The sequence below is a fragment of the Tamandua tetradactyla genome, chromosome 3 (genome assembly GCF_023851605.1).
Source record: "Tamandua tetradactyla isolate mTamTet1 chromosome 3, mTamTet1.pri, whole genome shotgun sequence".
Lineage (NCBI taxonomy): Eukaryota > Metazoa > Chordata > Mammalia > Pilosa > Myrmecophagidae > Tamandua > Tamandua tetradactyla.
This window is the reverse complement of record NC_135329.1, coordinates 15,066,336-15,303,600: the sequence shown is the minus strand read 5'-3', so window position 1 is coordinate 15,303,600 and position 237,265 is coordinate 15,066,336. Positions and strand designations below refer to the sequence as shown.

Sequence of the window (237,265 nt, the reverse complement as noted above, 5' to 3'; positions counted from 1 at the left end):
CTTTCTTCAAGTCACGGTTTTCTGGCATGTTTTACTTACTGTGGGGAAGGAGAAACAGGACATTAGAAATGTTAATTACCGCCCCTAGCAACTCTTTACCAAATTATCCACTATCGTTGCTAATAAGGAAAAAAATCAAGAAAATTGAACTTGATCCTGGATGAGATGATCAGAACAATTTTTCTTCAATTGTGCACTTGTTTTTACAAAAATAGATTATAGTCAGTTGAGGAGTAGGAAAGGAAAGCTTTAAAGTACAACCTCGTTGGGTTTTGTTAACCTCCTTGAGCGATGCCTTTCCAGGGTTCTCTTGCCAGTCCTTTCGGGAGTTATCCAGGGGGATCCATGGAGATAGATGCAGCCTTGGAAGGGAGCAGACTCTCATCCACCAGCCTTTGGGCTGCCCCATTCCAGAATTTGGCTGAATTCTTCTTACCGGTGTCCAGCTGGTTACAGCAACCCTTCATCCATTATCGCTGTTGCTCTTCATCATTAACTGTTTTTATTTTGAGATAATTGTCAATTCATACGCAGTTATAATATGAGGTTTCATGTATCCTTTGCCCAGCTTTCCTCAATGGTAGCATCTTACAAAACTATAGTTCTGTATCACAATCCAAATATTGCTGCTAATGCAATCAACTGATCTTGTTCAAACTTCTTTAGTTTTATGTGTATTCATTTGTGTATGTGTGTGCGTTTAGTCGTATGACATTGTATTGCCTATGTAGGCTTATGTGTCCCCCACCAGTCAAAACTCATAACAGCTCCACTTTTGTGGCTCTTTTATAACACATCCGTCTTGCTCCATACTTTGCCATCTTCCAACCCCTGGCAAACCCTAATCTGTTCTCAATTTCTATAACTTGGCCATTTCAAGACAGTTATGTGATTTGAATCATATGGTATTTAACATTTGGGGATTGACATGTTTGCTTGTTTGTTTTCACTCAGCATAATTCCATGGAGATTAACCAAAGTTGTTCCACGTACAAACACATTGCTCCTTTTTATTGCTGACTGGTATTCCATGTGTGAATGTACACAGTTTATGTAACCATTTATCCACTGAAGGAGATCTAGGTTGTTTCCAGTTTAAGGGTATAACAAAGCTGCTGTCAATGCTTATGCCCAGGCTTTTGTGTGAACATAAATTTTCACTCTCTGAGATATACGCCCAAGGATCCAATTACTGAGTCATACAGTAAACACATGCATAGTTTTATAAGAAATTGCTTAGAAAGAGATACAATAAGATAGAATTAATATGGCTAAGACATTTAAAACAGAGTCAGGAGACCATTCAGGAAGTTACTCTTATACCACTTTCAGCCAAATATCACAAACAGCCAAGGTATGCAAAATCAAAAACAGTAATGTTTCTGAAGACATCTGGGACATGAACCAACCACAAGATAAATTAGCAAACTGTCTAATTTGAAGGATATTTGGAAAGACCCAAATTCTTACACACAACTACATAATCTTTTTCTTTTAAAACCCTTGCTTGAAAGCCCCAAGATGTGATATAATTTGGGTTTCTGCCTGAATCGGCTGTGCTCCTTGTATTGCAATTCTAAGATCCCAAATAAACACTTTTGTTGTTTTGCAACTGTAATTTCTTGGTCGACATTTCTGGTATCAAGAAGTGGGATCCACAGCAACCACCACCTCTATTCCAGAGCCAACGCTGGAATCATCATGGCACCTGCTAGAGCCCCTTGCATGCTATAGTCTACCCACTATTCCTGGGTGTTTGGGTTATGAGTCCTCTTGGTTCAAAACCTCCCTTCCTTTGGTTGAAGTTCTAGCCTTTTTTGGAGTGTTTTTGGTTAAAGAATTTTTGAACTTTGTTCTTTTGCTTTGGACTTGTGGCAGCAGTCTTTTTTATTGCACTTTTGATTTATAGAGATTTGTTCTATTTGGTGAGTACTCAAATATTCAGAATCTCTTCTTCCTCTCTTTCTCTGACATTACATTGATGGGCTGTCCTAACATTTTATTAATCTTTGGCCTGAGAGCATACACATAATCTTCTTGTTGGGCACAGAACAGGCTTCCAAAGATTAAAAAAGACTCCTCTGGGCGGGCCGCGGTGGCTCAGCGGGCAAAGTGCTTGCCTGCTATGCCGGAGGACCTTGGTTCGATTCCCGGCCCCAGCCCATGTAACAAAAACGGAGAAACAGAATACAATAAAACAAGAAAATGTCTAAAAATGTTTCCCTTTCTTCCTTCTCTCTGTCTTTCCTTTAAAAAAAAAAAAAAAAAAAAAAAAAGACTCCTCTGTAAGGATAAAGTGGTCACAGACAGGCAAGATTGACAATGTCACCTGCCACCTTCAAGACAATTTCCATGCAAATAGGGATACCTGGTCACAGGTTAAGACAACTAGAACACAGGCTCTCCACCAGGTTAAAGAAGTATCCTATGTAAGGCATACTGTAAATACCTCATTAACCCAACCCTGAGATAAATCCTGCCAGGCTCTTTAGGCTTAAGACCGCTAATAATAAGAAACAATGGGTTCTAATTTTTCAAAAAATTCTAATGGTACACCACCATCAAGCACTCCAGCTGGTGTTATGCATAAGAATTTTGGTCTTGACTTATACATATTTTTGTCTTGCTGGATTTGACATCTAAGAGAATCTTAGATTACAATGTTGACAGTGAGGCTCTTTTGATGTGTCCCAATGAGTGTATTTGCATGCACAATTAGAGAATAGGGATACCTTTTTTAATGTATATTGAAAGATTCCAAATGTATAAAAATTCCACAATTGCTTTGCTTCAAGAAACAAATACAAATCAACAAAACAAACGCTAAATGTATAACTAAACTTAAACAACTGTCTAGAACCTCTAAATTTTCTTAGACTGCCTTAGCTCCTTCTCTGCTTTCCTATCCTCCTACTATTTATACTAACTTCTGGGAGGGGAAGCTCCTTTGGATCCACTACTAGTAGCCCCTTTTAGAATCAAACTTAAAAATGTGGACCTAGGAACTGCCTCTGTTGCCTACATTCTTTAAGACAAAAGCTGGACTAAAAGACATTGACCAAGAAAATTCCAAATCCTACTGAGGATCCCCCAGAAACAATAAAACGCCTGTAGTAGTTAGGGTCAGGTGTCAACTTGGCAAGGTGATGATGCCCAGTTGTTCTGTTGCTATGAACTTAAATCATCAGCATGTGAATTTCGTCTATGGCAGAGTACAGCTGTGGTTGACCTTCCTCAATGAATGAGGCTTAAAAGTAGAGGTCAGTAGAAAGAGAAGGAGCTCAGCAACCCAGCCCAGCTCAGCTCAGAGCTCAGAGCAGCTCAGACCATCATTTGGAGATGCAGAAAGGAATCGCTGCAGGGAAAGCCATTTGAACAGGAAGCCAGAAAGACACTGCTGCGTGCCTTCCCATGTAACAGAGAAAGGCAGAGGAAAGCCAGCTACCTTGCCTTCGAAGAACTGTCAATTTGTAACTAAATAAAACCCTGTGTAAAAGTGATTCCATTCTACTGTATTGCACTCTGGCAGCCTTGGCAAACTAAAACAATGCTTTCTTTAATTGGTATGCTAAATCAGCCAAAAGAGCAGCTGATTCCAAAACTGCTTCTTTAAAGATCTCCTTACAGAGAGCTTAAGAAAAATTAAAATCTAGTCTTAATAGCCCTTTGACCAAAAAGATGGGACTGAGGGATAGTGCCCTTTCTCTTTCTCCTAATCCTACTGCTCCCCTTTGTGTTCCTTCCTTCTTTGCCTGACCACTAAAATTTGGCCAATGCCCTATAAGACCAGCCTGTATGAAACTAACTGTACAGCACCCTCAGTAACTTAGCCCTGATCAAGAGCTGAGCATAGGGTTCTTGTTAAGGAATTCCCTAATCTTAAAATGAATCAAAAATTTATGAGAAATTCATAATTCTAATTGGAGTTTATAATCCAGGATTGTCAGACTTTTTTCAATTTTTTTACACATGGCTTTGAGTCAGGGTGAAAAAAAAAAGAAGTGGATTGAGGCAACTAAATGGGAAAAGCTAAAGATGATATGAGACCTTACAAATATTACAGGTGGAGACATTTCTAAACTGGCCAGCCAAATTGCTTAAGATTTAATAAATGCCATACCAAAGGCTTTTCCTCAAAATAAAAAATAAAAATAAAAGGCTGATTGGTTAAGAATCCAATTTGGTGTACAAACAAACAAAAAAAAGAATAAATCCATCTGAAATTCAAAGGAGCAATTGATTCAAAACTTTGGGGTTCATTCGGTCTTTCTTTTGCTGACATATTTAAAGACAAGAAAGTTGTGCTCATTATTTATCAATGGACGTAAACCCAATCTTAGGAAGTTAGTTAAAAACCTGTGAAAATGGAATAGTTAATGACAACACTAACCATCTTGATTTGCTTGAACTCCCACCTTATCCAGGGAAGAACCAAGTCAACTGGAAATCCAATGAAGCCACTTCAGTTTGACATATTCATGATCCTTTGGGTAGCCAGGACATCTCTGCATTTACAACCACAAGTCTCCCAGAAAGAGCCAGTTTAAGCTAATTACTGAAGATTCTACTGGCAAACATCCTGCCTCTGTGGTGTCTGAACTGGCTCGCTGTGCACAAAGACACTCCACCTGAAACCACCCTAACAATGCCCTATCCCCTCCCAAGGCAGTCCAATTCCCAGATGACCATATATAGATGACCACTCTCTAAACTCCCACCCCTGAGCAGAGGCTTCTTCCTGACTCTCCCCTACATGCATGCTTGCTCTTGCTCAATAAAACCTCTTTCTTGCCTTTGCAACAAATCCCCTGCTTATTTCTTTCATCATCAAAATATAAACATGTGCAAGAAGCCGCTTCTTTAAACAAACTTGTTAAATTAGCTAAACATTTTGAAAAAACTCTGGATCGGAATAAAAATAAAAGTAAATAAATAAATAAAATAAAATAAATTAAAAGCATGGAATAAAAATGATAAAAGAGTCCTTTATTGCCACTTTTAATAATTGTCAATACACACAAACACCTCCAAGGGAAAAAATATAAAGAGCAATAGCTGTCTGTATTGCAAGCAACAGGGACATTAAAAATGATATTGTCCATTTTAAAGAAAAATAGGAGTATGGGCACATAAAAGCCCCAGTTTAAAAGGTGTCCCTCATGTCCTTTTTAAAAAAATGTGGAGTATAGACAAAAGATAACTTAGAATTACAGTGGACGTGATGGGGGAGTTTTAATTTAAACAAGGTTATACATTTGAAAAGGAAAGTACACTTGAGAAAAAAAAGGTCCCAGACCCCAAGGAGTGGGGTACATTCTTTGATTGGTATTCAAAAGCTTCTAAAAGATATAATGATTATAAAATAACCTCTTTACCTAAAACAAAACAAAACAAAATTCTGATTAAATACATATAAAAGTGGGGCAAGGAGAGAAAATCAGTTCTTTTACATAAACTAGTGAGTTTTATATCTCTGTTTTGTCTCTCTATGTTTCTGAGACTGTTTTTTGAACAATGGCTGAAAATTTTAAGATGTAAGTCCTCTAATGTATACTAATTTTTCTTTCTTTTTTTTTTTTTTGCATGGGCAGGCTCTAGGAACCGAACCCAAGTCTCCGGCATGGCAGGTGAGAACTCTGCCTGCTGAGCCACCTGGCCAGCCCTGTATACTAATTTAATATTGTTTTTTGCTCTGTTTTGTTTTTCTTTTTAATAGCTTTATTGGTAAATCTTCACACATTTTTCCATACCTAGTGTACAATTAATGGCTCACAATATCATCACATAGCTGTGCGTTCATCACCATGATCATTTTTTAGAACATTTGCATCACTCCAGAAAAAGAAATAAAAATAAAAAACAAAAAAACTCATGCATACCGTACACCTTACCCCATCTCTCATTGACAACTAGTATTTTCATCTACCCAATTTACTTTATTTACTATTTATTTATACTTTATCCATATTTTTCTACTCTTTGTCCATATCCTGGATAAAAGGAACAACATACCCAAGGTTTTCACAAACGCATAGTCACATTGTAAAAGTCATAACTTTATACAATCATCTTCAAGAATCAAGGCTACTGGAACACAGTTCAACAGTTTAGTACTTCCCTTCAGCCACTCCAATACACAATAAACTAAAAAGGGATATCCATATAATGCATAAGAATAACCTCCAGGATAACCTCTTGTCTCTGTTTAAAATCTCTCAGCCTCTGAAAATTTATTTTGTCTCGTATCTCTCTTCAACCTTTTGGTCAAGATGGCTTTCTCAATCCCTTGGAGTCATGTCCCATGTAGGAGGGAAGACAGTGAGTTCACCTGCTGAGCTGGTTTAGAGAAAGAAGCCACATTTCAGCAACAAAGGAGGTTCTCTGAGGGTGACTGTTAGGCCTAATTTTAAGTAGGCTTAGCCTATTCTTTGCAGAAGTAAGCTTCATAAGGGCAAACTCCAAGATTGAGGGTTTGGCCTATTGATTTGGTTGTCCCCACTGCTTGTAAGAACATCAGAAATTCTCCAAATGGGGAAGCTGAATATTTCCTCCAAGGTGACCTTGTAAATACGTCTTTGTCTACTGCCCATATTACTCTGGGATATATCCGGGCATCACGCTAACCTGGCCAAACCAACAAGATCTCATGCCCTATTCAAGATTCCATGCAATTATGGTGTTCAACCAAACTGAACATACAAGTTAAATTAGGAAATGCACTCCCCAAAATATAAATTCTGTACCCATATAAGCTTCTTTCCCTTTGGTCTCACGCAAAAGTTGAAGTTTTAAAATACGGACCATATCATCCTTTACCCTGTATTGTGATTTACCTTAGTTTTATCCAGATCAGATAGAATAGTTTATTCATATCTCTCCTTGAAGTCTGATCCCTTTTTCAACTTTTTAAAAAATTGCTGATTGGGGTACTGCTGACTTTCATAGCTTCAGTGCTATCCATCTGAGCCTCAGGTGTCACATAAATACTCGAAGTTTCAGGGAATGATCTGGTTATTTACAAACAGCTCAGTATCTCAGAATTTAGAAACGTAAGTTACCACTCCTAAATATATGCAACTGCTGTAAGAGCTTACAATCTAGGAACCTTTACTGGAGACTGCAACCTGATAGCCCATACTCTCAGCTTCAATTCTCTGGGTTTATATATTATAGTTAGTCCATATCAGTGAGGCATGATAATATTTGTCTTTTTCTTTCTGACATTTCATTCAACATACTGTCCTTCAAGTTCATTCCCCTTGTTACATGCTTCACAACTTGATTCCTTCTTGCAGCTGCTCAGTAGTCCACTGTATGTAAACACCACAGCTCCCCCCCACGCCCCCACCCCACCCCCCGTGCATTCCTCAGTCATTGTACCCCTAGGCCACCTCCATCCACTGTGAATTGCAAACACTGCTGCTGTAAAAACCAGTGTGCAAATGTTCATTCCTGTCCCCACTCTCAGTTCCTCCAGGTATATACCTAGCAATGGGGTTGCATGATTCTACTACAACCCCATCCCTAGCCTTCTGTGGAACCACCACACTGCCCTCCACTGGGGCTGCACCTCTCAGCTTCCATACCAACAGTGAATAGGGACGTCTCTTTCTCCACATTTTCTCTAGCACTTCTTTCTCTCTGTTTATTTTTAAACAGTTTTATTCTCACACCATACAATCAAACTTAAATAAATAGACTTGACTTCACCGCAATAAACCATATGAAGACAGTTCCTTTTCTTCTGCAAAGAATCCATATCCTGCCCTATACCCGACTCGTTGGCATTTACTTTTGGCGTTATACCTTTGTCATGCTCAGTGGAAGTGTATTATAATGTTTACTTTTGACTAGAGACCCTAGCTTCCATTAATTGTACTTTGTCCTGTATACCATCCATTTCAACACCTTGCAATGTTGACATTCATTTTTTTCACTCATGCAAAAATGTTTTTTATTTGTACATTTAATCACCATCATTGTCCATTCTAGGCATTCCTAAGTTAGACCATCTCACTCTTTATCTTCCATCTTTCCTTCTGATGTCATACATGCCCACAGCCCTTCTCCTTTATATTATTATGCTACATCAGGTAGTATTGTGCTATCAATTTCTGAATTTTTACAATCAGTCCTGTTGCACAATCTGTATTCCTTCAGCACCAAATGCTCCATCTCTACTCTCTTTCTATCTCCTGATAACTGTGTTCTTATCTTTAACTCTCAAAGTTCACTCATTAATATTAGTTCATATTAATGAGATCATATAGTATTTATCCTTTTGATTCTGGCTAATTTCACTCAGTATAATGTCCTCAAGTTTCATCCACATTTTTACATGCTTCATGACTGTGTTCTGTCTTACAGCTGGGTAATATTATGTCATATGTAAGTACCACAGCTTATTTAACCACTTATCCTTGGATGGACATTTGGGCTCTATCCAATTCTTAGCAATCATAAATGATGCTGCTATAAACATTGGTGTGCAAATGTCCTTTTGTGTCCTTGCCTTCAGTTCCTCTGAGTATATATATCTAATAGTGGAATTGTTGGATCATATGACAATTTTATACATAGCTTCCCGAAGAAACACCAAACTGCCTTCCAGAGCAGTTATTCCATTTTACAATCCCAACGACATTGGGATAAGTGTGCCTCTTCCTCCACATACTCTCTAGCACTTGTTGCTTTTTGTTTTTTTGTTTTTTTATAAAAGCCATTCCAGTGGGTATGAGATGATATGCCACTGTGGTTTTGACCTACATTTCCCTAATAGCCAGTGAAGTTGTACATCTCTTCATGTTTTCCCCAGCCATTTGTATTTCCTCTTCTCAAAAGTGTCTGTTGATATCTTTTGCCCATTTTTTAATTGGACTGTTTGTCTTTTTGTTGTAGAGATGAAGACTCTCTTTATATATCCTGGATACCAAACTCTTATCTGATATGTTTTTTCCAAATATTGCCTCCCACTGTGTAGGCTGACTTTTTACCTTCCTGACAAACTTCTTTGATGCAGAAAAGTGTTTAATTTCGAGGACTATTTCTTTTTTTAATTGTTCAGTCTTTGAGTGTAAGGTCTAGGAAACCACCTCACCTCCTATTACACATTTTATAAGATATTTTCCTACATTTCCTTTACTACTTTTATATTTTTAACTAATGTTTAGGTCTTTGATCCATTTTGAGTTAATTTTTGTACAGGGTGTGAGAGATGGGTCATCTTTCATTCTTTGGCATATGGATAGCCAATTCTCCAAACATCATTTATTGAAGAAGCTGCTCTGTCCAGGTGAGTTGGCTTGACCACCTTATCAAAGATCAATTGTCCATAAACCATAGGGTCTATTTCTGAGCACTCAATTCAATTCCATTGGTCAGTATATCTTTCCTTATACCAGTGCCATGCTGTTTTGACCACTTTAGCTTCATAATATGCTTTAAAGTCAGGTAGTGTGAGACCTCCCATTTCATTTTTCTTCCTCAAGATATTTTTAGTTATTTGAAATATCCTGCCCTTCCAAGTGAATTTGGTTTCTGGATTTTCTGTTTCTGCAGAATGAGTTGTTGGAATTTCAATTGGTATCACATTGAATCTATAAGTCAATTTGGGCAGAATTGATGTCTTAACTATACTTAGTTCTCCAATCCAGGAACACGTATGCCTTTCCATTTATTTAGGATTTCCATGATTTATTTTAGCAATTTCTTGTAGTTTTCTGTGTACAGGTCTTTAGTATCCTTAGTTAAATTATTTCCTAAATATTTTATTCTTTTGGTTGCTATTTAAATGGAATTTATTTCTTAATTTCTGCCTTAGATTGCTCATCACTAGTGTATAGAGACACTAATGATTTTTGTGCATTGATCTTGTACCCTGCCACCTTGCTGAATTAATTTATTGGCTCTAGTAGTTTTGCTGTAGATGTTTAGGATTTTAGACATTTTGTATCATGTCATTTGCAAATAGTGAGAGTTTTACTGCTTCCTTTCTATTTTGGGTGTGTTTATTTCTTTTTCTTGTTTAATAGCTCTGGCTAGAACTTTCAGCACAATGTTAAATAACAATGGTGATAGTGGGAATCCTTGTCCTGTTCCTGATCTTAGAGGGAAAGCTTTCAGTCTTTCCCCATTGAGGATGATGTTAGCTGTGGATTATTCATATATGCCCTTTATCATATTGAGTAATTTCCTTTCTATTCCTATCCTTTGAAGTGTTTTCATAAAGAAAGGATGTTGAATTTTGTCAAATACCTTTTCTTTATCAATTGACATGATCATGTGGTTTTTCTACTTTGATTTATTAATGTGGTGTATACCACTAAATAATTTTCTCACATTGAACCATCCTTGTATAGCTGGAATAAATCCCACTTGATAATGGTGTATAATTTTTTTAATGTGCTGCTGAATTTGATTTGCAAGTACTTTGTTGAGGATTTTAGCATCTATATTCATTAAAGAGATTGATCCATAATTTTCTTTTCTTGTACTATCTTTGTCTGGTCTTTGTATTAGGGTGATATTAGTTTCATAGAATGAGTTGCATACCCTTCCCTCCTCTTCAGTATTTTTGAAGCGTTTGAGCAGGATTGATACTAATTTTTTCTTGAAAAGTTGGTAGAATTCACCTGTGAAGCCATCTTGTCCTGGACTTTTCCTTTTGGGGAGCTTCTTAATAATGATTCAGTCCCTTTACCAGAGACTGTTTTGTTGAGATCATCCATTTCTTCTTGAGTCAATATTGGTTGTTCATGCCTTTCTAGGAAGTTGTCCGTTTCATTTAGGTTGTCTAGTTTATTAGCATATAGTTGCTTATAGTATCCTCTCATTACCTCCTTATTTCTGCAGAGCCAGTGGTAATGTCCCCCTTCCATTTCTAATTGAATTTATTTGCATCCCCCACCTCTCCAGCATAGCTAAGGGTTCATAGTTTTATTGATTTCTCAAAGAACCAATTTCATGTTTTGTTGATTTTCTTGATTTTTTTCATATTCTCATTTCATTTATTTCTGCTCAAATCATTACTTCTTTCCTTTTGTTTGTTTTGGGACAAATTTGCTGTTCTTTCAGGAAGAGTTAATTCCTTGATTTTTGCTCTTTCTTCCTTTTTAATATAGGCATTTAAGGCAATAAATTTCCCTCTCAGCACTGCCTTTTCTGCATCCCAGAAATTTCAATATGTTTTGTTTTCATTTTCATTTGCCTCAAGATATTTACTTATTTCTCCTGTGATTTCTTCCTTGACTCACTGGTTGTTTAAGAGTGTGTTATTTAGCCTCCATATACTTGTGAATTTTCTGGCCCTCCACTTGTTATTGATTTCCATCTTCATTCCATTATGATCCAAGAAAGTATTTTGTGTAATTTCAGTCTTTTTAAATTTATTGAGACTTGCTTTGTGACCCAGCATCTGGTCTACACTTGAGAATGATCCATGAGCACTTGTGAAAAATGCATATCCTGCAGTTGGGGGGTGAAATGTTCTGTAAATGATTGTAAAGTCTAGTTCCTTTATCATATTATTCAAAATCTCTGTTTCCTTATTGATCCTCTGTCTCGTTGTTCTATCCATTTTGAGAATGGGGAATTGAAGTTTCCAACTATTATTGTAGAGGTATCAACTTCTCCGTTCAGTGTTTTCAGTGTTTGCCTCATGTAGTTTGGAGAACTTTGGCTTGGTGCATAAATATTTATGATTGTTATGATTTCTTGAGGAATTGTTCCTATTATTAGTACACAGTGTCCTTTTTTGTCTCTTTTAATTGTTTTACATTTGATGTCTAATTTGTCAGATATAAGTATATTATCCTTTCTCTTTTCTGTTTATTGTTTGAATGAAATATCTTTTCCAAATGTTTCACTTTCAACTTATTTTTGTCCTAGGGATAAAAGCAAGTCTCCTGTAGAGAGCATATAGATGGGCCCTGTTTTTCAGTCCATTCTGTTAGTCTATATCTTTTTACTGTGGATTTTAATCCATTAAGATTTAAAGTTATTACTGTAAAGGCAGTGCTTTCTTCTACCTTGTGTCTTTTGTTTTATATGTCTTATTTAATTTTTTTCTCTTTTTATCTTTACTGATAGCATTGATTTCTACACTCTTCTCTAGACCTCTGTTTACTGCATTTTCCTATCTGCCTGTAGTGCTCCCTTTACAATTTCATGTACAGCTTATCTCTTAGTCATAAATTCTGTCAGTGATTGTCTGAAAATATTTTAAACTCCCCCTCATTTTTGAAGGTCAGTTTTGCTGGGTATAGAGTTTGAGTGGCAATATTTCTCTTTCAGAATCTTAAATATGTTGTACCACTGCCTTCTTATCTCCATGGTTTCTGCTGAGATAGCCACACATAGTCTTATTGAGTTACCCTTGCATATGGTAGATTACTTTTGCTGCTTTCAAAATTGTTTCCTTGTCTTTGACATTTGACAATCTGATTAGTGTCTTGGAGTATGTCTATTTAGATCTATTCTCTTTGGGGTATGCTACCCTTCTTGGATCTGTACTTTTATGTCTTTCATAAGAGATGAGAAATTTTCAGTGATTATTTCTTCCATTAGTCTTTCTGCTCCTTTTTTCTTCTCTTCTCCTTCTGGGACAGCCACAATATGTATATTTGTGTGCCTGATGTTGTCATTCAATTCCCTGAGACCCTGCTCATATTTTTTTACATTCTTTTCCCTATATTTCCATTTCTGTCAGATTTCAGATGTCCAGTCCTCTAGTTTACCAATCCTTTCTTCTGCCTCTTCAAATCTATTGTTATAGGTTTCCAGCTTTTTTCATCTCCTCTATTGTGCCTTTCGTTTCCACAAGTTCTGCCATTTTTTTCAGACTTTTCGAGCTCTTCTTTTTTGTTCACCCAATTTCTTCTATATATCCTCCCCCAACTCATTGATTTGATTTTTGATGAGATTTTGTATGTCTGCTTGAACGTCCTGAATTAGTTGTTTCACCTCCTATATCTCATTTGAAGTGTTGGTTTACTCCTTTGACTGGGCCATATCTTTGATTTTACTACTATGACTCATTATTTTTTGCTAGCATCTAGGCATTTGATTTCCTTAATTAGGTTATTCTTGAGGTTGTTTTCACTCCTTTACCTATGGTTTTCTTGCTATATAGTTTTGTTCTTTATCTGTTCTTTTCCATCTAGTTCAACTTCTTCTAGACCTCTATCATAGGTTCTGTTTAACTGATCAGAAGTTTTCAGTTCTTGTTTTCCTGTTCTTGCCTTGTCTATATGTAGCCTTTCTTTCCCTTGGCTATTATAGGCCCAGTCAAAATTTACTGAACCAGACAGACCCACATCTTAGTAGCTTTCATTAGTTTTCCCTAACGGTGAGACCAAGCAGATTGTCATACTTCCCTATGAAGCCTCTAGACTCTGTTTTCCTATTCTGCTAAGCATGTGAAACTTGTCTACCTGCAGCTTCCAGCTTCCAGCTTAAAGTGATGCGGTGCCCTTAATTTCAGCAGGCTCTCCCTGCAAGAGGCATGTTTGAGACCTATGTGAGGTAGTAGGCAGACTTTGTTTGCTTCTGTTTTCCAGCCCCTGGGGCCTGAATTCCTTGAAGGAGGGATTCCACTTGATGTGGGCTCTGCCACCCTTTTCTTGGGGAACATGTGCACTTTAGGGAATTAACATCCTTCACCTGACTAGTTATTTTGTCTCTCAGACCTGCCTTAGTTCTTCCCTTGCTTAGAGCAGTGCTGGAAACTGAGAGTGCTTGCTCCCTGGGTTTGCCAATCAAGAGCTTAAACTGGTACATGGCTCTATGTATCTCTAGGCTGTTTGTACCCACCTTTTCTTGGGATCCAGCTCTTTAACAGTATTTTGTGATGGTCACCTCAAAAAGCCACTTCCCTCCCCCTCCCCCATCAGCTCTGCCCCTTCTTTATCTGGGCAAAAACTTCTAGTTTCTTTAGTGTTTATTCTAGATTTATTGGTGCTGGGGGCATCAGAATTTGTTAATTAATTCCACAATGGGAGTGCAGTTGAGCTAAGCCCTTGCTACTAGTGAAGAACATTTCCTTTCCCTTTGGGGAACCAGCCTGCCATGCTTGTAGGGAGGGGTGCAAGCCTCTGTGGTTTGGGGAACTTAGAATTCTTTGAGTTCTCAACTGTTCCACCCATTCCAGACTGGTGTAAGCTGTGTCCAGTCAAGAATGTTCCCCTAGGAGTTGTTCTGTACTGTTCCTGGCTATAGATTAGCTACTATGGAAAATGAACTAAATTCCACACCTCTCTATACCATCCTCTTACCCCTATATTTACTTTTAAAATCTTTTATTGTTACTTTGATTAAAAAAGAGAGGCAAATTATGTTTCACAGTAATTATTATTTAACCAAATAAATATCCTATTTAACCAAGTATTCAACCCTTCTGACAATATATGACATTTTGCCTTCTCAAATCCAATGCTAAATAAATAATTAAAATATCTTTTTAATTTCAAACTGTCTTTGATATTTTCCAGAGGGCCCTGCAAAATCACAAAGACTCTACTCTTTCACCTTTTAAAAAGAGAGGGGCCTGGCCCTTTCTTAATAAATTTCTTAATAAATAAATAAGAAAAATTCAACAAATGGTGCAGCAATAATGGGATATTCACAAGGAAAATAATTAAATGTGACCCCATGGCACAGCATACAAGAAAAAGAGTCGCCAGAAAATTCTTTTGAAAATATATTACAAATTGCATGTAGGGGGAGGTTCCTGTCAATTTTTCTTATAACAAAGTTTTTTAGTTTTCTATGTATAAGTCCTTTATATCTTTGATTATATATATTTCTAGATATTTGAATCTTTTGGTTGCTATGGTAAGTGGAAATTTTTTTCTTGATTTCCTCCTTAGATTGATCATTGCAAGTATATAAAGCATCCCTGATTTTTGCATGTGGTTCTAACTCTTGCCACTTTGCTAAATTCATGTATTAACTCAAGGAGTTTTATTGTGGCTTTTTCAGGATTTTCTGTATATAGGTGTATTAGTCAGGTTCTCTAGAGAAACAGAACCAACAGAAGCTATTGTAAAATAAGATTTATAAAGGTGTCTTACATAACCATGGAAATGCAAGAGTCTCGAATCAATAGGGTAGGTTGTGAGGCTGGCAACTCCGATGAAGGGTCTCGATGAACTCTACAGAAGAGGCTCACTGGCTGAAGAAGCATTGAAATTTCTCTCTTCTCCCTTAAAATTCTTCAACTGATTGGAACAAATCCAAAATATTGGATTATCTCATTTGTGGGAGACATGCCTTTAGTTGATCGTAGACGTGAACAGCCACAGATGATATCAACTGACTGATAATTTAATTAACCACCCATCTCGTTTATCAACTAGCCAAGAAATATCCTTACAATAATGGTTAGGACAGTGCTTGCCTGACCAGACAACTAGGCACCATCATCTGGCCAAGTTGACACCAGAACCTAACCGCCACATTGCACACCTTCTCAACTTGGCAGCTATACACATCACCTTGAAACATGCTTAATTTCTAAGTGGAACATAATAACAGACATATGTTTCACCTAGCAATACTCAACTGTTGTGCATATGACCAGAGACACATTAAGTCCCTCTAAAATAAGGAACAAGTCCTTAGATAACATTTACTCTTAAACTTGATATTCTATAACTTAAATACTACAGCAGAAACAATAAAATGTATGTCATATGATAAGAAGAAAACAAAATAATTGCTTTATGCACAAATATCTACAGCATATGGTAAGGTTTTCCTCCAAATTCCTAAGGGCATGCTTTGTGATTCTCCCATAGGCACCTGCCAAAATCTCCAGACAGCATCCCTATTTGCCATTGACACTTCCAGCATGATTAGATCTGCTGGATCATATGGACTAAGTAATACAGCAGCTGGCACAGCAGCCTTGACCTGTCACAGAGCATCCTTTTTATGGTCCACACTCAACATTAGCAGTCTTTCTGGCCACACAGTAAATGGGCTGGAGCAGCACACCAAATGAGAAATATGTTGTCTCCAAAATCCAAAGAGGCCAACTAGGCATTGTGCCTCTCTTTTGGTCATAGGAGAGGCAAGATGCAACAGTTTATCCTTCCCCATGGAAAGAATATCTTGACATGCCCCACACCACTGGACACCTAGAAATTTCACTGAAGTGGAAGTCCCCTGTAATTTTGTTGGATTTATCTCCCATCCTGTGACACACAAATGACTTAGCATTAAGTCCGGAGTAGTTGCTATTTCTTAATCATTAGGTCTAATCAACATGATATCAATATAATGGACCAGTGTGATGTCTTGTGGCATGGAGAAAGGATCAAAGTACCTGAGTACAAGATTATGACGTAGGGTTGGAGAGTTCATATACCCCTAAAGTAAGACAGTGAAGGTGCTGCTGGCTTTACCAAGTGAATGGAAATTGTTTCTGTTGGCCATTACTAACAATTATTGAGGAAAGAGCACTTGCCAGGTCAATAGCTGCATATCAGGTACCTGGGGATGTGTTTATTTGCTCAAGCAATGATACCATGTTTGAACTGCAGCTGCAGTTGCAGTTACCAACTGGTTAAATTTACAAAAATCCACCATCATCCTCCAAGATCCATATGTTTTCTGCATAGGACAAATAGAGTTGAATGAGGATGTGGTGGGACGCACCACCCTGTGTCTTTCAAGTTCCTAAGAGTGGCAGTAATCTCTGAAATCCCTCCAAGAATATGGTATTGCTTCTGATTTACTGTTTTGCAAGGTAGGGGAAGTTCTAGTGGCTTTTGCTTGGCTCTTTCTCCCACAGTAGCCCATACTCTATGAGTCAGAGAGCCAATGCAGGGATTCTACCAGTTGCTCAGTATGTCTACTTCAATTATGCATTCGGGAACTGGGAAAATAACCACAGAATGGGACCAAGAACCCACAGGACCTACTATGAGATGAACCTGAGTTAAATTTCATCAATCACCCTAGCTCCATAAGCTTCTACTCTGACTGGTAGACCAGTGTGTTGTTTTGGGTCTCCTGGAATTAATGTCATATCTGAATCAGTGTCTAATAATCCCAAAAATATCTGATCATTTCCTTTTCACCAATGCGCAGTCATCTGGCAGAAGGCCACAGGTCTCCTTGTGGAAAGCTGGGAGGAAGGCGAACCATTTAAATTTGGGGCAGTGTAATAGCATCCTTCCCTAAGTGTTCCAGGCCCTACCCTCATTGAAGGGACGCTGGGTTTGTAAATTGTCTCAAGTCTGAGACTTGATTAAGGGGCCATGACACTCTGGTTTTTGTATTTTTGTTTGTTTGTTTTGTTTTGCATGGGCAGGCACCAAGAATTGAACCCAGGTGTCATGGTCAGGTTCATGTGTCAATGTGGCCAAGTGGTGGTACCTGTTGTCTGGTTGGGCAAGTGCCAGCCTGTCTGTTGCCATGAGGACATTACATACAATTAAATCATGATCACATCGGCTTCATCCACAGCTGATTCCATTTGTAATCAGCCAAGGGAAATGCCTTCTTTAATGAGTGATGCTTAATCTAATAACTGGATGCTTTTTAGGGAGGATTCAGAAGAGACAGGCTCTCTTCCTGCTTTGGTCAGCAAGCCTCTCCTGCGGAGTTCATCCAGACCCTCCATCAGAATCATCAGCTTCACAGTCTGCCCTACAAATTTTGGACTCTACATTCCTATGGTTATGTGAGACGCTTTTATAAATTTTATGTTTGCAAACATTTCCTGTTGATTCTGTTTTTCTAGAGAATCCTAATACAATTTGGTACCAGGAGTGGTTCTTAAGAAACAGAATCTTTAAAATGGGTTTTATGAATGGTTTTCTACTCTGACTGGACTCAAAGGTACTAAGGACTCTGATTCCCATAATCAGAATGGCATTGCCAATCCATGGAGTGATTTGGAAAAAAGAGATGGTCAAAATATCACCATTCGATTCTTCTAATGCTTTGCTTGTATGAAGCCAGGTTCTGGGGGATAGAGTTTTGGGCACCTTTGTGGAGTTTTATGGAACTAGGAAGTATAGAGATGTTGGCTGATCATTGTTAGATACATTAATGAGTGAAAGGGATGGGCTTAAGGCTTCAAACAAGAAGCTTAAGCACTGTCTGACAGATGTAAACCTTTCTATGAGTTTCCTGAAGGAAAATCTTATTTCGTATAGCCATAGACTCGAGAGCTCTGAAAATCAGATTCAGAATCTTATTGTTAGAGTAGCAAATTTACAATATAAATGGAAATCTCAATCTTGTATTTTGTCTGCTATTAAAGTGAGGGCATAGATTGGAAAGGAGTGGGTTCCTGAAAAATGGGATGGTGTCATATGGATTGATAATGATGTCGGGGGTGAGGTTGAAACCCCTAGGGCATCCTGAGTCTTCTCTAGATAACCTTGTAATAGCCTGTCCTGAGGACATAGTCACCCCATCTCCAGCCTGTCTTGAAGAGTTGGCCACCCAACCTCCACTTGAAGGGATTAGCCCTAGAGTGATCGATCCTGTTTCACCAGATGAAACTGCAAAAGAATGCCCTGAAGCAAATGGCTTGGAAGATATTTTTAATTCTTTTCATGACCCACCCCCACCACCTCTCATTTCTTCCAGACTTATAACTAGACTAAAGTCCCAACAGGCCCCTAAAGGTGAGGTACAAAGTATCACACATGAGGAGGTATGTTACACTCCAAAAGAACTGTGTGAGTTTTCCAATGTATATAGACAGAAGTCAGGGGAATATGTGTGGCAATGAATTTTTAGGGTGCGGGATAATGGTGGAAGGGGTATAAGGCTGGATCATGCTGAATTTATTGACATAGGCCCACTAAGCAGAGATTCTGCATTCAATGTTATAGCTCAAGTGGATAGAAAAGGCATTAACAGTTTATTTGGATGGTTGGTAGAAACATGGATCAAAAGCTGGCCGACGTTACCTGAGGTTGAAATGCTGCAACTGGAACATCCCTGGTATAATGTAGATGAGAGGGCCTAGAAGCTTAGAGAGATTGGAATGTTAGAGTGGATTTATCATGCAAAGACTGCTCTTACATCCTAGGAATGTTCAGAGGATGCACCTTTCACCAGAACAGTGAGAAATAAATTTGTGAGACTAGCGCCATCATCCCTGAAGAGCTCTGTAGTTGCACTTCTCTGTAGGTCAGATATTACTGTGGTAACTGCTGTCACTGAGCTGGAATCCTTAAACCCAATGGGGATAACCAGATCCCAAGTTGGCAGAGGCCAGGTGGCAGCACTTAATCACCAAAGACAGGGTGGACGTGGCTACTATAATAGACAGCAAACTCAAAGCAGCAGTCAAAATAATCTGACTCTCAGAGATTTGTAGCATTGGTTAGTAAATCATGGGGTACCTAGAAACACAATAGATGGGCAGTCTACTAAATTCTTGTTTCAGTTGTATAAACAAAAAAGTTCTAGGTCAAGTGAACAGAAGTCTAACCTGAATTACAAAAACACACCCCTTAATCAATTTCCAGATTTGAGACAGTTTACAGACCCAGAACCCCTTGAATGAAGGGGAGATCGGGTCCCTTTGCAGGAGAACCCTATTACACTGCCACAAATTTATACTGTTAGTCTTCCTCCAAGCCTTCACCAAGGAGACCGATGGCCTTTTACCAGGGTAACTGTGCATTGAGGAAATGGAAATGATCAGATATTTTGGGGATTATTAGACACTGGTTCAGAAGTGGCATTAATTCCAGGGGACCCAAAACATCACTCTGGTCCACCAGTCAGGGGGGATGCTTATGGAGGCCAGGTGATCAATAGAGTTTTAGCTGAGGTCCATCTCACAGTGGGTCCAGTGGGCCTCTGGACCTATTCTGTAGTTATTTTCCCAGTTCCAGAATGTATAATTGCAGTAGACATACTGAGCAACTGGCAGAATCCTAACTGGCCCTCTAACTCATGTAGTAAGGGCTATTATGGTGGGAAAGGCCAAGTGAAAGTCACTAGAGCTTCCCTACCTAGCAAAGTAGTAAATCATAAGCAATACCAGATTCCTGGAAGGATTGCTGAGCTTACTGCCACTCTTAAGGACTTGAAGAATGCAGGGGTGGTGATTCCCACCACGTCCCCATTCAACTCTCCTATTTGGCCTGTGCAGGAAACAAATGGGTCTTGGAGAACGACGGTAGATTATCATAAGCTCAACAAGGTGGAAACTCCAATTGTAGCTGCTCTTTCAGATGTGGTATCATTGCTTGAGTAAATCAATACATCCCCTGGTACCTGGTATGCAGCTATTGATCTGGCAAATGCTTTTTTCTCAATAGCTGTTAGTAAGGACCACCAGAAACAGTTTGCTTTCAGCTGGCAAGGTCAGCAATATACTTTCACTGTCCTACATCAGGGGTTTATCAACTCTCCAGCCCTATGTCATAATCTTGTCCCAGGGACCTTGATCATTTCTTCCTCCCACAAGACATAACACTGGTCCATTATATTGATGTATTGATGATATGTTGATTTGACTTAGTGAGCAAGAAGCAGCAACTGCTCTAGACTCATTTGTAAGGCATTTGCATGTCAGAGAATGGGAGATAAATCCAACAAAAATACAGGGGCCTTCCACCTCAGTGAAATTTCTAGGTGTCCAGTGGTGTGGGGCATATCAACATACCGCTTCTAAGATGAAGGATAAGTTGCTGCATCTGGCCCCTTCTATGATCAGAAAAAAGGCACAATGCCTAGTTGGTCTCTTTGAATTTTGGCAACAGCATATTCCTCATTTGGGTGTGCTACTCCAGCTCATTTATTGAATGACCAGAAAAGCTGCTAATTTTGAGTGGGGACCTGAACAAGAGGAGGCTCTGCGACAGGCCCAGGCTGCTGTTCAAGCTGCTCTGCCACTTGAACTATATGATACAGCAGATCCAATGGTGCTGGAAGTGTCAGTGACAAATACAAAAGCTGTTTGGAGCCTTTGGCCAGCCCGTATAGGAAAATCACAACACAGACCCTTAGGATTTTGGAGCAAAGCCTTACCATCTGCTGCAGATAACTACTCTCCTTTTAAGAAACAGCTTTTGGCCTGCTACTGGGCCTTAGTAGACACTGAACGCTTAACCTTGAGCCACCAAGTTACCATGAGACCTGAGTTGCCTATCATGAGCTGGGTGTTGTCTGACCCACCAAGCCATAAAGCTAAGCATGCACAGCAGCACTCTATCATAAAATGGAAATGGTATATACGAGATAGGGCCAGAGCAAGTCCTGAAGGCACAAGTAAGTCACATAAGGAAGTGGCCCAAATGTCCATGGTCTCCACTCCTGCCACATTACCTTTTCTTTCCCAGACCAGAGCTATTGGCCTCTTGGGGAGTTCCTTACAGTGAATTGACTGAGGAAGAGAAAACTCAGGCCTGGTTTACAGATAGTTCAGCATGATATGCAGGTACCACCTGAAAGTGGATAGCTGCAGCACTACAAGCCCTTTCTGGGGTGTCCTTGAAGGACAGTGGTGACGGGAAATCCTCCCAGTGGGCAGAACTTCGAGCAGTGCACCTGGTTGTTCATTTTGCTTGGAGGAAGAACTGGCCAGAGGTGCATTTGTATACTGACTCATGGACTGTTGCTAATGGTTTGGCTGGATGGTTAGGGACTTGGAAAGACTATAATTGGAAAATTGGTGACAAAGAGGTCTGGGGAAGAGGTAGTAGATGGACCTTTCTGAGTGGGCTAAAAACATGAATATATTTGTGTCCCATGTGAATGTGCACCAGAGGCTGACTTCAGCAGAGGAAGGTTTTAATAATAAAGTGGATAAGATGGCCCATTCTATGGATGCCAGTCAGCCTCTTTCTCCAGCAGCTCCTGTTATTGCCCAATGGGCTCATGAAAAAAGTGGTCATGGTGGTAGGGATGGAGGTTATGCATGGGCTCAGCGACATGGACTTCCACTCACCAAGGCTGACCTGGCTACGGCCACTGCTGAGTGCCCAATCTGCCAGCAGCAGAGATCCACACTCAGCCCTCAGTATGGCACCATTCCCAGAGGTGACCAGCTGGCTACATGGTGGCAGGTTGATTACATTGGACCACTCCCTTCATGGAAGGGGCAGTGATTTGTTCTAGCCAGAATAGACATATACTCTGATATGGGTTTGCTTTTCCTGCACGCAATGCTTCTGCCAAAACTACCATCAATGGGCTTACAGAATGCCTTGTCCATCATCATGATATTACACACAACATTGCTTCTGATCAAGGAACACACTTCACAGCAAATGAAGTGCGAGAATGGGCACATGCTCATGGAATTCTCTGGTCTTACCATGTTCTCATCATCTAGAAGCAGCTGGATTGATAGAATGGTGGAGTGGCCCTTTGAAAACTCAATTATGGTGCCAACTAGGTGGCAATACCTTGAAGGGCTGGGGTAATGTTCTCCAGGAAGTTGCGTGTGCTCTGAATCAGCATCCACTGTATAGTGCTGTTTCTCCCATAGCCAGGATCACATCGGCTGCATCCACAGCTGATTCCATTTGTAATTAGCCAGAGTGTCTTCTTTAATGAGTGATACTTAATCTAATCACTGGAAGCCTTTTAAGGAGGATTCAGAAGAGACGGGTTCTCTTCCTACTTCAGCCAGCGAGCCTCTCCTGTGGAGTTTGTCCAGACCTCCATCGGAATCATCAGCTTCACAGCTTGCCCTACAGATTTTGGACTCTATGTTCCCATGGTTACGTGAGACACTTTTATAAATTTTATATTTGCAAGTGTTCCCTGTTGATTGTTTCTCTAGAGAACCCTAACTAATACACCGGGTCTCTGGCATGGGAGGCAAGAACTCTGCCACTAAGCCACCATGGCCTGCCTGACTCTCTGCTTTTGAAATTCAAGTTAGGCTTGAATTTGTTCACTTGACCTAGAACTCTTCTGCGTATACAACTCAAACAAGAATTTAGTAGACTGTTCATCTACTTTTTCAACTTTTGAAATTTTTTATTTATATTATATATTCACATACCATGTAATTATACGAAGTGTACAATAAATGGTTCACAATATCATCACATAGCTGTACATTTATCATCACAATCAACTTTTTTCTTTTATGTGAAAAACATATATACAAAAAAGTTTTTTTCAAAATTTTTCAAACATTTCAGAGCACATCACAACAATTAGTTGTAGAACATATTTCAGAGTTTCATATAGGTTACAATTCCACAACTTTAGGTTTTTACTTCTAGCTACTCTAACATACTGGAGACTAAAAAAATGTCTATATAATGATTCAGCAATCACACTTATTGTTAAACCCTACCTTCTCTGTATAACTCCACCATCACCTTTAATCTTTCTCCCACTTTTGAGGAGTGTTTAGGCTATTCCCATTCTAACTTTTTCATCTTGGAAGAGGCTGTCAATAATATAGAATAGAGGGATGGAGCTACTTGCTATTTTGGAGAGGCTGGTGCCTCTGCATTTCAGGACTTATCATGGTGCAGGGACCCATCTGGAGGTTGTAGGTTTGGGGGAAGTTACCCTTACTGGAGTGGCTCCTAACTCCCCCATGACAAACCCCATCCTTGTGAAATTCCCCAGTTAATGGAATATTCAGGTTAATGGCATATTAACCAGTTGATGGCATATTCTGAATTTTAAGAAAAGAGTTGGGAGCCTGGCCCTCCAACTTGATCTAGGACTTTTGGCCTCCAGGACTGTGACAATAGATGTGTTATATATAGCCACTCCATTTGTAGTGATTTATTTGGGAAGCTCTAGGAAACTAATATAGGTTGTAAGGCTGAATTGGCACTTCCCTGGGTTTCATGGAATACAGATCTTAGTTTCCTTTCATCTGATGCAGAGACTGTTTTGGACTCAAGTTTGGGCAGGAAAGGAGGAAGGTGGGGCTAAAAATATAGAGAAAAGAAAACACCAGACATTTCAGGCACAGATGATTTACTGTTTCACAGTTTAAAATTTTTGGCCATGACAACAGAGGCGAGGGAGAAACTATACTTTTTCCTTCTTGGTTTAGGCCTGTTTCTGATGACGCATTTGACACTATTCTCTCTCCAGGTCTTAACAATTCAAGGTTGTTAGAGACTGTTGCTGTAGGAGATAAAACACAACATACACAAAAAATGCTAGAGTTACTCAGTTTTCTGTGTGGCTGCAAATATACTTACAGAATTGTGTAACAGAGATGGTTCCTCAAAGTATCTTAAGTGTTCATTTATAAACCACCTCAAAGTATCTTAAGTGTTCATTTATCCATGTTTGATGGATAAAATTTAAGCCAATAAAACAAAGTGCCTTGAAATTTCCATTCAAGATGTATGAACTAATTTTAATTTGAGATAAAAAAGGAAAAACTACCAGTGGTAATTCTAACTGTAATTAAAACATGAACACGCAAATATACACACATTTACGCACACAAACACACAGGTGTGTACATCTACATATCAAAGGCTTTTAACATATTTAAAAAGGCATATTAAAAAGGAGATTAGGCTGTGAATTTTCTACACTTTTGTTACTTCTGTTGCCATACTTATTATAGAAATAGTTAATTATAAGCTACAAAAAGAATAATAGTAGAAAATAACAAATACAATTTAACAGGATTGTAAAAGAAGGTAAAATTTAAGATATGCTAAGGCTCAGAAAGTATACCATTTATGTCCAACAGACTAAAATGATTTATGAAAATTACAGCATTAAACAAATAGATTGGTGGTGATAATTAATTTGGCAGTATATATCAAAAACAACAAAATTATACACATTATACAATATTTATGCTTTGATCTATTTCTCGTCTAAGAATTTATCCTGACTATGTAACTAGATTAGTACTCCAGGATGTATATTCATGAGTGATATTTATTTCAGAGTATTTGCAATAATGACAGACTGGAAATAATCGAAATATTCATGATAATGAGTTTCTTAAAATATTTTATTGAAAAATTTTAATTTTTAATCACTAGCATGATAGTATAGGTCTTTATTTTAAAACAGGGGAAGATTCTCTAGGTTTAAAAAATACATCAGCGTTTTATGTTGAGAAAATATTTAAGAAGATATGTATCACATTATTAATGGAACTCTTCTTTAAGTATTGTGATTATGAGAATTTTTACCATAACTTGTATACCTAACAAGGATCTCAGACATTTTAATAAATATTTCGTAATATATTAAAATCAGGGAAATACTTTTTGAAAAGAAAATTCTTTATATTGTGGTTTATCTGGATACCCCACCTTCTCTTTTCATATAAATTTCAGAATCTTTTTCAGAATTCTCCATGCCCATGTCCCCAACAAACCTTCTGAATTTATGTTAGAGATACAGACACCTATATATACATATATTATTGATTTGGGAAAAGAAGACAATAAGATTTGAAGTTAAAAGTATAATGAGGGATAAACAAAAACAACTACATTTAAGTTAAAATGAGGAAGGAAAGAAAAATGTTTTTAACAATAAGACTCCAAATTCAAGGGAAATGTCCTTTGTGAAAATTCTAGGAAACAAATGTTGAGGTTATTCTAAGATAACATAAATATAAAATTTAAATATGGGTTTGATAAATAATTTTTTAATGAAAATAGTTATAAATTTAATTGAAATATAATAACTTTTGGATAAGAAGTTTAAGAATGGTGATTTCAGGATGTTGAAATGAATGTGACATGCAAAGGACTGTGAGCTGATTGAGCATTTCCCTGATTTCAATGATTCAATTTTGAGGTTTTTCCATAGATACTGGTTGAGTCAAGAATAACTACTATCCTGACTTCTATCACCAGCAAATCTCATAAAATCATTTTCTGATGATTATCTATTGTGTGAATGCACACTATCCATTCTACCTTAAACATTTAGGTTCGTTTCCAGTGTTTTGCATTACAACTAGTTCTGCTATGAACATTCTTTTTTTTTTTTTAACTTTTTTTATTAATTAAAAAAATTAACAAACAAAACATTAAGATATCATTCCATTCTACATATAAATCAGTAATTCTTAATATCATCACATAGTTGCATATTCATCATTTCTTAGAACATTTGCATCAATTTAGAAAAAGAATTAAAAAGACAACAGAGGGCGGGCCGCGGTGGCTCAGCGGGCAAAGTGCTTGCCTGCTATGCCGGAGGACCTCGGTTCGATTCCCGGCCCCAGCCCATGTAACAAAAAACGGAAAAACAAAATACAATAAAACAAGAAAATGGTTAAAGTTGTTTCCCTTTCTTCCTTCCTTCCTTCCTTCCTTCTATCCTTCCTTCCTTCTCTCTGTCTTTCCTTTAAAAAAAAAAGACAACAGAAAAAGAAATAAAATGATAATAGAGAAAAAAAAAGATTATACATACCATACCCCTTACCCCTCGCTTTCATTTACCACTAGCATTTCAAACTAAATTTATTTTAACATTTGTTCCCCCCATTATTTATTTTTATTCCATATGTTCTACTCTTCTGTTGATATAGTAGCTAAAAGGAGCATCAGACACAAGGTTTTCACGTTCAGAGAGTCTCATTGTGAAAGCTATATCATTGTTCAATCATCATCAAGAAACATGGTTACTGGAACACAGCTCTACATTTTCAGGCAGTTCCCTCCAGCCTCTCCACTACATCTTGAACAACAAGGTGATATCTACTTAATACATAAGAATAACTGCCAGGATAACCTCGACTCTGTTTGGAATCTCTCAGCCATTGACACTTAGTCTCATTTCACTCTTCCCCCTTTGGTCGAGAAGGTTTTTCTCAATCCCCTGATGTTAATTCTCAGCTCATTCTAGGGTTTTCCTCAGTCCCTTGATGCTGAGTCTCAGCTCATTCCAGGATCTCTGTCCCACGTTGCCAGGAAGGTCCACACCCCTGGGAGTCATGTCCCACACAGAGAGGGGGAGGGTGGTGAGACTGCTCTTTGTGTTGGCTGGAGAGAGAGGCCACATCTAAGCAACAAAAGAGGCTCTCTTGGGGGTGACTCTTAGGCCTAAATTTTAAGTAGACTTAACCTATCCTTTGTGGGGTTAAGTTTCATATGAACAAACCCCAAGACTGGGGGCTCAGTCTGTAGCTTTGGTTGTCCACACTGCTTGTGAGAATATCAAGAATTCAACTTGGGGAAGTTGAATTTCTCCCCACTCTCACCATTCCCCGAAGGGGGCTTGCAAATACTTTTCCACTCACTGATCAAATCACTCTGGGGTTCATCGGGGCATCACTCTGGACAAACCAACAAAATCTCATGTCCTACCTGAGATTCCAAGTACTTATGACATTCAATCAAACTATCTACATGAGTTATATTAGGAAATGCTCTAGTCAAAATATAAATTTTGTAACAAATAAACATTTTTTGCTTTAGTCTCACACATAAGGTGACATTTTAAAGTATTAATTATCATCTATTTTCAGCACCCTGCAGTAATGACATTCCTTTGTTCTTCCTCAGGCAAAAAGATTTTTAAAATTTGTACATTGTACATTTCACTATTATTATACACTCTAGGCATTCCTAGATTATACCATCTTGATCTTTAACATCTATCTTTCTTTCTTATATATGTTTTGGATACACAGATGTACACATTAATAATGGTACACATCAAATGGAATATGCTGAGTTATAGGAAATAAATCGGTTGAACTTTAAGAGAGTCTAACAGTTTTCCAAACTGATTTTGTGAATTGACACCCCATCCTACCCCCAAGGGTATTTAAAAGCTCCAGCTGTTCCATAGTCTTGCCGATTGGAATTGTGTGTTTTTACAATAAAAGGCATTCTTGTGGGTGTTTAGTAATATTATATCGTGGTTCAAATGCATTTTGAAAATAACTATTGGGGTTCAGTACTTTTTTCATGTATTGCCCATATAGTGTCTTTTGTGAATTATGTGTTTATGCATTTTACCTTTTTAATTAATCAGGATGACTTTCTTTTACTGATTTATAGGAGTTCTATTTACTTTGTCTTCATGTATCCTTTATTTAATATATCTTTGTAAATATATGATCTCATACTTGGTACCTGGTGTATTTTAGTAACCAGAATAATTTTAATAAATAATAATATTAACATTAATTTAAATAAACACCAGAGTTTTCTTTTCATGGTTAATGCTTTTGTGTCCTACAGAAGGTAATACTGATATTCCCCCATCACATACTAGAGGTTTTCTTGTTCTTCCATTCAAGTTTATATCTAAAATCTAGCTGGAATAGATTTTCTTTCGTGTGTATGAAATGTCTTTTCTGTGTTCGAAGTAGTGGTGAGATTTTTTTTCATAACTATATCCTGTGGTCCACTTATTGAAATGGTCATCTTTTCTCACTGCACTGAAATGACAATTTCAGTATGTTGACCATAAAATGTGTCCCAATTTGTGAATAAAGTATCTCTATCATTTGCATGTCTTATTTAGGTGTGTATGTGCTGCACGTACTTCAACAGCTTTGTTCTTAAGGAGTTGATCTATCTCATGCTATTCTGAATGTTACATTCTTTAAAATGCACAAGTCTTAAGAGCTCAGTGTGATTAACTTGAACCCATGTATATACATTAATGAAATCATCACTCATCCCTATATATCGTTTATTAACAGTACTTCAGGAATATATTTCATTTTCCTCTTACTCAATAGCCTCTTAAGACAACCACAGTTCTGACTTTTATCACTATACTTTTACCTACAATCAACTTCATATAAGAGGAATAATACTGTATATACCCTCTGGTCTCTGGCTTCTTTAACTTGCCATTATGTCTCTGAAATTTATTTTAGTTGTTTCCTATAGCAGTAGTTTAATGCAGTGTTCCATTGGATAAATACACCACAACTTATCCATTCTCTCATTATGATGAATAAAGAAGCTATGAAAATTCTTTACTTTTGGTAAAAATTTGAAACCACCGAAAGAGGCAGGAATGTAACTGATGAAACATGAGTATGTCTCTCAGCTCCAAATATACCTTTATATGCTCTGCCATAATGAATGGAATTCCTTTAAGCCTTTCTACTATTTTTATCTGCAGCACAGGCAGTCAGCACTGTGGGTATGAGGACATCCAGAGCAGCACTGCCCCAGCCAGGCACGCAGGATGTGCTTGGTGATCACCTTCCAATCCAGCCTGACCAGGTGGTCACTTCCTACAGATAGATCAATACTGACAAGTCTCACTCCAGGCCCGCTATCTGCAGGGATGCGCTGATTCCGTCTGCATGTTTGTTCCCCTTCCCTCCTATTTGTCTCTGCAGTTCTCCCGCCCATGAATGCCCTTTCAGCATGGACACTTGGTGCTCCACGCCTCTTGTTGCACTGACAGCTTGATTCCCTATGCCCCAGTTGTGTTCCAGAGGCCTTCTTCCAGTTTGCCCAAAACTCCAGACCAGTGAATTTCTCTGCCATCCAACAAGCTGCAACCACACCTCCAGAGAGATGTGAACCTCAGACTTCGTGAGGCACCCTCTTCGAAGTTAATCCTTCCTTAGAAACTTCCCATAAGCCCTAGGGTACCATAAAGAATATTTTTCCCTACATCCTAAAGTAACTATTTAAATTATTCTAAGTCCCCAATTTAAATCACTCTGTGGTTTTTATCTCCTGGACTGCAACAGTAAGTTAAATGAATATTCAGCTTTAGAAAATGCTAAACTGCTGGACCGTAGACAGAAGTACATTGTACTCATTTACACTCACACCAGTAGTGCCTTATATCCTCACCAATCCTTGAGGATAAAAGTAAGTTTAGCCAGGGTAGGCAATAGTGGCTCAGTGGCAGAATTCTCACCTGCCATGCTGGAGACCCGGGTTTGATTCCCAGTGCCTGCCCATGACAAAAAAAAAAAAGATGATAAAAGTAAGTTTAACCACTCTTATAGAGATATAAGGGAATCTCGTTTTAATTTTTATTTGTATGTTTCTAATGAATAACGATATTGAGCATAATTTCATGTTTTGAACTACTTGTCTTTTTAAATGTGTCTCTTCAAATATTTTACCCTTGGGGTTCTCTCCATATTTTCTTATCAATGTGTAGAGGTTCTGAATACTGCATATACATATTGCAGAAATCTCCTTTATTTTGATTTCTCTTCTTATTTTCTTAAGGATATCTTTTGATAAACAAAACTTCTCAACTTTAATGAGGAGGTATTTATCCATTTTTTCTTATATGGTTACTTTGTATGTATGTGTATTCTGAAAAACATTTGCATACCTCAGGACTCTGAAGACATTTCCCTACGTATTCTGGAAACTATTTTTTTTTTTTAGGTTTATAAGCTATCCTGAATTATTTTTTTTAATTATTGAATAGAAGGTTTTTTACAAGATTCTTTCAGCAATATTTTGTATTAGATATAAAGGTCTGGTATTGCATTCACTGAGTATTTTACTGTGTATTTGATTATACATATAATTGTACTTTTCAGTTTTTTAATTCTTTGGTTTTCCTACATAAAAATAAAATTGATTTTTGAATATTGGCCTTGTATTCAGGGATCTTATTTCAAATCATTTATTCTATTATATTTATTATTACTTAGAATTTTCTATGTACACAGTCATATGATTTGCAAAAAAATCACAACATTCCTTCTTTATTTCTAAACTTTCTACATTTGTTCATTTTATTCTTACTTTATTTTACTGGCTGAGGCCACTCAGTGATGAACACAAATGTTCACCATGGGCATCTTGTGACCTCAGAGGTAAATGTTCAACATTTGGCCATTAAGTGTAATATTTGCTGTAATTTTTTTCAAATGCCCTTTATCAAATTGATAAGGTTTCCTTTTAGTACTAGTTAGCATAGTTTTTAATAATGAAAAATTTTTGAATTTTAGCAAAAATTTTTTCTTCATCTGTTGAAATGATCACAACTTTTTTTCTCTTTTTTTTTTTTTTGTGGAGAAATGCTCATGATGAGCTTTTCCTTTCAATTTTCACTAGAATACCTGGAAATATTTTGTTTAGAATTGTTATACTCAGAAATCAATCTGACCTGTAATTTTCCATTCCTTGTTAGGTTTAGTATCGGAATTAGGCTGGTCTCATGGAACAATTTGGGAAATGGTTCTTCTTTGCGTATTCTCTGGACAAGTATGTGTAAAAATGGTTTTACTTCATCTTTGAATAATTGGAAGAAATATTGGTTTGAAATATTGTTCCCAGTTATTCACTTTTTCCCTGGCTTGTGATTATTCATCCATGTCCACTGCCATGTGACTTTGCAGGACTTCCCGTTAATGCAGGTGGGTATATCACAGCTACCTCACTGATACTGAGTTTGGGCTTACACTTTGTTCAGGGCAATATAAGCTGATGCGGTTGAGCAAGTACCAACTTTGTGAGAAAGTTTTAACCACAGTTCCAAGATCTTTAATAAATATAGATTTATTTATATTTTAATTTCTTTCTCTAATTGCTTTTGGGAAGGTGATTTTGGGAATTTATGCATCTCGTCTAAAATTTTTACTTTATGGTTTTTATATTGTGAATTTTGCATGGTATCCTTCTGTGTTTTCTAATGTCCAAGGATTTTTAAAATGATGTGATTTCAATTCCTGATATTGATAATTTGCTTCACCCATTCATTTTGAAGTATTTGCTAATTTTTACCAATTGTATCAAAATATTCAACATACCTTACTTAATTTTTCTACTAATATATTTGTTATTTATTCTTTTATTTCTTCTGATCCACTGTCTTTGAGTGCAAATAGCTCTTCATTTTCTATCTTTGTGGCAGGGTTTATAGGGCAAGTTTGTTTATTGTTGTCCATTCTCAAACATGCATCTCATTATAAGAAAGCAGATATAAGTCTAATTGTTATAGCATCTGAAACAGTCTGCCTTGACAACAAAATTACTGGTTATTATACATACCTAGTAGTGCTTCTCTTAAATTTAGGGGTTCCCTTCGTCCAGAAATCTATCTCAACATCTGCTAAATGAAATCGTCATAGGTGCATGCAACTAAACGCAGGGGGGTGCGAGCGTAGTTCAGTGGTAGAATTCCTGCCTGTCATGTGGGAGACCTGGGTTCGATTCCCGGCCCATACACATTCCCAAAACAAACAAGCAACTAAACGCTTGCAAAGACTAGTGACCCAGGGCTACCTGAAAAATCTTGGCTGCCTCATGAAATAGTCTCTTTTTTTAGATTCTATCCAGCATTTGGTCAAGGAAATAAAAATTTATAGTTTCATAAAATATTGTGAGTGTTTCATTATTTCATAATTGGATCTCTAAACAGATTTTCAAATTTTCACAGATGAATTACGACAGTGACATGAAGGATAACTCCGGGGCTCTGTCTTACTAACAGTATTTTTCTCTGATAGCATCTCTTAGAAGATCAGCCCTCTTTTTGTAACAGTAAAAGGTTACATGGCAGGGGGGTGCGAGCATAGTTCAGTGCTAGAATTCCTGCCTATCATGTGGGAGACCTGGGTTCGATTCCCGGCCCATACACGTCCCCAAAACAAACAAGCAAACAAATGGAAAACCAAACAAAAACAAAAATCCAACAAATGTGCTGCAATAAGGAGATACTCATATGGAAAAAGAATGAAATGTGACCCCCATCATACAGCATACAAAAAAAAGGGAGGGGGTAACATATCAGTAAAGGTAAAAAGCAAAAGTTCCTCCCCAATGCTTGAAAACTCCCATAATTTATGTATTCATAGATGCTACTATTGATACACAAAAGCTCTCCTTTAGTATAGACAGGTTGGAGAGGCTGAGATATCACAAAGCTAGGTTTTATTTTATCATTATAAATAGAATGAGAGCTGTAAAAAATAGTTACTAATGTTCATTACTTAACAGCTCTCAAGTAGTCATAAACAACTATCAAATATACAATGCAAAACAATCACAATGTTCTAACTCACCATTCCATGTTTGACACTCACCTATCACTGTGGGATAACTTGCTGTTACTGCTGGTTTCTTCTGACACAGATCTAAAAAATTGATATAATATTTGTTTTGAAGTGAAGGAAATTTTAAATTTTGAACAATTAAATGACTATTTGAATAATATTCTTCAAAGAAACAATTATTAAAATAAATGAAATATGAAATGTAAACTCCCAACAAAAGTAAAATGAAAACCAACCAACAAAGTAGGTACAGTCTTGATATCAACTACCTTGCTTTGTTGCTTGACTCCTCTCATCCACATTTTGCTTTTATTCAATTATTAATATTATAAGCCCACAGTTGTTCAGGTGAATCTTCTTTCTTTATGGCTTTCTTAATTCCTCATGTCAAATTAAGCCAGAACCATAAAGTGAATTCAAAAATTTCAGCTGTCTGTATATTTCTAGATATATTTATTTATATCTCTCATAACACATGCCATTCTGAAATTGTTGTGTACCCCAGAAAAGCCATTTTCTGTAATTCTGTTTTAATATTGTTGGGCGAGATCTTTTTAATTAAGCTGTTTCCATAGAGATGTGACCCGACCAGTTGTGGGTGAGCCCAGATGATTAGGTGGTTTCCATGGAGATGTGTCTCCACCCATTCAAGGTGGAGTCACTTACTGGAATCCTTCAAGTGGGAACCATTTTGAAAAGAGCTTCAGAGCCCAAAACAGTCAAAGACCCTTGGAGACGAAGAAGGAAAATGCCTAGGAGAGAAAGCTAACAGATATTGTCATGGGCCTCCCCAGCTGACAGAGGTGTACAGATGCCAAAGACCCCAGCAGATGCCAGCCAGGTGCCTTCCCAGCTGACAAGAGGTGCTCCAGATAGCACCAGTCTTTCTTGAGTGAAGGTAACCTCTTGTTGGTGCCTTAATTTGGACATTTTCCTGGGCTTAGAACTGTAAACTTGCAACCTAATAAATTCCCTTTTAAAAAGTTGTCCCATTTCTGGTATATCACATTCCAGCAGCTTTAGAAAACCAAAGCCAATTTTGGTATCAGAGAAGTGGGATACTATGGTTTGCAAAAACCAAACATGTTGGAATTTCTTTTAAAATGGTTAAGTGGAAGATTCTGGAAGAGTTGTGAGTATCTTGATAGAAGGCCTAGAATGCTTTGAGGAGACTGTTGGTGGAAATGTGGACCCTAAAAGTATGTCTGACAAGGCTTTAGACAGAAATGAGGAATGCGTCATCATAAGCTGGAAGGAAGGCATTCTATGTGAATGAAAGGCAGAATTTGAGAATGATGAATTTGGATATTTAGCAGAAGAAATTTCCAAACTAAATATGGAAAATGTAATCTGGCTATTCCTTGCAGTTTATAGTGAAATGTGAGAGGAAAGAGATAAGTTGAGAATTGAACTGTTGTGTACAAAGAAAATGGAAATTTTTGACCTGGAAAATTCTGCACTTCCAGAAAGTGAGACCCCAGAGAAAAGCGCCCCATATGAGGACTTAGCCAAACATGGGAGCTGTCAGCTATTACAGGGCAAGTGAGGATTTGAGATGGAGTTAGCCATGAAGGATTGTGGACAGCCCTTTTGTTTGATGGACATGGTCTCAGCTGCATAGAAAACCAACAAGACTGCTGTGGGATCTGTATAAACAGAACCACTGACAGGCTGAACTTCAAGGAGCAGAAAAGGAACAAATTGGAGGTGCGATAACTCCAAAGGCAGAACCATAGGAAGCCAAGAAAACTCAGGCCAGGGAAATGGACCCACGCGTGCACTTGGAGAGGCTGAATTTGCCCCAAAGGCAGAGAGTGGGCCTACCCCCTACATGTTGTGGAAGAGTTATGGTGCCCAGGTTTCCAAGAGGGCGGAGCACATTCCTTGGGGATTGGGAGGAGCACAGCTGCCACCCCATTGTTCTGGAGGGGTTAAGCGTGTGCCACAGAGATGGCAGAGTTCCCTGGTGTGGCCATGATATTTGAATAGAGCAGAGCTGAGGAAAAGGTGGTATCTCCAGTGTCTCCCAAGGTTGCATTTGGAAAGAACAGGGCTGCTGCATAAGCCCTCAGAAAGGGTGGGACTGCCACTTTCTAAAACCCTGAGGATAAATGACTCTCAGACTTTGAAATTTAATGGAGTTTTCCCTGCAGGTGTTCGTAACTATTTGGGTTCCAAGACCCCTGTATTTCTTCCGATTTCTCCCTATGGAAATGGAAATGTATTCAATGGTTGCCCCTCCTTCGTATTTTGTAGCAGATAACTTGTTTTGAGTTTTACAGGTCCAGAGCCAGAGGAGAATTCTGACTTAGGACAAACCATGCCTACAGCTGACTTTGATGAGATCTGTACTGCTTATGACTCTGTATTGTATTTGTATTGTTACTGAAATGGTTTAAGATTTTCTGATATTGTTATGGAATAAATGTACTTTGCATTGGAAAAAACATATTTTTGTGGTCCAAAGGGTGCAATATGCTGGTTTGAAGGATTATAACCCCCAGAAAACATGTTAACTTCTTCTAGTTAATATATTTTTATTATATGTAAAAGGTAATTAATAACAGTATAAAGAGCATGAACTTGGGATCAAGAAATAACTAGGCTGAAATTCTGACTTGCTTATTTATTTATTGCTATGTGGTGATAGGTAAGCTATTTATTCTCTTGGAGCTGCATCTTAAAATGGGATGGTACATTTACTGTGAGATTTGAATGACGATATAGAGAACTACTCAAAAGATCGTGATTTTTATTGCTAGCATTAAGGCTATTATTATTGCTAGCTTTAGAGCTGATTGTTTCTAAACTGATCAATCAAGTCCCTTCATTAGCTCGAAGTAGAATGAGAAGAAAGGGTTTATGAACTCCTTCAGGTCTTTCCTTGACCTTGGTCTGCTCAAGATATTTATCAAAAATTTAGATGAAAAACACCAAATCTCTGGAAGCCGCATCCTGAGGACAGAGAGCCAATGCAATAGATTGCAGAATAAAATGCTTACAGAATGAAGCAATCTGGAATGTGGGACCAAGAAAAATCTGATAGCATTAATGGGATTATTTACAGATTCTTACATTTAGGCTCAAAAAATCAGCTCTGCAAACACAGAATTTCAAAACCTGGCTTACTATAAATTTAAATAAAAACAAATAAGAGGGGGCGCAAGGGTAGTTCAATGGTAGAATTCCCTCCTGCCATACAGGAGACCCAGGTTCAATTTCCAGACCATGAACTTCCCCCCTGAAAAAAAAAAAACACAAGACATTTTTATTCGTTGTACACACAAAACCATAGTGAATCAAATCCATGGTGTTCTTGCAAATGCAGTCAGTCTTATGATGCATTAACAGAAATATATTATACACCCCTAGAAAAGGAATAGCCCTCCGGGATCTTGCATTTGTCAAATTATGGCTGGAGTCCTGTTTTCAGCATTCTGACTCACAAAATATGGCAGATAACCAGGCTGAAAAATCACAAAAATTATCAACATCATTACCAATTTTAAATTCATATTTCTTGAGTGTTTGCTACATTTGCCAGGCACTGTGCTAAGCAATTTACCCTCATTCAATCTTCACAGCAACCATTTGAAATAGGTTCTATTTCTCCACCCATTGTGCAGGAGGAAGCTGTGGCTTAAAACAGTGGGTAAGGAACTTGCTCAAAGTCAGAGAACTAGTAAATGATGAAGCAAATTTGTGAATTTACAAGACACATTCATTTCCATTATCCAGTGATGTGGATCAAAGAGTGCTATTTTCCAGATTAGGAAACTGAAGTTCAGATATATGAGATTCCTTGTTGAACATAATACCACAAGTAAGTAGAGGATGTTAGACACACACACACAGAGGCAAATGGACAGCCGATAGGAGCAGAGCTCTCTCTGCCTAGATTGCTGCTGTCTGCCAGAGCCTAGAACAGTGACTGACATAAAGCAGGTGGTTAAAAAGTACACAAACACAAACACACACATATATACCTCTCACTTTCAGTTTCTTCTCTGTAGCATAACTCTCTTAATTTATTCTGCTTTAATAAAACAGCAGCAGCAGCAATCATGATGACAGGTAGGGAAATGTATAAGGTGAGTTGAAGCCAGTGTTTTTGAGGAGTTTCATATCTTGCCTCAACAAAATGCTTTCCTTTAATAGAAAACATAAGTAACCTTAGAATCAATTTCAAATAATGTCAGAGATTTTACTAACCAAGTGAAAAATTGAAGAGTGTATCATTACTGACCTTATTCCCAAACACTTAAACATTTTATTCATATACACACAGGTATATATGTATATGTGTATGTATATGTATATGTATATGTATATATATATATATATATGTTAAATAAGTCTTTAGGGCTTAAAAACTAAGCAAACATGTGAGATGTGACTTTACTGATGATTTACTGACATTCTGAGCTCTCAGCTTTCTAACATATGGTGATTTCTCAGATGGAGCACGATGGTTTTTCATGAAGTGCATGCATAATACTTGCAAACATTTATTCAATTCCTTTCCTATTAAACTTTCTCCAAAACTCAAATATGAATATCACAGAACGATTGCAACAATATATGAGAATTAAATCTAGGAGATGTGATATTAAATTTTTCTTACGTTACCACAATTTCTAAAAATTACAAATTAATAGTCACTAATAAACATAATCATTGAGCTAAATTTTTTGTTCAAATATATAGCAAAGGAAAACTGTTGAAATGACTCTGAAATCATTTTATAGACTAAACAGCTGAGCCCAGCTTTGACCTATTTCTGACTGACAAGTGCTACTATTTAAATTTGCATCTAGTTCTTATCTATTCTCAACTGACATTTTTATTCACTCCTGCACATCTAACCTATGTGGTGCCTCAGCTTCCACCTCTCCAAACACACCAGCCACCTTTATGAATTTCTAATATCTTAAGTGCTTTTTCTCCATTATTTGTTGACACAACTTATTTTACTAGATATGGATTGCTGGTCTGTAGATCACTTATTTTCCAGACGAAACAATAGAAGAGTTGATAAGTAAGAAAATCTACTTCCCAGCTGCAGTTATTGACTATCAATGAGGCACAATATACCCATTTTAGGATTATCCCAGTATTTCTTCCATTTTTTCCATATGGAATTTTTTAAGTGTTTCAAGGTAAAAAAAAAAAAAAAAAAAATTCTCTTTTCCCGTATGCTTTTTGCATGGGCTTAAGGTTTCCTGTATCTCTTGAATGAGGACCTAATTATATATGCAATAAAAACTGATAAGTCAAATAAAAAAAAGAGGGCTCCCTGGCCATATACTATAGATGGCTCAGAGCTCATTGTAGAGTCTTTTAGGTAACCATGAGTTACTTGCAAATGAGTATAATATATGCCCAGGTTGCCAGGGAAGCATGAGAAGGATCAGTGTGCACTGAGCTAGACTGCCCCAAAATACATGAGACAAATACTGACAACACTGAAGGGAGAACTAGACCTCTCTACAGGAACAGATGGACTCTTCAATACACCACTCTCATCACTGCCCAGAACATCTACACAGGGGATTAATAAGGAAACAGGGACTTTGAATAATATGATAAATACTTGGACTTAAAAGACATTTTCAGAATATTGCACCCAACAGCAGCAGAATACACATTTTTCTCAAATGTTCATGGATCATTCTCTAGGATAGACCACGTGTTGGGTCAAAAGCAGGGCCTCAATAAATTTAAAAATATTGAAATTATACAAAGCACGTTCTTGGATCATAATGGAATGAAGTTGGAAATCAGTAACAGATAGAAGTCCAGAAAAATTCACAAATATATGGAGGGTAAACAACACAATGTAAAACAACCAGTGGGACAAGACAAAATTACAAGAGAATTCAATAAGTATCTTGAGGTAAATGAAAATGAGAGCACAACATATCAAAACGTATAGGATGTAGCAAAGGCAGAGCTGAAAGAGAAATTTATTGCCCTAAATGCCTATATTAAAAAAGAAGAAAGAGCAAAAATCAAGAAATTAACCACTTACCTGGATGAACTAGAGGAAAAACAGCAAATCAATCCAAAAGCAAACAGAAGGTAAGAAATAACAAACATTAGAGCAGAAAAAAATGAAATTGAGAACATAAAAATAATAAAGACAATCAACAATACAAGAAGTTGGTTCTTTGAGAAAACCAATAAAATCAATGGACCCTTAGCTAGACTGAAAAAAGAAAAAGAGAGAGAGGATACAAATAAATAAAATCAGGAATGGAGAATGGACATAACCACCGACCCCACAAAAATAAAGATGATGATAATAGGATACTATGAATAACTGAATGTTGATTAACTAGACAATATAGACGAAATGGACAACTTTTTAGAAAGGCACAAACAACTCTGCTGGTTTGAAAGCATTATGTGCCCTAAAAAAGGCCATGTTTTAATCCTGACTCATCTTGTGGAAGCAGCCATTTCTTTTAATCCCTATTCAGCACTGGTGGTTGGAAACTTGATTAGATCATCTCCATGGAGATGTGACACACCTAACTCATTCTGTGATGCCAACATTACCCTAATGCCAAAGTCAGGCAAAGATTCTGCAAGAAAAGAAATTACAGACCAATCTCTTCAACAATATAGATGTAAAAATTCTCAACGAAATACTCATAAATTGAATCCAGCAGCACATTAATAGAATTATATATCATGACCAACTGGGATTTATTCCAGGTATGCAAAACCAGTTTGATATAAGAAAATTATTTAATGTAATACATCACATTAATAAATCAAAATGATCCCCTCAACTGATGCAGAAAAATATTTGACAAAGTTAAACATCCTTTCTTGATGAAAACACTTCAAAGAATAGGAATAGAAGGAAACTTACTCAACACGATAAAGGGATACATGAAAACCCACAACCAACATCATACTCAAGGAGAAAAGACTGAAAGATGAGGAGTGATACAAGGATGCCCGCTGTCACCATTGTTAATTCAACATTGTGCTGGAAGTTCCAGCCAGAGCAATTAGACAATTTTTTTTAAAGGCATCTAAATTGGAAAGGAAGAATTTAAAACTTCTGCTGTTGCAGATGATATAATCCTATATTTGAAAATCCAGAAACGTCTACAGCGAAGCCACTAGAGCTAATAAATGAGTACAGCGAAGTGGCAGGATACAAAATCCACACTCCAAAATCATTAGGTTTCTATACACTAGTAATGAGTAATTTTAGTAGGAAATCAAGAAACACTTCCATTTACAATGGCAAACAAAAGAATCAAATATTTAGGAATAAATTTACCAAGGCCACAAAAGACCTATACATACACAACGACAAGAAATCGCTAAAAGAAATCAAAGAAGACCTAAATAGAACGACATAATGTGTTCATGGACCGGAAGACTAAACATGGTTAAGATGTCAATTCTACCCAAATTGATTTATAGATTCAATGCAATACCAATTAAAATCCCACAACTAACTCTGCAGAAACAGAAAAACAATATCTAAGTGTATCTGGAAGGGTAGGGTTTCCTGAATAGCTGGATATATCTTAAGAAAAATGAAGTGAGGAGTCTAACACTACCTGACTTTAAAGCATATGACAAAGCTATAATGGACAAAACAGCATGGTACTGGTGTAAAGATAGATATACTGGCCAATGAAACAAAGTTGTTCACAAACAGACTCTCTCATTTACAGACAATTGATTTTTGATAAGGTTGCCAAGCCCACTCCACTAGTGTCTTCTATAAATGGTGCTTGTAGAATTGGATATCCACATGCAAAAGAATGAAGGAGGATCTTTTTTTCAAATTATATAGGCAAATGAACCCAAATAGATCAAAGACCTAAATACAGGAATCTGAACAAAAAAAAAAACTCCTTTAAAAACTATGGAATCTTGAGTTAGGTGATTGTTTCTGAAGCATCATCCTCAAAGCACGAGCAACAAAAGAAAATATGGATAAGTTTGACTCATCAAAATTTAAATCTTTTGTATATTAAAAGACTTCCTCATGAATGGAAAACAATAATATTTGAAACCATATATCCTATAAGGGTTTAATATCCAGAATATATAAAGAAATCCTTTAACTCAACAACAGAAAGGCAAACAACCCAACTAAAAATGGGAAAGGACTAGATAGACACTTCTCTAAAGAAGATATACAAATGGCCAGAAAGCACATGATCTAAAACAACCTTGCTTCAATCAACTTTTTAAGTTGCACTTCAACTTTATTTTTCCTTCCAAACTTGTTTCCAGGACAGTTTGGAATGTAAGTGAAAGAGATTGGGTGAAAAAGGAATGATGTTATTTCTTTTCCTCTGATGGGGGGCAGTCTCATCTCTTTCCCTTTTTCCTTGTCTTCATCTCCCCTTTTCAGTTTGCTGTTCAGAGAACTTGGGTAAGGGGGGTTGGAATTCACAGGTTGGGGTACATCTTTCAATTATGTTGCCCAACAGTACTTGATTGTAAATTTTTTAAAAATCTACTACATACTTTTCAGCTCTAGGCCTCTTTGTTGTTATTTTATTCTCCTTTATTAAGAAAGAAAGGGGAAAAAACTGTTTCTTTAAAAAAAATTAAAAGTACATGAAATATGTGCTATCAGGGAAATGCAAATCAAAAGCATAATGAGATAGCATTTCACACCTATTAGAATGGCTACTATTTTTTTTTAAATGGGAAATTACAATTTTTGGATAAAATGTGAAGTAATAGGAATACTCATTGCTGTGGCAATATAAAATGGTGCAGCACTATGGAAGACAGTTTGGTCATTCTTCAGAAAGTTAAAATATTGAGTTACCATACGACCCTGCAATCCCATTTCTAAATATATACCAAAAAAAAAAAATTGAAGGCAGGGGCTCGAACAGATAGTTGCACACTGATGTTCACAGCAGCGCTATTCACAATCGCCAAAATGTGGAAGTAACCCAAGTATCCATCAACGGATGAATGGCTAAACAAAATGTGGCACATCCAACACATAATGTTTTAGCCATATAAAGCAATGAAGTTCTAATGCACACAACAACAAAGATTAACATTTAAGACATCATATGTATGATAGGTCAGATACAAAAGGTCAATATTGTATGACCTCATTGATATGAAATAAATATAATAAAAAAATGTATGAAGTCAGAAATAGGTTACAGGGGCCACTCTGGGGTTAGGGAATGGGGAGTTAATGTTTAAATTGTACTGAGTTTCTATTTGAGGTGATGGAATATTTTAGTAATGAATGGGATGATGGCAGGACAACACTGTAAGCACAATTAACAGCACTAAAATACATGGGCAAATGTGGCTAAATGGGTAAATTTTAGGTTGTACATATTTCACTAGAATTTATATATATATATTTTGGATATATATATAATATATATCCATAAGACTGTACCACACAGTGAATTCTAGAATAAACCGTGGACTACGGTTAATAGCTCAATTATAAAAAATGTGCCTTCATAGTCCTTTGAGGAATGGGAGAAAAAAATAAACCTATTCAACTTTATCACTAGGGAAACCCCTGATACTGTGTCAACCATCAGGAACATTCAAATCAATAGGCAAGCTCTTGATCTTGAGGCTTGCTTTTGTGAAACTTATGTTTGTAGTGGAGAAGCTTAGCCTACCTATAAGTATGCCTAAGAGTTACTTCCAGAGAACCTCTTTTGTTGCTCACATGTGACCTCATTCTCTATACGCCCAACTCTGCAAGTGAAATCGTTGCCCTTCCCCTTACATGGAACATGATAATCAGGGGTGAGCCTGGCCCTGGCACCATGGGATCAACAATGCCATCCTGACCAAAAGGGGGGGGAAAGCATAACAAATAAGGTATCAGTGGTTCAGAGATTTCAAATAAAATCAAGCAGCTACTGTGAAGGTCACTCTTATGCAAGCTTCATTTAGATACCGCTACTATAATAACTGGGCAAGCCCTAATCAAAACCATTCCTACCAACCCTAAGGGACTCTTAGGGTGTTAAATAAGTTTCTACAGAGGCTTCATGCACTAGGGTAACGTTCCAGAAACCTACAACCTATAGCTGGGTCCGTGGACTATGTAAGTTCTGAAATGCAGATGGGTCAGCCTCTCAGAACATCAACTAGTTCCATCCACTTACCCCATATTATTGACGGCCCCTTCCAACATGAAAAAGTTAGAATGGCCATAGCCCAAATACCCTAAAGAGTGGAAGAAAGATGAAAGGTGATGCTGAAGTTATATACATAAGGTAGGGCTTAACCAACAAATATGATTGCTGAATAATTATACTGACTTTTTTTAAGTCTCCAGTATCTTAGAGCAGCTAGAAGTAAAAACCTAAAATTGTGGAATTATAACCCATACCAAACTCTGAAATCTGTTCTACAACTAATTTATGTGTTTTAAAATTTATTGCTTTTTTTGCATATATGTTATTTTTCACAAAAAAGAAAAAAGTCTTTTGTGATGGTAAATGCACAGCTATATAGTGACATTGTGAACCATTGATGGTTCACTTTGGATGATTACATGGTATGCGGAAAAATAATATACACCAATAAAAACAATTTTTTAAAATGTGCCTTCATCTGTTGTCACAAATGGACAACACTAATGGAAGGTGTTTATAGTAAACTAGCATTTGAGAACTCTCTATTTTATGAATCATTTTTCTGTAAAGCTACAACTTCTCTAATGAAAATTAAATTTTAAAAAATAGAGAAAGAGGTCATCAGGAGCCTAAAAAAAGATAAACTAACTGAACCTGAGTTGTTTAATTTTATATGTAGTTTGTGATAAAAACTTAATGAAAAACTCATTTATTTTGGAAATAAGAATACTAAAAATATCCAGAAAAATGTCAACAGAAAACAGCAACCAAGTTAAATTTCACTTTATCATTTCTTTATTAAATTGTAACTTCTGTGGGATTCCACTTAAATTTCACAAATTATTAATACCATCTGTGCTCTAAACCATTGTCCCTGAGAAAGAGACATTTAACTTATGATGACATTAATGAGCTTCAGTGTGTGAACAACAGCAAATATTTGAGACATGGATAACTGTGCTGGTTTGAAACTGTTATGTACCACAGAAAAACCACATTCTTTTAATTCAATCTTGTAAGGACAGACCTCTTGTTGGATGGGACCTTTTGATTGGGTTGTTTCTATGGTGACATGATCCACCCAATTTGAGGTGGGTCTTAATCCTTTACTGAATCCCTTTATAAAAGACAGCCAAGAGAAGCTAAGAAAGAAAATGCCCTAGCAAGAAGGAAGAAGGACCTACAGGAGCTGAGAGAGCCTTCTGAAACCAGAAGACGGGAGAGAAAGACCCCAGACGTCACCATGTGCTTTCCCACATGACAGGGAAACCCGGATGCCAGCTGTCTTTCCTCAGAGAAGGCATCCTCTTTTTGGTGCCTTAATTTGGACATTTTCATGGCCTTTGAATTGTAATATGTAACTTAATAAATCCCTTTTGTAAAACTCAATTCATTTCAGGTATACTGCATTCTGGCTGCTTTAGCAAATGGAAACAATAACTTTTACGTGGAATCTGTAGATGCAAAGGACCTGATGGGCAAATGGATAGTCTACCTACTAGCTCCAGGTTATCCCACATAGGGCCCAATCCTTTTAGGAATAAAAAAAGTCCTAAATACTCCGGTGGCATTAATATAATAAGGACTACTGACACTATTTTAAACCAGAAATACATAAAACAGTCCAGAACCAACCATTTGATTTAACTGGTCAAATTATATATACTGGAATTTCTACTCTTAAAATTGGCCAACTTTGGAAATACTTTTTCTTGGTAAACAATGTCAATGTTAATTTAAAAAAAAAAAAAAAAGAATAGTACTAATTTTACACTGTTGTAGATTTTTTTTTTAATCTAACAAATAAAGTAAGTCTAGTTTAGTGACATCACTTGCTTTGGAATCTAGCTTGGAACCTATGCTTGTATTTTCTTACATATTATTTTTGATTAGCACAAGTTTAAGGTTACCGATCAAGATGGCCTTAACTTCCCTTTAGCTGAACTAAAATTTAGACAGGTTCCTCCCTGACTGCAGGTTCCTGACCTCCGTTTCACTCCAGCTCTTACACTACCCAGGCACCTGGGAGGCCCCTAACTCAATACTTCCTTAACTCCCACCTTCTCCTTCCCAGTTCTTCCAAACTCCAGGTGGCCTCATCACCAACAAGGCACACATTCCAAACTAAGAGATCTTAAGTGCAACCTGAGTAAATTACTCACCCATTCAAGTGATCAACCTCCCCCCCCCATTACCTTCCTGTGCTTCTTCCCTTAAAAAGCTGACTGACATTTGTTTTAATGGCATTGCATTCAACTCTCTCTCCTGTTACAGAAACCCCCGAATAAGGCCATCCTTGTCTGTTTAACATTGTCTGGGCCATTTTTTATTTGCCGATACCAACCAGTTTTAATGGGATGTCCGTCGTCAACACTTCCAAACTCTCCTGGCATCGGTTTGCACTCGGGAGGGGCAAAGTCCTTATGGCAGTGACAATGGCCGAAATTATTGCAAACCTGGAATAATCAGAAAATAGAACAATTTCTTACGTAAAATTTTGGCTTTTCAAAGGGACCAATGAATATTCTGTTCTTATTCAACAGATTACCTTAACCTGGATAATTTATTTAAGTGATAATTTTGTGAGATTTTCACATTATCCCTTGAAACTGATCGTACTTTAGAAAGTATATCTATCTTCTATTGAAAATAAATTCTTTCAACTCCCACCACAGACAGACCCCAAAACTTGGGAATTACCAGTAACATGCCACTAATTATTATGTACTTGCTAGCATCATAAAACAGCCCCAAACTCTAAATTAACTAGCAGGACTAGCAAGAAAACTCAATGACCTTCTTTCACCCATTCTGCCTTGTCTTTCATACAAATAAAATCATTGTGTTTATGTGTGACGCAATCATTTTTGGTCCTTACAACACATCCACACCCCACATAGTAACAAAACATTTATACCTTCAGAATCATGTTCAATGTTTCTCTTCCTTAATAAATGGATCATTAGATTTGTTATAAATTATAGACTGTTTAATGACCCAAAATAGCTTGAAAATGGTAAATTACAAAATCATTTAAACTTTTTTTTTTAAATCTCCAAATTGCTTATAGTATTTCTCAAAACATGCTGCTTAAAATGAAAATTGCAGTTACTTACTCCATGCATGCTGCAATGTGTAGAAGGATTGCACACGGCGTTATTGATTTCGTGTCTAACCTCCTTACACTGAAACTTTACACAATACTAAAAGAAAAAAAGAAAGAAATAGAGTCAAATAATTCGACAGTGTGCATGGATTATACATTATAATATTTCTAGAAAATCCCAGAATGCATATTACCGAGAATTAGCATAAAAATCCTCTGGGTATAAGATGAAAAAAATAATGATTGTGACTACATTGAAATAAATGCAGAATAACCTACCTTAAATTGTAAAGAGGTAATCATATGTAAGAAACTGGAAGTTTGAATTTCTTACCATCTAGCACCAGAAACACTCAGAAAGACAATTATCTGGAAAAATAATTTGATTGGTGCTCTGGGTTCAAGAAAGACTTGGATAGCATCTTTTAAATGTCCATGCCTGGCCTACACCAAAACTACATCAGAATATCTGAGGGCTACATCAAAATATCAGTGGCTATCAGGAACATCCAGTTTTGAGAATTACTGGGAGCAAGCATGAGGTGGAAATCAAGTGTATGAGCACAATGTTTTAAAAAGATAAGTGTGACTCGAAGGGGTTACATTATGCGGGTATGATATTTTTTATTCTGCAAACTACCTTCAGTATAAAGGGCAGTAATCAATTCTCTACCTCTCAGTTCTCCTTGTGAAACAGAAGTTAATCTGGTAAAAGTATGGAAAAAGACAGGCCATACAAACATTATTCCCCAAAAAGCAAGAGTGATTATATTAAAATCTGACAAAGTAAACTACAGAGAAGTACTAAAGACTAAGAAGAACATTACACAGTGATAGAAGGAGCAGTTCAATAGGAAAACATAATAATCTTAAATGTGTGCGCAATCCTGAATGTATACACAAGAATCAGTAGATCTAAACACATTGAAACAACAGGAATTGATTTGGGTCGAACACTCCACCCAATACCAACAGGGCACACATTTTTGCAAATATTAAGGGAACATGCAGCAAGATAGATCATATCCTAAATGAGAAAACAAACCTCAACGAATTTCAAAAATTAAAACCATAAGGAGTATCTGGTAATAATGGAGTCAAACTTGAAATCAATAATAGACAATAGAAAACTCTCAAAGCATGTGGAAGGTAAACAACACACTCTTAAAAAAAACACTGTTTCAAAAAAGGAACTCTCAAAGGAAATTTTTAAAAATACACAGAACTGAAAAATTGAAACACCACATATAACATATCAAAATATATGGGATGCAGCTAAAGCCATGTTGAGAGGGAACTGAATGCTTACCTTTAAAATGAAGAAAGGCTTCAAATCATTAGGACTTCAAGAATGTAGGGAAAAAGAAGAAAATAAGCCCAAAGCAGAAAGAAGGAAACAATAGTGTATAGGAGGAGAAATCAATGAATTTTAAAATATGAAAACAATAGAGAAAATCAATGGAAGAAAACATTTCTTTGAAAAAATTGATTAATTTCCAGCAAGCCTGACAAAAATAAAAATTAAAATATGAATCAGTAATCTAAGATATGAAATCAGATTCTGCAGTTATTACAGAGATAGTAAGGGAATACTACAAATAACTTTAGACTCATAAATTCAAAAACTTAGAAGACATCGACCAATTCTAGAAAATTACAATCAGCAAAAAATCGCTAAGAAGAAATCAGTAATCTCAATACTCCTATAAACATTGAAGAAGTTGAATTCATAATTGAAAAGCTTCTGAAAAGAGAAATCTCCAGCACAGGTGGTTTCACTGGAGAATTCTTCCGACATTTAAAGAAGAATAACACCCATTTTACACATGATCTTCCAGAAAACAGAAGAGCAGACAACATGCCTTAATTCATTTTATGAGGCAAACTGTAGACCAATATCTCCCATGCAGTTAGACATAAAAATTTTCAATAAAATACTAGAAAACCAAATCCAATAATGCATAAAAAGAATAATATACCATTACCAACTGGGATTTATAACAAATATGTAAGCATGGTTCCACATTTGAAAATTTATCAATATATCAATAAACTAAAGTAGAAAAATCATATGATTATATACACTGAACCAAAAACAATTTCACGAAGTCCAGCCCATGATTATGGTAAAAACTATCAGCAAGTTAGGAATAGAGGGGAATTAGCTCAATTTGATAAAGGGAATCTGCAAAATACCTACAAGGTAACATCATAGTTAATGATCAAAGACTTAACTCTTTCCTCCTAAAATAGGAGCAAAACAAAGAAGTATACAGTCTCCACTCTTAGTCAACTTAGTAATGGAAGTTCTAGCCACTGCACTAAAGCAAGAAAAGGAAATAGAGAGAAAGAGAGAGATTGTAAAGGAAAAAGTAAAAACTTCCAATTACATGACTGCCTACAAAGAAATCCCAAGTATCTACAAAAATTTCCCAGAACTAGTATGAGTTCGGTAAGGTTCAGGATAGAAAATCAACTTACAAAAATCAGTTGTGCCATGAGGGAGACCCAGGTTCGATTCCCAGCCCAATACATTTCCTATGCACTCTCCCAAAAAACAAACAAACAAGCAAACAAAAGAAAACAAAAAAAAAAACAAGCAAAAATTCAACAAATAGTGCTGCAGTAATGAGATACTCACATGTAAAAAGAATGAAATGTGACCCCCAATATACAAAAAAAATTGCACTTCTATATCACAATAAACATGCAGAAATGAAATTAAAAATACAATACTATTTATAAAGAAAATTAAAAACATGTATACATGTAACAAAAATTTTGTAATTTTGTAAAAAATTACAAAATAATGATGAAAATAATTAACGAAGAGATGTACAAAGTTCATGGGCTGGAAGCATCAATAAAATAAAGATCTCAATTCTATACAAGTTGATCTATAGATTTATTGTATTTTATATCAAAATCCCAGCAAAGTTTTTGTAGGCACATTTTTTCCCTAAGATATAGAATAGCTAAGACAATCAACAGAACAGCTAGAACAATCTTGTCAAAAGAAGAAAACAATGGGGGCAATTGCTCTACCAATATTAATGCTTACTATAAAGCTACAGTAATAAAGGCAGTGTTGTATCGGCAGAGGGACACAAAAACAAAATAACAGAACAGAAAACCCCAATATAGACCCACACAAATATGCTAAACAGTTTTTAGACAAAGGTGCAGAAGCTATTCAATAGAAGAGCAAATAGAGCACAAATAGTGCTGGAGTAATTGCCTAATCATATACAAAACAAAACAAATCTTGACCTGTATCTCACACCTTACTCAAAAATACATATGAAATACAAAACATTTAGGGAAAAAAATGGGAGAAAATCCTATGGGATTCAGAGCTGGACAAAGAGCTCTTCAACATGACACCAAATATGTGATCCATGAAAGGAAAGCTGATAAATTGGACCTCATCAAAATTAAGGGTGGTTGCTCTGTGTGAAATTATAAGATACAAACTGAAAGACAATTTTTGCAGATCGCACCTCCAACATAAGACAAGTGTCTAGAATATATATAGTGAGAGAAATCTTAATATTCAAAAGTAAAAAATTCAAGACTTCAACAGAAATTTTAACAATGATGGAAAATGAAAACGCATATATCATTATACCTTCAGGAAATTCCAATTAGAGGCACAGCACCCCTGTAAGAATGACTCCAACAACCACGAGTGTGGAGGTGACATCATCAACATGGCAATTTAAGACATTCCCTGGAAAAGTCTTATCTCAGAATCAACTGATGAATGGACAAATCCTACTTGCTTGAAACTCTGGAGAAAGGTAGAGATGAGAGGGACACCAACAATGTTCAATTGAAGAAAAATAGCCTCCAAAATCAGATAAGGGATTTCTGTTCCAGAACTACCCGTCTGGACCCCTTCCCCTCACTTGGTCTCTCAGAGCTAGGGAGTCACACAGAGGCAGCATGGCCAGCCCAGGTCCCTCCCGACACAGATACAGACCATAAAGACACTCACAGCAACAAATTTAGAACCCCATGTATATCTGGGTGAAGGGATGCAAGTCTGCAGAGACCCAGAAGCACAACACAAGCAACTGGGGAGTACCGATACAAAAGTGTCTCCAGAAGGAAAATTAAAGAGAGGAGAGTGCATTAGAACTGTTGGCAAGAGTTGTACACACTCAGACCAGGCTCTGCTTGTAGGACCACCTAAACACACAATAGCTCTTTTTGAATTGACCCAACTTTCTTGATACTCAGGTTAGGATACCTAATGTGAAGAAACCAGAGGCAGTAAATCCCCATAGGAAAAAAAAAAATGGTGGGAGAAGATGTCATGGAATTGTTGTAAAACAAGATGGGTCCCTGAACTGAAAAGTGTTAAGGAAAACATCATGCTGGGTGAGGGAGATGATATAAACAAATTATAAGATTTGAGGAGAAAATTCTGCAAGAAAACAAAACAACAAACAGACCAAGATTCCCAGAGCAGGAACAAAAAAAGGCAAGGAAACTTTCTTCTGGGGGTTAAAAGAATTGCACAAAAAGTGCAATCTTTAAAAATTGTACCACATATCCAGGGCAGGAATCAGATGAAGAGCTGAGAAAATCTGAACAGCTAAACACAGGCTACTCAAAAGGTCCAAAATAAGTTGGAATAAGCATCAAAGAAGAGCCTGGATGCAAAATTACTCAAGAATAAAACCCTAGACAGAAGAAGAAACTGACATTCAGGGCTAACATTTAAAAAGAGTCAAAATGGGTGGGCCACGGTGGCTCAGCAGGTAAGAATGCTTGCCTGCCATGCCCAAGGACCCGGGTTCAATTCCCGGTGCCTGCCCATGTAAAAAAATAATAATAAAATATAAAAATAAAAAAAGAGTCAAAATAATCAGATGCCCAGACATCAGCAAAAATATTACTAGCCATACTAAGAAACAGGAAGGCATGGCTCAGTCAAAGGGAAAAATTAAAACTTTGGAGGAGACACAGACATCATAACAACTGATCAAAGAAGTTCAAACAGATATCCTAAATCAATTCAAAGAGATGAAGGAAAATATGGATAAAGACCCAAAGGATATTAAGAAGACAATGTGTGAGTATGAAAAAGAATCAGAAAATTTCTAAGAAACAGAAATTATGGGGATGAGAGGCACAATAATGGAGATTCATATATGCTAGATGCATACAAAAGCAGATTTGAACAGGAAGGAAGAATCAGTGAACTAAAACACAGGAGGCTCAAAATCATGCAGTCAGAAGAACAGATAGAGAAAAGAATTTTTTAAATTGAGCATTATTGCAGGAATTTGAATGACAACATGAAGCATCACTTATACAACATAAGTGATCCAGATGGAGATGCGCAAGGTAAGGGAGCAGAAAGATTATCTGAAGAAATAACGGCCAAAAAATTCCCAAGTGTTATGAAAGTCAAATATACATGTTGAAGAAACATGACATACTACAAACAGAATAAACCCTAATATATCTACTCCAAGGCACATACTGATCAGTACAGGAAATGCCAAAGATAAAGAGAGAATTCTGAAAGCAGCAAAAGAAAATTGATTTGTCACATACAAAGGATCATCAATAAGACCGCGTGCCATGGAAGTGATAAAGCAACAGCACAATATATTTAATAGAGTAACAGAGAAAAACTGCCAGCCAAAACATCTCTATCTAATCAAAATGTCCTTGGGAAAATAAGAGAGAGTTTAAAACATTCACAGATAAGCAGAAACAAAGAGAATTTGTCACCAAAATACTTGCCTTATAAGAATTGCTAAAGGAGTTCCACAGGTTGAAATGATAAGACAAGAGAGTGGAATGGAGCAGTGTTAAGAAGTGAAAATCTTCAGTAAATGTAACTAAATGGATAAATGCAAAACCTCACAGTACTGTATCTTCAATATATAACTTTATTATTTAATTCCTATACTGGTGAGAACACAATTGAATAAGAAATAGGCATATGTCCTGGTAATGGAGACACAAAAATACAAAGAGGTAATGTCAGACAAAAACAACATAAAGAGGGAAAATGGAGAGAAATGGGAACAGAAAATCTGTATGCCATTAAAGTTGAGTTGTTGTCTTTTCAAATTAGTAGGTTATAGACTTAATTTGCATAATACAAACCAAATAAAAATAAAAACTTTTTTTTGTTTTAAAATAAAAAGAAACAGAAATGAGAAAGGGATCTGTCAGATATATCAAAAACGATAAACTATATGAAAAGGTAGGCTGCAACAAAGGAAAAGAGTGGCAAAAAAAGAGATATGGCATATAAAAACCAAAGGACAAAATAGCTGAAGTACTGCCTTGACAATAATAACACTAAATGTTAAAGGATTAAACTTCCCAATCAAAAGTCAAAGATTGGCAGAATGGATTTTTAAAAGCACAATCCAACTATATGTTGTACACAAGACACTCACCTTAGAGACAAAGACACAAGAGGTTGAAAGTGAAAGGATGGGAATAGAGAGACCATGCAAACAGTAACCAAAGAAGAGCTGGGGTAGCAATAATAATATCAGACAAAATAGACTTCAAGCCAAAAGCTGTTACAAGAGACTAAGAAGGATACTACATATTAATAAAAAAGGCAATCTACCAAAAGGAAATAACAATCCAAAATATTTATGCTCCTAACCAAAATACATAAGGCAAGCAATGACCAAACTGAAGGTAGAAATAGACCCCTCTACAGTACTGTTTGGAAATGTCAATACTCCACTCTCATCAATAGATAAAACGCCCAGACCAAGGATCAATAAGGAAACAAATAATGTGGATAATCAATAAATGAGTAGACATAACACTATACCCCATGATATATGAAACACTATATCCCAAAACAGCTAGATATATATGCTTCTCAAGGACACATGGATTGTTCTCCAGGATAGACCGCAGGTTGGGTCACAAAACAAGTCTCAATTAATTTAAAATGAAATTCTATAAAGCATCTCCTCTGAATTCTACCAGACATTCCAAGGAGAATTAACAGCAATCTGGTTCACACTCTTCTTGAAGAAGAGAGAACAATTCCATGAGGCCAACATCACCTTCATACCAATGGCCGATAAAAATACTACAAAAAAAATAAAATTAAAGACCCATTTCCCTTATGAATATAGATGCAAAATCCTCAACTAAATAGTTGAAAATCAAATCTAGCAGCACACTGAAAGAACTATACACCATGGTCAAGCGAGTTTTATCCCAGGTATACAAGGTTGTTCAACATTAAAAAAATCCATCAATGTAATACACCACGTTAACAAAACAAAGGAAATAAACCACATGATCATCTCCATTGATGCAGAATAAGCATCTGGCAAAATCCAGCATTCTTTCATGATTAAAAACACTTCAAAAGGAAGGAGTTAAAGGAAACTTCAACATGACAAAGGGCATATATGAAAACACCATGTCTTATCATTTCAACCTGTGGAACTCTGAGCAATTCTTATGGTGCTCAAAGATGAAAGAGTGAAAGCATTCCCTTTAAAACCTGGAAGAAGCCACAGATGCTCACTGAGACCACTGTTATTCAACATTATACTGGAAGTTCTGGCCTCCTGATATAATGCACTGAGGGCACAATATCATTCACCACAGCATCTGAACCTATATTCTATGCCTTGTTGCTTTTATTAAAAATGAATTATCTGCCATGCCAGAGACCCAGGTTCGATTTCCGGTGCCTGCCTGTGCAGATAAAAAAAAAAAAGAATTATATGGACTCTTATCAGATAATCCTTCCACTTTTGAACAAGTTCTTCAGAAATTCTTCTGTCTCCACTATACATCATCATTTTTTTTCTTTACTGAGTTAATAACTACAACATGAAATTATGCTTTTTTTTCCCCACACATAGTTAAAAACAATCAAGACACTGTCTCTTGAACCTAGTTCCTTCCAGTTGTTGCTACATTCCTCTGATTTACGTCTTTGTTCAGGTTTTATTATAGCTCAGTATTTTGTTTTATTCATTTTTATTGCATTACATTTTACTGAGCATGCAAACAAAAGTATGGAGCGGTCTATATAGTGAATCTCTAAAAGGTACGCTTTTCCTCAGCATCCTGACTGCTCTCCCTTAAAGATCAAAGTATTTTAAAAAGGCACATGTTATTTTTCGTTGCTAGTAATCCTTTAAAATGGATTAATTACTAGAATCATATTACACAGAAGGATCATGTCCCTTATTGCTGTAAAAGCAGAATGCAAGCAAAGGTCTGGGAAATAAAATTGAAGGGCAAATATCACAAAAGTTAAAAAATAAAATAAAATAAATAAAAGATGTAGGAAATACCCAGAAAATAACACATCCTGTAAAAAAAAAAAAACCAAAGCAAACAAACAGAAACGAGGAATGGAAACTACAGGGGAATAATTTTCCAAGAAATGAAACAGTACTTTTTTTTTCATAAATTTGGGAACACTCATTTGCAAAGCCAAAAATTCAGATTATCAAGTGCAAAAAAAGGAACCCAAATGCTTCCAGAGCGTTAAGAAAAAAAAGAGGAAATAGAAAATAATCTAGGAATTGGAAAAGCATCATACATTTCAGCAGGAAATTCACAGATTTAGAACAGAATTTCCTTCAAAAATTTATAGATAATTAGTTTCAACAATGAGTTATATATCTAACCAAAATATAATTCTACTTCGAGGGTAGACTAAAGATAGCATACAAGTTGTAGGCTTTCTAAAAATTTAGCCATTATCCAATGCACCATTTTTATTGTTCATACTGAAGGATAATCTATGGGGGAAAAAAAAAAAAAAAGAAGTAACCAGAAAGAGGAAGACACAGTTTAGTAGATTGTGACTCCAACAGAGGAGAGTGTAGCCAAGAGAATAGCCAGGACAATTATGAACCTAAAGTTTTTTGAAAAAATGATTTGAGCAACAGACTAAATTTGAACAGGACATCATTGTGGTATTAGTAGTTAGTTCCAAGAACAAGAAATGAAATCCTCTATTACCTGATGTGTTTACATATATTGGCATGAGGCTTACATTCTTTAGGATAATTTAGGGAAACTTGTTTAGAAAAGTAACAACTGACTCAAAAATAAAGACAGAGACAATGTTTTCCAAGACAAAAGTAGTGTGGCTGTCAAAATAACAGTATATAATCTTATGTCGCATAACTGAATTCAAAAGCAATTAAACAACATACAAATTTAAGCACCATGTAAACAATATTTATTCAATCATTTATCACTTATTAAAAGAATTTTTTTAATGTTGGGACTACTGGCTCTGACCCAGTAAGATCAGCAAATATTTTCCAAAAAAATAAAAAATAAATAACAACACAGAATAAAACAACATTTTAGTGTTCCGGAAATTAAAAGGGATACAAAAGAATCTGAGAAATTATGTTGAACTTCCAGTAAGTACAGTGGGAATCTGCAGTATTCTGACTTGGTGTGTGTTCATAACTCAATCAGAATATAAGTAATCCAATTTGAAAATGGGCAAAAGATTTGAATATATATTTTACCTAAGGAGATATGCGAAAGGCTAATGACTGCATGAAAAGATGCTCCACCCCATTAAATATCAGGGAAATTCAAATTATGTCTAAAGCACAATACCCCTACACACCCACTAGAACAGCTATGAGAGAGAAGATAGCAAGTGATGGTGAGGACGTGAGAAATTGGAACCTTCACGCCTTTCTGCAGGGAACATAAAGTGGTACAGTCGCTTTGGAAAACAAGTTGGCAATTTCTTAAAAAGTTTTACTTGAACTTGCCATACAACCCAGCAATTCCACTATTCCACGCCTAGGAATTTACTCAAGGAACTGAAATCATATCCCCACATACAGACATGTACCTAAATGTCCATAACAACATTACTCACAATAGCCCAAAACTGGAAACAATCTATAATTTCAACTTCTAATGAATGGATAAAAATATCCACACAATGGAATATTATTCAGCAATTAAAATGAATGAATTATTGATGCATGGCACTATATGGATGAACTTCAAAACTTTATACTAATGAAAAGAATCAGACACGAAAGACCACATATTGTATGAGTCCATTTATATGAAATGCCTAGAAAAAGCAGAGTTATAAAGACAGTAAACATATCAGTCATTGTGTGTTGGGGCTAGGAATGGCCATTAACTGCAAACAGGAGAGAGAAATTTGGGGGGTTATGGAAATGTTCTAATACTTGATGTGGTGATGGCTGTACAACTTTCTAAATTAATGAAAAATCATTGACTTGCACAATTTGTGGGCGAATTTCATGGTAAACCATACTTGGTTGGTATATAATTAAAATGAGCAAGGATAGTTCAGTGGTAGAATTCTCGCCTGCCATGCGGGAGACCTGGTTTCGATTCCTAGTCCATGCACTTCCCAAAAATCAAGCCAACAAAAACAAAACAAGCAAAAATTAAACAAACGGTACTGCAATAACAGGATGCTTACATGGAAAAATAATTAATGTGACCCAGCAATATAGTAAACAAACAAACAAAAATGAACATGACCACAAAAACTAATTCTAAAAACACTTGATTATGGAATTATAGTTACCATTTGAGGACCGCACACGGTGCCATCCTGCACAAATGTCTCATCTCTATCCTGAGGTCCATTATATGTTGTCATACTTTTATCTGTAGGCTTCTCTATACTTAAATATGTAGATACACATATATCATCTCGTATATGTGTATAAATCACAGATAAATTTGGACGTAATATTAATTTTTTGTGTGGCCATGAACAAACTAATTTTCCACATAGAAGATGGCTAGAAGCATAAGACAAAGAAAAAAATTATTTTATCGTTTATTGAAATAGCAGAGATACTACTGCAAAGCTAAAAACTGTTTTATTACTGTAATTCCAGGTTTCAACAATTTTCTTTTAGTAAATTTCCTTTAAGCACATTTATTTACGCTGTGGCTCTTTCTGTTTTGTGAGGCAATGTGGAAAGTAAAACTTAATGATTTCTGTAATTGATAGCCCTTGGCTCATTTCCCAGATCTGTCCTATACTAGATATTGAAACTTGAGCAAATGAGAACTGTAACCTCACTTATCTTTAATTTTTCCATCAGTAAAATGGGATAAATAATTCTTATTTCACATGTTTAATGCATATATAAATATACAATGTATATAAACTGCCAGTGTATATAAATTGTTCCTGGTTGATCACAAACATAAATAGAGGCCATTTTTATGGGCATTGTTTTGTAACATTGTAGGCACTTGAGAAATGTTATTTGTAGCTCATGGATAATATTGGTCAGCTCAGATTATGAAACAATGAAAACGTGGCATAAAATTTTATTTTATTCTGTATATACTATATTTCAAGATCTTATCAATACATATTCTAGATTAATTGCTTCTGAATTCAGTTATTCATCAAAAGTTTATAGAACGCTATTTTGACAGCCACACTACTCATGTCTTGGAAAATGTTGTCTCTTTTTTTTTTCAGTTGGCTGTTACTTTTCTAAGCAAATTTCCCTAAATTATCCAACAGAATGTAGACCTCATACCAATATATTTAAACACATCAAGTAATAGAGGGTTTCATTTTTGTTCTTGGAGCTAAGTACTGGTGCCCAGTAATGTTCTGTTCCAGTTTAATCTACTGCTCAAGTTTTTTTCCAAAGAACTTTAGTTCATAATCATCCTGGCAATTCTCTTCGCTACCCTCTCCTGTGGTGGAGTCATGCCTTAGTAAATCCTATGTCTTTCTCTTTCTGGTTACTTCCTTTTTTTTCTCATAGCATATCCTTCAGTATGAAGGGTAAAATACTTACGAAAATTGACAAAATCCTTTTCCACAGTTTCCATATCTATCTCCTCTGGTATTTACCTCTTCATAACAAGTAAATGGAGCACCTCTGGCATCTAAAAATGAAAAAGAAAAAAAAAGCTAAATTAGAACAATACCGAATTCAAACTGTAATGTAGAAATAATAGACTCAAATTGGAAATTGTAATGTGATCCCTAAAGAGGTTTATAATTACCAAGTATCAAAAGTTAGCTGGTGGGTAGATCAAGGTTCAAAAAGAAAGCTTCTGATTTTAAGCCTGGTAGACTTTGCCTCTAAATTGCTTATTTTTTAGCTTAGTTCTGTACCTAATGTGAACAATTAGAAAGAAAAGATATTGTACTCCTGTCCCAGGCAGTACAGTAGAGACATAGTGACAGTAGGACAACGCTAATTAGAAACCCAAAGAGCATCTTATTTTACTAAGTAGCAATTCTTTTTTGACAAGGCCTACTATGGAAATCCACCCAATCAGTAACGAGTTTCTCTTTGCTTTGCTCCAATCAAAACCCTGCCTTGATTAATTTAAACTTCCCACCCTCACACCCAAATTGTTTGGTGGTGGGAAGGTGGAGACAGTGACCACTTAATAGTCAAAATAAATAATTTAGTGCAATATTTTTAAAAGTCAAAATTAATGCAGGAAACATCCACGATGAACAAAATACTAAATTTAAAAATATGGACAGGGACCGTCGTTTCTTTTATGACCGTACATTACTGTGCAACTGCTCTTTCCACTCAGCAGCTCCTCGTAAGAGCCAGGAAGCTGCGCAGGCTTTGCAGCATCCCCAGCCTAGCGCAGCCAAAGTTGTCTCCTAGCCCAGGACTGAAAGCAGCGAACCCCGAATGTACCCAGAGAGCTCCTGAAATCTCCCGCAACCTGAAAAACCCAGGGAGTTTTCTGGGCTCAACTTTTTTTTTTTTTAGCTTTTTTTTATTAATTAAAAAAAAAAATTAACAAACAAAGCATTAAGATATCATTCCATTCTACACATAAATCAGTAATTCTTAATATCATCACATAGTTGCATATTCATCATTTCTTAGAACATTTGCATCAATTTAGAAAAAGAAATAAAAAGACAACAGAAAAAGAAATAAAACGATAATAGAGGAAAAAAAAAGATTATACATACCATATCCCTTAACCCTCGCTTTCATTTACCACTAGCATTTCAAACTAAATTTATTTTAACATTTGTTCCCCCCTGTTATTTATTTTTATTCCATATGTTCTACTCTTCTGTTGATATAGTAGCTAAAAGGAGCATCAGACACAAAGTTTTCACATTCACAGAGTCTCATTGTGAAAGCTGTATCATTGTTCAATCATCAAGAAACATGGCTACTGGAACACAGCTCTACATTTTCAGGCAGTTTCCTCCAGCCGCTCCACTACATCTTGAACAACAAGGTGATATCTACTTAATGCATAAGAATAACCTCCAGGATAACCTCTCGACTCTGTTTGGAATCTCTCAGCCATTGACACTTAGTCTCATTTTACTCTTCCCCCTTTGGTCGAGAAGATTCTCTCAATCCCTTGATGTTAATTCTCAGCTCATTCTAGGGTTTTTCTCAGTCTCTGGGCTCAACTTTTAAAGACTTCTGAGGCCCTGCTGCTTCTGAGGGTAGTGTCTGTTCAAGGGTAGTTGCGTCACCAAATTCTCCCAGAAACCTAAGGGATTTAGGCATATTCAGCAGCAGCATATTTTCTATTCCTGCTTGCACCTAACTTAAAAACACAATCTAGGGTGGGCCACGGTGGCTCAGCAGGCAAGAATGCCTGCCTGCCATGCCAGAGGACCTGGGTTCGATTCCTGGCGCCTGCCCATGTGAAAAAAAAAAATACAATTTAATAAAGGCAGTGATAGGAAGTTAAGATTTGGGGCATTTTAGACACTGCCATCCGCTGGTCATTTCGATGAACCACTGTGTGAATGCTCTTGACCGACATTGTGAGATATCAAAATGCATTCTTGCCTGGCACGGTCATATGAAAGTTGATGATTGCTTTTGGTTTATTTCTATTTTATTTTGGTGAGGTTTTGTTGTTGTTTTGTTTTTTCCTCATGGAGCCACAGGAATCACCGGACGAAAGTCATTCATGTTGGCATTTTATGTAATTGTTCTCTTTAGTTATTAATCCATTGCATTTTATAATTCCCGAAGCGCTTTTCCTAATTGATTCCAAGGGCAGACCTGTGTTGAAGATAGGCGGATATTTGCGTTTCTGTTCATGGGTTAAACGATGCAGTGTACTGCACTTTGTAACTTAAAACCCAATGCACAAATGAACTACAAGCAGCTGTTCCTAAAATTGTGCCACTAGGTGAAAACACAATCTAAAGGAAGCATCATTTTAGTCCTCCATGCTTAAATGTCTGGTTCCGGAAGAGGATAATTGCCAGGTTAGTTTCAAAAAAATGCTTTCATGAAAAAATACATCATCCCCCACCCAATCCGGTAATTTCCAGCGGATCTCAGGAAGTTCAAAATATAATAAAACAGGGGCAGGCTGGGTGCAACGGGTCTGATAAATATACTCTCCAGTGTAAAAGAGGATGAAGATGCAGCCATTGCAGACCTTTGCTTGGATTGCCAGGGCTGAAGTTATGAATCAGAGTGGCACGTTTGTAAGCAAAGAAAAAATATATATGCAATTTTCAGTTAGAATTAATTCAGGTGATCTGAAGTTAACCGAACCTCATAACAATCTGAACTTTGAAGTAAGTCATCGGTGCCTTGGCATTGTCAGTGGCTCTTCCATCAAGAGTCACCTGTGGTGTTTAATCATGCAAGGGTGGGGTGAAATTCAGTATCTAACAGGCCCTGCAGTGAGCTGTCTATATAGCTGGTGAGCTGGAAGTTGGCTTTCTGGCTTTAGGAGAATGATGCTATACATTCTAACTTCTGGAAATAGACTCCTCCCATTGTTTGGTCTCTGTTTATTCTCCAGAAGAGTCAGTTGCCTGATCATAGTGTTGTACCCAATGGATCTTCACGTCCCAGTTGCAGAGGATGAGAAAATAAATTAAAAAGAAAAAAAGGTATCTGCAAAGAAGTTTGTTTCTTTTCATATTACTTTTTCGATAGGTTCATCTTAAGATAGTCTTTTTATAGCCACTCCAGACTGGTGGCTGCAAAGGTGCAAACCAGTGGATTACCAGCCAGGGTCAAAAATCTGTTCCCAGCCACTCTCCACTAGACAGCACTGTGTAGAACAAGTCGCATGGCCTCTCTGAGCCTGACTTTTTCAATAAAAAGAAGTTGAAGAAACCAGAGTCCACCATCCCTCTGATCTAAAATATTTTGATTATACTGAAGTTTCACTTTCAAAGTTACTTCGTCTGTCAAGCAAAAGTAAAGGCCTTATATTAAACATGCAGACATATTTAATCATTTGGTCTTATTATTATAGAGCCTTTATTAACTTTTCCACTTGGTCCAAAGTACAAAAGCATATTTTGATAAAGGACTATAGGGGTGCATATTTTTTCTTTTGCCTCAGGTTCAAATATGACTCAGCAAGTTTATATATTTTTCTTTTTTCTTTATTCAGTGAGAAGCTGACTTCCCTCTTATTGTTTTTCCTTTCCTTGAGCAAGAATTCTAAATGAATTTAGGTTATGTTTCAGATTAGAGTATTAGGGTTTTACGTTAACAGAATGAATTGATAAAACCACATGATAATCTCAAATGATGCAGAAAATGCATTTGACAAGTCTAGCATTCTTTATTGATCAAAATACTTAGAAAAATGAGAATAGAAGGAAACTTTCTTGACAAGCTATGTTAGTCAGTGTTCTCTAGAGATACAGAACCAACAGGACAGATTTATAAATATGAGCTTTATAAAGGTGTCTCACACAACTGTAGGAATGGAAGAGTCCAAAACTTGAGAGAAATATGATGGAGACACAGGAAAACCTTGGTATATTCACGTCCAAGTATATTCCAAGTATAGGTTTGCTTAGTTGAAAGAAATTAGTGACTATCTTTGAAACATTAAAGAACTCTGAACACAAAGCTATCAAAATCAAGAATTTAACTTCAGCAGGACCAAGGAAAATATAAAATTTGGTTTGGACACTACTGGAAAGCAGGTGTAATTATTTTTAAATGACCTTATTCATTTGGTCTATTTACAGGACTGTTCAAGACATGCTTTTCCCTTTTCTGTTAGATTAGTGACAATAGGTCTGAGGTCTTCTCTACACTCAGGTTTAAGAGGATACTGAGAAATCTCAAGTAAAGATTTAAATGAGTTATGTGGGAGGGTTTGGATTGTTAGAAATTTTCCCTACTCAGGTAGTTTCAGTACTCAAAGGGATCTGTTGTTTTACAATGGTAGATTTTATTGACAAAAATAAAAGGACATATATATATATACAAAAAATAAATTACTTATAGTATATATTTATGATCCTGGTTCTTCTATTTAGGTCTTTGATCCATTTTGAGTCAATTTTTGTATTTGAGATGAGGTAAGGATCCCACATTCTCTTCACTTTTTGCATATGGATAGCCAGTTCTCCCAACTTCATCTGTTGAAGAGGCTATTCTTTCTTTATTGAGTGGACTTGGCAGCCTTGTCAAAAATCACTTGGCTATATACCTATATATGTCTCCTTGTGCCAGTACCATCCTGTTTTGACCACTATAGCTTTATAATGAGTTTTAAAATCAGGAATGTCAGTTCTCTAATTTCAGTCTTCATTTTCAAAATGATTTTGGCTGTTCAGGAAGTCTTACCCTTCCACATAAATTTGATTATTGGCCTTTCCATTTCTGCAAAGAAGGCCGTTAGAATTTTTATTGGGATTTTATCGAGTCTGTAATTGCTTTAATTCCAATTGATGTCTTAACAATATTAGTCTTCCAATCCATGAGTGGAGTATCCATCCATTTATTTGGTTCTTTGATTTTTTTTAACAATGTTTTGTAGTTTTCTGTGTACATATTCTTGACATTCTTCATTAGATTTGTTCCTAGATGTTTCATTCTTTTAGTAATTATTCTAAATGGAATTTTTTTTCTGGACTTCCACCCCAGATTGTTCATTACTAGTGTATACAAACACTGCTAATTTTTTTCTCTCAGCTTTCCAAGATAAAAAAACAAAAAATTTGTAGGCAACAGTCAATCAGATCTTATGCCACAGATCTAATACAAATCATGTGTGCTACCAGATTGTTGGTGTCTGGACAAAAAAAGACACGCCGCATCAAAGAGGCACTTAGAGTGGACACATCTATAGTAAAGGACCTTTGTTGCAAAATAATGGAAATGTATCACCTATTTCTAAGTAACTTAACATATCATTTCTGTAAAAGTCTAGCCCCTACTGCTTGCCATCCAGTGTTATTTGTGCTGATGCAGAAACTTCCTATTCTAGGCATAGTATAAAAAGGAGTTACAGTTTTGGTGTCATATGGTGATTTTGTGCTCTAGAAAATTTGAAGTCTCATTGGTTGTAAAGTTATATACATTATTAGAGATTTGTCGCTAAATTGAATTGCATAGTATCTAAGGGAACATGAGTTCAAATCTTAGAATTATATCGGGTTTTTCAACCTCAGCATTATTAATATTCTAGGTAGGTAATTATTAGTTGTGAGGTGTGAAGGATTTTCCTGTGCATTGTAGAATGTTTTTAGTATCCTTGGCCTCTAACAACTCAAATGCAAATTTCCTGGAGCCATTTTTGGTTGTCACAATTTGGCTGGGGCTCTTACTGGTTTCTGGTGGGTAGAAACCCAGTGTGCTACTAAACATCCTATAATGCACGTGACAACCTCACTATAAAGAATTATCGGGTTTAAAATGTCAGTAGTGCTGTGGTTGAATTACCCTGCTCTAGAGAAGGCCACATGTTCAACTATTTGAACTGATTAGACTTTTGCAAGGGATTAATGTCCACTCTGAAGTCTGAATAATTATTGCAAAGACAAGCTGGTATTGAATTATTTCAATTTTAAGACAACATCTATCAAAAAACAATACTATGTCAAGATTTTGTTATGATAATGACACAAGGCTTGGCTCCGGCCACAGACAATTTCCAGTCTAATGGAAGCACAGTCATCAGAGAAGTGTAAAAAAGTTGGATTGTTGAATAGTTGTCTAAGGATAGATCAACAATATTTTTAAGTCACTTAAATCATCTAACAGAAAAAATGTTTAGGGTTTTCAGTGAGCAATAGGAATTATACAGCGTAAAACCTCATAAAATTTAAAGGTGATTCCAGTCCAAGGCCTAAGTTTCCTTCAACTAATTTAGCTGAAGTTGAGTTGCTCTGGATTAAGAGACAGGCTATAAGTCTCTGATGACCACTGAATAGTTGGATAAATACCCCTAGGATATGACTTTAACATGAATGAATTTATAGAAAGTAAAGTTTATGTTAATCTGGAAGACTCAGCAAAGGTGGTTTTTGAAGGATATTTTGAGGTAAATAAAGGCATCTGTGACCTTTGAGTTTAATAGAATTTGTTTTAGATGTTTGTGTTAGTAACATCATATGTAGATGTTACTATTGCATAAAATTGGGAACTCATTGTCTACACAGCTACTTAATCTTAGACATTTTAGCTGTCTTTTAGAAATTCATTTTGGATCATTTTGAATAGTATACAGTCTTTCCCATACAGTATTCTCCCCTTGCCTGAAAAATCATGGCTGGGGTGATGAGATATTACATTCCAATACTGAAGCATTTCTTTTGAAGCTCTGTGCTTCCTCGACGCCAATTCACCCAAGAGCTATATAGGGATTGCTTGAGAATTCCAAATCAGGAGAGTATAGAAAGAGGTCATCTACCTACTTTTTGTTATTGTTGTCGTTATTGTTCATTTTTCTTTCTTTCTTTTTCTAGAAGGTTTTCTTTTCTTTTCTTTTCTTTTTTGGCATGTACCGGCTCAGGGAATCAAACCCGGAGCTCCCACATGTCAGGCAAGAATTTTACCACTGAGCTATCTTTGCAGTGCCCTCATCTACCTATTTTGAATAAAGATAGATATGGAAAGAAATTTTATATTTTCTTGAGAGAAATATAAATCATCTTACCAGATGATGCAACCAATGATTCTGACAGAAAGGAAGAACAAAATTCTGATCATGAAAACCTCCATTTCATCTGCTCCTTAGATTGCTGAAAATCACATTAGTCTAAACGTTACTTAGAGGACTTTCCTATGACCTGCAGACCTTCTATAGTCATTGTGAAGGCTTTAAAGCCATCATATACCCCCATATCCTTTAATCTTCATTCAGTATTGCTGGGTGGGATCTTTCTGATTGTTTCCACAGTGATGTGACCCACCCAGTTCAGGTTGGGACCTTTTAATTATCTGGTTTCCATGGAGATATATCTCTACCCACTCAAGGTGGGGTTGCTTACTGGAGCCCTTTAAGAGAGCTCTTTTTCCATTCTGGAAAAAGTTTTAGAGCCACCAGAACCAGCAGCGCCAACAGAATGGACAGAGCCCCAAGGAAGCCATTGAAGGAGCCTGGAGAGAAAGTTAGCAGATGTCACTATGTGCCTTTCCATCTGAGAGAGAAACCCTGAATGTCATCGGCCTTCTTGAACCAAGATATCTTTCCCTGGGTGCCTTAATTTGGACAGTTTTTATAGCTTTGCCTTCCTTTGGACATTTTCACAGCCTTAGAACTAGTAAACTTGCAACTTAATAAGCTTCCCTTTTTTAAATCCATTCCATTTCAGGTATATTGCATTCCAGCAGTTTACGAACTAAAATAGTCATTAACAAATTATGTTTACTTTTTTTATTCTATAGATTTGAATAACACACGTTGAAACAACCAGAATTTAAGAACTAAGAAGAAAATTGTGACTTTTACCTCCTCCGACTAATTTTTTGCACTGTCTGTTAAACATCCGGCACTGTCCGTCATAACAGAAGGAATCCCCTGAATCACAAGGCTGTCCATTGCGTGCGTAAGTGTCAGGCACACAATATGAGTCCTTCCCATCGCAAAATTCAGCAAAATCACATTCTTCATCAATTGGTTTCCTGCATTTTTCACCAACTTTTTTTAACTAGGGGGGAAAGATCATAAGAAAAGATTATATATCAATGGTAACTTAAGTTTTCTTTTTCTTTAGACTCTATATTTCCATCTGTTTTTCTTCCATCATTTGATAAAAATACTAAAAAGTTGTCTTGTTAACTGTTTAACCGCATAGATATTTAAGTGATTGAATTCACCTTGTATAAAGGAGTATTGCTTGTGAGAGAGGCTAGAAACTCAGAGATAAAGGCTCAGAAAATGAATCTAAGAGATTAATGTAAAAAATGACTTGTGGCCCATCTATTGCTATGCTTACATGTGTAGCTTCTGGTCTCTCTATATGCCAACCTTAAAGCAGGAATCAGCAACCATTCATAAAATATCAAAGCATACCACACATATTTAGGGAAAAATGTAGATTTTAATGAAAATACTGTAAGGACACATGGAAGAAAGTTTATTTCATTGCAAATGACTTAACAAATTAACTTCCCTAATAAGACATCTCTGATAGCTTCAGTAGTTGGACTTTGGCCAACAGCTTCCATGTTATCTTTTCCTATGGCTGCTTTTACAAACAAATATCTAAATATCATCTCTGCAACCCATAGTTTCTTTAATCACAGGACCAGTTCTTCATGGCTGTCATCACTATTCTTTGTAGAATTATGCTAAATTTCTTCTAACTTTCAAAGGTCCTAGAGGCCCAGCTTATCTATATTCCCCTTATATTTTCCATTGCCTTGAAATAAGTATTTAAAGTTAATGCTAAGCTTTTAGGAAATACAGACTGCCTCTTACCTTGCAGTCTTGTGTGCAGCATTCTCCAGAACCACAAAATGCATTACCTTTAAATCTACATGTCTTAGGATCACAGCATTTCTTATGTGTGCAAGACTGTAAACAAATATTAAGTGTTACTTAATCATGTATGATCAGATACCATCAAATAAAGTCACAACACAAGACTTCTTTACAAAGTATAAAGCTTTTCTTAATGTCATGGTTTCAGCAATCCCATTCTTTATACAATTTGTAAAAATTAACATCTCATTCAATAGTTTGCAAAAGAAATGTGTTGTTTCAATACATTCCATGTAATTCAAATAATATTAATATACTCTACAGAGCCAAAACCTGAATAACTAATAAAGCACACATATAGTCATTTATATATATATATACTTACACATTTACCATTTCTTTTGCTTATAATTCTTTCTACAGATTAAATTGGACATCTACCACCTGTCCCTTTATCTCAAAAAATATCTAAGAATTTCTTGTCATGCAAACATACTGGTGACAGTTAATTTCAGCTTTCACTTATCTGAGAATGACTTTATTTGCTTCCATTTTTGAGGGATAGTTTCCCTGGGCATAAAATTTTTAGTTTGTTGGTTTTTCCTCCTTTAGCACTTGTAATTTGTAATGCCAATATGCCCTGATCTACACTTTCTGTGATGATAAATCAGCTGTACTTTGCATTATAGTTCCCTTTTGTATAAAATTTCTTTTTGTCAGGCTGCAATTAAGATTTCCTCTTTATCTTGGGCTTTTGGGTATTTTTATGTACTATGTGTAGGAGGGGTGCTTTTTGCTTATCTTTTTGCAGTTTGCTAAGCATCTTCAACCTATAAGTTAATGCTTTTCTTCCCATTTAGGTTGTTATCACTGTAATTATCAAATGTTTTGTTCTGCCATGTTCTTTCTCTTTTCCTTATTTTGGAATCCACTTACACCAGGACCACTTGAAATCTTCCCTTCAGTCTTTGAGTTTTGTTTTTTTTTTCTTCAAATGTTTTCACACTGTTCCATGGACTGTATAGTTGCTTTATTGTCAAGATCATTGATTCTTTCTTCTAACATCACTCATCTGCTCTTGAAAGATGCAGTGAATTTTTCATTTCAGTTATTGTGCTTTTCAGGTCTAGGCTTACAATGTATACTTTTTTATAGTTGACATTTTTCCATTGATTTCCCCCTAACTGTTCACTAATAAAATGATTTGTCCTTAATGATTTTAGTATAATTTCCTTTAATCCTTTAAATGTGTTCAAAATAGCTACTTTTAAGTCTTTAACTGCTGAAGTATTATCAGCTAAATACAACGTCTTGTAATTTTCAGTGCCAATTTCACTTAACAGCTTATTTTTCTGAATATGGGTCACACTTTTCTGTTTTCTGAATGCCTAGCGATTCTTAGTGAAATGTTTTGTATTTGAGGTAACATGATTTAGTTACTATCCCATTGGGTCCTTCTTGAGGTTTATTTTTTGTTTTCTATTAAGGGGTCATGTTGCCTGAAAACAACTACAAACTTTATCTCACCAGTAATATGCAGTAGCTATATCTGCTTTGCTTATATGGCTTGTAACTTCTGTTTTTATGGAGTTTTTTTAATCTTAGTTCCTTGGTATCACTTGGCATTCTGCTGAATATTTAGGTAAAGGTTATAATTAGATTTCAGAGCTCGGTATCTCTAGGCTTTTGTTGTTTCTGGGGATTCCTTTTTAATTTCCAGCTGCTCTTCTAGCCCCAGGCTCTGAATTCTGTCATCTGAAATCAGCAAGGTTTCAGATTTCTACTGCCTGAGTTATGCAGACTTGGAGAATATTCTCTTCAAAAATTAACAAAACATCAAACTGTCGCTTGGTGAACCCCTAAGTTTCACATGTACACTAATCTTAGTGTCACATTCCTTTTTGGTGGCCTGGGATCTTTACGGCCCATGCACAGTTATCAGATTTTAGATCTCACCCCTTCTGCGTTCTTGCCGGATATCACTTCGGTCCCCATTCCTCCAGCTCTTTACCTAGCAACTATTTACAGCACATTTCTAACCATCCCATTGGTCCTTCAAGTGAGGACCAGCCCTTCCTCTAAAACCCCCGCCTGAGCCTTCCATTTATGGCAATAAAACCCGTCCCAACCAATCAAAAAATTGCTCTAAGCCCTTCTCGCTCACCCCTCCCCTAAACGCTTCACTCTATATAAGCAACTGCACTTCCTCTAATAAACGTTCGATGTGCACCTCCACTCGTTCCCGCGACTCTTCCTTGAGCATCACGCGCCCTCCACACCTTCGAGCCCCCGGGACCGAAAGCAGATCCGGACTGCCCGAGTTCCCCCGTTCGCTAAGAGACGGACCCCAAGCGGGAGTCACAGAAACCAGGACAGGAAACAGCTCCTGCAGGTGGCGCCCGAACAGGGACCTCCCCGCCGCTCGTCCTCTCTTCAGCCCCGCTCGCCGGCACCTCGCTCGCAAGGTAAGGGCCCCGCCACATAAGCCCAGCAACCTCCCTTCTTAAAATAATCCCAATATCGCCTTTACCCCAATACTAGCACTACATGATCTACTGGCTCTTCTGTCCACCAGTTCCAGGTTTATTGGGACCTTCTATTACCGTTTAACCCGTGGCTCATCACATGCCACCTGTGGGACCCCGCTACCTATAATCGATCGGGTTGCCCACGCCATAGAGCACGAGAATAAACGTTTTCCCCCCGGACTCTTACCCACCTTAATTACTATCCAATCTTGCCTTCAAGGCTCTCGGCCCCCATCCTGCACCTCCCCACAAGAGGCCCTATTTCAGCAACCATCGACTCGGCCAAAGAACTCTCACGATGACTCGGATTCTGACACCGAGTCCCTATTTCAGCAATTAAATAATGCACTTGAACTCGATCCCCCCAAATTAAGCAACCTCGATGCTGAACAAGATGGCGAACTTCCTCCTTCTTCTTCAGACAAAAACAGGAACTGCCTCTACCCCTCCCTCCCGCCATCTAGCGAGCCACTTCCTCCTTCTTCCACAAACAAAGACAGGATGTGCCCTCCCCCAGCCCTCACTGGGGAAAAACCCTGGCAGCCATTTCATGCCTCTGCCCCACCCTATCCGCCATTTTCTACTACCGCCCCCCCCCCTAAACCCATCCCCTTGGCCGCCATCCGCGCAGGCCGCAAACCCTACTAACCCCTGGGAACCCTCCCACAACTCTCGGTGGAATCATTGCCCCAAACCCCTTAGCCATACCAACCCCTTCACCCACGCACTGCCCGTGCCTCAGCAGCCTATCTCTTGTTTCCCACTGAACATCCAACCCTCTCCCCAACGCCCCCTCCCTTGGTACCCATTTAATGCTGACGAGGTTAAACGCCTTCGCAAGGCAGTCAAGGAGGATAGCCTTAACAGCCCTTACGCTACTCATCTCCTTGAAGAATTGTCTCAGCAATTTTGTACTCCCTTTGATTGGATCTCCCTAGCACGAGCCATCCTCAACCCCGGTCAATACGTTGACTGGCGGGCTCATTTTCATTCAGAAGCGGAAAAACAGATTATCTCTAACCACGCCTCCGGCACTGACTTCCCGGCTGAGGCTTTCACCAGAACAGGCCCCTTCACCCTCCCAGCACAAGACGCGCAGGCCCCACCGGGCTTCTGGCTCCAATTAAGAGGAGTAACGCTATGAGCCTTCCGCACATGCTCATCCGCTAAGCCAGAGAAGTTTGCTAAACTCACTCAAGGCCGGGAGGAAGAATTCGCCTCCTTCGTCTCGCGGGTTACCGAAGCCTGCGAGCAAAAAGTCGCAGGCGAGCAGGCCCAGCTAGCACTCGCCAAAGAGCTCATTTTCGAGGGAGCAAACCCCGCTTGTAAACAAGCGATCATCCCAATAAAAGAAAAGGGATTGCATGACTGGGTGCTAGTTTGCAGTAATGTGGACTCCCCTACCTCCTCTCTGGCCCAAGCCCTCGCCACCGCCATGTCTCTCACCTCAGGCTGTTTCAAGTGCGGCAAAACCGGCCACTTTGCAAGGGATTGTCCAACAGTTGACCTCCCCCCTAGCAGGCCCCAGCGCAAGCCTCCCACACCCTGCCCTCACTGTAATAAGGACTACCACTGGACCCGAGACTGCCATTCATCTACCACACAGCAGCATTTAAACTCCAGAAGGGGCACGCCTCAGCCCCATGCCCAAGAGGCACAAGCTCAAATCACGCCCCCAGCCATAATGTGGACAATCCCTATAACACCCAACAAACCTACCCTCTCGCTTAAAATAGACAAGTGCTGGTATACGTGCACCCTCGACTCTGGTGCAGAAATATCATGTCTATCAGCCTCTTTAAAAATAAAATGGAAAGTGGAGGAGGAACCCTCCGTCTCCGGAGCCACAGGTTCCGGCCCCTCCTTGCGCTCCGCCCTTCCCCTAAAATGGGAAGATGGGGAAGGCCGATTGGGCACCTTCAGGCCCCTCTTCCTAACCACAATCAATCAAATCCTATGGGGCCGAGACATTCTTACAGCAGCAGGGGCTAGCATCACTACGCAGCCCCCCCCCCCCCAATTCCCCCCTGCACAAACACTGGGGACCCTCGCACAGGCTCACCCAGGTCCGCTAGTCCGCTAGCATGACCTACTTAACAACACCTGGGAGGGCCAACCACAGTAACCTACTTAACAACACCTGAGAGGGCCAACCCTCCCTCCTCGCCCGAGAATGTGAGTTTGCTTATCTCTTTACAGGAAATGCACCATAACCAGCCTCAACCCCCGGAAAAAACATCAAACCCACCACAACAGCCGAGCAGGCGATTCCGTCGCAGAATGAGGAATCTGACACACCAAGCTGCTCGGATGTCCCTGGACGGGAAACCACCGCAAAAGGCGCCAGAAGACACCGAATTACCTAAACAGCTTCTCCGCCTCTATGCGAGAGCCCATCCTACTCTCCCCCAAGTCTCCCCCACCCTCATTCAAATCCTTGTTGCCATGCTCTCCCTTGCCTCCACAGGGCAAGCCGTGGAGCTCTGGGCCACCATCCAAAACCCCCCTGGTGTTCTATTTCTCACTCCCGATAGCCCCTTCTTTCCCCAATTTCACCATTCATTCTGTACTCTCAACCACCCTTCTCTCCGAGTTAGCAGCAAAATTCTCCTCACTCTTTCAACCTTCAAACCTAATTTTCTATAGTATTCTACTCCTTCTTCTAATTTTACTCATCCTAATTGTGTGTTTAGCCCGGCGTGTTTCCGCCGACAGGCAAAAAACCCAACTACTCACTCTTGCTACCTTACAGCTAATGAGGGGTACCGCCTGCCTGGAGGAGCGCCGCCAAGCTCAGGTCTGGTTAGCCAGTGTTGCCCACCCTGGGACCTAATCGCCCGGCCAGCGAGGGTCCCCAGGGGAAGTCTGTGAGTATGGGTCGGTACTGCCCTTCGCGAGACTCCAAGGAAGCCTGCTACCCGCCTGGTCCTCTGGTCGCTCAATACCTAGCAGCGTGCCCTCTCTTCTCCACCTCTCCTCTAACCTTATCCCTCCTTTAAAATAAAAAAGGGAGGAATTGCCGGATATCACTTCGGTCCCCGTTCCTCCAGTTCTTTACCTAGCAACTATTTACAGCACATTTCTAACCATCCCATTGGTCCTTCAAGTGAGGACCAGCCCTTCCTCTAAAACCCCCGCCTGAGCCTTCCATTTATGGCAATAAAACTCGTCCCAACCAATCAAAAAATTGCTCTAAGCCCTTCTCGCTCACCCCTCCCCTAAACGCTTCACTCTATATAAGCAACTGCACTTCCTCTAATAAACGTTTGATGTGCACCTCTGCTCGTTCCCGCGACTCTTCCTTGAGCATCGTGCGCCCTCCATACCTTCGAGCCCCCGGGACCGAAAGCAGATCCGGACTGCCCGAGTCCCCCCGTTCGCTAAGAGACGGACCCCAAGCGGGAGTCACAGAAACCAGGACAGGAAACAGCTCCCGCACGTTCTCTCACTTTCAGGGTTTTCCCCTTAAATTCCAAGTTGCTCTCAGCCCTGAACTCTCTCCTCTGTCCATTTAGACAGAAAAACTGTGGTTTTTCATAGTCATTTTATTCTGCTACAGTTGTGAGGGTATGGGAGAACTCACAGGCTAGAAATCCATAAATTAAAAATTTCTTAGCTCTTCCAGTAGCAATTTTTCAAGAGTAAACTCTCCTTTTACCATTTCTAGCTTTAGTTTTCACATGACCACTTCACTCTGTTTTCATTTATCTCCTGTATTATGTTTCATCTTTGCTTTAGTTGTATCTTAGTTCTTCATTTTAATATTTTCTACAGTGTAAGTGCCATCTTAAAATATTTTTAATTGGCATCACCTGGTAATAGAAACAATTTTCTCCCTACATCAGAAAATAATCCACTTTGGTATCCGTTGGTCTTTAGATGTTCTTGTTTGTTTGTGTTACTGCTTGCTGTAAATGGCATATTTCTTAACCCCTTGGACACTTTGTATGGCCACTAATTATAGGTTTGGAGCTTAACCCTACATACAGAGGGCAGTATGTGAAGGCAAATATTACCTAAAAGCCCCCTGCACTGCACTTGTAATACCAAACACGTTTAGATTTAAACATTTCCATCTTCCCTGAAGAAGGGCTTATTTTTCAAACACTTTTGCAAAAGACAAAATAGTCACACACATATAAATAATATAAAGTATTTTGAAGCAAATGTCTACTTAACCTGCAATGATCCACAATCACACTGTTCACCAGGTTCCAGCAATCCATTGCCACATACTCTTTTTTGTTGTCTGTAAACTGGCTGATCAAGAGGCTGATTCTTAAGACAGTCAAGATCAGGTTGTGAAACAAAATATTTAAAGTCATCCAAGCTACAGGTGCTAAAATCTTTTACACCCCTGGAATGCCTAAAATATAAAAAATTAGGTATGATAAAATTATTACCATTGGTCACTACATTTCTCCTAATATGTGAATTTTTTTTTTTTGTAGGCTGTATGGCGGGGTCACATTTCATCCTTTTTCCATGTAAGTATCCCGTTGCACCATTTGTTGAAATTTTCATTTGTTTGTTTGTTTGTTCATTTTTGTTGGTTTCTTTGTTTGTTGGGAAGTGCACAGGCTGGGAATTGACCCCAGGTCTACCACACGGCAGGCGAGAATTCTACCACTGAACTACCCTCGCACCCTTATGTGATACTTTTAAAACAGACTTAAAGAACATTATTCTTGTGGGAAAAAAAATCACACTTATGAAAAAACATAATTTATTGTTAATATGTTTCAACAAATTTTGAAGAAGAAGATAATTTTTCCAGGAAAAAATAATGTACTCCATAATCTTTTTGTTGTCATGCGTTCTGTTTCACTCTAGAAAAACCTGTTATATCCTTATCCAAAGATCACCATTAATCCTTTAAATATATGAGTCATAGTATTCTTATCTTCCAAGTGCCAAACAATTGAACTATAGATATTTTACATATACTATTTAGTGTCTTTTTAATCTATTTAATTCCATTATTTTTTTATCTGGAAATGCCAGAGAGGGAAAATCTCTGCCACATCACCATCAAGTTACAAAATAAACAGAGATCTCAAGGAATGAAACCCAGAGCTAACATTTTAAAATTTTAAAAGACACAGTGTGCCATGAGAGTACAAGGCAAAAATATTGGAAATGATGGCCAACCAAACGAAGAGGATAAAAAAAACAGAAAACATCAATGAAGCTGAGAACGTGGACAAACTGAAAAAAAGTCTTTTGAAAAATGATTTTTAAAATGCTCAAGGAGATGAAGGAAAATACAGAGAACAAACTAAAGGATATCAGGAAAACAATGAATGAACAATATGTGAATCTTAATACAGATAGACATTTTTAAAGGAACAAAACAGAATTACTGGAATGGAAGACAATAATTGAAATGAAAAATTCCAAAGATGGTTTCAAGAGAAGATTAGAGCTGGCATTAAAAAAAAAAAAAAAAAAAGAATCAGTGAACTCAAAGACAAGACAATTGAAATGAGTCAGACTGAGGCATAGAAAGAAAAAAGAATTAGAAAAACCAAAAATAGCCTACGACAACTAAGGGCCACCATCAGTCATACCAAAAATGCATTATGTAGTCTCAGAAGGAGAAGGAACAGAAAGGAGCAGAAGGAATAGTGAGAAAAATAATGACAGGAAACTTCTCAAACTTAGTGAAATAGGTAAATATGCATATCTAAGAAGCCAAGAGAACACCATACAGGATAAAAACAATGAAAAAATACATGTTGTAAGATAAGAATAACAATTTCAAATGCAAAGGACAAGGAGAGGGTTCTGAAAGCTGCAAGAGAAAAGCAATGTTTTTGTACACAGGAGTTCCAGTTAAAGTGAATGCCAATTTCTCATCCAGAAACCATGGAGACAAGTAAGTAATATGTTGAAATACTTAAAAGTGCTAAAAGAAAACAATTGCCAGCCAAGAATTTTATATCTAGCATGACTTTCTCACAACATGTACAAAAATTAACTCAAAATGGGTCCAAGGCCTTAATTTAAGCCCCAGAACTAACAAACACCTAGATGAAAATGTAGGGAGGCAACTTCAGGACCTTGTGTTAAGCCATGGTTTCTTAAGCTTTACACCCAATGCACAGGCAACAATAGAAAACAAATATTAAATGGGATCTCACCAAAACTGACACTTTTGTGCCTCAAAGGACTTCCTCATGAAAGTAAAATGTTAGTCTAAGGAAGAGGGAGAAAATATTTGAACATCACATATTTGATAAAAGACTGATATCCAATATATATAAACTTAACTTAAGAGTCAACTTAACTTTAGGGCGGACCAAGTTGGCTCAGTGGCAGAGTTCTCGACTGCCATGCTGGAGACCTGGGTTTGATTCCCGATGCCTGCCCATGCCAAAAAAAAAAAGATTCAACTTAACAAAAACACAAATAACCCATTTAAAAATGGGTAAAAGACTTGAATACACATTTCTGTGAAGTTGAGTGGCCAGAAATGACCAGAAAACACATGAAAAGATGCCCACCATCACTAGCCATCAGGCAACTGCACACCAAAACCACAAAATAACATTTCACACCAATTAGAAAGGTTGCTAGTAAATATAAAATGTAAAATGACAAGTGTTGGAGAAGATACAGGAAATAGGGACACTCATTGCTCGTAGCAATGTAAAATAGTGCAGCTTCTGTGGGAGACAATTCAGCAGATCCTCAGAAAGCTAAGTTTAGAACTAACATGACTCAGCAATCCCACTACTAAGTATATACCCAAAAGAACTGAAAGCTGGGACCCGAACAGATATTTTCATACCAATGCTCATAGCAGCATTATTCATAATTAGAAAAGATGGAAGCAACCCAATTGTCCATCAGCTGATGAATGGATAAACAAAATGTGGTATTTACATACAATAGAGCATCATTCACCTGTAAAACTGAATGTAGCTCAGATACTGTGACAACATGGATGAACCTTAAAAACATACTGCTGAGTGAAATAAACTAGACACAAAGGGCAAATATTCTATGATCTCACTGATATGAAATAATTAGAATGAACAAATGCATAGGGGCAGTTTAGAGTATAGGTCACCAGGGGATGTGGTGGGTATAAGGAATGGAAAATTAGGCTTAAAATAATATACAGGGTTCTTCTCTGAACCAATGGAAATGTTTTGGTAATGGATGATGGGTATGGTAGAACAACTTTGTGAAAGTAATTAATAGCACTGAAATGCATACCTGAATATGGTTAAAAGGGGAAATGTTAGGTTGTATATCTGGTAACTGAATAAAAATTAAAAATTTTAAAACAGTCCTGCACTACATAAACATTGAACACTAAATGAAGCCAAGGACTTTAGTTAATATTACAGTTTTTAAAATGTAGTTCATTTTATAATGAATGTACCACACCAACTGAAGGTGTTAATAATAAGATTGGTATTGGGAATCCTGTATTTTATGCATTCTTGTTCTGTAAATCCAGAACTTCTCTAACAAAAAAAAAAGTCGGTTTTGGACCTGTGGTTCGGACAAGGTGGTATTTCTGCTCCTCTGCCCTAAGTATAAATATAATAATACAATACAAGTCTAAGAGGATTTTTTAAAATTGTAAAGGGGAAGGTAAATTGTTTTGTGATTCCAGAGGCTCTCAGAGCAGCATAGTATTAGAGAATCTTAATTTCACCATCCGACAAAATAGAGCCCAAGCTTGACATCTCCAGAACCACAACCTTGCAACAACAGGCAGCCCAGATACAGCCATTCCTCCACGGTATCAAATGGGTGTTCTGCCAACAACAGGTGACCCTGTCTCTACTTCCAAGGGAGCTCAATCAGGATGTCTGCCAATAATAATTGATCAAAAGTAATGCTCTCCTTAACTGCTATGCCTAATATTGCTCTCACTAACTGTGGTAGATTGATTCAGTTGTCAATTTGGCCAGGTGAACATGCCTAGTTCTGTTGCTTTTGGACATGAGCCAATGGCAAGTGGACCTCATATGTTGCTGATCACATCTGCAGTCGGCTAGGAGGTGTGCCTGCTGCAATGAATGACATTTGACTTTATTGGCTGGTGCTTAAATGAGAGAGCGCAATGTAGCACAGCCAAGCAACTCGGCATTCCTCATCTCAGCACTCGTAGCTCAGCCCAGGCCTTTGGAGATGCAGAGAGGAATCACCCTGGGGAAAGTTGTTGGAACCCAGAGGCCTAGAGAGAATGCCAGCAGAGACCATCCTGTGCCTTCCCACGTAAGAAAGAACCTCAGTTGAAAGTTAGCTGCCTTTCCTCTGAAGAGCTAACAGAATAAATCCCCTTTTATTAAAAGCCAATCCATTTCTGGTGTGTTGCATTCCAGCAGCTAGCAAACTAGAACACTAACCAAGCATCATCATGTGGCTGGGATACACAAGAGAATTTCTGCCACAACACAGGTGCAGTTAAGAAAGCACTCTCTGTCTCCTAGGGGTAGGAGAGCTCCTTCCACAACAAAGGCCTTTCCAGGGAAGGCTCTCTGTTCATATGAGCCTGAGACATCCTTCTCCGACCAACAGAAACAGAGTTTCAAAGACTTGGAAACCCCTGACACCTACTCAGACAGTATCAGCATCTGTGGTAACCCCAGTGACAGGACAACTAAAACTAAACCAGATTAAAACTCCACTACAATTAAATTATCACAATTAAATTATCATTGTAATTAAAAGTCACAAATACAGGCCAGGACTTGAGTACTAAACCAAAACAGAGTGACTGCCTGCTAAAAACAAAAATACTTAAATAGAACTCAGAATCTCCTAACATAAATAAAATGACAAAATAAACAAAATGTTTAGGATACAATCAAAATCAGCTGTTATAATAGGAAATCACAGCTCAAATGAGAAAAGATAATAATTATTATCCAAGATTAAATATGATCCAAGATGGCTCAAATGTTAGAATTACCTGACAAAGATTGTAAAATAGCCTTTATAATAAAACATTTCAACAATTACAATTCTTTTGAAGCAAATGAAAAAATAGAAAACGTCAGCAAAAAAATAGAATTTATAGACTTGAAAAACATAGAACTGGCAAAGATTAATAGAAATTTAAATATAATACTAATGTGGGAGACCCGGGTTCAATTCCTGGACCATGCACCCAAAACTAAAATAAAGTAAAATCTAAAATAATGCTAGATGGGCTCAAAAATGGAGTGGAGATAACAGAGGATAAAATCAGTGAATATCAGTACTAATCAGTAGAATTAACCCAATTGAAACAACAGAGAGAATATAGATGGGAAAAAATGAAGAGTCTGTAAAACAATAGTAAAAGGTTCAACATTCATATATCAATTTTTTGAAAGTCATAAACTTACAGATTCAGGTAGTTCAGCAAACTCCAAACAGGATAAAACCAAAGAAATGTACAACAAGGTACATCATAATTAAACTTATGAATTTATAGAAAATATATATCTTGAAAGCAACCAGAGATACTATGCATTACTTATAGGGGACAGCAATTCCACAAACTGCCAATTTTTCAACAGAAATGAGGGAGGGCAGAAAGAAATGGCAGATTTTCAAAAGCAAAGAACTGTCAATCATAAATTCTATATGTGGTGAAGTTATCTTTCAGGAATGAAAGGGAAATGAAGACATTCTCAGCTAACAGAAAACTAAAATTTTTTTTTGCTAGAAGACCTACCCTGGAAGACTAACTAAATTACGAAGTTCTTGACTTGGGAAGTGAGTAAAACAAAGAACCAAAATACAGGAACATAAGATTAACAATCCTCGTGGGTTTTTGGATCTTATCAAAATTACACGTTTTGCTCTGTATAAGAGCTGATGAAGAGGATGAGAAGATAAGCTATAGATTGGAGAAAATATCTGCAAATCAAATATCTGACAAAGGACCATTATCTAGAATATCTAAAAAATTTCTGAAAAATCAGGAGTGAACACAGCAGACAATCCAATTACAAATGGAAAAACACATGAACAGATATTTTTCTGAAGAGGATATAAGGAGGACTGATAAAGGAGGACTTAATTATCCATTAGAGAAATACAAATTAAAGCCACAATGATGTATCACTGCATACTTGTCAGCATGGATAAAATAAAAAATGACAACACCACATGCTGGCAAGGATGTGAATAAATTGGATCACTCATACATTGTTGATGGGAATATAAAATGTACAGATACTCTGAAAAACAGCTGGTTAGTTTTGTGTAAAACAAACATACAATTACTATATAACCCAGCAATTGTACTCTTGCTCATTTATCCCAGAGAAAAGTATATTTGCAATTACACAAAAGCCAATCATGGATTTTCACTGTTTTATTTCTAATTGCCCAAAACTGAAAACATCTCAGATGTCTGTCAATGGAAGAATAGTTGAACAGTAGTACATTCACACCATGGAATACTACTCAGCAATAAAGATGAATGAGCTATTTATAGACAAAACAATCTGAATGGATGTCCAGGGAATTTTATGCTGTGTGAAAAAACCAATCCCGAAGGGTTACCTAGTATATGATTTTATTTATATAACATTTTTTAATATTACAAATTTTAGAAATGAAGATCACATTAGTGGATTGCCAATGGTTAAGGATGGGGGCAACCTGTATAAGAAGGAAGGGGGAACTTTTATAAAAGGGCAGCACAACAGATCTTTATACTTATGGAACTGCTGCATATCTTGAACAAGGTGCAGGATACAGTAAACAACACATGTGAAAAAGTTGTGTACTACAAACACACACATACACACACACACAAATGATTCCAAGTAAAACTGAGGAAATCTGAATAGGCCCACTTGTTGGTATTATGTCAATGTCCAGGTTATGATATTGCACTCATTTTTCAAGACGTTATCATTGAGGAAACTGAGAAAAGGATATAGGCGAACTCTCTTAATTATTTCTTAAATGGCATATGAATCTACAATTATATCAAAATAAAATTTTAATTTTAATAATATTGAAGTTGGAAGATATTATGGATGATCTCACATTTGTAGTTGGAAAAGTTTAGGCTCAGTATCCATGGAACTGCCTTTAGGCACAAACTCTGTCCTTCAGTTGCTGTTTGCCTATTAGCCAATTACTAATCATGAGATTCCATTTTTCTCAGCTACAAAATGGAGGTAATATAACATACCTCTTAGGGGTCTTTTTTGTTAATTTTGCAATTCTAGCATCTATCAAAAGAGTCATCAACTAACAGTTATAAAAAATATTAATGAATTTCCTCACTATGTTGTCAGATAAAATGTCCTTTCCTGTGGAGAAAAAATTAATTAACCAAAAAATGAACTGCCTTTGGCATCACTTTTCATATATTATATAACTCTACAATTATTTCAGTTGCTTTCTGAAAAATATATGAAACTGAAATATAAAGTTCACCTAGAAACTTTAGGTGACTTGAGACAACTATTCAATGACAAATCATTTATACAGCAGCTGAACCCAAGAAACCTCCATGCTATCTTCTCTGTGGATTGAATTTATGCTCTCTTGAAATTGGTGTTAAATAGATATTAGTTTAGGGCTAACAAGACCACTTTCTTTACTCATCCATAAGAAGCAAACCCTATCAGTTAACATTTTATCATGGGATTGCCGCAATTCAGTCACGTATTCAGACTCCTCTCCTAATTCTGATTCTCTTGCTGTTTCCAGTACATCTGCAGGTACTTCTTCCACTGCAGTTGTGAACTCTTCAAAGTCATCCATGAGGGTTGGAATCTACTTCTTCCACGCCTGTTAAAGTTAATATTTTGATGCTCTCCCATAAATCAAGAATTCGTTTAATGGCATCTAGAATGGCGAATCCTTCACAAAAGGTTTTAAATTTACTTTGCTCAGATCCATCAGAGGAATTGCTATCTATAGAAGCTATAGACTACAAAATGTATTTTTAAAATAAGACTGGAAAGTCAAAATTACTCCTTGATCCATAGGCAGCAGTTGTATGAGCAGGCATGAAAACAATATTAATCTCACTGTACATCTCCACCAGAGCTCTTGGGTGACAAGGTACAGTAATATTTTGAAAGGAATCTTTTTTTTCCTGATCAATAGGTCTCAACATTGGGCTTAAAATATTCAATAAACCATTTGTAAAAAAGACATGCTGTAATCCAGGCTTTGCTATTCAAAATAAAGCAGACAAGCAGAGTCTATTTAGAATAATTCTTAAGGGCCCTAGGAGTTTGGGGATGGGAAATGAGCACTGGCTTCAACATAAAATCACCAGCTGCAGTAGTCCTACTAATTGAGTAAGCCTCTTCTTTGAAGCTTTGAAAGAAGGCACTCACTTCTCTCTAGCTATGAAAGTCCTAGATGGCATGTTCTTCCAAAAGGAAGCTGTTTCATCTACACTGAAAATCTGTTGTTTATGGTAGCCACCCTCATCAATTATCTCAGCTCGATCTACTGTATACCTTGCTGCAGTTTCAAACTCAGCTGTGTAACATAAACACCATGTTATGGAAATAAAAGTTTAAGTTGTGTTGTGGAGATAGCTTCCTTCCATAAACCTTATTAACCAACCTCTGCCAGCTTCAAACTTTTCTTCTGCAGCTAACTCACCTCTCTCAGCCTTCATGGAATTAAAGAGAGTTAGGTCCTTTCTCACCAAGATAGCTGATCCAGATAGCCAATCAATCCCCTAGTTCATTACATTTGACCCAATATAAAATAAAACCCACCTGCCCAAAACCTGCCAACCATGAGATGAAGAAGCCCTAGTCCAATCAATAGGAGTCAAGCTAATCCTTTTTATTTCCATAAAAATTGCTTGCCATCCCTAGGAGCTTGAAGCTGCTTGCATTTTTGCAAGTGATTCTGCTTTTTGCTGCAGAAAAACTTTTGGCTGCCGCATAGAATGCTAAAGTTGGCAAACTCAACTCTGATTTGTCTTTAGACGAGATCAACAATACACTCTGCCTGAGAAGCTGCAGGAAACTCGGGCCCTATCCCATCCCACCCCACAATCTCTCCCAAGCCTCTACCGGTGGCTACATTTTCTGGGCAGAGGTGGAGAGGAGGCCTGGTGGAGCCCACGGTACTAGGAGTCCAAGTGGGAGACAGACAGCAGAGACATCACCAAGAGAGGTTGGGAGGCAGCAGGAAGCATGACTGCACATGAGTTTAGACTCCCAGACTCCAGCATAGGTTCTACTGCAAAAGTTCAATTATTAAGAATTTCTATAGGGTTACCCAAGTCACCCTAAACCCTAGTGTAGTGTCCTTCATAGCTCAGGTCCTATGAGTCTTCTCTGGTTGCAAGCTCATAAAGCAAGCCCTGATTACTCACTACTAGTGGGAATATCACATGGTACAACTACTTTGCCAAGCAGTTCAGTAGTCTCTCAAAATTTTGAACATATACTTACCTTTCTTTGCAGCAAGTCCATTTCTAGGTGTGCCCTCAAGAGAAATGAAAAACATGCATCCACACAAACATTTAACTCAAATAATCATTGCAGCATTATGAATCATAGGCCCAAACCGGAAACCATCCAAACAAAATGCCATGTGACTGCACAAGGAAATACTGTTTATTAAAAACTGGAGCGTATTAACTGATGTGTAACATCGATGAACCTTGAAAGCATTATGCTAAATTTCAGGCCAGCAAACTATGGTTGGTGGCCTGTGATGGTGTGGGAGTTGGGAGCGAAGCATGTTTTTGTTGTTGTTTTGGTTTGTTAGTTTTTTTACATCTTTGAGGGTTTTAAAAATGTTCACAAGCACACAAACAGAGAGAAAGAATAAGCAATTGAAACTGCATGTGAAAATAAAAACTACATGTGGGTCCCCAAAGCCTAAAATATTTACTATCTGGCTCTTTATAGAAAAATTTTGATGAGCCTTGTGTTAAGTGAAATTTCTAAAAATGCAGCTCAGCCTGGAGTTGAGGGAAAGAGCAGGAATTAAACTCAAATGAGATACCAGTGAGCTTTGGGGGTAACATACAAGTGTTCTGCAACTTGATTAAAGTGATATTACACAAGTTTATAAATTTATTAGAAATAAACAAACTGCACACTTAAAAATATAAATGAAGAGAAAGGAGAGAATACAAGAGAGCAAAAAAAAATGCAAAATGGCATAAACTGTTTGTAAGGGGGAAAACTAGAAACAAGACAATAATAGAAAGCTAAATAAAATAAATTCAAATACAGAAAAAAATAAAGGCAGAAAAATTTAAAAGGCAGAATAAAAGTTATTTCAAATCAATAAATAACCTGATTCTTTGAAAAAAATAATAAAATAGACAAACCACTTAAGTAAAACTTGGAAAACACATGCAAAATTTTCAAATGATATAGGGAAATAATTATTGATACAATTTTTAAAAATCAGAAGAAACTATTGCATACCTCTATACAAATAAATTTGAAAACCAGAGGAAATGGATAATTTATCTGAAAATAATAGTTTTTAAAAAAACTGACTTCAATAGAGATTTTTAAAAGTTCAAGACAGGTTAATTTTTGTAGAAGAAATAGTTATTACAAAATACTCCACAAAATGACACCAGGCCCAGATGCTTTCACAGACTTCTCTTAAAACATTAGGGACCAGACTGTATCAATAATACATAAATAGTTGCAGAGCAGAGAGTTAACTTCCAATTTCATTTTTTTGGGTGGGGGGTTGGTGCATGTCTGGGAAGCTTTTGATTAGATTACCTCCATGAGATGTGACACACCCAGTTGTGGATATGGAGATACGACTCCACCCATTCCAGGTGAGTCTTAATTAGTTTACTGGAATCCTTTAAAAGAGTAAACATTTTGGAACGAGCGAGAAACGACAGAAACCTCAGAATCAACAGAAACTTCAAGCAGAGCTGACACAGATACAGACACATGTAAAGATGTGTGGTGAGGCTTAGAGCCCAGCAGACGTCACCAGGAGATGTTGAACAAGGAGAGAGCCAAGGGAAGCCAAGAGACAAAAGCCAGCCCTAGAGAAGTAAAGTGAGGAGCCCCGACAGGAACAGAGGCTGAAAGCAACGGAGCCCAGGAGCACTGGTTCAACAGATGCCAGTCATGTGTTCCTGTCCCATTGGCCTTCCTTGAATTAAGGTAACCTTTGGTTGGGTGCCTTAATTTGGACACTTTCACGTCCTTAGAACTGTAAACTTGCAACTTATTAAATTCCCGTTTTTAAAAGCCATTCCAGTTCTGGTATATCGCATTTTGGCAGCTTGAAAACGAATACAAACAGTATAATTACAATAAACACAATGGCATTTATAAGAGTTTTGTTGTTTTGGGTTGCAAAGTAAATTCCACTGTAGAAATTGGTATATCCATTTTGCCATTTGAAGGAATCTGGGTTATTTCTATTTTTTTGTCTATTGTATATAAAGCTACCTTGAACTGTCTTTTGCAAGTCCCTTTGTGAACAATTTATACTCATAAGTATGAGCATATTATGTTTATTAGCAAACAATATTCCAAACTGGTTGTATATTATATTCTTCCATTGGCAATGGAAGGTTCCTATTGCACCATAATTTTATCAATATGTGGTGGTGCTAGGTTTGTTTTTTAAATTTAGGCCCTTTTTTCTATGCTTATTTGCCAATCAAACTTCATTTGTGAAATCTCTGTTCAAGTCTTACCTATTTTAAAAATTGTATTATTTGTCTTTATATTTTTTGTGTAGTAGAGTTTCTTTATATATTCTGGATAAAATCCTACCTCAGACATATATATATTTATAGATAGAGAGAGAGTGCCCAAATATTTTCTTTATGACATGCATATTTTTAAAATCTTTGATAAAGTCAAACTTATAATTTTTCCATTGAGAAATCTTTGCCTAACCCAGGGTCATAAAGAAACCATCTTCCATCTTGTTTTAGAATCTTTATAGTCTAGCTTTCACATTGAATCTGTGAATCTGTATATTTAGAAATTCAGCCACTTCCAGATGCCCTAAGACCATTTATTGAAAAGACCTTCCTGTCCCAATAGAATTGTATTGGAGCATTTGTAAAATATTAACTGACCATGTATTGTATTTTTATGCCAATACCATAATCTCTTATTTACTATGGGCATATCATAAACCTTGAGTCTGGAAGTGTAAGTTCCCCAACTTCTTTTCCAAGACTTTATTAGCTAGTCTAAGTCTTTTGAATCTCCATATATAATCTAAACATAGCTTGTCTATTTCTACAAGCACTTGGGGAAGAACTGAGAAATTTACAATAGTGATTCTTCCAAATCATAATGGTCTTCCTTAATTTCTTTCAGCAATATTTTGCAATTTTGAGTATAGATGTATTACATGTCTTTCCTTAGATTTCAATTTTACTTTTCGGTTTTATTCAATGTATGGGATAGACAGACAGATAGACAGAGATAAGACAGATGATTAGATACAGTTAGATAAATCTTAGATGATTTTATAATAAACTTTTTGGTTTCGGAAGTTTATATGAAGATTATTTTGTTTTTCTGGATACAAAAACATATTATCTGAAAATAAAGATGATTTTACTTCTTCTTTATAATCTTTATGCCCTGTATGTCTTTCTTATTGTACTTTCTTGTCTTATTGTACTAGCAAGATTTACCAGGATAATATTAAATTTTTTTAAAAAGGAAAAGTCTTCTTCCTGACTTGAAAGGAAATAATTCAATCATCCATATTTAAATATGATATCAGTTGAAGAGTTCGTTGGGAAACTTTCTATCAGATTTCTGAAGTTCCTTTTTATTCTGAATTTGATAGATCCAAATATGAATAGATGTTGACTTGTGTAAAATGTACTGATAGGCTCCTATGAATTTTCTTCTTTTGCTCTATTACTGTGATAAGTTTGTTAACCCATCACTAACCTTGCATTCCTCAGATGAATCACTCTTTTTCATGATGTATTATCCATTTTATATGTTGTCATTTTGCTAATATTTTGCTCAGAATTTTTGCATCTATGTTCATGAGGATTATTGGTATGCAATTTTTTCCCTATCAGGTTCTAGTATTAAGATTCTGATGTCATGCAACATAAAGAGTGAACATTAATATAAATTATGAATTATAGTTAATAATTTTATTATTATAATAATTTTTAATCAAATTTAACAAAGTTACCACACTAACTCAAAATGTTAATAATAGGGAAAACTGTGGAGGATGGAATATGGAAAATTTATACTTTCTGCATGATTTTTCTATAAATCTACAATTGCTCTAATAAAAAAAATGACAAAAAAAAGATTCTGGTATCTAACCTCATGTAACTGATTGAAGTTGTTCCACTTCCTCTGCTCTATAAAAGACTGCATGTTTACTATTATTTCTTCCTTAAATATTGGGTTGAATTAACCATCTGGAATTGGCATTTTCTCTGTGGGAAAATTATAAACCTAATTATTTTAAACAACATAGAAATATATATTGTTTTTACTTCTTGTGTCAGTTTTGGAAAGTTTTCAGTGGTTTGAACTTCAGAAAGTTTCCTCTGGTTTGTAGAATTTATTTGCATGAACTTATAAAATCCTCTAATGTTTAAAATCAATATGTGAATTTTAGGGTAGTGCAAGGGTAGCTCAGTGGTAGAATTCTCGTCTGCCATGAGGCAGACCCAGGTTCAATTCCTGGACCCTGCATTTCACCCCCACACTCCAAAAAAATAATGATAATAAATGTGAATTTTTCCATTCCTGATACTGGTAATATGTGTTTTCACTCTCTCTGTTATTTTTTTCTGCTTATTTTTGTTAGGGGTTTATCAACCTTATTATGCTTTCCAAAGAAGAAGAATGTTGTCGTTGTTTATTTTCTGTATTTTAATCAGTTTTAAATTTCACTAACTTCTGCTCTTCTGCTTCCTTTCAGTTTAACTTGTTCTTTTTGTAACATCATTAAGTGAACACAATATAATTTCACATCATTCTTCCTTACTAATATAATGTTTAAAACTGTAAATATTCCCTAAAGATTGTTTTAGCCACTTCTTCCAAGTTTTGATAGATTGGATTTTCGTTATGGTTTTGCTAAAAATATTTTTTTATTCCTACTGCAATTTCTTTATTTTCTAAGCTATATTTTCATTAAATGTCTGCTGCCTAATATCTGAATAGTTGGGTATAGTTAGCTGTCCTTTTTATTGGATTTTAATTTAATTATACTATGGTCAAAGAATATATTCTCTACCATTTTCACACTTTCAAATCTAGTTAGATTTGCTATAATTAGTCCAGCATATGGCATATTTTCGTATGTGTTCCATTTGTACTAGTAAAGACGGAACACCTGCAGCTGTTGAGTGTAGCATTCTGTAATTCCAATTACTGGGAATTGGTTAATATATTGCAAAAGTTACTAACAAAAACAACTTCAATGAAATTAAAAGAACTTCAAGAAGGAATATATGTAAAGAAAATGTCTTACGTTGCTTTTGACGTCATTGTGCAAACATCTCCTGAACAAAAGCACTTGTCAGTATCATAATTTAATCCCAGATTAAGGCCAAGCAATTGCACAATAATAACAGAATATGACTCCAAGCTTAAGCCACTGGGATACTAAATACAAAGAAAATTAACAGAAAAATAGTTAAGAATTATTTTCAGTGATAAAATAGGCAATATATATGGTAATCAAAGATTGCAATTTATTATAAAACTCATTTTTAAAATTTATTAATGCACCCAAGATACTTATGGGAATGCCATGATGGTGGAATCACATAAACATTTTAATGACAGAATTATTAAACATTGATGAATAAACACAATAATTAAATTTAATTTCATATACCATTTACTTAATGCCAATATCAGCTATCTTAGCAAATCTAGTACAATCTTAAATGCAAAAGTTGGATTCGTTCTTTGTATTATTTTAAATGAAATGCCTTTTATATTTTATTTTAATATTCAGTTCTATATTACCTCTGTAGTAGCCAACCTCTGAAAGGATCCCAATGAGCCCTCTCTCCTAATATTCTTACTCATGTATAATTCCATTCCATTGATTGTGAGCTAATTTATTGATTTATTTCTAATTTATTTCTAATTTCTAATAAAATATGACAGAAGTGATAGGCATTAATCCAAGGTTAGATAATTAAGATACTGCTTCCATCTTGGATTTTCTCCCACACTCTGTCTTACTCTGGGGAAAGGCAGCTGCACGTCATTTCAGTCCAGCTTCAAAGGAGAGCTGGTAATTTCATGTACCACCTCTCCTTTGAGGGAATGCTTGGGTTCAAGCATTTTTCCACATGCCAGCATTTCATCATTTGACAACTGCACTGCAGGAAAGTTCAGATTTTTACCAAACTATAGCAGACTCCCATTCCTTCCACTGTCCAGAAAAGAAAATGGCCAGAGCCCACTTGTGACTTGCACAGAATACTGGCTGTGCTGATTTAAAGCATTACGCACCCCAGAAAAGGCTTTTTAAACATTTTGTACTACAGGTACAGACCAGTCGTGGGTGGGGCATTTTGATTAGTTATTTCAACTGAGATTTGACCCACCCCATTCAAGTTGGGTCTTAATCCTTTTTCCTCAAGTCCTTTATGAGAGGTATAGGACTGAAAAAAAAGCTTAGAAAGAAAAGCCACAGAGAAGCTAAGAGAGAGAACCCACAGAAGCTCAGAGAGAAAGCCACTGGAACTAGAAGCTGAGAGCAACTAAACCCAGGAGCAAAGGACCAGCATAAGCTGGCCATGTGCCTCGCTCTCTAACAGAGGAACCCCGGATACCAACAGCATTTCTTCAGAGAAGGTATCTTCCTCTTACTGCCTTGGTTTGGACATTTTCACAGCTTTAGAACTGTAAATTTATAAGCTAATAATAACCATTATAAAAGCCAACCCATTTCTGGTATATTGCATGCCAGCAGCTTTAGCAAACTGAAATACCAGCCAAATTAAAAGACGTACCAAGGAATTTCACAAAGGAAAAAAAAAAAAATGACACAGGTGATCAATAAAGCGTTATAAAAGACTACAAACATGGCTCCAAATCCACCCTTCTACATTCTGCTGTAAGATACTGGGGACTACAATTCTGCAACCTACGTTCCCCATATTTCTGTCAGAGACATAGAAAAAATTTCCAGTAGAAAAAAAATCATTGACAAAAAAAGAAGAATCATAAAGATGTCAGAAATGTAAGTAATAGATCCTGGATATAAGAAGATATAGAATGTCGTTATTCTGGGGAAAAAAAAAATCACCTTGATGATGACTTCACTTGGACTTTTTCACAACCTCACACTGTGAGAGACTCAATTCCCATTGTTTAACCTGATCCACTTTATGGTAACTGAGCAAGCTAGAAAACTAAAACAATCTGTTATTTTATGTTTTATACATGAGGGTAAAATGAAGGTATTCTGGACATACAAAACTCAGAAAACAAGACCCTCTTTAAAATAATGTTGTAGAAAACAAACAAACCTAGAAAGGCTTATAATGCATGAGAGGGAGGATTGACTTAGCTTACTGAAAAAGAAAAAGAAAGATAAATGACAGGGGAGGAAAAGCGTGTTAAGTTACTTCTTTTACCCTGGAGAGAAAGTAGGTGTGTGGGGGTACATAATAGTAACTATGGAACAGTAAAATAATGGTAAATACAAGAATATAAAACAAATGTGTAATTTTGAAGCCTGAAAATCTGATAAGCATCAGAAAGCAAAGAGAATCTGAAAAAGCCAATGGATGGTAGGAAAGAGAGAAAAAAATGTAACAAAATAAAATATGGTCAACAATCAGTGCTAAATATGACAAAAGAAATAAATCTTCCTATCAAAATTGCAATGGGTGTAAATGAAGTAAACACCAAATCTCACAGGCTCAGAGCGTGCTTTTAAAAATCCCAGCTGTATACGGTCTTCAAAGAAAGCACTTGAATTAAATTGATATGGAAAGATCTAAGCTAAAGGGTTAGTATAAATCTTAACTAGTTTGGAGGCACTTATTGTTCCATCCCTGACGTGTAGAGAGCTTGGAAATCATCACTCCCGTCTCCGCGTAGGGACCCAGGGCCCAGGCCACGCCCCAGGGCCTAGGACACGCCCCAGGGCCCAGGCCACGCCGCCTCCTCGGTTTTAAGAGGAAGTCCTATACTCCCTCCAGGACTGGGGAAGATTTTAAAGGTCAAAGAATGTAACCCACCCACCCACCCCCAATAACCACACCTCACAAGAGTCTGCCTAAACTCCATTACAACCAAATCTCAAGAGACTTAAACTTTATAAGCCTTTCCCAGGGTACGCCTCACTCTCTTTTCCTCTCTTGGCTTTGGGCCGCGGGCAGAGCAAGGTCTTCCCTCTGTCAATAAGCCCCTAATTTAAACTCATGCTGAGTGAAATAAGTCAGACACAGAAATACAAATATGGTATAATCTTGCTTATATGAACTATCTAGAAGAAGAAACTTCCGTAAGTGCAGATGGTAGATTATAAATTACTGTGGGCTGGAGGTGTGGAGGAGGGAAAGAGGGAGTCACAGCTTCACGGATGCCGAGTTTCTTTTCTTTTTTCAAGTGATGAAAAGGTTGGCGTAATAGATCCTGATGATGGTAACACAATATTTTGAGTTTGATTATTACTACTGAATTGTACACTTGTTAGTGTTTAAAGTGGGACATTTTGAGTTGCGTATATGTTACCACAATAAAATATTTCTTTTTAATTTTATGTAATTGGTTGTGCAAGGAATGTGCTGTGTAGTAAGAGCTCAATTTCCACATCCCAGAACAGTAGATTATGAATATTTGATAGTTATTTCTTCCTTAAAATAGTCTACTCATTCCAAATATGAAATGATTGAATATAATAAGATACCTTAAAAGAGAAAAATGCTTAATAAACATATTTAGGAGTTCCAGGAAGATGGCCGAAGAGGGTAGATGAAGTTCAGCCCTGCTTCAAGAAAAAGTTAGAGAAGGGACAGGAGGGCGACTGAGATGGCAATTCAGAGGTGCAGTTGACCTGGGACAGCCTGCCGCATCACATAAGGTGGTCCTGGGGCTGAGGAATTGGGAGGAAGAAGACTAGAGCCTAATGAGGAAGCTCGGAGTCCACAGGAGTGCACGGACAGAGAGATGGAGAATCAAAGTAATCCAAGCTGCGCCCCTTGAATGTGCTACCCTCACCAGCGCAGCCCCTCAGCCTGCGACTGACCCCACACCCCATGTACCTCAACCCCGTCACCCGCCCCCACTCCCTGCTCCAAGCGCCCCTGCCCCACAACCCCTAGCGTGCATACTGCCCCACACTCCCACCTCAAGTGCAGCCCAGCCCACCTTTCTTGCACACCTGAGCACTACCTCCCCCTCCCAGCTTTCTGTCACCAGCACATAAAGGCTGCAATCCCAACCTCCATACTCAGACTATACCTGCCCCTCCTCCCCGGCCCATAGTGTTGCACAGCCTCACCCCACCCCCACCCCATGAGCTCTGTGCATCAGTTTACAGCACTCTTAGACCCATGCATGTGCACAGCCCTCAAGGCTTGCTTCCCAACTCTGAGGAAGGGCTGACCTGTGCAGCCGGGTCACATCCACCCCCAGACAAGGAAGGCATATGGACAACCCACTGCCATAGCTCTGCGCATGCACACAAAGGGGACCATGCCCTAGACCAGTGCACACCAGGGTTACACATCCCCCAGACCTGTGCACCTGCATAACTACATCATCCCTGGGCAGCTGGGCACCCAGGTTCACAAGCACCAGGATAACATCCCCAACCTGCACCTATACCTGCACTGCAACACATTACCTCACTGTTGTGCCCCGCCCCGTACCCTGCATCCTGCCACACATCCACCCCGCAAGCACAAGGCTTTAGACTATTGAAGGAAATCAACTCGCAAAGTAAATCAATCAAGATATTTACATGTGACAAAAACAATAGAAGATCACTAAGCATATCATAATGCAGACACATATAGCCCAGCCTAATGACCAAATTAAAACACCAGAGGAGACACAGACATTGGAACAACTAATCAAAGATGTTCATATAACTCTACTTAATAAGTGGGATGGCTAATGACATAAAGGAGATCAAGAAAGCAGTAAAGGAGCATAAAGAGGAATTTGAAAGAATAAATAAAAAAATAGCAGATATCACAGAGATTAAAGACTGTTGATCAAATAAAAACCATACCAGAGGCACACAACACCAGATTTGAAGAGACAGAAGAAAGAATAAGTGATATAGAAGACAGCATAATTGACTTCAAAGACTCAAAACAGTAAATGGCAAAAAAGATGGAAAAACTGAATGGGAACTCATTACATAGAGATACATAGAAGCTAGAGATGGGTGAACCATTAGCTAATGAGGTTGAGCTCCAATGTAAGGGAACAGATAGGCGTGAAGGTGGTTCTCTAGTGGATCTGTAAGTACTATTACCATATCAAAGATGAACAAGATTGAAAGGGGGTTTATAGACTCACATGTCCCATTGATTAACACTAGAAATAGAAATATAAATTAGTTCTTGCAAGAAGTACTTCAAAGGTATGATTCGTGCACATAGAGTGTCTAAGTCTAGGGTACAGGGTGAAAACTGTTATTGCATGCTATGGGCTATGTTTAAAAGGAAAACATTAGCACAACCACAGCAACAGCAGAGGCTAAATAATGGGGGGAGGGACAAGAGTTAAGAGGAAGTTTAGATTTCCTATTTGGTGAGGGTGTGTTTATTGGTATATTAGCTAGGGTTCTCTAGAGAAACAGAATCAGCAGTAAGTATCCATAGACATAAAATTTAGAAAAGTGTCTCATGTAACTGTGGGAATGTAGACTTCAAGGTCTGTATGGAAGGCTGCAAACTGGTAACTCTGATGAAGATCTGCAATGAACTCTCAGGAGAAGCTGGCTGGACAGCTGTAGGAATGGAAGAGTCAAAAATCTGTAGGGCAAACTGTGAAGCTGATGACTCTGATGAAAGATCTGGATGAACTTCACAGGAGATGCTCACTGGTTGAAGCAGAAGAGAGACTGTCTCTTCTAAATCCTCCTTAAAAGCCTTCCAGTGATCAGATTAAGCATCACTCATTGCAGAAGACACTTCCCTTAGCTGATTACAAATGCAATCAGCTGTGGATGCAGCTGAGGTAATCATGATTAAAGTCCATGAAATGTCCTTATAGCAACAGATAGGCCAGTACTTGCCCAACCAGACAAACAGGCACCAACACCTGGTCAAGTTGACACATGAACCTGACCATGACAATTGGTTTTCTTTCTTTCTCTTGGGAACAATGAAATTATCTAAAATTGAGAGTGTTGACAGACTGTGGACTTTGGGCACCATACATGATCCCTGATGAATGCAGTTGGCTGAAGGATGCACTGACTGAGAAGTAGATTAGTGAACGATGATGTATACTTACGAATGAATGTTACGCTGCTACAAAAAAGGAACAAAGTCGTGAGGCATGCAATGATGTGAGTGAACATGTGGAACATTTGGCAAATAAGGCAAAATAAGCCAGAAACAAAAGGAAAACAATGGTATGGTCTCCATTACAAAATGCTTACAAGAGAACAGGGGCCTAGATTATAAGCTTTTATAGCAGAAAAAAAACGAAGCCAATCAGGTTGTGGTTAAAGCAATTCAGAACACAGGGGTAAGGAAGACAATGTCTATATTTTAGAACCACACATACTCTCTGAGACCAAAGGAAGAAGGATGTATTTGGTCTGGAACTGAAATTTTCTGTAGCACATAATCTAACTCAACCTATCTGTATAGTTTATTTGAACAACTGAAACACAGGGAACCTAGAATAAGAAAGAGGTCCTTTAATCCTATATAGCATAATGTACTGCCTGGATACATCCTAGAGTATATTAAGGAGATAATCAAAAAGTATTTGCAAAGTTCCTTGAGGGATGGGAGAAAAAAATATGGAACTATTAAACTTTACCATCAGGAAATCCCCTGATACTGTGTCAAACTTTAGGGACATCCAAATCAATGGGCCATGCCCTTGATCATGAGGCTTACTCTTGTGAAGCTTCTGTAGGTAGCAGAGAAGCTTAGTCTACCTATAGGTATGCCTAAGAGTTACTTCTGGAAGACCTCTTTTGTGGCTCAGATGTGGCCTCACTCTCTCTAAGCCCAACTCTGCAAGTGAAATCATTGCCCTCCCCCCTACATGGGACATGACATCCATGGGTGAAAGTCTCCCTGGTGATGTGGGAGATGACTCCCAGAGAGGCATCAACAATTCCATCCTGACTAAAGGGGAGGAAAGAAGTGTAACTAATAAAGTATTAGTGGCACAGAGAGTTCAAGTAGATTGAGAGGTTACTCTGGATGTTGCTCTTACAACATTGCTACCTATCATAGCCTGCCAAACTCCAACCAGGACCATTCCAGCCAATCCTGAAGAACATCTAAGGATATATAAGATTCCACAAGGATTCCATGCACTAGTGTAATTTTCCAAAACCTACAACCTCCAGATGGGTCCCTGGACCAGATAAGTCCTGAAACCTAGAGAGCCCAGCCTCTCCAGAACATCGGATAGTTCCATCTCCCTACCCCTAAAGAGAGGGACAGAAAGATCAAAGCTGATGGTGGAGTTATACAGAGAAGATAGGATTTAACTAATGAATATGATTGCCAAATCATTCAACTGATATCTCTTTTAGTCTCCAGTATCTTAGAGCAACTAGAGATAAAAACCTAAAATTGTGAAATTGTAACCCACGTCAAACTCTGAAATATGCTCTACAACTAATTGTGGTGCTATGCTGTGAAATCTATTGCTTTATTGTATATATGTTATTTTTCACAAAAAAAAAGAAAGAAAAAAAGTCAATTGTGGTGAAAAAAAAAATTTAAGCCTTCTAGCCTCCTATATTGTGGAGTAGTTAAAAGGAAAATGCTGAGGATCGTATGATAGCCCATGATAAACCCTGGAATCTGTCCTGTAACTGCTTGTTGAAGAGTGCCTTGAAAACTATTGTTATTTTATTTCTTTGTTTTGCATATATGTTATACTACACAATAAAAAGTTAAAAAATTCATACACTATTCATTACTTTGAAAAAACATGTTTAATAAAAACAACATGAATTCACATCAATTATTAAATTACAAAATTGTACTGAATACATTTAATAATTGACATAAAAACTGCAATGAAGGTATAATAAGTATTAATACATAGCCTACCACTGTTCAAACCAATTAAATTTGGCTTACAAAGGTCAAATGTGCTTTTAAAAGCAATTTGACCTTGTGATTAGTTCAACTTTTAAATGTTCCATTTTTTCTTAAAGCAATTATATATATATACACACATATATTTTCCATTCCAAATCTGTAATATAAAAGCCATAAAAGTAACAATAGGCTAAATAACATATTTATTCATAATTTGAAATATTTATGGAAATTTGAAATGTGAAAATACTAAGAGAAAATTGGTTAATAATTACATACCAGAGCAACTCCTGCAGCATAATCTCCACTACATACGCTTCCAGGAAATGTGGATCCTATAAAACTGGGATGTTTCTGAAAGCTAAAAAATAAAATAATCATTTCCTTATAAGTACATTTTAGAGTGGAATTAATAATTTTTATAATAACAAACCTTGTTGAGTCATTACTCTGTCCTAAGTATGATGCAACTCTGAATTATACTATTCGAATACATTTTTCTCATGGCTTCCATGTAAAGAATATTTCAATAACTATTTGCCCATTTTAATTTGATAAACATCCAGAAATAGAATAAACGTGGGGCTTAATAGTTTATTTAAAATGCCTCTGCACTAACGATTAGTTTCCAAAGTAGTTCCTCTACATTTCTAGCCCTGAAAATTCAGTCTTCTGAGAGCACCTTATTTATTTCTTCACTCAAGATGAATCAATGTTCTGCTACACAGAAAAATACATTGCCAATTCAATATATTCATTTTATTAGAAATTAAATATACAAGAATTAATCAGATGGGGGACAAGAATGTAGAAGTAACAGGTACTTAGAGTTTGCAAGTCAAGAGAAATCAAGGAAATTGTATGATTCAAAATTAAACTCCTTGAGATATTTAAACACTGTTTATATCATTTTGCTTATATCAGGTAATTTTATTTTAGTCAATATAAATTTGTAAATTTTGCCTCACATTAACTCCTTGAAACAAGAACTAGAGCTTACATATTTTTCATATCACATGATGGCTGTCAAATTTGTAGAACACAGTATATATATTAAGTAAATGCTTACTTTTCATCTTAACATATTAAGTTATTTTGGGCTATTCTTTTATTGATCTACAAATACAATATATGATACTCACGCTAATAAATATGCAATTCGAAGGGGTTTATCAGCAAGATACTGCTCTTTCCATTTAAAAAATCTAATTAAAACATGATCAGGATTCCCTATTGTAGAAATTTTGTTTTTATTTGTCCAGATTTCTATGGAAGATATTAAAACAGTCAGTTGTAACTGCATAAGCATCTAAAAGGAGAAGATAAATGAAAACAAATTAATGGATTTGGACTTTATATTAATTTTTCAAAAAAAAATTTAATTTACTATATTGATTATAGAAAAAAACCCTTAAACAGCACAGGAAAATACTATGCACAATTCATATCAACTATGTTTTATAAGATAAATAAACCAAATAGTTTTTGAAACTTACAGTGTTTACCAGGCCAATTATCTGAATAACCTTCTGTGCTACAGTCTTTATATCAGATCCCATGTAATCAAACTGAAAAAAATATTTTTAGAAACGTGTTAATGCCAATAATATATCAGGTATCATTTCTAAGTGTTACATGCTATATTCTCTTTTTGGTGTTTCATTTTATTAGAGAGTTGTGGGTTTGCAAAGCAATCATGAATAAATTACAGGATTCCATATATACCTCTGTTATTAGAACTTTGCATTGGTGTGGAACATTTGTTAAAACTGATAACAACACATTTTTATAATTGTACACTAAACTATATTCTTGACTTAATTTAGGGTTCACTGTATAATGCAGTTTCATAGATTTAAAAAATTTATTTTATGATACACAAACTAACATTTCCCTTTTTTACTATATTGAGATATATATTTCAATGTTGCTAAATGCAATCACAATGTTGTACTACCATTACCTCCATCCACTGTCAAAACATTTCCATCATTTGAAATAGGAATCCTATAATATATAAGCCTATCTTCACATTTCCTAGCCCCACCCTACCCCCAGGTAAACAATATTCTAGATTATGACTTTGAAGAGTTTGCTTATTCTAATCATTTCATATCATGAGATCATACAATATTTGTACTGTTGTGACTGGCTTATTTCACTCTACTTAATGCATTCAAGGATGATCTGAGGAACCTCATTCCTTTTTACAGGTGGATAATATCTTATTATATGCATATGCCACATTTTATTTATTCATTCATTGGTTGATGGAAAATTGTTTTTTCCATCATTTGGCAACTGTCAATATGCTCCTATGAACATTGGTGTGAAAATATGTACTTCAGTCCTTGCTTTCAATTCTTTAAGCTATATACCTCACAGTAGGATGGTTGGATTATATGGTAATTCTATATTAAATTTACTGAGGAAATCCCAAACCATTTTCCACAGTGGATGCACCATTTTATATTGCCACCAGCAATGAATGAGTTTTCCTATTTATTCACATCCTCTCCAACACTTGATATTTTCCACTTTTTAAATAGCAGCCATTCCAATAGGTCTGAAGTGGTATCTCATTGTGGTATGGACGTGCATTTCCCTGATAGCTGATGCTGTTGAGCCTCTTCTCATTGCTTTCTGGCCATTTGTATATCTTCTTTGGAGAGTTATCTGTTCAAGTATTTTGCCCATTTTAATTGGGTTGTCTGTTTTATTGTTGTTGCTCAGTTAAGGATCTAATTATATATTATAGATATTAAACCATTATCACATATGTAGTTCCCAAAAGTTTTCTCCTATTCTGTAGATTATCATTTTATTTTCATGACAAAATGCTCCATGGAACAAAAGTGTTTATTTTGATGATGTTTCACGTTATCTATCTTTTCTTTTGCTTCTTGTACTTTGAGTGTAAAATCTAAGAATCATTGTCGAACACAAAGCACCGAAGATGCTTTCCAAAAGTTTCTTCTAGAAGTTTGATAGTTCTTGCTGTTATATTTAAATCTTTGATCTATTTTAGTTGATTTTTGAATAAGGGGTGAGGTAGGGATTCTTTTTTTTTTTTTTTTGCAAATGGCAATCCAATTTTCACAGCACCATTTTCTAAAAAATGAGACTATCTTTTCCCATTTGAGTGATCTTTGCCCTTTTGTCAAAAATCAGTTGGCCATAAATGTGCAGGTTGATTTCTGAGCTCTCAATTCAATTCCACTGTTTTATATGCCTGCCCTTGTGTCAGGGCCATGCTGCTTTGATAACTGTGCCTTTGTGGTAACTTTTAAGATCAACAAATGGGAGTTTGCCAACTTCATTCTTCTATTTCAAGATTGCCTTGGTTATTTGGGGTCCCTTCCTCTTCCCTGTAAATTTGATGATTGGCTTTTTTCATTTCTGTGAAGAAGGGTTTTTGGGATTTTTATTGGGATTGCTTTGAATCTATAAATCACTTTGGGTAGGACTGACATTGTAACAATGCACAGTCTTCCAATCCATGAACACAGAATGTGCTTCCATTTAGTTAAGTTTTCTTAGATTTCTTTTAGCAATGTTGTGTAATTTCTGTGCACCAGTCATAACATCTTTTGTTAATGTATTCCTAGATATTTGATTCTTTTACATGCTATTGTATATTGAATTTTAATATATATTATCTGGTGAGACAATAAATTCCAGTTGGTTAAACTAACCAGTCTATGGTATTTTTATAGCAGCCGTTGCAACCTAAGACACTCCCTTAGGATAAATATGTTTATTCCATATTCCATATCATATAATTTAACATCTGTAGATTTTATGGATTTAAATCTATTATTTTTTGTTTTGATGACACTTGTTCACAGTCACTTACTTATTTATGGATTGTGAGCTAATAGGTGACTGGTATGAATCTATAGGAATCATGAGGTGCTGTGACTGTAATTGCATTCTTCCAAAGGAAGCTAATGTTTGCATCTATCAGATGCCCTGATATCATACCAAATTGGAACAAACAAAAATGGCTTAGACTCTCCAAGTCACATATATAGTAACCCAGGCAAAGTTAGAGTACAAATACGAATTCACAATGTGAGAAGTTTGTTTTTCTTTTCATTTTCCTAAAACTAACAACAAAACACAAATTAACTGTAGATTTCTCCCTTTGCTTAAAAGAAGTGGTGTTGGCTCTGCAGACTTTCCTCCAAAGGGAATTATTGTATCTCTTTGCTGAACAGGGACAGGGGTTAAGGTTTTGGGGAAGTTCTATCTTTTCACTGAGGGCATAGTCTTCCAAATCAGCTTGATTTGAATAAAGAAATATTGCCAGCAAGCTTTAGGAAATGAAATGAGGCTTTATTTTACTAAAGTTATTAGAGACCTCGTGTTTGTTTGCTAAAAGCTCCTGGAATGAATACACCAGAAATGGATTGGCTTTTATTTAGTTACAGATTTACAGTTCCTCTGAGGAAAAATAGCTTTCATTGGTGTTTTCCTGTCACATGGGAAAGCACATGACTGTCTGCTGGCCTTCTCCCTCAGCTTCTGGGTTCAAACGGCTTTTCCCAGGGCATTTCCCTTCTGTATCTCCAAACATCTGGGTCTATGTCAGTCATAGAGCTATGAGCTATGCTAAGCTGCTTCTCTGTCTTCTTAGTTCTCCTTTTAAGCCTCCGGCTGATTAAATTAAACATCACTCATTGCAGAAGGCAAACTCCTGAGCCAAGCACAGATGTAATCAGCCATAGATGAAATTCACATGCCGATGACTTAAATCCACAGCAACAGAACAACTGAGCACCATCACCTGGCCACATTGACACATGAACCTAACTATCACAGTGTCCAACCCTTGTCAATTTGGCAACTTAATTTCTAAATAATAATAGACATATTTTTAGCCTAACAATGCTCATCTGTCCTGCATATACAATACACTAATTCTTTTCAAATACAAAATATTTTCATTTCATCACAGTATCACAAAAGCCTTAAATTAAATCATTTCAGTAACAATACAAATACAATACCAACTCGAAAACAGTACACAATCTCATCAAAGTCAGTTATAGGCATGGGGCTTAAGATGAAATTCTCCTCTGACTGTGGACCTGTGAACTTACAGCAAATTATCTGCTTCCAATATACAAAAAAAGGAACAGTCATAGGATAAACAATACCATTGCCATAGTGAGAAAGTGGAAGGAAAATAGGGCTCACCGGACCTAAACAGTTCTGAAAATGCAAAGGCTGAGAGTCATTCATCCTTGGGGCTTTAGGAAGTGGGTCATCCCACCATTTCCAAGGGCCTGTGCAGTGGCCCTGCTCTCTCCAAACAATGGGATGAGGATTGCAACACTGGGGACATTGGGGAGGCCATGTTTTTCTCAGTTCCATCCTCCTTAAGTGTCTGGGTGGCACCCAGATTTTCTTCCATCTCCAAGGCACACACTCAATCCCTTCAGAACAATTAGATGGCAGCCAGGCTCTCCCCCAAACCCCCAGGAATGTGCTTTACCCTCTCCAAGGATGAACATTGAAGCAGAAGGTCCGCCATCTGCCTCTGGGGAAAATTCACCCCCTCCACACACATAGTTGGATCAATTCTTATGGGCAGAGGTTTCTTGGCTTCAGATCTTAGCTTCCATTGTGCCTCTAAGGCTGTTCTTCTTTCAATCTGCTCCTTTTCTGTCGCTTTTATTTCAGACTAGCAGTGGTTCCTATATATACAGGTTCTCACAAAAAAAAATTGTTGACTTGGCATGCAGCATACAGGGATCAAGCCAGCAGATGACAGGACTTTCCACAAATTCTTCCTGGATAACCCCATCTCCAATCTGACTTTTTCTGAAATGGCTGACTAGTTCCATGTTTGGACAAATCCTCATGCAGGGCACTATTCCCTGGGGTCTCACTTTCTGGAATCCCAGTATTTTCCAGGCCATCAATTTCTGGTTTCTTCATACCCAACAGTTCAGTTCTCAGCTTATCCCTTTCTTGTCACAGTTTACTATAAGCTACAAGGAGAAAACAGGCTGCATTTTCCACAGGTAGCTTGGAAATCTCCTCAACTAAGTATCCTAGATTATTGCATTTAAAATCTCCCCTCCATCCAGCACTAGGACTCACTTTTGCCAAATTCTCTAAAGTATCTTTAGAGTCCACATTCCTACCAACAGTCTCTTCAAAGCTAACTAGACTTTCTCTATCAAGCTCTTCATAATTCTTCCAGAATTCTTCACTTACCCATTTCAAAAGCCATTCCAACATGATTGATATTTGCAAATGCAGCTTCACCCTATTCCTCTGGTACCAAAAATTGTTTTAGTTTGGTAAAGCTGCCAGAATGGAATATGCCAGAAATGGATTGGCCTTTATAAGGGGGATTTATTTAGTTCTTAAAAGTTGTTAAATAAATCTACATTCTTAATTCATTTTGTTTTTTTGTTTTTTTTTTGCATTGAACATGTGATAGTTAGGTTCAGGTGTCAACTTGGCTAGGTGATGGTGCCCAGTTCTGATGCTGTGGACTTAATCTTTTTAAGAATGTATTAATTAGAAAAACAAAATTAAAATTACCGGAAATGGTTGAAAAGTTTTGTTACATTTTTATTTCAAATACTAAAGGATTTGAAAATAACAACACATAAAATGGGACCTACCAAATTTTTATCCACAACAATGTGCATTTCAAGATATCGAGGAAATAACCTGGGCAATTCAGTTTTCTGAAAAACACAACACAAATCCTGAAGAAATTTCAAGAAGTTACTTCTACTGAAATTATAGCTATTCAGAGATAAACTGAAAGGTGTATTACTACTAATTTCATAACTAGGCTTTCTGAAATGCAAATTTTAGGTACTATCCATAAAATTATAGGTCAAAAAGTGCCCCTATTCAGTAAGAAGTTTCAGTGATCTTCTCAAGCTATGTGAGAACCCAAACATCTTTTTATTTTAGCAATAGCTGAAATAGGAAATATTTAATATATAGCATAAAGCTTTTATTTTCTTAGACTTTTGATAATGCTCATATGAATATTCCATTTTGCTAGATTTTCTGTTTGCAGTGAGTATTAGGAAGCCACTTTTGGCAAACGATACAGCTTACAAAAATATTACTAAAGTTTACAGTCCATGGCCATTCACTAGATCCAAGAAAATTACTTACAGCAGCTAATAGTCCTTTATGGATGAAAAAATTCATCATGTTGCCTTACAGTTACATCTAATTTCTGATGTGCAAAGTTTAAAAAGAGACCACACTTACTTTTGCACTTTTTCTGGCTTGATACTGTGAATTATCAAACCAAGCATACGTGTCATTTTCGCCTAAGAGAGGAATATCAAAGTTATCATTTTCTTCTACAAAAATCATGTGCACGAATCCTGATTCAGCCTCCATTGGTTCAATTCCATATGAGACGTTTTCAAACTGCAATATACCCCTGAATGGTAAAATAATCAAAACATATCTGAAATGATTCTATCAAAACTATAATTTAATATGCTAATGAGAAACTGTGGCCAGATTTTTTTTTTTTTAGATTTAAATACACCTTGGTTTCATTATTTTGTCTCTTTATTAATTGAGTTCTTACTCCCATACTGGACCACAGGATGCCTATAACACTTAATATGACAAACATGCTAAGAGAAATATTTTGAGTGTCTAAAAGAAGGCAAGATAGTTTGTGGATCCATGTGCTTAAACAGGCTAAGACCCTTTCCAAGGGTGTAGATCTCTCTTCCTTACTTTTAGGTCCCTTTCTGCTCTTTGAAACACCTAACTATCCTCTCCCAAGTCATTTCTTTGTTTGGACTAAATTGAAGCTACTTCATCCCTACGAAGATTAAGAACGGACTCAAGCATTCTACAATTGCCAATCATTTTAGGAAATTAAGAAACCAGAACAAAACTGAAAAAATTGAGAAAACTAAAGTAGCAAAAATGAGACCAATAAACACCAACTAAATTGCTCAGAGCTTCAAGCAGAAGTTACTGTCAGTGATAACAAATAGCTCTTCACCAAGACCAGCTGCTGCCATAGTGACCAACCCTATTTTATTATTAATTCTGGTTTATTCCCTTAGGGGATCAAAATAACAACAGTGACTATAGAATCAGAGAAAATATACCAAGGATTATCTCATAAACTCAGGTTTCCTAACACTGGCAAATTGAATATCTTTAAATAGGCCGTAACCTGAGTCCAGAACAAGTGTTGAGAGTCACAAGGGAATTTGGGAAACCTGCAACATATCCTTCATAATTGCAATTCATCTGAAAAAAAAACACACAAAGAGAAACAATTGCTAACATATTTTTAAAATGAACACTCCATTTATGTCATTTATTTTTATTAAACTGGTTACCTCAATGTGATTGGCAATTATCCAATGACTTTGTAACAGTTAGAAATAAGCACCAATCTGGGTTATTCAATTTGGAGTTTCATTTTCCCCTCTACATCAACTGAATAAGATTTTAGAATTTAATAAAAGTTACCATGAGATAAAATATTTCATTAGAATGAGCGAATATGTAAAATAATACTCCACTATTGCAGAAAATTCACCATTTTAAAGTAAATATAGAATAACAGATCTGTAAAAATCAAAGACAAAAACTGCCTCACCTGATCTAGCAAAGGTTTAGAATGTGGAGTGTCCTCTTTATCGTAAGAATAAATAACAGAAGCTGAAGATAAAAATGATCTAGGCAAAAACCACAAAAACATGTTCAAGTCATAAAACAGAAAAAGTAGAAATATCAATCTTCATAATGCAAACTTTCTTTTCACTGTGGAATTTAAAGTAGTGTGAATCAATTTGGTATATGTTTTCTATTGTCCAAATACCTCTCTATCACAATAAATTAGATGCTGAGGGAACATTTTAACTAGAGCCTCATTTAAAACTAAAATGCAGGATAACGAACAACACAAATTGCTAGAGCCTTTAAATAGTGAAATAACATAGGCTTCAATCTCCACCACAGAGCTCTCAAATATTTGTCTTTATTATTTATTAATTTCAAATGTTATACCTGAATCTCAAAATTAAATGTAGGGTTAGGATGGAATTTAGAAAGATTGCTTAGAGTAGCTACAAATTCATTTTCACTAACCTCAGCTAATTGCTAAAAACCTCTTAAAACCTTGGTCAGAATTTTCCTTCATTCCCTTCAGTAACTATTCAAACACTTCACACCACTCATCCTACACAACCCCCATTTCACCTCATTTTCAGATCACCTATGCCCATCCCCACTCCTTATATTTAGTTCCAGAACATGACTTCTCCTTCTGTACAAAGCAAACTCATATATATATATGCTAGTAATCTCATACCATACACTGAAGATATGCACTTTTTCTCTACTGTAATTTCAAACTTTTTCCCTCTACTGGCTTTTTACCTTCAAGCTATTTTAAAACATTATTATCAAGCCATTACCATCTTAAATAGTTCTCACTTTACCCTGTGCTCTACCCTGTATTTTCTCAATTCTCAGAGTGTTTCATTAAAAGAGTACTGTTAACACATTCTCATTTACCCTGAAACCAATCTGGCATGCCGCCTCATACTTTCATATTTTACATACAATTTTCTTTCTAAATAGAATTCCCCTCTGCCCTACCTCCTCTTCTTTACGTAACTATCTTCATTCAAAATCCAATTCATCTCTTACCTCCTTCCAAAAGCCTTCTCTGATTTCCAAAGAATCCTATTTATACCTTCATTATATGACCATATTATAAGAAGATTCTATTTCTCTCTTTATGTGTCTGAATTTATCTCCTTATATTATAGATTTTGTAATGGTAAACCAGGATTAATTTTCTTTTATGTGCCTAGGACTTTGCCCAATGTTGATCTATAATAAGTATAGTACAATTGAATATTTATGATTTTATTAATAAATATTTTTAAAAATCAAGAATGTGGTGAATTAAAATTTGAAAGGAAAAATAATTACTTACTGTCTCTTGAGATGGACAAAATATGGCTTTCCTTCTATTGTAATGATATAAGCAACCTGCAACATGAGCATCCAAAAGAACTTCAAAAATACTTCTCACCATGATATGTTAAAAAATGCATACTCTAAATCATACTTTAAAATATTGACAAAATTAATAGCAATACATAGCTATTATATGCGCTTCTCTTCCTATGTAGATATTTGAAGCGTCAGGATTTTAGATTGAGAATTAAGTGACAGAGAACACACCAACCTGATACTCACCACTACTCACCTTATGGCAGGGAAAACTTGCCAGATGACTATTATTTTGTGACTTGGATCCACTCCCCTAGTTCACCAGGCCTAGTGCAAATACCAAGAATGCCCACTGCACTGCCTGCTTACAGCCCTCCTGGAAAAAGAATTATCCTGCTCATTGCAAGAAACACTCCAAAAACACAGAACTACAAGAAATATACTGCATCTCTAGTGATGCAATACAATTGTCATTGTAGTTTGCTTATCCATGTGAGCAATCAAACTTCCTTGGAATAGAATGTAAAATAGAACATATTGAGAACAGAGATATGCTTAGAGAATTTCTAGAAGATACAAGTCATTAAATTATGTATTTGGTTAAAATTTTTAAAAATTAATTTAGCAAGAAAAATAGTTAAAAGTAGTCACCCACTTAATTGAGTATGAGATAATAGCAGGTTACTTGGGAACAAGTAAGTGTTCTAGGAAGAATCACCTGAATGGTGCTCTAGAAAGAAGTACAAGTGGATTTGGGGGATCGTGAAAATGTACCCTTTAAAAGGGCCCTTGTTATTAAACAAATATGAGGAAAATTAAAGGGGAATATGACAATATGAATAAAATTTTAACTCCACATACCTTACAGAGCTACAGAAAAGACAAAAATACGGTTCTAGTTTGCTAGCTGCCAGAATGCAACACACCAGAGACAGGCTGGCTTTTAGTAAAGGGGGATTTATTTCGTTAGTTCTTCAGAGGAAAGGCAGCTAACTTTCAACTGAGGTTCTTTCTTACGTGGGAAGGCACAGGGTGATCTCTGCTGGCCTTCTGTCCAGGCCTCTGGCTAACAAGTTTCCCTGAGGTGATTTCTTTCTGCATCTCCAAAGGCCTGGGCTGAGCTCTGAGTGCTGAGATGAGGTATGCCGAGCTGCTTGGGCTGTGCTACGCTGAGTCTCTCATTTAAGCACCAGCCAATTAAGTCAAACATCATTCATTGCAGCAGGCACGCCTCCTAGCCCACTGCAGATGTAATCAGCAACAGATGAGGTTATGTATTGTTGGCATATGGCCACCGTGACAGAACTAGGCACCTTCACCTGGCCAAGCTGACAACTAAATCTAACTACCACAAATACCTAGAATAAAATTAATGATAAATGTACAAAACCAACAGGAGAAAATAAATAATTCCCACAAAACATATCAACCAGAACCTCTATTATTTTTCATGCACAATAACCAACTTTCAATAAAAAAACTACAAGACATGCTAAGAATAGGATCAAATGAACAAAAACAAACAAAAAAGTTGAGAATAACAAACAGATAAGTAATATGTAAGGTCATGATTAAATTAAGAATAAGATGGAGAATTTCAGTGGAAGTCCAAACTCTCTAACACAGAAGCAAATGGAAATTCTAGAGCAGAAAAAAATGTAATTATTATTAAGAATTCACAAAAAGGATTTAAGAGATTTGTTCTAGTTTGCTAGCTGCTGGAATGCAATATACCAGAAACAGAATGACTTTTTAAAAGGGAAATTTAATAAGTTGCTAGTTTACAGTTCTAAGGCCGAGAAAATGTCCCAATGAAAGCAAATCTATAGAAATGTCCAATTTAAGGCATCCGGGGAAAGATACCTTGGTTCAAGAAGGTCAACGATGGTCAACATTTCTCTCTCAGCTGGAAGGGCACATGGCGAACATGGTAGCGTCTGCTGGCTTTCACGTGGCTCTACCCAAAAGGGACTCTCTCCAAAATGTTTCCTCTTTTAAAGGATTCCAGCAAGCAACTCCACCCACAGTGGGTGGAGACACACCTCCATGGAAATCATCTAATCAAAAGTTACCACCCACAATTGGGTGTGTCACATCTTCATGGAAACAATCAAAATGCTCCCACCCAGCAATATTGAATGAGGATCAAAGGGCATGGCTTTTCTGGAGTCCACCACATATTCAGCCCGGCACAAGATTATACATAGAAGAAAGTAATGGTGAAAGGAATACTGGTCAATAGAAAATATCCACATGGAAGCACAAAGAAAAAAGAAGAGAAGATTTGAAAAATAAAATAAATTATAAGTGATTCATTTAACATGTCAAACCTTTATGTAATTATAGTCTGAGAAAAATAAAAGGGAGCCTAGGGAAAAAATGATATTTGAAGAATTAATTGCTGAGAATTTTACAAAACTCATGAAGGACATCGACCCAAGTAAGGTTGAATATGAAGAAAATAAAATCTAGATACATCATACTTAAAAGGCCAAAAACAAAACACAAAGACCACATCTTAAATACCAGAAGAAAACCAGAATACATTACCTTCAAAGAACTTCAAAAGCATTTTCGAAAGAGTCATGAGTAATTTTCCCACAGAAACAACAGACATCAGAAAAAAATGGAATGACATCTCTTTAAAGTGATGAAAGAAAATGGTAGCCAATCAAGTCTTATTAACCTCCCTGCCAAAAACATCAAACAGCATGCAAATAAAGGCATTTTCTCACAAAGTTGAGAGAATTCATTGCCAGAACCTGCACTAAAAGAAACACTGAAGACAGTTTTTCAAATGGAATGGAAATTGTTCCTAGATAAAATGAAAGTGTAAGAGATAGTGAAGAACATGGGAGATAGTATGTCAGTAAATTTTCGTTTGTTTAAAACTGATAGTAATTGCTCCTGTGATTAAAAATATGTAGATGTAACCTATACATAACAGTAGCACAAATGCTAGGAAGGACATAAATGTAGTAAAGTTTCGAGGCCCTAGAATTATTCAGGAAATGCTGAAAGTACTAATTTTACTTTGTAGGTAATAAATTAGGATATATATTATAATCACAAGGGTAATTACTAAAAAGAATAATAAAATAATATATAACTAATAAGCTAAGAAAGAAGAAAACTTAAAATAATAAAATTATTTGATTGATTAAAAATGACAGAGAAAAAGAAAAATTAAGAAAGACCAAATGAATAAAAACAATAATTACAAGCTTTTTAAAAGAGAAACATTTAACGTATAAGGAATTGATAATAAAAAATGAAAATATTATAACTTGCACACAATACCTCCCAAAAAACTAATGTAGTATATTAATAGCAGGCAAGTGATAATATAATTCCAATGGATTATAAAAAATAGAGGGACATTTCCTAATGAAAGAATCATCATTTAAAATTAAAATATTATGTTAATATATTGTCAGCTATATAAATCAAAGCTCTGTGGAGTTAAATATATATATACATATATATACAGTTTCAAAAACATATTTGGAGATTTTACATTTCCTTTGGTGACAGAGAGGACCCATGCAATTGTAAGGTGAGATTATAAAGATTTGGACAATACTATCAACCAAATCGATATAATTGACAAGTGGATATGGAGCATTTACCAAAGCAGTTCATATATTGAATCATAAAGCAAGCCTCATCAAGCTTTGAAAATCAGTACTGTAGTCATAGATTAGCAACAAACAATTATTAAATAAACTTAAGGAACAGCACCATTTAAAATAGCATTAAAATGTCAAAAATATGCAAGTAAATTTAACAAAAGATGTGCAAGACCTCTACAATAAAACTACAAAACCTTGCTGAGAGAAATGAAAGAAAACCTAAATATAAGTTATACCATATGCATGTGAATTGGAAGACTCTATATTGTTAGTTTATCCATTTTCCTTTAATTAATTTATAAATTCAAAGCAATCTCAATGAAACCCAAGCAGGTCATTTGTTAATGTGGACAACTGGATTGAGCCTAGAATAGCCAAAATCATCTTGAAGGAAACAGATAAAGTTGAGACAGAGTACTTACACTAGCCGAATCCAAGACTTTTTATAACCACAGTGATTAAGATAGTAGGTTATGGGTTGAAGTATTAAAAAGTAGACAGCACAAGATAGAGAAATCATTAAAATATCCACAAATATACATTAATCTGATCTTTCAACAACATCTCAATACAATAATGGCCTATCCATACTTGGTGCTCAGTGAACCGGGTGTCCATAAGGAAAAGGCAATGTACTTTGACCTATCCATCACACGATAAGGGAAAAAAAATCCAGGTAGACCACAGGCAAAGTATTAAGTGAAAATAAAGCTTCTAGAGGAAAACATAGAATATATATTTGTGTAAATATATTTTTTTGCCCTGAGGTAGGCAAAAGATTTTGAAATAAAATGCAAATAGCAGTAAGCAATAAATAAAAATTAGCAAACTGAAATTAATTAAAAATTCTATAATCAAATGAAACCAGTAAAGGAGTGAAAAACAAGACTGTGCAATGATATTTGCAACATATGCCTGACAAATAACTCACATAGCAAGCATGTAAAATATTCCTACAAATAACTATGAAAAAAAAAAAAACAGTGAAACATGGATCAATCCTTGAAGTCATTTCACAAATGACTTCAATATTCATATGAAAATGTGTTCTAAATGATTACTTGTCAAAAATATGAATTAAAACCAAAATGGGCTATCACTACACATACAACAGAATATTTAAAGTAATAAAAAATGATAATATCAACTCCTGGCAATAATATGGACACCTTAAACACTTTTACGTTGCTGGTGGGAGTCCAAATTGATGAAAATTATGGGACATTGGCAATATCTATTAAAACTGAAATACACCACAAACACACATATATGTATTTCTATGTCTAGAAGTAGGTAGAGAGAAATATATAGTAGATTTATAGATAGATAGATTGATAGACAGACAGACAGATAGATAGGTAGACAGACATAGAAAGAATAACCCTGTGACCCTGAATTTTCAATTCTGGGCATATACACAACATGATGAAATACATATACAAAAATGATGATAGCAGCTTATTCATAATAGCCTCAAACAGGAAATAACCCACTGTTGTTTATATAGAAAAGAATATATAAATTGTGATTTATTTATACAAAGGAATACTATACAGCATTGTAAGAGAATAAACTGAGCTACATGCAACAGCATGGATGAATTTGAAAGAATTAAAGCTGAATGAAAGAAGCCATACAGAAAAAATCACCTACTCTATGATTCCACTGATACATCTTCCAAGAATAAGCATAATTAATCCTTGCTAATAGAAATAAGAACAGTGGGAACATTTGGGGATATCGACTGGGAGGCTACAGAAGGGCATTTTATAACATATTAGAAATTGTATCTATTTAAAGGTACCATGGTTAAATAAACGTTTACAAGGTATAAAATTTCATCAATCTATACAATAAAGATTGTGCACTTTACTGGATGTGTATCTCAATAAAAAGTAAAACAAGAAAAATTAAATGCTAAAAAAACACAAGAACAAATGACAAACTGGAAGAAAATATTTGCATCACATACGGAGAAGTATGACTAAACTTGGGAAAAATAAGGCCTTAAATCAAGAAACGCTATCTATTTCTGTCCTGGTCAAGTAGCTCCTACCTGAACTGACTTTACTTCAGATAACATATATACATTCTAATCAAAACACATTTTAAAAATGACCTGAAATCACTGGAGTGAACAAACAACAAGACCATTCTAAAAATAAGACTGCATTTGAAAGAAGGAAATGGTATAAAGTAAGCTCTCTGATTATGGATTAAAGTCTTAGGGAAGCACAAGATATAATGATATACCATTCTAGATAGAATTTGGAAATACCCTCCAAATGCTCGTGGGTAGGCAATGATGGTGCAATGGCAGAGTTCTCACCCACCAGGCCAGAGGCCCAGGTTCAATTCCTGGTGCCTGCCCATGCCAAAAAAAATTACAAATGCTCTTATATTAAGTATGTGTATACTGTATGATCCACTCTTGAGTATGCACTACAAAGAAACTTTGAGAAGGGCCCTTAGTATGACAAAGACAAGTATGTGACATAATGTCCTTTGTGGTCATAGAAAGTTGCACATATATGACTCAAAGGAAATAAGTAGTAGATATGCACCATGGAACGTTAGCACCTGTTAGAACTATGAAATAGATGTACATACATCAATAAAGATAAATGTGCATAGAGAAACAAAGATAGATCTTAGAAACATAAGTGATGATGGAAACAGGAAGAAACCTAAATAACTAGATAGTACGACATCCTCATATAAAATACAAAATTCAAAACAACACTAGATGTTTTATTGGTCTTCTATTGCCACATAAAAACTCACCATTAGCAAATCAAAACAACATACAGTTATTATCTCTCAGTTTCTTTACATCAGGGCTCCAGGCACAGGTTAACTCAGTCCTCTACTCAGTGTCTAACACAACAAATTGAGATGTTGGCTGGGACTCCAGTCTCAAGAGGAGCAACTGGTCCTCTTCCAAGCTTGCATATTGTTTTCAGAATTCATCTCCTTGCAATTCTAAGATTGAGATCTCCATTTTCTAGTTGGCTGCTACCAGGGACAACCCTCAGCTCATAGAGGCTGCCCATGATTCCTTGCCACAAGGGTCCCACAGGCAATTTTCAATTCTTTGAAGCCAGTCAGAGAAACTCCATTCTGCTATGATGTGGTCTTGTATAAATGTAACCAAATCAAGGGAGTGATTACTCCCTCATATTTACACGTCCCACTGACACTCAAGGGAAAATAATTATATGGGCATCTACACCAAGGAGCAGGAATTTTGCAGGCCACCTTAAAATCCCATCTACCTCAATATTATAGTAAGATACACACATATTCAAAGAAATAAATCAAGTATATTGATGAGAACGTCTCTGGAGGCAAGAAGGAAATAAGAACACAGATTATGAATAAAGGAGAAAATAAAATGAGGAGGCTTTTTCAGACCAATAATGATAGTGTGCTATGAAATGGGTGGGAGGGGGAGCAATGTATCTGCACCTGGGGTCCAAAAATATCCTCTATAACCTATTTCCAGATATATTAAATTTGAAAAAAATTGATCACAGAAGTTGATCTACAAATCCCTCTTACGAGCATCATTGCTAAATTGAATTGGAAAACATTCTGAAGTGCACTAATAATTCTTCCCATCTAAGTAGAAGTCAAAGAATTTCCAACCCTCAACGTTTACATGGGGGCGACATTGACTGTTGGGGAGTGAGGAGCTCAAGGATATTCTGGGTCATATTATTTTGTACCTGAACAAGACCTCTCTAGTTTCTCTGTGAGCAAACTTTTTAGTAACAGCCATGTTACTGACGGCTGATGACACAGATTTTTCATGTTCTCCATTTTGGCTGGTCTTTAAGAAGGAACCATCTACACCACTACCCTTCACAGAATTCATTTAAAATAGCACTGAGGCTAATTAAGACTCTGGTAGTTATGATTAAATAATGCACAAATATTATTATTTAAATAAAGCTAAACACCACCGAAATATTAACACTATACCCATTAAAATATTGGGATGCAAGGCTAAAAGAGTATTAATAAAAATACTTCACTGTGTATGTGTGTGTGTGTGTGTGTGTGTGTGCATGTGCGCATCACATTTGGAGTTCTATTTATTACTTGTTACAAGTTTGCAACCCTTTAACGGTTCATCCTCTTGTTTAGTTCAACCACTGTTTGGAACTTGGGGATGAAAGGCTCACTTACACAACCAGAAGCTTATCAAATTCAATCTTTTCGATTTTTGCGTTGATAGCTATTTTTTTTTTCACGACAGGTGAGAACCCTGCCACTTAGCCACAGTGGCCCGCCCTATTATCTATTTTTTATTTGCATATATTTGAAAGCCAAAATGCCTAAGTCATGTGTAAATTGTGCCATGAATTTTATGAACAGTGGGAACTTATTAAATGAGGAAATAGTTCTGCATTTCTTCATCCAATATGCAATTGTTTTTTGAACAAAAATGATGAAATATAATAACATAATTATATAATTATATATTTAATATAATTCAATATATAAATATAACATAAATATATTATATATAATATTATATACCACATATATAATAGCACATAACAACCAAGCATAAGGGATGAATGAGTTCCTCAAGCACAAACAAAAGTGATTCAATCAAACTTTTGTATTAAGATAAATTCAGATGAGGAAGGTATAATAATAACAGAATTTAATGCTTTTTCACATTATTGTCAAGTCTTTCAGATCGAGTGACTGAATGTACTGCTATCAAAAGTATTTTCTAATTCCAATACTGCAAGCAAATTTTCAAGGGCCAGAATGAAATCTACTGCAATAACTTAAAAATGGAAAGCTTCCTCTGCTATTACAGAGATTATCAAAGATCTAAATGTGTCGCCTTGTTAGAAGAGCAGGGTCACAGATGCAAGCAATCAGAATGCAGTATATTTTTGCGCTTGAGCAATATTTTTCTAGTGAAAAAGGCTTACCTTTAAGACTATGCAAGCAAAATTACTTTCAGATAACTTTAGAAACAGCAGCAAATTTTTATAGAAGCAACAGCAAGTTTTTGCAGACTCTGAGTTAGAAGTGAATGAGAAAACCGGAACCACTGTTCATGGAGGTGATGCAAATGTTTGCATAAAGATGTGCTGTTTTTTCAAAGTTGAAGCAAAGCATTAATGATTCTATGGAAGGCATTTGCTATCATGTCTATATTCTGCATAATATATTCTGCATATATTCTGCATTCCCCATCTGTTGACATTGAGGTAATTGGCATGATAGTGTTCTCTTGCTTTAGCATTCAGGATGTTTGAACTGAGTGATTAAAAGACGTGCGTGATCTTGCTGTCATTCAGTATTCTTCGCTTCTCTTATTTTAGAAAACCTGTTTGACTCTCTTTAACAAATACAGTTTAGAGAATCCTCAGGTTATATGAAGCGCTGAAATCATGCTTTAATTATGAAGGCCCCACGAATTCCTGTTGACTTTTTAAATAATCCACTGAATAAAGCGTATTTATTTCATGTTCATAGCTTTTTAAGATTTCTTTAACAATAGGATTTTGAAAATTGAAAGAAAAGAAAGTAACATTATCAAAGTATTCCACTGTCTAAAGGAACATGTTGAATGTGTTAAAGAACTGACCAAAAAAAAAAAAAAAAAATCCCTTGATTATCAAGGCTGTGCTTAAAAACAGAAAACATTACTTATGAACAGGAAAAGAAATTTGAACCTGAAGTAGATAATTATTACAGCATTTGTCATACTCTATTTTAAAATATATTTCATACCTTGAATAATTTGCTTCTTTCACCTGGATGTTACTAAATACTTTTCCCACCATGGGAAGAGGTGGAATCATATGTATAGTGTAGGAGAAGGCAATAAAAATTGACAACATACTCTTTTTTCGTCAGTGGATGTTTGGTTTCTTAATGCTGCTGGAATGCAATATACCACAAATGGATCAACTTTTATAAAGGATCAACTTTTATAAATTTATTAAGTTACAAGTTTACAATTCTGAGGCCTTAAAATGTCCAAACTAAGGCATCCAGAGAAAGGTACATAGACTCTAAAGAAAGGCCAATGACTATCTCATGGAGACACGTGGCTGGCAAATGTGGTCCTTGCTTCCGGTTCATTGCTTCCCACTTCTAATACCAGTGACTTCCTCTCCAAGCATCTGTGGACCCTCACTTAGATTCTCCAGGGCAAAACTCTGGTTTTCATGTCTTAGATTAGCATCTCCAGAAGCCGGAGATTTCTTCTCTTCAAAGCATCTGTGTCCTGGTGTCATAAGGCTCTCTCAGCTTCTGGTATCTCCTGGGGCTTCTGGCATCCTCTGCATCTCCAAACATCTGCATCTAGCTTTCTCCAAAATGTTTCCCATTTTAAAGAACTGCAGTAAACTAATTAAGACCCACCTTAAATGGGCAGAGTCACATCTCCATGTAATCAAAAGGTCACAACCACAATTGGGTATGTCGCATCTCCATAGAAACAACCTAATCAATAGGTCCCATCCTACAATATTGGATCAGGATTAAAAGACATGGCTTTTCTGGAATACGTAACAGTTTCAAACCAGCACATTTTACCCTCTGGACTCCCACAAGACATGTTCTTTACATATACAAGGTACATTCATTCCATCACAGTATTACAAAGCCTTACCCATTTCAGTAACAATACAAATAAAATGCAAAGTAAAAACAATACGAAATCTCATCAAAATAAGTTACAGGTGTGGTCTATTCTAAGACAAAATTCTCCTCTGGCTGTGGACCTATGAAACTTAGAACAAGTTACCTACTTCCAACATACAAAGGAAGAACAGTCATAGAATAAACATTCCCACTTCCTTAGAGAGAAATTGGGATGAAAACAGGGGTCCCTGGACCCTAAGAATTCTGAAAACCTGCAGGGCATACTCCATTGAATTTCAAAGTCTGAGTCATTCATCATCCTTGGGGACTGAAAGAGTGGCAGTCCCACCATTTCCAAGGGCTTATGTAGTGGTCCTGTTCTCCCCAAATGCTGGGGTGATGGTTGCAACCATGGGGAATATTAAGGAGACCACCTTTTTCTCAGCTACAGCTTCTCCAAGCATAGAGGCAGCATCTCTGAAGCACACACTCAACCTCCTGGGAACAGTGAGGTTCTCCCAATCCCCAAGGAATGAGCTCCACCCTTTCTGAGGCTGGTATGACCCAAGTTCTTCCTGAACATTGAGGCAGAAAGCCCATTATCTGCTTCTGGGGCAAACTCGCTCTTTCCATATGGATGGGTGTATCTGGCTTCCACCAAAACTACTGTGGACTTATGGAATGTCTTATTCACCATCATGATATTCCACACAGCACTACTTCTGATCAAGGAACCCACTTCACAGCAAATAAAATACAGGAATGGGCACATGGTCATGGATTTCTCTACCACGCTCCCCCATCCAGAGGCAGCTGGTTTGATAGAACAATGTAATGGTCTTTTGAAGACTCAATTATGGTATTAACTAGGTGGCAATACCTTGCAAGGGTGAGGCATTGTTCTCCAGGAGAATCTGTATGCTCTGAATTAGTGTCCACTGTATGGTGCTGTTTCTCCCATTGCCAGAATACATGGGTCCAGGAATCAAGGGGTGGAAATGGCACCATTCACTATCACCCTTAATGATCCACTAGGAAAAGTTTTGCTCCCTGTCCCTGCAACCTTAAACTCTGCTGGTCTACAGGTCTTAGTTCCAAAAGGAAGAGTGCTCCTACCAGGAGATACAGCAATGATTCCATTGAACTGGAAGATGAGAATATCACCTGGCCACTTTGGGCTTCTCATGCCTCTAAATCAACAGAACAGGAAGGGGATCACTGTACTGGCTGGGGTGACTGATTCTGACTATCAAGGGGAAATAGCACTGCAATCGCACAATGGTGGTAAAGAAAAGTTTTTCTGGAATACAGGAGATCCTCTAGGGCATCTCTCATTACTACCATGGTCTGTGATTAAAGTCAATGGAAAACTACAACAAACCAGTCCAGGCAGGACTACCAATGGTCCAGAAACTTCAGGAATGAAGTTTTGGGTCACCCCACCAGGCAGAGAACCATGGCCAGCTGAAGTGCTTGCTGATGGTAAAGGAAACATGGAATGGGTACTGGAAGAAGGTGGTGAAAAATATGAACAGCTACCTACCACGTGACCAGTTAAGAGAAATGTGGACTGTGATGGTATGAATATTTCTTTCATGCTTTGTTATGAGTATGCTTATTTTTGTACATAAAACAAATATCTTATTTTCTTCTTATCATATGGCATAAATTGTATTGTTCATGATATAGTATTTGAGTTATAGGATATCAAGTTTGTTATCTAAGGACTTGCACACTATTCTGAAGAGATTTAGTGCATTTCTGATTGTATGAAGGACAGCTGCATTGTTAGGTGAAACACATGTCTGTTATTATGTTCTATTTGGAGATTAAATTTGGTTTAAGGTGATGTGTATAGCTGCAAAGTTGACAAGAGTGATGATTAGGTTCAGGTGTCAACTTGGCCAGGTGATGGTGTCCAGTTGTCTGGTCAGGCAAGCACTTGTCTGACCATTACTGCAAGGATTTTCGTGGCTGGCTGATAAACCAGAGGCTGGTTTATTAAATCATCAGTCAGTTGATTGCATCTGTAACTAATTACATCTACGATCAACTAAAGGTGTGTCTTCTGCAAGGAGAAAATCCAATCAGTTGGAATTGATCCAATCAGTTGAAGACATTTAAGGGAGAAGAGAGTGGAGGTCGTTAAGGGAGGAGAAAGTGGATTTCTTCAAGGATCTTCATCAGAGTTGCCAAACACATGGCCTTTGCCCTACAGATTTTGGACTCTTGCATCCCCAAGGTTGTGTGAGACACTTTAATACAATCTCGTATTTATAGATATCTCCTGCTGATTCTGTTTCTCTAGAGAACCCTGACTAACATAGTGGACATCTTAAGAAGGCATTGATCAAGAGATGCAGTAAAATCATGAAGACTGGAAAAGAAAGTTAAGAGCAATTCTCAGAGTTGTTAATACCTTTATGTGAGTACATGTTCAGTAGATCATCTTGCAATGCTAATGAACATCATGTTTTGTCATTAACAACTCTTCAATAGATAAAATATTAAAGTAAGCTGGATGTGACCTTTGCAGAAATTGTGTTACAAGATAACTTCAAGGAATTTTACAAACAAGTCTACAAAGAACTGTTAAAGAAAGTCAAATCATCATGGAAATTTAATTAGAGAAAGAGATATATAATTTAGATAATTATAGTTCACTTTCACTGGGTGACAAATACATTGATACATAATGTCTCATTCAATTTTTTCTTTTATTTTTATATACCTATGTATAGGCAAGTAGAAATAATTCAAATATAAGTAGGCACCCTATGTTTTATTTTCTAAATCCAGGAGCTCTCTCTATATGTTTCTAGGTACTGTCAGTTTGCCAGATCCTACCCCACATTATACCAAACATATTAAAATACAGTCGTATCCTATATTAACAATAATTTTCCATTGCAAAAAAAATGTATTTTTTAAATATTAACTTTTTTATTGTTACCAATAAAAGAAACACACTGAATTTTAAAAGAATGGTAGTGATTGGATAAGGGGGACACTCAAAAGATTGTCTACTCTGTGATAAATAATGGGGAAGAGGTTGGTATTATTAATCTTAGGAAAATGGAAATTAAACAGAAAGTCAAATGGAGTCTTCTCTTTCTAATCAGAAGGGACGCTAGTAACTTACTTCAGCGAGAGGGGAGTTCATAGCAGCATAGTAAGCAGGTTGGTAAATTAAACCCAGCTACCGCAAAACAGAAATGATAAAGAAAGGGGTTATGGGGACAGGAGGTTACCATCAGAGAACTGGGGTTAGTGGGGGAGGGAGAAGCCTGACACAAACAGTATATCCTTATGTTGAAAGGGAGGGAAGCTTTTTTAAAACCAGTAAAAGGGAAAAAACAAATTTGGAGAGCCATGATGATTATTAATATTAGATCATCTGATACTAGAAGGAAACCTACGAGAAGTAGATTTTCCAGGGGAATTATTAGAGAAGGAATGTACACTATCATCTAGGCTCAGATTATGAAATCCAGGTGCTAATTACCAGATAAGCCTATCTGAGAATCATCACCACTCGGATCCTACTATTTCACTGAAAGCCAAGATAAGCAGCTTGGGGGGGACCATCAGAACTTGGGTACGAAAAACCTCAGGAATCAAGGTAAATAATATTTTGATGCATTATTTAAAAAAAAAATCAAACTTAATGCAAAAAAAATCCAAGGTGAACAATACATCCAAACTTTTAAACAAAGATAGGTTCTGATGCTGCAATTACATAATTCACCTTGCCTGCCTCACCCAAATCCCAGTGCTGGGTTGACCCAGTTTTGTGCCACCCTCCGAAATTCTGTACTTGAGGCGAATGTCTCCTTTGCCTGACCTTAGTCCTGGCCCTGAGGGTTCCTACCCTAAAATCCTTCATCCTTCACAGGAACACGCACCTGCACACACACACACACACACACACACACACACGCGCGCAGTCACACACATTCGTACATATCGAAGTGCATCTGGTTATGAACTGTCAGCTCTGCCTCCAACAAGTGAGCTCCTGCCTGAGTTCAACAACCTTCTTTGGCATTACAGTTAACACAATTTAAGATACAAAAAATATCATTGCCCAATTACATGATTTTCTGGATCTCTGTTTGTGTCAAATGATGAAATCTTCTCTGGAACTGTGGTCTGCAGGAATGTTTTCTGAGGATCTGAAATTAAAAAAATAAGAAGAAGAAGATGTTATTTTAGAACCTGTAATCTTACATTATCCATTTCTAAATCTAATTTGGCATTTGTTTCTCTACATTGTTTCTCTTTTTGTATAATCTGTACATCTATTCTCACTTTCCACTGTCTTTCTGGTTCTACAAATATCTGAACCCTTGTTAAAATCTAGAGTTGTCTCTCCCACGTCCCCCCTCCCCCCCACACACACACATACACATATACAGACCCATTCCTGTACACACGGTTAAGCCATTTGACAGATTTTAGTAGCACTGAGTAGCAAATTACACCGTGGTAAAGAACGGTGGACATGAGAAAGCACAGGTGCATCCAGAAAACCTCATCATTTGCAAGGAAGAGCTGAGGAAGATTGGGTACAAGGGTGAGCAGCAATTCTCAGTGAAGCAAGTGGAGGACAGCAGTCTTCAAGAAATCACTGATAACATTTCTTCTTTATTCTGACACATCATTGCTAGAATCGCATAACTTTATACATGGAAAAATCATATATTTCATTTTGTCCATTTTACAGATAAAGAAGTCATTCCAGAGAAGTCAAAAGACTTTCTGCCCGGAGCCGGCCTCTTGGTCTAGGCAAAGTCTGCGCCTTGGACCCTGCACCGGAAAGTTGAGCCCCCAGAGCGAACCAGGTAGCCGCGCAGAAGCCTGGATGAGGGAAGCGCGCGGAGACAAGTGTCGGCACTTACGGGAGCTTGCCTGCAGCCAGCCAAGGTGGGAGAGAAGGACCAGAAGAAGGAACATGGCTCCGCCGCCCTGGAGCCCGGCCCGGGTAGTGGCGGTTGGGGCGCGGCGGGGGAACCGGCGCAGCTCGTGCGGAGCAGCTGAGCGCGCGAAGTGGTGCGGGAAGGAGGGGCGGCAGGCGGACAGATAGGAAAGGGCGCCCAGGAGAAAGGAAAAGAGAGGAGGAGATGCGTTGAGAGAGATACGACGCCGCTGGCGGGCCCTGAGTCCAGGAAAGAAGGCTCTCAGCGTTGACACTTCGGTTCCTTGTTAAAGAAGGAAAGAGAGCGTCATTTCCACTTCTCAGATTAGGGCAGTGCTCACAGCTCTTACTTAGGCATGCCTTTTGAAGTTATTTCTAGGGATAGTGATGGAGAAGAAACATAGATCAAGTTACTGGCAGCGAACAGTTTTCCTCACATTAAATGTGCACATCATCCAAACAGTTGCACTAGGACCAGACAAAAGGCATTTTTGCGAGAATTTTCCAAGCACTGGCTTTTCTAATACGTGTTATCGGACAGGCATTGAAAACAGGATACCCCATCCAATCCCTGTTCAAACACAGACTCTTCCAAAAACCTTCTCTCATATCCCAAGCTAATGTTCCCACGCTGTGTATTCCTTTAGCCTTTAGGGTTTTGTTTGTTTTAGCCTTGAGCCTTATAGTTTTTACTTATTTAATTAGAACTTTATACATTTCGTCTTCATTAGGGCCAGGAATAGTGTGCTTTCTTGGGGTCCCAGGCACTTTCCTTTGCAGGTCCTCACCCACATCTTATATATGTTGAAATGCAGCCACATCATATATAACTTGTAAAGAAGAAAAAAAACACAAGTATTTTTGTAAGTTTGCTCTGAAATTACTTATGTAAAACTAAGGAACGATATTAGCAGAATATAACAAAAACAAATCATCTTTAAAAAGAATCTAGTGGGGCGGGCCACGGTGGCCCATGCGAAAAAAAAAAAAAAAAAAAAAACCTAGTGGTCAAGTAATAATATCACAATAAATGGAATAGTCAAATGGATACACTTAATGAATGAGTAATTTGGATATCAGATTGAGAAACACAGCTAGAAAGGAACAAAGAAGAATAAAGAATAAAAAATAGAAAATGCAAAGTAAAGAGATAAGGAGAATAGAAATCGAAGTGTCGATCTTCAGATAAGACACTAGCAGTGCCAGAAGAAGAGAAAAATGAAAATAGATGGGAGGAAACACTTAGAGTGACAATGGAGAAAGCTTCTCTAAAGTTAAGAAAGAAGAGAGGGAAGTTAGATTGGAAGGACTCAGATCACAACGTGAACATTAGGGGGAAAACAAGAAAAAACCCATACCTGAAATTTAAAATAACCACAAAAAGGAAATTCTAAAATCTTCCAAAGGAAGAGAACAGACAACCTACCCAGAAATAAGAATCAGAGCGACCTCAATAGCCATAATAGATGACTGAAATCCGTGGGTTAGTGTTATTAAAGCATTGACTGACAATAACTTTGAAATATTATTCAAATGTGAAGGCAACAAGTTTCTAAATTTTTCTCAGGTATGTAAGTTCAAAGGTTTTCCACAATAATGCATATTGGACAAAGCATTTCTAAAAGTAACCGAATAGTAAGAGAAACAGAAGACACTGCTAAGTAATGGCAGAAGTAATGCTAATCAAATGTAATGGAAAAGTTTGTTTATATTTGAAAAATATGACCAAATAAAACAATGAGAACATGTATCTCTAACAACCCCGAATTGTATTTTTAGACAATATTATCCTGGTGGGAGGGATGGAGAGGGAAGATGCCAAAAGAGTAATAAATTTCTCATTTTGTTAGGGGAAAGTTTCTTAACCTGAATTCACATAACTAACGATCTTAAAAATATATCAATAAAAAATGACAGGACTATAGAAAGAAGTTGGCAAAAATATCATTAGAGTTCATTTCAACACATTCCTTATAATTATTGATAGGCCTAGCAGAGAAAATTTAGCAAAGATACATGAGGATTAAATGATTCATAGCAAGCATGGTTCACTAGACATCCCTACAATTCTGAATCAGCCATAGAAAACATACATTTTTCCCAGTACCCCCGGAATATTTACAAAATGATCATGTCCTAGGTTTTAAAATATTCCAACTAATTTTAAAGAATAAGCATATAATTCACTTTATATTTGCTTCCAAATATATTAATAATCACTATAAGTGGACCATTTAGTTATTTTTAAATTAAGGAATTATTGTATAGTTGGGCTGTAATATATCTTCTTCTCTTGGCTTTCTATTTGTCCTTTTTGTATATTTTTAGTCTTCTTACTTGTCTTCACTTGGATTGATCATACTTTATTATTTTCCATATTGACTTACAGTTACAGAGGCTAGAAGGCTTGCTTTCTCCTGGGGTTAGTATCTACTGGCTGGCTGCAACCTTTGGGATTCCTTGGCTTTTCTGTCATGTGGGAATGCCCATGGCTGCGTCTTTTCCATTCTCTTCCAGGTTCCATTGATTTACAGCTTCTAGTTTCTCCCTGAGGCTTCTCCCATTACATCTGAATTTCACTCTGCTTATAAAAGACTTCAGCAATCCAGATTAAAGCCTAACCTGGTTCAGTTAGGCCATACCTTAACTGAAAGTTAGGATCTTTAAGTGATCCTATCTACAATTAATGCACACTCACCAAAATGTAATCCAAGATTGTTCGGTTTGCTAAAACTGCGGGAATGCAATATACCAGAAATAGATTGGCTTTTACAAAGGGGATTTATTAGGTTACAAATTTATAGCTCTAAGGCCATGAAAATGTCTGAATTAAGGCATCAAGAAGATAATACCTGGACTCTGAAGAAAGGCCACGAACATCTGGACCACCTCTGTCAGCTGGGAAGGCATGGGGCTGGTGTCTGCTGGTCCTTGCTCCCAGTTCATTGCTTTCAGCTTTGATTCCAGTGGTTTTCTCTCCGTGTCTTGCAGGTCTTCTCTTAGAGTCCTCAGGGAGTTTTTCTCTTGAACCTTCAGTAGAAACTCTCTTAGCTTCTCCCAGGCAAACACTGGATTTCATCTGCTAGTTTAGCCTCTTCCTGGGCTTTTTCTGTCTGCAAGCATCTGTGCTTTCTCCAAAATGTCTCCTTTTTAAAGGACTCCAGTAAGCAGATTAAGACCCCACTTGAATGGACAGGGTCACATCTCCATGGAAATAACTTGAATGGACAGGGTCACATCTCCATGGAAATAACTTGAATGGACAGGGTCACATCTCCACGGAAATAACTTAATCAAATGGTTCCACCCAACAATAGGTCTGCCCCCACAAGGCTGGATTAAAACAATGTGGCTCTTCTGGGGTGCATAACAGTTTCAAACTAGCACAAAGACCTAAGAACCCAAATTTGGGTACACAATTCAAACTACCACGCTCTCATAACTCATGATGTGTGTGTCTTATTTAAGAAATCTTCATTTAATTCTATGACACTAAGATTTTCTCCTTCTTATAAGATCTTGTAGTTTTAACTCATATTTAAATGTACGGTCAAGGCATTTATTTATTTATTTATTTATTTATTTATTTATTTATTTATTTGCATATGGCTATCTAATTATTCCAGAACCCTATTAAACGTATGATTGCTCATTCATTGAATTACCTTGGTGCCTTTGTTGAAAATCAGTTGTTATGTTTGTCTAATTCTGGACTCTATTCTAGTACATTCAATTATATGTCTGTGTTTAAGGCAACATCATCCCACATTGCCTAGAAAACTAGTTTTTAAAATAAAATTTTAAATCAGGCAATGTAAATCCTCCGAAGTTTTTATTCTCTTTCAAATTGTTTTGGCTATTTTGTAAGTCCATATAAATGTCTGTCAACCTCTCAATTTTTGTGAATAGCCTGCTAGAATTTTGATTTGAGATTGCATTTGAATCTATAGATCAATTTGGGGATAACTGACATAAACATTGGGTCTTCCAATACAAAAGCATAATATTATCTGTCCATTTATTTAACATATCCTTATCCTTAACATTCCTCAACAATTTTGTAATTTTCGGTGTACAGATATTGCACGTTGTGGCAGACAGATTCTAAAGGTGCTTCCTATTTTCCCCACCTCCTGGTATTCAGACTTTGTTACCTCTAGTTATCCCACACATGGTTTGTTTGCGTGTGAGTGGGACCTGTAACTTGTCTCTAACAAATAGAGTTGTACATAGGTGAAGGAATATCACTGTTGTGGTTATGTCGTATTATATAAGATTCTGTCTTGCTTCTACTACTCATTCAGGAGACTCTCAGTTTTGGCTTAATGAAGCAAGTGGCCATGTGGAGAAATCCTACTTGGTAAGTGTGGGGGTTAATTTCATGTGTCAATTTAGCTAGATTATAGTGTTCAATTGCTTGGTTAAGCAAGCATTGGCCTGATGGTTACTGTGAGGGCATTTTAAAGAAAGATTTAAATTAGTTAGCTGATTGCATCTATAGTGGATTACATTTACAATCAGCAAAGGAAGTTGCCTTCAACAATGAGAGAAGTCTCCACATCTGATTAAAGGTCTTAAAGTGACAAGTGAGGATTTTAGCAGTCAGGAATAAGAATTTCCATTTCTACTTCAGCCAAATCACTTCTCCTGGGTAACTGAACATCTCCTTCATTGGAATTCCCAATTTGTGGCCTGCCTTATGGAATTTGGGCTAGCCAATCCTCAAGATCACAGAATCAATTTCTATAATAAATTTCTTTACTCTGTACATATATCCTATATATTCTGCTTCTCTATAGAATCCTGAGGACTAATATAGTAAAGAACTGCAGGAAACTTCTAGAAACTATAGGCAACCTCAGGTAGCTGAGAATAAACTACACCAACAGCCATAAGAAATCAAGGCGCTCAGTCCTACAATCTCTAGAAACAAGTTTGTTGACAAACTGAGTGATCTTGGAAGACAGTGATTCACCAGTCAAGCCTCCACATAAGAATGCAACCCAACAGGTATTTTGATTGCAGCTTTTGAAACTCCAGGCAAAGGAATTACCTAAACCATGCCCAGATGCCTGACCCAAAGATACCAGGAGATAATAAATTCATCTTGTTTTAAGCTGTTGTTTGTGGCAATTTGCTACACAGAAATAAAAAACAGATGCACACATTTTTTTGTCAAATTTATTCCTACCAATTTCATATTATCCTATTGTAAATAGATTTTATCCAAAATCAACGTCCAATTTTCTGCTATCAGTCTACCTTATCCTTGGATCTTGCAATCTTGGTAGACACACTTATTTGTTCTGGTAGCTTTTTTCTATTCCTTAGGATTTTATATATAGATAATTGTGTTCTTGTGAATGAAAATTGTTCACTATATTGCAATTAAATACATAAATTTCAGTAAATGTCCCAAATTCTCTGGAATATATAAATCTCTGAAGCAAATTATACCCAAGACTATATGAAGACTTTTGCTCTAGAAACCCTCCAGTAAAAAAGAGGCACAACTTAGGAAAGAACACAATACAACCTATAAAGTAGTCTTGCCAAAAAAGTAATCAAATCTGAATTTAAGGATGCCTGTAGATCTTACTGGAAATTTAGAATTGCATCCATGAGTGATAAATTATAAAGAAAAGCAATAAAATGTTTTCCCTAAAAGTCATGGGCTTAATTTGGGAGAGTACATGCAGAAAGTTTTAATGGGTGAATAGGCATGTTAGACCTAGTATAATGACAGAAAAGAAATTATAATTGGTGCCTCATCATCCTTCCTGGCTTAGTAGTAAGCTTCCCTTTGGGTTACCATCCCAGCTAGCCCAACTTTGGGTATAACTGCAACTACAGGGATGAAAGGAGCTGCTCCTAGCTTCTCTGAATGGCCACTTGCCCTTTTGCATGGCCTGATTACTAGCAAGATCTGTATCTCCATTTGGCCTGGATAATAAGAAGCTGCCCTCAGTTTCTCCAAATAGCCCCTGCCACTTCTACTTTTCATGCCATATACTTTGAAACTTCCAGTCTCCAATATCTACAGGAAAGTCCTACCCTCCTCTCTGGGTGAAAAAAAAAAAAAAGATAACCGTTCAGGACAGAGCCCTTCCTAAAGAGTTCTATCCATACTGCTCTAAAATAAATATGTGTTTTTATATAAATATATAAATTAGTACTCTGAAGTCCAAGAAGAAAAAAGAGGGGCGGGCCGCGGTGGCTCAGCGGGCAAGAGTGCTTGCCTGCCGTGCCGGAGGACCCCGGTTCGATTCCCGGCCCCAGCCCATGTAAAAAACAAACAAACAAACAAAATATAATAAAACAAGAAAATGTTTAAAAATGTTTCCCTTTCTTCCTTCCATCCTTCCTTCCTTCTCTGTCTTTCCTTCCTTTCCTCCCTCTCTCTTTAAAAAAAAAAAAAAAAAAAAAAGAAGAAAAAAGAAAAATCCTCTGGGCAGCAGGATTTAAGGCCTCAGTTTGTGTAATTACTATGAACAAACCTGAACATCAGAAAGAAACTTTCCCTGGAATTTCCCTAAGCTCCTGGAGGGCTCCCTCAGGAAAAAGGCAAAGAATTTTTCCAACTGTCTGTTTACATCTTTAAGTGAAATAGATCTCATAATTGGAAACAATTAAAAGAAGGGCACAGGAACTCTCAAATCCCACAACCCTCATTTAAAACTTTTAAAATCAAGTTCTACAGACCAGACCTCATTCTTCCTGTCCCATCCATCCCTGTCCCAGGGCTTCAGCACATAAGGCAGCTGTGGGGAAGGACTGGGTGCGGAAAACTGGGGAAGTGTGGTTTAGAATTCTTTTTCTCTTGGCCTGGAGATTAGAAATGGTAGGTATAAAAAACGCTGCTAGAATAGGCCAAGTTTTTAAAAGTATTTTTTCCAATAATAATCTTTGCAATGGTAATCATTGTAATCAGATCATTATTAAAATAAAAATAGCTTTGGGATAGGAGTCTAATAGGAATAAGATCTAATTGCCTAATTTCAGTGAGTAAAATGAGAAGTCCTTAAGAACTATGGGTAAGTTTTCCTTAGATTTATGCTAGGGACAAATTAAACAATTGCAGTATATTTTGCAGAGCTTGATAGTCAATGTACTTTAAAGTTGTTCATAATTTTAGTATATTATAAAAACAAGGAAATTTTTTTAACCTCCAATAGAAAGAATAGAAAAGCAAATACAGCTGTAAAATTGCAACAGCGAAGTCTAATTCGATTCCTGTTTTCATGATGATTTTTTAATTGAACAAATGCAATCTTATTCTGCTTAAGAATGTTCTCTCTAGATTTATACAAGCGTACCAATAAAATGAGCTAGTATTATAAGTATAGTCTCAAAATTCCTCTTAAAAATAGCCTATCTAGACAGGTTACATAAACTGTGCAATGGACCTAGTAATAATGACATTTATATAATATAATAAAATGAGAATATGCTGACATTTCAAATATAACTTGTTTAAGGAGTAAACTGAGTTGAGTAGGAAATATAAATGAGACTTTTGTAACATTAATTACTTGGATTTTAAAGAAAATGGCTTTTTAATTACCTTGGCATTTGTCACCCCAGTATGTGGAAGAATTTAGATTTGTAGTAGCTTTGCTAATGTCAGGCAGTATATTTTGATAAGATTAGTAAGTGCTGCCGTGAATGAGAAAAACATAATTGTTGGCTTCAAAGAGTTTATATTCTAGTAACAATATTCTTGTACCATAGCAAAGTATAAGACAGTAGTAGTGAAAGTACCTGCCAATTATCCTAATGAAGAAGCAAAAATGCTGGAATAACTTTTTAAAAAGCAGATGTATAAATAAAGATCTAATGCTTCTCTAAAACTATATGTGATCAGCAATAAGTCAGAACTTCATCTGCAACAAAAGGGACTTTAAAAGGGAAGCAAGAAAAATACATAAATTATGTTTTACCTGTTAATTAGCATAACTCTGGTAAATATGTAAAGATGAACAGGACAAAATGTCTTCTGTGGTTTGTGATTGATGACCCCACTATGAGACAACTGCCAACCATCTTTATTTCTGAAAGTAGCTTCATTTAAAAGTGCTTAAAGGAAAATTAAGGCTTTTAAATTTTAAGCTCTTATATCAGTCACAATTATTCCTGACTTAAAAAAATTACCCTGGACTCTATGAAAGTTTTACTTATTAAGTTTAGCTTTCAGAGACTTAAAGCCTCCAGGGTGTTCGTATGCCAGATAAGCCCTGATACAAAAGGACCAGTCTCTCTAAGAACAATGAGCAGTTTCATTCCTCTGCCCCATAATGGTGATGCCCCTTTTCAGCAGGGAAAAGAGCAGGCATCATCCAGATAGCCCTCAAGATTTGTGACTGATCAAATGACAGGGAGACGTTTTAACTGAGAAGTTAAGCTGTCTTTTTTTTCTTGTTTATAAATTTTGTCAATATCTTTCTTTTATTTACTTATTTTTTTGCATGGGCAAAAAAGTTAAGGTTTAACAAATGATTATGACTACTGAATCACCACATAAATATTCCCTTTTTTCTTTCTGGTATACTAGAGAGGGGGAAATACCCGAAATCTCTGAACTATGACCCAGCTGCTCCGATCTCTGATAATGATTGTAAGAGCCTTTATCTTGTACCTTTGTGAGTATAAAAGCTGGTACTCCTTTATCCATTTTTTTTTTTTTTACTTTGGAAACTTGTAAGGGCAAAATCCCCAAATGTTAATGGAGGAATTTGAATCAGCTCAGAACCCACCATTAACTGGTTCCAGCACAGTTTCACTCCTTTCCATTTGTCAGTTGTTTCTGCTATTGAGATGGTAATTCTCTCTTCCTGCTTAAACTTGCTGTTGAATTGTAGTTACTTCATCTCCCCTTGTTATAATCCATAAAACCCTTGAACTCTCTAGACTCAGAGAGACAGAATTTTAGGTCAATAAGCCATTTTTCTCTCCTACTTCATGCCAAATAATAAGCTCTTTCTTTGTAACTCTGGTGTCTCAAGAATTAGTCATTTGAGCATATCAGGCATAAAATCAACCACTTCTGTCTGGTATCAATACTGGCTCACATACTAGAGTGACCTCTGAGGTATGGTCAGCTGGCACTCTGGGAAGAACCATAGCTGTCCATCCACCAATGATTGAGCTCATCTCCAAGTCTTGAAACCTGGCACTAATGGAGAATATAGGTTTGTCCAAGATTTAAAAACTAAACAAAATTGTACACGACCCCTTATTGACAACTCTAACTGGGAACTTCGAACAGTTCTCTAGGTTAGACTTAAAAGATGCTTTCTTCAGCATACCTGTGGGTTTTGAATCCCAAGAAATATTTGCCTTTGAATGGGAGGACATGGACTGACTAAAGGTAAAGAGCAATTTATGGGCACTGAGCTATCACAAGGATTTAAGAATTCTCCCGCATTCTTTGGTGGATTCTTAGCAAAAGGTTTGCATGATTTGCAACTACGTGGAGGTGTCCTTTTGCAATACGTAAATTATATTTTGATAACCAGCAAAACTGTAGAAAATTCAGGTGCAAATACTACTAAAACTCTGAACTTCCTTAATGCTAGGAGATATAAAGTGTCTCAGGGAAAAGCTTTAACTACTAAACCCTATTTAATGTATTTAGGGTGAAAGGCAAACTCACCAGTGTTAGGTCGGGTGAACGGGGAGGGGCACTGCAACTGGAGCTGCGGGTCACCCCTTCCCAACCTGACTTCTGGAACTAATGAACCGCCCCTTCCAGATGTCACCTGACCTCCATCCTTAAAGCTGCCAGCGCCCAAGCCCGCATGCGCACTCACCTCCCTCTGTCTTGGGTTTGATGAGCTCTGCCTGGGCGCACAGAAATAACCGCCCCCCCACACACACACACACACACTTTAAATTTCCTGGTCTACCTTTCTTCTTTCTCACCCTTTCGCCTCCTAAACCTTTCAACCAGGAATGAGGGGGAAACAAAGGCATTCAAACAAAGGCTTTATTTCAGGAAGAAACTGAGCCACTCAGGCAGTATTTTAAGAGAGAGAGAAATGGCCACCCCAAGGTGGCAGGGAATAGGATTTTCATGGTTTATGGTTAGGGAGATAGGGGCAAGGGTTGGGCAGGTTTCTATTAGCTCGTTTTCAGAAACAGGGGGCTAAGTTAGGAGCTGCCAGCTTTCCATTGGTTAAGTTTAAAATTTAAGTGCTGCTTTAGGTATGCAGGGTTGTAATTGCTGGAGGGTAGCTATTAAGGGGAATTTATGCAAGAACACTTTGCCAGAGAGTAGAGGTTGAATAATGGGAGGTTATCACAAGTGGGCAGCTGCTAGAGGGTGCAGCAGCACTCAGGCTGTTGTCAGAGAGAGGCTCTCTGAAATAAATGCTGGGGGGAGGGCGGGGAGGTGGGTGTCACATCATGAGGGAAGGGCTCTTGTTTTCCAGGCCTAATATAGAGTATTTACAGTCCTTTTATACAATATGGATATATGAGTAAAACATATGGATTAAAAATAAATAATAGGGGGGACAAATGTTGAAATAAAAATATGTATATATATTGGATAAATGAAAATACTAGTGGTCAATTAGAGGGAGGGGTAAGGGGTATGGTACATACGAGTTTTTTCTTTTTTCTTTTTATTTCTTTTTCTGGAGTGATGCAAATGTTCTAAAAAAATGATCATGGTGGTGAATATATAACTATGTGATGCTGTTGTGAGACATTGATTGTACACCATGTACGGAATGTTTATATGTTAAGGATTTATGTGCTTGTACATTGTTTTGTTAAAAATTTTTTAAAAAAAGAAAGTCTGTTCCTTACAATGCTCTCCACTTTCTTATTTTCCTTGATCTTGTTGGCATGCTAGGAGGGGATTAGGTGACTGAATTTGGTCTATCATGCTTTCATTGTTTGAACATTGAATATTGAATAAATGTGATGACAGCAGCTGGTCTGGAATTCGTTTTAATGGAACCTGGATCTAGCAACAGGTTCTGAGACTATGTTCAGAAGTTGGGGATGTGCACAAATCATAGAATAATGGATAGATTTTTTTATTGTCTTTCTTAGTTTCTGCTTATTTTTTAAAATATTTTCCAAATTTTCTATAAATTCTATCAGTTACTTAATGTCCATCTAAATATATGACCAAGTGTTTTTCTTGAAAGGAAGAATTCTGACTGCTACATCTTCCATAGCTGCCATTCAGAAGGAAATTGAGGATTCTCCTTCTCTGTGGAGCTTCACAACTTTAGAAGTCCATTTCCTGTTGGTGTAAGACAAAGGAGCTATGGAATTTGTTATGGAACTTCTTAGGGATCAGAAGCTCCTTTTGTTGCAATGGGAGTATTATAAGTCTAAAAGTATATCTGTTCTAGTTTGCTAGCTGCCAGAATTCAATATACCAGAAATAGAATGGCTTTTAAAGGGGGGAATTTAATGAGTTGCTAGTTTACAGTTCTACGGCCAAGAAAATGTCCCAATTAAAACAAGTCTATAAAAATGTCCAATTTAAGGCATCCAGGGAAAGATACCTTGGTTCAAGAAGGTCAACGACATTCAACATTTCTCTCTCAATGGAAGGGCACATGGCGAACATGGCAGCGTCTGCTGGGTTTCACGTGGCTCTACCAAAAAAGGGACTCTCTCCAAAATGTTTCCTCTTTCAAAGAATTCCAGCAAGCAACTCCACCTTCAGTGGGTGGAGACACACCTCTATGGAAATCATCTAATCAAAAGTTTACCACCTACAATTGGGTGGGTCACATCTTAATGGAAACAATCAAAATGCTCCCACCCACCCAACAATATTGAATGAGGATCAAAGGGCATGGCTTTTCTGGGGTCCACCACAGATTAAGACCAGCATAATATCACACACACATTTAGGAGGTAGCTGATTTATTTACTTTCTATTGTTTTATACTTGTGGTGTGATGGAAAAAGTTTCTTCTGTCAGTGCCATTTTTAGTAATCAAAACAAAAGAATAGTTTTGGTTCATGGTGTTTATATGTGGACTCAGAAATTAATGTCCTTTAACTACATATTTTATTTCTCCTTCAAAGTTCATAGTTGTGAAGCATCACTATTTCATTTTGGCCTCTGCCTCCATCTACACAAACCAATAGGATGAAGTGATAAGTCATAGGTGAGTTAGTCTTTGTCCTCTGAGTTTCATCAAAGTGGATAAATTGTTTCACAAGGGAAAAGTTATTGCCCGTTCCAGACATGCAGTACATTTCCTGAGATATTTGGATGAAGTTTGAGGGTTCAGACTTTCTAATCTCTCTGGGTTCAATATTTTATCATATTTGCTTTATTTTCGCTCAGCAAAATCAGGCTTTGCAGTCCCACAATGCCTATTAGTTTATCAGACATTCAGACCTTTTAAACTATTGATTGACTATTGGGAAACTTTTATTTCTGCTGTCCATGCTTTCACTTTAGACTAAAGCACATATCTTTTTTTGTATTGAATTATAATGATCTGTGCAATTTTTTTCTCAGTATCGACAAGCTACCAAAACACGGCACTTAGAAAATGGAGCTATATGGTTTACATAGTGCTATAGTATCGTGGTTTATAGGGTCCTCCATAGAACAAGAGCAGGAAATTACCATTTTAGACAAGGGTAGAAAAGAGTTCAATGAAATTATGAGCAGTATAATGGAAGAGTAGAGAGCAGGGAACTGATGTTCAAAGATTCTGAGATAAAGTTCCTGAAAAATGAATAGGTAATCAATGTGGAGATAAACATTAGGAAAATCAAGCAAGAGAACTGTATATGAAGTTAGGATCTCTAAATCACCCAAATGAATTTTCAAGTCAATGAACTTGAACATTTGTGTACTGGTCTCCTGTGTTATTTCAAAGAAACCTGGGTTCGTTATAACCCACCAGGTGCTAAACCAAAATCTTTCATATTCCATTGTTTTTATTTAAAAAAAGCCCCCTAAAAAACAATTTTTAGCCATTTAGAGCTGATCTGCTTTGTATATTTTATGAAATGACACCCCGCATCTACTTACCATTAATAAGATAAAATGTTGTGTTTATGAGACCCCAAGCTACTTCAGTCCTTTGGAGCTATGTAGCCAATACTGCTGACTTAGTGACATCGTCTAAACATATAAGCTACCTCCCCCTTCCTATTTTCCCTTTCAGGAGTTTGGTAATTTTCTCTAGCCCTGCTGCCCCTCTGGTAGCTCCCTCTTACTGTGGCCTGGGAGTTTTCTTGCTGTGAAGCATTGCGCCTCCCACTGTAAATATGTTAAAACTTCATCCCCAATAAAAAACTTGTGTATTGCTTTCATCTAATTGTGGAATCTTTTTCTTAGTCAACTTTGAAATCCTCTAATTCCAAATCACAAGTGAGAATGATAATAGCATGTAAAGTAGAGGGAATATGAGAGCATGTTTTGGATGTAATCATAAAAAAAGAGAATCATGAAAAAGAGAAATGAATCTTCAATGAAGCCAGAAAATAGCAGTTCTAACACAAAGAAAGGAAATATAGGAACCTGTTTTGGTCATAATATAGAAATGAGGAAGTGCTTCTTGGGAGAGGGAGACTAAAAGTCAAATGGTGCTTAAAAATCATGTAAATTGGGATAATAGAAAGATAGCAGATTATTGTTGAGATGAGTAAATAAAAGCTTGCCTCCTCACACAATGTGATCAAGCTATGTGATAATTTCGTGTGTATTCACCTGGCAAGAACATTGGTCATTTTAAGGCAAAATGGAAGGATATGATAGAAATCAGATAATGATACAAAGGAATTTACAAACACCTAAATAGAGATTCTTTAGATTAAAAAGAACAGAGGGCAGGAGAGAAGAAAAAGTAAAGGGTAAGTGGAGTAAACTTGAACTAGAAGAGTAGGATGATTCCAAAGGTGGAAGCTTTGGTGCATCCGTAAATGCCAGGAGGAGCCCATTTTTTTCTGCAATAAAGGAACAGTAAATATTAAAATCAGGGCTCTAATTATACAAGAAAAAGAAAAGACATCTAAATTGAAAAAGAAGTACAACTTTCACTGTTTGCAGATGACATGATCCCATATGCAAAAAAGTACCAAAAAACCTACAGCAAAGCCACTAGAGCTAATAAATGAAAACAGCAAAGTGGCAGACTACAAGGTCAACATGCAAAAATCCTCAGTGTTTCTATTCAGTAGTTATGATCAGTCTGAGGAGTAGATCAAGAAAAAAAATTTCATTAGCAACCAAAAGAATCAAATATTTAGGAATAAATTTAACCAAGGCTATAAAAGACCTATACAAAGAAAATGACAAAACAGTGCTAAGAGAAATCAAGGAAGACCTAAATAAATGAAAGGAGATAATGTATTCATGGATTGGAAGATTAAATACACCTAAGATGTCAATTCTACCCAAATTGATTTATAGATTCAATGCAATATCAATTAAAATCCCAACAATTAACTTTGCAGAAATAGAAAAAACAATAATTAAATTTATTTGGAAGGGCAAGGTTCTCTGAGTAGCAAAAAATATCTTGAGAAAGAAAAATGAGCTGGGAGGTCTCACACTACCTGACTTTGAGGCATACTACAAAGCTACAGTGATCAATAGAGACTGGAATAAAGACAGACCGACTGAACAATGGAATCAACTTGAGAGTTCAGAAATAGACTTTCTCATCTATGAACAATTGACTCTTGACTAGGTGGCTAAGTCCACTCAACTGTGAACAAATGGTGCTTGGAGATTTGGCTATCTATATCAAAAGAATGAAAGAGGACCCCTATCTTATACCTTATACAATGGACATATGTGATATTTGAAATATTTGCTCTAGACTTCTGTTTTCTGTTTAACATGTATCATTAGTCTTCTCATTTAAATAATGTTTGTTTGTAAAGCTTTTTTAGATGATTTTTTTCATAAGATACTGTTCTAGTCTGAAAGCTTCCAGAATGAAGTATACCAGAAATAAAATGGCTTTTAAAAAGGGGAATTTAATAAATTACAAGTTTACAGTTCTAAGCCTATAAAAATGTCCAAACTAAGGCATCCAGAAAAGATACCTTAATTCAAGGAAGGTCAATGGGTAAAGATCACTTCTGTCAGCTGGGAAGTCATGTGCTGGTCAGTAAAGACTGGAATAAAGGAAGCATCTGCTAGTCCCTTGCTCCTGGGCTCCATTGCTTCCAGCCTTCATTCCTGTGAGGTCTGGCCTTCATCTCTTGGCTTCCCTTGGCTCTCTCCAGGTTCTGTCTTGCCTAACATCTCATGACAACATCTGCTGGGCTCCAAGCATCTCTAAATATCTGTGTCTCTCTTCTCCAAGTGTTAGTATCTGGGTCAGCTCTGTTGTTTCTCCAAAATATTTCTGCTTTCAAAGGTTTCCAATAAATTAATCAAGACTCACCCTGAATGGGCAGAGTTACATCTCCATCTGATCAAAAGGTCACACCTACAATATGACATGTCTTATTTCCATGGAGATAATTTAATCAAAAGTTTCTGCCTCACAATATTGAATTAGGGTTAAAAGAAATGGCTGCCTCCAAAAGTCTGGATCAGGATTAAATCATGGCTTTTCTGTGGTACATAATACTTTCCAACCACCACATTCCACCATCTGGACCCAAAAAAAGACATGTTTTTCCCACACACAACGTACATTCATTCCATCACAATATCACAAAAGCCTTAAACCATTTCAGTAACAATAAAAATACAATACAGAGTTAAAACCAGTACAAAATCTCATCAAAGTCTGTTACAGGCATGGTCTGTTCTAAGGTAAAAATTTTTCTCTGGCTCTGGACCTGTAAAAACTCAAGACCTGTTATCTATTGCAAACATATGAAGACCTGTTATCTATTGCAAACATATAAACACCCTTTATATGTTTGCAATAGATAACAGGTCTTGAGTTTTAGGATACAGGTTTTCATTTCCATAGGGACACAGGGTTCACCAGACCCAAACAGTTTTGAAAACCTACAGGGCAAACTGTTAGATTTCAAAGTCTGAGAGTCATTTATCTTGGGGCTTTAGAAAGCATCAGTCCCAGTCTTTCCAATGGCCTGTGCAGAAGCCTTGGTGAAATCTCCAAATGTCGGGGTGTGCTGCAACACTGGGGTTCATTTGGGAGACCACTTTTTTTTTTTATTTTTTATTTTTTTTTATTTTTATTTTTTATTAACGGAAAAAAAAAAAAGAAATTAACACAACATTTAGAAATCATACCATTCTACATATGCACTCAGTAATTCTTAACATCATCACATAGATGCATGATCATTGTTTCTTAGTACATTTGCATCGGTTTAGAGGAACTAGCAACACAACAGAAAAAGATATAAAATGTTAATATAAAGAAAAGAAATAAAAGTAGTAGTAATAGTAAAAAACAACAACAACAAACAAACCAACAAGCAAACAAAAACAAAAAAAAACCCTATAGCTCAGATGCAGCTTCATTCAGTATTTTAACATGATTACTTTACAATTAGGTATTATTGTGCTGTCCATTTTTGAGTTTTTGTATCTAGTCCTGTTGCACAGTCTGTATCCCTTCAGCTTCAATTACCCATTGTCTTACCCTGTTTCTAACTCCTGCTGAACTCTGTTACCAATGACATATTTCAAGTTTATTCTCGAATGTCCGTTCACATCAGTGGGACCATACAGTATTTGTCCTTTAGTTTTTGGCTGGATTCACTCAGCATAATATTCTCTAGGTCCATCCATGTTATTACATGGTTCATAAGTTTATCTTGTCTTAAAGCTGCATAATATTCCATTGTATGTATTACCACAGTTTGTTTAGCCACTCTTCTGTTGATGGAGATTTTGGCTGTTTCCATCTCTTTGCAATTGTAAATAACGCTGCTATAAACATTGGTGTACAAATGTCCGTTTGTGTCTTTGCCCTTAAGTCCTTTGAGTAGATACCTAGCAATGGTATTGCTGGGTCGTATGGCAATTCTATATTCAGCTTTTTGAGGAACCGCCAAACTGCCTTCCACAGTGGTTGCACCCTTTGACATTCCCACCAACAGTGGATAAGTGTGCCTCTTTCTCCGCATCCTCTCCAGCACTTGTCATTTTCTGTTTTGTTGATAATGGCCATTCTGGTGGGTGTGAGATGATATCTCATTGTGGTTTTGATTTGCATTTCTCTAATGGCCAGGGACATTGAGCATCTCTTCATGTGCCTCTTGGCCATCCGTATTTCTTCTTCTGGTAGGTGTCTGTTTAAGTCTTTTTCCCATTTTGTAATTGGGTTGGCTGTCTTTTTGTTGTTGAGTTGAATAATCTCTTTATAAATTCTGGATACTAGACCTTTATCTGATATGTCGTTTCCAAATATTGTCTCCCATTGTGATGGCTGTCTTTCTACTTTCTTGATGAAGTTCTCTGATGCACAAAAGTGTTTAATTTTGAGGAGCTCCCATTTCTTTCTTTCTTTCTTCAGTGCTCTTGCTTTAGGTTTAAGGTCCATAAAACCACCTCCAGTTGTAAGATCCATAAGATATCTCCCAACATTTTCCTCTATCTGTTTTATGGTCTTAGACCTAATGTTTAGATCTTTGATCCATTTTGAGTTAACTTTTGTATAGGGTGTGAGAGATGGGTCTTTTTTCATTCTTTTGCATATGGATATCCAGTTCTCTAGGCACCATTTATTGAAGAGACTGCTCTGTCCCAGGTGAGTTGGCTTGACTGCCTTATCAAAGATCAAATGTCCATAGATGAGAGGGTCTATATCTGAGCACTCTATTCGATTCCATTGGTCGATATATCTATCTTTATGCCAATACCATGCTGTTTTGACCACTGTGGCTTCATAGTATGCCTTAAAGTCAGGCAGCGCGAGACCTCCAGCTTCGTTTTTTTTCCTCAAGATGTTTTTAGCAATTCGGGGCACCCTGCCCTTCCAGATAAATTTGCTTATTGGTTTTTCTATTTCTGAAAAATAAGTTGTTGGGATTTTGATTGGTATTGCATTGAATCTGTAAATCAATTTAGGTAGGATTGACATCTTAACTATATTTAGTCTTCCAATCCATGAACACGGTATGCCCTTTCATCTATTTAGGTCTTCTGTGATTTCTTTTAACAGTTTTTTGTAGTTTCCTTTATATAGGTTTTTTGTCTCTTTGGTTAAATTTATTCCTAGGTATTTTATTCTTTTAGTTGCGATTGTAAATGGGATTCGTTTCTTGATTTCCGCCTCAGCTTGCTCATTACTAGTGTATAGAAAAGCTACAGATTTTTGAATGTTGATCTTGTAGCCTGCTACTTTGCTGTACTCATTTATTAGCTCTAGTAATTTTGTTGTGGATTTTTCTGGGTTTTCTACATATAGTATCATATCGTCTGCAAACAGTGATAGTTTTACTTCTTCCTTTCCTATTTTGATGCCTTGTATTTCTTTTTCTTGCCTAATTGCTCTGGCTAGAGAGACCACTTTTTCTGGCTCCACCCTCTCCATACATCAGGGCAGCATGTTGGATCTCTGCCATCTCTGGGTCACACATTCAACTCCTCCAGAACAATAGGGTGGCAGCCAGGCTCCCCCCAGTCCCAAGTTGATGTGCTCTACCCTCGCCAATGCCTGGGGTGACATAATTCTTCCTGAGGAATGAAGCGGTAGTCCTGCCCTCTGCTTCTGGGGTAAACCCACCCTCTCTAAGTGCTTGGGTGGGTCTGCTCTCCTGGCCTGAGATTTCTTGGCTTCCATGATTCTGCCTCTGAAGTTATTTTTCCTTCAATTTGTCCTTTTTAGTCCAGACTGACAGTAGTTTTATATATACAGATCCCACAACATTTTTGTTGGTTTTCTATGCAGTATGCAGGGATCATAGCCATCAGACAATAGGACTTTCCACAGATCCTTTCTGGGTAACTCAATTTCCAATCCTGACTTTTTCTGAAATGGCTGCCTGCTAACTCGCTGGGCCCCATTCACTGCAGTATCACTTTCTGGAAGCCCAGAATTTTCCAGGTCAACAATTTCTGTTTTCTCTGTACCCAAGAGTTCAGTTTTCCACTTATTTATTTCCTCTTGCACTTTACTATAAGCTGCCAGGAGCAGCTAGACTGTATTTTCCACTTTTAGTCTGGAAATTTCTTCTGCTAAATATCCAAGTTTATTACTCTTAAATTCTGCCTTCCAACTGAAAATTACAGTTTGCTATGGCATGTTCATCATTGTTGTCTAAAGCCATATCAGAAGTATATTTAGAGTCCACATTTCTACCAAGAGACTCTTCAAAGCATTCTAGGCCTTTTCTATTAAGAGCCTCTCAACTCTTCTAGAATCTTCTCCTTATCCATTTAAAAAACTGTTCCAACACATTTGGTATTTGCAAACCATATTAGCACCCCACGATTGTAGCCAAAATCTCTTCTAGTTTGAAAGCTTCCAGAATGCAGTATACCAGAAATGGAATGGCTTTTAAAAAGGAGAATTTAATAAGTTACAGGTTCACAGTTCTAAGCCTATAAAAATGCCCAAGCTAAGGCATCCATGAAATGATACCCTAATTCAAGGAAGGTCAAAGGGTAAAGAACACCTCTATCAGCTGGGAAATCATGTGCTGACATCTGCTAGTCCCTTGCTCCTGGGCTTTGTTGTTTCCTCACTTTGCTTCTTTGGGGCTGGCTTTCATCTCTTGGCTTCCCTTGGCTCTCTCCAGGTTCTGTCTTGCTTAACATCTCATGGCAGCATACGCTCTCCAGCATCTGGGCTCCAAGCACCTCCAAACATTCATGTCTCCCTTCTCCAAGTATCAGTATCTGTGTCAGCTCTCTGTCAACTCCAAAATATTTCCTCTTTTTAAAGTATTCCAATACACTAATCAAGACCCACCCTGAATAGGCAGGGTGATGTCTCTATTTAATCAAAAGGTCACCCACAATATGGTATGTCTCATATCCGTGAAGATAATTTCATTAAAAGTTTCTGCCCTACAGTCTTGAATTAGGATTGAAAGAAATGGCTGCCCCCACAATATTGGATCAGGATTAAAATGTGACTTTTCTGGGGTACTTAATACTTTCAAACCAGCACAGTGACCATGTGACATTTTAGTAGTTGCTTAGGAAATTATAATAACCATATTACCAAGAAAAATTATGTGGAAACTATGCTTAAAATAATTCTATTACTGTAAAAAAAATGTTCTGTTCTATACAGGGCTATAGGTAAAGGAATAAAGAAAGAGAAATCATTAAAAACCTCAATATAGTATACCAACAAATTACAATAATGTCTCAAGAGGAAACAATTCCACCTATAACCACAGAGCAAGCCATCTACAATTAGGTTTTTTCTAGCAATGCACAATTAGTTCGGTATATGACATCTATCACATTAGACCATGAATTAGTCAATTCTCAATGAAACTTGTAGGTGCATGCACATATTAATTTTAGAGCTCATGTGGGGTAAGAATCAACATATGGAGAAGAGGAGATAAGGGCAAAAGTCATTACTGATAAACTCCCAAACTGGAAAGTGAATGACATGAGACTATTCATGTCTACTATTAATAATTTGAGATATATTCATCTTACTTATAGTATATACATCTCGATTTATTCCAAAAGTGCAATTTTACCAAAATATCATCTGCACAAAAATAATGCAATTATGATACACAATTCCAGTTGTTCACTTATACTTCACTCTATCTTCACTGACACTAGGTCTTGTAAAGTTTTAAACTTTTTCATACAATGCTCATTTTTTGCCCATTTCTACATAAACATGTGATTTCCTTCACCAAATCCCTTCTCATTTTAAGGTCATTTTATTTCCTTTCTTTCATGAGAAATATAACGAGATATATAAAAATTGAGGTAAGTTTTCCAAACTAATAGAGTCATTAATGTTGGAATCTTGGATCTGTTAAACACTTGTGGTAGCCGGCATAGTTTAGCTGACATGTCAGCCAGTACACCAGCTCACAAGAGTCATCGTGCAAGTGTTGACTTGGACAAGACCCAGGGTTTGTAAGACTTCAATCCCTGACCCAGGAGCATCATTTTTATTTTTTGGTGAAGACTCTGTAGAACCTACTCAGTATTTCAAGTGGGCTGATGGTTCCCTGATAAAATGCATTGCAATATAATGCATATATATAATGTATTGCAACATGTAGAAGTGCCTGTATTTCAGAAAGATGGGGTGATATGGAACTGAGCCATGAAAATCTTACCCACAAAGCCTCAATTGCAGTGCAGAGAGGGCAGAAAGTCCAGTTTCCCCAAAGGGCAAAGATATATCCTAGATGTCAGTTTACATGGGGCCAAAGAAATATCACCTGGTCATGGAACAGGTATTTGTTACCAGGAGCACACTTTGAGCAATTCCTCTAAGACAGGATAGATGCTAGTGATTATCTGGGGTCTCTGGAGATGGTCCTAATGCAGAAACAATTTCTTCTCAAAATCCCAAAGTCTGAGAATGGGTAAGACAGTGAGATTTTGAGCTATCAGAGAATTGTTGGCTGAATGGCTTCCTCTCTTCAGATGTGAGATGGCCATGGGCATCTGAGGGCAAGCAGCAGCAGAGAAATATGGAATATTTTCAGCGTGGGATGTAACAGCTTCCAGGGTTAAGAAGAGGCAAAGCTGCTTATTTCTGACTACGCATTATAACAAGTAGAAGAATCAACAGACACAAGCTTGCATACTTTCGCTTATAGTATTTATTTTGGTTTGTGATATTGAAAACCTTAAGCCATGACAAAAAAGAGAAAAGCTGTTTTCTTCATTCCTAAATCAGGCCAGTTAAATGATGATTTTCTTGGTTATATCTTTTCTCCAACCTACAGCTTTTTGATATTGCTTATTACTGTCAAAAAAATACAGAAAAATAGAAATGCTAAATTTTAGTAGTTAATAAAAACTGCTACAGGTATAGCTATTAATCAGTGTAACTAAAATAACTAAGACATGGCTATATGTTTACAATCTAAGCCTGTACTCCTTGAAATTTTTAAACCCCAGTTTACTTTTCCTTTTATTCTTTTTTTTTTTGTAATTTCATAAAAGATCAGGAAAAATTGTGATACCCATGTTGAAAGGAAATATTTAAAATTTATGTTTATATATGCTTCATTTATATAGTCTCTGAATATTACATGGTTAATGAAGATCACCAGGAAGTAAAAAGAGATTAAATGAACATAAGAATATGCGAAGATAAAAAACTATTCCTATTAACTGACCATTTTAATCTGTAAAGAAGTACTTTTAAAACCTACTATCATTCCCAACAGTCATTCCACATACACTCCAAACTCCACATTCAAAACCAAACCCATTCTTTTCTCCCTTCCACTTCATCACCCAACACCTAACTGTTCTTACTGTGCTATGGTAAATGCCATTATTAAAAGTTGCCACAATCCAGTGATCATATTTCACATTACATGTGTCAGGACTGTATAGTTTCTAAGCGGTTATACTCTGGGGTCTGATTGCCTTAAGCACCAACTCTAATTCTATAAACATGGGAATTGTTTAAATTCCTCATGTCTATTTCCTGATTTCAAAAATAAGGATAATGATTCCCATGAACAATTAATGAGTAAGAAATATACATGTGAGGAGACAATCTGCATAAATCTACCAAACAGAGCCTAGCACCTACTAAGTACTCAGTAGGTGTTCAATAAGTTTTTGATACAATTACTTAATCTATAGGAATAAAGAAATTAATAGTGAAAGAATAGATTAAATGAGGGGGCAGTATGCATGACTGGTCACGAATATTTTAAAGAAAATACTTAAAAGTTCTTTAAAATAATTTCTTATTCAACAATGCTGATTAATAAATCTCTGGCCAGTATAGTTAACATTCAATATTTCTAAATTAATAAAAAACATAATGAGTGTGAAGTGCTTTATCTTAGTCCTTGTCATATAATTAAGAAATAGGAGTCAGGATAATGACATAAAGGAATATTAGCTTTCTAATACCGAGGTATTGTTTTACAAAACCAATTTGATGAATTACATAATTTTGTCCACAGATTCCTTCAATTCACCTTCAGCTGTATGACAGGTTGCTAACGCTATTGCTGTCTTCTGATAATGATCTGTATAAAAGAGATACCATTGGTTTCAGGTGAAGAACTATTATAATCCTGAGACAAATCAAGAAAAATTAAAAGGCCATATTTGTGCTAACTACTCATTTAGTAATTACCAATATCTGCTTGACTTTCCATATCTCACTCGGGGATCATATGTTCTGTTTTCTAAAGTTGTCCTGAATTTTAAAGAGGTTAAGCAACTCTTTTATTTCAAACCAAAAATGCATCCATCATTTTCCTCTATCTTACATATATATGAAGATGGAATCTGGTATAGTGATATCTGATTGCTGATAGCTGATAAAGTTTAAAAAGATAATTTGCATGCAAATCTTCAAATTTCTAAAGCTTTATTTCTCTAATTATATTTCCCCTCAAATATCTATGTAAATAAGTAATTATCTGGATTATAATTTCACATTTATTCTCCCTTGATTAGGCCTTTACATCTTTCCACTACATTTAGTGACAATCTGTGGTATTTATACAACCCCCTTTTTTTTTTCCTTTGGAATTTCTCCTACCACTCTTTCTGTGGAGGGGACGTAGTTAGTGCCCAGGTTTTCAGTGCATGGTTGCAACCCCTTGACCACAGATGATGAGATCAGGTTTGAACAACGGATTCAGGAGTTTTAAATTCAGAGTACAAGCTGGGTTTTGGTGCAGGTGCACAGCTATTTACTGCTGTCTCCTGAGATTATGAAAAAGGCTTGGGCTGTGGAGTGATTATTGGTATTTTATTTAAAAATAATTATGGGAATGGGATAAGTATGCTTGGCTATGTGCAAGCAGAAGTGATCATTCTGGATACAATGAGCACAGATGAGAAGAGATGATGGGAATCACAAAGGCTGTAAGTGATGAAGGGAATGACCCAGTTCCTGACACCTGATCTATCAGGGGAAACGCTTGCTTACTTGAGCTCCATTTTAGACACATATGGACAATATTAATTAACTGTAAAGTGAGAAGTGTCTGCTCTGTGTTCTTTCATTCTTTGACATCTCCTATTTTCTCACCTTCTACGTATTTTATTCAAGAATTTTGCTTCCCTATCTCCATTCACCTTGGCACAACTGAATGTTAATGCAAGGAATATTCAAAAAGGTAACAATGCAATGGTCTTTTATTTTGTTGTTTGGGAATTAGAGGGAGCACCCTAATCTAATCAATACGATATCCTTTGTGAAAGGCAAGATTTACTCAGCAGCTTCAGTTATTAATGGGTATCTAGGAACATGAAGGATAAACTACCTGAAATCTGAAATAAATTAGTATGTATTGAGAAGCTGAGATTCAACATTGGAATTATTGATTGATATTCAATATTTCTAAACATCAATGCAATCCATGCAAGACTCTGGACTTGTAACACTCCAAATGTAATTTGGAGTTTTCCCTTAATGGATTTTAACGCTAAATGTTAAAAAAAAAATAATAAGGTTGGGCAGGCAATGGGGGCTCAGTGGCAAAATTCTCACCTGCTGCACGGGAGACCAGGGTTCGATTCCTGGAGGTTGCCCATACAAGAAATAATAATAATAATAATAATAATAATAATAAAACAATAATGATAATAAGTTTACTTACCCTTCACTTGTTGTTTCCACTCTGTTCCATAATCCCTTCACCTTATTCCATTTTACAACAATGATCGCAGTTAAAATGAGGAAAGGTAGAAAAACGTAGAAACTGATCAAAAGACCATTGCTTTGAGCAGCAAGTCGTCGTCGTCGCCGCCGTCTTAGAAACAAATTTGAACTTTCATCTGCAAACATTGTTACCTTTTAATTTTCTAAAATGTGCTGTTCAAAGTACACTAGTAATTTGAATTATTAAAAAACTGGGTTTCAAATAATACAGTCATGGAATTGAATAAAGTTGAATTTAAGACCATTTTTTCCAATTTTCTGACTATGCCCCAAAGTGAGTTTTATATTTTATGTTAACTCAATGCGTTTATACATATTTATCATTGATGTAATTTTATTTTTAATTTTTACATATATTTAAACTTTATAATCTTTATTGATGTGATATATTCTGATCTACCATATTCCATTCTAACTGCTACTTACAACACAGTAAATTGACATTATTATCCAATAATGGGTTCTTGAATCTTAAAAAGAGCAAATGATCATTGCTTTAAAAAACGTTTATTTTATGAAAAATGATTGACACATTTGAAAGCTAATTTTAAAGAACAATTACTGATTACAAGCAAGGTTAAAAATTCCATACCAACTGTATAAGATAATACTGTTTTAATTTTATTGCCTTGATTAGAATAAAAGGTATTTCTGTGGGTGTTAAAAAGACATTTATACAACTATTAAGAGCTAGAGAAAAAATAAAATATATATTTTAAATAAAATACATATGTTGAAACTTTGTCCAAATTAAACAAAAGAAATAAACCAGACACCTAAAATACAAAAAAGAAATAAATTAAGCTATTAGAATTGAAACCAAAAGAAAATTTTATCAGAGCTAAAAGAATTGAATGACCCTATAAAAATGAGGATTCTGTAGTTTTAAAACGTGCACACATACATATACACACAACCATATTATACACTGATTAAAAGAGATTTACCTAAAAGAAATTGATTCAGAGATAAATTGGCAAATACATGCACAACATTTTAATTAGGCAAACATGCAGCAGTTTTATACTATGATAGAGCATAATGCTTTTAAAGCTCTCTTTTTCCTTGTCTCATCTCACAGTAAAGGACAACTCTCCACTAGTTCATCTGCCCTCAAGATATCATATTAGAGGTGTGGCTTCCTTCTCATGTGCTAAATTACTCCAAAGGAAGATTAGAGAAATTGGATCTAATTATAATTGGATTAACTGTGACTATTCATTGCTCCAAGAAAGAAAAGACAATAACTTTCACTTCTGGCCATGATGAAATTTCACTAGCTTTCCTTGTATGGAAATATAAAACAAACAAGAAATGGAAAACTACTGTATATGGAAAAGGGAAACCATATGACATCAAATTTAATGATCAACCAATTCTACCTAAGGACAGTTTTCTGATCTTAGTCCAGAGAACTGAAGATCTAGGCAAAATACAGCATTCCCACTGACTAAGGAGGAAGAAATCAGGGTTGAGGTAGTAGAAATACTGGCATCTGCAGAGCCGGCACTAGTGGGAAAGGAGCGTCACAGCTCAGTATTCCCAGAGCTGCAACACTGAAGAAGAGTAAAGAAAACTAAGGACTGGCAACACTCAGCACCGAGCTACAATAATCAAGACTGCGTGTTACTGGCAAAAAAAAATACACAAACAGGCAAATGAAATATATCACCATATGATCGGTCACAAAAAAAGTCTCAAGAAATTCAGAATCCAGCCATTTTAGAAGTTACGCTCTAACCACATGAAGTTAAACTATGAATCAATCAAAGTACAGCAAGCAAAATTTCCAAATACATGCAAATTATGAAACTTGCTTTTCAATAACCATAATCAAGGAAATAAATCACTCTAGCAGTTAGAAAAAAAAAGTACCAAATGACAATTCAAATTCTAGTGCTAGATACAGTGTTTAAGAGATATTTAAAGTTTAAAATATTTTTAAAAAGAAAAATTGTTAAACGTTAATGCTCTTAGTTTCCAAGATAAAATTTTAGAAAAAGGAGCAAATTAAATCAAAGAGTTGCAAAGAAAATAATAAAAGATAAAAGAAGAAATTACTAGCTATTGGAAGGGGCTAGAAAACATTAGAAACAAAGGCATAAGTCTAGAAAAATTAGGAGTTAAAACTATATTTATTGGCGGGCCGCGGTGGCTCAGCGGGCAAGAGTGCTTGCCTGCCGTGCCGGAGGACCCCGGTTCGATTCCCGGCCCCAGCCCATGTAAAAAACAAACAAACAAACAAAATATAATAAAACAAGAAAATGTTTAAAAATGTTTCCCTTTCTTCCTCCCTTCCTTCCTTCTCTGTCTTTCCTTCCTTTCCTCCCTCTCTCTTTAAAAAAAAAAAAAAAAAAACTATATTTATTTACAAATAACATAACCATGTATGTAGAGAATTCAAAGCATTACAATTAATATTTTAATTTATCAAAGCTGAATGGCACAAAATTCAATTGCACTTCTTCACACTAATAAAAATATGGAAAATAAAATAATTTACAATAGCATTAGAAATCTTCAAATACCTAGAAATAAATTAAATGTAACTTTTCTTATTCTGCTATGTTGTTACTTAAAAGTCATTGCTTGGTGAAATTAAGGAACATAAATAAATGTAAGGATGTAGCATATTCATAGATTGAAAGGCAATATTGTTTAGAAGCCAATGCTCTCAAAATAATGTCTAAATTAAATGGGAACCCAATAAATTACTTCCATATAAACACCTGCAGAAACATCTCAAATGTTTCTATGGATAAATTCTTCTAAGCATAGGGTATACATAACATAAATTAAAGATTCAATTTATCTATATCTGGAAGGGAAAAAACATTAAGACCAAGTGTGATTTATTCTGGGAATTTAAGGGTACTTTATTAATAGTCAATGTTCAGGATCTTAATGACTGCATTTTATATTACATTATGATATTCATAAAACAACATATTAGTAAAATAAATAGTAAAAGTCATATCATTCAGGTGGATGTAGAAAATCTTATTATATTCAACAGTTTTCCAAGTTCAAGCTCCCTGTCTATCCCCCAATTATCACTATCAGGTTTAACTCTTTAATTTTTCCATAATTGTGTCTGCTAAGTGAAATTTATGCCAGTAATATGAGTTTTATCATCCTTACTTCATCCAATTGCCAAATCATATAATTCAACTACTTTTTCCCCTCTTAAATTTTTTCTGGTATTACCTACTACTAAAATATCCAAAACTCTAAACTGTGGGAGATGATTACACATTCCACCAACCTTCCCAAAATATATTTTGTTCTTTACCTTCACTTCTTTAGCTGCTTTGCTCTAAGCTGCTTGGCTACCTTACTCATATATCAGTTAATTTGATATATAATTGCTCACTAGGCACATTTTAATCCATATCTCTATACAGTCATTGATTATGCAATTCTAATTTTTAAGAAATAGGTTTAGAAAAAACAAATGCACCATATCTGCTTCTGAATTTTCATGGAAGATTTGTTTAATTAAATAAATGATATGCTTTCCTTTAAAGATGCAACTCAAATATGGGCTAGCCATAACAATGAGTAACATCCTTGGAATACATGTCCTATATAATAAATACATATTAAAGCTATCACCTTTTCTATCATGTAACTGTAACGAGGGAGAAAACTGCTATCTAAATAGAAATGTTCTAGATCAATGGTTAAATAGAAATGTTCTAGAACAATGGTTAAAAACAAGAGGAGGCCTTTTGAAATGTTCACTACTAGCTTAGAATTACGACCATATCCCAATTTTTATTGATAGAAAATATATTATGTATCTAGAGAGTCACTATTCAGTAGCCACTAGTCATATGTGGTTCTTCAAATTGACATTTTAATTAAAATGAAATAAAATTGAAAATTCACAGTGCCTACTTGTGCTGTCCACATGTCATGTGTTAGGATGGTTGAGAAAGAACATTTCTGCAACTGCAAAAATCTCTCTTGGAACACATTGATCTAGAGACGAACCTGTTATTTGCCAAAACCCATCATCTATACTTCCTCCTGGTGAGGCTGGTGATTCGTCACAAGATGGTGGTGCGTATCCAACATCGCATTGGCAATTAAGGCGACTATTGCAAACCTAAAATGATAACAAAATAAGTAAAACCATTTGGCACGCAACATAACAACTAAATGCATTATTTGTGATTGTTAGTTAAGGTGAATTATCAAAATGAATAATTTGGCATTTTAGGTCATTATTGTCTCCATTTCCAAAATTATTTTTAAAAAATCAAGTAATAAAATAAATGCCCAGGCCATTTTGTACAAACATCATAGAGGTTGCTGTTGCCTCCTTCTTCTCATGCCATTTTCAAAAAAAGTAAATAACATTCCTGACTATTGAAATGCTTTATGCTAGAAAGTTATAGAAAGTATGAAGCTAGAAATTATACAATAGTGGAATTTGGAAATTCATTGTGAATTATGCTAGACAAAAAAAAATATATAGGGAATGGAACCAACCTTTATGAAAAATGAGAAAAACAAGTAAAGGGTAATGCTCACTTAAGCAGATAATATTTAGACATAGGTCTAGAAAATATCTATAAATGTGATCTGGTAGATGAATAGGAAAAAGGCCCGGTTTCAAAATAAACAACCTAGAATTAGGTCCATGTATATAAATTTTCCATATGAATTAAATATGTAAAATTAAATGAGATCATATAATATTCATTCTTTTGTATCTGGCTTATTTAACTCCAACATGGTATTGGTAGCACAGCCTTGTGAATACAATTAGATATATTATATTTATATATTAAAAGGGGAAATTGATTGTATAAATAGCAATAAAATTTTTTAAATTAAAATGTTTAAAAAAACTCTATGGAGTTCCCCTACACAGTGAACCATCAGTTAACCCTTGGACTACAGTTAATAGTACACTTATAAAAATGTGCTCTCATCAATTGTAGCAAATTTACCACACCATTGCAAGTCGTTAATAAAAGGATGGTATATAGGAATCCTGTATTTTATGAATGAATGTTGTGTAAACCCACAACTTTTCTAATTAAAAAAAATGAAAACAGAATTTAAAAATGAAATAAGAAAAAGGGGAGAAAAACCTGTAAATGCTAGAGGGAAATAAAAGTGGTTTGGGGTGAATTTTTGATGTTAGACACCCAGAAAGGTCACATTTTTACTTATTACTAGTATAAAACATGGAACATCAATATTGCAAAGGACACTAGTAACAAAGTTAAGGCCAAATGCATGTTTAGAAAAACTTACAAAATTCACAAAACTTCTACAATCCAGTAGATAATTTCACAATGGATGAACAATTAACAAGCAAGAAATCCAAGTGGAAAATATGGCCACACATACAAAAGAACTGTTTCATTATTTATCAAATAAATATAAATTAACAATGAATTTAACATGTGAGAAGTTAAATAGACTGATAAACTTACCTGACCAGAAAAATGAAGAAATTCACATTCTCATACATAAGAGGTGGGAGTGAAAACTGCCATATTTCCCGAGGACAATTTGATACTATTTATAAGAATTGAAAAGGGTACATATGTTTGGCCCATCATATTTGACTGTTAAAATTTATTTTAAGAAATCGGATAAGTGTGCATACGTGAATTACAAGAATGTTCACTGTATCACTATTTTCAAAAGTTAAATAAAAATCGAATATTTTCCAAAGGCCATCTGTGAGTGATTTCTTAAATATAGTATGGAAAATCCACTCAGGGAAATAATCTGCAGCCATTGTAAAGGATAAAATAGATCTGCATTCACAGAAAATTATGACCCAATCAAAATACTGTTACAAGCAATATGTATAATAAAAATGCATTATGTGCATGAGTATTAATTTAAAAATGTATATAAGTACACATGTCCTTAAGTATAATAAAAATATATGTTACACGTATGAGTGCTCATAACTTATATATAAGCACAGATGTCCTTAACTATAATCAACATGTATGTGTATGAATGTATAAATGTGTATGTGCAATTATAAATGTCTTGGAAATACATGATCCAAAACATTTGTGGATTTTATGTCAATTACAGAATATAGTTGGGATGGAAAGTTCCTCTTTTACATTAGATACTTGAGTAAATGTAGAAAGATGCTTAAGACCTCTTCCTTACAGCAAGCGAAGGCATGTCTGGATATTAGAATTATAGATGTTTTACTTTCTGCATTTTGTATAACCCATTCTTATAGATCTCGGTTTACTCCTGTATTGCTTATGTGAAAAGAAACAGTAACTGTTCTTTCTCCTTAATACGAGACGAGAATTTAATTCTTAATAAATCAATTTCCAAAAGTTCATAAACTTAATCTGACATTATAGTAACAGATTATATTTTATACTGCATTTGTGTTCATAGTTTGAAGTATATAAACTTATGAGTTCTAAAAAACCTGTTCAAACACATCATTCATGTACATATGTAAATAGTGGAATCAGTTTTCTTTAACTCTTTTTCCAGAAGAAACTGTCAACATCAAATAATTCTGAACTTTATTGTTATCCTGGACAATGTTATTTATATTAAAATAACTGTATTCCAATACATAATAACTATTACATACCCCATGTCCTCTGCATTTTATCGTCGAGTTACAAGCTGGTTTAAGTGGATGATCTCTTAGTCCTACACAATGGGCATTATAACAAAACTAAAATGACAAAAACAACAAGCTTTGGTACAGAATTTGGTACAAAACTTAAGTGCACAGGATATATACACAACATATGAATCTGGATTTAATGAGACCTACTGATCCTAATGTAAAACAATTTGGGGTCAATATGAAAATGGTATTCGTTTTTACTTTATAAAATATAAAATTTTAAGATTAAAGACTATTTTCCCCTGAGGGAGGAGAGGTATGCATTCATTGTTACTCATCAGAATAAGAACAAAACTAGCCAACATCCAACATATATTGAGCATTTGCAATGAGCTAGGATCTATACATAAGATCCGTGTATCTTTATTTTGTACTTGATGAGAACTGCAAGTGCACACCACAAATTCAAGTGTAAGTTTTCAGTGCAAGAACTACTTTTACTCACAGAATCCAGTGATCAGTGCTAAATACCAGTGTTCCTGTTATTCTTGTCTTTTCCCACTTAAGGGACAATATTTCTTATCTTTCACACTCAGAGTGTGATCTCCGAGCAAGTTAATACCTTCTTGCTTCAGTTTAGCTAACTGTGAATTTGGGATAGTAATTATAACCATCTCACAAATAATTTGATAAACATAGAGAAATAGTAGTAGTGCCCAGCATATAGTAAATGCTCATTGAATACAAGTTTATTTTATTATATATATTTGTTTCACTGTATATATAATGCTGACTCTGTCTCATGCTAAATAATCCTCACATATACATACATTCACATATACACACACATACATTCATATATACACATACAATTGTCATATATGTGTACATATACATGTAAACACCATTTTAATGCATATTCTAATTGCTATATAATAAAATTCATTTGTTTATAAATGTATGCATTAGTCTGTCATATTTATATTAAATATTTTTTCAGTTTGCTTCAAATGGTCTTGGATGGGATGTCATTTTACCTTATAATGCAGTCAGTACCAGAACTTTTCCTACGTAATGGAGTCATTATTTTTATGTTGGAAACTCTTTCCCATTCTGAGATAAATGTACTATTCACTTCCATTTTCCTGTTCTTTTTTAATTACTGAAAATATTACAACTGTATATAAATTATTATTAATCTGTGAAATAATGGTGTGTTATTTTCAAACAGTGAAAATTTTAACTACATTAAAATATGCATTGTTTTTTCATAATTAGAAATAGAGAAACAAGTAAGATTAATGAAAAATAATTGATGATTTAATAAAAACATAATGTAGTATTAAGTAAGATTTTTATTTACCTTATATTCAGCACATTGAGTGCCATTATCCACAAAGGTAATATCACTGTACACACTCCTCGAATAATTTCTGAAATTTGCAGACACACACACATGGCCTCCATAGTAAGTGTACTGAACATCAAAACTATCCTGTGGTATTATTTCTGTCTTTGCCCACCGGCAAACTAGTTTTCCACAAAAGGTGTGCCTGACAACATAAAGGAAAAAGAAAAATATCCATTTGTTATTTAGGGATACAATCTAATTTATAACTCAAAATGTGAGGATAAGTAAAACTGTTACTGAACTCAGATAATAATGATAAAGATATTCAGAGCATATAATTCCCTATGAAATAGAACATACAAACTCATCTGTATACATTGGTTCATCTCTGATGTGTATGAAGTGACTCAGTATAAACAAATACATACATTTGGAAAACATCTAATTTTCTAGATACATACTCATAATAACACAATCGTGCGTAACAGTTTCCAAAATCATCTGTGTGAATATTCACTTCTTCTACGCATAGATAATTAGCACCCTTAGCAACTGAAAAAAAAAAAGTTTGAATTACATATATGAAATAAAATAATGAAAAATTAAAGATGGTAAGTTAATACAGAGACTCCTAGATAAAAGCAATGGGTCCAGAGAATGGCATCTACTATAAATGTGTGGTGCCACTTAGGCTATACAAAGAGGAGCAACATTTGCTACAACCTGTCCAGGTAGGAATGGGAATATTGAGGGGTATCTTGCTGACCAAGATAGGGTCATCTAAGATGCTACCAGGGTTCCATTCCCATACAAAATCTTTAAACAAATTTTTAAAATCTGGCAGAGCCATCTTCCTCCAAACTCAAAAAAAAAAAAATTCTTAATGGGTTACAGTAACTGGCCAAGTGTCAAATTGAAAAAATGAAACTAAAATAGGTAGGAGAGGGTGGGCCATGGTGGCTCAGCAGGGAGAGTTCTCACCTGCCATGACGGAGACCCAGGTTCGATTCCCGTTGCTTGCCCATGAAAAAAAAAAAAAAAGATAGGGGAATCTCGTGGCACACTTGTTGGCCCCTTCCCCAAACATCCTTCCTGTGTGGTTTGGAGCTGACCGGCATGCTCACTGTGGTTCCCTGACCCTGTCTGGAAGGAACAGAGTAACCCTTATGGGGAGCTTGTACCGTCAGTGCCAATCTATCCTGTGGTAGCATGAAGCACTGAACCAGGACACTCCATTCTGGCTCACACTCTCAAAGCTTGCCCTGCAGGCAAAAACTGATTGCAGACAGCTAAAGCGGTATAAGAAACAATCAAATCAAAGAAGCTTTGGAAAAAGCTTTAAGACAGGCAATAAAGCACCCTGGAGTGGAGAAAAGGTCTCTAATCACTGGGAGTAGAGGGGCCTTTCACACTCCTGTAAACAGGGGAATCCGAAAGGCCAGGAGCACAAGCCTAGCATAAGACACTAGCTCAGGAAAGACAAAAAGTCCCGTGCACTTTTGCCTAAGGAGGCTAAACTCTGAAGGAGAACACCAGCCAACAAAGAGTTCATCTGTAAAGGCTTGGGCAGGGTGTTTTTTGCTTGTTTTTGTTAACCCTGGCACTCAAGGAAATCTCTGTCATATCCCTAGCTGGCTACAATTTTAAGGAACATTAGCTGAATACAAACTGAAGGGACAAAAACCTAGAGGTAAGACATTAAAATATTAAAATCTATAATGTGCAAGAAAGATTACAAGACAAAGAAAGAAACAGGAAAGATGGCTTATCCAAAGGAACAAGATAAAACTTCAGAAACCATCAAGAGATGAAGTCATTGGTCACTTGAGAAAAAAAGACGTAAAGTGAACTTCATTATGCTCAGAGATTAAAGGAAAACACAGAGAAAGAACTAAGTGATGTCAATAAAATGATGAATGAACAATACGAGAATCTCAATAGAGAGAAAAAAGTTTAAAAGGAACCAAAAATACTGGAGTTGAATACCACAGTAACTGAAACATAAAATCCCTAAAGGGTCTCAGAAGCAGATTAGAGCTGATAAACTCAAAGAACCAGTAAACTCAAAGATAAGACACTGATTTGAGCTGAGGAGCAAAAAAAAAAAGGCATGAAAAAAAATGAACAGAACCTAAGAGACCCAAAAACATGAAAATATAGATTCAAGAAGCCCAAACACAGAAAAGCAACTAAAGAAACAGAAACAATACGAAACAGTTCCCGGAGCCACGAAAGAGACCAAAAAGACAGCGTAACCCATTCTAGAACAGCTGAACGGGCAGGGAGAATCCGCTGCGGTGAGATACCCGAGGGGCGTGCGTTTTCCCGGCCGGGGCGGCTGGCGACTGGGGTCCCCTCCACGCACGTGGCTCCCCGGTCTGACTGGGAACGTTGGATAGCGGGGCCCTCCCGCCACGCTTGGTGTCTCGGGCCAGCTGGGCAATTTGGACCGGCACTCCCCCAAGCCGCGGCGGCCGGCGACCCCCCCACACACACACGGTTTCCCGGGCCGACTGCGAGATTCGGATTGGCAAGTTAAAGGAGCCACAGCATCTTTTACTAGTGGGACCCGCAGACAGACGAGTGCCACGAGCGCCACCTACTGGGCAAGAAAAGAAAAACAGCCCAGAGATTTCACAGAAAAACCTTTCAACCAGCCGGGTCCCACACCCAGGGAAATCTGATCAAATGCCCAGACACCAGCAGAAAATATTGGATGACGCTCAGAAAATTGAAGATATGGCCCAGTCAAAGGAACAAACCAATAGTTCAAATGAGATACAAGAGCTGAGACAACTAATGCTGAATATACGAACAGAAATGAAAAAACTCTTCAAAAACCAAATCAATAAATTGAGGGAGGACATGAAGAAGACATGGGCTGAACAAAAAGAAGAAATAGAAAACCTGAAAAAACAAATCACAGAACTTATGGGAGTGAAGGACAAAGAAGAAAAAATGGAAAAAACAATGGATACCTACAATGGTAGATCTAAAGAGACAGAAGCTACAATTAGTGAACTGGAGGATGGAACATCTGAATTCCAAAAAGAAACAGAAACTATAGGGAAAAGAATGGAAAAACTTGAGCAGGGGATCAGGGAACTGAATGACAATATGAAGCGCACAAATATACGTGTTGTGGGTGTCCCAGAAGGAGAAGAGAAGGGAAAAGGAGGAGAAAAACTAATGGAAGAAATTATCACTGAAAATTTCCCAACTCTTATGAAAGACCTAAATTTACAGATCCAAGAAGTGCAGCACACCCCAAAGAGAATAAACCCAAATAGGCATTCTCCAAGACACTTACTAGTTAGAATGTCAGAGGTCAAAGAGAAAGAGAGGATCTTGAAAGCAGCAAGAGAAAAACAATCTGTCACATACAAGGGAAACCCAATAAGACTATGTGTAGATTTCTCAGCAGAAACCATGGAAGCTAGAAGACAGTGGGATGATATATTTAAATTACTAAAAGAGAAAAACTGCCAACCAAGACTTCTATATCCAGCAAAATTGTCCTTCAAAAATGAAGGAGAAATTAAAACATTTATAGACAAAAAGTCACTGAGAGAATTTGTGACCAAGAGACCAGCTCTGCAAGAAATACTAAAGGGAGCACTAGAGTCAGATACAAAAAGACAGAAGAGAGAGGTATGGAGTTAAGTGTAGAAAGAAAGAAAATCAGATATGATGTATATAATACAAAAGCCAAAATGGTAGAGGAAAATATTATCCAAACAGTAATAACACTAGAAGTTAATGGACTGAATTTCCCAATCAAAAGACATAGAATGGCAGAATGGATTATGACCCAGCAATACCACTGCTAGGTATCTACTCAAAGGACTTAAGGGCAAAGACACAAACGTACATTTGCACACCAGTGTTTATAGCAGCATTATCTACAATTGCAAAGAGATGGAAACAGCCAAAATGTCCATCAACAGACGAGTGGCTAAACAAACTGTGGCATATACCTACGATGGAATATTATGCAGCTTTAAGACAGAATAAACTTATGAAGCATGTAATAACATGGATGGACCTAGAGAACATTAAGCTGAGTGAGTCTAGCCAAAAACTAAAGGACAAATACTGTATGGTCCCACTGATGTGAACCGACATTCGAGAATCAGCTTGGAATATATCATTGGTAACAGAGACCAGCAGGAGTTAGAAACAGGGTAAGATAATGGGTAATTGGAGCTGAAGGGATACAGACTGTGCAACAGGACTAGATACAAAAACTCAAAAATGGACAGCACAATAATACCTAAGTGTAATGTAACTATGTTGGAACACTGAATGAAGCTGCACCTGAAATATGGTTTTTTTTTTGTTTGTATCTTTTGTTTTTGCTTTTTATTTTTCCTTTTTTGTATATATATATATTTTTTATTAGTATTATTATTTTAATTCTCTTCTCTATATTAACATTCTATATCTTTTTCTGCTATTTTGCTAGTTCTTTTCCTAAATCGATGCAAATGTACTAAGAAATGATGATCATACATCTATGTGATAATACTAAGAATTACTGAGTGCATGTGTAGAATGGAATGATTTCTAAATGTTGTGTTAATTTCTTTTCTTTTTTTTGATTAATAAAAAAAATTTAAAAAAAAAAGAAGCCCAAACACCGAACAGGATAAACTTGAAGAGAGTCATGCCCAGGGACATAGTAATCACATTGTCGAATGCCAAGGAAAAGGTAAGGGTTCCGAAATCTGCAAGAGAAAAGCAATGTGCTATATATAAAGGGGGCCCAATAATATTAAGCATCAATTTCTCATAAGAAACTGTGGAGACAGGAAGGCAATTGGGATGAAATATTTAAAGGGCTGAAGGAAAATAATTTCCAACCAAGAATTTTATATCTGATGAAACTGTATTTCAAATATAAGGGAGAAATTAAGATAGTCCCAGTTTTAATAAAATGCTGAAGGAGATCATTACCACCAGACCTTCCCTACAAGCAATTACAAAGGGAGTTATTCAGATTGAAAAGAGAGGACGCTAGATGGTGGACTGAGGTGGCATAAAGAAATAATGATCTCCAGTAACAATAACCATATGGATAATTATAAGTGCCAGCAATATTGTACTGCATTTTTTGCATGTGTAACTCCACTTTTTACTTTTTTACAGGTTTTTAAATGCAAATTTATAAAAAGTCATGCTATATGTATGGTTTCAGACATAGTGTATAAAGATTAAATGACAATTACCAAAAAAAGTGGGCAGATGGAGAGATATAGGAACAGTGCTTATGTATGCTTTGAAAGTAAGCTAGGATCAAATCAAATTTGATTGCTATAGATTCAGGATGTTAAATTTAAGACCTATAGTAACCACAAAGAATTTAGCTGAAAAATACATACGGAAGGAAATGAGAAGGGACACAAAATGTTACCTTACAAACAAAATCCAATAAATATGAAAGTAGGAATTAACAGAAGAATTGAGAGGCAAAAAAGTTTTAAGACTTAAAAAGACAAAGAAGCAAAATGGTGGAATTAAATCCTGCATTATCAATAATTAAATGTAAATGGATTAAACTCTTCAATATGAAGTCAGAGATTGGCAAAACAGATTTAAAAAAAAAGCAAAGCCCAACTCCCAACTATACACTGCTTACCAGAGATACAGCTTAAATTCAAAACCCAAGTGGGTGAAGATGAAAAGGTGGGAGAAATAGTCCAATCCAATATCAGATAAAATACACTTTAATTCAAAAACCATTACAAGGGACAAGATAGGACACTATATACCGAAAAGGGGATCAATTCAAACAGAAGAAATAATAAAATATATATTTTACCTAATAGCAGGGCCCTAAAATATATGAAGCAAATATTGACAGATTGAAGGCAGAAAAAGAAGGTTATGCATTAAGAGTGGTAAAATATACTACTTTCAATAATGGAAAAAAAAAGTCTGATCAGGAGATCAGTAGGACAGAAGTATTGAATAATGCTGCAAATCAACTAGACTTAACAGGAATATATAGAACATTTCATGCAACAGAAGATTATACATTCTTAACTGGTGCTCATGGGTCATTCTCCAGGATTGATCATATGTTAAGCCACAAAACAAGCATCACTATACATAAGCATATTTAAACAATATAATGTATCTTCTCCCACTACAATGGAATGATGCTAGAAATAAAGAACAAGGAGAATTTTAAAACTCGCAATATACATGGAAATTAAACAACATACTCAAACAAAAAATGTATCAAAGAAGATATTACAAAAAATTCTATGCCAACAAAGTAGTTAATCTAGATGAACTGGATAAATCCTTAGAAAGACATACTACCTACACTGACTCAAGAAGAAACAGAAAATCTCAACAGATCTGTAACAATTAAAGATACTGAATCAATAATCAAACAAAGAAAAGCCAAGGCCTAGATGGCTTCACTGGCAAACTTTATCAAATAATACTAGAAGAATTAACATCTATCCTGCTCAAACTTTTCCAAGTAACTGGAAAGGAAAAAACACTTCCTAAAACATCCTAATACCAAAGACAGATAAAGGTACCACAAGAAATGGAAATTACAGCCCAATATCCCTCATGAATACAGATGCAAAAATCCTTAACAAAATACTGCAAACTAAATCCAGCTGCACATTAAAAGAATTATACATTATGATCAAGTGGGATTTTTCCCAGGAAAGCAAGAATGATTCCCAATAAAAATCGATTAATGTAATACAGCACATTAATAGATAAAAGGAAAAAACACACCATCTATGCAATGACATATAAAAGGCATTCGACAAAAACCAGTCCTTTATGAGAGGATAAAAGGCAGAAACACAGAGAGAGAGCTGAAAGAGAAACACTTGGGAGATGATAAGAGAGAAGCCAAGTCACTGAGGGGCATGCTCATAAAGTTTATTCACGATTGCCAAAAGATGGAAGTAACCCAGTGTCAGCAAAATATGGTATGTACTTATGATGGAATATCATTCTAATCTAGAAAGGGATGAAGTTCTGAGATGCATGCTGCAAAATGAATGAACCATGGTGATATCATATTGAGGAAAATAGCCATACAGGTTATCAGGGGCCAAGGTGGGGGTAGGGAATGTAGAGTTAATGCGAAGTTTGTACAGAGTTTCTGTCTGGTGTGGTGGAAAAATTTGGTAATGGGTGGTAGTGATGGTAGCACAACATTGTGAATGCAATGAACACCACCAAACTGTATATTTGAAAATGGTTAAAATGGGAAATTTTAGGCTCTATATAGTATGTTAGATGAATAAAATTATTTTAAAACCATAGAACTGTACAAAACAAACTGTGAACTCTGATGTTAACTATATAGACTACAGTTAATTGTATATTTATGGTGATATTGTGACATCAATTTTAACAAATATACCACATTAATATAAAATGTTAATAATAGGCAAACTAAAGGGTGAGATGGGTTACTTAGAAGCTCTGTACTTTCTGCATGATCTTTCTCTAAACCTAGAACTACTCTAGTTTTAAAAGAATACGAAAAAAAAAGAACAGGAAAATTTATATCATAGTGCAGAAATAATTGAATAATAAATTATCATTTGTACTCTTATCTAGTTTGATGACATTTTATTTCTGCCAATGACTAGAAATTTGATTTACACACTTTTCTTTTTTTCACATAATTGTTAGGTCCATTTTAACTCTTCGCTTGATTTAAAGTTGTTTTTAGTAAAGATTGCTAAAATGATTGCCAAGTTTAGAGTGAGAAAAACATCTTTTATTGTGTCTGTAGTGTGGATCCCTGACTTTAGAATAACTATGCTTTGAAAGTGAGTCTCCCAATAATACATGATTCTTACATTTTCCAAATAACTTTATACACTGGAAATCTGTACTTCGGCATATTCCTTTAAAGCAAAATGCAGTATTGTTATGGCATGGTTCTAAATCAGCAGATATCATATCAGGCACACAAGTCTCAGTTATTCCATTACAATATTCTGTAAAATCACACAGATCTCTTCTTTTCCTACATACTTCTCCTCTTTCAGATATCTGTGAGACAAGGGAAAATGCAAAAAAGGTATTTAAATGGGTAAAGCAAAATGTAAAAAATGAATTTAAATAGAAATATTAAACTATGATTTCCATCATTATTTAACTACAGTTAAATTATGCATTTACTGAAAAATTCTAGTGAAAGCACTCATATCTACAATTTTGTTGTCTTCTGAATGCAGTAGCAGGAGATTTAACTTAGCAGGGTTCGTAAGTGTTTCGCCCTCTTCCAGGGATTAAGAAACATGTCGGGAAAGAAAGTCCCTCTGCTCTACTGAAATATTGTACACTAAGGAAATACAGGCCAGGAGCTGTACTTAGCTATCAAAGTCTTATATGGAGAGAGCTTGTTTTATAATAAAGTCTGCACAAAAGAAAGGCAATCCAGGAGCTATACAGAGCAAGAATTCATAGATCACTATTTCAAATAAAGGTTCAACAGGGAATCTCACTAGATCCAGCCTTTAAATTTTACAGAATAATTTCCTTTGAGTTTTTTGGATGTTTTGTTTTTCTTTGCTTGTTCATTCATCATTAAGGTATAAGCGACCAGTATATAATCGGCCATGTGATAACAATTAAATTTTTAAAAATTTAAAAATAGGATCGTCTGAGGGCTGGTTAGAAACATGACAATCACTGTTTCGTGTTAGCAAAACAGTTTCTTAAGTTATTGTGTCTCTCATGTCTTTGTTCTAGGACTTGACTCTAAGCTGAAAATTCAATAGAAAAATAGCAGATCACATCTGACATTTTTCAGGTAAGCTTAGGTGGAAACTGACCTATTGCAACATAGAGAAGGAAGAAAATGTACTGAAATGCCTTTTATGCTTATGGGCAGTAATGGAAGTGAGCAGAATGTCAGACACCTGTGAACTGCAACGGCTGTAGAAGCCCAACTCCATGCCTCCACTAAAATAAAATGCACTTTATTATTGTCATCCCTGGAGTCCTATAAAAAGAAAATATTTTGGAGAATAAGAGATTCAGAGAGAGCAGAGAATGCTGCAGCATCACGAAGCAGAGTGTCTACCATCCAGGGACTTTTGGTGATGAAGAAGGGAGATGCCTCCCGGGGAGCTTCATGAAACCAGAAGCCAGGAGAGAAAGTAGCAGATGATGCCATGTTTGCCATGTGCCCTTCCAGCCGAGAGAGAAACCCTGACTGTGTTCGCCATGTATCTTCTCACTTGAGAGAGAAACCCTGAACTTCATCAGCCTTCTTAATCAAGGTATCTTTCCCTGGATGCCTGTGACTGGACATTTCTATAGACTTCTTGTAATTGGGACATTTTCTTGGCCTTAGAACTGTAAACTTGCAACTCATTAAATTCCCCTTTTTAAAAGCTATTCTGTTCCTGGTATATTGCATTCTGACAGCCAGCAAACTAGAACAGATTTTGGTACCGGAGAATGGGGTACTGCTGTTGTAGTTTGCAGATACCAAACATGTTGGAACGGCTTTTTAAATGGATAAGGGGAAGATTCTGGAAGAGTTGTGAAAAGCTTGATAGAGAAGGCCTAGAATGCTTTGGAGAGACTGTTGGTAGAAATGTGAACTCTAAAGATACCTCTGATGAGGCCTTAGACAGAAATGAGGCACATGTTATTGCAAACTGGGAGGAAGATTCAGAGAGAGCAGAATGATGTAGCCATGAGATGCAGAGTCCACAAACCAGCAACCTTTGGACATGAAGAAGGAAAACGCCTCCCGGGGAGCTTCATGAAACTGGAAACCAGTAGAGTAATCTAGCAGATGACACCATATTCGCCATGTACCCTTCCAGCTGAGAGAGAAACCCTGACTGTGTTCACCATGTACCTTTCCACTTGAGAGAGAAACCCTGAACTTCAGCGGCCTTCTTGAACCAAGGTATCTTTCCCTAGATGCCTTTGATTGGACATTTCTTTAGACTTGTTTTAATTGGGACATTTTCTCGGCCTTAGAACTGTAAACCAGCAACTCATTAAATTCCCCCTTTTAAAAGCCATTCCATTTCTGGTATATTGCATTCTAGCAGCTAGCAAACTAGAACACTTACCTTCCAAAGACATGACCATTGTTTTTGCCTCCTAATCCAAAGGCGAAAAATAACATACATAGAATAAAATCAAATAATGTTAGGAGAGTTTTTATCAAGAGAAAAAATGTATCTGGCAATCAGGATTCTCTAATTAATCAGTTTTATATTTGTACTTTATCCTTGAAAGTGCCATTACAGATGGCGGAATGCTGAACTTCAAACAATTTCCTAAAGACAAATCCTACCCAATTCTCCTCTCAGATACGGCTATCTGGGAAAATCAAATGGAAGAACTTCCCAAGGACACAATCCGCTTCCAGAGCCATGAGTCCTTGCCAAAGCTGAAATTCACCATTTGTTACAAGCTACTATTCTCCCATTTTCAAAATGAGAATCTGTATATTATTGTTGTCTTGTTTATCCCAACATTGCAAGTCAAATTTGTGTTGAGTGGTTTATTTATGTTTGTCATAACTTGGTATGACCATGAAGAGCAGCATTTAGGCATGACTAAAAGTAACTGATAGTGCCCAAATAATCTTGGATTGTGAAGTGGATGTGACTTCGATAGAGATTGAAACCATATAGTCTAAAACAGACTCAAAGAGACTTAAGAACATCCTCTGAATCCTGGGACCAGCTGTGCATGAAATTGCTGTCTGTCTTTTATCATCACAAGAGGAATATCTTCAGCATCTACCCCTGTATGGAAAACATATAATCTCCAAATGTCATGGTCTACAGAATATTTAAGAACATAGAGAAAATAGTGATATACTGTTATAAACAAAAATAAAAAATGTTTACACAAACGTATAAAGTAAAATATTTGAAAGATGAGTAAAAAAGTTTTAAAATGCACAAGAACACTGTGAGAGAACATGATGTCATATTTTAAAAGCTTACCAGAGGGGCAGTGCAAGAATGGCTCAGTGGCAAGAATTCTCACCTGCAGACCTGGAGACCTGGGTTCGATTCCCAGAACCCGCCCATGCAAAAGAAAAAAAAAAAGCTTACCAGACAAGTTTTTTTATCACAGCATGGTCCAGTGCCACATTCTGCAAATCCAATCAGAGTACAATCTATAGGATTACAGCATTTTTTATATTGACATTCCTGAAAGAAAAGAAAATATAATCAAATTACATAATGGGAATATTCAATCAAAAATATTTTACTTATCTCAAAGTACACTAAAAAATATCTCTAAGTCAATTAAATTACAGTATTCACTGTATTTTTTTTGGTATGCTGTGTGGCGGGAGTCACATTTCATTTTTTTTCCATATGAGCAATCTGTTATTGCAGTACCTTTTGTTGAATTTTTGTTTAGTTGGGTTTTTTTTGTTTGCTTGCTTGTTTGTTTGTTTTGGGGGGGAAGTGCATGGGCTGAGAATCAAACCTGCATGACAGGCAAGAATTCTACCACTGAACTACCCTTGCACACCCTCACTGTGTGTTTTTAAAACCACTTTGTTAAACTATGTTTTCTCTGTAGAGAAAAAGATGCTAAGGAAATTATTCGTAATGCCAGGCTTAAAATATTGAGCTGTTATAAATTTAACATGATTCCTTTCCATTGTCCTTTTGTATATAAATATAGGTAATGAAACATTTTAGATCCTCCTTTTTTAATAATATAAGCATTACCATATTACCAAGTATTCTCAAAATACCATTTGAGCGATATATATCAATTCATAGAAATAACCATATAGAGATTTCTAAATTGTAACCATACTTTATTATCATAAACGATGTGACAAAGAGCATTTTTGACATTATTATATGGTCACCTTCCTGATTTTATATTAAAGATTAATCCTAGAAGTTGAAATATTAGGTCATGGAGTATGATGATATTAAGCAATTTTTAATTATACTCTGAAGTCAAATATACTTAACTTTTCAGTGCATAAGTGACTGTCTCACAAGATTGTGCGTGATATTTTAAAAGTAGTAAAGTGGATAAGCAAAAATAATCAAGTGTTTATATCTGTTTAAATTTCATCAATAAAGCACTGATATTCTTACATACCTGTGCAGTCTAATCCATTGTTTTATTTCTGGGCCCATATTTCAGTTGAGGTATTCTTTTGCTTGTTTATTTCTAGGGTTATTATATTGACAATATTAATCCCTAGTCAGTAATAAATGCTATTGCTACTTTTCAAATTCTTCATGACAACTTAAAAATCTATTCATAGTTTTTGATATTGTGAAATGGTAAACATTTTATGGAATCTAACTCACCTTTTATTTGCAGTTTCTATTACTGAGCTTACAGATAAAACTTTTTCTCTTCCTAACCCCTGTAAATACGTGATTTGTATTGTGACTGTTTAAAAATGTTCATGTTATTTATATTTTTTAACATATTTTTATTTTTATTTTATTTCTCCTAAGTTAGGATATTGTGAGAGAGGCTATATCAATGTATCTTTTCTCAAAAGGGTAGCTAAATTTATCAGTTGCTTTTACGGTATAATAATGTTTTCTGATTGTTTATGATAACTGATTATCATGTAATATTATATATAAAATTTGGTGTAATATATACGTATTTTGTTGTTGTTTTTTGTTTTCTTGTTTTTTTTTTTGCATGGACAGGCACTGGGAACCTGGGTCTCCAGTGTGGTAGATGAGAACGCTCTGCCTGCTGAGCCACTGTGACCTGCCCTGGTGTAATATTTTTATTGTATTAGTTGCATATTATTAAAGTGTCAAAAACTTGGAGGTTCTAACCAGAGCAATTAGACAAGAAAAAGAAATACAAGGCATCAAAATTGGAAAGGAAGAAGTAAAACTATCACTGTTTGCAGACGATATGATACTATACGTCGAAAACCCAGAAAAATCCACAACAAAACTACTAGAGCTAATAAATGAGTACAGCAAAGTAGCAGGTTACAAGATCAACATTCAAAAATCTGTAGCATTTCTATATACTAGCAATGAACAAGCTGAGGGGGAAATCAAGAAACGAATTCCATTTACAATTGCAACTAAAAGAATAAAATACCTAGGAATAAATTTAACTAAAGAGACAAAAAACCTATACAAAGAACTACAAAAAACTGTTAAAAGAAATCACAGAAGACCTAAATAGATGGAAGGGCATACCGTGTTCATGGATTGGAAGACTAAATATAGTTAAGATGTCAATCCTACCTAAATTGATTTACAGATTCAACGCAATACCAATCAAAATCCCAACAACTTACTTTTCAGAAATAGAAAAACCAATAAGCAAATTTATCTGGAAGGGCAGGGTGCCCCGAATTGCTAAAAGTATCTTGAGGGAAAAAAACGAAGCTGGAGGTCTCACGCTGCCGGACTTTAAGGCATATTATGAAGCCACAGTGGTCAAAACAGCATGGTATTGACATAAAGATAGATATATTGACCAATGCAATCGAATAGAGTGCTCAGATATAGACCCTCTCATCTACGGACATTTGATCTTTGATAAGGCAGTCAAGCCAATTCACCTGGGACAGAACAGTCTCTTCAATAAATGGTGCCTAGAGAACTGGATATCCATATGCAAAAGAATGAAAGAGGACCCGTATCTCACACCCTATACAAAAGTTAACTCAAAATGGATCAAAGATCTAAACATTAGGTCTAAGACCATAAAACAGTTAGAGGAAAATGTAGGGAGAAATCTTATGAAACTTACAATTGGAGGCGGTTTTATGGACCGTAAACCTAAAGCAAGAGCACTGAAGAAAGAAATAAACAAATGGGAGCTCCTCAAAATTAAACACTTTTGTGCATCAAAGAACTTCATCAAGAAAGTAGAAAGACAGCCTACACAATGGGAGACAATATTTGGAAACGACATATCAGATAAAGGTCTAGTATCCAGAATTTATAAAGAGATTGTTCATCTCAACAACAAAAAGACAGCCAACCCAATTACAAAATGGGAAAAAGACTTGAACAGACACCTCTCAGAAGAGGAAATACAAATGGCCAAGAGGCACATGAAGAGATGCTCAATGTCCCTGGCCATTAGAGAAATGCAAATCAAAACCACAATGAGATATCATCTCACACCCATCAGAATGGCCATTATCAATAAAACAAAAAATGACAAGTGCTGGAGAGGATGCAGAGAAAGAGGCACACTTATCCACTGTTGGTGGGAATGTCAAATGGTGCAACCACTGTGGAAGGCAGTTTGGCGGTTCCTCAAAAAACTGAATATAGAATTGCCATACGACCCAGCAATACCATTGCTAGGTATCTACTCAAAGGACTTAAGGGAAAAGACACAAACAGACATTTGCACACCAATGTTTATAGCAGTATTATTTACAATTACAAAAAGATGGAAACAGCCAAAATGTCCATCAACAGACGAGTGGCTAAACAAACTGTGGTATATACATACGATGGAATATTAGGCAGCTTTAAGACAGAATAAACTTATGAAGCATGTAATAACATGGATGGACCTAGAGAACATTATGCTGAGTGAGACTAGCCAAAAACTAAAGGACAAATACTGTATGGTCCCACTGATGTGAACCGACATTAGAGAATAAACTTGGAACATGTCATTGGTAACAGAGACCATCAGGAGTTAGAAATAGGGTAAGATAATGGGTAATTGGAGCTGAAGGGATACAGACTGTGCAACAGGACTAGATACAAAAACTCAAAAATGGACAGCACAATACTACCTAATTGTAATGTAATTATGTTAAAACACTGAATGAAGCTACATCTGAGCTATAGGTTTTTTTTTGCTTGGTTGGGTTTTTTTTGTTTTTTTTATATATATATTTTTTGTATTTTTTATTTTTATTTTTTTCTCTCTATTATCATTTTATTTCTTTTTCTGTTGTCTTGCTATTTCTTTTTCTAAAAATCGATGCAAATGTACTAAGAAATGATGATCATACATCTATGTGATAATATTAAGAATTACTGATTGCATATGTAGAATGGAATGATTTCTAAATCTTGTGTTAGTTAATTTTTTTTAATTAATAAAAACAAACAACAAAAAAAAAAAACAAATGAACCCAACAAAACAAACAGAAACATAATCCTACTCACATTATAAGAATTTTAAAGACCTGGCAGATAGGAAGTGATAATATAATATGGCATTCATTTTCTTCTTCTCCCCCTCAAAAAAAACAAACAAACAAAAAAAAACTTTATTATATAACATTTTTATATTTACCTGAGTCAGATTTTATTCATTGTTTGTCTTCCATTTTCGTGTTTCATTATGAAGAACAATGCATATTCTTTCAAACCATAAATATTTTAAGGAAAGATTTGTATCAAATCAATAGCATTTAGTTAAATGGAAGATTGAGCACATACTTAATATTAATATTGGATAAAAAGCAAAACACATGGTATGAAAGGGAAATTTCCATAGACTAGACTCAAAGAGAGAACTAGTGGAGACCAATATTTGACAGTGTTCCATGTATTTGACAGTGCTCCATGGGGATCTATAAAAAAATCTTAGGCTTGAAAACTTCAGTTTTGATGACTTGGCAATTTGGGAATGGAATTCCATCATGGAAACAGAGGCCAGAATTGTAAAAAGGTAAATGTGCCTCATCGTTGAGAAATCTGAGTTACCAAAAGAACAGTTTTTTGATCATAGATGTCCTAAACTTCATTCAAATGTCTCCAATATTTAATGTATTATAAATGTTCTCTATTTGTTGATGGAATATGTTGATGGAATATTGAAATGTTTCCCTATTTCTAGATAAAAATTAAAAAGCATACTTTTTTCATATATTCATTAGGATTCCTTGTTAATTTGATTTTGTCTTTTTACAGATATTTTCCAAAATAAAACTGTCTTCATAGAAGTAATCAGTAAATATCACGTTTTAATTCTATTTCTATATGCCTAAAGAAAACACTGGAAGCTGAAATTAAAAACATAGATGTAATTTATAACATTCAAAAACATAGAGTGCTTAGTACTAAATTTAAGTAATTAGGGGAGCCTAAACAAATGGACTAATATATCATGCTCAAGGATTGGAAATGTCAATTCTCAAAAAATTCATCTACAGAGGACTTCCTGGAAGATGGCGGCTTAGTAAGACGCGCGGATCTTAGTTTCTTCTCCAGGACACCTACTAGGGGAGTAGAAACGATACAGAAAGCGCCCAAAGCCACAACAGAGATAAAAAAGACAGCGTACCCCATCCTGGAACGGCTGGCTGGCTGAGAGAAGCAGCTCGGGTGAGATCGCCGAGGCGTGCGGGCCTTACCGGGCGGGGTGGCAAGCGGCCGGAGTTACTCCCTTCCCCCTTCCCGGGCCGGCTGGGAGAATTGGAGAGGCGGTCCCCTGAAACAAAGACGGCTGGCGCCCACACCACGCGCAGCCCCCGGACCAACTGAGAGAATTGGATCGGAAACCCCCAGGCCGCGGAGAACGGTGACGGGTGCGGGAGGCCCCTTCCAAACCCGTGACTCCCGGGGAACGTGCACTCTCTCGGGCGGGCCGCTGCCTCTGGCGCCCTCCCGCCACGCTTGTTGCCCAGGGCCGACTAGGAAATTCGGATGGGCTCTTTCCCTGGCTGCGGCGACCAGCAACCCTCCCTGCATTCGGACCCCGGGCCGGCTCAAGCCGCTTCGGCTAGCGAACCCCCAGGACGGCGAGAGTTTTCCAAAGTTTAAGGTCCCACAGCACCTTTTACTGGTGGGACCCGCAGACAAACGTGTGCCACGAGCGCCACCTACTGGGCAGGATAAGAAAAACAGAACCCAGAGATTTCACAGAAAAATATTACTGAATAAATGCCCAGACGCCAGCAGCAGAAGATAACTGTCCACGCTCAAAAGATTGAGAATATGGCTCAGTCAAAGGAACAAACCAATAGCTCAAATGAGACACAAGAGCTGAGACAACTAATGCTGAATATACGAACAGAAATGGAAAACCTCTTCAAAAATGAAATCGATAAATTGAGGGAGGACATGAAGAGGACATGGGCTGAACATAAAGAAGAAATAGAAAAACTGAAAAAACAAATCGCAGAACTTATGGAAGTGAAGGATAAAGTAGCAAACATAGAAAAAATAATGGATAGCTACAATGATAGATTTAAAGAGACAGAAGATAGAATTAGTGATTTGGAGGATGGAACATCTGAATTCCAAAAAGAAACAGAAACTATCAGGAAAAGAATGGAAAAATTTGAACAGGGTATCAGGGAACTCAAGGACAATATGAACCGCACAAATATACGTGTTGTGGGTGTCCCAGAAGGAGAAGAGAAGGGAAAAGGAGGAGAAAAACTAATGGAAGAAATTATCACTGAAAATTTCCCAACTCTTATGAAAGACCTAAAATTACAGATCCAAGAAGTGCAGCGCACCCCAAAGAGATTAGACCCAAATAGGCGTTCTCCAAGACACTTACTAGTTAGAATGTCAGAGGTCAAAGAGAAAGAGAAGATCTTGAAAGCAGCAAGAGAAAAACAATCCATTACATACAAGGGAAACCCAATAAGACTTTGTGTAGATTTCTCAGCAGAAACCATGGAAGCTAGAAGACAGTGGGATGATATATTTAAAATACTAAAAGAGAAAAACTGCCAACCAAGACTCCTATATCCAGCAAAATTATCCTTCAAAAATGAGGGAGAAATTAAAACATTCTCAGACAAAAAGTCACTGAAAGAATTTGTGACCAAGAGACCAGCTCTGCAAGAAATACTAAAGGGAGCACTAGAGTCAGATACAAAAAGACAGAAGAGAGAGATATGGAAAAGAGTGTAGAAAGAAGGAAAATCAGATATGATATATATAATACAAAAGGCAAAATGTTAGAGGAAAATATTATCCAAACAGTAATAACACTAAATGTCAATGGACTGAATTCCCCAATCAAAAGGCATAGATTGGCAGAATGGATTAAAAAACAGGATCCTTCTATATGCTGTCTACAGGAAACACATCTTAGACCCAAAGATAAACATAGGTTGAAAGTGAAAGGTTGGGAAAAGATATTTCATGCAAATAACAACCAGAAAAGAGCAGGAGTGGCTATACTAATATCCAACAAATTAGACTTCAAATGTAAAACAGTTAAAAGAGACAAAGAAGGACACTATATACTAATAAAAGGAACAATTAAACAAGAAGACATAACAATCATAAATATTTACGCACCGAATCAGAATGCCCCAAAATACGTGAGGAATATACTGCAAACACTGAAAAGGGAAATAGACTCATATACCATAATAGTTGGAGACTTCAACTCACCACTCTCATCAAGGGACAGAACATCTAGACAGAGGATCAACAAAGAAATAGAGAATCTGAATATTACTATAAATGAACTAGACTTAATAGACATTTATAGGACATTACATCCCACAACAGCAGGATACACCTTTTTCTCAAGTGCTCATGGATCATTCTCAAAGATAGACCATATGCTGGGTCACAAAGCAAGTCTTAACAAATTTAAAAAGACTGAAATCTTACACAACACTTTCTCAGACCATAAAGGAATGATGTTGGAAATCAATAATAGGCAGAGTGCCAGAAAATTCACAAATACACGGAGGCTCAACAACACACTCCTAAACAACGACTGGGTCAAAGAAGAAATTGCAAGAGAAATTAGCAAATACCTCGAGGCGAATGAAAATGAAAACACAACATATCAAAACTTATGGGATGCAGCAAAGGCAGTGCTAAGAGGGAAATTTATTGCTCTAAATGCCTATATCAGAAAAGAAGAAAAGGCAAAAATTCAGGAATTAACTATCCATTTGGAAGAACTGGAGAAAGAACAGCAAGCTAACCCCAAAGCAAGCAAAAGGAAAGAAATAACAAAGATTAGAGCACAAATAAATGAAATTGAAAACATGAAAACAATAGAGAAAATCAATAAGGCCAGAAGTTGGTTCTATGAGAAAATCAATAAGATTGATGGGCCCTTAGCAAGATTGACAAAAAGAAGAAGAGAGAGGATGCAAATAAATAAGATCAGAAATGGAAGAGGAGACATAACTACTGACCTCACAGAAATAAAGGAGGTAATAACAGGATACTATGAACAACTTTACGCTAATAAATACAACAATTTAGAGGAAATGGACGGGTTCCTGGAAAGACATGAACAACCAACTTTGACTCAAGAAGACATAGATGACCTCAACAAACCAATCACAAGTAAAGAAATTGAATTAGTCATTCAAAAGCTTCCTAAAAAGAAAAGTCCAGGACCAGATGGCTTCACATGTGAATTCTACCAAACGTTCCAGAAAGAATTAGTACCAATTCTCTTCAAACTCTTCCAAAAAATCGAAGTGGAGGGAAAACTACCTAATTCATTCTATGAAGCCAACATCACCCTCATACCAAAACCAGGCAAAGATATTACAAAAAAAGAAAACTACAGACCAATCTCTCTAATGAATACAGATGCAAAAATCCTCAATAAAATTCTAGCAAATCGTATCCAACAGCACATTAAAAGAATTATACATCATGACCAAGTAGGATTCATCCCAGGTATGCAAGGATGGTTCAACATAAGAAAATCAATTAATGTAATACACCATATCAACAAATCAAAGCAGAAAAATCACATGATCATCTCAATTGATGCAGAGAAGGCATTCGACAAGATTCAACATCCTTTCCTGTTGAAAACACTTCAAAAGATAGGAATACAAGGGAACTTCCTTAAAATGATAGAGGGAATATATGAAAAACCCACAGCTAATATCATCCTCAATGGGGAAAAATTGAAAACTTTCCCCCTAAGATCAGGAACAAGACAAGGATGTCCACTATCACCACTATTATTCAACATTGGGTTGGAGGTTCTAGCCAGAGCAATTAGACAAGAAAAAGAAATACAAGGCATCAAAATTGGAAAGGAAGAAGTAAAACTATCACTGTTTGCAGACGATATGATACTATACGTCGAAAACCCGGAAAAATCCACAACAAAACTACTAGAGCTAATAAATGAGTACAGCAAAGTAGCAGGTTACAAGATCAACATTCAAAAATCTGTAGCATTTCTATACACTAGTAATGAACAAGCTGAGGGGGAAATCAAGAAACGAATCCCATTTACAATTGCAACTAAAAGAATAAAATACCTAGGAATAAATTTAACTAAAGAGACAAAAAACCTATATAAAGAAAACTACAAAAAACTGCTCAAAGAAATCACAGAAGACCTAAATAGATGGAAGGGCATACCGTGTTCATGGATTGGAAGACTAAATATAGTTAAGATGTCAATCCTACCTAAATTGATTTACAGATTCAATACAATACCAATCAAAATCCCAACAACTTATTTTTCAGAAATAGAAAAACCAATAAGCAAATTTATATGGAAGGGCAGGGTGCCCCGAATTGCTAAAAACATCTTGAGGAAAAAAAACGAAGCTGGAGGTCTCGCGCTGCCTGACTTTAAGGCATATTATGAAGCCACAGTGGTCAAAACAGCATGGTATTGGCATAAAGATAGATATATCGACCAATGGAATCGAATAGAGTGCTCAGATATAGACCCTCTCATCTATGGACATTTGATCTTTGATAAGGCAGTCAAGCCAACTCACCTGGGACAGAGCAGTCTCTTCAATAAATGGTGCCTAGAGAACTGGATATCCATATGCAAAAGAATGAAAGAAGACCCATCTCTCACACCCTATACAAAAGTTAACTCAAAATGGATCAAAGATCTAAACATTAGGTCTAAGACCATAAAACAGTTAGAGGAAAATGTTTGGAGATATCTTATGGATCTTACAACTGGAGGCGGTTTTATGGACCTTAAACCTAAAGCAAGAGCACTGAAGAAGGAAATAAATAAATGGGAACTCCTCAAAATTAAACACTTTTGTGCATCAAAGAACTTCATCAAGAAAGTAGAAAGACAGCCTTCACAATGGGAGACAATATTTGGAAATGATATATCAGATAAAGGTCTAGTATCCAGAATTTATAAAGAGATTGTTCATCTCAACAACAAAAAGACAGCCAACCCAATTACAAAATGGGAAAAAGACTTGAACAGACACCTCTCAGAAGAGGAAATACGGATGGCCAAGAGGCACATGAAGAGATGCTCAATGTCCCTGGCCATTAGAGAAATGCAAATCAAAACCACAATGAGATATCATCTCACACCCACCAGAATGGCCATTATCAACAAAACAGAAAATGACAAGTGCTGGAGAGGATGCGGAGAAAGAGGCACACTTATCCACTGTTGGTGGGAATGTCAAAGGGTGCAACCACTGTGGAAGGCAGTTTGGCGGTTCCTCAAAAAGCTGAATATAGAATTGCCATACGACCCAGCAATACCATTGCTAGGTATCTACTCAAAGGACTTAAGGGCAAAGACACAAACGGACATTTGCACACCAATGTTTATAGCAGCATTATTTACAATTGCAAAGAGATGGAAACAGCCAAAATCTCCATCAACAGAAGAGTGGCTAAACAAACTGTGGTATATACATACGATGGAATATTATGCAGCTTTAAGACAAGATAAACTTATGAACCATGTAATAACATGGATGGACCTAGAGAATATTATGCTGAGTGAATCCAGCCAAAAACTAAAGGACAAATACTGTATGGTCCCACTGATGTGAACGGACATTCGAGAATAAACTTGAAATATGTCATTGGTAACAGAGTTCAGCAGGAGTTAGAAACAGGGTAAGACAATGGGTAATTGAAGCTGAAGGGATACAGACTGTGCAACAGGACTAGATACAAAAACTCAAAAATGGACAGCACAATAATACCTAATTGTAAAGTAATCATGTTAAAACACTGAATGAAGCTGCATCTGAGCTATAGGTTTTTGTTTTGTTTTGTGTTGTTTTGTTTTGATTTTACTATTATTACTTTTATTTTTTTCTCTATATTAACATTCTATATCTTTTTCGGTTATGTTGCTAGTTCTTCTAAACCAATGCAAATGTACTAAGAAATGATGATCATGCATCTATGTGATGATGTTAAGAATTAATGATTGCATGTGTAGAATGGTATGATCTCTAAATGTTGGGTTAATTTCTTTTTTTCCGTTAATTAAAAAAAAAAAAAAAAAAAAAAAAAGAAGGGATAATTGGAGATGAAGGGATACAGACTGTACAACGGGACTGGATATAAAAACTCAGAAATGGACAGCACAATACTACCCAATTGTAATGCAATTATGTTAAAACACTGAATGAAGCTGCATGTGAGGTATAGGTTTTTTGTTTTTGTTTTTTTTGTTTTTTTTCTTTCTATTATTGTTTTAATTCTTATTCTGTTGTCTTTTTATTTCTTTTTCTAAATCGATGCAAATGTACTAAGAAATGATGAATAATCAACTATGTGATGTTATTAAGAATTACTGATTGTACATGTAGATTGGAATGATTTCTAATTGTTTTGTTAATTCTTTTTTTAATTAATAAAAAAAAAAAAGAAACTGAAAAAAAAAAAATTCATCTACAGATGCAAAACAGTCCAAGTCAATCTCAGCAGAGTTTAAAATGGAAATGCAAAAACCTAAAATGGCCACAGACATTCTGATAAAAAAGTACACAGCAGGAAGACTCATATACCTGATTTTGAGATTTACTATAAGGAAAGCTGGTATTGGTAAGGATAGAAAAATAGACCAATGAACACACGTGTTAAAGACATAAATATATCTTTATATCTTTAAAAAATGGATATATAGATTTATATCCATTAGGATGCTAACAGAATTCAATGGGGAAGGGATAGCCCTTTCAACAAATGGGGCTAGAACAACTGTATATCCATATGGAGAAAAATATCCCCTGGTCTTTACTTTACAAATTCACAGAAACTGACATGAAATGGGTCAAGACATGCTCATAACACCTAAAATCATTAATCTTCTAGAAGAACACATAGGGGAAATTCTTCATAATCTTGGGGCAGAGAGGATATAAGTAGCACAATACATGAAAGAAAACAAAACTTTAGCTCTTCAAAAGACATTATTAAGAAAAAAAGGAGACATATGAATGTCCAATAAGCACACGAATACATGCACAACATAATCTGTCACTAGATAAATGCAAATTAAAACCACAATGAGATACTGGTACACATTTACATGACTAAAATTAAAAAGAATGACAATATCAAATGTTAGCAAGTATGAGGAAAAGCTAGTACTCTCATAAATACATAGTTGGAATGTAAGATTATACCACCATATGGAATACAGAATGGAAATTTCTTATAAATTATCAGTACAATTATATAAGAGAAGTGAAGACATATGCCCAACCAAAGATTTACACATGAATGTTACTTGGTTACATTTTACATAATATTCCAAACCAGAAACACCCATATGTTCTTTAATATATATGTGCAAGGTCCTTCAAGTACACAAATTGTCACTGCACCCAACACAACCATTAAAAGCTTTTGTGATTTCTCTTGACAGAGATCCTCTTACTAGGCAAAAGCTCATCTTTGCCCAAATTCAGCCTCTAAAACATCCCTATGAGAAAAGAACAACTGGTACCGTTACACTCATATCACATCTTTTGGTGTTTCTGGAATTTTAATGTATTATTTTGTACTTCTAGAGCTACACACAAACAGAAAAAAAAAAAAACAGAAAATTTTGGTGTAGCTATATCATACAAAGTAAATATAGTGGGTTGAACTGTGTCCCCCCCAAAAGATATATTGATCTACTATTCTCTGGTATCTATGAATATGACCATATTTGCAGACATAGTCAAGTTAAAAAGATGATCATAATGGATTAGCCTGGGACCATCCAATAACTGGTATCCTTACAAGAAGAGGAGAGGACACAAAGAGAGACAATGAGGGAAGAAATTCATTTGAAGAAAGAGGCAAAGATTGAAGTGATGAAGGAACACAAACATTGTGGAAAACATCAGAAGCTAGGAAGAGGCAAGGAAAGACTATTCCCTAGAGATTTACAAGAAGCATGGCCCTGCCAGCACCTTCACTTCAGACGTCAAGCCTCTAGAACTGCAAGAGAATAATTTCCTGTTGTGTAAAGTCACCAAGACTGTGGTAATTTGTTATGGCAGCCACAGGACTTTAACACGGTAGGTTGTATGTAAAAAGAAATATCATGTATAGAGAATGACAATTCATAAAGATAACTGAATCAATCTTCCAGGAAAATAACACAATATTGAATTTGCATGGACCAAATAACGTAGCTTGAAAAAAAATGCATGACAAAAATTAAAATAACTAAAAAGATAAAGTCCATAATCCTTGTGGGGAATTTTAAAATACTTCTCTTAACATTTTAAACAATAAGAAAAACAAACAGCAATAACGCATGTAGAACGTTTACAAAATTGGCCATTTACTTTGTCACCAAGAAAGCCTCAACAATTTTCAAAAGATTGAAAACTCAGAATGTATTCTGTGACCACAATGAAAGACAACTGGAAATATATATAACAAATATATAATTTAAAATATCCCACTATATGTAAGTTATTTAAAATACAATATAATTCCAAATAGGAACAGAGAAAAACTTAATCTAATAAAATTATTATCATGGCTTATAATCTGTCAGTTTGGGTAGGCTGAACTATATTTCTCAGGATTCCATATTCTTACGTTTCCTGTGCAGGTGACTACAATGAGGTATTCTCCAGGATTAGAGAACAGATGGGAAGCAGCATACGCACATTTGCTGATCTGCTGATTCATCGCATTGGAGTAAAAACTCCTCCTGAATCTTCCTTCAGCTTCTCTGACTTCTTAGCAAAGGGTCTGTGTGTGTGTGTGTTCAGTTCTGTGACAAATGGTCCCTCCTCTTCAGAGTATTCCTTTTCCAAGTCCAAAGGCAACAGGAATGAAAAAGGATTTCAGTCCATCCTTGTGTGGTTCTAGCTTATGTTCTAGCTCATGAGGTTATAGCTTGCTCATGCTGTCCCTCCCTAAATGATAGCCTGTGAACTTCAGATAGCATCGTAACACACGGAAACAGCCTCATGGAGACTACTTATCCAGCCCCCATAATCATCTGACCCAACTCCTGTAATCTCTCTATTTTTATTGATATTCATATAGTGTAAGTTTTCTATTAAAATATTAATAAAATCTTAAATATTAATTTATATTACATATAATCGATACACATGTAATTATGTAAATGAAATTATATGAACATACATAGTTTTGCTTCTCAGGATGAAGACCAAGACAGATAGAGGTGTCTACAGATAACCTGCAGCAAACATTATGAAATACACTTGAAATGTTTAAAATACTCTCCAGATATTAGAGATAAGACAAGGGTGTCTACTTTCACTTCTTCCAGTCAACATTTTATGGATGGTTCAAGACAGTATAATAAGAAGTGAAGTGGTAATGAAGGGGCATAAATCAGTGTATAGAAATTGAATATGTGGAAAGCAAAAATTACAAATATACCATTTGTGGCGGCTGGCAGCGGAGACATTGTCAGTTGAAGGTAGGAGCGACCAGATTTAGTACCTCAAGACAAACTCTTATGTGGGTTCCAGATCTTTCTTTTTTTTTACCAGTTTACTGAGTGGAAGAATTTCAACAACTGGAGATGAAACTGGTGCTATATTTATTGATAGAGATCCAGCAGCATTTGCACCCATTTAAAATTTTTTTCTGACAAAAGAACTAGAGTTAAGAGCAGTGAGTATTACTGTTCTAAGGCAGGAAGCAGAATTTTATGGAATTACTCCATTAGTAAGAAGGTTTCTATCATGTGAAGAATTGGAGCATTCATCTTGTGGCAGTGTCCTCTTTCATGGTTACATGCCTCCACCAGGCATTCCTAGTCCTAAAATAAACAACATAGGGAGTACCTCTGCTGGTTCCAGAAACGGACTGAATTCTACAGAAGATGGAGCCTGGGGAAGTGGTACCAGAGAAGGGACTGTTAGGCTTAGATTTCCCGTGAATCCCAAAAACGTGCTAATAGTGGCTGGTCATCACAACTGGATTGTGGCTCCAAGGTTCAATCTGATGTGTTACAGAATCAAAGAATCATCAGGATGGCAACAAGTGTTAACATGCCCATATTTGGAATTGACTGTTGAACAAGTGACTTCAAATGCAAAAGTGGTGGGAGGACCACATGGAGACAAGGGTGAAATGGTTGCTGTTGCCTCAGAGAGTAGCATCATTCTGTGGAGTGTTCAAGATGGTGGAAGTGGAAGTGAAATATAAATGTTCAGCCATGGTGTCCCTGTAGATGCTCTCTTCTTTATAGGTAACCAGTTGGGTGGCCACAAGACATACAGGGAAGATGGAAGTGTCAAATGCTGTCACTCAGCACTGGCAAGCCCAAGATGTTGTTCCTATAACTAGTTATCATGCTATTGGGTCATTCCTTCTACTAGAATATAACAATGGATCAATATATTACATTGATGTGCCAAAATTCCCTTTGTGAAGGAAGGATAATGCTCTTGTAACTGAACTTTATCATGATCCCTCAAATGATGCTATTACTGCTCTGAGTGTTTACCTCACACCCAAAACAAATGTCAGTGGTAAATGGACTGAGATTGCCTATGGTATGAGCTCTGAGGCAGAAACAGTAATTGTACAACATGCAGAAAGAGGAGGGTCAGTTTTTCCAGACTTTCACAGTTTATTGAAGTCCTATTACAAAAATAATGCTATCAGAGAAACGTATCATTTCTATCTGGCAGATAACCGTCATGTCATACACAGACAGTAACACAGTTCAGAAGCATGACCTCTACTCAGCCAGGTTCTCCTCTTTAGCATCATTCAAGATAATTTCTCTGACAAGCAAAAAATGTTTATTTGGTGCAAAATTTATATTTTGACTAGTGCATTTTCTAATACAACTTATGTGAACGGCTTAAATGAACACCATAGTACTTGGAATCTTGAGTAGGGCATGAGATTTTGTATGTTTGTCCAGAGTGATGCCCAGATAGATGCCAGAGTGATTTGAACAGTGAATAGGGAAGTACCTGCAGAGTCCCCTTGGGGGAATGGTGAGAAAGGGGGAAAATTCAACTTCCCCAAGTGGAGAATTCTTGATATTCTCACAGGCAGTGGGGACAGCCAAAGCAATAGGCCAAGCCTCCAATCTTGGGGTTTGTTCAAATGAAACTTAATCCCGCAAAGGACAGGCTAAGCCTACTTAAAATTAGGCCTGAGTCACCCCCAAGAGAACCTCTTCTGATGCTCAGATGTGGCCTCTCTCTCCAGCCAACACAACAAGCAAACTCACCACCCTCCCCCTCTCTACATGGGACATGACTCCCAGGGGTGTGGACCTTCCTGGCAACATGGGACAGAAATCCTAGAATGAGCTGGAACTCAGCATCAAGGAATTGAGAAAACCCCTAGAATGAGCTGAGACTCAGCATCAAGGGATTGAGAAAACCTTCTGGACCAAAAGGGGGAGGAGTGAAATGAGACAAAATAAAGTGTCAATGGCTAAGAAATTCCAAACAGAGTCGAGAGGTTATCCTGGAAGTTATTCTTATGCATTAAATGGATATTACCCATTTAGTTAAGATGTAATAGAGAGGCTGAAGGGAACTGCCTGAAAATGTGAAGCTGTGCTCCGATGGCCATGTTTCTTAAAGATGATTGTATGATGATATGGCTGTCGCAGTGTGACTGTGTGGTTGTGAAAGCCAAGTGTCTGATGCTCCTTTTGTCTACCTTATCGATGGACAAGTAAAACATATGGATTAAAAATAAATAAATAATAGGGGGAACAAGTGTTAAAATAAATTGAGTAGATTGAAATGCTGGTGATCAGTGAAAGGGAGGTGTAAGGGGTAAAAAAAAAAAGATAATTTCTCTAGAGGAGACAATGTCATGGTAGCTATTCTTCTGGAAATGACATAGGGCCTTTTGGATAGCAGGAAGTTGTTCCCATTACTAACAAACTAGTTTTGACACTGTTGGGTCAAACTACTTGAGAAGAATATGTGAAATCCAAGCTGTTGACTGCACCACAATATCCTCATTTACCATGAGAGAATGTGAGAGGTCCAATAGGATGGGCTCAAGGCGGAGGTTTACAGGCCATATAAATGGCAGCTTTCAAATGTTGGATCCAACACTGCTATGGATATGGTTAACTAAAGTGAGGGGAAGGACAATAGGTGGTCTATCTGAAGAAGATCTACTCAAGTTACTGGATCAGTGCGATCTGAGCACATCTCTCTGTGCTACTCCTAACATCAGTCCGGCAGCTTCTGTGGTTCAGTATAGCTGTCTGCAGGATTCAAATTCTAGCCTTCAGCTTCAACACCATGAACCCATTCACGAAGCAGCTACTTAGGGTTCCATGAGGCCTTACAGAGAAAGTCCTGAGTTGGCAAGGGCAAGAAGGACTGAGAGTTTTCACAGTTATGGGAACTTTCAGACTATTAATTTGAGCAGAAATGTAGAAAGAGCTGTTCCTGAAAATGCTAACTCGGGTCCATCACAAGCTGAAGTGAAGCGGACAACAGGGGAATGTAATATATCTGAAAGAAAGTCTCCTGGAACAGAAATTAAAAGTTCAAGAGAATTGGAGAGTGGATTGGAAGCTCATAAAATAGGTGACGTTTTTTTCAGAATCCAGGAAAAGATCATCAGAAGATGAAAATGAAAATAAAGTTGATTTAAGGAGGAAAGGAAGATTTAAATGGGGGGGGGGGCGGATTCTTTAGAAGAAAGTTCCCTATCTGGCATCATCACCAAGTTCTTTGATGGAGGGATTGACTCACCTGCTACAGCATCCCCATCTCCTACAAAACTCAGGTCAAGAGTGCAGCTTGTGAAAACTCACCAAAATGCATAGCTGGTTGCTAAATTATGATGAAAATTAAACTTCCTGGATTTCAGACATCAGTTCTGCACCAAAATTTTACAAGTTGAAATTGGACTTCATTTAGTACTTCTTAAACAGATTAACCCTCTCTCTTTTGATGTTTTTGGAATTTTTCTTAGTTTTCCAGTGCATTTAACAGAAGCATCTGTAAAGCAGGAGTCCATTTCAATGTTCAGCTGCTGTTTGCTTGCTTTGGGAACAAAGAATCAAGTTTTAAGAGGATGGGGCCCATATAGAAGAACATCTTCTTGGAGACTGGAAATCAACAGAATGGGTCCCTAATCTTCATTATGCCTGAGTCTTGTCTTGCAATGTTATATCATGTGAATCACATAATTCTCTTTGGAGCTTAGTCTTCCATCCCTTATTGTTTATGCAAAGTGTTACCAGATATTTAAATGAGGTGCTAATGTTTATGAAAATCATCACCTAATCAAAAACACTGTTGATGTGAGATACCAGATTCCACTGTGTAGTAAGTCCTTTAGGGTAAAGTGCTTCTTAATTGTGGGTCATTTTCTGATTCTCATTGCTGGAGTTCTCAAATACCAGCAAGCACCATTAATATTAAACGTCAAATGTTCATAAAGCTTTCTTTTAGTTGGAGCAATTGTCTTTGTTTGGACTGAGAAAATAAAAATAATAATCAAGGGCAAAGTTTTAGTGTCCAGAAGAGAAAGCCGCACCAGTTGCTAGTCTGCCTTGTTTTAGGAGCCACCATATTTTCATTTTTCAGTGTCAATAATAAGGGAATTAAACTTAGAATACGGCAGTTTATTAAGCTTATGAGATTGCAGTTCTGAATTTTGGTTGAAGGTGTGGCTACTGGAAGAACGCTATTTTGATTATACTTTGAATCGTAAGGTCAGAAGAAAGATACTGTGGTACATTTTTTCATTAAATTGGAATGATTTTCAAGTTTCTGCAAGTAGAGTAATTTTAAAAATAAAGCATGAAGACTTCATTGATGAATAATGTATATATTCCCATTTCAGAAATATAATAAGTGAGTGAAGTGGAAATAAATTCTTTAAAGGTTACTACAAAAAAATGTAGGGAAACATCTTCAGGACCTGGTGTTATGGTTTCTTAGACTTTACACCCAAAGCAAAAACAACAAAAGAAAAATAGATAGATTGTCCCTCAGCAAATCTTAAAACTTTTGAAGCTCAAAGGACTTTCATCAAGAAAGGAAAATGACAACCTACACAATGGGGGAAATTCTTTGGAAACCACATATCTGATAAAGGTTTAATATCTAGAATATATATAAACATCCTTCACTTTACCAACAAAAAGACAAGCAACCCAATAAAAAACGGGGAAAAGTTTTGAGTGGACAGCTCTCCAAAGAAAAAGTAAAAATGGCCAAAAAACACATGAAAAGATATTCAACATCATTAGTCATAAGGAAAATGCAAATCAAATATGAGACACCATTTCATACACATTAGAATGACTGCTATTAAATGGAAAACAAAAAGTACTGGAGAGGAAGCAAAAAATAGGTACACTCATTTGTTACTAGTGGCAATGTAGGATAATGCAGCCACCATGGAAGACATTTTTGGCAGCTCCTCAGAAACCTAAGTATAGAACTGCCATATGACCTAGTATGTACACTATTAGGTATATACCCAATAGAATTAAAAGCAGGGGCTCAAACAGATCTTTGCACACTGATATTGAGCATTATTCACAATTGCCAAAGGACGGAAACAACCCAAGTGTCTATCAAACAACGAAAAGATAAATAAAATGTGGTATATGCATGCAATGGAGTATTATTCAACTGTCAAAATGAATGAAGTCCTAATACATTCAACAACATAGATGAGCCATGAAGACACCATGTTGAGTGAAATAAGCTAGACTTAAAAGGACAAATATTGTATGAGCTCACTGATTTGAAACAGTTAGAATAAGCAAATTCGTAGGGTCAGAATCTAAAATATATGTCACCAGGGGACAGTTCGTAGATAGGCATGGGAAGTTAAGGCTTAAAATATACAGAGTGAAAAAAAAAAAAAAGAAAAAAAAATATATATAGAGTGTCTATTTGGAATGATGGAAATGTTTTGATAATACATGGTGGTGATGTTGGCACCATATTGTGAATGCCATTAACAGCAGTGAAATATGCATCTGATGTGAACAAAAAGGGAAATGATAGATTATATATATGGTAACAATAAAATTTTTTTTTAATTCCATGGAATTACCCTGCACAGACAGTGAACTCTAAATTAAACCATGGACTATAGTTAACAGTACAATTATAAAAATTTGTTTTCATCAGTTGTAGCAAATGTATCACACCAGTGCATGGTTTCAATAATTGGATTATAAATGGAAATCCTGTACTTTATGCATGGTTTTTCTGTAGACCTACAACTTCTCTAATAAAGAAAAAATAGGATCTATTGATAGGAAATTAAGGAACAGATGCCTCAGAGTTAAATTCCAGTGATAACACATTGAAATACCAAAATGTTCAAGTGTCAACAAAATATTACAAAACACACAAAGAAACTACAAGTGATGGTCCAGACAAGGAGGATTAAAGCATTAGAAAAACAGGATCTATTAGCAGTACATAACCTTTGGAGATGGAAATTAGCCTAAGTCCTTGGAAAAAACAATGGACATTATTCAGGAAGCTGTTTCATAACCTAGAAATTCCGTATCTCTATATATTGTAGCCAGGAGACTCGTATGCATCAGGAGTTAAGTTGAAGACAAAACAAATTGTTTAGAACAGGAAACTTAATCTATGAACATTCTAAATGCCCATGAACGGGAAGAAAGATTAATAATTACAGATTTGCGTACTTAATGATTTCAAATCCGTGAGAATCAATTAACTTACATGGATATTATCAATAATATAGAACATTACAAAATGTCATGCTATGCCGGAGATCCAGGTTTGATTCCTGGTGCCTGCCCGTGCAAAAAAAAAAAAAAAAAAAAAAAAGTTATGCCAGAACATTGAACTATATTTTTATATTCTAAAATGGAAAGCTAATTAAAACTATGATTAGATCTTATTAAACATATTGTGAAAAAGTCTGGATTGTATTTACCTCTTGCGTAGAGGAAGAATGAGGAATAAAAAAGAGAGGGACCATCACTGTATCATTACTGGGTTATTGTTAGGTCACGTTCATTTATACCAATGCATCAAGGATTAGGATTATCTCAGTTCTGTGAAACCAAGTTAAAATAATTGAATTTCCCACAAAGCAAGACCTGAGAATAGCAGATGAGGAAGTCAACAACAATCCCTCAGTAACCTAGTGAAACAATGCAGCCAGCCATTTGGGAGGAATTCTGTGGATGATTCAAACGGTGATGACGCCACTGACGCTACCGATCCTTATGTTGTTGGATATGAGGGGACAAAGCAGTAGTAGCATTTTCAGAGGCCACATAATTAAGAAAATCTACTTCTTTATGCCAGTCTGAAATTACCCTACATTTACTTCTTTAAATGCTTCAAATTTGGGGTTGAATCAGTTATCCCATCGCCCATATCTCCCTATATTCGATATGTGAGACAATAGTGCAACATTTGAAAAACAAGGGCCTCTTGTTTTATGTTGCATCTATATTGATAACGCAACATGAAAAATGCACAAACACGTATTCTACATACTACTAACAGTGGTCACTAACCTGTGGACTGCCACAATCACATTGCTCTGATTTTTCCAAAATTCCATTGCCGCAAGAACCAGCTTGTTTTCCTTGAATAACCACTTTGGAAACAGTTTTGTTCTGGAGACATTCAAATTCAGGCTGTGACACTGTACGTTTAAAGCCATCTATGCTGCAACTGCTAAAAAACTTCACACCACGGGAACGTCTAAAATGAAATCATAGTCCTCAGATAGGTGGAAATAAAGTCAGTTGTCAAAGCAACACTTCAGTAAAATGCTATAAATTCTATTTCACCTACTGGAGTCAAGAAAGGGAGAAGCATGTTTCTTATTGTTAACAGGTGCTCAATTCTGATTGCAATTTACTGTTTAATTGTACTACTGCCAAGAAAAATAGAAAATGAATTTCCTTGGAAAACTATGCGTAGAGAGGCATACATATTGCTTTATAGAATTCTGTTCTGCATTTCACTATTTTAAAAAGTCCCAATGGTCTGCTTATGTATGGTCTTATTTGGCAACATTATTATTTTTTAATTTTGTAAACAATGAAGGCCCTACCTGGATTGTGTGTATTTGAATCTTACTGTTATTACTGTTGTTTCCCCCATAAAAGGTGCTTGTCCTCAAATCAAAATCAATTTGGCCACTCAGTTCTAACTTTCTTGGCAGAATATTCTACAGCCTATAGCCCTACAATTTCTTTATACCAGGGTGTTTGGGGAACATGTAGTATGGTCTTTGGTTGTTCGTGTGTTTTCCTAACTGTTCGATTTTGTATGAGAATTTGGCGGGGGTAGAATACCTTGCTGCCACCATCTTCTCCCCTGTACTTGATTGTCTTTCCTGTATTACCTCACAGACTTTCTCCCCTGACTCACTGTTCTTTAGCCTCATCGTCTTTTAACTTTCTTTTTCCCTCCCTCAATCACTTTGCTTCAAATGATTGTTGAACAGCACAAGCTAATTCCTATGCAAGTATCATTTTATTTGCTGACCCTGAAAAGTTTTGCCACAAGTTACTTACATGTCAAGATTCATTGCTTTTCTTGCAGGTCTCAATATAAATATCTTTTTTTTTTTTTTTCAGAGAAACTTACCTAAACCACTTCATCAGGAACAGTTATTTCTCCCCATGCATTCCTTATAACAGCATCCTGTGGTTCCCTTCTTGGCACCTGTCATAAGCTGCTTGTATTTTGTTTATTCTACTTTTTAATATTTTCTGTATCTAGTGGAATAATATATTTAGGACAAATCTACCTGTTTGGTTTGTGTTGTTGATGTTGTTTGTGTGTGTATGTTGTTACTGTTTTTGGTAAGACCAGTTGGCACAGCTCCTGGGACACAGCAGATTCTCACTACAAACTTAAGAATGAAGAAAGGAAGGAATTTTAGCTTAAGACCCTGGTAAACCCCAAATACTCATCAACAATATCCAATTTTTTTTCTACACCACAACATTCAGCATAGAACTATTAAGTACATTTTTTCTATAACATTCTGTACTCATTCTAACAGGTTTTAAATAAACAAATACATCTTTAATAAAAATATTCGTCCTTGAGCGCTATTGCAAAAGATTATACACCAATATAATAAAAGCATCTCCCCAAGAGGAGACAGAGATCTGATCAAGATAACAACTTACATGGCTTCAGGGTTCATTATGCAGGTGGCTCCTGGACAGTGACAATTGTAGACATCATCATATATTAATCCCAGGTTAATTCCAAGCAACTGTGCCATAACAACTGAAAATGCCTCTAAAGTGACTGTCTTGGCATACTAAGAAGGAAAAAAAAGAGAAAAGCAGAATTGTTGTCTAGCTTTTTACTTTTATTTTTTTTCCTTAGGTGCATGAATTGAACCCAGTGTCCTGCATGGAAGGCGAGCATTCTACCACTGAACCAGCTGTGCACCAGTCTAGCTTATTTTTACACTGATTCAATCTTCTGAAGCATTTTTGGCCAAATTACTTAAATACAAATTTCAGATACGTTCAATGAAAGCTAATGTTTTCTAAGGATATGGAAAAGAAAAATGAAACAAATTTTATTGCTCTTTAAGAGTGAGAGTATTTTACAAACAAATAGCTTTGCAATATGATAAGATTAACACCATCTTAAATGTTTAAATTTGTATTTAATTAAATTCAAAAAAATTCAAAAAAAAATTTGAAAATTGGGAGCATTACCTCAACAACTATACTGTTTTGCAAGTGAATGTTTAGAAAGGATACTCAGATTCTAACCGTATTGAATTCACAACCAGTTTTTACCTCAAAAATTGTTTTAAGAGAAACGATCAAATTCTTTAAGAGCAATGTAGTACCTTGTAACCGGCACTTCTTTTATTTTAAAAATAATATTCGAGTTTCAAAATCTAAATGAATATTTTATAAGTATTGACAAAACTGCTTGGGAGAAACACTGCATATCATTTTATTTCTTGCAGTGGATGGATATTAACTTTTAAAATGTGATGTAATTGCTTAAAGAGATTAAAAATAATGCATACCAGAGCAATGCCTGCAGCAAACTTTGGATTGCATGCCATTCCACGATATGCTGCTCCAATATAATTAGGATGGTCCCTATAACTAAATGGTAAAAATATTTTTACAAATAAACATTTTAAACCATGAAAAACTTAATGACCTTTTAAAATTGGTTCTTCTGTAAAACCATGATTTCTTTAAAACAACTATTAAATATCGTGTCTTATGTTTTCAGTCTTATTGCATTTAGGTATTTTTTTTAAGTTTCTATAAATATAGGTTCTAAAGACAACAATGTATGCTACACACCACAAAGCCCAGCAATATAAAATCCTCATCCCAAATTAATCATCATTATTGTCATCACTAAATACATATAAGATGTAAAAATTAGAATGTGCCAACTGCCATAATTTGCATGCAGTGAAACTGAAAAATGTGCAAAATGTGTCGGATTCAAGGGGAAGGGAAGAGGGCAACAGAATATGCAACAGCCTCACTATGTAGGATAGAAACAAAACGCTTCTCTGAATATCCTGAATCTCCAAACCTGATCTTAGATTCCACAAGAAGGAACAGAGCTGCAAATTTACTCCTTTTTGCTTAAGATCTGTAGAACAGTTTTGTGTTTCTTTTTGAATCTACAATAATCAAATTAGCACAACAAAAAAAACTATATAAAAATTTTTGATGGACATGGAAAAATGAGTTAAGTAGCTATATTTTAAGTCAGTATTTCTGGTGACCAAGGAGATATTTCAGTGTTTCATGTTGTAAAATTATTATACTAAATTATTGCATTAAGTTAACTAATTTATATTTTATTTGATATTAAAATGGTTTCAATGTTATCTCAGAGAAAAATTGTTAAAAAAAAAAAACACACAGCTGCCTCATGCTTATTCTGAGGCTTTCTATATATTCCCTAACATCACATTTCCATAGATGAACAGCCCACTCTTTGAGGAGAAGAACTTCCATGATTTAATGTCTCACATTGCTAAAAAATTTTATATTTTGCATTTTGCCACACTGTATATGCACATTCCTTTTTAAGATGTGCTATCATTGTACGTAAAATATATATAGAGAGAGAGAGAGGGAGAGAGAGAGCTAATATAACAAATATATATTTTTTCACATTTCTTATTTTATTTCAACATTTAAAATATTCACAAATGGAAGTATTATAATCATTGACATCTCCCTGGAAGATATATCAAACAACGCATACAGACATTCCACATTACAGAGTCGCATTCTGTGACTCTATGTAATTGTTTATCTCATAACAAATGATTTGATAACTCCTTTATCAATGCAAAATAAAGGGCTTACATTAAGAAGTATGCCAGATCATAGGGCCTTTGAATCAAAAATTTTTGTTTCCATGCCAAAAACCTTTGCAGTACATCATCAGCATCCCCATCTGTTGAAATCTTGTTTTTATCTGACCACAGCTCCAAATAAGATAAGGTAACAGTCATTTGTAAATGGGAAAACATCTGAAAACAGAAGATTCATGATATGCAGTTTTGTTAACCAAAAATACGCTATTGCATCTTTATACAGAATGTAATAAATTCACTATATTTTGGTGATCTATCTATTGGTGGATGAAACTCATCAGAAGGACAGTTTTTTAATAAAAATGCAAATGATTTTATATGGACAATGTTGGTGTATTACTAACAATATTTATTATCTACATGTGAACTGTAAATACTTACTGTGTTGAGGAGACCAAAGATATGGACAACCTTTTCAGCTGCAATTGCCACTTCGGAGCCCATATAATCATACTGAAAGATAAATTTCGTACCTTATTTTTAGTGAAAATTATTAAACTACCATACTTAAAGTGGATATAAAACATATTAAAACAATGCAATGTATTAGTGAAGGAATATATGTAGAATTAAGAGTCATCAAGGATTTACTTAGTAATAGGCATAAACCCAGGGATTTTATATACTAGTCAGTAATAGTAAAATGAGATACTTCAGTTTGGATCATCTTCTTCTTAAGTAAAGGGTTAAAGAGTAAGGTTCCAAAATCACATAGCTAGTAAAAATCAAGATTCAAATTCATTTCTAACTATCAAGCCTATTTTGTCTACCATAGTATGCTGCTATTATCTGTCTTGATCTCAATAAAATAGCAAGACTACATACACTGGATAAACAATGTACTTTTCCAACACAGATCTCTAAGTACTGTCATAGTGAAAAAATTCAAGCATATGGCCTTCTTCGAAGAAACAAAAAATACAATTATTTTCTCCAAAATTCTATGTATGTGCAGAAAACATAAAAAGTGGCAGCTTGGGATCGTCAATAACGTCCAGCAAGTCTGAAGAAGACGTTGACAGAAAACAAAATGTAGTAGATAGAATTACTTTCAGATATAGATAGAAGAAATATTATCCTCTCTGCTGTTTGCGGTCCAGATTGGGAGAGATTGATCACAATTTGCTACTTCTCTGTGAGCTTCCCCCAATGAGCAAGACTGTACACTTCCGTCATGTAGTACTACTTGTGGTCTGACTGAAGGTGACTTTGCAAGGCTAAACATATAAAGAGCAAGGTAGGGCGAGCAACAGTGGCGCAGCGGCAGCGTTCTCGCCTGCCATGCCAGAGACTGGGGTTCGATTCCCGGAACCTTCCCAGGCAAAAAAAAGCAAGGTAACAGAAAGGAAAAATATGATTATGGAAATGAATCAAACTATATCAGTAGTCACAAAATATTAACAGACTAATCTCTAGTTAAATGACAGAGTGTAAAAAAAAAACCCTCTATATGCAAATTGAAATAAAAACCCTTAAAACATAAGTTCCTAGAAATACTGAGTCAGAGGATGAAAAGCTATCCCAGGAAAATATTAGATAAAAAGCTCATGTAGCTGTATTAATTTGAATATAGGAAAATACTAGACAAAAAACTCATGTAGTTATATACATTTCAATACAGGAAAATACTAGACAAAAAGTTCATATAGTCATAATAATTTGAATAAAGGTTAAAAACAAAAAATTCTTGGTCATAATGATGACACAACATGTTGATAAGATATTTAATTCATCAGAAAGATGGAAATATTCAAAACTCGCTTATAACTAACTTCGTAGCTACAAAATAAATAGAGCAAAAATTTACTGACATCATAACTCTACTCTGATTATATAAAAGAATGCCTTGTTCTTGGGAAATAAACACTGAAGTTAAAGATCATGAAGCAATTTGCATCTTATTCACAAATGGAGACAACACAAATGATAATGGAATAAAATATTAATCATAAGTAAATCTGGATAAAGAGACTAGAGGTGGAGTTTGTATTAGCATTATTGTAACTTTTCTGAAAGTTTGGAATTATTGCCAAATAAAATGTTTTAAAATTGAAGGTGATACAACCTCCAGATGGGTTCCTGCAACCCAAAGGGGTTAAGCCTCTTGTGAACATCAGCTAGTTTCATCCTCCTATCCCATATTATTGACAGCCCTTCCCAACATGAAAAATTTAGAATGGGCATATCCCAAATACAACTAAAGATTGAGAGAAAGATCAAAGAAGAAGTTGGGGTTATAATAAAGAAGATAGGATTTAACAAATGACTATGACTGGTGAGTCATAGTGATGTTTCTTTCAGTCTCCAGTATGTTGGAGACTTTTCCTCAGAAGGAAAAACCTAAAATTGTGGAATGATAACCCATATCAAACTCTGAAATCTGTTCTAAACTAATTGTTGCAGTTGCTTTGAAATGTATTGCTTTTTTGTTTATACGTTATTTTTTCACAATTAAAAAATTTTTAATAAAAAATTTAAATAAAAAGTCGGGAACTAAAAAAAAGTAAGGGTGAAATAAAGAATATTAGATAAATAAAAGCAGAGAGAATTCATCTACAGGCTAAAGAGAAATAGAAACACAGCGCTTTGAGAGGATGCAGACCTTTTGAAATGATAAATACAGAGAAAAATGAAGGTCTGTTTTTTCATAACTTCTTTAAACAAAAATTGACTATATAATTAAAAAGTAAATTATTTTGTCGTTTATAACACATGGAAAAGTAAAAATGTGAAAAAACACAATGGATGTTACGGGTTAAATGGAATTTTAGGGTTATAACGGTTTTATATTACATATGAAGGGGCATAACATTAATTCAAGATTGATTACGATAAATAAGGATGCTGATTCTTACACCTAGAGAAACTACTCAGGGGAAGACAAAGAGGGATAAGAGAGAAATGCCAATATAGAAGATAAAATGAAATGCTAGAAATTGTTCATTAATCCAAAGGAGCAAACAATTTCATGGGGCAAACAGAACAGTAATAATAGTATATTATCCACAGCTCTCTGTACTTTTCAATAGTTTTCCGCACTTCCAATAAACATAAACCAACTAAATGCACTAATAAAAAGCAGGTATTAACCAGGTGGGGAAAAAAACAACAACACAATATGCTGTTTCCCAGAGACACACTTTAAAACTAAAGACTGAGAGGTTGAACCTAAAGTGAGGGGAAATACTAATTACAGAATATCATAAAGAACTCTTTTACTTTTGCTTTCCATGACTTTTTCAATTAAAATGTCTTTCCATGCTATAAGAATGGTAATAAGGTATGAAACTAAATGGAAGAGGAAAATATGCTACCTGGATTTAATTTTAGCAACCTCATGGAGGTAGCTGTGGCAGAACATAATTCCAATGTTTGCGATCCTGGTTTTAAGGCCAAATAGTAATATTCGTCATGTAATAACATTAAAAACCTAAATGACTCCAAAAGGGAATTTGCTAGTAAATTATATTAAATTGGCTTAAATAGGTTAAATCGGATGTTACAGAAACATTAAAATTATATTGAAATTTGTTTCATGAATATGTGAGAAAACATTATACAATCGTTTATAAAATAGTTTATAAATCGCACGTAAAGTATGTATGTCATATAAATAAATATATGTATATATTCAAAAAAACAGGAAATGTATACATATAATGTATCATCTTGTCACAAAATTGCATGTACCTTTTCTGTATTAATTGTCCATCTATACGTTCCTGTTATTGTTTTTATAATTCAATTTTTGAAAGATTCAAAAATTTCTTTTTGTGAAGAAAATCTAGGACATTATGATGCTCATAAAGAAATTTTGTGCAAAATACTAGTGACAAAGCCAGGTTTTGTAAATTTGCTGCCCATAAATCTTTGTTATAACTGACTGTGTCAACAAAAATTTCCATAGCCAAATGAATGTTCTTAAGAATGATTCTTTCCATTTTCAAAATATAGAACTTCAGGCAGAAAACACAAGCAGTTACAAAATATAAAATAATCTCATGAAAGATAATATCTAAGGAAAAGAATCTCCAGCTGAGTAATGAATGCAATAGCTAGATTACTTAAAACAGAAATAGATTTAAAAGAGTTTTCACCAACATTCTGGGTGGATCCTGAAATAAGCACAGCTAGCTATAATCTAATAGATTATAGTCCAGTAGAGTCATTCTGTAAAAAGATGTACATTATTGCTAGAATTGTATTTTAATTTGGAAATATCTATATAAACACTGGTTTCCCTAGGTTGATATAAAGACAATTTATAACATTTTATTATGTCCTGCTAAGTAAGGCCCATATTTTTTAACAGGGCAAAGAAAGTTTCTTTTTCAGTTAACCCTTGAACTTAAACACAGAAAGATAAAATGAAATATATCAATCATGCATACCAAGGCTTTATCCATAATGATTTGTATTTTGAGATTTCTTTTCAACAGCATGACACCTGAATTTTTCTGTGAAACATAGGACATTAATTAAATAAAGAATTTTCAAACTTCTTATTTTTATAGTATGTATATATACACAGATAGAGGGTACATATTTTTTAATTAAAAAAAAGTACTTTGAAGTACATACAGATATATCCGTTCAGACACCCGCGACGCAGAGACAGAGACAGAAAAGTCGATGGAAGCCCACTGCATAAATCAGCAAGTGGGATTCCAGATGAAAAGTTTTAGGAACAAATCAAAAGCTTTTGGTTTTAAAAGTGATTTGAACAATTCATATTTTCACTGACAATTCATAAGAGTTCCACTTGCTCTACATACTCACCTACATTTGGTATTGTGATCCTTTATCATTTTACTCATTCTGGTTGGTTTGTATGGAAAGCTCACTGAAGTTTCAATTTACATTCCCTGATGATTAATGAAATTGAAAATCTTTTTTATGTTATTATTATTCATTTAGTTGGTTTCTCCCAGGTTTCTTACTAGAAATTTTATGCTCTGTCTGGACATTTAAGTCTGTTTCAATTTAATTTAATTTCTTTACATAGTACAGTGTTGCTCAAGGATCAAGAGTAATTTTTTTCCATATAGATAATCAGGTATACCAGCATCAGTAGTTGAAAAGATCCTTCTTTAGTCTTTAAACAGATTGGCATCTTGGTGGAAAATCAATCAACAACATATGGACCTATTTCTGATCTCTCTGGTCTGTTCCACTGTTCCATCATTATGTCAGGACCACACATCCTGACCACTTTAGCTCTATAGCAGAGGTCAGGCTGGTTGTCTGTTTTAGTGAATCCTATATTTTTGGAACACAGCCACACTCATTTATTTAGATATTGTCTATGATGCTTTCACACTACAAAGGCAGAACTAACTAGATGCATCAGAGACCTTATTTCCCAAGAGCCTAAAATATTCACTATATGGCCCTTTTAGAGAAAATAATGTAAGGACTTGTGAAGGGTAATTTCATGTATCAGCTCGGGTAGATTATGGCATGTAGTTGTTTGGTCAAACAAGCATTACCCTGATTGTTATTGTGGGGATGTTCTATGGACAGATCTACATCGTTAGTCAGTTGATTGCATTTATAGCTGATTGCATCTACAATCAACAAAGGAGACTGCCTTCAGCAATGACAGCGTCTCCTTATGCACTCAGTTGAAGGCCTTAAAAGGAAAACTGATGATTTCAGCAATAATCTTTTCTTCAGCCAGCCAGCTTTTCCTGGGGAATTCAACGTCACCGTCATCAAGTTTCCAACTTGTGGTCTTTTTGAATTTGGAGTTGCCAATCCCTACATTCATATGGGCCAATTCCTGTAATAAACTACTTAATATTTACATTTCTTTCTTTCTTTTTCTTCCCTCCTGCATTTTCTATCTCCTTCCTTTCTTTCATATCTATCTATCTATCTATCTATCACCCATCCATCCATCCATCCATCCATCTATCTCTTGAGAGTTCGGTTTCTCTGGAAATCCCTGACTAATACAGTGCACCATCTGTTCTTCCTTTCAAAATGGACTAGTCTAGGGTATTTCTATCTCCTTATGAATCTGAGAAACAATTTCTACAAAAATGTTTTCTGAAATTTTGATTGGCATTGCATTGAATATATAGATAAATCTGGGAAAAAACAAACATCTTAACAATGTCAACTCCAGCATATTGACCTCTGTATTCTGTGACCTTGTTAAACTCACTTATTAATCTTGGTAGCCTTTATAGAGATTCTTAAGGACTTTCTATGTAAATAATTAGGTCATGTATAAAAATAAAATTACTTTTTCCTTTCAAATCAGTATGGTTTTTATTACTGTCATCCCTATTACGTTATCTAAATGTACCGAGGACAGAAATCTCTGCCTTCTTCCCAATCTTAGGGTTAAAATATTCTATCATCTGCATTTTTTATGGTAGCTCTCTAGGCTTTTCATACATGATCACTACTAGCCTAAAGATCATGCTATTCCTGGTTTTTGATTATTAACAGGTGAATTTTGCAAACAGTATTTCTGTTTCTATTGACATGATCCTATGCTTTCCATCCTACATCTTTAATAGTTTGACTAAACTCCTGTTTTGTTGTACTGATTTAATTAACATTGCCACAAAGCCACATAGGTTTTATGTTCTCAGAATTCTTGAAAAAATAAGAATGTTTTTCTCTTGCATTAATCATACAGTGGCAACTTCACAGTTCAAAAAGTATCAGGAAATTGCATCTCCCCTATAGCTGCTATACATATTAATTCACTGTCATATAGTACTATACTTTATTTTGGCAAAGGCCAAAACAGTCTGCATCTTTTCAACTTTGTGAGTGAATTTCTTTATGGCCAAGATGCCCAAAAGATTACCCATTATTCATTTCTAAAGCTCCAATATAAACCACATTGTATCTTGGTATTGCCAGTGTTTTTAAAAAAAAAATTTCTGGAGGTACAAAGATAGTTCAGTGGTAGAATTTCTGCCTGCCATGTGAGAGACATGGGTTCAGTTCCCGGCCCATGCACTTCCCAAAACAAACAAACAAGCAAGCAAACAAACAAAAATTCAACAAATGGTGCTGCAATAATGGTGAGTACCTGGAAAAAGAATGAAAGGCGACCCTCGTCATACAGCATACAAAAAAAATTGTTCTGATATATTTATTTATTTTAAAGATTTTATTTTTAGAGAATTTTTTGTTTTACAGAAAAACTGTGCAGAACGTAGAATAACCATATAGGCCCTCTTCCATCACTCTGCAGCACACAGCTTCCCCTGTTATTAGCATCTTTCATTAGTGTGTGCACATGTTACAATTGCTGACCCAATACGGACAGATTATTACTAAGCCAAGTCAATAGTTAACATAAGGGTTCATTTTTTTGTTGTATAGTTCTATGGGCTTTGACAAATGCACAATGTCACATATCCACAATAACATTATCATTCAGAATATTTTTTTCTGCCCTAAAGTTGCCTTGTGCTATACCTTTTCATCCCTCACTCCCTCTCTCTACCTGTACCCTGGCAACCACTAATCTGCTCTTCTTTTTCTTAAAATAGAAGTTTATACTACTGATGCTAGGTCTTTCTTCTTTTCTAATATTTACCTTCCATGCTATAAATTTCTCTATAAGCATTTCTTTGGCTGAATCCCATTAATTTTGAAAGGTCATGTTTTCACTTTCATTTAGTTCAAAGTATTTTTTTTAATTTCACCCTAGATTTCTTATTTGACCTACATGTTTCGAAGTGCGTTGCTTAATTTCAATTATTTTGAGATTTTTCCCTCTGTCTTTCTGTTACTGTTTTAGCGTTTACTTCCACTGTGGTCTGAAAGCGTACTGTGCATGTTTCTATTCTTTTAACTTGCTTAAGATGTGTTCTGTGGCCCAGCATGTGGTCTGTCTGGTGAAGGCTCCATGAGTACTTACTGTCTCTTTGGATACAGGGTTCTAAAAACCCCAACCAGATCCAGTTTTTGGTGGTGCTGCTCAGTTTAACCGTCTCTTTACTGATTACTTTCTTTCTGCTGGTTTTGTCAATTACTGACAGAGCATGGGGATGTCTCCAACAATAATACTGTATTTGTCGTTCTCCTTTAAATTCTACTGGCTCTGCCTCACAAAATTGGATGCTCCTGCTGTAAGTGCATACACGCTAAGGATTGTTATCCTTTCTTCAAGATTTTTATCCCTTTATCATTGTGTAATACCCTTCTTTAACTATGATAATTTTCCTTACTCGAAAATCTGTTTTTTCTGAAACTATTACAGCTACTCCGCCTTTCTTTAGATTCGTGTTATAGTTCCAGCTTTCTTTTGACTAGCGTTGGTGTAGTGTGTCTTTCTCGATTCCTTTATTTTTAATCTATCAGTACCTTCATATTTAAAGTAGGTTTCTTATAGACAACCTGTTATTTGCTTCCAAAATCTACTCCTTTTTTTAACCTAGTACTAATTTCCAGGAATAATACAGTTTGCAAACAACCTCTTATACAATTTTTCAACTTGGTTTAAACTTCACTGTTCAATTCACACATCTATTCTGTTGTGATTGTGGTTGTCCACTCTTATCACCTGGGGAGAGGATTAGGGTTTTTTTTTTTTCTGTTTGTTTGTTTTTATTTGGGGAAGGAATTTTCACATTAAAGATGAAAGAAATAGTTCTAATTAAAAATCCCAGTTATGAAGTTCCAGCTGGTAATTTTGCCTAATAATGTTAAGTAATTGTAGCATAGCATTTCAACTTCAAGTATTACTGTTTGGAAATTTCACACCATACCGTCACTTCATCATGTGTAAGTTTTATGGATTGACTTGTGCCCCACCCCCTACAAAAAATACGTGGACGCCCTTATGCCCCACACATAAGATGTGGCTTTATTGGAAATAGGGTCATTGCACATGAGATGAGGCAAGTTAAAATACTGGATTAGGATGGGTCCTTAATTCAATAGGATTTGTATTCTTTTAAGGAAAAAGGAAACAGAGGCATGGGAGAAGATGGCCATGTGACAAGAGATGCAAAGACTGAGTTATGCCACTGCCAAAAACTGGGAGAGAGGCATGAAACATTCTTTCCTAGAGATGTTGGAGGGAGCACAACTCTACCAGCATTTAGACTTCAGACTTCTAAGCGCCAAGTCTGTTGAGAAATGTTTTGTTTAAAGCCGTCCAGTTTGTGGTACTTTGTTATGACAGCCTTAGAAAATTCAGATAATGAGAAATGATATTTTTACTATCAGTCTAGAAATCCATCTTAATCTTAAAAATTTTCTTGGATTTTTTTGTTGCTTTATTCAACTTCAATTTTCTCCATTATTCTTACTGGGGCTCCTAATGTATCACTTATATTTTTTGTTTTAATTTCATTTTCTTATCTAGAGTTCTCTGTATCCTTTTTAATCCTTCTGTTTTCACTGTCTGATTGGAAAGACATGCTTCAGGTAGGGCATTATTTGTCTTTCCCAATACACGCCTATCCTTTCAAACCATATCCCCCATCACAGAAATATATCCACAGAGTCCTTTAGTTATTTTTTTTAATTTGCTATATTATGTTCTATCTCAGCTGCAAGAATAATCTTCAGTCATATCCAATGTTGCATTGTATCACAGAGATAGTTTCTTGACCTGGCATGAAGTTTGGTGTCATTTCTTAGATTCATGGTCATTTTTCTAAGTTTCTGAAAGGTCAGTGCTTTTATTTTTATCATGGACTCATATTAACATCCTTGAAAAGACAGATAAAAACAAAGTATAGCAACAGTGAGATGGAGTTTATTGTATATTAAATCAAAGATGAAAGTTTCATTCATTATTATTTTGTATTACTTTTCATTAATGTGAGATATAATTTTGATGAAAATTTGTGGATATATACATGTTTATTTATCCAACCAATGAAAACATGTAAAGTTGTACAAACAGTCAAAAAAGGGAAGTTAGTATATAAATACATATATAAATATATATATATCAGCTAGTGTATATCAAAAGCTTTGAAAATATGCCTACCCTTAGATACAGTTAGTTATAAAAAATGTGTGACTGTTCAAAAATTTCAGTATATTCTTGAAGTTTATGCTGATTAAAGGAAAATACATGTATTTTTTCAAAATATGACACAATAAAATGTATATTCTTTTTTTCTTTCCTGTGTTCATTTTATTTCTTTTTCTATTGTCTTTTTATTTCTTTTTCTGAATTAATGCAAATGTTCTAAGAAATGATGAATATGCAACTAAGTGATGATATTGTGAATTACTGATTATGTATATTGTTTTATTTTGTTTCTTTATTTTTTTCATTAATAAATAAATTTTTTTAAATGTATATATTTTATGCTTACACACAAACATATACAGACACACATACAGTTAGACATATATACAGACAAATACATATTAATTTAAAAAGTATAAAAGATACATATTAACATGATAACAGTACATACTACAATAGCATTTACCTCTAGAAAATGAGTTACGGTCTATTCTTTGTTTACTTCTTCCTTATTTAGGCACATATTTCATAATTCAATACATATGTTAACCAATATTGTTTGCTTTGCAATACTAATAAATGTAGCATAATTTAATGGAAAGTAAATGTGTGCCTCTTACTAAAGAAAAGGAAATTTCAAAGTAGCATATATATTAGATCATTTTTGGCAAAAAAAAATAAGCATAAAAATCTATACCTTTGTAAATCTACACTTATATGTAGGCATAGGAAAAGGATCGAAAGAAATACAGCAAAATTCTAAGAGCACTATCTCTACTAATAGGTTTAGGGACAATTTTTAGTATATTGTCTTTTCTTCACATTTTAAAATTTTCTATTGAAAGAATACTGTACAAAGAAAATTTATTGACAAGTGAAAATGCTTATAAAGTAATAATTTAAAAGTTCATGAACCATTATATTAGTAGACCACAAATTCAGCAGCAGTGCAATTGTGTATGTTTGTATATGTATGTGTGTGTATATACATAATATAATGAATATTCATGTAATTAGAGGCACATGTAAGAATGGTGATGACTTTTAAGTTATGTGGTTATAGCTATTTCATTTTCTAAATATCCTATGAATAAACATAAAAATATTTTTAAATAAATGCCCTATTAACAGAAGGTTTTAATATAATCAATGCTATTTAAATTTATTTTTCAAATTTAACCAATTTTGAAACATGTGAATAAGTTCATAAAAAATACTGCAAAATAAAGATATCATGAAAAGGGGTTACTCACTTCTGATTTCACAAGAATCCTGTAGGACTGATCATCATATTGGGTCATAGGGTAATTTTCTTGTAAGTAGGGGAAATCGATTATATTGTTCTTTATTTGATAAAGCATGTGCTCATTTGTAACTGCAGATTCCAAAGGTTCAATGCCATAACTGACATTCTCCAATTGCAATAATCCCCTGAATATTGAAACAAAAAATTAAATACAAAAGCAATTAGCATAGATTTCCTACTGCAAAATAAAAATTTTAAGTAAAAATATTTTTTAAAAACATGCTCATGGCACAAAAAAAAATGCTAGTGGCATATTTTATGCCTCCTTGTGTCTCTTATAGCATGTGGTAGTTGATGCGGTTCTACTGTTACAAAGAAATGTTAATACTCTTAATTCTAGTGTGAGCTTTTTCCAGGAAATTTTAATGACTGCAAGCCTGGGATAGAGACTAAGAGAACAGAACAGTTGACTCGAGGAAAAGGAGTGGGAAAATAAAGTGCCTGAGAGAAAACATAATCAAAGTCTATATTTTCTTTTCATTGGTTCTACCCTTCAAGAAGTTACTGAAAATTAAGGCTCACACAAGATCTTCAATCGTTTACATGTTTGGAATAAGCCATTACCTGAGTCCAGAGCAGGTACTAAGTGTTACAACTGATTTCGGAATCTCTGCAACATATCCTTGATAAAAGCAATGCTCCTAGAAAAAAAAATGTGAAGATATATTCATAAATGCTTTATAAATAAAGTATTTGTATTTATCTTTTCTTCCCAGATATCATTAAACATTCAGTTTTAGATATTACTCCACTATTATTCATCAAATGAAATGGAATATTCAATTTCCTTGGTATCTATCTCTCAAATCTCTTACTCTTAACCCTCATGACTGCCCTCCTCCCCCAAATAATTCTCTCTGTAATTCCAAATTTCTAACAAATTTAACTTCCTATCTTCATCTTTTCTTTCTCAGCCACTTTTCCTGCTGAATCAATGCAATTAATAGCATTCACTTGACTTCAACCATGAACAGTCACTTGTGTTTCCTAAGTTACCCCCAAATATCTTAACTGACATTTCTACATCTTGATTTCTAATTAATATTTAATTAATATTTCATCATATTTTTAGTTCCAACACTCTCCCCCAATGATTATCACAGCACTAATCTTTCCTAGTTTCTCTTCTTGTCTTTCAGCGAGTTCTTCTTTCCCTTTAAAGTCGTGATCTAGAACCAATCTTTGTTCTTTTGTTAATCATACATTTAAAAAACTTTGTCATCACATTCCCTATGAATTTGTCTATATGTTATTATCTACCAGACATATATCACCACATGTGACCACTTGCCTTATCTCAAAACTAGGTATATTTCCCATTCGCCACTCACTGATAGTAGCGGACCAGATGAGCTCCCAGTAGCAGAGTCATGAGACCCTAGACAGGCTGACCCACCTTATACCCAATACCTGGTGACAGGAACATGTTTGATCAAGCCACACCAGCAGAGCTTGCTAACTCTGGGCAGGGAAAGCCATAACCATCTCCACAGCAACAGCCACCTCCACCTGTATGGATGCCAGCAAGCCCAGTAGCTACCAGCCCTTCACCCAGAGATAGAAGGGAACCAGCTCCAAACCCCCACTCAGTGTCAGAGACCATTATACTCAGCAGCTCTTGGCCCTGCACCCAGCGGGAGAAAAGAATTATGATGAACTATTTCCCAACATCACCCCAACCCAGTGGCAAAAGGTAGCTAAGATGGGTGCTTCCCTCACCCAGGGGTACCAGAAGAGACAGAGTAGGAAGCTGATAGCATCCAAAGGTAAGAGAATGGCCAGGAGAAATGCTCTTCATCCTATAGGTACTGCACCCCCAAACCACAGTTAGCAACACCAAGTGGACTGAGGGAGTGCTCTGTCCCTGCAAACTTCACCAGCAGAGATACAGTAGGAGTCCCACAGAGCCCGAAGAATGAAGTACAGCAGAGTAAAATGCAAAGCCTACCAAAGCTCAGTTGTCGTTGGAAATACAGTTCATGCTAAACATAAACATAAACTTGGTGACTGCCTTCTAAAATAGAAGATTTAAATAAGTTCAAGAATTTCCTAAACAATATCTAAAATGTCAAAGGTGCAATTGAAGACCACTCCTCCTTTTAAGAACCAAGAATAACACAACTAGAACGAGAAAAGACAACCAACTGAAACCAATGTTGATATGATTTACATATTGGAACTATCTGATAAGCATTTTAAAGCAGCCATAATAAAATTGCTCCAAAAAACAATTACAAATTCTCTTGAAACGTTATGAAAAAAAAAAATAGAAAATCAGAGCAAAGAAACAGAAGTTTTAGAAAATATGGTGGAAAAATAAAATAGACAAAATAAAAACCATGCTGGAAAGACTCAAGAGTAGAGAGGGGATGACACAGAAACAGTAAACCTGAGAACTGATCAGCAGATTTACTCAACCTGAAAAAAAGAGAGAAATATTAGACTGAAAAAATTAGATAGGTTCTCAGGAACCTATAGAACAATTACCAAAGATCTAAAATACAGATCATCAGAATCCTAAAAGGAGAAGAGAAAGAATGTGGGGTTGAAACTCACAAAATCAGCACAAAATAGACAAAAGACACAAAATACAGATACAGAAATGGAGAAAGCCCAAACAGGATAAAACAAAATTAACCCTATAAAAAATATCATACTTAAAGACCATCAAAATATCAAAAGTAACTAGAGAGAAATGATGCATTACATATATGGGAAAACCAACATGAATATAAGAAGATTTCTTATCTGAGATCATGAATGCTAGAAAGAAGTGGCACAATATTTTCTTTAAGTGCTGAAAGAAAAGTACAAACATGAATTTTATATCTGGCAAATCTATCCTTCAAAAATGAAGCAGAAAAAAATACTTTCTTAGACAAAGAAAAACTAAAAGGATTTGTCACTGTCATACATACCCTTACAGAATGGCTTACAGAGAGCTCTCCAAAATAATGGAAACTATATCCTAAGAAGTCTTGGATCATCATAAGCAAAGAAGAAAAACAGAATGGTTTAGTAAAAACGGGATAAATATGAGACTATCTTTTTCTTCATGAGCTTCTTAATCATATTTGATGGTTGAAACAAAAAATTACAGCACCTTGTGATGAGTAGTGTATGTAGAGGAAAATTTAAACAATTATAATTTCAAAGTGAGAAGAGTAAAGGGACCTAAATAAAAGTAAGACTCCAGTACTTCACTAGAAGTCATAAACGTCCATGACTAGGCTATGATAAGTATGTGTGTACATTGTACTACCTAGAGCAAAAACTAAGAACATTATATAATGCAAAAGACTAAAAACACTATAAATATATCCCAATGACATTCTAAATTCCTGATTAGTTGTTTCCAGGAGGTAGGTATTGGGGATGGGGGTGAGGTAGATACAGTGGGTGAGGATATAAAGGGTGGCACAAATGAGCCTTATGGTGATGGATTATTTCTCTACCTTGATTGTGGTGGTAGCACAGAGCTATACATGTGATGAAATTGCTTTCAAATATATAAATATATATGTGTGTGTGTGTGTGTACATATACAGACAGAGAGACACACAGGCACAAATGAATGCAGATATAACTTGTGAAATTGGAATTAGTTTTGTGGAACATATCAAGGTCAATTTCCTGATTTTGTTATTGTACTATAGTTAAGCAAGATGTCAGTCATGGGAAATGAAAGAGGAAGAGTGTCTAGGACTGCCTTGCATATTTCTTGGCAACTTTCTGTGAATCTATAATCATTTCAAAATAAAACCTTTTTTAAAGTATGGAAAATCTACAAATAAATTAGGCATATTTTTGAAATGCTAGAAGAATCTCAAACTTCGCACATATAAAGTCAAGACACTGTTGGTGGCATCTAGGCTCATAAACCAGAAATATCAGAGTTAATAATAATTAATAAATCCTACTCCCAGTTCTAGAAATTCTGTTCAAATCTAGCATCTCTTCCCCAATTCCTTTATTCCTCCATTTTTAAGTGCTTTAATTCACTAAGCTTCAATGAGGCATGATTTATATAAAATAAAATGCCATCAAGATTTGACAAATATATACACAAATCCCAAATCAAATAATTGATATTTTCCATCTTCCGAGATCATTTCCTCATGTTCTTTGACATCTGCCTTGCCACATCCTTCACCTCAGCCCTCCCCTCACTAATCTGATTTCAATAGGTGAGTTTTGCCTGTGCCAGAACCTCATAAAAATGGAATTACACCGAGAGTGACCTCCTGGGGCTGGCCGCCCTTCCCGCCCCCTTTGTCCCATCCAGGAGGGGCCCTAAAGCGTCTTGGCTGACAGGTATTGAAACCTCTAACTCTCGGTGGACCGGGTAGGAAGGAGAGAGAAATGAGAGAAGAAGCGGGGGCAAAGGGGGTTGGCGGTGAAGTGAAATTTCCTGATCTAAAGCTATCCTGAAGTCCACCTTCACTAGAACTGGACTCTCCAGTCCAGCCGCCTCTGCATCTCCACTTGGAGCCAAAGCAGGCAATGCCGAGCACCGCCATCCGCTTCCGAGTGATGCGGCCTGGGCTGGAGAGCGGTTAGTGTAATGGTGGCTCCTTGATACAAAACAGGGTTTCAGGCTTTGGGGTGAGGCAGAGGGGGCTGTCAAGAGAAGCTGTTGCTCTAGAGCTTGAGCCTGGCTCCTCAGGATTGGTCTTTATGGCCTCAGCTGAATGAAAGCTTGGGATATTTAACACATTTTCTCTATTCAGCATGGGATGAAAATGCAACATCATCCAATAGGGCTTGACCTCCAATATCACCATTTTGTTCTCCACCCTTCAGTGGACTGTTGCCAGCATGTTTACAGCCTAACCGGTAGTCAAGTGTGCATGACCATTTTCCATCCCAACCTTCCCGCAGAAAAACAGACATCTGAAAGTCCCTCCATCTCTGGTACCATCTCTTGCAAGTTCCAACCATCTCAGCAGCCCTGAACTCCAAGTTCGCAGTGTTCTGCTTGGTTCCACCTCCCTCTACCTTCTTTAAGGCATTATCCACAGTCAGAGATATGCTGAATGTGAGAATTACCTTCACTTTTTTCTCTCAGGGGAGGAATTTCTGATCTTTTGTCACATGTCTGAAAACATGTGCACTATGAATTTTGTTCTCCTCTATACTTATATGTGGTAAAGAGGGCACTCTTAAACAGTTTACCATATTTTTAATTTCATCATATCTCAATACAGCAATAGAATATAACAAATCACCTTGCTTTTGCTTCTTTCCAATCACCTGATCTGGCAAAATAAATAGCTTACAGACGAAAGCTAACCTCAGATACTTTCAAAAATGTCTTGACTCCCATCTGCCTTTTGTATACAATTCAAAGTCCTATGTTTCATACATATATCGATTCAGAATCTGGGCCAAATATGCTTTCAATTCAGAATCTGGGCCAAATCTGCTTTTGAGTTAAGTCTCACCATTTTCCTGTTCTATTTCTATGACATTATTTCCACCATTTTTTCTACTGGTTAGGTTCTAGTACATATCAATTAGACTCATCCCACACTTTTTTCTATCTCTCAAGCTCCTACTACTACTTCCAGATAGAATTTAGATCTTTTTTGGATAAGTGATTCCTGAGTTCCAGAAAACAAGTAGCTTTTTTCTTCAATGTGCTCACAATGAAATTGTCACATTTTGTTTAAGTCTTTATGCTGTTTCTGAATAATTCTGTGGAGGATAATGCATTCTTTTCCTTCCTAAGCAATGGCACTTTAACCACATCAAAATTGTTACTCTACAAAGCAGAAACTAAAACTTACCTTAATATATGAATAATCTGGATGCAAGCTTCCTGATTTGTTGTATGAATACACGGAGAAATGAGGGTGCAAAAATGACCTATTCAACCAAAATAGTGACATTTCATTGGAATAATATAATGAATAAACTTCCAGAATAATGAAATTAAACAAAATTTACTTTCAAATTTGCATGCCCAAATATCTAGAAATTAAATGGGCATAGCTCTCTATTATCTAACTTGATTTGTGATATATAATTCTCTATATAAGAAAACTTAATAACCTGCATAACCAGAAACCAGTATGGACAGCAGAATGAATTCAGAATAACCAAATAACATACATAGCCAAAACCAGTCTCACATTTTAGAGTCAACCATTGATATATCTTTAAAATGGCATAAATACGCTGATTAACATATTTGGTAACAAGTGGCAATGCCTTGATAAAAACAAAAACACGCACAAAAAGTTTTTGTAATATTTTTTTTCGTGAAGCTGTGCCCTGGTAAAGACAACCTCGAAAATCTCAGTGCCTTAAAACAACAATGAATGTTCCTCACCAGTTTACTGATGTTTCAACTACATGCTGCCCTCATTCTGGATTCTAGGAAAAGGCATGGCTGCTTCCTGAACATGCCTTTCTCATAGCAACGGGAAAAGAGAAATTGAAGAACACAACAGTTCTTAATACCTTTGCTCAGAAGAGACATACTACAGTTTTTCTCAAATTCATTGTCCAAACAATTTCTGTAGGGAATTCTGACATCAATGTGGTGGGTAAGTCCAATCCTCTTATACAGTCTACCACAGTAATGCATTATAGGGATACTGGGATTTTTTGAGGATTCCAAATACAGGAGACATGTCAGGGACAGCCTAAAAAGGGCCCTGGACCACTCACAGAGTATTTTCTTTAGCCACTACCTCTCTCTTCATAACTGCTTCATTTTCTCTCTTTGCTGACTACTTTTCCTTTTCCTCAGTTCAAATGACAGAACTCAGTTGCCCTGAGAGCTGCTGCCCAACAAAAAACTACTATTCATCATCTCACATTCCACATGTGTTCAAGGAAAAACTTGAGAATGGCCAGGAGCATGCAAATGGGGATGGGAGAACTTAGAATACAGAAGCATTCCCAGAAAAAAAGGAATTAAAGGCAGAACACCTAGCAGATATCATGACAAGCATAGTTAAATGATAATACTCTAATCTGCAAATTTATTCAACTTTGGCCCTCAAAAGTCAATACTTTTGTGCTTCTACATAAAACAACAATCTGGCTGAAAAGTTGAAGAAATAAAAAGTAAATGGCCAATCAAAGAAAATCAGCATCCCAATTAGAAATACGAACAAGAAAAAGGAAGAAGGCAACAGTTAAAAGCTAGCTCCTAACGAAGTAGTGTTGATTGAAGAATGTAATCATAATTTCCAGAATAGTATAATAAACTCTCAAAGGGGACTATTTCAAAAAAAAATGGGTATTATGAAACTAAAATGCATGGCACTTTAAATCATGCTGGGCGGGCCATGGTAGTGCAGTGGCAGAGTTCTCGCCTGCCAGAGACCTGGGTTCAGTTCCCAGTACCTGCCCATGCAAAAAAAAAACGAAACACAAAAACAAAAAACTGAATAATTCAACAAATGTACCAAAGAGAATTTAGTCACTGAGAACAAGATTAGGGGCTTAGGCAATAAAAAGAACAAGTACTATTAAATATACAGCAAAAGTAAAGATTTGGAAAGAATTTTAGTTAAAATCCCTTAAATAAAGAGTAGTACCAGGAGACCTACGAAGAAATCACAACTTTCTCAAAGGATGAAAAATGCATGGAGAGAGTTAAAATTTACATAAATATTAAAGGAAAGTTGTATGTAGAACTATATTCACCTGAAGAAAATGAAAGGACATATACTACACATAAACACACACAAATTCATACAGATAGACTATACTGAAATAACTCTAATAAAAACTTAAAGAAAATGAATATACTCACAAATTATGCAAACTGCTAAGTACGAGAAAGAACAAAAAGATTATTTTGTAATCATGCAAAAATTCAGATAGTGTGCCATTCATGTATTCTATGAAGAAAATGATCTGAAATTATTCAAATTGAAAAATGCCTAAATCAAATATTAATAAGGAAAATTATAAAGGAAGAAGTGATAACAAAATGAGCACAGATTAGACTTGGAAAGTACAACACAGCGGTTTTAACAAAAACACTGACAAAACAATATTTACATTTTAAATATAAAAACAGTTTTAAAATCCTACAGTGTTATATTAATAGCAATTTACAAATTACAATATGATATTGTAAAAGACACAAGAGGGAATTCCCAGAGAGATATCCTAGAAAATATAAATATAATTGCTTATATAAAATTTCCATTTTTATAGCAATAAACCCCACAAACAGAAGAAGATAATCAATATGTTGGGCAGCATATTTGCACCATACAAAACAGATGAAGGGTTAATTTTCATTATAAATAATAATTCCTACAAACTGACAATGAAAAACAAAGATAAGCCATAGATAGAAATTTAAAACGCAAAACAAATGAAAAAAATAAAAACCCCAAAGAGAAAAAAATGGTTAAGAGAAGAAATTCAAAGAAGATTAGAATGGTCAGTGACCATTTGAAAATATACTACATCATATTAGTAACATGTTAAATTATACATTAAAATAACAATAACACAGCATTTCTTATTCATAATTGACAAAAAATAAATGACAAGATAGTCACTTTGTTGGAGATGTAAAGAAACAGGAAGCTTTTGAATTCTTGATGGGTAAGGAAATTGGCACAGATCCTTCCAAGTGAATAACTGACTCTCACTCTCTCTCTCTCTCTCTCTATATATATATATATATCACATCTGCGAATCTTATTTATATCCCATTGTTTCATCGGTGTCCAAGAAATCATGGCTAAGAATATCCACAATTCAGCCTTTCTTATTGTTGTTAATAACAGTGAAAATAAATAAATAAATAAAGTGACCTAAATCCCTATCACTATAAATATGGGTAGATTAATAATAAATAAGTTATTGTCATTTGATTATTACGTACTTAAAATAAATGAATTAATTTTGCACATATCAGCATGGATGTATGTCAAAAAATAATATGTTTAATGCTGCAAAGTCATAACCACCTATGATAAAATAGTAAGTGTCCATTGCTCACACATCCGGAGTCATCTGAGGGTAGGTTAGGTGGTTCTGCTATTTTGATCAGGACTTGATCAGTGGACTGGGAGACAGCTGAATCTTGGCTGATTTAAAGTGAGAGGTTCTAAGGTGACTGTGCTGTGCCCATCTGTATCTCATCTTCCAGCAAGATAGTCTGGGAATGTTGTTACAAGGATGACAGAGAAACAAGAGCACAAGGAGAAAAGTGAAAGAGTTTTTTCAAAACTTATGAGTTAAGTTTTGAAACTTAACATCTCACTGCTCAAACACATCAACACATTATTTGTAGAGCACCTTGTTAAAAATCATTGAGAATTTCAAGACAGCAACAGCAGAGGATTAAACCAAGTGGAGGACTCATTAAACCACATTTGCCCCATGAGACCGTACACACATAAAATTGGCCTTTCTTGACAACACTCAGATCTAAGGGGTTTGGGGATTGTATATATTCTCACTCTTGATGACAAGAACTTGAAAGTTAATGACAGAGTGAAGACACAAGGACAAGTGAGTCAATATTATACAGTAAGGAGGCTGTTTTTCCATTCAAGAATGAGCTAAAATACATAATAGAGCAAGAATATTAACACAAATGAATCATTAAATAGGACCTGCTGATTGAGGGGGAGTGTACACATGCAAAATGAACAGGAAATCTACAAATCACTCCCTCCACTAGAGAAATGAAAGCCGAAAAACAGTTTGAAATTAACTAAGGATAACCCAGAACAAAAATGGACGTTTAAACCAAATACAGAAGAGTAAACAAAAGGTTACAGAGAGTTCAGCTGTTGTAAGTGAAAGCAAGAACCAGTAACCAGTCCTCATTGCTCAGCCCCAAGACAGCAGATAAAGAAACAGCTGCAGCTGCAGCAATGTAACCTGGATTCTAGGAGAAGCTGGTTGGGGCTAGGACTGGCAGAGAAAACCCCCACCTCTAAAAATTGGGGTTGAGGGTCAAGGTCAGTCTCAGGGATCTTTGTGGGACCAGCATGGGAGAAGGACTCAGTTTCAACTCTCTGGTCAGTAGCACTTCCCACCTCCTGCTGGCATCCACCTGATGTAAAGAGTTAGTGCACCTTCTTTGGCTGTTTTTATTTGTCCTCCTAAGTGTGGTATTTTCCTTGCCTGGAAGATCCCTGAGGGTCCAACATAGTCTCTGGCCTTAGTTTTGGCCCTCTCTGCAGTGAGGCTTCTGGTCTCACACTAGCATCTACTAGGACTTAAAAACCCAGTGCACTCTTTCATAGATTGGGTTTCTACATCCTCTTTCTTGTGTTGGCTCATCTGGTGGATCCATGAGGGCTCAGTGCAGATGCTAAACTCGGTTTCTCTCAAAAGTAGCACCTCCCGACTTTCCACCAGCATCTACCAGGACATAAAGAGCCTGTACACTTCTTTTTTCTGATTCTTTTAAATTTTTTGTTGGTTGTTTTTTCCCCTTCTTTCTCTGTTTTATATTTTTGGGTCTGGTGGATCCCTGAGGGATGGGCAGAGAAGCTAGTCCAGTTTCAACCTCAACAGCAGCAGCTTCTGACATCCCACTAGCACATAAAAACAGAGTTGGAGAGGCAATTCACTCCTCTTTCCTTTTTTCCCGTGTATGTGTTGTCTGTTAGTTTCTTTCCTCTCTCTTTCCTCCTTTTATTCTTTTTCCTTTTCCTTCTTCTTTTTCTTCTTCATGTGGTAGACTGAGTGGTGGGAGAATCAGATTTCCAGAGCCATCACAACAAGCACACATTATGCCCAGTTCTCAAAAAAAAAAAGTTGCAAAACATACAAGGAAATAGGAGAGCATGGTCCAGTCACAACAGAAAAAACAAAGAACGTGATGGGAAAAATTATGGAGAAGCACAGTCTCTGGAATTATGATCAAAGATCTTAGAACATCCTTCACAAACAGAATCTAAGAACTAAAGTAAAATACGAACAAAGAACTGAAGGAAAACAATGCATGAACAAAAGGACAATTTCAATAATGAATTCAAAACTATAAAGAAAAACTACATGGAAATTCCATACATGAAAAGTACAATAACTGAAATGAAAATTGCAATAGAGGTGCTCAAGAGCACCCTGTGGGGTTCCATCAAGTGTACCAATATATGTATCATAGGAACCCCAGAAGGAGAAAAGAAAGATAAAGGGCCAGGAAAAAATTTTGGAGAAATAATGACAGAAAACTTCCCAAATATGATGAAAGATATGAATATACAAATTAAAGATACTCAATGAATGTCAAGCAGGATGAGCTAAAACAGATCTTCACTGAAACACATTATAATCAAACTTTCAAATGCCAAGGACAAAGACAGAATCTTAAAACCAGCAAGACTGAAGTCACACATCAGCTGTAAGCACTGTTTAATGAGATTATCATCCTATTTCTCAATAAAAACTTTTAGTATATACCTATTATTATTAGAATAAAAGTTTTTTAAAAAAACTGTTGTCCAACGCAAACAGTGAACTTTAATGTAAACTGTGGACTACAGTAAATAGTATAATTGTAATACTATTGTAATATTGTAATAATATCATTTCATCAACTGTAACAAAAGTACCATGCAAATACAAATTATTAATAGGGAAACCTGTGAGGGGGCAGGTATATGGGAATTCTGTATATTCAGCATGTTTTTCTTCAAATCTATAACTTCTCTAAGAAAGCAATACATATAAACATACATACGTATATACCGTAAAAAATAAGAAGATATGGTGCAATATTAAATAGAATGCCTAAATGATCCAAATATGTAAACTGACATGTACAGATGAGCAAAATTAAAAATGGAAAAATAAAATTATTCCCTTAATTGTTACAGTGTGGTTTATTTGAGGGGGTTACACAGAGTCATTTTCTTTTTAGCAGACATGCATTAATATTTACACTAAACTCTAATATTAGGTTTAAAAGCTCAAGATAAACACTTGGAATTCAAGAAAGAAGATATGACATGTTAAGTAAACATAATATTCATGCTCTTTTAATGCTCATTTTAAAGTAGTGATTTTGAAAATTGTTAGAAACAAAGAATTTCATAACAACAACTGTATGAAAAGAAGAATGGGCACTTACTGCTTTTCAAGGTGAAGATTGTATGTTTTCCCATCAATTGTGATGACATAAATGACCTGTAGCAAGGTATTCAGGTAATTATTAGAAATTCCAAATAATTAAGTGAATAAGTCAGAATTTTACTATAAACTATTTTGGAATATATATAATCTTTCATATAGATCACTTCCTGTAGGTCTCAAAATTACATATGCATATACAAATATATTATTGTCTTCAATCTTGAAGGTGTATGTGACAGAAATAATCATAATTAAATTTAAATAAAATCACAGCATTCTAAATCTGTTTCAAAACTAAGTTCATCAGTCATAGCACTTATTAAGTCTCTTGAGATTTAAATTTAAAATGAAGATCATACTTAGAATTTCTGAATAATCTTTCAAGAAGAATTTTACCATCTTTTTCTACTTTCCAGTGTCCAGCACAAATAAATTGAAATTTAAGTAATGAAACACAGATACCTTTTTAAGACTAAAGGAATTATTCTCCCAACCTCCTACCCTGCCCTCCACCCCCAGCTGCTGGCAGTGTTTCGGGTGGCTAATCAATTCTCTGTGCTTTTCAGGGATCCCCTCAGCTAAAGGGGATCCTTGTCACACAAAGTCACAACTCCTGATATTTCTGATGGGCATCCAAGATTCAGACTTAACATTAAGACTCAATTGCCATCTCGTGTCTCCCTCTCCTCAGTCCTGCTTCCTTCCTTCTCCTTCCACAGGTGATAATCAGGAGTTTACTCCCTAGTAAACTTGCCTCACACAAATCATCTCAAGAGACTGCACCCCAAAGAACCCAACTGCATTCCAAGGAACTCAACCTGTGACATTATCATTAAATATGCATTCATTATGTCCTAACCCATAGTTGACTTTGGTCAATGCTCCACGTGCATTTGCAAAGAACATAAACTTTGTTGTAGTATGCTCTTTTCTCTCTTTGTCATTTTAAAGTTTCTTCATTGTGTTTTTAGACTTCTGTAACCTTACAGCTACACATATATATTTTTTTGCGGGGGCGGGGGGTGTTGTGTGCATGGGCCAGGAATCAAATCCAGGTCTCCTGCATGAATGGCGAGCATTCTACCACTGACCCACCCGTGCACCCTTACCTTACAGCTATTTTAAAGGTGCATTGGTGTCTCCCACAGTTATTGTGGATCTGACTTTTTTTCTACTTTCCTTTTGTTATATTTTGTCATATGTATTTTTTTAGTTCTGTTGTAGGGTGCAAACATATGGAGAATGGTGGTATCTTCCCAATAAATTCGATCCTTTCCTCAATAACAAATGTCCTTTTTATCTCTAGAAGTGCCTCTTACTTAAATTTGACTGAGAATGGTATAGCTGCATCAGCTTGTTTTTGATGTTTTCTTTTTAATTCTGATACTTTGAAAATATTCAAGTTATTAAATATTTGCTGGTCCCGTTGTTATTACTAAATTACATTGAAACTGTTCCTTTAATTGGTTACTTGAGTGTGTGTGTGTGTGTGTGTGTGTGTGTGTGTGCGTGTGTGTAGGTGTGTTAGTGTGGACAATTTTCTAAAATTTTCTTTCCGGTTTTATTTTTTTCTCTATGGGCTCATTTAATGATTTTGTTTTTCCTTATTATCTAGTGTAGTGAGTCAGTTCAATAGATTTTCCTATTATTAAAATATCCTTCCAGAGATCATATTTTCCAATGTTTCACTATTTTCACTTTATTTTCATAAATGATTAAATAGATCTGGGGGAATAGTTAACTTATGTTTTATTCTCTGAAAAAAGATACCTATCATCTTTCCTTGAATATTATCTAAACTTTCAGATAAATCCATTTGACTAGTGGAGTTCTGTGGGCAACATTTTTAAATTACAAAATTCATATGCTTTTGCTTTAGTTTGTTAAGCTTCTCAAGCAGATATCGTGAAATATGGAAATTTAATTTATTGGCTTACAAGCTTACAGTTTTGAAGCTGTGAAAATGTTCAAATCAAGGCTTCATCAAGACAATGCTTTTTTCCTGAAGACTGGCTGCCAGCTAGTTTGTACTCTTCTGTCATATGTCAAGGCACATGGCAGCACCTGCTGGTTGCTCCCTTCTCCTCCACGTTTCCACGCTTTCAGCTTCTTACTTCCATGTCTCTTTCCCTCTCTCTTTCTCTCTCTGTATTTATCCCATTTATAGAAAGACTCCTATAAGAGATTAAGACTCACCCTGGGACCATGCCTTAACAGAAGTAACCCAATCAAAAGGTCCTACCTAAAATAGATTTACACCCACTGGAATGAATTAGCTTTAAGAACATAATTTTTCTGGAGTACATACAGTTCAAACTACACTTCACCCTCTGGATCCCAAAAGGGCATGCTTTCTGTACACAAAATACATTAATTCCATCACAATATCCAAAAGTATTGAATCATTTCAGTAATAATAATATGTATAATGTCTCAACAAATTCAGTTATAGGTGTGGTCTGTCCTAGGGCACAATTCCCCCCTGGCTGTGGAACAGTGAAACCTAGAGAACAAGTTTTCTGCTTCCACTTGACAAAGGAGGGACAGTCATAGGATAAATATTCTGATTTCTCCAATAAGGAGAAATTGAAAGAAAAACAAGGATCATGGGTTCCAAATAATTTCAAAACTGCAGGGCATACACCACTAGATTTCAAGGTCTGAGAGTCATCTATGGAATGACGTTTTGTCCGCTGGGCTGATGGAGTGGCAGTCCCACCCAATCCAAGAGTTTATACAGCGGCCACATTCTCCCCCAAACACTAGGGTGAAGGCTCCAACATCTTCAAGTACTGAGGCGATAGACAAGCTCTTGGCTCCACTTCATCAAGCATTTGCTTGGTGGCTAGACTCCTGCACTTCCTCCAGGCATTCGCAAAAACTGGGATTGTAACCCTCTCCCTGCTCTCCCCAAGTGTCAGGACATGCTCAACCTTTTCACACCCATGGGTGGATCTGCTCTCTTAGCTCAATAAAACGTCTTTTATCCAGACCTCAGCTGCCATGGTTCTTCCTTTGAAGTCATTTTTCCTGTAATCTGTTCCTTTTCTGTCCTTTTAGTCCAGGCTGTCACTGGCTCCATTCATACAGATTTCACACACAAAAAAAACCTTGTCACTTTCACATGTAGTATACAGAGGTCCAAACCATGAGACAAAAGAACTTTCCACAAATCCTCTCTGGACAACTCCATCTCCAAGCCTGACTCACAATGAAACGGCTGACCGGCTCTTCCATGTTCAGTTAAAGCTTCACATATGGCACTAAACCCAGGAGTCTCACTTTCTGGAAGCCCATAATTTTCCAAATCTTCAATTTCTGGTTGCTTGGTGCCCAGAGTTCAGTTCTCAGTTTATCCCTTTCGTCTCACATCTTACTACAAGCCGCAAGGTGAAGCTGGACTGCACTTACCACATTTAATGTGGAGAGCTCTTCAGCTAAATCCAAGATCCTCTCTTTCAAGTTCTGCCTTCCAACCTACATCAGGACTCAACTTTGCCAAGTTCTCTGCCACTTTTAAAACAAGGGTTGACTTTCTTGCAGTTTATAAAACACATTCATCATTTCTGTCTAAATTCTCATCAGAAGTACCTTTAGGTCCATATTTCTACCAACAGTCTCTTCAAAGCAAACTAGGGCTTTTCTATTGGTCACTTCACAATTCCTCCTGCCTCTACTCATTACCCAATTACAAAGTTTTTTTGTTGTTGTTGTTGTTGTTGTTTTACCATTTTCGGTATTTGCAATAGTAGCACTCCACTCTCCTGGTACCAAAATCTGTCTTAGTTTGCTAAGCTGCTTAAACAGACACCATGAAATACGATAGCTTTAACTATGGGAATTTATTAGCCTACAAGCTTACCATTTTGAAGCCATGAAAATCTCCAAATCAAGTCTTCATTAAGATGATGCTTTCTTCCTGAAGACCGATTGCTGGAGATCCTGGAATCCTCTATCACATGGCAAGGCACACTGTGGCATTCGCTGGTCTCTCTCTCCTCTTCCAGGTTTTGATGCTTCCAGCTTCTTGCTCCCATGGCTTTCTCCTCTCTCTCCCTCTGTTTCTGTCTCTGACTCTTTCTCTCACTCTCTCTCTCTCTCATCCATTTATAAAGGACTCCATTAAGAGAATTAAGACCCATACTGGGCCACACCTTAACTGCAATAGCTTAATAAAATGATCTCACTTAAAATAGGTTTACACCCACAGGAATGGATTAGCTTTATGAACACAATTTTCTGGGATATAATCAGTTTTAAACAACCACGGGTCTCATGAATCAAGCCACAATCAGATATAATATTTCCTATTGAGTTAAAAGAAATTTATGAGGGGAAAAGGGAGCAAATACCAAGAGGACAGACTTCTACGACAAACAATAGCCATAACTACAGAAAATGAATTTGGCAAAAATACAATATCCATTTCCTATGTTCTACAGATGCCAGTTAAACTCAACCTGATTATTAGTATCTCAAGTCTTCTATATCCCTTTGGAATATCTTTCTAATAGTTTTATCATTTACTGAGAGAGGAAATGTTTAGATCTTCAATTAAGATTTGTTTATTTCTTTCAATTCTGTAAGTTTTTGCTTCATGTTTGTTATTGAAGGCTGTGCCAGTTTGAAAATGTTATGTACCCCAGAAAACCATGTCTTAATCCTAATTCAATCTTGTGGAAGATTGAATTTTAATCCCAATTCAATACTGTAGGTTGGAAATTTTGGATTAGATTATCTCGGGGAGATGTAACACACCCAATTAGGGGTGTGACCTTTTGATTAGATGGACATGTGATTCCACTCTTTCAAGGTGGGTCTTGACTAGTTAACTGGAATCCTTTAAAAAAGGAAACATTTTGAAGAGTCAGAGCTGACAGAAATGACCGAGCCTACAGAAACGACAGAAGCCTCAGAGCCAACAGGCAGAGCAGATGTAGATGCTTGGAGAACAGTTACTTCAGAGAACAGAGACACAGATGTTTGGAGATGCTTGGAGCCCAGCAAAAGTCACCATGAGACATTAAACAAGCCAGAATCTGGAGAAAGCTAAGCGCAGCCAAGAGATGAAAGCTAGCCCTGGAGAAGCAGAGTAAGGGATCCCCACAAGAACAGAGGCTGAAAGCAACGGAGCCCAGGAACAAGACACCAGCAGATGCCAGCCATGTGACTACCCAGCTGACAGAGGTGTTTCTGACCCATCAGGCTTTCTTGAGTGAAGGTGACCTCTTATTGGTGCCTTAATTTGGGCACTCACTTCCTTAGAACTGTAAACTCGTAACTTATTAAATTCCCCTTTTTAAAAGCCTTTCCAATTCTGGTATATCACATTCCAGAAGCTTGCAAACTAACACGGAGGCACTCTTATTAAATGGAAAATATTTTTTAGATATTATGTCTTCTCAATGAAATATACTTTTTATCTTACAAGAAGCTCTTCTATTCCATGGAAGTGTCCTTGTCCTACAGTCTACTTTCTTTTATATTACTTTAGCCACTCCTGTGTCCTTATGATTAGAATATTCATGAAATACCTTCCACCATTCCTTTATTTCAATCCATTTCCATCTTAATATTTTATCAGATAATGATCTTATCCGTCATAATGTGTGTATGTGTATTCATCTAATTTCCGTTGGGTTTTTTCCCTGATATTATTATGGATATCCAGGTTTTCTTTTGCTTAGTATTTTCACAATGTATTTTGTGCTCTCCTAAATATTTTAAAGTTTCTGGAAATTTAGATTTTTGGTGCAAAACTTTCATAAGCTTTTATAAACATATAATCATTGGATTTTTTAGTGCCAGTAAGTGAGCGAATCAGAACAGTCTGTCCCTACAAATCTGTATTTCATATTCCCTTCAGATTTTGCTACTGAAGTTTCAATGCTTGGATTCCTATGAGATCCCTGTATGTCTTTACATCAAAATATCTCCTCCTTGAAGACAAAGTATCCTACTCAAAACTACTAATTCTTATAAAAATAGATGTCAAAATCAGTAAGAAAGAAATTAACAAAATAATTCAAATAGCCAACATATAAAGATTTGCCATTGTTAACACTTTAAAAATACCAACTTAAAAATGAAACATTCATCACAACGCTCACATACTGGAGATGGATAGATTGATTGGACCAATGTCAGTGAGGGTTTGGGAAGACGGCCATCATCAGCATTGTTTGTTAGAGAGCCTAATAAAATGCGACCTTTCTGAAAGATGTTTTTACAATATTTACCAAAATTAAAAAGTGACTTATACATTGATCCTATGGACATGATTGTCCAATAAGGTTTATTTAAAATGATCTATGTGTCTAACAATTGGTAAAATATTTTAAAACATTCATACAATGCAGCTATAAAAAAGGATGACAAAGAACCATATTTAATGTCAAACCTGTGGCCTCAACTTTATAAAAAAATGAGGCCAATATGGACACTCACAATCTTAAATGTTTCTATGTGTGTGTGTGTGTGTGTGTGTGTGTGTGTGTGTGTGTGTGTGTGTGCCTGTAAGTGTCTCCAAAAATTCATTTCACTCAAATTTAATATAGGTTACAATCACAAACAGGGTGAATTTTTTATTTCATCAAAACTCTCTGTACTGTCTATATTTAATTTTAAATGTACACACGCTGCTATTTTAATCAGATTTAAAATAATGAACTTTCATTCTCACAAATGATTTATGCATACATATATCATGCGTAGGCATGAAGTTTTTATATATATTGTTTTTAAATCATGTTACAAAATAATTTTGTATAACTTCATTTCTATGAAAATGAATATGTACATGTGCATACTTTTATACAGAGGATAAAACTCTATATCTCTACATGTCACTCTATATGCCACTTTGTGTGATAAAGATCTGTAGCTTTTTTTTGTCTGCATTTTTAAATATTTTCTTAATATTAGCATATTACTTGGGAAATGAAAAAAATAAGTATCAGCATACTTGGGGCTCTCCTTCAGACAATAAGGCCCTTTAACACGGTAGCTATGAGCACAAACATAATTTCATAAATGGAGAGATATGTATAAATTGCTTTGAGCCATATAATAACACGCGCATATATGATGAGGAAAGCGATTGGTTAATTACATGCGTTTCTGAGACGTCGCCATCACGGGTGTTTGTTGGAAGCTTCCGTGGGACTGTAATTTGCAGGGATGGTGTTTGAGAATCTGTAGTGAGCAAAACGTATAGAACATTCTCACTCTTGCAGTTGTGCCTCATCTCTCATCTCTCTTCATCCTCCAAACCCCAGCACACGCACACACGCCAAAGAACAGGAGAGGCTCCTCTAGAAGCAGGAGAATTCCTCTTCCCCTGTCCTGAGCCACTCTTTGGGCTCCTTCCCCTCAGCCCTGAGTGCGTGACGATGTGCGTGCAACACATCTCGGCACCCCATGCGGGCTCCCTCCTGCCCCCAGGAGCTGTGCGCCCTCTAGTGCACGGTCAGTGAGGAACAACTGTCCCAGTTCTGCTCTGAGCTCTGCAGCCCCAGGGCCCAGCCACCAGCACGTCCCCTCCGGGGCTCGGGAAGTGGAAAGGGGCGGCGCGGGGAGCCACCGGGCTTCCCCTGCCCGCCTGGGCTCCTGCAACAGCCGCTGGGGGCGCCGCGAAGGGCTCTCCACCGAGCGGAAATCTCCACTTACCGTGACCCGCGGAGGTCAGCTGGCCGAGACCTGCGAGGAACAGCAAGAGAGACAGCATAGCGTGGCCGGCCGGCCTCGCCGCAGCGATGACTGTTGGGGACGACAACGGCTGCGGCTCGCGGGCGCAGGGCTCAGCTCCCCACTGCGGGCCGGGCGAGCGGGGCGCCCCCCACGCCGCGCCTCCCCACTGCCACCCGGGAGCCCGCACTTCTGTGCACACGGGCTTTATGTCCGCGAAGGTCAAAATCTTCAATGCTCCCAACAGTAACATCGAGGCATATTTTTCCCAGTAAGATAAGCCATTTGCTGGTCAAGTTCTTTGTAATATTAATTTCCCCCGTTTTAGCTCTGTGACACAAAGGCTGAGTTACTATAGTGAAGGAAGACATACAAATAAAAATTCACAAGACTTTAGTAGTAATGACCTATTTTATCCATATCTATCCCGGCATTTCTACTTTAAGCCTTAAGCCAAACCATACATACATACCTTAAGTGGTACTGCAGAAAATAAATAAATAAATAAATAAATAAATAAATCTAAGCTCTTCCTTTGTAGATGAGTTCGTTTCTTCCGAAAATCTTTGGTTAAGGAGACCAAATAAAAAGCAAAATCCAAATGTGTGTGTGTGTGTTTCAATCTCTCAGTATGTTAAGTATCATACGAAGAAAAAGAAATCACCATTAATGAAATGATCTTGTAAAAATACAAAAAGAAATGTTCTTTCCAAATGCAAAACACGTTCATTCCATCACAATATCAGAAAGCCTTAAACCATTTCTGGAACAACACAATACAATACAAAGCCAGAATCAATATCAAAGCTCATCAAAGTCAGCTACAGGCATGGTCTGTCATAAAGGCAAAATTCTCCTCTGGCTCTGGACCAGCAAAACTCAGAACAAACTATTTGCTGCCAACAAACAAAGGAGGACAGTCATAGGATAAATACTTCCATTTCCACGGGGAGAAACTGGAAAGGACACAGGGGTCACTGGACTCAAGCAGTTTCAAAAACCTGCAAGACAAAGTCCATTAGATTTCAAAGTCTGAGAGTCATTTAACTACTGGGCTTCAGAAAGTGGCAGTCTCGCCTTTCCAACATGGAGTCCCACCCTCTGTCCGTATGCAACTTTAGGGGACACTGGGGAGACGACCTTTTTCTCGGCTCCACCCTCTCCAAGCATCAGGGCCACACCCGGGCTCTCTGCCATCTCCGGGGCACACACTCAACCCCTCCATGTGGGGGCAGCCAGGCTCTCCCCAATCCCCAAGGAATGTGCTCCACCCTTTCCAAGGCCTGAGGCGACACGACTCCTCCACTGCAATGAAGTGGATGGCCCATCTTCTGCTTAGGGCAAACTCACCCTCTCCAAGTGCTGGGATGGGTCTGCTTTCCTGACCTGTGTGCTTCTTGACTTCAGACCTCAGGTTCCATAGTTCTGCCTCTGCAGTTACTTTTACCTTCACTTTGTCCCCTTTCTGAAACTTTTAGTCCAGACTGGCAGCAGCTCATTTATGTAGGTCCCACAGCACTCTTTCTATGTACTATGCAAGGATCATGCCCACCAGACAGAAGGTGTTTCCACAGATCCTTCCTGGATAACTCTGCCTCCAATCCTGGTGTTTTCTGAAATGGCTGGCTTATTCCCCATACGGTTAGATCCTCACTATTCTTTGGAGTCTCCCTTCCTGGAAGCCCAGAATTTTCCAGAACATCAATTTTTGGTTTCTTTGTTCCCAAGAGTTCAGTTCTCAGCTTATTTCTTTCCTGTCACATTTCACTATAAGCTGCAAGGAGAAACCAGGCTGTACTTTCCACATTTAATTTGTAAATAACTTCTGCTAAATGTCCAAGTTCATGGCTTTTCAACTCTGCCTTCCAGCCAAAGCTACTAGTCAACTTTGCCAGATTATCTGCCATTTTAAAACAAGGATCAGCTTGTTTGCAATAACACACACCTCAGTTCTGTCCAGAGCTTCATCAGAGGTATCTTTAGAGTCCACATTTCCACCAACAGTTTCTTCAAAGCATTCTAGGCTTTCTCCATCAAGTTCCTCACAACTCTTCCAAACTCTTCCCCTGATCCATTTAAAAAGCCACATGTTTGGTATATGCAAACCACAGCAGCATCCCACTTCTCTGGTACTAAAATCTAGCTAGTTTTTGGTACCAAAAGCTATCTAGTTTGCTAGCTGCCAAAAGGTGATATACCAGAAATGGAACAGCTTTTTTAAAAGCGGAATTTAATGCATTGCAAGTTTATAGTTCTAAGGCTGTGAAAATGTCCAAATTAAAGCAAGGCTACAGAATGTCCAATCTAAGGCATCCAGGGAAAGATACCCTGGTTCAAGAAGGCCGAGGAGGTTCAGGGTTTCTCTCTCAGCCACATGGCAAACATGGTGACATCTGCTAGCTTTCTCTCCAGGCTGCTTATTTCATGAAGCTCCCTGGGGGCATTTTACTTCTTCATCTCCAAAGGTCTCTGGCTGCATGAGTTCTCCTGGCTCGGAAGCTTTTTCAAACATGGATCCCTCTAAAAAGATTCCAGTAAGCAACCTCACCTTGAACAGGTGGAGACACAGCTCCATGGAAATCATCTAATCAAAAGTTACCACCCACAATTGGCTGGGTCACATGTCCATGGATAATCAAAAAGCTACCACCCACCAATATTGAATGAAGATTAAAGGACAAGGCTCTTCTGGGGTACACCACAGATTCAAACTGGCATACCATAAAATCTATTCATAAACTTTTAAAATTTCTTTTGACAAATTATATAAAAGTACTAGAAATAAATATATTAGGATTTATTGTATTTCTCTTAATGTACAATAACTTCATGATTGTCTATGACCTGAACACATTTTTGAAGTCTATTTTATGTCACATAAGGCGTGATAATTATTAAAAGTTTGTTCATGGCTCTACAAAAAAATCTCTGTTGTTTAATCAAGTAACCAAAAGGGAAATATATTTTATGCTTTAAATTAATTATTGAGTTTGCATAATTGGTATTGCCTGTTCATTTCTTTTCTTTTAAGCCCTGCAAAACGCAAGGCCTCAAAAAATTGGATACAAACTCAGAGTTGTTCCTCTCCATGGAAATCTTTAGTAAAAGGTGAAAGATTTATATGATCTGAAGCGAAAGTACAGTATGCCTGTTCATTTTTAAATGGGCATGACTTATTCCTATCACATCATTTGAATTTAATTTAAATTATTATTTGCATGCCTATTACCTTGGCACTAGACTTGGAATACCAAATTATGTGTGGCATTATCCCTGTCTCCAAGTACTAGATTAATTCTATTAATATATGCAAATGTTCATTTGGTACTGTTCTATCCCATTTATCACTTTTTGTGGTGTTACTGTAATAGATATTACATCTATTAATATTATAATCCAAATGATACATTGTTGTGACTATTTACTTTACCATTTGTCATCATTTCCTCAACTTATTACAGGCTTCCTCCCACCAAATTCTCCCGCCCTGTTATTGACAAATATGCTACATCTACATTACATGTCTATATGCTACAAGCCCAACAATACACTAAATATATATTATTTTATACAATCGTGTTTTTTAATAGGTTAAGAGAAGAAAGGAGAAAATATGTCATTTATAATAGCATATTTACTTTTGCTGGTCCTCTTTGCTTTTTCAGGTAGATTCAAATTACCAAAGATTTCACGTATATTCAAATTACACTTGCTTTCTGCCCGAATACTTCCTTTAAGTATTTCTTGTAAGGCAAGTCCACTGGTAACAAATTCTCTCATTTTTTCTCTCATAAAGACCTGGGAAGGTCTTTATTTGCTTTTATTTATTTATTTATTTATTTATTTTTATTTATTTTAAGCATGGGTAGGTACTGGGTTTTGAACACAGGTCTATGGCATGGCAGGTGAGAACTTCATCTCCTGAGGCACCATGGCCTGCCCTTTATTTGCTTTTTTTTTTGAAATGTAGTTTTGCTGTTGTTGTTTTTTAGGCAGTTTGAATGTTATCCCACTGCTTTTTGGCTACCATTGCTTCTACTGAGAAGATCATCTTAATGGGATTTCTTTGTAAGTAAGTCTTTTTCTCTTGCTGCTTTCATGATTTTCTCCTTGTCTTTGTCTTTTAAATTTTTATTATAATGTATCTTTTTATGGAACTCTTTGCAGTTGATTGAGCTTCCTGGATGTGTAAGTTATTGTTTTTCAACAAACTTGGGAAGTTTTCAGCAATTATTTCTTTAACACTTTTTCTACATCTTTTTCTCATCTACTCTTGTACCCCCATCATATGTATGTTGGTGCACTTGTGTCTCACACTTATCTGAGTATCTCTTCATTTTTTTCATTCTGCTTCTCAGCCTAAAATTAATTGGATCGGACCATAAAGCAATTTATGCCCCATCACATTGCTGGAAAAAATAAAGCAATCAACCAGCAATTTGTGGAGGTTAACAACAGAGGCAGACTCAATGAAGATATCAAAAAAAAAGAGACAAAGTAAGCCCTGCTAAAATCATTGTCATCCCAGAGTGCACATGCCCAAAGCTGTGCCTTCTGAGGCATGACAGCAGGGGCACCTGAATGAAATAGTCAAACAAACTCTGCAAAATTCTAGGATTGGGATGCGATTGATTAGTACCCAGAGTTGATAAAACATATCATCTAAAATGAGCAACTTTCAAAAAAATATTAGAGACATGCAAAGAAACAGGAATGTGTGGCCCATACTGAAGTTTGAAAGGATTATGTATCCCAGAAAAGCCACGTTTTAATCCTGATCCATCTTGTGGAGGCAGCATTTCTTTTAATCCCTATTCAGCACCACAGGTCCAAACTTGATTAGATTATCTCCATGAAGTACTGACTCACCCAATTGTGGATATTAACCTTTGATTAGAGTGAGATGTGACTCCACCCATTCCAGGTGGGTCTTGATTAGCGTTCCAGAATCCTTTAAAAGAGGAAGCATTTTTGGACAGAGCAACAGAGCCACAAGAACCGTGAGAGCCCACGCAACCAGAGACCTTTGGAAATGAAGAAGGAAAATGCCCCTGGGGGAGCTTCATGAAACAAGAAGTCTAGAGAGAAAACTAGCAGGCATCGCCATGTTCCCCATGTGCCTGTCCAGTTGAGAGAGAAACCCTGAACTTCATCAGCCTTTCTTGAGTGAAAGTAACCTCTTGTTGGTACCTTAATTTGGACGTTTTTATAGACTTGCTTTAATTTGGACATTTTTACAGCCTTAGAACTGTAAACTAGCAACTTAATAAATTCCCCTTTGTAAAAGCCATTCCATTTCTGGTATATTGCATTCTGAGAGCTTGCAAATTAGAACAGAAGGTGTGATGACTGTGATAACAATGTCTCATCAAATACATGTCTCTCATCAAATGTCAACATCTCATCAAATATGTGCCATCAAATATCATCAAATATTAATAAAGATGAAAATTACAAAAAAGAAAGAAATGGAAATTACGGAGTTGAAAATTATATTCACTGAAATGAAAGTCAGGAGAGGAGCTCAACAGCAGATTTGATCTGACCAAAGAAAAATCAGTGAACTCAGAGACAGATTTAGAGATTTTGCCATCTTTAGAATACAGAAGAAAATGAATGAAAAAATATTAATGGTGACTCAGAAAAATATGGGACACTATTAAGGGTGCTGACATACATGTAATGGGAGTAACTGAAAGAATGGAAAAAGAGAAGCAGAAAAAATATTGAAAAAAATAATGTCTGGAAACACCCAAAATTTGATGAAAAACACTTAGGTTAATGTTTATGAATCAAGAAACCCAATGAACTCTAAGTAGGATAAACACAAAAAAGTACACACCACAGTAAAAATTTTGAAAGCCAAGGAAAAAGAACATATTCAAAGCAGCAAGAGAAAAACGGCACATCACAGTCAAAGGAACATCAATAAGATTAACAGCTGACTTCTCATCAAAAACAACAGAGGCTAGAAGATACTGGGAGGATATCATTAACATGCAGGGAAAATGTCAGCCAAGAAGTATATGGGCTTCACCTCTCCCCTGGGGAAGCCATAGGCTCCAGACAAGCCTCCAAAAGAGCTCACTTCTGCCTGTGCCTGGAGCAGCTGCAGCCTGAGAAGTCCTGCCGCTATATCCAAAGGCAATCAAGCCTTTGTAGAAACACAACCACAAAAACCTTTGTTTCCTTCTCTTTTTTTTCCCTTTTCCTGTCAGCCCTGCCCCCTTGGTGCCGGGGCAAAAATGAGCAACCTCCGCTTTGACCAGGTTCACCTAAGCTGGGGGCCTAGTTTTAGTAGTCAGAATTTGTTAATTAATTCCACAATTGGCATTTGATTGTGCTCAGTCTCTGCTGCTGGTAAAGTTCCTTTACTTTCCCCTCTGGGAAGCAGCCTGTGGGGGAGGGGCACCGGTTGCTGCAGCTTTGAGAACTCACGGTTCTGGGGGGCTCGCAGCCAGTCCAGCTGGTCCAGACTGGGGTACACTGTGTGTTGGGTTACTGACATGGCCCTAGGAGCTGTCTGTACTGTTTCTGGTTATTTAGTAGTTGTTCTGGAGGATGAACTAAAATGCGCACATTGTTAAGTCGCCATCTTGACCCCTTTAGTTACATTTTTTACTTTCTTTATCCCGCAGCCCTATAAAATAAACAGTGCCAAACATCTAGGGGTCTTTGAGTCTCCATCCCAGCTCAGAGTCCACCTGATTCCAGCTTTAATTATATCTTTGTCTTGTGTTACTTTCTCAATTCCCCATCATCTCCCTTTGGCCCCAACCCTGGGCCACGCTGGTTGTGGCAAGTTTACTAGAGTCCTTTAAAAGGAGAATAATTTTGAAGAAATATCAGATGTTTGGCCTGCCAACAGAGACAGCTGATGTAGATGTTTGGTGATCAAGACAGAAATAGCCTGGGTGCTAAGCCAGGACTCACAGAAATAGCCAGTACCTTATGAAAATAAATCTCGGTTCTCAGCTGATGCTAACCGAAGAGATGGAACCCAGAGATGTGTCCTGGAGCATCTAAGTGAATCTCACAGATACTTAAGAGAGGAAACCACTGGCATCAGAAGCTGGAAGCAACGAAACCAGGAACATGGACTAGAAGACACCGGCAATGTGCCTTCCCAGATCACCCTTCCTTGAGCCAAGGTATCTTTCTCTGGAGGCCTTAGTTAGGACATAATTATGGCCTTAAATTGTCAATTCATAACTTATTAAATTTCCTTCTAAGAGCCATTGCATTTCTGGTATACTGCATTCTGGCAGGTTGGCAAACTAATACAGACAGTTTCAAGTCCTAACCTCTAGTCTTGTGATTGAATTCATTTGTAAATATCATCTTTGAAGGTGCTATCTGTAAAGGTAAAGTCAAACTGAATCAGACTGGGCCTTAACTGGAATCATTATAACCAGAATAAATTTATGCAGTCAGGAGGAGACAGATGAGGAGAGAGAGAGAGAGACAGTTATGGGATGATGATAGAGATTGAGTTATGAATTGCTAGCGAGCCACTACCAGAATGCTATAGACTTTAGAGAAAGGATGGCCCTGCCAACATATTAATTTGGGGTTTATAGCCTCCAAAAACATGCGACAATAAATGCCTGATTTTTAAGCCTACTATTCTGTGTTACTTTTTTGAAGCAGTCCAGGCAAACCACGACAATGTTTTACCAGAAATACTGAAGTTCTCAGAGTGAAACAAGTGACTCGGCAGTAATTCTAATATACACAAAGATAAGATAACTAGTGTAATTCACAGAACACATTGATCATCAATACTTTGAGCACACATACAGCCCCAAGTACCTCCCCCAGCTATGCCTCTCTGAGCATTGCTTGATGAAAAATTATCCCCATGGGTGAGGCCAGCTCTCCTGGGGGTGTGACTGGAGTTTCCCTTGCTTGAAACTATATATATATATATATATATATATATATATATATATATATATAATTGTTTTGTTGCATCTCTAACACATAGACATATGACACATTTGACAATAACAGCACAAAGTAGGTGGGTTAGAGTAAAGCTGCATTGATGTAAGGACATGGCCCAGATAGTAACTACAATGCACAAGAAGAAATTAAGAAAACCAGAAATGGTAAATAATACTAATATAACAAACTCTATAAACATATCCATGTTCTTTTTTCTCTAATTTTATAAAAGAAATAAAATAATATAAGATAATAATTACAACAATGTCATCTTGGGTAGACTGTATTTCCATGTGGAGGTTCAATTAGAGAAGAATCTATTTCCAAGTTCAGCCATGTTGTTGGCTGATCTCATTTCCTTACAGAGCTTCTGTTTTTCGCCTCCTATCATCTACGAGACGCTGTCTGCAGTTCCCTGCCAATTGGCTGTCTCCATAGACAGTAAGTACACAGTATGGCAGTTTGCTGTTACAAGGTCACTGGGTGAGTGAGTTTCTCCTAGCACAATGGAGCGCTCTATAATGTAATATAATCTGGGGGAGTGAAATCCAAACACCTTTGCCATAAATAACCTAATCAAGGGAGGGGGTTCCTATCGTTTTGTTATATTCTATTGGTTAGAAGATAGTCATAGACCCAGGCTACATGTAAGAGGTGTGGATTACTCAGGGGTTGCGAATAACTGTAGGAGTAATCACTGGAAAACTTTAGAGTCTGTCTGCAACAATGGGCGAAGAGTAATTGGGAAACTGAAGAATAATTACCCCAGCTCACAGGTAGCTGGGAGAGATCCAAGTTCTGACAAAGCAGTGTATAGAGACCTCAAAGAACACTTACGGATTTCAGTAGAGAAAACAGAAAGGTCAAGGATTATAGTTAAGGAGAAACCAGTCCTGGAGTAAGGGCTACTTTATACACTCACCAGAATAAAACTTAGGAAGCAGCCTGAAAGGGTCAAGCTGGTACAATAGTAATTGAACCACTGCCAAAACAAAGTACAACACTTTTTAAGGAAACAACAAAATCCAGCATTCAATTACATAAAATTAATCATTTATATCCAATAAAAAGTTATTGTATGTTCAAAGCAGCAGGAAAATATAACTGATAGCAAAGGGACAAATTGAATGATAGTAAAACCATTGAGGCTGGTTAGATATAGGAAAAACATGTTGCAGGCTCTGAGGCACCTTTTGGACTCAATGCAGGCAGAGGGCAAATTCCTGAAGCCAAAGCAGTTAAGCAAAACAGGATACATTGTTCAACCACAAGGCATGGACCAATCCCAACAGCCCATTTGTAGTCCTTAATTTTTTTTTTTTTTTAGCATGGGCAGGCTCACAGGAATCGAACCTGGGTCTCCAGCACCACAGGTGAGAACTCTGCCACTGAGCCACCGTTGCCCAATCAATCCTTAACTTTTCCCCCCATCCTTAATTTTAATGCCTAGACAGCCTATCGCAATAGCTCCCTTACAATCTTTAATTTACATATCTATTAACTAATCACAATGTGCCAACATCTCTAACCCCACTTACCTTTGTTTAATCTAATAAAAGACCCACGTGCCAAACGAATGTGCACGTCTCTCCCTGGAGCATGCCTGCACTCATCTCTCCAGGGTGTACTTTCTTTCTCTTAAATAAATTTTTCTCACTTGCTTATACCAATTTGTCTCATCCTTGAATTTCTTCTTGGGCTGAGACAGTGTGGTTAGGGTTATGCGTCACCTTGGCCAGGTGACGCTCCCAGCTGCCTGGTCAGATAAGCTCTGGTCTAACCATCACTGAAGGACATCCCGTGGACTTAAATGATCGGTCAGGTGATTAAGTCTATGGCTAATTACACCCATAATCAACTAAGGGGAGTATCTTCTGTTATGAGATAATCTAATCAGGTTAGATTAATCCAATCAGTTGAAAACTTTTAAGGGAGAGATGATGTCTTCAGCAGTCAGAAGAAAGAATTTTCATCTCTACTTCAGCCAGCCAGCCTCCCTGGAGAATTCATTGAAAACATTCATGGAAGCTGCCAGTTTGCAGCCTGCCCTACGGAATGCATACCCTACTCATGCATACACACAGTTGAGCGAGATACTTTTATAAAATCTCATATTTACAGATATCTCCTGTTGGCTCCGTTTCTCTAGAGAACCCTAATACAGACCGGGAGCCTGAAAGGAAGCTCGGGTAAGTAGCAAGGAGCTCCGCAAAGTTTCTCAGCAAGCCAGCCAGGAGCTCGCTTTGCAGGTTAGCAAAAACCCGAGGCTATCCTGGCTGGAGAAAACTGAGCCTGAGGGAGCAGTAAACCACCCCGATTGTCTTGCAAAGTGCAAGCGGATTCTCTTACTCGCGCTGGCTGGCTGCAGTGCTCTCAGGACTGGCTACTTTCTCTCTAAGTCTTTCCAGCCGTCCGGAGTCGGTCGCGGCCCCTCCGCCCGGGATTCTGCAAGCCCTGTAGTCGGGGGGTGGGGGGGTTGGTCTGTAACACTCGGAGGAGTGGGGGGAGGGGGTGGGGGGAGGCGGCTTAAAAGGAGCCCGGGCTGCCGCGTTTTGGGCTGCAGGTGAGCTGTTTCGGTCTTGGCGGTTGCTCTGATCCCCTCGCGGAGCCGGCGTGTCCGCGCTGCCGTCACTCGCCGTGGGTTCGCGACCCGGGTGGCAGGCCCGGGGCCTATCGCCTGTGGGCCGACCCCCGTTCTTAGAGGGAGCCCGAGGAGTGGGAGCTGCCGCGGGTGAAAAAGTTCAGGACAGCCGACTTGGGAAATGCGCTGTGCGCCCTGACGTCGCTGCGCTCGGGACAGCTGCTCTTGCACTTGGGCCCCTTGGCCTGCGTGGAGTGCGAGGGGCATCGTGGCGTCGTTTGCGACCCCAGCATGCTCGGGTACGTACCGAGCGCCCGAGAGCACCTACCTGATTCCGGATCAGGGGACAGAGGTGCTGGGTGCGTCGAGAGGCAGCTAGTCCTCGGGGCAACACCCTGCGCGGGGTTGCAGTGGACCTAGGCTGGGCTGCCCGCGCCGAGGCTCCGCGCCTCCCCTGACGCGCGTGTTTCCCGTGGCGGATTGCGGCTGCCCAGCGGCCCCCTCGGCTCCAGTAGGGAAATTCCAGGCACAGCCCCTGCAGCCGGGCACCACGGAGCTGGATCCGCGCTCTGCAGCCCGGCCGTGACTTCGGGTTGTGGTAGGGATTGGGGGGGACTGGGGAAATGCGCAGAGGAAAGCCATTGGATAACTGCGCTGAGCCAAAAACTTCATTGGAGCTACTGTGGAAATCACAAGTGGCCGTGATTAGGGAGTGGGCAGGAGCGGAGGGGGGTGGAGTAAATCAGGTTCATAACTGAGGCCCTGCGAGGAAAAGATGGGCTGGAATCCTGGTATTTACGGAGTACCTTCTATGGTGCAGGGTCTGTCTTGGGAATAGAAAGATGAAGGGGTCAGAACCTTGTCCTTCAGGAACAGAGCTAGTGAGAGAGGACATTGCAGGTAACTAGGGCACTGAAGTAGAGATGGAAATAATACGCTGTGGGAGCATAACTTAATGGGTTTCTATGGTGGGCTTTGTTACTTAATGGCTCTGAAGGCAAGTCTAACTCTTAACCATCTACCAAGATGCAACAGTTCATCTATCTAAAGGTGTTTTGTAAGCTTCAAAACACTGTGCCTGTGTAGAGCACCTTGCAAAATAAATTTGTGTAACATATTTGCATAGTCATAGGAATTGGATCCAGCCGACAAATATTGTTGGGCTCTAGTATGTGCTAGGGAGATGAGTTCTGTTTTGAAGTGGTTGGATGATTTTGTTTCTTACTACTCTTCCAGACTTAGCATCCTGGGATTAGAGTGGGTGGACATAGGGAGGTTAACTGCAAACTCAAGTCTGTAGCTTGACCACTAATCTCCTTACGCCTTTATGTGATTCAAAATTGAGGACTTTATTTAATTTTGTATTTTAAAGTTACCAAATAATTGTATCTGTTGCTGAAGTAATGATAAGATCTGTTGAGGAAAGAGCCCCTTACCATTTTTGGAAAATGGTAAAAAAAAAAAAAAAAAAAAATGATTCCTTTCACTATGACCTTTTACTGAAAGTCCCAGTCTTTGGTTTCTCATTCAGGCAAATTAAAAGCTAGGCCTGCCCCTTTGCTCCAGCATGTCCAGGCTCTGGGACAAATTTGAAGCCACTGTCTGCAAGCTATTCTGAATCAGGCTCTTTGCTGATGCCAGGGTGGAGAGTCATAGCACAGCTTTGAAAATGATAGGGTTGGACACTTGCAGGGGAAATACACCAAGGAGACAGAAGGAAAGGAACAAAGGAGGCCAGAGCTTGGAGAAAGAGAACTTTGTGCCTGTAGTTGCAGCCCTAGGTCACCACCGGGAGCTGCGGAAAGGATTCCGCCTGCAACTGTGAATGTACGGAAGGAACTGAAAATGATGGATTGCCCAGTGATGACAAACCAGAGGAACTGCAGACAGGCGAGCCAGTCAGAACTTCATCAGTGAAGCAGTGAGAGGGGGCAAGAGTTCTTCAACAGCACCAGGAACTTCCTGTACAGAACTTGAGCTGAAGCGTAGCTTGTGGAGGTACCGTGTGAAACACAGCTGAGCAATAAACTTCACAACGTAAGATGGAACTGGGCAGGCTGAACGTGAGGAGCTGGAGAGATTCCAATCAAAAGGTCACACCCACAACTGGGCGTATCACATCTCGGCAAATATAATCCAATCAAGGCCTCCCCCCTAAACAATGGATCGGGCCCCACGACAAAGGAAAGAGAACATGGCTTTTCTGGGATACATAATTTCAAACCAGCAACTCGTGTATGTATACAAAACTGGAATTTAGTTCTGTTTAAATAATGTAAATTGTTAGTCTCTCTTAATGAAAAGTTATAAAAAGCTTTTTTCTTAACCAAATACTCTAAAAAATAAAAGCTTCACTGTAATGCCCTTGTTAATGTTTGTGTTAACCTTGTCATCCTTTATTTCAGAAAACAAGGCTTTTCACTCTTAAAGGAAAACTGTTACAGAGAATTTGTTCTCTTACCTTGTAAAGGTGCTAGTTTAACATATTACAAAAAAAAGTGTTAACAAGGTATTAAATAGTTAAAATAATTTTCTATCCCTGTTAACTAAATTTATATAAGCAAAATGTTATTCATGTATTTAGAAATTGTTTTAAATTCCTAATAACAATGTTCTATCCTAATACTGATCTGTATAATGTTAAAATTACAAATCATAGAAACAACTAAATTGACTTGTCAGTTACACTATTGTAAAGCTTCACCTAAAAGACACATGATCATGTATAAGTCAAAATTTCATCTCCAACAAAAGACTTTAAAAGTGGGGCAAGGGTAGTTGAGTGGTAGAATTCTCGCCTGCCATGCGGGAGACCTGGGTTCAATTCCCAGCCCATGCACTTCCCAAAAACAACAACAACAATGAAACAATAATTTTAAAAAATTCAACAAATAGTACTGCAATAACAGGATAGTCACGTGGAAAAAGGAATGAAATGTGATCCCCCACCATACAGCATATTAAAAAAAAATAAAAGAGGGCAATAAGGCAAATATAAATTACATCCTACCTGTTCATTAACAATCCTAGTAAATAGGTAAAGGTAGAACCGGACAAAACTACTGCTATTGTTGGGGATTAATAACCCCAATATAAAAAAAAAATTATCAAATGTCTTTTATTTCTACAAGTAGCTTCATTAGAACGTTTATAAATAATTAAGGTTTAAATTGTAAACTCTTATAGCAGTCATATTTACTCCTGAGCTTTAACTGTTACATTTCTGAATTCCAAAATGCTTTGCTCTTTGTATAACCCAGTAATTCCCTAAAACTTTAAGTATCTGTGTGATACCTAAAACTCAGAATTAAAGTTCTCCATCTCTAAAAGGCAGCATTACTCCATACAGCAACCATTAACAAGCTATAAATTTTCTATAGCACACTATCTAATTTAACCTGTCTCGTATTTGCAAAGTCCCTTGAACGTCTAAAGAAAAAGTAAAACTATTAAACTTCCTTCCCCAGTTGAGGAATTCTGGCTATTCTCTTAAGCAATAGGGGCTCCCAATTCAACAAGGCAAGCTAGAGTGAAGCCAAAACACTAACCCCTGGGATTTTAACTCATGATACAAAACTAACTGCCTTCACCTAAGCTCTAAAACAAAAAAAACAAAAAAAACAAAAAAAGGGAAAAGGCAATGCCTTCCCAGCCCTACATTATCATGCAGCAGTGTAGTAAAAGCAAGCCTTTCTCTCAATAAACACCACCAAAAAATACTCAGTTTATTACATGCCATGCTCTTGCCGACAGAAATAGCTGTAATTGCCCTAGCCATCAAAAAATAATAATAATTCCTCTTAAAGGAATAAATGTGCTGACATGGCAGCCAAAGCCATAGTCCAATCAATCAAGCTGCTTCTAAGCCTGATTCCCACACCTCTTAAATTAGCACATGTGCCCTCTTATTCTTGATTTGAACAAGAATGAGCTGCCCAGCTAAAATTCACTCTTAAACTAGTAGATGGTCATTTCCTTTCCTCTTTCCCAATCTCACGTGGCTAATGCTTCTCCTAGGCCCACTCACTCCTATCTTCTCGCTATTGATCAATCCTTGCATTGTTAAACTTTTCACCAAGTGTATTTCTTCCAGACTAGAAGCCTTTCACAAAACCACTGCCAATAAAAGGATTTTCAGCCATTCCAACTCTCCCTCTGGACTCTTCCCAACTCGACTTAAATGAGCTAGCCAGAAAGTTCTACACCCTATCAGGCAGGTGTCACCCCTACACCCCCGACAAGCCAGAAGCCACTACAGAAGACAGACTCTCATTCCTCAGCACCCCTTAAGATTAAAGGGCAAGAACTCTCTGAGGGAAAAGTTGAGGCAGGCTAGAATAGGGGTCTGAGAGGGGAGGGAATCCCTTGAACAAGGATGTCTATCAAAGTCAGGAAGGTCCTTGTCCCCACAGACACTCTGATGGGGGCTACCCACTTATGCAAAACCCCCAGCAGCAGCCGACTCATCTGGAACTAATTGACCCCCACCTGAGTCATCCACAAAGAAGGGTGGAGTCAGATGACCCCCACCTGCGTGAGTCATCCGTGAAGACGAGCGAAGCCAAATGACCTGCTCAAATGTACCATCTGCCACCGGATACCTCCCTTGAGAGAAGGGAGGGTCAGAGAACGTCCTGATCAGGAAGCAGGAGAAGGAGCAAGTAACTAATCTATAAGAGCAAATGGCCACACACTGCCTTGGCCTCTCACCTTCCTCAAAGTGGTATGGTACAAGATCAATATTCAAAAATCAGTAGTGTGGAAAAAATAATAGTAATAAATCAGTAGTGTATCTACACACTAGTAAGGAGCAATATGAGGAGGAAAGCAAGGAAAAAATTCATTTAAAACAAAGCCACTAAAATAATAAAACATATAAGAATAATTTAGGGTGGGCCACAGTGGCTCAGCAGGTAGAGTTCTCGCCTGTCATTCCAGAGACCTGGGTTCGATTCCCGGTGCCTGCCCATGCAAGAAAAGAGTAAATTTAATCCAAAATATAAAGGACTTGTACACAGAGAACTACAAAACATTGCTAAAAGAAATCAAATAAGACCTAAATAAATGGCAGGACATTTTACATTCATGGATTGAAAGGTTACATATTGTTAAGATGACAATTTTACCCAATTGATTTACCAATCCAACACAACCAAAATCAAATTTCTAACAGCATACTTTGCAGGAATGGAAGAGCCAATTATCAAATTTATTGGAAGGGTAAGGGCCCCTGAATAGCAAAAAAAAATTATGAAAAGAAAGAATAATGAAGTTGGGGGACTCACCCTTCCTGATTTTAAAGCATATTACAAAGCAATAGTAGTGAGAAAGCATGGTATTGGCACAAAAATAGATATATTGATCAATGGAATCTAATTGAGAGTTCAGAAATAGATCCTCAAATCCATGGTCAATTGATTTTTGACACAGCTGCCAAGTCCACTCAATCGGGAAAGAACATTTCCTACAATAAATGGTGCTGCGAGATTTGGATACTCATAAGCAGAAGAATGAAAGAAGACCCCATCTCACACCATATGCAAAAATTAACTCAAAATGGATCAAAGGCCAATATATGAGTCAGGATTATAAAACATCTAGAAGAAAATTTTGGGAAGCATCTTCAAGATCTTGTGTTAGGCAATGGTTTCTTAGACTTTACACCCAAAGCACAAGCAATGAAAGAAAAAATATATAACTAGGAAGTCATCAAAGTTTACTTTTGTGCATCAAAGACTGTCATGAAAATGAAAAGACATCCTACTCAATGGGGGAAAATATCTGGAAACCATATCTGATAAGGGCTTAATATCCAAAATATAGAAAAATCCTACAACCTAACAATATAAACACAAATAATCCACTTAAAAATGAGCAAAAGACTTGTAGAGACATTTCCCTAAG

At 36.5% G+C, this 237,265-nt stretch overlaps 2 protein-coding genes, 1 non-coding gene and 2 pseudogenes across 7 annotated transcripts; 2 read left to right on the top strand and 3 right to left on the bottom strand.

Moving 5' to 3' along the window:
* Positions 1-23,914: 23,914 nt before the first annotated feature.
* On the bottom strand, positions 23,915-120,789 carry LOC143677057 (disintegrin and metalloproteinase domain-containing protein 5-like). 2 transcript variants are annotated; one of them, XM_077152552.1, is made up of 21 exons: positions 120,654-120,789; positions 119,848-119,927; positions 105,480-105,535; positions 104,133-104,211; positions 103,701-103,777; positions 102,764-102,941; positions 102,154-102,219; positions 97,006-97,077; positions 96,652-96,818; positions 95,789-95,870; positions 87,754-87,887; positions 73,504-73,690; positions 66,794-66,889; positions 65,822-66,020; positions 57,940-58,030; positions 56,694-56,913; positions 46,131-46,217; positions 45,359-45,470; positions 36,880-37,042; positions 32,924-32,974; positions 23,915-24,084 (listed from the first exon to the last, which is right to left on the bottom strand). In XM_077152552.1, exons 1-21 carry the CDS (start codon positions 120,706-120,708, stop codon positions 24,072-24,074), a joined length of 2,265 nt encoding a protein of 754 aa, XP_077008667.1. In that variant the 5' UTR covers positions 120,709-120,789; the 3' UTR covers positions 23,915-24,071. The 2 variants fall into 2 exon arrangements, with proteins under 2 accessions (XP_077008667.1, XP_077008668.1); XM_077152553.1 differs by lacking the exon at positions 120,654-120,789 and adding an exon at positions 105,756-105,875.
* Positions 120,790-142,342: 21,553 nt separating this feature from the next.
* Positions 142,343-221,101, bottom strand: LOC143677056 (A disintegrin and metallopeptidase domain 3-like). Of its 4 annotated transcripts, none has more exons than XM_077152548.1 (21): positions 220,816-221,101; positions 220,259-220,341; positions 213,146-213,201; positions 206,865-206,943; positions 201,640-201,716; positions 201,023-201,200; positions 194,197-194,262; positions 190,187-190,258; positions 189,795-189,961; positions 188,477-188,558; positions 187,608-187,744; positions 185,973-186,162; positions 164,429-164,527; positions 161,189-161,384; positions 153,803-153,893; positions 153,354-153,543; positions 152,009-152,095; positions 149,401-149,515; positions 145,343-145,520; positions 143,674-143,755; positions 142,343-142,506 (listed from the first exon to the last, which is right to left on the bottom strand). In XM_077152548.1, exons 1-20 carry the CDS (start codon positions 221,084-221,086, stop codon positions 143,707-143,709), a joined length of 2,463 nt encoding a protein of 820 aa, XP_077008663.1. In that variant the 5' UTR covers positions 221,087-221,101; the 3' UTR covers positions 142,343-142,506; positions 143,674-143,706. The 4 variants fall into 4 exon arrangements, with proteins under 4 accessions (XP_077008663.1, XP_077008662.1, XP_077008664.1 ...); XM_077152547.1 differs by having other exon boundaries at positions 143,705-143,755; XM_077152549.1 differs by lacking the exon at positions 213,146-213,201 and having other exon boundaries at positions 143,705-143,755; positions 220,816-220,929.
* On the top strand, positions 178,849-180,279 carry LOC143676693 (BTB/POZ domain-containing protein KCTD3 pseudogene; annotated as a pseudogene).
* Positions 181,054-182,264, top strand: LOC143676692 (BTB/POZ domain-containing protein KCTD3 pseudogene; annotated as a pseudogene).
* Positions 221,102-223,862: 2,761 nt separating the features above from the next.
* Positions 223,863-223,979, bottom strand: LOC143678345 (U5 spliceosomal RNA). The gene has a single exon (XR_013173159.1). It is a non-coding gene; the product is annotated as a U5 spliceosomal RNA (small nuclear RNA).
* Positions 223,980-237,265: the final 13,286 nt, after the last annotated feature.

Bases quoted from the DNA above. Each gene is read 5' to 3' on its own strand.
- LOC143677057 (XM_077152552.1), bottom strand. From the start codon at position 120,708: ATGTTCCTTCTTCTGGTCCTTCTCTCCCACCTTGGCTGGCTGCAGGCA. The intron at 102,220-102,763 runs GTAAGTGTGGTC...TGTGTTTTTCAG, and splicing joins AAGCCAGAAAAAGTGCAAAA to AAAACTGAATTGCCCAGGTT. The intron at 32,975-36,879 runs GTATATATGTGT...TCAATTTTTTAG, and splicing joins GAAGAAACTGAAAGTGAGAG to ATCTGTGTCAGAAGAAACCA.
- LOC143677056 (XM_077152548.1), bottom strand. From the start codon at position 221,086: ATGTTACTGTTGGGAGCATTGAAGATTTTGACCTTCGCGGACATAAAG. The intron at 220,342-220,815 runs GTAAGTGGAGAT...TGCTCACTACAG, and splicing joins GCTGACCTCCGCGGGTCACG to ATTCTCAAACACCATCCCTG. The intron at 189,962-190,186 runs GTAAGTATTTAC...TTCTGTTTTCAG, and splicing joins TCTTTGGTCTCCTCAACACA to ATGTTTTCCCATTTACAAAT.